General features: G+C 39.9%; 2 protein-coding genes and 3 long non-coding RNA genes across 8 annotated transcripts; 2 read left to right on the forward strand and 3 right to left on the reverse strand.

Moving 5' to 3' along the window:
• Positions 1 to 9,181: 9,181 nt before the first annotated feature.
• GAD2 (glutamate decarboxylase 2) lies at positions 9,182 to 48,288 on the reverse strand. 2 transcript variants are annotated; one of them, XM_021533111.4, is made up of 16 exons: positions 47,997 to 48,288; positions 47,668 to 47,727; positions 47,370 to 47,522; positions 46,138 to 46,371; positions 41,261 to 41,351; positions 40,322 to 40,434; positions 36,439 to 36,554; positions 25,116 to 25,195; positions 21,980 to 22,034; positions 20,437 to 20,553; positions 19,258 to 19,322; positions 15,363 to 15,441; positions 13,555 to 13,704; positions 11,713 to 11,820; positions 10,666 to 10,755; positions 9,182 to 10,045 (listed from the first exon to the last, which is right to left on the reverse strand). In XM_021533111.4, the coding sequence occupies exons 1-16, from the start codon at positions 48,070 to 48,072 to the stop codon at positions 9,872 to 9,874; spliced, it is 1,761 nt and encodes a 586-aa protein (XP_021388786.1). In that variant the 5' UTR covers positions 48,073 to 48,288; the 3' UTR covers positions 9,182 to 9,871. The 2 variants fall into 2 exon arrangements, with proteins under 2 accessions (XP_021388786.1, XP_085421468.1); XM_085565342.1 differs by lacking the exons at positions 47,370 to 47,522; positions 47,668 to 47,727; positions 47,997 to 48,288 and adding an exon at positions 46,737 to 46,759.
• Positions 48,289 to 49,122: 834 nt separating this feature from the next.
• Positions 49,123 to 51,688, forward strand: LOC144247564 (uncharacterized). Of its 2 annotated transcripts, none has more exons than XR_014950919.1 (3): positions 49,123 to 49,257; positions 49,333 to 49,459; positions 51,463 to 51,688. It is a non-coding gene; the product is annotated as an uncharacterized LOC144247564 (long non-coding RNA). The 2 variants fall into 2 exon arrangements; XR_013341204.2 differs by having other exon boundaries at positions 49,127 to 49,257; positions 49,360 to 49,459.
• On the reverse strand, positions 49,646 to 166,738 carry MYO3A (myosin IIIA). Of its 2 annotated transcripts, none has more exons than XM_085565317.1 (35): positions 166,674 to 166,738; positions 156,508 to 156,690; positions 151,640 to 151,774; positions 134,094 to 134,198; positions 133,227 to 133,326; positions 118,992 to 119,068; positions 117,596 to 117,741; positions 115,838 to 115,903; positions 115,291 to 115,446; positions 106,118 to 106,217; positions 103,771 to 103,887; positions 102,893 to 102,997; positions 102,730 to 102,813; positions 101,704 to 101,906; positions 99,758 to 99,856; positions 99,543 to 99,657; positions 96,050 to 96,176; positions 95,112 to 95,322; positions 93,114 to 93,261; positions 85,723 to 85,876; positions 84,156 to 84,244; positions 82,276 to 82,405; positions 79,799 to 79,878; positions 79,107 to 79,184; positions 76,013 to 76,218; positions 73,824 to 73,935; positions 73,043 to 73,205; positions 72,313 to 72,399; positions 68,768 to 68,891; positions 67,057 to 67,951; positions 66,247 to 66,385; positions 57,369 to 57,478; positions 54,781 to 54,821; positions 52,916 to 53,056; positions 49,646 to 51,053 (listed from the first exon to the last, which is right to left on the reverse strand). In XM_085565317.1, the coding sequence occupies exons 2-35, from the start codon at positions 156,673 to 156,675 to the stop codon at positions 50,939 to 50,941; spliced, it is 4,926 nt and encodes a 1,641-aa protein (XP_085421443.1). In that variant the 5' UTR covers positions 156,676 to 156,690; positions 166,674 to 166,738; the 3' UTR covers positions 49,646 to 50,938. The 2 variants fall into 2 exon arrangements, with proteins under 2 accessions (XP_085421443.1, XP_085421451.1); XM_085565325.1 differs by lacking the exon at positions 166,674 to 166,738 and adding an exon at positions 163,809 to 164,056.
• A 21,234-nt stretch (positions 166,739 to 187,972) lies between these two features.
• On the reverse strand, positions 187,973 to 211,821 carry LOC146768130 (uncharacterized). The gene is made up of 3 exons (XR_014950934.1): positions 208,232 to 211,821; positions 197,401 to 200,488; positions 187,973 to 192,555 (listed from the first exon to the last, which is right to left on the reverse strand). It is a non-coding gene; the product is annotated as an uncharacterized LOC146768130 (long non-coding RNA).
• Positions 211,822 to 218,023: 6,202 nt separating this feature from the next.
• LOC146768131 (uncharacterized) lies at positions 218,024 to 219,946 on the forward strand. The gene is made up of 2 exons (XR_014950920.1): positions 218,024 to 218,893; positions 219,507 to 219,946. It is a non-coding gene; the product is annotated as an uncharacterized LOC146768131 (long non-coding RNA).
• Positions 219,947 to 228,960: the final 9,014 nt, after the last annotated feature.

The raw sequence follows: 228,960 nt of genomic DNA on the forward strand, positions 1-228,960 counted from the left end.
AAATCTGGAGTTCTGGTTCTGACCTGTCTCACGGTACTGAAATTTGAGAATTTTTTAGGAAATTTCTGCTGCGTTTTGCAACAGTTAATGATCTAGGAGACAACCAACTCTATGGTTAAGGCAGGGTAGCAGCAGTCTGGGGAGCTGGCAGGTCAGCAGCCAGGTCAGCCTTTGCCAAAGGAGGGCAATAAATACAGCTCCTTACATCTGTTATAACACTGTTTATCTGGGATCTCTACAGCTTTCTTGCTACAGTGGATTTCTGAAAAATTAACTTCATGCTGATCCACAGCACAGTCTTGAAAACTGTTGCTGAAAGTCACTGCAGGTAGTCAAAGATCAACCCAGGGCTGCTGCCTTGAGGCACAGAAAAATGCAGCAGGAGGGTCTCAAAGAGAGTCCCTGGTCCATGCCTCTGCTTCAAGTGGGATCATCAGTTTCTTTGTTCTGAAGACCTCCAACATCCTGTGGTTTCCCAAGGTAATCTGTTTTCAGACTTTATTAGCTTTAACACTGAAAAGCTGTTTCTAATATTCATTTGCATCATTCCTGATGCAGTTTGAACACAATGTTTCTTTTCTGAGCCTTCATGACCACGAAGGAATAAAAATCCCTTCCTCTCTAAAGCAGTCTTCTAGATATTAGAGGTCTTCCATAATAAATTTGACAGGCAGTTTTTAGGCAGACCCTTCAAATTCCACTATTCCCTTGATGATTATGTGTTTTTAGATTGCTAATAATTATTGCTCTCTTCTTAGTATTTGCCTGGAAGTGTGATGCCTAAAACCGAGTATTATGTCCTCGTTGAGGCTGTACCAGTCCTCACTGTTGACTAGGTCTGAAGGATGACTCAGTCTGTGGTGCAAACCATTTTCCCACTCATATATTCCAGCCTGACTATGTACTTTTTCTCTCTGATAAAACATTGTTCAGCAATAATTGAGACCCTTTTTTGAAAGGCTGTTACATAAAGCACCTTCAATCTATGACTGTGATTACTGCCAAGGTCTTGGTAGCGGGGCATGCTACAGAAGTGGTTTCTGTGGGAAGCTGCTAGAAGCTTCCCCACATCTCACAGAGCCAATGCCAGCTGGCTCCAAGAGGAAAATCCACCACTGCCCAAGTGTGAGACCATCAGTGTGGTGGTAGGGCCTCTGGGATAAGATATTTAAGAAGGGGAAAAACAATGAAGTAGGGAGGAGTGAGAATATGTGAGAGAACAGCTCTGCAGACATGAGGCCAGTGCAGGAGGAGGGGCAGGAGGTGGTGCAGGAGCCAGAGGAGAGATTCCCCTGCCCCGTGGTGAGACCATGGAGAGGAGCTGTGTCCCTGCAGCCCCTGGAGGGCCACGGAGGAGCAGAGATCCCCCCCCAGCTGTGGAGAACCACCCTGGAGCAGGGGGATGCAGCTGAAGGAGGCTGTGACCCTGTGGGAAGCCAGTGCTGGGCCAGACTCCTGCCAGAACCTGTTGACTTGTGGAGAGGAGCCCACAAGAGAGCAGGTTTGCTGGCAGGATTTATGATCCTGTGGGACACTCACCCTGGAGCAGCCTGTTCCTGAGGGACTGCAGCCCAGGGAAGGGACCCATGCTGGAGCACTTCATGAAGAGCTGTGGGAAGGACTCAGACTGGAGGAGCTGGCGGAGGACTGTGTCCTGTGAGTGCAGCCCCACCGTGGAGCAGGGGAAGAGTGTGAGGAATTCTCTCTCCGCTGAGAAGGAAGGAATGTAGAGACAATACAACAGACTGACTGAAGTTCCCCACCCACTGTGCTACTGCAGGGAGAAGGTAGAGCAAATCTGAAGTGAAACCCAGGAAGAAGGGAAGGGGGAGGGAAAGGTGTTTTAAGTGGTTTAAGATTAAGGTTTTATTTTCTCATTATCCTACTCTGATTTGATTGGTAATAGAGGTAATTAAGGCAATTTTTCTAAGATGTGTGTGTTTTGCCAGTGATAGCAACTGGGAGGGTGATCTCTCCCATCCTTATCTCAACCCATGAGCCTTTTGTTAAATTCTCTGTCCCCTGCTCACCTGAGGAGGGGAGTGCTAGAGTGGCTTTAGAGGCCAGTGTCCAGCGAGGGTCAACTGACCACAGTCCTGCTTGAAGTGGCACCCTTCACCTGCATTTACTGAAACCCAACCCATCTTTTCATCCTATCTTTCCAGGTTGTCAAGATTGGTTTGAAATCGGCTGGTACCTTTCCTCTGTTCTTCCCAGACTTCTGCCCCTCCTTGCACCACACCATCAAGTCTTGATAGACAGAGTCTGTATTTCAGTCTGAATCATTAGTGAGCAGCTGGATAAAATCAGGTCTGGGACAGACTTATGCAGAGCCATCTACAGAAAACTCTCGGGATACGTTTATTTACCACTTTTATGCCAACCCCATCACAGCTTCCTCAGATTATATGTCCACAAAAGGGATTAAGAGCATTTTTTGCCCATATATGCACCAACTAACACTTTATTGGAGTGGGTTCAGATCTCATTTGACAAATTAGGTTTGGGCCCGAGACCTCATGATGTTATTTTTGAAAGTCCCAACCACCAAAACACCAAAAAAGAGAGAGGACTTTCCCTCTGGGCCTTTCTTGATCTTCAGACTATTTTTTCTGCTGTTACTCTTATTGTATCTGTTCTTCATGAACATCAACTTTAAGTTAGTTCATGTTCAGTGACTACATAGTAATACAGCAGAGAATGATGGAGAGCACAGTGCTCTGTCTTGGAGTTATGGTCTAGTGGTGGACTTGGCTGTGTGAGGTGAATTGTTGGAATAAATGATCTTAAAGGTCTTTTCCAATCAAAAAAATTCTGTGATTCTATGAGTACCAAGAGGTCTCTGTTACAGCCTGCAGAATGTCATCTTTGTGCATGACTCCAGGGTATTTTTTGTGTACCCGAGAGAGAGCAGGAGTATTTTTAAATTGCAATGTCCTCTGTGATGCAGAAGTCCAACTTGGTGCAGCATTGGTGCTGTCTGCTTGGATTAGACTCTGCCAAATGTTTTCAGGTTTCCATAGAAGTGGTTTAATTGGTTCACTCTAAAAACAAGTGAGGCTGCCTACAATGTGAGCAAAGAGGAGGCTTTCTGTGCAGAAAATATGAAGGCTAGTGATCAATAGCTGCAATTAATTTAAGAGTTACTGCCCTTAAATTGTGTTCAAGGACTGTAATACATCAGTAATTTCAGCTGTGTTACAACTGAGGCATCTACAATCAGCTCCAATCACTGTAAGGCTTTTTGAGTTTGATCATTTTTGTCCCTTCTTTCATAATGATTGTAGCTAAACTAGCAGAAGACAAGGAGAAAGTGATTGCAAATTGTAATCTGTAGAAGACAAAGTCTGTCACAGGGACAAAAAAAGGGCAGGATATTTCAGAACCAATGGCAAAATGGTGAGATGATCTGTGCATACCTCTTGGGGGCCAGTGTCATTTCAATAATACATTATTTGCTTGTAGATTTTTCTGCAACACCAGCTCACAAAAACATGAAATAAGAGAAATGGCAATGGGAGAAATGAATCAATGCAAATTGAACTGTGATATGCACGAACAAGGCCCTAAGTGTGTGCCTTAACAGACAATTTTGACCACTACAACAAATTGTAGGTATTTTGTATTTCACTTCAGTGTGATTATTTCTTTCAACTATTGAAATTTTAGTAAATGTGGTTAAGCAAGGAAAACACTTCTGTAGTAGTCAGTACTGCAATTCATTTGTATTGCAGGTAAAAGGACAGAGTGAGATATTGAGGCACTTGCACTATATCATAAAGCTGCCATTTGTCATTTGCTGTTGGATATGAATTCCTGAGGCAGCTTATTGGGTCTGCAGTCTTAAAACAGGATTTTTTTTTTTTTAATCCAAAGTTGTTACAGAAAATAGCACAATGATAAATGTCCAGTCTAAAAATTTCTATTAAAGCATCTATTCAGAACTGGCATTTTGCATTTTATTAATGTCCTGCTCATTAGTATCACTATTAATACAGTTTAATTCTCAGTCTCCCAAATTTACTATAGATAGACTTATTTGGAGTAGCAGCCCAAAGTGTTGGCAAGTCAATAACCATAGGACAAGGGATGGGGATTCATAACTCATTTCTGTGTGTTCTGATCCCAGCAGGGATGTAAGTACCTGCTGCAGAAGGAAGGTGCACAGTCCCACCTGCCCCAGGAGTCCTCTCTGCAGGCACTGTGCAGAGCTGTTGTCCTTGTTTCTCTGAGCTTTCTGCAGCCAGAAGGGTTTATCATGCTGGTGGAAGTCATGCATTAACACTGTTGAGTCAGGGACAGTTCGGAATGACTCCAATGATCAGAAGGCAAAAAAGAGAGCCTTTATTAAGAAGTAGCAAGTCCTTTTGTGATCTGACTTGCTAAGGTGAAACCTGAGTGGTCTCAAAGTAAAAACCTTTCACACTATTTGCAACCTATGAATAGCACACTCTGGAGAATCATATCTATAAACAGCATGAATAGAAAGAGAGATAATAATTGCTTTCATTCTTTCTCTCTAAGTTTCCCAGGCCTGAAGCCCGGGAGAATCTCTTTGACTGAACTGAGAGTCTCAACAATGCACCTGGGAACTGATGAAAAGAAACTACTTATGTCTCAAAGTCAGTTTCTTTGAAAGAGGAATCCAAACGTCACTTTTTTTTTTCCTAGAATCTCTATTGGTCAGACGGAAATACCGGTGAAAGAGAAAAATAATCATGTGAGACAAAGTCCTGGGAAAGTTCTGTTCCCCAAGTCCTTTCCATGCTTCTCAGTCTGGAGCTGACAATGTTACAGCTTTTACTGCTGCCAGGCTTGGGCTTCCACTGGCTACCAGTGCAATATGAAGAGCAGTGAGTGGCTCATCTGAATGGGGAAATTAGGTGGAGCTGTTTGGCAGGGACTGCTGTGGAGTGACTTTCCATGGTGGGCATTGCCCCCCAGCAAAGGAGCACCTGGGGAGCTCTGCGGTCCTGGTGTGTGCAGTCCCCAACCACACGGCCCCATCCCTCTTTATAGATTGTCTTTAAAGAGCTGTGGGCTGCAGCTGACTCTTTCAATACAAGTAATTTCCTTTTAGCTTCTCAGAGCAACAAAAACATGTTTACATCAAGTCCCAACAATCTCTTCTGCCAGAACCACTTTCATTCCTGGGACAAAGGAGGATGGAGAGGAAAACAGAAATCCGTCATGCAGGGAGTGTAGAGGTGGGAGAAAAATGAACTTTAGTGATACAGGATTATATAAAATAATAACATTTTACAGGTTGATGGGACAAATTAAGTACACCTACTCTTACGCTCCCTGTCCCGCTTATTAGTTTAATGTTTGTATCTTTCTGTTGCTATATAATTAAAATCTGACATGGTTCTAATGTCCAGTGCAGGTCAGATGTCAGTAACACACTAGATCCTGTTACTTCTAATGGGAAATCTAGTGTTTTAGAAACAATTCCTTTCTATGGAAGGCGAGGACTCCTTTAGAAATTTCACATACTGCAAAGCAGTGCATTGAACTTACCCTTAATGATCATTGGTCACAGATCTATGGAAAATTATCCCTAGGGCATTACAGATCACAGGCTAAAAGTGAGTACTCTACAGGACTGAGATTAATCAATTTGGGTTAACATCATTTAAAGTTAGATATTTGAATGCTTTTGGAATTGTCAGCATCAGCTGGAGTGAGAACGTGTGCTGGGACAGCTGTTGAAGAGTATGGGAGAATAGAAGTTTCCATCCTTGCTTAACTTGCTACTTTTTTGTGCCTGGGGAAAACAGCCTTTGCTCTGTTCATGAAATGGGAATTTATAGAACAGGGTATTTTTCATCTTCACTTGCAATGCAAGAATTTCAGCAGCAAGGCTTTTATTCTATTACAAAAAGAGGTAAATATTCCTTTTCTTCTAATCTCAGACCCAATTTCTTGCTCCAAAGTACAGTGTAAAATCTATACACCTGCATCCTACAGTGCTGTAATGAACTGTGCCATGGCCTTTAGGTGTTCTATCTTTTCAGTGAAGAGCAAAGTCAGGTCTGTAATTCTTTCAGCTGCAGCACTTGGTTTTCCCTTGATGGCTGAATTAGTCCCTTTAGTTAGGTTGTCCAGGTAGAAACATGATAGTTAGACACTGTAGGACTCAGACATTAGCACATTAAAGACAGAGTTCTGTGGCTTTGTATGGGGCTTGCTTTCTGTCTAGAATGAATTTCTTCTTGGCAGTTAGCCTGGCTAAGTCAGATAAAAGGTACACATCTTGAGCTCTGTCTTGCTTTGTTCCTTCCTTAGCCATGCTGATACATGAGTCAAGTACAACTAACCTGATTCTTAAATCTGCCTTCCTTGGATATGTAGGCTGTTGGGTAGGCAAGGGGCTCTCCCTGGGTCCTGCCTGGAGGCCATCTGCAGAACCCACAAAGAGCCAAAGTCATCAAGAGGCAATGACCACATCAGCCACGTCCTTGGGTGGTCCATCTTGTCTTATCAGACTCAGCTGGGCTGACAACTTCCTCAGCCTCTTATCTGCCCCTCAGCCACTCTCATGGCTGACAATACAGCACCAGAGCCAAGGATTTGCAGAAGCTGCACAAGAGCCCACCTACACTGTTTTTTTCTGCATTAAAGCCCAGCAACTATTAACTACTGGGTATTTTATTGCATAGGTATTCAGCAAGACAGTCACTTTTACAAGTCCAAGCTTCATCCAGTCCTGTGACGGTAGTGCTCAAAAAGGCTAAACCAGTGCTTCCCTTCCCAGTGCCAAATGGAGAATTTGACTGGGATGAGGACAGTAAATTATCCCCCTTTAACCTTAAATTCTGCTAGAGATTTAAAGAAAATATAGGAAAAAATCCCATTTCAGGCATGAGCTTCCAGACTGCTGTGGCTTTAACAGCATAGTTTAATTTCTGTGCTGCTGGTATTGCACTAGGCAGCATCGCAGAGGGTGGAAGAGAAATAGAGCAGATTGGTGGCAGACTTTGAAGGTAGGTTGCCTTGGGCTAAGAGAGACCTAAAGACTAAAATATTAAGTTTTTGTATTGGCTGTTTTGTCTTTTTTACTTCATAGCCATTTTAAATTGTTGCCATTGTATAGTCTATGCTGTCATGGCAAGTGCCCTGACTGCTTTCACTTCTGTCCTGAAGGCTGATTTGAGTCTATGATTTATTTGGGGATAAGTACTTGTGAAATAAAAAGACAAAACAGAGCATAAAAAAAATTGAGGCTGTCTGAGGAGAAAAGAGCAACTAAATCCATCTTGTAAAGATAAGGTGCAGGAATACCAGATGGCAGATTTACCATTATATGCTGGTGCTGAGTATTGCCTCCAAAAAAGGTCTGGAGTACTGACTCAGAAAAGGTCTAGTGGTGGAGTTGTATTTTTATGTTACAGTATGAACAGAATGCATTTTGTAATGAAAAAATCCAGTAGGAGACATAAAAAGTTCCAATTAAACATTCTCTTTATTGGGGCCTTGCTCCGAAGTGGCACAAGTGATAAACGCTTAGAGTGCTCATCAGCTGCTAATGAAAAGACCCAGAGTCACATGTTACACTTTTATTTGGATTTAGATCAACACCACAGATAAGATACTTTGGTCAAACACAAGAACAGATTGCTATGCTGCTCCTTCCTGGCTGCAATAAGTACAGTAATGTTTTAAAAAAAATATGCTGGTTCTCCTGGAACACCAAATGTAAATCTTGGATTGGCACATACATCTAATAAATATGCTGTTTGCACTTAGCACTTTAAAACGTAATTGCACATGCAAGATGTAACCGGGCTACTGGTCACCTTTGTCATGGTCCCTGTCCTATTTTTACTTTATAAGTTCTTTGCTTGCCTTTTTCCCAGCAAGAAGAAGAATATAATTTGCTGCTCTACTCAGTATTTCAGTGATTAATCTGCTTATTTTGACACGTTTAGCAGAGGTCACATTGAGGCCTTTCTGACAGAATTGGTATCTCCTCTACAGCTTGGCTTCAAGCACAGTGCAGGTGGCAATGGAAGTCCACTGAGGTGAGGTGAGCGAGGGGCGTGCCCAGAAGCTGACGAGGAGAGGAGAACATCAAGCGGAGATACAGTAGAGGGACAGGCGTGAATGCAGTTCTTACAATATCAAGAGTCAATATCACTACCACACAAATAATGACATATCAATAATATATTGTACAAGCTTATACAGCAACACATGTTGGTTTGCAACATCATACAGTTTAAATCTAAAGTGCACAGCCTCAATCTGAGGTGACAAAACAGTACTATCAATATAATAAAGGCAACACAATTACAGACACTATTTATTTCCTCTTACTTTATGTCCTCATATTACATTGAATCAATACTCCATTTATCTATTTTAGATGAAATTAAACTCACATTGCACTTCTTTTTTTGTCTTCAAGTATTTTAGAGACAGCAAAACCATATTGCTTTACAAACACAAGTTGGCCATTTAGGCAAAGTTAAAACCAAAACTTTAGTAGGGTTATAAGTAGACAGGTCAAAGCTGCAGAACTCTTACCAACACTTCCAGATGTTGGGGGAGAAAGGATAAATTTAAGTTTCCATGCCAGAGACACCTCTAAAGCTAAGGAATGACGCAGCAAATAATTTCTGCAAGAGCTGTGCCCATGGTTTCTAAAGAGGTTGTGAGGCTCTGTAGGGGTTGTTCTTTGGCAGATAATATCTTGACTTCATTGTAGACAAGGATGGAGTCCAGCATTGTGAAATCCTTTGACAAACCAGTCTGTACCTAGACCCCATCCCTGTCACTCAGATTACAGTCATATTTAATTTAGGCCTTGTCTTGCAGACCTGTATATAAGACCTATAAGAAGTCTTCGCCTTCTTAATGTAGCTGTGAGGTTTTCAATGTAATTTGGGACTACCCACAGCAGCAATAGTTTTGAGATAAGAATTTACTCAGATGTGACCTTTTTTTTTTAAATAGGCTTTTTAAACACAGAACACAGAAACCATCCAAACACAACCTTATTTCAGTCTTGGTTAGCACTGTATATTGATTGTGCGTCTGCTTAGGCCACGTGGGAAACATAATTAGGAATAATAGCAAGCTATTGTTGTACTGTAATTGATCTTATTAAGTGGTTGTAAGAGCTGCAGTCCTCTTGAGGTTTTTCAGTAACCAACCCTGGAGATGTACAATCCATATGACATGGAGAAAGAATGTATTACGTGGGCTTGTCTTTTAAAATAAGCAGTAATAAATATTTGAGGCACCTCCATCAAAAGAAAAAGAATCCCAGTTAATTTTTAGCTTCTGTACTTGCAGTTTCATAACCCATATAAAATAAAAATATATAGTTTACAAAATAGGATTTTTTATATATATATATATTTCCTTTTGTAAAACTATACTTATTTAAATACATTTGAAATGTTGCTATAGGTAAATTAGAAATTCTGTTCTAATACTACGAAAAAGGCAAAATCCTTTCACTTTTAAACATACAGCATGTATATTCTGCATCTCACCACCCCCTCCCACTCCCCCCAATCTGATTTTGTCATAATTTTGGGCAACTTTGGCATCATTCAGTCTGATTGCTGTTAATTTAAAGGAATTATTATGTTAAAATTTGGGGTAAAATTTTAAGTATCTTCTGGTCTTCCTCATTTGTCTCAATGAAGCTTTTTTGTGCAGCTAATTATTAAGGAGGCATTCTAAAACTCAGGAAAGGACTTTAAAGGAGCCATGTTTCTTGATTTTAAACTGTACTCTACTCCGACGCCACAATATAGAAATAGATTTACTTTGGAACAAACTACAAATACATTCGCACAGTTTGTGACAACTTAATTGTCTACTTAGAGGTCCAGGAACAGACTTTCACACCCAGTTATTATAAATCTTGTCCCAGGCGTTCTATTTCGTCAATCAGGAAATCAATGTCTTGGTGAGTGGCCGCAGGGTTGGAGATGACCATCCGGAAGAAGTTCACTTTGTCTCCCAGGGGCTGATAGCTCACCATGGTCGTGCCATACTCCATCATCCTGGCTTTTATCACTGGTGCCACCTGCAGAGCAACAGAAAGTAGGGGATGATGATGATGACTATTATTATTGTCATTATTATAATTATTTTCATTACTGTCATCACCCTAATTGTTACTAAAACAGAATAGACTTCCTTTTTTTTCTTAATAGGAGAGCTACAAGCAGCTGAAATGAAATTACACCAATACTAATAAAAACATTAACCTCCAATAAGGAATAAATGTCACATTGAAAAGGCATTCAGTTTTTCCTGTTTCTTTGTCAGGCTCTTTAACTGATGGGGGAAATTTCCCTCTGCTACTTCCTCAATATTGCTGACAGGGACACAGTAGCTGTTTTTTGTACTGCTCATAACATGGCTACAATTGTTTTCTTATGCTCGGGTGCTGTAGTGCTGTTGAGCTTTTGCTGCCCTTGCTGTGTTCAGTGACTGCAGTGCTCAGTACCTTCCGTGCATAAACACGGAGCAAATACAGGCACTGGACATTGGGAAAAGCCAGGAAACGCCACACCTGGGGACCAGAGCAGATTGGCCTGCAGTAAAATGACCATGGAGCTGTCCTTTGCCAGAACCTCACTTGCCCTGTGCCCTGGGAGATCACTCTGGGGACTGCCTGCCTGCAAGGCTTTCACTGCTCACCTTCATCAGGCGGCTCGTTCTCTCTTCGCCGTCCTCCATTCCTCGCAAGCTGGGAGGTATGTACCAAAAGCAGACATTGGTGTGCTGAGGCTAAGCACAGAATAATAATGGTTTATGTTGTAAGAAATGCTCATAAGATCTCAATTGCAATTAAGTTCATGTCTTCTCTCCCTCTCATACATCATCTTGTGACAACAGTCAATGGTTTTCATTATTGTGGTCCACTGAGAGTCATCATCATTATTAATGGAGAAAAGATAATTCTAAGCAATTTATTCCCAGGGTGTCAGATGCAGAAACACATCATCCAGCTGGGCAAATATATTTACGCCTTTCTGAAAGGCATCTGGATTTTGCAGCTCCTATCCCCTCCAGGGGCTGAAGGGATTGTGTGGTTAAGGCAAGAGTCTATTACAGATAATTTAGAGGTGAGGACCGTGTCATTTACTCTTATTATGTGACAGAATAATACAGAATCTGATTGTGTAAACAGGAGCCACAGGTGTTGCATAAGATAGACTAAGATTTTCTTACATTTAATGAAATTTATTACTTCTCAATTTTATTCAGCTAGCTGCTGTATTAATATGCATGCACCACAGTATCTTATCTCATTTAATGTCTATGGGACCACTAAGCAGAAAGGCATAAAAAACTAGTTGACATTTTTTGCATTTTTTGTGCATTTTGTGGGGTACTGTACACCTACTCCTAACAGACCATGCTGTTAGCAAACTGCAACTTGTTTTTATAACATAAGAGCTGGTACTCATTGTACCTCTGTGTGCTGTGCTAGGCTGAGATACCGGTGTTTTGTTTTGTTTCAGCAGGGTTAAACTGAGCAAACTGAGCACTTATGCATAGCTGCCTCATCTCCCTTGTCCCTGCATTACATGAGGAAGGGAGGAACTGGCACAACATGAGATTTTGTTACAAGGGTCCCTGCTTTCTGTCTCATGCAGCTTGATTTGACCTGTTGGTGGCATCCCAATAGGTAATGAAGCAAACACTGCTGGCCAACTGAGAAAAAGAAGTTGCACTACATACCTTTCCATCAAACACCATTTCATACCCTTCTCTGTTCTTTATTTTATTGTATAGGTATTCAGCAAGTTCCAAGCACTTATCAATTTGTGCTTCAAATCCTGTGGTTCCCTTTACAGAGAAATGAAGAAAAGAAGTTACATAAATATCTGTTCTATGAATTAAAAGGGCAAAAGGACCATGCAATACTTGCCAACACATCAGCAGAAGTCACCTCTCAGAAGTGTCTGTGAGATCAAGGATCTGATTCTATGTGATAAGGACACTTTGATAAGCAGAGCTCATTTGTCTCTAGCTCTTCCCACTGGCACCCCTATAGCAAACTCTGCAAAATAAGCATCAGATACTTGCTTGGTTCTCAGGAATATTTTGCTGAGAATCTGAATAGCACCTCGAAGGGTACCTTTGGCAGATTTTGCAGAGAGGCTGAGGATGGTTTTGGACAGCTTGGACTGGCATGGAGGGGGGTGGTCTTAAGGAGGTGTGTAGTTCCAGACGTGGGGAGTCTCCCATTATTTTCAGGATAGGGGATTTTCATCTTCCAGGAATGATATGCTGGGGACTTTCCAAAATTTTTTTTTCTTTTTTACTTAAGCACAGAATGAGTAGATAAACTTTTAGAGCCCTGTCTGATGCCTGTGGAAATACTCACTTTGTGTGTGCAATACCACCCTGCCTCTCTAGTGTTCTTTCTTCTTTTCTAACAGATACCATACAAACTCAGAAGCTGTGTTTTAAGAGCTGCAGAAAAGCCTGCTTTTTCTTCCCTGGCAGAAGTCGTAATCCTCTCAGTGACATCATAATTGTTTCTGCAATCCCCAGCTGTGATGCCTCAAACAAAGGACGCAGCTTCAAGAGGGAGGAAGGGGAATAAACAGCTGGAATAGACAAACTCTTTAAGAAACACACACCCTGTTTTGTAATGTTAATATTACAAGCAGAGTGTGAAAAGAGAAAAAGCCATACAAGGCATATTGAAAAAATGGGCTTTAGGAGAAATGTCTCTGAGTAATAGATGCATGTCCCTGCTAAATCTGTTCTGGCAGTGCAGAACTGGCTTAAAAGCCCATGTCATTATCCCACTGTGTATAAAGATTTCAAAACAGAGTAGAGGTAGCCCTGGGAGAAAGGCTTGGAGTAAAAGAAACATGTGGCTAAAATCGCCTGCCACTCTGCAGACCACAGTCAGCACTACAGCTATTGCATCCTCCTTTACAGACTCCCACACCTCCTCAGAGGTTTAATGAAGCACATGAGAATCTTTAAGGCTTCCAGGAAATGAAAACAGTGATGTCATCTCCTCTGAACCAAACTTAGGCAACCTCACATAATAGATTAAATAAATACACACAAGAACTTATTTAGCAATATAGATAAAAGTAATCACGAGAGCTAGTGTTTACAGATTTCCCAGTGAAGTTTTCCTCTACTCCTTCAAAAGATTACTTCATATCTACTACATGCAATTAGATATTGCCTAGGTATTCCAGTCTTGATTTGCCATGTATAATTTCTGAATATAATTAAAACATCTTTTTATGTCCAGAAATCTTTGTAACAACATTCCTAGGCATATGATTTATGCTGTTAGACTCCTACAGTTACACAAGGCAAATGCTATGCAAAGCCATACAGTTCAAGTTTCAAAATCATGTGTGCTGCTTTGAAGCTCCATCCTTAAAAGTATAAAACCCCCAGAAAATAATAATGTTCTTTCTTTCATGTTATATATGTGAAATTCAGGTCAGGTATTTTCTAAAATTATGATTACAGAAAAAAATATCCCTCAAGTGTATCTGGTGTGCATTATTTTAATACAAACAAATGTGTAGCAGGCAGTCCTACCTTTGCCCTCCACATCAGCCATAGCTTGAAGACATCAACATGCCGCCCACACTGCAGAGCCTTGTCTCCCGTGTCGTAGGACAGGTCATAGTGCTTGTCTTGTTGAAAGAGGTAGGAAGCATGCATCTGATTGCAACTCTGCATCAATCCCTTATGGACACAGAGACACAAGCACATGGACGTCAGCACAGATTTGACTACTGCTTTGAGGGTTGCTTTGGGTGAAAGAACACCCAAATTCAGTTGGATATATGTCCAAGCACAAAAAGAAGATCTAAAACAAGCACAAAATTACACTTAGTTGCTCAATGGATTAATCCCTATCAGTGCCTAAGATGCCTTGGTACCTGATCCAGCAATGTGTAATCTACTCCCAGACCCAAATAATTTTTTAAAAAAGCTGGACATTGTGCCTCCTAGCATTCTTATGCTTAACTTAATTTTTGGACCTTGCCTTTTATTCTGTATTCTGGTTCCTTTTCCTCCTTTCTTTTGAAGGCTTCTTTTCTGAGTCAGACCAAGACAACTGGTGACTAATCTAAATAATATCACAGCACTTTGCAATTGCTTTGGTCTCTAAAATTCTCATTTTTATTGTTTTCTTTCTTTGTAGGAACAGTTCTCTTCTGCAAAGCCCTCAGCTGTAGATTGGATGCTTCAGCAGTATAGAAAGCTTTGAACAGACAGAAAAGCATATGGCCTTTAAAAACCCAGCTAGACCTATTTCTGGGCTGCAACATACCATTTTAAGAGGTAACTTTGTGGGAGGGACAGAAGCCAACAAGGTGAGGAAGCCTGGCTCATGAAAGCATGAGGTTTCCTTTTTAGCTTTTTAAGTAAAAGGCAGAGAGCCACATTCTGGCTCTAGTTAAGATCTCAACCAAGTTTATGGTATACCTTAGGGCTGTTGCCTAAAATGGCTATTTCTAGTCCAAGAAGAATCATAACATGACTGTTTATCATCAAGTCTAATCTTTATGTGTAACTCAAAACTGAGATAGCAAAATGAGAGAGGGAAAAGAATTGACTTTCTCCTAATCTGAACCATCTGTTCTCACTAGAAGTCAGGGATGGTAGACTTCAGCTGGGCAGGCTTTGTCTTGGTGAACTGACCCAGAGGGCAAATAAAAGACAGTTTCTCTCTTCCTAAGTGTGATCACTTTGTATACAATCTGTTGTACAGCTGTTAGCAAAACAGCAACCAGCTTTTTGATAGCTGATCTATTAAGTGGTGGCTGTATGACAGCTGTCCCAGTCAGCGATAGTTATATGAAAATTACAGGCTTGAAGGGTAATTCAAATTCTAGCACTAAATGAAACGTTTACTTTTTATTCCAAGTGCACTTAGTGTTCCATTTTTACTTCCATGTGCTCCCAAGTGGATATATAGATCAAAGCTGGGTAGGAATATCGTAAAAGTCTAGAAATGATGCCTCGATTCTGGACCAAATGTTGTGCTGTATGTAAACCATGACTTTCACCCCAGGAGGACCAGAGTTCACCTGCAGTTACATCTTGTGCTACACAGGAACTGGTGGGGTTACACAGTCATGCAGCCATAACTCATCCATGGACATTTAGAATGGAAAGTCACAAAACTCTGTACAGATATAGCCATTGAATGCCTCATTTTTTGCTAGGTATCTGCTTTAATTCTGCAGTCGTGGATGACGTATTTTCTCAGTTCCTGTTATAATCCTCAACACATTAGGAAGTATTAGCTATGGCACAGTTAAGAAGAAAATATCCAGGATTTCCAGAAGTAAAATGCCAGAAAGAAGCAGAGAAACACGTATATTGTGACATACCTCTTCTCTTACCAGCAGGGCTGAACACTGCAGTGGGACACCCATCATCTTGTGAGGGTTCCAGGTTACTGAGTTAGCTCTGGGACAGAAAACCACATGAAGCTCAGACATTGTACTGAACATTGTACAGACACTCTCCACATGATGAAACCTCAGAGGCATTTAGAAATAATTAGAATAATACCAAACATGTAGCAATACTCACTTTTTTTCCTTTTTCTGAGCAACCAAAGCTGAAAATATTCATGACTGATATTAGGAAAGTAATGCCTTCACAGGGGACCTAATCCACTCCAGTTGGCTTTTGGATGATAATCCTGGCAAATTACCACAGGATAATTGCTCTATCCACTAAATTAAATCAGCATTAAACTTTCTGGGGAGCCATCTATACTTTACAAACATAGGGCAAACTTCCTAAAAACACGCACTTGACTGATGAACTTTCTAAAATTGCACAGTCAATTAAAGATGCAGATAGGAGGCTGGCAACCTAGCAGATCTCCCTCCCTCTGATTCCAGTTTCAGCAAGATATTAGTAACTAGCTCACACAGGCATTTTGAAAAATTCTTTTTAATACTTCTGGGTATCACTAAGTCTCTGAGTACCCTGGAAAAGTTGGCCTGAAGTAATCTTTCTTGTTGCTCTGATGACGGCAGATTTTCACAGCTCCCTAATTTTTGCTTGGCTACAGCAATTCACACAACTACAGTAATAAGCATGGAACTGACCCATCTTGCCAGAAAAAAAGTCTGATTCTGCCTCCCTTCAGGACACGTGTTGGAAAAACAGCTGCCAGCCTAGGTTTTGGGAACAAACAGAGAACTGACACAATACAGTCTAGAGAAGAGACATTTGGGACTGTGGTGAGGGCTGAATGGAAGATTGTCCAGTTTTTTATTATTTTAATTTTGTATTATGCTTGACTGGCTATTTTATAATTACTATTGTTAATATATGATGAGTTAGCTGATAAATGTATGTATTTTCATCCTACTTGGCAAGCTGTCAAGGACACAGTGCATGTGATTTTATCTAGTGCAGTGATTTGTATTTTGATATTTTGATGGTGTAAATCAGTCACCTGAGGCATAGGAATACTTAAAGGACACAGGACACACTTGCAGGTAACACAGATGTGAACAGAGGTGAGCATGCTAAAATCTAGCAGTGTTTTCCTTTGTAAGAGTTGGAGACAGTGCTACAGGTTTATGCACCTCCTGCCAAATTGCTTCCACTCCTTCAAAGCAAGTGACTTCAAAATTCACATGGACATCAGGCAGTCTTTTTTCTGTGCTTTCTTCTTTGCTATTTTAATGTGATTGTGCAAGTGCCTGGTGAAAAATCTGTAGGGAACAGTCTTCCACAGGCAACATCTGGCCACTTGGCTTGGCTTTTTGGGTATTTGGCAGCTTTTAATCAGCTCAGTCAGTCATCTGATTACAACACCAAAACTAATGGTTCTGAACATCCACTCAGGTCTATGAGTTTCCCTTGATATGATAGTTTTTATTTTTATTTGTGTCTATGCAAAATCAGATGGAAACTCTTTAAGAGATCTCTAAGTAACAATAGTGGTATGCATTTTCTCAAGCAAAAGGGTTACTTACTGACAACAGCCAGATGGGAATTATATGTCTAAAACATTTAATTTACCCTACATTATTTACCTAATTACATACCAATTGCATACAGAAAAAAATAATTATGTAAAATAAAAATCCACCATTTTTCATGTGTTATCAGTTATTTTGGGCTTCTGTCATCAGTATGTGTTTGAAGAAATTGCTGACCAAGACAAACGGTGAAGTAAAAAAATCTACAGGAATCCACAGATGTTTTCCAAAACCATGTCATGTTTGCCCAAATAACCGAACACCAAGAACTTATGTGATTTTTTGGCTATGGGTCAAAGATAGAAAAAAAAAAAAATTCCTTTACAGATTTCAGATTTCATCAAATGCATGATAGGATAGATTAATCACTGGCAGAATCTGGTCCTCAGCCATCATTAAATACAGACTGATGCAATTGCTGACCAGCCACAGCCCTGGGAAGGATGCCCAGACCCTCTAAGGGAGCACTCACCCACTGCACACGTGTTTTTCTCATGTAGCTGTGACCCCCTGCCTGAGCCTCTGGACAGGGGACACCAGGCTGGAACTCTTGATGCTGGCCAGACCTATTTACTCCACACACTGGGGCTCGTGCTTCCTTCAGCACCTTGAAATGTGCCATGGGGAGACTGGAGGGCACGGTAGGGACAGTCCTGCAACTCATCCTCCTGTGACAGGAGTCTTTCTGCTGGGCTGACTGTTACCAGAAGGATGTGAGCACTCAGGGCACAGTGTGCTGCAGTAAATGTTCCCTCTCCCACCAAACATGAGTAACAGCTTCAGTTCTCTTCTACTCAGACCTGTGATGACTCCATTATTTACCATGAAACAGAAAGGTCCTTAGAAGGTCTACTCTATAGGTTCCCACACTTGAGATCTGGACAAACTAAAATGAGCTGTTGTGTCCAGCAAGGAGAGGAACAACATTCAAAATACTAAATTTCCTTCATTCACTGCCAAACATATTGAGATAGTACTTATCAAAGCATTTAATAAAATCCATTGGAATTCTGGATCTAAAGCTATTATGTGGAAAATGCTCCAAAGTGTATTTAACCTGAACTTCTCATTCCAGCACAATTTGGACAGCAATTTGAGAGGCAAACCCTTTGTTTCATACTCTGCCCTCAAAGGAAATGAGGTAGATTTTTGCTTGCTGGATATTTGTCCTTTTAATGCATGATATATAAATCTGGAGTGCTGTAGGCAGTCGTAACTAAATGTAATCAAAGGATCATTGGCTACTTTCCTAATTTTGCATGATAGATGTATGAGAAAATAACTGAATCATCAAGGTATCCTCCCAATCTCCAGGACCATGATTAGGAAGTTGTTTGTAATTTTAATTGGCAAGGAACAGCAATTTGATTTAGTGATAAAGAAGAAGGAAGGGAATAATGCTTTACTCTTAAACATCATGAGCTTCAGTAAGTACAGAAATGCAAGTGACTCCATCCAGCCCAGTATACTGTCTCTAGAAAGTGGACTAAATAGGTGATTGGGAAGAATACAGACCAGGGCAAGCAGCTCTGAAACTTCTCTAAATGCTCTCTGAGCTGCCACTCATTTGTGGTTCACAGAAATCCTGGATAATTGTTGTCTTTCCTTGAATGTAGATAAATCTTAACATCCTATAGAAAGGATTTCCACAGCTTAACTAAATGTTTCTGAGTAACCAGCTGGTTTTAAGTTCAAGCTCAGTCCTTCCAGCCTGGACTAGCGTCACTTACATTCATCTGCATTATCTGCAATGTTTATGAGCTCATGACTACAACTGTGTATATATCCAGGCACAGATTTACAGAAGACATCAATAACACAGTCTGGAGAGGTCTGTTCTCTCCAGAAGTGACAGAGCAGGACATCTGTCCTAACTGCACGTGCACTCACATTTTATACTTGAAGTTTTATACTTCAGTGTACAAGACCTACATGATTCACTTCTTAGAGAAATGAAATTGCTAATTCATGTTGGATGCTAAATCAGAGAATGCTGCAGAAACTACTCTGGACCTGTGAATGCATGGTGGGAGAAGCAAGGAACACAAAACAAGCAAGGAATGTCTGCTGTTCATACTTCAAAACAAGCTGCGACACTACTGCAGCACAAAGGCACTCTGCAATGCTGCTTCTACTGGAAGGGCAGTTTGTATGATTTCTCCCAACTGTATCTCAGAGATAACACTGATCCTTAATTTTTACAGGCATTGCTATGGTAATCACGAGTATGCTAAAATGCATTTAATAAATGTCTTTCATTGATATTAATAAACCTTACCTTTCGACGCCATTTAACTTCCATTTGTGTTTCCTCGACATCAGGAGCCCACCACCCCATGCTCCCTGGAAGACAAGACACATTATCTTAATGAGAGCTCTGCTTTCCTCCGTGATGACATCTGTGCCTTCCCATCAGTTTGAGACCCTTTTTATCCCACTGATGTGGCACATGCCAAAATGACCAGGCAGATGGGGCCTGAGACATGAGCTGTGCTAACAATTTTCTTCCAGTAGCTTGGAAGCAGCAGTTAATAGCCCCTAATCCAGGCTCCCACCCTCATCATCTGCAAACCCCTCACTTGTCCCCTCCTCTGACACTGGCACACGGGGCTGCCCCATTCTGTAATTAACGACTTGCAGATCTGCTCCTGGGTCAGCTGCCTTTTGTCTTGTAGTCACTAAGTTATAACAACAAACCAAGCTGGGATCTCAGCTGCTCTGGGGGATTTTCATCATATTTTGGATGCACTACTGCTTGCCCTCTACTCATTTGCTTTCCTCACGGAGATCAGGGACAAGCAGGCATTTCATGTGACTGAGAAGTATTTAAGGTAAATACAAATTCTTCCTTTGAATGGACTGATTTTGGCTGACACAGTAATTCAAAATAAAGACTCCCAGACCTATGGGAAGTCAATTACCAAGCCTTTTGGAGAAAGGATTTGCAAAAATTACATAGAAGATATTCTAGGGCTGAAAGATGATCCTTCAGAAAGATTTCTTGGCAAGAGCCTGGATAAAGCTAAGAAGCCAATCTGATAAATTTCCCTAGCACTTGCATTAACCTGATCAGCAATTTGCAGTACTTTATTCCAGACAAATGTATCCTTTTCCTTATATATTTATTTTGCAGCTGCTGCAGAAGCTGAGCCAGTGCTCAGTATAATTCTTACATATTTCTTTACTAATAGCATTTAAAGATAAAGCTGAAAACCAAAAGCACTAAAACTAGGTCAATTTAAGTGTCACAGTTGCTACAGGTACAACTTCAGTCCCAGTTCCTAAAATATCCCCCTGACCTGAGCCTTTCAGAGGAGTGGGAAATCAGTGCTTGAATGTTAGACTTAATTACAGGAACCAAATACAACGGGTTTTGATCAAGCTGACACTCTCTGAAATGAATAAACTAATGTTAATACACCTTGTAATCCAGCCGTCCACGTATGATGGTACTTACATCCACGTGCATCCAGATTTTGTATTTCTTGCAGATGTCTGCAATAGCTATGAGAGGATCAAATGCCCCATACACTGTTGTCCCAGCTGTGGCACTCACCAGAAAAGGAACAAATCCCTGCAAGAAAGCAAAGAGACATTATGCGTGGTCAGAGTGCTGCAGCCCCCTCATCCCATGGCAGACCCAGCTCTCCTTGTGCTGCCCCCACAGTGTCTGCCAGAGGCCATCCCTGCTGCGGTACACTGGTTTTCTCCACGTTTAGATGCCAGCGATATTATAGTTTCTACCTTAAGGTGGCAGCAAACTTCCAAACCAGTATCCTCCATTTATTACGCTGCATGAGACAGATAAGGGCTCAACAGAACGATTCTGCTTCACACCACCTGCCTGAAACAAAAAAGTCTGCACTGCAGGATGTCACATAAACAAACCTCAACCAGGCACCACGGTGAGAGAAGCATTTCTGGCGGGCTGTGCCCTGGGCTGCACTGCCATTATCCCAGCGAGCGTCTGGCCGTGTGGCGCCCCAGTTTTGTCAGGGAACATCGAGTCTGAGGGATGCTCCTGGGGCAGTGGGCAGGGGAGGTGTGGGGCTCCAGCCCTTCCCTCGGGCAGAGCAGCAGCTCCAAGGGCAGCAGCCTCCACGGAGGCCAGGGAGCATCTCGAACTCCCTCTGCTAAATCCGTGCCTCACAGCACAGCGCTCACCAGCCATCACTTCTGCACTGGGAGAACTGGCGTCTGCTAGAATTTATAGCAGTGCTTCATTTTCATTTCATTTTTAGTTTTGTTGGTTTCATTAGGAGTATTTAGAGGTCAAGAGTGGCTACTTTTTTTTTTTTTTTTTTTTTTTGCAGAACTGGGGTCCAAACCATCAAAAACTCCAAACTTCCTTCTGCGACAGTCAGCTGCTTTGAATGGCACTCTGTTACAATTTTGCCTTATTTTTTTAATCTACTGTATTGCTTTTATTGGAAAAAATGTGCTTTTAATGAAGATTTGTGTTATTAATCAGGTTTGGCTGCTGTGTGTCTAGTGAATATAAATTTTGAAAGCACTGAAGGGCTGAGTTCATTGCATACTTTAATCTGATGTTTTAATTCTAGTTTCTTCTAGTGAACAAGTACAAAAGTATGTGCATTTTTAAAAGGTACATAGATTTTAGTTCACCTTCCATTGATTTGGTGAGTCTATGAAAAGTATTTTCAAGGCATCAGAATAAAACAAATTTCCCAAAATGATGACTCAAGTTTTGACAATATTCAGCTGAGAACCTGCATCATTGTCTGACAATATAGAAGAGGAGGATGTTATGCAAAACATCATATAAAAAAGAAAGCCAAATAGCTCATGGATATTATAAAGTAGTTTTAAACCTATTTTATCAGCAACTCTTGCCTCATTAATTGGCAGGCTACATTTCTCAGAAATAAATCAAAACTTAATGGGCAAGCCTGTGTAGTTTTACTAAGGAAAGCAAACAACTGGCTTTACCATTCTTCGGGGTTTTTCATCTTTGGAAGCAGAAAAGCTGGTAAACTTACTTTTTGTTTGGCTTCAACAATTCTTCTTTCAAGGTCTGATGGGATCATTTTCCCTCTGGAGCAAGAGAGAGTTATATCAGTAACTCGATCCTGAAATCAACTTTTGCTGTTACTTCTTCACTTAACAGGAAACCCAAAGAAGGAGCAAAGTGACATTTTTTGGCCATGAGTTATGCTTCATTGAAGAGCAGAGAAAGACTCTGTCCATTAGGCTGAGTTTTTACCCTATTTATTTAGTCAATATTTGCATCAATATAGTGATGGTAACTGACAGAAAGTATCTTGTGGCCACCCCATTAAAGACTGATGCTACTCCTTGGAGCCTCTTGGTCCTGTCTGAAGTTACAGTCCTGGGAATAAGCTTCAGTCTCCCAGGGAGAGGCTCAGCCCAATGTCCCAAGAAGTTCACTGGGTGCCAAATCCCATGGTCCTCCCTCAGCAGGCACAGAAAATGCCAGCTGAGCTGCACAGCCTTGAGCAGTGCAGCTCAGTGGTGCTGTCAGCAGCTGTCTCTGTGATCCCTTCCCAGGGATGAACATGTTTCAGGGTGACTTTCCCACGGTTTAGTGAATTACATGTTTGCATTTGCTGGGAGCAGGGTGTGAGAAGCTGCCAGTCTATACTTGCTAAATGCACTGTCAGGCTCTTTGCACTGTCTGTATTTGCAACACCTACAGTATGAACCATCCACTTCAGATTCAGTCAGGTAAGGCTTGAAGGCTAATTTAGGAAATCCTGTATATTAATTAGGTTCGAGATAAAACAGTGCTGATACTGAATATTAAGGCTATGGTTTTCTTTGCTTTAGACACAAGCAAGTCTGTAAAAGAAGAAGCAGTATGAATACCAGCAATACAAGCATGATAGTTTCCCGTGTTACAGAAATAAAATCTTCACTGGCTTTGAATGTTGTACATTTAGATTGCTATAAATTTTTAAAGACCTTTTAAAGACTGTCAGATTTTTCTTTCACTAGGCCCTCATTCCTGCTGCTATAAAAAAAAAGAACCTTAATTAAAGCTCAAAATGAAGTGGAAACTAATAAACCCATTCGTTTTAGTTTTCTTTTGCATATAAACCCTTGAACTGTTTTCATGAAATTGGGATGCGTGTCCTTTTTTAAAAATTCTTAATTTATTGTAATAAGATACTATTGGTTTTGTAAGCTTCCATCCTCACATAGCTTACAGTAAGATGGCATTTTTTTAAGTAGAAATGGGTTTGTACTGCTGAGGTTTTTTTGCAAAATTTCTTCTGCACATTCAAAACAGTAAAATATGGAAAGAGGAACTAAAAATAAAAAGCTCTAAATCTAAAAATTAACCCAAATTTTCCTTGTAGAAGTGCAAGGAAGTTCTAAAGAGTAATCAATTCCTTGTGAGCTCCTCCCAGACACATCTACATGATCAGAGAAAAGCAGTAGTAGTCTAATGCTCAAAAAATATTCCTGGGATCATTAGAGGAATAAAGAAAATAAAACCATGTCAAAGGAGGGCAATGAGTTTCTCTTCAAAACATAATTTAGATGTTGATCTTTAATAGTTGCTGATTTAGTGAGCTTGTACATAGAAACATACGCAGAACTGAGCAGATGCTTTCACTGCCCAAATTTTTTTACTAAAACAAGAATTATCCAGCCCCATGTCACATCAAGTAGATGCAAAAAATACATGAGTGTCAGTGTCGAGCAGTGTCAAGGTTTACCAGCTAAACAAGGCAAACTTGGCAGGTGTGGGCCAGAATGGGATAGAGGCACCAGGAAGTGTGCTTGGTCACACGTTGAACAAGATACCAACGTGCTCCTTCCACAGACCCACATCTTCACAGAGGCTCTTCTCCACCACACCAGCCCACATCCTATGCAAACAATCTGCTCTGTCTCTGTGCTGTCTGTGGTGTCCCTGTGGTGTCTGAGACACACAGCAATTCTGCTGCTTACTTCAGCGTGGGCAGGCCAACCTTTGTGGTCTTCACAGAAAACCATGACGCTGAACTTGCACAAGGAGAAAAAGAAGGCAAGGCTTCATTGATCCACATCTATCTCTAGTGAATAGAAACAACTGGGGATTTATTTTGATATGTGTTGGTTGCTCTGACGTCATTAAATCCTCTTAAAGGTGTGTTCAGTCTTTTGTTAATAAAGAGATAATAGGACCATAAGTCAATATGCAGGCACTGTGATAAGCACTGTAAATTGCTTACTTGATGCTTGTTTTTTAATGTAGGAGTAGAGTACTTTGAGACCAGCAAAGCCTTCCATTTCTGTGAGAGATGTAATTAATTCAATACCTTATAACAGTGAGGGACTCAAATAGCATTTTTTATCAGAAAGACTATCAATAGAATCAGTAAGAATTGTTCTATTAATTTTTTGTAGCATAGAAACTGTTCTCCCTAAACCTGAAAATTTTTATCAGAACATGTTGATTTTGTTAATGTACTTTTTTCGCAAAATAGGTTTTCACAGAGAATTGAAATCTTTAAGTTGGGTGAATTAAGCAGTAAGTTATCTACCACCCTTTCTCAGAGGCTTTGTGAGCTGCAGATCAGCTGCCTCCTGAACTGTTGGTTGCCAGGGACCACCATCCTTCCTGGCCTATGCTTCCCACAATGCTGCCAAGATCCTTCTCTTCACATCCTATCACAAACACATCCCTGCCAAGGGCACTGAGGGAAATGCAGTCCAGCTGAGAAAGATGAATTATGCTAGGAAATGTTCCTAAATATTTTATTCCTATAAAAGACCCACTGCAGCTCATTTTAATGGATCAAAATGTGAGAGTCTGACTTGACCAAAAGAAGCTTCCTCCTGGTTTCTTGGCACAAAACTAATATCAGTTACATTAGTTTGATATCCTGTTTCACATCAGAATGAAAGAAAAAAAACATATCAGTAACCTCTGAGGAAAGGAACTTTAAAGATATTTTATGAACTCTGAAAATGGACCAATAAAGAAGCTACTAACAGAGCCAGTTCCTCAAGTGGGATAAATTAGTGTAGAGCTGATGAAGATGACAGTGCTATGACAAATTATGCCAACTGCTGACCACATCCTGCATACTCTCTCTGAGATGAGCACCTGATGAACCTCTGTTTTGCACCACAATAAAAGGTGTATTTGACATCTTTACTTACCTTTCATCACATCTAATCAAAATCACACTATCTGTACCAATACCCAAGGCTGCAGCTCCTTTCTTCACAGAAAAGTGACTCTGAAAAAATAAATGTATTATTATTTATTTGTTTTATTATTTGTTTTTTAATCTAATATAAAACACTACACTGTTGCAAATCCTTCAGCAAAAAGTCCCACAAGGCATTCAAAGCCCTTTTGGAAACTGATCACTGTAATTTGAGGCTTCAAAGCAGGTCACTACCATCAGCTGGAGAAACAGTGATCACTCTAATCTGGGTTTGATCCTGGAATATTACATACACAACTGTGGTCCATGCTGGACCTTGATGCATACTTGCAGCTTCTATTACTTGTACAGATTCAGCTACGAGCTTGATTTAGTGAAACAAAATAGTCTTCCCTAGAGAATTAATTTACTTTGGGAAGTCCAGAATCATGTGCTACAATGTACCTTCTGCCCAGAAGAAAAGAGAGAAACGTATATAGGAAGCCTAATTGTGATGTCATGCCACTGAAAGCCAGAAATAACTCCTACTAATTAACAGAGCTACTGAAGTTTAAAATAAGAATAGGAGTAATATTATTATTATTATTATTATTATTATTATTATTATTATTATTATTATTATTATTATTATTATTATAGTAAGACTAAATAATCTGCATGTACAAAATAAAATGTGTACATTACATACTGGAGTGCATGTTGGCCTAATTTTCTCTTGCTCATAGGACTTAACTCCCAAGCCAGTGTTGGTGTATAATCCTAAATTGAAACCCAGTGACTACAATAATGTAACAGTTTTATATCAAATTATAGCCCAAATAATTTGATTTTGTATTAACTCAAACCCAGCTGTTAACAATATTGTCTAAAGTAATTTTAACTACAGTTTATTAAACATTTGAAAAATGGAAATTCTTTAGATACTACAGTATCATTAGCCTAGGATGCAACACTATAAAAAAGATCCAGAAGACAAAAACCTAATAAGGCTTTTTAAGTGTCCAGAGCATTAAAGAAGAAAGGAAGACCTGGTCTGCAGGTCACAAAGGAAAAAAGTAATCATTACTGCTTTGTGAAGGGAGTATTGGCAAGCAGCAGGGGGAGAGACTGGCACATGGTTACATGTGTGGACTTCACTTAAAGGCCATGAGGGCACAGATTCACTGCATGCTAAAGGACTCTATATATTATGAACACTTTGAAAATTACAGTAATTCTAAACCAACTTAATGAAAGAAGTATAAGAGTAGAAGAACTGCAACATGTACATCCAACTTCAGAAGTAAAAAACCTCTGTGTTTTAGAAATTGCTCAGGGAGTAGTTTTCATTGAGGCTTAAGTGCTATGGTTAAGATTGCTATGGTTAAGAGTTTCCAGTAAAAATTCCTTTTTTAATATGACTGTATTTTCACCATTTTGGCTGAAATTCTTAACATTTTCATGATGTCTGCTGATTTTTTCAATATCCAAAGATTTTTAAGAAGTTCAGATTGCTCTTAAGTCATGTTTCACTGATGATACATGAACAATTTGAAAATACTTTCTCAGGCAAATACTTTTAATACTAGATTTATTTTTTAAATGCACTGGGTTGGTACAGCTTTTGCCTGTGGCATATGGCTGCAGTATATGACCAATGTGTATTGAGCAGCCCTTGAACATGTTGCCTAGATGCAAAATCAGTTTTTGAAGTACTAGTACAGCAAACCACCCCAGTCCCTGAACTAAGCATGCTCTGAAAAGTAAGCATAGCACATTGGACCAACTCTCACATGAACTGATGATAAATACTCATCACTTAGATGAGCCACAGGGGATTTGTGCCTGTGCTTAAGTGTTCTGCTGTCCTAGACTTGGTCCCTTGCAGGTAGCCTAACCAAGCTAACATCACCAAGTAGGCTTCTTCTGGGGGGAAAAGACACCCCCAGACAAAGATTCATCTTTATAAGGGTGGCTGATTTGGAGTGGGTACTGAATGACATCAGGGGAAGAAGTTTCTACCCCTTCTCTCTGAACAAAGTCCTGTGATATCCGCTGTGGGAATGGGAAGTGTACAACATCTGCAGCCACCAGTGCTCCAGGCACTGCATATGTTTAACACCAGACATCATCCAGCCTATTAAAGCCACTGGCCACTTGTATGTTCACCTTGAAGTTTGCTTTGTTGTTTTTCTAAGCTGGGAGTCACAAGATGCTGGAAGTATTTACATACTGAACATCATAGCTCAGCCATCACACTGATATTTTTCATGGTATGTTATTTACTTCACAAAACTGAATTTTTGAACAAATGCATTTCTATGAGTTTCATCAGCTTCACTAAATTCAGTGGACTTTTTCCCAGCACAAATGCACTGTATATGAAGGCTTGGATTGTGACCAATCCAAAACCCTCTAAATATCAAAGATACAAAAGCCCTGTTCCCAGCCCTGTGGGCCTCCCTGAGCCCTATGGGGCAGCAGTGCAACTTTGTGAGAGCAGGAAGGAGAAGAGGCCATTAAATGCCTATTGGCAGGAGGAGGCTTATAAAAAATTCCCAAGTTTAGGGAAGTATCTTAGAACTTTGCAAAAATTTAAAACAGAGCAAAAATACTGCCAGTATCATGACAGTTCACAGGTATGCTCTATGAAGATTGAATTGAATTAATATACTTAAAATTTTTCAATCTGTTTTTTATTCATGTACTACACAAACTGATGTGCACATACTGGTGGTGTAAATATATAATTGCAGGTAGAGATTTAGGATTGAAAAGTCACAGATATATTTCACTGGGGTTTCAGTTGATGACATTACATTCATTAATTTTGCTCCTTACTCCACACTAGTTAAAAAAGATTTACTGTTGCAATTTATTTTCCTACTAAAAACCAGAACTATTTAAAGTGCCTTAAAAAAAGAAAAGACAGATTTAAATGGTCTACTATGAGGAAAGAAATTAAACCCATGTGTTGAAAGGCATCTCATGGAATATGGCCAAGTACAGCTGCCTTGCTAAGAAGTCTCATGGCACTGTAAAAGAGCACTGGGGAAAAAAAATTAATGTAGTGCTGATAGCTCAGTTGCCTGAAGGCTTTTTACAGACTGAAGGGAATTCAGTGGTCAGGAACCAAGACTGGTTTACAGATAAATTGGGAAGAAATACAGAAGTCTATGCACAGAAGGGCAAATGCAATTACAATTTCTAAACAAACTGAATATGAAATCTGTGTACACAGTCACAGACATATGAATACTGTTCTTTCCATGTTTTAGGGCAACACCACAGGGATTACTCCAAGTGCTTGAGAGGCTCTGAAAGACCAAGAATGAAAGCAAAATAGAAAAAATATAGTTGTAGAAACAAAGAAAACTTTCACAATTATAAGTATTAAACTTTGGTTTAATATTCCTGTGATGGTGCTGAAAGTTTGGTTGCCTGTGTAATATAATGGCAAACACAGAAAACTATAAAGGTCAAAGAGACGAAAAGGTTTGCAGAAATAAACCTGATCAGACAGAACTATTCACAGATGATTTAACTGGGCTAACAAGGAAGGACATTAAAAGTGACCCCTTTGCAAATACCAGGGCTACAGACTTTTCAGACACACCAAGAAGGGAGCTGGAACGCCGCCTTTCCCAACACAGCTGTGTAAGAGCTACATGGATCTGCAGCCTTATGGTGGGAGAACCAGGGAACAAAGGGAGGACAGGTACGGGCTGCCTGATGCCAGTCCTGATGGAAAAGCCAGGCCTGGGGACACTGGAAGGTCTGGAGGTCTGTCCTGGGCTGGCAGACAGAGGAGGACACACAGGTGAGAATGGGCTGTCACTTTGGCTTCCTGGTTTCCTCCCTCTCTCTCCTCATGCGTAGCAAAGAGTGCATGGAAGACTGCAAATACATCCCCAGTAGAGAGGAACTTAATTTCTATATGAAAAGAAATGTGGTAAAATTCAGTGGTGAAGAAGAAGGTATGGATATTAGTGACTAAGAGCGTACTGACAGTCAGAAAAAAAATCAGTGATTCTGAGCCAGGGGAATTTTCCCTTTATGTAAAATTTCAAATGCCGTTAGGTATAGGTTTGTTCCCCTGATAGCAATTTTTACATGGTTAGCTTTGTAAGGTAGAGACAATGTAAATGTATTACATGTGCAATAATGAATAGGCCTCCTGAAAAATGGAAGAATAATTAAAAATGCGATGATGCTGAAAAGTACAGCATTGTTATCTAAAGTGCTTCAATATACAGATGCTTCTATTTTTATAGCTTGCTAAATTACTTGCTCATCAGCTGGCATGGTTGAAGCTGTCACGAACAACCATCCTAATGCCATAAGCCCCACAGGGCATGGCTGTTTTTTCAGATTGCTGCTTCTCCTAGCTTACATAAATCCAGAGTGGCATGAGCTTTGTGGAGGTGGCTTATCAGTAACCAGCTCCCAAATGCTGAGAAAGCTAAGACAGACATCCTGCAGCTGAAACTCCCCCAAGGTCTGTCACTGGCAGCCTAGTGCCCAGAGACTGGGACCCTCAGCCTCACCTTATCACCTATTCACCAGCAAAGGAGAACACACTTTGCTATTTACTTCTCTTGGGCTTTAGGCATTGTGCAATCCCTGGATATGTAAGCTGGGCTATTTCTCTCTTAATAATCAAAAAATATGTTGCTAGTTCAGGCTTGTTGTTTGGGCTCCCACAAAGGTGGGGAAGAAAAGGTACCTCCAGAAGGCACTGATCTCTTAAGGCTTTGGCACCTGTTTTAGACTTAAGATGAGTTGCCTTCTGCAGATCTTGCTCTTTTTTTATTGGCCATAAAAAGTGTATAGACTAATTTAGATTAAATATTTACACTTCAGGTGATTAACATTAAGCAACATTAATCCTATCTTTATCATCTGATTTCAAGCCACAGCTTCTCCTTCAGTTACCTACAAAAAAAAGCATACTGTGTCCTATACAAATCTTAAATACACTGCAATGAGAGATATATTTGCTATGGTTTCATTTACCTACTGCTATTCATTTTTTAAAGTTACTTGTTTGTATCAGGTGAGAAATGAGGACATTAATGTTTCTGAAAATACTACTATGCACATCTTTGGCATTTTTCAAACACATAACTTCATGCTGCTTTTCTAATCAGAAAGAGTAATTTGTTTTTTTTCTAGTGCAGATAGTTTTGTAGCATTGTACATGATAAGAAACGTTGCGCTGAGTTCAGGAGGATATTGTAGCAGTGTAAAAGCCACAAGGTATTGACCAGATGAAGGATTAGACCCAAATGATGATTTTCTCCTTTAGGACTGACTACATTAGAACACTACTTTTCTAGAAAATGCTTTTACTTTGATTTGAATGGGATACCTGAATTAAGTTGTTTCTCAAATAAGACCAAATTTCCAGTTTCCCCCAGCTTCAAATACCACAAAAAATAATTTTCCAGTTATTATGCAGTAAGTAATGCAAAGAAAAAAATGTGTGACTCTATCAGTTTGATTTTAAATTTTCTTAGGTGGAAACAAATCTAATTCCTACTCACTCTGTATGCCGAGTGTAATTTACAGCTTTGTAGTCTATGCTACAAAATAGAAAACAGGACTTTCAGGCTCCTCAAAGCTTCCTCTGGAAGCAGCACCTCACACAACACCCCTTGGACTGCTTCTGGCAGGTGGCAGTTCTGCAGTGTCTCCTAACTTGCAGGGACAGAGGGCAACACTACGTATCATGGAAGTGGTAGACTAGAAATCAGATTTTCATTCATTGCACACAGAAACCAACCCAAAATCTTCCATAGCCTGTGTGAAATTGTCTATATCAAGCTACAGACACAGAAGTCACTTTTTAATTTCCTCCTGCATCAGCACCAAGAAGCTTCATAGTAAGCTTCTGGAACTGTTCAGATAAAAACTTCCTGAAGCCACTCTTCTCCCACAGATACTGGAATCATTTGACATACTCCCTACAACTAATGGGGTTTATTCACAAAGGGAAAGCAGCATGCATGAAGCTGAAGAGGTGATTTACTGCTAACTGCCTCCTCTGATCTAGCTGCTGTGTGGATGATGAGTGCACTGTTACTGGGAGGGTGCTCTGCTACCGCCCCAGACAAGCCACCTCTCCCAGTGCTCACCCAGAGGATGAGGTTTCTCCAAGTGTGTCCAGCTCCAGCTGTCTACAATGCTGATACCTGGAGAGCCAACAGACCACCCTTTCCTTCAGCACATGCCAGAGCTGCACTCCTAGCGAAGACTTCAGCAGCAGTGCAGATGGAGAGATGCCAGAGGCAAGGAGAGACCCCTCTGTGTCCTCTGTGGTCTCTAACTGGATGAAGGGGTCCCTTACTGTCAGATTAGACTGAATCACCTGCCAGTTCTTAGCTCTGCACTTTGTTTTCTAAACCTATGATAAGGAAGAGTGTTGCTATCCCCTCACTGAGCACCTGACAAGATGTTCCTTCTTAGGGGACTTCTAGATGAGCGGGAAAGTAAGAAAGCTGTTGTGAACTACATGAGAATAGTCTTGCTGGGTTGGACAACAGAGAAGATGAAAAAAGATTCTGTCTTTCCAATTATGACCAGCCTTTTTTTCATTCTCTGAGCTATGGATTAAGCCCACACAATCCCCAATTAATCATGTCCACAGAAATTATGCAAGTCTCTTAAAGCCATTTTCCTACTATCAATGAAAAGGGACAAAGGCTGTTTTGTGACTTGAACCCACCTATCTCTCTACAGCTAAACTTCCCCTTTGCACACTTTTCCTCCTCAGGGCAGCATGACTGTCCTTTTGCCTCCTAATGCCTGCTCCATATAATTTCCATCTACTATTGGATACTCTTTAAGACGGTTGGTTGCTGGTTGGGCAGGTCAAAATTACAGTAGGTAATTGGTTAAAATTTAACAGGCCTTCACAAATGGAACAACTAAAATATTCTGAGAAAGAGCCATCCCTTTCAGCAGCTTTCTCCATGCTGAAAAAGGGATGTACTCCTCTGAACAGTTACAGCAGCCTAAAGCTGATATGCTGGAACACAGTGGGAGGCCTCCACTTTAGATTTTTCACTGTATTTGAAATGATAGACTGAAATAGGTTTTTACAACTGGCATCCATCACTTTTCCCCCTCTGAGTCAAGGTCTCTTGCATCATGTGCAGTCCAGAACAGCTGCCCTGAAGGACATCACTGCTCCTGCAACAGTGCAAATGAAAGAAGACTGATGATGTCCTGATGAATACAGAGGACTGAATTAAATCCTGACTGCAAGTGTGTCTCAGTGAAATCAAACCTACCCAAGAGCTACCCAAGTAGTTGCAGAGTACTTCACCATCACTAGTGAAACAGAAACAAACAGCAGCAGAGAGTGCTAAGTTATAGGCTGGGGAAAATTTGCTGTCTGGGAACATGCACAGTTGGAATAGTCACATAACCTATTTTAGGCACCAAATGTAGGTTGTGTTATATGAGGAGGCTCACTGGTCAGTGCACAGAAGTAGGTGAAGCCCTCCCAAAGGTGATTTAGAACATTGAAATCCATGAATATTTAGGTTCCTAATTTGGATGCTCTGAGTTTCTCTCCAGAGGTGCTTCTCTTCACTGGTTGTGCAGAGAGTGTAGCTCCTAATTTTGGAACATGATGCACTCCTAAATTAGGGAAGTAATTACTTAAAAGCTGTGAATTACTCCTCCCTTCCCTTCTTTCCAACTGGCAGCTGAACCTGTAATGGCATCAGACTAAGCCAGATTCTGATTACAGTAGTAGTGGTGGCAACTGTGACACAGCTTCATTCATTTATAGTACAGGAAGCTCTAGACATAGTAATGAAAATAAAGTCTCATCTGGGATGCTGAAATTCTTTGCTAAGAATTGCTGATATTAAAATCTTTGCATTTGACTGAAAATTTCAAAACCAAAATCTGAGTTTCTAAACATATACAGTTACTTTAAGTTTTGTTTACTATCACACCATGCATGCAGAGCATTGGGAAATGATACTATGGATCTGCTGCTCCAGCTAGATCCCTACAAATCTATGGGGCCTGATCTCTACAAATCTATGGGCCTGAATTCTCAAAGAGCTGGCTGAAGTAATCACAAAGCCTTTCTCACTGATTTTTTGAGTGGTCTTGTGAATCTGGAGAGGCCCCAGCTGACTGGAAGCTGGGGAACATCATCCCAACTTCCAAGAAGGGCAAGAAGAAGGACCCCAGAAACTACAAGCCTATTAGTTTCACTTCAGTAGCTGATAAATTCACAGAAAAGATTATTCTGGGAAGTACTGAAACACAGCACCTGGAATACTGAAACACAACACCTGGAGGACAGCACAGTCATTGGTCAGAGCCAGCACGGCTTCATGGAGCCTTGCTTGTCAAACCTGATTTCCCTCTACAACAGGGTAACCCACTGACCTAGGAAAGCCAGCAGATGTGCTTTGGACTTCAGCAAATCTTTCAATATTGTCTCAAAGTTTCCTTCTGAAGAAAGCATCCAGCTCACAGCTGGACCATCCTGTTACACAATGGGTGACCAAAGTGATCATGGGTTGGGCACAAAGGGTTACAGAGGATGGGGTGACCTCAAACTGGTGACCTGCCATTATTGGAGTTCCAAAGGACTCCATCCTCATCTCTGTGCTCTTTACCACCTTCATTAATGACTTGGACACATCCCTTCCACAATGACTTGGAAGGGATTAACTCCCTCATGGGCAGAGAGACCTCAATAAATTAAGAGGACTGGGAAATCACCAATCATATGAAGTTTGACAAGGGAAAGTGCCAGATTATTCACCTGGGATGGGGCAGCCCTGGTTGTGTGTGGAGATTGGGCAATGAGAGGCTGGAGAGTTTGCCATGGAAAGGGACCTGGGCCAGCAGTGCCCAGCAGCCAGGAGAGCCAGCCCTGTCCTGGGGGGCATCAGGCACAGCATGGCCAGCTGGGCAAGGGAGGGATCGTCCTGCTCTGCTCTGCTCTGGGGCAGCCTCCCTTTGGATATTACATGCAGTTTTGTGTGCCATAGTATTAAAAAGAAATTAAGCTGCTAGAGGGTGTCCAAGGAGAGCCTCCGAGGATGGTGAAGGGTCTGGAGGGGAATCTGTATGAGGAGTGGCTGGCTTCACTTGGTCTGTTCAGCCTGGAGGAGAGACTGAAGGGAGATCTCAGTGTGGTCTTCAACATCCTCACAAGGGGAGGCAAAGGAGCAGGTATTGATCTCTTCCCTTTCATGATCAGTGACAGGACATGAGGGAAGGCACGAAGATGAGTTAAGGGAAGCTTAAGTTTAATATCTAGAAAAGGTCTTTCACCCAGAAAGTGGTTGAGCATGGTAATAGTTCTCCAGTGAGGTGGTCACCAGCACCAAGCTCAAGAATCTTTTGGACAATGCTCTCAGGCACATAATGTGATTTTTGGGGTGTCCTGCAAAGGGCCAGGAAATGGACTTTATGATCCTGATGGATCCCTACCTACTCAGGGTGTTCTATGATTCTACAATCTGCTTTTTCCATGGCCATTGTCTTTCAAGAGCATCCAACTGTGGCAGAGAGAAACCTCAGTCAGGCCAAGAAGTCTTAAAGTAGGTAGATCATCAACATGATGTGATAAATGAGACAAATGACATTTGCATATCTGAAGTGTCTGTTCAGGTCCTGCATGACACTTCCTATCTTAAAAAGGATTGTACTTCCAGGCCTCTGTAATTTCTGCAACAGCTTCTGCTGTTTTGAGGGTTAAACCATGATCCCATATCCTTTGGACAATTAAGGATTAAAGGGTCCTGTCTTCACATGATGCAGTTTCTTAACTTCTCTAGAAGATGAGAATATACTTTTTATGAAGCTTGATTGAGGAAGGGACAAAACTGCAGCTTCAAGATACTTTAAAAATGTAATGGATTTCAGATGCTGTCCTATGAATTCTCTACTATATTTGATTTTTGAATGTTTAATTTGCTAAGGGAACTGCTTCCTCCCTGGCATGAAAACACAATTACTTAAGCTCACTTCATTATTTTGAGACTGTTAGCACAATTTGGGTCATTGTTTAACACTCCATTGCTATGAAAACAATGAAATTCTCTAATGATTAATAGGATTTGCTACTTTAAATAATCATGTTGAACCTCATTTGCACAAGTAAGGCTTGTTACTTCCATATGACTGATGTACATCTTTGGAAAGTTGCTATTCATACAGCTTTGGAAAGTTGCTACTCATCTCTAGACTGTCCTCTTTAACTGTTATGGGGACAAGATTTTTGCAACGTAGAGCCCACAGCTGTGTATTGCATCTCATCCCATCCTACTGCTATGAAAGGCATCCTTGGAGAGATTTCCTCCTGCACTTCTGTGATAAACTTTTATGGTATTTTGTACTTATATAGAATTGCACATTCTATGGTAAGTCAAAGCAGGCACCAGGAGGACATTGTTACCTAACATGGACAGTATCCTGCTGAGCCTCAGCCACAAATGAGTCCTTTCTGGCTGAGCCCACACAGCTGGAGAGAAATTCAGAAGTGGACAATGAAGCCTGAAAACAGCTCACAGCCCCTCCTGGGGATTAACCTTCTTCTTTCTTTTCCGCCTGCACCCACATTCTCCATTCTATGCTGCAAGGAGTTCTAAATGGTCATAAAGCCAAAACCAACCCTCCCAACAGAGACTTCCATATGGCTGCACAAAGAGCAAAGAGCTCTCTTACAAGGAGTGCTCCTGTTTCTCTTGTGCCCACCTTCCCTCGCCTCTGGCACTGCCAGGTGCCAGCGGTGCCTGTGATGAACCCCATGTGCTGAAGCTTTTGCTCACAGGCAGAAACTCACAGCAAAGCCCAGCTGCCCAGCAAATACTGCAGCTGCTCTGCTGTACACACAGCATTGTCATATGGCTGTCTTCATGTATGTTATCACCTTCTCATTAAATAACAGCAGGAATGGTTTCAGATGGAAAGATTTTGACTCAAAAGGATTTTTCTGTTGCCCCAGAGTGATCAGAACAGATGACATTCCTGGCAGAAACTGCTGAAGCCCAATGACGAGCTCTCCTTGTTTGATGTGGTCCTTAACACTCACATCAACATTTATATGGACACAAGTGAGAGCAAAGAAATGGCAGTGGTTTGTAGAGACTGCTCTGCTTGGATTTCACCCATGGAGAAGTGCAGAGATCACCCCTCTATAGATAAAAAGTCAGCCTCTTCCCATGTTTTTATTCCTAGTGAAGGAATAACAGAAATGAAGACAGTTGTCAACAAATTCCTGTTCAGCTATTTTCTTCATCATAAATTCATACAAGCAGATGTAACAGATAGGAAAAAACAGAAACACATACATGTTCCGATGTGAAGGCAACCAGTCTGGGAATAGCTGCCATTCCTTTTTCTTTAACTTCTGGGAACATCTTGAAACGTGCAATCAACATAGCATACATGTTAGATATGGCACCACCTGGAGTCCACAGTAATATACTGTTACTTTTTCTATTCATCGTAATATCATTTCAGAACAAACAAGTCTTGCTATAGTTTTTCTATATAAATGTCTCTGCCTCGTGGCAGAAACACAGATTCTTCTTCCTGATGCTCATCACAGCTGGGCTGTGTAATAACAGGATCTACTACACACAAAAAAACACTTATGCAAAAAGTACCACTGCAAAAAAAAACTGGTGCTTCCTTTCACCCTCATTCTAACTACTATCTCACCTTCAGTCTTAGCTTTCCATGTGCCATCAACACATAATCCCACTCTATTCCATCTCCTAAGCAATGCCCCCACAAGGCAACTTCATAAGGGATAGCCAAGTGCCACCTAATTTATGCTCTCCCCTTCTAAATCAAGGTAGTGTTTTATGCCCCAGGTTTGAGTAAACCCACCCTCTGAGACCCAACAGCCACTATCTTCTGGATAATGGGAGTGGTAAGAGGGAAGAGAAAGGAAAGAGGATCATTCTAACAAAATTTTTAATTTTAATTCTTCTCTGATGGGAATAAGGGGAAAAGATTAAATGTCCCTAATACTTGCCTTAAAATCACTGGCATACATTCACTTAAAATAGCTATTTCAAGATGGGTATTTAACCCACTTCAAGATGGGTATCAGATCTACAGCTCTGCAGTGGTCTGTTTCTCCTTCTTGAGATTTTTTACAAACCGAGTCTCTGTGTCTACAGTGGGGCAATGTTTGGCTTTACATTAGTGCTGCAAGAGCACTATGGGAATATAATACAGTATGAGAGTCAGAAGCTGAGAATTTTTACATTTGTATGCACACAAACACACACATACAGAGACATGTATACATTAAATCCGTCAGGTTTACTCTGCATATATGTGTGTGTGTGTGTGTGTGTGTGTATACATATATATATATATTATACATATATATATATACATAGATATTGATCATATATCCATGTTTATGCACATATATTTATATAAAGCAAAACTTTCAAATGAACAGGTTGAAATGCCAGTGAGGTAGAGTTCAACTATTGCAACAGTCACCCATCTAAAAATGGAATGAAGAGCACAAGATGTGCACCTCCAGAGGATGGTTCAGCTCATCCTATGGCAGCTTTTGTGGTAGGTGGAACCTTCCCTGCAGACACATCCCCACTCTCCCTTGAATACACAGGAGTTGCTGTAACTAGCCCATGGTAGATACCCAATGCTTGGACAGCCAAAATGAGATAAGATAAAATCCATCCTTTGAGATGAGGGAAGCACTGTTGCGTATCTGTGCTGGCAAATTTAGCATTGTTTTGACTTTTATAATTCTTTTTCATGATAATGACTTTTTTGTTTTAATCTCACTGGAGATATACATGCTGTTCTACAGCCCACACAAGCTGTGCCTTCATTTCTAATCAGTATCCTAGCTCTGCTCTTGCAGTGAGGCTGCCCTGCTGTGTGCTTTCCTTGACCTCACTGGCCCTTCTGTGAATCCAAGGGAAGAATGGCAATGCTGCCATACGGGTCAGTACAGATTGGGGCTTTTCTTCCCCTTTCAACTATATTGAGATATGAGCATATTTCAACACCTCTCTTCAGAAATGACAATGAGAAATGTAAAGATTAAGAGGAAATGCTCAGGTACCTGTCCCTAAAAATGCAGATGCCATGCAAGAACTGCTATTGATGATTTAGGTGACTGAACTAAGTTGAAGTAATTTGGCCTATCTTGTCCAAAGTCATTGGCTCAGTGTCAAAAGAATCAAGACTGAAATGTTTAGTTTCTTCAATACCAAGTTTCCCTACTAGAATTTATCACTCAGTCATTTAACCTTGAATTTATTCATATGCCTGCATTCTGCTTTTAAATTTGTAGTTGTGTTCACATCCATAGTTAATTCCAGCTAACAAAACACACCTACAGAATTTGGAGAAAATAGTCAGGCTTCACATGGATTGATACTGTCTATTTCATTCCAGAGAATGCAGAGAGAAAGAACCTTTTTTTTTTTTTTTTTTCAATAGTAAGGTCTTCAGCTAAAGCCATGAAGTGGGAAGACAGCAAAGAAATTATTCTGATTATTGCCTAAAATGCTGAACCTGCATACTGAGTATTGCTGCCTTAAGAGAGAAAATTAGAAAGATGCACTTTGCACAAATCAGAAATTGCAGAGAAAGAAAGAAATAAAGAAAGAAAGAATGAGAGGGGGCAGCCCTGCAAATGCCAGTGCAGGTACACCCTGCCAGAGAGCCCATCCCCACATGGGTTTCGGCTCGATGAAGCGAGCTCTGACACACCAACAATACCCTGGCCCCATGCCAGGCAGCACCTTTTGCAGCACCTCCTGAGGCACACACCTTTCCTGACTCACTCTGGCTGTGCCTGAGTGTGCCAGGCTCGGGCAGGTCTGGCACGCCAGCCTTTCACGCAGCCGCTGCCGGGCTGCTGGGCAGCACTGCTATGGCTCTGCTCTCACCCTGCCATCCCTGACCAGCCCAGGGGGAAGGTGAGGAGCTGAGGGCAGCTGTACCGAGTCAGGTCAGGCTTGGTAACCAACCACCGAGCAGTTTCCAAAAGCTTTCACTTTGGTCCTGGGCTCGTGACACACACTCAGATGCCCGGTGTGGTGGAGGCCAAGGTTTTCAGGGGGATCTCTAAGCACCACAATAAAAGCTGTCAGTGCCTTTGGTCTCATGCTTTTTAACTAGGAACTCATGAAAAAGCAGTATCAATTCTTCTCATCTATTTCTCTACATCTGTGGAAAGGGACAAAATAAAATTCCCACACCACTTCCCACATATGCATTCAGATGTGTGAAGCTGAAGGTGAGCCTTGCCTGACCTTCACGGCCTCAGAGAGCTGAATGTCCTAGGCTGTTATCAGTGAGGCCTTACCTCTACTCAAGAGTGAACTCTTTCTCTCTCCATTAGGTCAACTAACTTCCCTTCCAGAAAGGCTCCTTCCGCAACAGCTAACAGTCTGTTCTCTTTTGACAAGCCAAGATATTATACCCAATGTAAATTCTTTCATTATTTTGCAATTTTGTAAGATAGACAGGCCAAAATTTTTGAGCAATGAAATTACAGAGTCAGGGAAGAGGTGACAAAGAGTATAAATCAAAAGAATAAGTGGAATGATTAAAAAAAAAGTCTTAACAATGTTTGTCAGTGACTTCTCTACACTAACTTTTTTGCCTTACTAACAACTTGCCCTGAAGAAAACAGGTTTCTAAGCCTTTAAGCACTCAGATTAACTAAGCACCCAAGAACCCCACTGAGAAAAACAGGTCAGCTTCACATGGAAAGCTAACAGCATGCTCTAATGCTGGCAGGGTCTCCCTGACTCTACTGAAATTGCTGGAAAGTATGCTACATTTTTCCCTGTTTGCTCCAATTTCCCCTGAGGTGATGGAGAACTTTGTTGTGTTTCTTCCCTCTGTTATTAATACAACAGTCTTTCTATTTCATGGAATCCATAAAAAGTGGAGGCAAAGCAAAACTGCAAGGCAAATGTCTCTTGTCATTATGCTTCCCATGTGCCATTACAGCTGCTCATCATGCAGAGCAATTTGCTCAAACAGACCCTCATAATCACATCCCTGAAATTCATAAACATGCAATACTTTATCTCAAAGAGGCCACTGGTGTTTACTAGCAAGTGTCCTCTCAAACATGCATATTTAATTATATTTACTCTTTAGCTGCAGGGGATGTCATATACCACAGTCTGAAAAATAGAGAAAGCTTGAAATGTCATGTACCAGGTGAAAATATCCCATCGCCACAGCCCCCTGGCCAGCCAACCATCTCTCTCATTTTCCTTAGTGTGACATATTCCAAAAGTACAAACACTGGAGCAATTTCATAGGTGAACCTGAAATGTAGTAATGTCCATATTTAATGCTTTCATCTACAAAACTAATACATCTTTTTCCAATATTACATTACATTATAGCCACAATATATTCTATCTTATACTGGATAGAGTTCTGTTTCACAATACTTTCCACAGTCTTCTTTCTGATTTGACATCAAATGTTTGGAAGGAGAAATGCAGGAAGTGCTTAAGAATCCATTTCCACCCACTTCAGTGAATAAAATCTTGCCCACCTCTTCCAGGCTCAAGGCTTTGCCCTTCATCCAAGAGATGCTGGGCAGAGCCCCTTTGCCTTGCACAGACTCGTGTGCATGTCTAGAGGCACGTGTCAGCAGTCCCATTCACTATGGCCAGAGAGTGCATGAAGCTAAGCAAATACACAAAAATGCTTCCTAATACCAAAGTGAAAAAACCCCACACTTTAAATTCCACATCTGTTTCTTACAGAAAGCAACAGCTTTGACTGCTCCAGGTATGAATCGTACGTAACATGAATGCAACTGCTCACTCAGTACCCCTTTCATTTTATATATTTATGCATGCAAAATGCTAATCTGTATATGTATTTTGTGTGCTTTTGGGAGGCAGCACAACCAACATCCTATCGTGATGATGAAATTTTATAAATTACAGCCTACAGGACAACACTGAAGGTCTTTCTATAAATAACTGTTGTAACCATTTAAAAAACAGCTTATTTTTTCCCCAGTAATTTTAACAAAAAATTATTCTTTCACTCATGTACAGGAACTAGTATTTTAGCGCATAACTGTGAAATTACATTAAATATCTATATATTAAATTAAAAAAATCTTCTACTTACATATTAGTATTTGCTGCTGATGTCAGCCAGTCTGCCGCCAATCCAACCATGTCCAACCCAGTTGAAAGTTGATTAAAATATCTAGGGTGCCCTGCATAAGATGGAAAATGTTAACAAAAGGCTGATGACTCTGAATGAAACTATTCAGTGCTGAACAGTATATTTACCTCCATATTTCTATAGAGAAGGAAGAGCTTTCAAGGTATGAAACAAAGCAAATGGCAGTAAATACATTTCTTGAAAAAGGCAGGATAATTTCTCTTCTTTCTCATCCCAAAGTCAGTAAAATCAGAGTAATTATACTCAACACAGAATAATTAATTCCAACATTCCCCATTATCCTTTCAATATGCCTTGAAAATTAGCACATTGCTGCCTCACAAAAATAGCTGTTTGCTCCCGTTAGCGTGTCACATGTTGTCACTGGATATGGTTTTGCCTGACTAGGTTTGAAAGGCACACATGAGACGCTATCTGAAAAGCTTGCCAGGACATATAACATCAGTGATGAATGGCTAATGATTGTAATAGACAGGGCGAAATGAGAAAATGGAATATTTTGGTGACTGCTTTGCACATGACTCAATGGCTGATGATTGTACAGGGATGGCAGGGAAGGTGGTGGTCCTTGTCATTTCTTCACTGTCAGAGTGCAATTACAAATAGCCTGGCTACTTGCAACTGTGATTTTAATCAAACGCTAATAAAAACAAGCACTGCTGCTCCAGCAGAATGATGCACAGGACTATATTCAGTGAGCTGATGCTCTCTTTACTTGGTTAATCTAATTGGCTCCTGTTTTTTTTCAAAATATCCTCCTAGAGATTTTCCTTAAAAACATGCCTAGAGCCATTAAACACAGGAAGCATTAAAATTCCATTTTTAATAGTTACTTCCCGCAAGCCCTTGGTAAGTGGCATAATTACTGGTACAAATTATGGATGGTCCACAATTACTTAAATGCCATCCAACTCAAGGGACAGCAGCCTCTGCTTGGAAAACACCTGTCCTGACCCTTAGACGATGTACTGTTATTGCCATCAGAGAAAACAAAAGATAGAGCAAGATGATTGAGGAAATGCAGACCCAGCACTGAGAGAAAACTTATCTTCGGTCTCTTGTGGCCTCTTATCAGGCATGGACACATGGCTGGCAGAGCAGCATGGGGAATTGCTCCCCAGCTCCCACCCTGCAGCACACAAAGGCAGAGTAATCAAGCTGAGCAGGCAGACCAGAGCTGAGGATATGGGGCAGGGGACACACACACAAATTCCTCTTGCCTGCGCCCTTAACCTGAGACCAGCCCTGTCCTATTGCCATCCCGCCTGACCGCATTTTGCACGGACCTCCCTCTCTCACTGACAGGAACTGCCACCTTTCCTTGGTCTGCGCTGCCAAAGACAGGCAGCCAAAGCCCCTGAACACCGAGGAATGATGCTCAGATCCAGCAGAATGAACTGGATCTTGCCCCCTGCTCTTCATATTCTTGAGTGGGCTCGGTGTACCTAAGACACATGCGTACCCCATCACCACCACCACAGCCTCAGCAATCCTGCTCCAGGGTCTCTGCCTGCAGAGAACTGCACCTCCCCCGACGGAGGAATTTTGAAGGAGAATTCCATATTTATAGCTTAGGTTCCATATAACAGCTGGATGACAAATTTCACCTGAAAGCAACAGAAAATTAGGAGCTAAAAGCCTTTAGTGGATCAGGAGTACAGGAAGACTCAAAGGAGGTAACAAAAATTCCTGTTTTGGAAATAAATCCACAAAGCTGGGGAATAGCAGAGTTTGTATCTGCAGCTGCAGTGTCTCAGCCGTTCTCTGTCAGCCCCACACCCAGCCCAAGGCGACAGCCCTGCTGTCACTGCTTGTTTCTTCAAGCAAACCTCCCAGCACACACCACCTGCTTTGGGAGCCGCCGTAGGAACGGGCCCGGGCACACGCAGGGCTCGGGCAGCCGTGCCCTGGAGCGAGCGAGGTGGAGGGAGCGGCGCTGCATCGAGAGATGTCAGGACAGAGAGGGCAGCGGCTGCTGCTGGGAGAGCACCCGGCACCCACACCTGTGACACAGCCCCCTCCACCCGTGCCTTCCCTCTGCAGCGCGGCTGTAACACAGAAGGGCAGGGAATGTTCTGCCCCAGCCCGACCCCTGCCCCGGCTGCAGGGCTTTGCCTGTCCATGCGACGACTCACTACGTGAGCGAGCTCTCTTCCCTTGGCTAGATGGCCATGGACGGCTGAGGCTTTGCTTGGAATACGGGCTCCACTGGCCAGGTGAGAAGAGTTTGTGAGAGCTGCTCAAAAATCACTCCCCGGGTGCCTCTGTCTGAAATACAAATCCTTTGCTGAAGCTGTTCCTGAACAAAGAGGTACTAGAAAAGAGCTTGTGACTGGGCGAAGAATTGGTTGAGAGATGAAAACAGGAGAGTATTACTTAAGGGTTTGTTTAGCAATACACAGTGTATTCACAGATACCCCAGAGTAAATCGGGAGATGATGGCGAGGGACCAGGGCCAAGGCACAGGGACAGGCCGGGCTTTCCGCACTGAGGGCGTTGCCTCTGCCCCACACACCCTCCCACACACCCTCCCACCTGCAGCGGCTTCAGGCACGGTCTGAGGCACGGGCATGCCCAGCGGGAACCCCCGGCCTCCACAGCCCCCACAGGGAAGCGACGAGAAGGGATAAAGGCACGGCTGGGATAAAGGCATGGCTGGGATAAAGGCACGGCTGGCAGCACTGAGTCTGGCCGTGCTTGCAGCCTCGCTGCGTGCATGGCCAGCACCCGGGCTGCCAGGGAGCAAGGCTGGGCCAGAACCGGCTCCTCGCACCCTCCCTGGAGTTTCCAAGCCATTTTTAAACGCTCATTTTCAATTGTCCAGAGCACAGGAACTGAATTTAACACCCATCTTTCCCTGCATCCGCAGTCACTGCCTTTTACATCCTCTCAACGAGAATTCAGTCTCTGTGAAAGCGTGGCTCCCCCGGGCGCCCCAGTGAGCCGTGGCACGCAGGCAACACCTAGGAGCAACCCACACCTGCCCTTCGGCCGAAAAACCGGCCATCTGCCTCGCCGAATCCCTGGACCTGGGTATCCAGCTGTGAGGCTAATGCAGTACAATTTATTTTTCAATCAGCCTCCCGGGCCCCTGCAGCCAAACGCCGCCCAGGAGGGGCCGTGTCCGAGGGGCTTCTGCGGCAGGAGTGGAGGCTGACGCTGCCGCCAGAAACCTCCCCATACTGTCCTTGCTCTGAGGGTAATTCCAGTGTTTTACTCCTAAGCACACGCCGGAGGGCTCCGGGTGTGTGCCTCACGCATTTCGTGAATCGCCAGGCTAGAGGAGCAGCAGCCAAGCGAGGCGGCTCTGCACCCCCTGGGCTGAACCCCGCCACGCCACCACATTTCACAAAACCGCCAGCACCCGTTTTCAGACTTTAAAAGCATTATTTTCATTTAAACAAATTATAAAATGTCAAGATGGGAAAGCCTCCGATATTTATAAAGAGGAAGAGAAATGGTAACATTGTTTTAAATTGTCTTTTTTGGATACAAAAATTAAATTGGTCTGTTGTGTGAAAACAGGCTATAACAAAAAACGATTAAAGAAAATCAGCTAAGAAACCCTATTTTTCTGAATTCCCAGAATCATAGATCCCACATTCTTCATAATTTCTGTGCAAATACGTTTCCTATGCCCTATCCAGACACATCATATAGATCACTGGACTGATCGACTTTGCTCCCCTCATTTAAGATACCATTTACCTAACTATTTAATCCAGTATTTTACAAACATCTTGACAGCACCCGACCCATTCATCAAAACATGCGGATGGTCATTTCCACCACTAAACGAGGAGGATTACACAGATCCCTCACAATCTTTACCAGGATCAGTCTGTTCTGTTCTCTTCTCAAAACCTGAGATGTTTTTGTTTTCCCCTCAACCTCTAGTCACAAATCAGCCTTTTGTCTCGTTCAGTAAATGGCTTCACATTTATTTTTAAGCAATTTCTCCGTAATTTAAATTCCCACTAAGAGCTCTCCGGACCCCTTATTATTTCCCAATGACAGCCGTAATTGCGGCTCCGGCTCCGTTTTCTGCCTGCTCCGCCGCAGCTTAAGGTGGCCCCGGTGCAGAGTCGGGCGCTCCCCACGCCTGGGTGAGCCCCACGCTACCTTCCCTCCACGAAGCGCACAGCGGGGCACGACTAACGCGGCATCCCAGCCAGGGAGGAGTCAATCCACCCCTGCTTTCCCCAGCGAAAACCAGCAAATGGCTGTTGAAACAAATCGGACTTTGGTTTTATTGCTTGAGCCTAAGTTGAAACTAAATCCTCGATATTTCTGTGTAAGATTCTGCTAAATTCTCTTTTAATTTTATGTCTTGCAGGCGAAGTGACAGGCACGGCAAATGGCCTCTCAGAGCTCGAATTTACAGGCCGTTTACTGTGATTTCGGCTGCTAAATGGGCTGGAGTCCCTGCTGCCCCAGTGCAGGGACTCCCCTCTGCCCCAGCTCCGCGCCCGCAGGAGGCAATCGCCGGGCACCATACGTGAAATGATGAAAAGGCACGGCAGAAAGTGGGGAAGGTGGTGCAAAGTCTGCCCAGCGGCACACTCGCCATCTCCGACGCACAGACGCATTAATTTTAAATCGGAAAGGGTGTGCGAGGCTGCACTGACAGCTACAGAGATGGAGCTGCTGGAGTGCTTTATCATTTTGGAGAACGATTTCTGTCTCTGCTAGAAATTACTTGGAGCTGACAAAATACAGTTGCTGCTTCAGTCTCTTAACGTTTCAAGCTAAATTGAAATGACACCTTTAATCAATGGATGAAACCATACAGGGTAGAAAATGAGCATTGCTATTACCTGTTTTAATTGCATACTTCAGGGTTGTTCTGCAGTTCAATAAAATTTCTTCCAAGGTCTGTGGCTGGTCCGCCAGTTCCCAGTTATATTCCTGGAGCAGCTCATTTGGGTAATGGAAATCAATAACTTTTGTTGATCTATCAAAACTTTTCACCACATACTGAAGTAAAATGTCCACAACGTCTTGCAGGAAAGACATAGTAGTTATTTCTCCATTGCATGTCGGCAGAAGATCTGGGAATGGACAAATTTAGAAGTTAACTTCGTTTTATGACCACATGCATAGATTCTGAACAAAGCCTTCTCCCATTTATGTTTACAAAATCTTTACACTGTAGTCAATAAAAGCATGTTTTGTTTTCATTTAATAACCAAATTGGCAAGGTTGTATTTTGAGGAATGTTCTTAAACATAACAAGATTTAATAGTTTATCTAAATTGGCCAATTCTGTCCACAGTATATTTCAGAGTAATTTTTAAGACAGTGAGACCAGGGAAACAAGACAAAAGGGAAAACAAATCTCACAGAAAATAAAGATTGAGCAACAAATGCTACAAGCAGCGCCCTTAAAACTGTCATTTGCCTTGCAATAAAATACCTTCTTGGTGACTCTCCCATGCAAGTGACTTGTTGATAATTTTCTGAGGCAATGCTACACGGGGTCTTGGTGTGCAGAAAGCTTTTGTTTAAGAGCGATGGCTCAGTCAAAACCAGACTATAGTGGAAGCCCCTAATTTGGGGTCCCGGGCTGCTGAGCAAACGGGAGAGTCCTTGGCTAGTGTATGTCGGCGGGGAGCTGGGACCTATTCACTGGAGGAGACGATACCTCCAAGGTCAGAAAAGATGAACTGCAAAAATATCTTGAATTAAAGCAAATGAGTAGGAGAGTGCTCTGTCTCCCTCCTCCCCTCAAACCTTAATTACATCGCAGGGTCTTCAATGAGAAGGTCGATGCTTTCAGTGCTCCTTAGAAGGAAAAAGCTGCGGGCTCCAGTACGCGAGATTTTACTGATTTGGGTTTTTCTTTTCGGTATTTTTTGTTGTTTGCGTGATTTTTCGCAGATTTGAGAAATGCCCGGCGGGGGCCAGGGCTGAGGGCGCAGAGCTCCGCCGCGCACCGCCAGGCCCCCCACGGCTCCGCGCAACGCGGGCGGGAGCGATTTTCGGACCGAACCGCTGTTTTTTTTCTGGTTAGTTTTAGAGAAGCAGCGTGCCCCGGGAGCGCCGTTACCTGTTGAGTGCAGAAAGGCGTAATTCACGTCCGCTTTTTGACAACCGCAGGGCTTTTTGTCGCAGGTGCAGGTCGGCCTCGGCTCCGCTACCCCCGGGGCTGCTGCCCTGGCGCCGGTTTCCACGGGCTTCTCGGCATCTCCGTAGAGCAGGGCTTGACAGCGACACGGACAAACGGCCTCATTACCGGGGCATCGGCCCTCGTCCCCCGCCCCCCCGGCCCGGGGCAGGTCCCGCGGCGCTCCGTGGGCGCGCAGCCGCGCCCCCGCCGCGGGCTACCGGGGCCTCCCTGCCCTTACCACAGAGTTTGTTTCCGATCCCTCCCGTGAACTTCTGGGCAACCTGACACCAAGCTCTTGCTGTAAGAGAAAATCGAGGGGAGGGTCCGTGGGGCGGGAGCGGGCTGAGGGCGTCTCGCCCGACCCCCGGCCCCGCTCCCCAGGAACCGCCTGCCCCGCGGAGCCCCGCGGAGCCGGCCCGGGCTCGAGTCGCCGTCGGTCCCCGCCGCCCGCACCGCACCGCTTCGTCCCGCCGGTCGAGCTGTCACAAAGGGGCTCCGGCGACCGGGCAACGCTGTCACGGCGGCTCCGTCGGGCCGGTCCTGCCCGGGCGCTCGGCGTCCTCCTACCTGTGCCGGGGGTCTCGGCGGCTGCGGAGCCCTCCTCGGCTCCGAAGGACCAGAAGCCGGAGCCGGGGCTTGCCATGGCGGAGGCGAACCGGCGGGGCGGGCGAGGAGCGGCGATCTGCAGCCCAGGCGGCCTGAGCGAGTGTGCGTGAGTGTGAGTGTGCGGGTGTGTAAGTGCGCGCGGCTGCGCCAGGCGGCGGCAGGCGAAGGGGCGGGAGCGCCCCGGGCACGCGTGGGTGGGAGCGTCTCCCGTGGGCGCCCCCGGGGCGCGCTCCGCCGAGCTGCTGCGGCCGCGCCCCGCAGGCGCTGCTGCCCGGGACGGGGCGGGCGGCCCCGCGGGAAGAGGCGCCCGCTGAGGCGGCCAGCGGCGACGGCGCCGGCTGTTCTAAGGCGTGTCCGCACCCTGCTGCAGCCGGGGAGCGGGGCGCGGCGGTGGGAGAACGGTAGCGCTCGGGGCAGATCCGAGCTATGGGTGCCGCTTGAGCTGGGGCTGCAGCTGCCCTGGGGCGCGAAGGCGAGCCAGGGTGCCTGTGCCGTCTTCACCCGACCGACGGTCCAGCGGCGGGGCGGGCGAAGGGGGCTGAGCCGCCCGGTGCCACTGAGCGGAGTGGAATGGTAGTTTTCCAAGCCTTGGCGTGGGCGGATGCGGTGGTCCAGCCTGGTACCTCGGGGGGAAGGCTGAGACGACGGGGAAGCGTCCTCGGTCCTTTAAGATGCAAAGCGAAGGGCGATCTCCCCACCACACGTCTCACTTTGTGAATAGACAGCCCCCGAGCCCCGCCGTCCCATCGGCCCGGCCCGCAGCCCCCGGCGGGAGCCCCGTCGGGCCGGGCCGCCGCGGAACAGGCGCTGGTGGAGGGGCCCGCAGCGGGCCGGGCTCCCGCTGTCCCTGCTGCTCCCGGGCAGGCAGGGGCGTCCTGGCTCGTAGGGACGCGATGGAGGAGCCTTGCGCGACGCCGCGGCTGCCCCCGCGTGTCCCTGCAGCCCCGGGGCGCTCCCGGGGACATCCCGCAACTTTCCGACTTGGGGACCCTGGAGGAGCCGCCATCCTGGCTCCAGCCTCGGGGAGGCAGAGGGCCCGGCGGCCAGACGGGAAGAGCACGACAACTGTTCCCAGTCCCTTCATGACGTCTCTGAAGGCAACCAAACCTCCCTTTTCCACCCAGCCGGGTCTTCGCGGGAGTTTCCCTGCCGCAGCTGCCTCTCTGACACAGGAGGGATTTCAGACCCTGGCTTCGGAGCGGGGCAGGCAGGACCACACCAGGTGAGAATGTGGCTCTGCCGAGGGGGCTGGTCAAGCAGGGCCCCCACGCCGCTCGCAGCCAGGCCCTGTGTTCAGCCCGGGGCATCTTTCTGCTTTTTTTAGGCACCCACATGGTTATAAGTGCCTAACATGAGACCTCACAGAAATGGCTCAGTGCTTCAAAACACTGCTGTGGTAGGAAAGCAGAAGAAAACCAGTCCAGGTATCTCTTCATGTGAAATGTCTGTTCCAGTTGCTGCATCGCACTGGCTTGCATGTAGACAATAATTCCAGCTTTCCACGGCCAGAGGCTGCTGCAAGCCCTTCCCTGCCTTGCTCACTCATGCCCCAGTCCACAGTGTTTTGTTGGTTCCAGATGTAATTCAGACACAATCAACTGTATCACTGCTTTGTACATTTTTATTTATCGTTTTATTAACACATGACAAAACAACTTTGGAATAGATTTCAAAATTTTAACAATTTATAGCAAATTTTACATTGCAGTATGTTTTAATCCAGTGCACAGCCTTGTAACTAGTTACAGATCAGGAAGCAATGGTTATCTGTCTCTGGGGAAAAGGCCAAATGTGCATGGGGAATGGACAAAACCCAGCCCCTGTGGCTGACTGCTGCCGCCAATTGTCACATTTAGGAGAGCTGAGGATCAGGCCTTTATGCTGGCATCATGAAATTTGCTTTCTCTTGCTTTGCAGCTGGGAACACGCAATTATGAATCCTGAAAGGAAGTGCTGCAATTATCTGTGTGGTTTCTGTGAAATAAGGTCTTTTGAATACGGAATCAGAGGGAAATTTGAACACTGTGGCTATTGCCTTTATTTTCATTTAATTTCTAGTGGAACTGATTAAGAATGATCATTACATTTCAGCAGCAATCAACCAGAGAGTGTATTTCTATTCCTTTCTTGTTACCCCAGAGATTAAGATTCCTAAAAATCTAATGCAAATGAGAACAAAGCAAACATGATTTAGAAGTTCATCACTTAGTCACAAAGCTCAGAGGCAGAGGAGAGGGCTGGACATACTTCCCATAAATGGACATTTCCAACATAAAGATTATACACACAATATTGAACTTTAAAACTGGCTACTAGCTTTACAGTAAAGTCAATAATGAAATAAATTTCCCTAGTATGCTATTCAATTAATTGTTTACATTTTCATTAAAGGGACACTTGCCACAAACAGGTCATCCCAAAATTTGAGCAATGTAAACTAAAATAAGCAGAAATTCCCGCATGGTGCTCTTGTAATTTTTTCCCCTGTAGAACAATTTATTAAAAACAATAGCTAAGGTTTTCTGAAGGTGAATAGAAATTAGAAAGCTTAACTAGGGAACTATAAAGTAAATTATTATTTTGATTGGATGAGACTGATGAAGAGGAAAAAAAGAAATATGCACTGAGGAAAGTAAACTGGACTTAAGCTGTTTAATAATTTTAGGATGTAGCAATGGAACACAAAAGAAAGCTGATTTTTATATTAGGTAAGAATAAGATATGTGACTGACAGTGTCCCTTTGCAATGGTCTTGGGATGTAAACCATAGTAATTAATATTCATATGAACACACAACTTGAAACACTGGAGATTAAAAAAAAAAAAAAGGAAACGCATGGTATAAAATGATAAAAAAAATTATGCTAATAAAAGCCAAATGGCAGCAGGAGCAGCAGCAGCAGCTAGAACTGCTGGATAAGGCGCCGGCGCTGTGAGGTCTTCCGCAGCAGTCGTCTGTAGTCATAGGGATTATCTTCAGCTTTGCTCTCTTCCAGGGGTCTTTCTGCAACCCTCGACCTAGGGATTAAGCACAGAAGTGTTTTAGAAATTAAAGTCAAAACATTTACCTTGGCAAAGACTCCTAATCGACTGCTTAACCTCCACCCTTGTGGGGGAAAAATAAAAGGAGAAAGAAAAAAAATCAGCTGACTTTGCTAGGCCTCTTCCTGTGCTGCACAAAACAAGCACCTCGGAACAAACACATTATATGCTAGAAGCAGATGAACACAGAAGAACAACATGTTCTCCTATGAAGGGGACATAATGAAAGGACATAAAAACATGAAGAGCATGGGGATGCTTTGGAGCAGCATTTGCCTGATGGTTACTGCACCAGATTTTCAGTTGGCATAAATTTGTTTGCTCTGTATTTAACCTGCCTGTGGAGTTCACTGTAAGCGTCCATCTAATTTCATTTTATTTTCAGATGGCAAGATGCATTTTGAATGCCACCTCTGACAAGCTGGAATAGTGATGTGGAATCAGCTGTTACCATGGAGCAAGATTAAAAAGAAAAGACCGTTATTTAAACAGTAAATTACTCTGAAATAATTACAAAATTTGTAGTGTTCTACAAACTTAAGATGCCCCCACCACTGGTCCTTATCCAATGTCAAAGGTAAACTGCTAAATAAAAAGTACTAAATGCTTCACTTCTTGAAGTAGTTTGAGATGTCTGTACAGTCACTGGTTTTACAGTCCTGGTGACCCTATTCAAGAGATCCTGAAGTGCAGAAATGTTTATTAATTGCATTCATCTGCCCTCTGAGGTACCTCTAAATTCAGAAGTTACACATCTTTTGTTTCACTATGTCAATTAGAACAGCAAACAGTAAAGGGTAAAAAATTGTCTCAGTAGCAAAACTCACTCACCTAAACCAGACCTCAGGGTGACAGATTTGATTTGGTGTAATTAACCACCTTAGAAATGCAACATTTTCTCATGGTTGTAAACTATATGGTAATTCCCTGATATTATTACTTTTAATTACATGTCTTCACTTTCCTGAAACTAATTTAGATCATATGTGAAAAAAAGGCCAGAAATGAAATATGTAAGGTGCACAAAATATTATACATTCAGAATGTTCTACAAGCATTTCCTCTATTAGTACAGATGCATTTTCAAATTCAGTATTCATCCCAGGCTTAGCATTTCCCTTAAGACTTGGACCTAGATAGTTTTCCAAGCTTTTCTTACATTTAGGAACATGCAAGAAGATACAATTATATTAAGATACATAGATGTGTGTTTGTATGTGCAGTGTGTGTGAGTGCACTGGCAAGAGTGAGAATATGAATTTCCTTAGCCTGGCAGTGGTCACCCTCTATTGAAGTCTATGTGGGAAGAAAGGAGGTTGAGCAAACCCTCCCTTTGGGGTTTTTCTCCTGGCTGTCCACCTTGGCGAGGTGCATGCAGGCTACAGACAACTGTGCTGCTACAGGACAGCAGGAGAAGCAGGCAGTCAAGCTGGAGTCCTACCTGCAGAAAACATGCAGAAAGTCTGGTGCACATCCACCCTGTTTAAAATCTAACAAATCAGAAATACAGTTTTTAGGTTCTGCCTCAATTTAATTTTATTTTAGATCAGAGATGCAGAATGTCTGTTCATCTGGCCCTTGGGAAACCAAAAACTGGCAGGTAGGCTGAACAGCAATCACACTGGAATTTATCCCTCTTGCATGGGGAATATGTCAGATATTCCCATTCTGAGATGAAAAATTTTAGCTAAATGTTTTGCAAGGTAGTTTGGTAAAATTTAATCTCTAAAGTAATAGATTTATGTGTAATTTGAAAGTGTGTTTCTTTTCATTAATATTTTGAATATGTCAACAAGGATAATATTTATTTTTTCCTATTACTATTTTGTATTAATTACCGCTCAGTAGCTCGTAAAATGGAAGTCCTGCGCTCAATTGGGTATCTCTTCCTTCTTGTGGTAGTGCTGCTGTCCTTGGAGCTGGAGTCAGTAGATGAAATTTCTTGGTAGTAGATATCTAAATCTAGCACTTTGCTCAGACTGTCAATAAATAAGAACACTAAGTTAACAGTTGCACTTTTCACTATTATTTTCAGCATACAAATACAAGGCAGCCAAATATCATTATTCCGTTTATGTGTTGAGGATCTAAGGAAAAATATATATAGGCACAAAAAAATCAGTCTCTGAAGTGTGACTGCTGTACAACATAGATATTGAGAATTTTGAAATGCTAAGTACTTTTATATATTCATAAAGGAGACATGACTGAAATTTTTGGGGTTTGCCATTAGACTCAGTGGAGAGGCGTTTTTATGGTATAATTAATCTGATATATTTTAGATATTTCTTTGAGCAAGAGATGAATAATTTTCCTAAATATGACTACTTTTTTCTCTGAGTAAATTTGGCAGCAACTAGTTCAGATATGGGTGTCAATAATGCAGATATCTCTTATTTTGTTAGGTGAATGCTATCCAAGGTATTATACATACAGAAAAAAAAATCAATCCCAACATCCTTTTTAGAATGGCTAAGGAAAGAAATAATATCCTAAAAAGAAACTGAATAGAGAAGTTCAGAATTCAATCCTCATGTTGTTAGAAACCAGAAGTAATTAATTGATTTCACTTGCTATGTTCCACTAATACAGAGTTGGCACATGAGAGAACATGCAGTTGGAGAACTGGTTAACTAGATTTAAGATGAGTGAAACCTAATTGAGACCAATGAGAGAAAACACTAGGTTTTGGTGTGTTAGTTTTTCTTTTTCCCCCTAGACTGGAGTCAATAGGTGTGAAATTTTTTTAGGATCCAAATGACATGAGAAAAAAAGATGAAAGAGACCAAACTCCAGAGACACGGACATAGGGTCAATCCTTTAAGCTGCAGCATAATCAAGTGCAATTTAAACTGTGGTTAAATGAAGCTCAGTGCTGTGAACATATTTTAAATAAATGTAATGTCACGCAACATCCTCTAAGATACATATTTGAGCCATGGAATTTGTATTCTGCAAGTTTGTATTGAACCGAGGACAGTGCAGAGAGCCCATTTATCTGGCAGCTATGAGCAGGCTGCCATCGCACACATGGTGCCACAGCAGTGCCACTGAGGGGGCAGCAGGAAAGCCTCAGTATTGAAACACAAATAAAATAAAGCTATGGTGTATGTCAGGAGCTACCAACCAGGTCTGCAGCACACATAAGGATCTAAGATACAGAAGGACAGAATAAACCTATTGCTTCCTTCTTTTCTGCAGAGATCCATCAAAATAGGTTAGTTACACTGGGAATAAACCACTTCTGGTTCAAATTTCAAGGGATACTCTTCTTTACCTGTTATTCATAGTTTTTGTTTTAATTTTTTATTATCTATTTCCAGACATTCATATATTTTTAGGAGAAAATTTAGACAGTCTTTGTATTTTTGCTGACAAAAAAGGACTGGTTACTCATTTGCTTTGACTAGAATTTTAAGCACCTTCGATTATTTTCTGTGTCAGAACTATCTTTGATGTGGACCTTATCTCATTATAATGCCTGTGTTACCATGGTAAAGGACCATGTTTTAGGAAAACTGAATGACTGAATTCTATAATGGATTTTAGTCAATGAAAATTGCATTTTAACTTTAACATGTATACATGTCCCCCTGTGAATCACCAAATTACCATTCTTTTTTCAATGCTTTATTCTCCTAGTTGAAGTACAACTATTCTAGAGCACTGGAGTGACAATAGTGAGATAATGAAAAAACATTACCTTTCTTTCCTTGGTTTCCGTTTTTCATCTTGTATTGATTTCTAAGAAAGAAAAAGCAATTAAAAATACTAAAAGGAAAGCTTATGCAAATTTACAATTCATCAGTGTTAGGTAGGAGAGTGTTGTATATATTTCAATAAAAGAAATTATAGAAAATGAGCAAATGACCCAGAAAACCCTCTTTTAAGAACCTTTGAGCCTGCGAATGTTGTTCCCAAATTTGTTGCCATACTGTGAAAAAAAAGCCAAAGTAATGATGATCAGAACAGAAAAAGTAGATCTAAAACTTTCAAATAGCTATGGCTGTTTTAGTGAAGTTGACAACACTATCTCACTGAGGCATATTTACTGTGATGCCAGAAGAATTTCCATTAATAGAAGCAATACAGTGGAAAGAGTCCTATTCTCATTAATGCCAACGTAGTCTTCACACAGGTTTAGTAGAATAAAATGGACAAAGGCCCCATTTAAAAACAATATAATAAGTGACAAAAGAACCTTTAGGATACAAGATTTCTAAAAATGCAGAGGAGAGAAGATTTATAAAGAATATGAATAATTTCTTATCTCTAATAGAGTTCTATCCCTACAGCCAAAACAAAGCTATGTTGCAGCACCTAACACATCATACTTCAAAGGCAGTATTTTTTACTGCAGATTGTGGTCTTAATTGTGTTTCTTGCAAGTGAGTGAAAGTGTATTAGAACTAGGGACTGTAAAGTCACTGAGAATCAAAAATCCTAATGGACTTCAGTATGCAGGCAAATGAACATGACATATAATTCCAAAATGATATAATGATTTAAAGAAATATCCCATAAAATAAAATTCTTATGCCTTATATAAATAATGGGCTACTGTCAGGCTTAATTTATACTTGCATACCCCTGCAGGTCATCTGATAGGCAATGAGATGTGTGAGAATGTAAGGTGTCTAATTAATGTCTGTAGCATGATGTGAGAGAAATATCTGATTTTGCAAAAGACAGAGAATTTTTTTTAAAAATGCACTAACATATATATATATATATATATATATATATATATATATATATATTTAATGAACTCAAGAAAAGCATTTCTTCACTTTCATATAATGTGGGATTGATAATAATCTGTGAATGCCTGAAGGTACCAGAGATTTTTAATAAGGTAGAAAATCTGTAACAGCTGGGAAAACTGACTGCCCTCTAAAGCTGACTACCCTCTAAAGTTAGAGCTAAATGACTTACCTAAGATCTAAGAATTTAGCAACTAGTAGGTCTCCTTTCTAAGCTTCAGTGTATAGATATTTATGTTGAACCTTTCCCTGAACAGTGAACTATACGCCAGGAAGACAAGTTTCTCTTTTTCACACCTTCTTGAAAATACAACTCATTGAAGGTAATATTGATTAATACCTTGAAAAGCTGTTGCTAAAAAATTGAATAAAAATCTCCTGGCACTACTGCAGTTTTTGTTTGCACTGATGCCGTGGCTGTTTTCTTGTACGGATCTAGCTATGTAACAAATTAGCTCTCAGAAAATACTATATTCCTGACCTTATAGTTTTTAGTTTCCTAAATAGGCATTTACTTCAGAATTGTGCTTCTCAGAAATTTCCAAATACAGATTCTGTGTCAGGCCTTTCATTTCAGTCCACAAAACAAATTTTATTGTTACATGCAAATTTTTTTTTAAAGAATGTAATTTCTTTTCAGAATATCACTGTTCCAAAGCTGTGCTATTTCAAAGTCCCAGAATAAAACATAGCTGTATTTGTCTTTTTTTGGTATGCCAGACACAACCGTCCCTACAGGCCCTGGTGACACCTTCTGTTGAAAGGAGAAGCAATTGCTACGGTTAGTTTATTAGCTGGGTTCTCACCGGCTGTTAAAATAGGTCACTAAGATACAGGCACCTCGAGCAAATCAGTTTAATTGCTTTTTTTGTTGGAAGTGCTTTCTGAGCTGCTTTTACATTTTCACTCTTTCTGCTTACTTTCTTGCCTTTTTTCCTATGTTTAAGGGCACTGAAGTCAAGAGGGGAAAGCAGCACTTGGTATCTGAACTTGGACCAAAGGCTATATATAGTGACACTCAAATCCATTAGTCTCCTGAGCTGTTGGTATTTGCCAGCGCCTTCATAATCACAATCTGACATATTTGTAAAGGAAGTTACAGTGTGCATACTAATACAATTTATTTTAGTATTTGCTCTCTCTGTAAGATCAAGTACTAATTTAGATCCTCAAAATAGCTCCAAACAAACCTGTGCCTCTCCTGGTTCTCTCCTGTGACTTACAAAAAAACTATGGAGACAGGGCATTTGATTTGTGTATTGAAAATGCAAATGCTACTTATTCCCATAATGAAAGTGTGTTTAGGTTCAAAAATAAATACTAGTCTGGCATAGCTCCCCAGACTGGGTAACTCTGTGCTTCCATTTCAAGTCTCGTTTGAAATTTGAGTTTTGTGGCCTGCCTCCTTTCAGCACAACACAGGTTTTATGCTGCATATGAAAATAATAATGGGAATTGGGCAATTAGAAAGATAGTTTAGGTGGGAATTATCTGACAGTTTTAGCCCAGGGAAGCTTCTTAAACTCACATGTATTAGAGTGTAGTAGGTGGAGTCTTCTGGATTATTTAATGTCTTGGGCTTCCGTGGCCTTCTGGGGGGTCTCTGCATTGGGCGAGACTCTTCTACTTTGGCCACAACTGTAAAAAAGCAGAAGACAGCAATGCTTATTTCTTCCAAAAACTGGAGGCCTTTGGAAAAACAGGAGAAAATTTCACCAAATGGAGAAAAAAATACACACAGCCATTTTTACTGCTTGCAGTAATTCAAGTAAGCAACTAGTTTGGACATTTTCATCAGCAGAGAATGGGTTTATCCATTTGAGTCCTGACTGCCCACAGGGACAAACACCACATAATGAATACCAGGCTGGAGCAGCCCAGAGGTTTGCCTAGCACAGGCCTCTCCTTCTGAAAAGGGCTGATGCTCCACATTCAGAAAAGGGCTATGGAGGGTAATGGCTACTGTGAGGCCATTGCCTTGTAATGGGGACCTGTGTGGCAGAGGTGATGTTTTTTTCAGACTCAAGTAAATCTTTAAGGTGCTGAATGAGGGAACTAGCATTAGGCCTCTGTTTCAGAGGTTGTCCTCTACTTTATCACAGTGAAGATTTTCCTCCAGGTCTCCTGCTAAGGCTTTTCATTTCAAGCCAAATCATATGCTACTGGGCAACACCGCATGACTGTGTCCATCACATCCAATGTAGTCTATGTTAGTGTACTCAAATTTGGTCTCTATTTTTGCAAAAAAACTTTCTGCAAACATGAAAAATGACTTCACTCTAATAGAAATGAAATCAAGATTTTAACACAAAATGGAACTATTGTCCCCTGGCAGTCTCCCAATTCAGAGCGAGATACTGACTTGCAGATTACATTGGCTGGCACATAGATAACTAGAAAAATATCTTGAGTATTTGCTTGTGGAAATCTATATGCAGTTCTGACAGTGCTAAGATACAGGGCTGCTTGTGTTCCTAGGTCGTTTGGCACAGAGACAACAGAGTGCAGGTTCCTAATGCCTAGGAAGACCACAGAACTGGCCCTGGAGGGACAAGAGACCACAAATATGGTCACCTGGTGAGCTTGGTCTCCTTCCCTTCAGCTACAACTACCAGAAGTGTTAATGGCAACAGCAATTCCTTCATGATGAAGGAGAAGGGCTGCCCAGAGCAGAACACCAATGGCAGAGATGGGTCATGGAGACACATGCGGGGTGGTGAATGAAGTCCCAGCACAGTGAACCCGTTGTCTAAGGTATCTTGCATTATCTAGTGAGGTTTGATCTTGGCCCTTGTCCCATTACAGATATACTAAGGACAGTCCATGAGAAAAAACATCTCCTTATTTATAAATGGATATAGTGTGAGGGTGGAATGGGGATCTAGATCTCAGTGAATTACTAAAGTGTGTTTTGCTGATATGATGAACTTCCACATGAAGTTAAGTAAACTTTAACAACATTTTGTTTCCCTATGACCATCAGAAAACCTTTTACATAATAGAAAGAAAAACTCTCCCATGTACAGCAGACATCTTTTTAATTAAGGGTAAGGTAGCACAATAATTTTAAATGAGAAATGACCAGTAATACATCAGTGTTGACTCCTGCAAAATTAGCTGCTTAAATTCTTTGTTATGTGTGATAAATAAAGGCTTGTAAAGGTCATGAGTATACAGAGAAGCCAGAATGAATAATGTTAATTTAATTGTAGTTGGATAATGATTACATTTATTGTTTTAGTTTCTTATCTGAAATACAGACTGCTTCTTCTGTAATGAATGAGCAAGTATCTTTTTTGCATTTTGCACCTAAGAGAACAATGGTGTTTTTCTAAGCTAGTTTACAGATAATCCATGTTAAATAATGAATTTTATATGCAATAAATTAATTTCAGTAACCTGTATTAAATATAAGTAAGATTTCTTGATATCAATAGGTACAGCAGGCTTGACTGGGCTCTTAATATGGGCTGTTGCTACCTTGCTGCATTTCATATGGGCCACCTGGAGTTATCTGTCTTTCCATTTGTTTGAGAGAAGAGGCATACCTTCCCTATTTATTTTTAAACACAAGAGGAGTTAAAAGTGGAAACTCTACCTTTGAAAATCCCTTAAAATTCAGTGCTGTTGAAAAGAAACACCTAATGCCCTGTCTGTAGGACATTCAAAAATTTTGTCAGAGATCATGACTACATGAAAATCTGAAAAAACAAATTAAGCCAATTTGGGGGCACTAGGAAAATTCCCATGAAAAGGCTCTCATTATGCCTAAAGATTTTTTACTGTCTCCTAAGAATTCATCACTGTGTATACTGCTACATTATTTAATTCATCAATGTCAAACAGATAAAGCATTATTGTATTATTGATTACAATTATTCCAACTGAAAGTACTTGTATACTTATTGTGTGTGTGCTCTGCAAAGATTACTTTATACATTCAAAAATACCATTTTGACAATGATAAAGGTTTCAGTAAAATAAATGCTTTTCATCTCAGCTCTTGTGTTGTACATATGTGTAAGCTGTGCAAAAGAATTGGGGCATGTAGCTTTCTAAGTTTGGACCTCCATCATTCCTTTTTAAAATTGAATATAGGAATGAAAATGCATTTCAGAGTTTTGCCTCCAAATTACACAGTAAGGTTTTGCTTTTTTTGTTTCACCAGAAAGTGAAGCTGTGATTTCCTTTTGCACTTAGATTTGCATGTTCACTGCTACTGAAATTCATCAGATGTGGTAGCTACTTGTATTGGATAATACAAAGTAAAATCTGCTTTTTTATTAGTTTCTGATAAATACAGAAATAATTTACTTAGTAAAATTAAATACCCAAGTGTGATAAATAGTGAGTTTGACTGGGCTTGTTTTCCAGCTAGCCTATACCTTTCTGTAGCAGGCAATGAAGCAGAAAGGAGTGAAATAATTCACCTATTAAGAGGGCAATTATGTTACTTCTGTATTCCATTACAAAGAAAAGGTTTTTATTGAAGTCTCTTAGTCTTTTATTGAAGTCTCTTAGTATTGAAGTCTCTTAGTAAAGTCTCTTGTAGCTTATTTTTCATTAAGACTTAAAGTATCTTTAGCAAGATCTGGCCAAGTGCTTTCTATGTAAAAGGAAAACCAGTGTTTCTCCTCTAACAGTCATTTAAATGGATATTTTACAGCACTGGTACAAAAACCATTCACACAGAAGCTGTTGAAGTGCTTTGGAAGTGCCACGTTGGCACTACCATCCCTATCCTACTAGAAGGGTAAAAAAGATGCACAAAGATACATGGAGATTTGCTTAAGGCTACATCCTAGTTAGTCATTAGCAGAGCTAAGGACTGGAGAGCTGTGCTGAGGCTCCATCTCTGCTGCCAGCCACACCTTGCTGTTGTATCTACCTGAAGAGGTGCTGTCAGTGCTGGGACACGCCTCAGGAGCAATGTGTAGGAGAAACTGGAAACTTTGATGTGACACAGACAGTCCCTAAAGGGTTTATCAGGAGGAAGACAGATTGAATAACAGGTTGAAATGGGAAGATTTTCCTCCCCAGACTTCCCAAGTGTATTGAGTCAGTACTTGGTTAGTCAAAAAAAAAAAAAAAAAAAAAGAGGTTAAACCAGTGATGAAGTTGAAGTTCTTCTCCATGAGAATAAAGAAAATACAGAGTTAAGGGTCAGGAAAGGCATATGAACAGTGTGGCTGCCAGATAACACTCAAGAAGATTTAGTAAATCTTAGAAAAATTCTTTATTCATATCAGTATCTCAGCTAGATCATTTAGCACTACCACAAAGGTTCCTATCTAAGTTGTACGCACACTCAATTCTACAACAAATAATTACTTTCATACTCAGCCCTCACTGAAAGCTCCAAATATGCTGAAATATGTATACAATATGCATGTGTATCCTGAACACCACCACAAACTACATGAACTGAGGAGAGCTGCATGTGCTTGAAACATTCAAGGATGAGCAAAAAATATTTGAATAAAGATGAGTCAGTATCAACAGCCCTTTAGGTTGAACTGCCTGTACCCTCTGACATACAGTGATAAGGTTGGAAGACAGCAATCTTGAAGAATCAACATCTGTGGAGGCTAATGTAAATTAACTATGACTTACAACAGATTTCATACTGAAGACTGGAGAAATAGTGGTTACAGCTGTGATAAATATCTAAGGGACCAAAGATCTCTATTTATTAAGCCACCTGGAGAAACAGACAAAGCCATCTTCACATCATTTAAGTGAAATGTTACATGTTTGATTTAGAGCTGTTCCACATCTTAGGGAGACAGAAGTATAAAGCCAGGCTCAGAATTAAGCAGGAAGGAAAACAAAAGGAAAAACAGTAATTGTATTGGTTTTGTAGAGGGAGTTGAAAGTAATCAGTAAAAATGGAAATACAGCAACTGGAATTCCAGGACTTGATGAGAAGTTAATAGTTATTACTGCTTACAACACCTATGTGCATTCCTTTTTACTGTTCTAATTGTACACAGCATGAGGATGCAACTACTCAAGTTTGGAATTTGCACTGAGAAAAGCACTGCTCTGCAACATTCTGGTTAGGAACTTTTAGGTATTTTTAATTCATGGGATGTTTAACATAGTCAGATTTGGGAATTACAGCTGATGGCTGCAAATTCTTAGTAATCTGGAAAAAAACAAGACGGATTACTCTGGCACAGACCTAGAAGTAGAAACTGCAAGAGACTGAGAACTTTCAGCTTGTGTACAGCAGAGGTTGTCAGTGTTTAATCTCTCACTCCTAAGTCCCACAGCCCCACTGAGGGAAGCAGTTTCAGTCTCTGGCTGACACTAATACAGAACGACAGAATTATAAACATTGGAAAAGACCTCTAAGGTCATCAAGTCCAGCCTTGACCAGGTAGATCATGGCATGAAGTACCATTCTTTAGCTGTTTCTTAAGTACCTCCAAGGATGGTGACTCCACCACTTCCCTGGGAAATCCATTCCAATGCTTAACAACCCTTTTGGTGAAGAAACTCCTCCTATGTCCAGCCTGCACCTCCCCTGGTACAGCTGGAGGCCATGTCCTCTCGTCCTGTCTCCAGCTGGCTGGGAGAACAACCCAAACCTCACCTGGCTGCACCCTCCTTTCAGGCAGCTGTAGAGAGCGATAAGGTCACCTCTGAGCCTCCTCCAGGCTAAACTCCCCCAGTTCCTTCAGATGGTCCTCATTGGAGCTGTGCTCCAGACCCTTCACCAGCTTTGTTGCCCTTCTCTGGACTTGCTCCAGCACCTCTCATTTCTTCAAGTCTGGTGATCTGGGATTACTGCTTTTTAAGAGAGGATATTTAATGGAAATGGCTGTGTTCCACTTCCACAACCTCCCAGATTGTGTGCTCTGCCACGGATCTGAGCAACTCCCAGCACAGATCTTCTACATCCTGGCTGTGTGCCCAAAGGACCCCTCCTGTAGCTGAGAGCCACCAGCCAGCAGTGCTTGCCTACCGTTTTTCTCGAGTCCCATGCCTCAGTGCTCCCTGGCTGACTACTCACTTGCAAAGAAGGAAGTCTGGCTGGTGAATACTGCTCTGCTCAGCCAGCGCTACACGGGCTCCCTTTTCCTTGCAAAGCCTGCCCATTACATTCCCATAAATAGTGCTTTGACAGACTACAGCAGAAGGAATCCTGGATGAAAACCCTGCTTGTCTCATTGCCTCATTTAGTTGAAAATGTCCTTAGCTGCATTGGGGTTCCTCGTACCATGTAAATTTCATTCTAAATATAGAAAATTCTCTTCCTGGTATTTTTTACTTGGACTGTCATTTAGTAAGTAGAGGGATGAGCACTATGATTCATCTGGAAAAAAATGAAAGAAATTTCCTCCCATAATGATTAAATTCCCCTCACTTCAGGCTTTGATCTCAAAAAACTGACAGAAGCCATTTGTGCATCTGTTCTGACACAACAGCAACCCAAGGCTCACTAGCAGTCCAAGGGTGCAGTTCTGGGGTGCAGCCATTACATTTGCTGAAAGCATGTAAGAAGCAAATATAACCTTACTCAGAGATTCTAGACACAGGGAATTTTGTTTTTTTTCCAGGAACCTTGTGTGGCTTGGTTTATGCATTTTATAAAAATGAAGAAACTCATTTAAGAACAACTTAGCCTTGTGGATTTAAGATTAAATTAACCTTTTGGTCAGATATTCTTTGAACTGCAAGCTTTGCATTTTTATTAAAAACTAACAAGCAAACCATTTAAAAAATATGAACATTTGTCACAGTATGCCATCAGCTGTCCCCTCAGTTCCTCCCCTTCTATGGGTAGCAGATGTAATAAAATATTTTATCAGAGAAAGTGGTAAATTGTGTTACTGCACAATGGCCACCTAACCACAGACAAAGGCAGCCAAGCTCTCCTATCTAGCTATAAAATACAATTAATGTGCAATTCATTCTCTAAAACAACATATATAACTAGTGAAGTTGATGAAAAAGTGTAGATAAATGTAAATGATCAATGTAATTACAAATAGGTAAATACTACATGATTTAAAGAACACCTAAAGCTCAACAATCCCTTCCTTCATAAGAGTAGGACAGGAAAAGCAGCCATAGGACAGGGCAAGATGCAGTAAAAGCATATCCGTCTGTAAATGAGTGTGTATAAATCCCACTGTAACACATAATGTAGGCAGGTAGACAGGAAGTTTCCTCCCTGTTAATAAGGCAGTGGATCATCTCGTCTACCTGCTTCACTTTAGCATGACCATCTACAGGACCTTACCTCAAATCTTTGGGGGTTTTGTAGATATTTTACTATATTGCGTAGAGGAAGAAAATACGATATCCAGAATGTTGGTAATTCTTGTTTTAGATAGTGCAACTTAAATGAACTGAACAGAGGGATATCGTTACCCAAATATTCTCTGCATCTAGTTAGATCATGTTTGATATGATAAACATCTACTTAAGACAATGCAGCTTTGTGATAAAGCCAGTTTCCAACTGGTTTAAAGGCAAACTGTGGAATTACTGCAGTATATTGTCTTCACTATCTTGTGCATTGGTCATACCTGGAAAAGAAACAGCTTTCCTGTCATGGGAATGATGTTCAACTGTAGAAAAAGAAAGTTCACATTCCACACCAAGAAAGGTTTTCCAGTGGACAGGTTAGCACACTTTACCACTGGAAAGCTTCTGTGCTGTGACACTGCAGGGTTTTACAGCAGTCACACTTTCAGAGACAAAGGGAAGTGAAGTGGCTGACTGGTGACCCCTTTAGGCAGGGCTGGATGCAGAGGTGACAAACCCTGGCAAGCTTTTTTCTCCTGTATAGCTGCTTAAATTAATAGCAGTGTGAAGGGTAGACTTCACTGCATTTTGCACATGGCAGGAACATACTGGTACATTTTCACCTGGTTCATTCGTGCAAGTGATGAGATCTTTAACCGATCAAACAAGGATTTGTATATTCCCTTTCCCTCTATCTACCTCTTTTCTCTAGCTTCTGTTGGAAAATATGTTAGAACCAAGAGGTGTTTTCCAAAGCATACATTTTTAACTTCTCAGGTTTATCTTGTAAAAAAAGCAGCAGTATTTAGTAGAGAACTTAATATAAGGCCATTAATGACAATCACAAACCTTGCTGTGTCTTTAATGAAAGGTCATAGCACTTAGTTTTCCATTTCCCATTTATTTTCTCTTGCAGACTTTGGTCTTGGAAACAGACTGAACTACACAGATTACCTATCAGCAGCTGGTTTGCACTTAGAGGTGCAAACACCAAGCCCTCATTTTAGCAGCTTGCCCATTTGAGAGGACTCCTAAATGGGATTGAAGTAATTTTAAGATCTTTTCAATGTAGTCATGGGAACAGAAAGAAGATTCATCACACATGACAACTGAATCCACAATATTATAATGAAAATAGCACAACTAGCCCTGAGCAGTGAGAGGCAGTCCTAGATCTTATCCCAACCCTTCCCCAGAGGCAGTGCAGTGAGCTCACACAAGCTCTGCCACACAAATGGAGACACAGCCAGTTATCTGCGATACCTGCCCTCATCCTCCACATCTGCAGCCCAGGACATGAACTGAGAAAATTCCCTATTACATCTATTCCAACAGAAGAGGTCTGAGCAGCTCCATCAGTTCTTTGGGGTCCTTTTGCTGGAGTTCAGGTCTTAATGATCTGCATGCTCAGAATCCCCTGTCCTTTTTATTCTCCCAGTACTCTTTGCCACTGCCACCCAAACTGCTCCAAGCATGTTTGCATTTTGGGAACCTTCACTACCCATGCTAACCAGAATATAAATAACTCTGGAGGGTGTTTCTAAAGATCATACCCTCTTCAATGTGTGAGTTAAATGGATGCTGAATATTAATAAAACTTTACATGCAATTACAATACATGCAATACGTGCAACATACCCACCAACATGGGTAGGAGTTACAAGTTTTGAATAACCTCAATTTTATCTGTGGATAGCTAAAAATTCACTCAGCATATATGTCATAAACTTTAGCAAATTGTTTGACATATTACTTAAAAAACTGTTGTGCTTTGAAAGCATAGTCCCACATCAAACCAATAGCACACACAGTTGAGAGACAACTGAGTTAACAAGAGCCAATACGGAATTTTACCAAATAAAAGTATTCCTAGAGATTGTGTGTCTAGATTCATTCAGCAATCCTAAGCAGCACTGAACAAAAGACCAAAAAAATTGGTAAATGCACAAATCCCAACCAGGTTTGGGTATTTCTCTGGAAACTATGTTCCAGACATGTGCTGATATGAGGCTTAGTACAAAAACATACAGCCAGAGAAGCTGGAATTAACTCAGATACTTGTCATACTCCCTGGCATGACCAGGAGTAGCTTCTTCTCAGTCCTGTTTACAAATGAAAATTCTGCCAACAGTAAGGTTAAACATTACCTGACTGACAAACATGAGAAGAAAGCCGGCCATTAGCTTGCTTATCTTTGGACATCATCACAGGTCTCAGCTGATGGGACAATATCATTTCATTCAGTTTTTGCTGCAATGCTAAGTAATCTTCAGATAATTTTGATATCTGAAAAATATGTTTTTACATTATTATAGAAATAAGTATACATGTTCCAAGGTAATCAAATGTAAAATAGTGGACAAGAAAGTTAATTTAAAAGGTATTGCCCCACCGACTGCAGTGCACACATTTACCTCATTTCTTGAAAAAAATGAAGATGGGGAAAAAAAAGACACATAGGAAACTCAACACTGACACATAGGAAATTCAACACTGTAGTCCAGTCCTACAGCTACTTCTCATTGGTTCACACACATGGGCAGATGGTGCCTTGCTGATGCAAGATTGCTTCTACAGCTGTAGGCATACTTCTCTGCACATGTGCAAGTCTCTGACATTGGCACAGCAACTTTAGTTTCATTTACAGGGACATTTCACAAGTGTACTGAATTATGGACCTTGATGGGTAAACAAACATTTGAAAGACAAAGCTTCTGCATTTAATTTAAATGAGATTAACATTATTTTTGCCAGTACTCTTTGACTTTTCCTCCTTCCTGAAAAGGCTGTTTTCTCTTGCAAATCAAAATATGCATTTTCATAGAACATACATTACAAAGTCTCTGTCTTAGTTGAGAGAGCAAATCTTTGTGCCATAGAAGCCAGTAAAATAACTTTTCCATTCTGTCACTGGTCAGAGTATTATGCTCCATCTACACTGCTTACAAGCTTCTTACCTGTCGTGAAAAGGCTGCCAAATCACAAGCCTCTTTCTCTGAGTCTCCCTGCAGTGTCTTAGAGTCTTCTGCCTCTGTACTGGTGCTTTCCCTACCTTTTGTTGCTTGGGGATTGTTATTTTGAACGTGTACTGCTTCTTTTGGTTCCTTTATTGTTTTATCTTGACTTTTGCAAGGTAGTTTCCCTTCTTTTCTGAGTTGTCCTCTCCTTCTGTAACCCCGGTAATTGCTCTGAATTACTACTGCTGCCTTCTCTTTGTCTTCTGGACCTTGTTTTTCTGCCTCAGTTTGCTTCCACGAGCCTCTTCTTAGTGACTCTTTTCTTGTGATTCCTTTACCTCCTGTAGGCATCATTGCTTCATGCTTTAGGTAGTTTCTTTCCACATCCCTGTCAGTTCTGGGCTGGACCACAGCAGATTCTTGATTTTGCCAGTCTGCACTGAGTGTGTCTTGATTATCTTGCTCTTGCTGGGGTCTAGGTTCAGCTGAGGTTTTGACAGAACATTTGCTGGGTAACTCTTCCAAAGAGTCCTGTTCTTCACCTTCACTAATCTCTTCTACTGCCTCTCCTTCAGTAGATGTTTGCTGTTGCTCCTCTCCATTCCCTGTGTCACTGTACCCTGAGCACTTGATGCTGGTGACAGCACCAGGTTCATCTTGAGTCTCCTCGCTTGCTACTTCTTCCAGTGTATCATTTTGAGCTGGCTGCAGTTGTGCTTCAAGGAATTCCACAGCAGATAATTCATCCTCTGCTATGGCAGCTGCTTCTTCTTCCACTCTAGGGAGGGCACTCTCCACTTCAGTTGGACTTTCCTCAGGATCTTGAAGTTCTCCATCATTTTTCTTCTTGCTAATGGTTGCTGCATTTTCAGTTTCTTGATTTCTAAGTGATTCCCTGAACAGAACAGAGTTTTGGGCAAAAAATTACAGCTGAAGGAGATGAAGAATAGAGACAACATTACAACTACCTTTGGTGGTCTTTGTGTATTAACTGAAAATTTGATACATTGCAACATGGGAAAGATTTAGTACATATAGCTGGAATTAAAGATAGCATTTTCTATTATTATTATTATTATTATTATTATTATTATTATTATTATTACTACTACTACTTAAAGTGAAAAGGGATAATATTATTATCATCAACATTATAATCTCTTAAGTTAAAAGGGACATCTCTGTTAAACTTCACAGAAAATTGTCAGGAAGACAATCTAGGTTGTGTGAGAGCTGATAAAACAGTAAAGAATTAATTTAAATGTTATCAAAAACATAAGGCATAAACCTCTTAACATTTCAGGAATGTATATATACACACAATCCTAAGGGTATTCTGTGTTTCCTCTGTCATTACCTTTGCTTATCTTGATCAGTGACTTAAATGAGAACAGTTCCTTGCAGATATCTATCTCATTCTTGTCTGAACATTTTTTTTATTATGAGCTAATTCCAAAAAGACACTCATCTATAGATTACATTAACATTACAGATAGGTACACTATTGTTGATGTGCCTTTATTCCTTGGGCTTGAAAAGCTACGAAAATTGGCTACTGCTATTAAAAACCTTCACATAAATATACATTACTTCTGCATACATATCTAGAATAATCCTAATTTTCTTCACACTTATCTTATAATGTTGTTATTCAATGCTGTAATTACTGGAAAGGGACACATTTGAATGACAGAAAAGAAAACAACACTACCTCTTGCTTTTGAAGACCTTCCTCTCCTTATATCCCCTGTAGTGAGACTGAATGGTTATTGCTGCTTTGTTTCTTGTTTCAGTTAGTTCTTTTCTCTTCTTCCTGAGTAAGTATCCTCTGGCAACTGATACAAATTGTAATGCAAAACAACCTTAGGCAACAAGCAATGGGTGCCACACATATTTCAGACAATCAAATACCAACAGCATTAAACAAACGCTGGTAAGGATATATAGGGTGCCTATTATGATTATGTTTCGTCTGAAATGATTCCCATAAAACTTTTTGAGATTTCAGAAAGCTGTACCCATTCTACATGAGGATACATACAAGCTCTTTCTTCATATTTTGTTGGACTGAAGAAAATATATGAAGATGTAGAATAAAACAGAAGCACAGAGCTATACAAATGCCTCTAGAACACAGTACTCAGAGCTTAATGTACCTGCTTTGACTGATTCAGGCAATTGATTTGACTCTGTCTTTCATTTCCATGGGAAATGCTTCATTATCAGGCTATAGAGATTACCAGGCTGTCACCTGGCACAGGCTTGGAATTAGCTGAACATTCAATATATCAGAGAGAAACTGGGAATTTTATAGCTCAGCAGTTACAGAAGACTTAGCTCATGTTCCTTCTGCAAAGACTGATTATTCAAAATGAAAAGGCTCAGCATGAAAGATATGCTAAGCTCCACAGTAACCAGGTGCACTGTGGCAGAGAAACTCCCTACCTGTGCTTTGTGGGAGGCACAAGATTAATTTTCTGGTCTGAACCAGAAATAAGGACTCAAACATGGGCCTTCCCTGGGCCATGTAGGTGCTGATGGGTCACTGGGGCCTTGATGCAGTTGCTAGCACGTTGGTATCTGGTGCCATCTGAAGTGCTCCAGGATAGCAAAGCATCCACATGGAGCTGGCGGAAAGAACAGGACAGATGGGACTTTCTGGACAGAAAAAGTTGGGTATAACAGGTGAAAGAAAGCTGGAGGCCAGACAAGATAACCAGGGCACCTCAAATGACACTAGATACCAGAATGAGGGCAAATGAGCTGAGCATTTGCTGATTTTGAATAAAATTATTCAAACCCTAGGCTCTACTGACTATAACAGCAGTTTAGACACCTAAATCACACTTAGACATCTACACTGAAGTGTCCTAATCAGAAACTGAATTGCATTCAGAATCTTGCTTCAAAAACTTTTGAACTTGCAAGTAATTTCCTAATGGGAGCTGGCACAGTCTCTACAGTGCTGTGATTTGGAAAAATCTGCAATTCCAGGGATTCAGCACAAATCTGCTAATCCCTGGCAAAATAAAAATAACATAGTGTTTTGTCAAAATATTTCTGTTGAACTGTAATACCAAATACAGTACCAAGATATGGGGATACTGGATTCAGGTGACTTAAATATCCTGTGGACGTGGTATATATAGGACTCTTTCTTCAACTCTGCTGAGAGTTTTTTGCATCACAGTGAAAAGGTCAAGCTCACTTGAAAATAAGAAGGGAGCATTAACATTCTGTTCCAACACATTAATATAATTTAGTGCTAAGTTTTATGTGCTTTAGCATTCCCTGCTCATAACTCAGGCCAGCTTGGGCTCCACTAGGTACAGTCAATCAATGTAAGAAGCATGATATAAAATGGGCATAAATGACACCTTGATAACTGGATATGGGACGAAGAAACACAAATACTTATTGGAAGCAGCACAACTGGATTTTATATTGCAGTCTGACAGAGCCTTAGAAAAGTGGAAATTGTAAAGCGCTTGGAATACTTCTTGAGTTTCTTGGACTTCTGAGGCAATTCTCTTTCCGTTTTCATGTAAAAGCAACTCAACAGGAGTAGTTTTGAAACAAATGAAGTTATCAATGGGCATGGCAATATAAGCTGCATCTGGTCTTTTTATACTATTCTTGTTCACTTTTGAGGTTTTCTGAGAAGTTTGTAATGATATAGTGTTGCACTACAACACATAATAACTCACACACACACATTAGATGTAAAAGAGGGAAAAAGAGGAAGTTTATTTCTGACTTTGCAATATATAGAATTCTAAAAGTGACAGTGGATTAGAGGATGAAATTGCTACTTCTCCAACTACACTAGTCAAACTAACAGTCTATTAATTTTCTCCTCCTACAAAGAAGAATGCAAAACAATCATTTTGCATTCACGCACATAACAGTGCGTGAGAGCTCTAGTAAAAATATGTAAACATTAGAAGACATAAAAAACTTTTAGAAAAACTTTAAAACTTTAAAAAAGTCAAAGCAATGATATAGTTCCTGTCTAAGCTTTGTTTTCAAACTGGAAGAGGAGTTTTGTATTGCTTTAGAAATAAGTGGTGGGGGGGGGGGGCGGAAATAGAAAGAGCTAAGTAAAAATGGACTTAATTTGAGTTTTGGCTTCTTGTGCACTGAAAAAGTTGAAATCCAACTCCAGACATGACAGAGAAGGCGGACAAAAAGAAACATTTGGGACATTAACAGAGTGAAGTGCTAAGTTTATACTTTTGCATTTGCTAAATATTCTAATATAATTGGCTGTGTTCAGATGTGTAATAGTTTTTGACACATTACTGGTTTTTATGCTGGTTTTACTGATGAAATTCCACCAACTGCAGTGAGGTGATCTTCAGTACACACTGGTCCAGTGAAATTAACAAATGCATCTGACAAGGATTAAACTAACACTGGTGGTGGTATATACTCATGAAGGTATATTTGATGTTGTTTAAATAGCCTGGGTACTGGCAACATTAGCTTATATTTGTGATTACTGAAAATGCTGTGCAGATTTGTGTCAGCTGTTTTTATAGAATCATAAAATCATAAAAATGGCTTGGGTTGGAAGGGATCCTAAAGATCATCTAGTTCCAACCCAACTGCCATGGGCAAGGACACCTTCCACTAGACAAGATTGCTCAGAGCCCCATCCAACCTGGCCTTCAGTCCTGTATCTCTCCAACTGTATTGCTCCTGATTTCAGAGCTGCCTAGACCGTGTCTAGCTTGGGGATGTCTCTGCAGGGACAGGGGAGACCAAAGTACAGGGAGGAAAAAGGGGTGTCCCATAGCAACACCTGAGCCCAGGGTCATTATGGCTGCAAAAGAGAAACAAAGCGATGGCAAAAAAGAAGAGACACGAGTGAATTTACAGCTTGCAGTCTTCCCAAATATAACCATTACTGACACATAACAATCCCTATTCCTAACTGAGCAGCACCCACACACACATGCAGTGGTGTGTGGGTTTCAACAATACCCGTAGCTGGGCAGCTGCAGTACTCAGACTAGGAGTGACAAGGTTTTGCTATGCATTTCAGCATCCTACTTCACAGCAGTGGAAAATGCCTAAATCACTCTGAGGTACAGGTAACAGAATACAGTGATCCATTTCAGCCACTGTATATAGACATATAAGTTGTACCTCAGAACATGCAAATGAACATAGTCAATCAGTGTAGCAAGAATCTGGGTCAACATATTGTGTATGGATAGCACATTAAAAGCCAAGAAAGCAAACAATTCTTACTTGCTTGAAATTTGGTAATGTTTTCTTCCACTTTTTTATTATGCTTTGCATTTTTGTATTCTTTACGAGCAACAAACCCCCTGTAAGCTGAAAAGAGATGTTAAAAACTAGGTAATCCACGAAGTACAAAAAATAATAAAAATATTCTGGAATTACAGACCTCTATTAAAATGTTCATAAATATTTTGCAGGCTTTATGTTTCAAAAAACATGGCAAACAAGCACAAATAGTAAATCTACATAAAAATACATCTTCTCGTGAATAAATTTATTCTGAAATAAATGAATATAAAACACGAGATAATCAGAATGTAAAATAAGATTACGTTTGAAAGTATTAAAAAAATCAGGTGATGCCTCCATCAACAGGGTAATTCGCCTTATTATCTAGGACAGTTAATATATTTTATTTTCATTATTACATTACACAACCTTGTCAGTGCATGCCAGAATATTATTAATAAGAGTATAATCTGTGCAATAACATCCTTCCATTCTTAAAATTGCCTTTTAAATATAACACTGATAAATGTAATTTCAGTAAAGAGATTGTCATAATCTGGTTAAAAGAAATTTTTCTTCATAAGAACAGATACAACCAAGTATAAGATATTTTGTCAAATGTAACAGCAGGAAAAGAGCAAAATCCACATCCAGCATGCACATTCATCTATCAACTGTACACATGTACTAGCTTTAAGAAAAATGTTAAATGTTTTAAAGCTATTACCTGACTGTATTTTAATAGCACTTTGTTCCCTCTGTTCCTTTATCTTTTTGTATCTCCTCGAACCCAGCCACCCTCTGACATAAGCTTGAATCAAAATAATCATGTCAACTGTCTCCTTCCGCATTAAATTCAGCTGCTCCACATGATAGTATTTGAGGAATACCTTTAAAAGAGAAACAAACAAAAGTTTTATTTACCTTCCCAGCCCTTTATTGACTTGATACATTTAAGAGTTACAAGTTGGTTTCAAATGATGAACAGACCCTTCAGTTGTAGTACCTAAAGGATCATTTTTTGAGATAGCATTTTCATTGTTTGCAATATTAGTTTACCTTACTCTTCTCTTCAGCATGTTTAGTCAGTCTCTGCTTATTAATTTGTTTATGGCAATATTTTTTAAAGTTCCAGTGCAAACTTTCAGTCTGTAACTATATTTTCAAAACTACAAGGCTGACAGTTTTGTTAACCTCACAAATCTAATTTAAGTTGCATAAATGTGATCCAAATCTGGAACCTTCAATTTCTCAGTTTCCCAATTTTAAACCTAAAGCATAGTTTATTTACTAAATTGTTTTTATCAAGCATGAAACTCACATAAGTCCTGAAAAGTGAATCCAGCACAAGGGTCACCAACACATTCCTGGTATATATTAAGGACTTTGCTTTTTAAAAAGAGTAAAGACCAAGAGCTATTCCAACAAAATTGGTGAGAAAACAAATTGTTTACTATGTTAACAATGGCATACTGGAATGAAGAAGATACAGTATATTAAAAAATTACTTTAGTTTTTCCAAGAACCCAGTTGTCAAGGTGGGCTTTTTCCAAGATGGCAGCACAGGTCTCTGGGCTTACTGGAGGATCATCATTTGTTTTGTAACAGATGAGGTAATACCTAAAGACAAATGCATGATTCTTTATTTGATTAATGGAGGGTAATAAATGCAAATATATTTAAACCATTCTTTTAAGTAATAAAAACAATTCAATGAAAGAAAACATAGCACTGAAAAAAACCAAAACAGCATATGAAAGAAAGTGCAGTTATTTATACACAGTATTAAGAAACTCAGTCAAAAGTGGATGAGTGACATATTGCACAGCCTGGAGGGTTTTTTAATTCTATACCAACACCAGAAGGTTTTTAAAAAGAATTCAACCCAAGCATAATAGCACACCATTTCTTTCCTGCTCACTACATTCTGTGAAAGTGATTTCAGCGGTAATATCAAAATAAAATAAAAATATTTTAAAAGCTTTTTGGCCTAAATTATATTATTTCATAATTAGAAATTTCACAAAAAATACCTATCTTGTCTCATGTGCTAGACCGTCTACCTTTGAGATACTTAATATCTCAATAGATGCTGAGATGCATCCCAGCTCTTGTTAGCTCCTTGGAATCAGTTTTGCAAAACCTTTTGGAACATGTAAGTGCCATTGTGACACATCATCTGTAAGCACTTAAACTGGCAAACTCATTACTCAGAATTATTTCTGACTAGGAACAGAGGTCACAATGCTCACTCATAAAAATTACCTCTGATACACCAGCTCAGCTGCTGGATAGAAAATACTTGTTTGTTCCAGGACTTTCCAAAATGCTCTACAACAAAATGAACCATCTCTATCTTGACTTTTTAATTTAAGAAAATTACATTAATTATGTGTGCTTCCTGATAGTACATTCTGCTTTTTTACTGTTATTCAGCCTTTAAACACAAAGCCTGGGTTTACCAGCTTTAAATGACAGTAACAGTTTGCTCATGGAATAATAAAAAAAAGAGACAATGTCGATTCTTCATTATCACCTACAGTTCCCCCTTATTTTTTTAACACAATGAATTGGCTTATTTTTATTAAAATCAAATAATGATGCCATTATCTCACGTCTACCCATAACTCTCAACTACTAAAAAAACCCAAAAATAAGACATACATTTAATAAAAATCTTTTTTTCTTTTGAGGGCCATGTCCTCAGTGCCAAGGATCTGCCCAGCCTCACTGCAATCAGGGGTACAGTCTCTAGAGAGTTACCCCATTATGTTTACTGCCTTTATCTATGTTACTTGAACAGTTAAGTTTGGGTGTTTTTTTTAATAAAAAGCTGTCACCAAAAGCTACAGCACATCTTGTAGTGATAACTATCTCTTTCCATGCTGCACCCATCTAAAAGCTGCATTCTTCCAAAACAGCAGCAGTTCCAGGATTATTTTTCCAGAAACAAGGCTTTAAAAACATCCCTTTGCTGTTCCCCTCTCATCTCATGCACCTGCAGCACTCTACTGCTCTCTCTTTCTAATGCTTCTGTCTAAATAGGTGATGCTTGCTTCTTCCCAGTTTTGATCTCCATTCCCACAACTCTGTTCTGATTGAGACAAGTACTCAGGGTCTTTATTTGTAAGAGAGAAGTGAAGATTTTTGGGATGGAGGAAGAAGGTAGTTAAAGGAATAATACAATAACACTGAGTTCAACTAGTTCTGCTTCTTAACTAATACTTAAAAATTGTATTTTAAACAACATTATGCACTCAATGAACTTGTCATCCCTAGACCAAGAGTCCAAAATTAGCATTTACCCTGCACAAGCAGATGTTGCACAGTGCTGAAGGGTGGGAGCTAGAGAAACTGTGGTGTTCCTTGGATGCTGTGGCTGCAAATTCTTGGCTTTAATTTGAAATAAGACATTTCTAATACTCAAATCCTTGAAGAAAATTGCAGAGTATAAGCAAGTAAATTTCTACCCAAATGCTCAGATAGCCTGAAAAATCATTCTGTGATTCATCATCTTTCCCTACCCATCAAAAACACTGTGCCTGAACTACTCTTGGTCATCCAGTCTATAACCTTCTTTGTCACAGGAAATGTCCTTGTTTTTCTTTCAAAGACCATGCCAAAAACACTGCTGGTGCTTAGCAAGCAATGGATGGCAAATGTAGGAGAGAAAAGAGCGGCTTCATGTCGATGTTACCGTTTTATGAAGTTAGCAAAGAGTATACGATGTGAATAACCCTGTCTTCGAATCCGCGCTGTCTCCAGAATTCCCGTGTAACGCAGCTGAACCAAAACCTTTTCTTTGTCAAACTTGTTTGCCTGCCGGTCGTTGTTTGGCTTGATGCATCTGACAAAATGGGGCTGGCCAACGACCATTTTGGATAACAAATCCATCAGAGAATACTGCAAAAAAGTAACAAGAGATCTGTCACCACAGTACTTATGTAACTGGTCCATGTGTAGCTGAAATTTTATTTCATATGATCAGAATCATATCCAAAACCATTTACATGTCATTAAGCTGATACTTTAAGAGTAGATGAAGTAAATGATGCAAAAACAATTCTAGTTTTTCTAAGCTACTAGTATATACTACTTGAGAGAAATACCGATTCCAAAAAAATGCACCAGATTTCATCCAGAACATTCTCACAGATTTCCATGATGTCCAACATATGACAGAACCCTTACATTCCTTACATTTACTTTCTTGTCTTGGAGCTTTGCTAGGTAATCACAGCCATTTTTCTTTTTATTGTTGTCACCTATTTGAAGACCCTTGTTCAGTCAGAGAGTAAATCATCCATCTACGGATGGGAAGTGGAACAGCAGCAACCTAGTAAATATTTCAATTCCTGCATTAGACTGGAGGAAACTAAGGCTACCCCAGAAGAAGGGCTGGTTGAACTGCTCTGATATTGGTGTGTCCTGTTCATTGTACAGACTGATGGTGATACTATAACTGCCTTGCCAAGAGGAAACTTCCAAGGAGGGCAAAGCTAGAAGATCACAATTCCAAAGCTGCATTTTTCCCACCTCACCAGAATACCAGGCTATCAGAGGGGATGCAGCCTGTAGCTCCTCATGCTAGCTGAAGGGAATCTGACCTTGACTGGTGTTTTGAAAAATTGTTTCATAGGAATATCTTATTAAAACACAAATGAAAAGGCTCATTCCTCAAGATTCAACCTGACTCAAAAGAAAGAAGCAGCCAGGAGGTAATGCAGCTCAGCAGTAGGTTGGTTACATGAAACCAGTGTAGGACATCAAGAGCCATATGTTTCCTATTAAAATGTGCAATTCCATTCTGGACAGAAGCTGAACCATACAGCAAAGTGCTTAATTAGCTCCATCACCAGTGTGCCAAGTGAACACAAACAAGTAGGACGCACTAATGGATATATTTTTTCCATGCAGTCTGAGGTGGCATATGCTTTTCTCAGCCACCATAGATTTCTGTGTATGAGTAAACCAGTGGGGCTGAAGGTGAATTTTCATTTAAAAGCATTAGCTATCATGATCTGAGCAAGGATGTCCATGGCAGAAAACAGTATCAGAAAAGTGTAAACATAATTAATTCATTTGCAGCCTCTGATGCTAGAAGTGCTGATAATGCACTGAATCACAGACATTAATTTGAATGAGATTCAATATTTTTTTCATCTAGAATATCCAAACAATATATAGCTTTGGACCACTGTGGTACCTAAACTGAAATTATCCTTCACAGTCCACAAAGCTGTGCAACTGTATCTAAAAAAGAGAGATCTGCCTCCTCATTGTTCTGACACAGATGTAAGTCATAAAATCATAGAATATATTGACTCGGAAGGAACGAATCAGGATCATCAAGTCCAACACATGGCCCTGTGCAGGACACCCCAAGAATGACACCATGTGCCTGAGAGTATTGTCCAAATGCTCCTGGAACTCTGTCAGACTGGTGCTGTGACCATTTCCTTGGAGAGCCAATTCCAGGCCCCAGCTATCCTCTGGGTGAAGAACTTTTTCCTGATATCCAACAAAAACCTCCCCTGATTCAGCTTAGTGCCCTTCCCTTATGTCCCGTCTCTGGTCACAAGAGTGAAGAGATCAGGTTCTGCCCTTGCTCTTCCCCTTGTGAGGGTGTTGAAGGTCACAAGGAGGTCTCCCCCCAGCCTCCGCTTTGCCAGGCTGGACAGACCGAGTGACTTTAGCTGCTTCTCATATAGCTCCCCTCCACACCCTTCACCATCCTCATGGCCCTCCTTTGGATGCTCTACTCTAGTTTAATCTCTTTCTTACCCTGTGGCACCCAAAACTGCTCCCAGCACTTGAGGTGAGGTCACACCAGTGCAGAGCAGGACAATCTCCTCCCTTGTCCAGCTGGCCACACTGTGCCTGATGCCCCCCAGGACAGAGTTGGCCCGCCTGGCTGCCAGGGCACTGCTGGCTCAAGTTCAACTTGCCATGGACCAGGACCCCCAGATGCCTTTCTGTGGCACAGCTCTCCAGCCTCTCATTCCCCAGTCTCTACACACAACCAGGGCTGCCCCATCCCAGGTGCAGAATTTGGCCATTATCTTTCTGAATTATCATGTAGTTGGTGATTGCCCATGCCTCTGATTTGTTGAGGTCTCTCTACAGGGCCTCTCTGCTCTCAAGGAAGTCGAGAATTCCTCTCAATTTAGTGTCATCAGCAAACTTGGTATTCCTTTGAACTGTGCACTGAATTCATTGTGAACATCCCCAAAGCCACTTTATGGTTTGCTGGGAGAGATGACTAAACAAGAGTTGGAAATTCAAAGCATAACCAACTCTGTGTGCCACTTTGGAGGAAAGGATGCTCTTCACTGCTATTTGCTATTTTAGGACCAGCAGCACAGCCAGTGCTTGGGAAGGTCCAGAGCACTGCTAAAGGAACCACAAGGATGAGCTCTGGGCAGCCACTGTGCAGTGACCATCAAGAACTCCTGCTTCCAGTTAACTTCTCTCTCTTTCTTGAACTCTTGGACATTCACTAATGTCCAATCTCCCTTTATCTTGTTTGATGTAAAAACAAGCAAGTGAAAGATTAATACTGATTGTCATACATCATCAAGACAGCAATGTGGCTGTGTAATCAAGTACAATTAAAGATGAAACATCACAATCTCCTCAAAATATTTGTACTGCACAGACTGCTGCACCATATACACAGTTCATAAACTCTAAGTGGATCACTACTGACTCTAACTCAACAGGTGCATTTCAAAAAGTAAAAGAATAAACATTTTTATTAAACATATTTATTAAAATATTTGATATCTTACTCTAAAATAAGAAGCAACTGTCTGTGTTTTCATGCTGGTTGTTTCTCTTGGATGATGTCCAGTATCTCCTGCTTCATTCTATAAAGATGAAGGAAAAAACACTTTTTATCTCTAATTACCCTGCAGTACCCTTTCCAATGCCTCAAGAAAGCACCCCTCAGAGAATATAAATAATTAAAAAGTATTCTAAAGAGCAAAAGTTACAGCATGATCACTAGCACAAATCAGTTACACCAATACTTTGCTACACAATACACAAATATTCACACACACAAAGGGCACGAGTTGGTAATAGAGCATCTAATAACTGCCACAAATGACTGGACAATGTCTGAGGTCCTGTCTCTTATTTCATCATCACTGTTAATTTGATAGTTTTCTAAGGAACGTGGCTATACTTCACACTAATATTTTAATTTCTCTTTTTGCTACAATACAGCTGAGAAATAGTATTTTTTTCCTCCTGAAGTTGTTATAAAACATAGCCAGAAAGAAGGGAAATGTTAGGTTTTTACCTCGCGGAAGGAATATGAATTGCACAACACAAAGATATCCAGCTAAACAGAAAAGAAAATAAAAGAGGGAGAAAAACCAAGGAAGGGGTTACTCACTTACTTTCAATACCAAAACAGCTACTGCCTTTCTAGTTTAAATTAGGCTTCAATGCAGAATCACAAAATCTGTTTTCTTACCTTTGTATGACTGATTGATTTTTGGGAGGTCCACATTTGATAACTGATTGTAGTTTTGCTTTTGGTGTGTGCCAGGTTACCTATGGGAAGATGAAAGAAAATAACCTACCAAAGTGCTTACATCTCATCTAAACTAAGAATGATTTTGAACCCCCTTATTCATGCCTCAAGTGCAACCAGATGATTATAAACTCATTGACTTTTTCAGAGCATGTCTTCATTTCCCCTTTAACCTGTGGGTGGAATGAGCTCTGAAGAAGTTGCATGAACACAGAAAATGATGGTTTTTTCTCCTTCAGCTCATATATCATCTGCTACATAAAAAAAATGAACAAACAGACTGCTCTAGAAGGTAAGATAGATACACCTTAGAGCATCTATGTGTTTTTTACCCTAATAATGTTCTAGTTCTAATGCAACATATTAGTTAAAGAAAAATGTGCTAATACCCTTCTCTGGCCCTGAGGAAAAGTGACATGGCATGACTCAAGATTATACACCTAAACTCTACTCTTTACTACTCTTTCAACCCCTGGTAAAAATAAGATTGTATTTTTTCACAGAACTTGCTGGAAACCATCACTGGCCTGTTCTTCCTCTGAAGTGTGGCTGGGTATTCCTGGGTGGCTACTAGCTGAAATGGACCAAAACTGTCCCAGGGAGGCATTCTAACCATTAATCAGAATGAGCAGCCCTGTGGGAATGCTTCAGCCACTGTTCACTGACTCTGATTGGTTTATAGCACAGACAAAGTCTTAAGGCTCTAACTCTGGAATTCTAAGCCAAGCAATATCTTCATTATGATGACTTTGAAGGACTAGGTGCATTGACATGCTTTACACAGACACTGGTCTTTTCAAGGAATAATGAAAATTCTGCTGATCTTTCCATCATGTCTCTCAGTGTTGATAAACCCTAAACATTGCTGCATGCTGCCACTGCTTCTGCTAATAACATAACACCACTGGGATCTCCCTCTCCACTGGGAGAGCCTGTATCTCTCTGTGCTCAGCTACTATCAGGAGGAGGTGGATAAGAGTTGGACTAACAGCTGCAAATATGTGTCATGGTAATGCATCTGGTATTATGTGATGATATCAAGGCCTAAACCTCCCTGGAGTTCAGCTGAATATCACAGGGTGAGAAGGAATAAGAGAGGATTACTCACAGCTAACTTTAGCTATGTGAAATTGAGGTGTCTACAGGATCCCTGCTGTATTTAGTGGAGAGAGACATCTTCAGAGGAGATTTTGCCCATCCCAAGAGAACCACCTGAGATAAGAAGATGGGTTGGACTTTGGGTAATTCTCTACAATTACTCTGATTCTAGATAAATTACATGGATCAGAAACCTAACCTTCAGTTAGCTCTAGCTGGAAGGTTTGAGCCAGTTTTTGAAATGCTACATGCAGCGTTTCACAATATTTAACAAGAAGACTAAAACAGCCTTCATAGTTACCTTGCAAAACATTAAGACTTGGGATCAGTTCTTGGAGCCATTTGGATGCTTACTTGGACTCTAGGAAATTATGGTTTAGTATATTACCAGATATCAACAAGCCAAAAAGTTCAGGCAAGGGCATTGAGCTCTGTGCTTTCCCAGGAACACTCAAAATAAAATTCCAAAACCAAATTTTGCATTCTAATATCAAAGCTCCCTTTGTAAAGAAGCCTTGCCAAAACCTCAGCTTCTGTAAGTTATGATAACATTTTCATTTCCATTAGGCACTTTCAATTTTCTGCTAGAAATTTCTGCTAGAAATGTCTCCCATGTAATTACACAAGAAAATAATGTTGTAAAGTACTTACTGTATGGCATCAATGCCATCACACAGGGAGTACTACAACACTGTAACAAACTGGTTGTGAGGAAACTAACCCATAATCCTGCAATGGAAGGCAGGACACTTTGCAAGGACATAGCTCAAACAAGGTGCAATTTAGGAGCAATTTCTGTAGAGCCAGTTTTATTCCTCCACCTCTATTTAGGAATTTCTTCTGGAAGAGCTTACTAGAAGGACCCCATCAGTTACCTATCATATAGAACTCTAAGGCTGTAAATAAAGGAGTGTCTTCTCAGTCTTTGCAGCAGATGAGAGGAGCCCCAAGCTTTGTTCTCTACCACTTAGAGATAAATTGCATGGAGGCAATTTATATATGCCCTGTTCAAAACAGGCCAGTGACATACCTGATCCTTCCTGTTCAGTCCTCAGCTCAAGAGATGCACTCCACTCCCTGGCTTGATCCCCTACCCTGAAGAAAGGACCTTGAAAGAAGTCTCTACCACTTCCTTGGCACTTGACTAGACCACTATCTCCCTTGCAGCTTGAGATGGCTGCAGCTCCATTCAGTATAGATTGCATGGTTGGAAAGTGAAGCCACAAAGTGTGTAATGTCATCAATGAGTGGGCATATGAAACCTAGCAGTAGTCATCACGATGGCTGGAAAAAATAAGAAGATCACCACAAAGCAATACCTGTTTTTGTGAGAGGGTGAGTTACCAGCTGTCGTATCAAGTTGTTTTCAGATGATCGCAGTAGCAGCACAATATCAGCTGGCAGAGTATCTCTATTTTTGGCTAGGAATCCACTTGCATTATATAGAACCTGTTCAAAAAGTGCATTTATACATCTTCTTGGATTTTGAAAAGTAATTGTAAATTTAAGCTTTCTGGAATAGGACTTTAACAAGATACACAAATAGTTTTTCAGCTATCAGGCCCACTCTCACTTCTAGTCTTTTTTTTTTGGACCACTAAAAGTTCTACCTTTTCAATACTGAGATATGATGCAAATGACTAAATGCAAATCTGTAATTCCAAAGCAGCTTGAGACATTTATTTTTCCTAATGCAGGTAGTAGTTTTGACCTATGTGGCTTTATTACCAGGACAAGTGTATTGCAGTCCTCCTTTACACCTGTATATATGCTAATGCACAATTAAGAAGGCACTTGATTTCAACCACATCACACAGCGTTACCCATATGACTCTACAGTCTTTCTGTGCTATACATATTATGCTGCACTGGACCCAGGACTTGGCACTCTTCCTAGGGATCTCTGTATTAACTGTAGAGGAAGTTTGCAGAATCACAAACTGCATTATTGGCAACTGAAATGTCTCTAAAAATTCCAAGAATGGTGTACCTAATTCAAAATGTAACTTCAGAGTTCTATCTCGATGGTCTAAGGGGTTCACAAGAAAACTTGATGTGTCAAGAGGGGTAGAAGATACTGGGACATATAAGTTAGAAAAACCCATCACAGAACAACTCAGCAAAAGTCTTAAATGATGAAAAAGACTTGTAAAGGAAGAGGAAATAAATTGTTCTCCAGTTCCACAGTAAGGGGTAATGAATTTACATGGCAGCAATGAAGACATCAGTTAGACAGCATAAGAAACTTCCTAATGAAAGAGTTTTTTGAACACTGATGGGGCACTGGTGTAATTAGCCATCTTCAGTGGCTGCTAACAGGAATGGTAGAGGGAGACTGGCTTTTCACTCCTTCCAGTGAGTTATGCTATGCTGGTGAAATGCAACTCAGCTGGAGATGAGGTTCAGAGGAGTTACAAGAGGCTTTTGTAACTTGCTGTCTTATATTATGTAAGGTGTAAGGTATTTTCCATCAGTTGACGGGCAGTATTTGCCTCTTCCCAGCCCAGCTGCTCCAGCACTGCACAGACCCAACATGGTTTCCCATGTGAGACATCAGTGCTCACTCTGTACCCTTTAGAAGAGCTCAGAAGGAGGTGGGAGCCCCTGCTTTCCCAAGGCAGGTTCAGGTGAGCAGTGTCATCCTGCTGCAGTGTAACAGCAGCTCCTCCTGTGTTTGTGCAGCACGTGCAGCCAGTCACCTTGTGCAGGAAGTGAGGAAGGATGCTGCTGCTCTGCTGCTCACTGAATGAAGCAGGAAGCAGGGCCTGCACTCTCTGTCTGGCTGATGGCAAAGAACAGAACTAAGAAAGGTTGATGGTGTGTAGGAGGTAGTAGAAAGAATGGATCTGGGTGGTGGTTAGAAACAGTGGGAAAGTGGGAACAAGCATGGTGCAGGACTTCGAGGAACTAAGGGGAAGAGTGTTGAGTTGCATTACATGCCAGCTATGTTTTGTGTCTTCTATAACACACACAGTTCATTTACCTGGTGACATTTAAGAAAAATACACTCCTGCTATTGCTTTTTTTTTTTAATGAGGGATAATAACTTTTCAATTTATTTTTGATATGTAAGGCATTGCCAACATTCCCATGCCTAGACTGAAGAGACAATTGTTGAGAACTAACTCAGATGACCTCTTCTATTTCGTTCCAGCCCTACCATTCCACAGTCCCCAACTAACATCATCAGGTGTCTTACCTTTCCTGCATAATGATAAATTCCAAAGGTTAGATCTACTCTTTTTGGTCTCCAAAAATATTTTGATTTCAAATTATCTTCAAATTTTTCTGAAAGGAAACACATAGCTTATCTTACTGGAGTTACTCTACAAGCATTTTCTTCTGAACCTGTAGCCCTCCAAGGAGATTTCCTGACTTCTCAGCCAATGCAGAGGCACAAAATAGACACTGATGTTTGCAAGGACAGAGATACCATAATGTTCTTGTAACAAAAGAAGACACTGGATAGAGAATATGGGAGCTCTTGGACAAGTTACTTTGTTCCTATTTTTTAATCTGTGACCTCAGAAAATCATAGAATCATTACGGCAGGAAAAGATGTCCAAGCCCTTAATCCAGCACCACTCTGTTCACCACTAAACCATGTCCCCAGGTGCCACATCCACATATGTTTGCCAGGGCTTTCCTTTCCAAGATTTTTATCTACATATATGAAACAATGCAGAAATCATTCCTAAGGATTACTTGAGGAGTTATGAGGAAACATTTACTGATTGAGTGCTTCTGTACTGTAGGCTAAAAAGCATGAGGATAAAAGAACAACAAGCTCATATAATTGCATAGGCATTGTTATGGGATTTTATTAGGTCTTCTGATTGGGTGTTGGCTAAAACTCTAATTTGACACTTTGCCCATTCAAAAAATAGTAAACCCAGGATTTATCTGCACGGAAATACCACTGAAATAATTAAGTCAATGGTAATTGCAGCTACTCAACAGCACTGAAATATTCAGGATCTGAATTACAATGACTTTAGGTGTTTTAATTTTAACTGGTGAATAGAAAACACTCAGAAAGCATAATTTGCTGAAAGGTACTGAAGCATATTTGCAGTCATTACTCTTAAAACATATTGAATTTCTTGCTCAGATACAGCTCACAAAAATCTCAGAGCTGAGCACAACTGAACTTTGCAGTGTTCTTGGTCTATGAACCTAGAGTTTTAATTCAGTTTGATCTTTACTTTTCAAGCTCTGCAGCAAAAATTCCTGAAGGTGGGAGAGCTTTAAACCTGGATCAGCAGCTTAGGTTCATTTGCACTCTTGATGTTTCTCTATGAATCTCAAGGGCACAACCATCCCAGCATTCATGTCTCCCTCAAACACACTGTGACACTGAAATGGGGGCTCACTAAAAGCACAACTAGCATGTAGTCTGTCGCTATAGGACACATGAAAGCACGACGCGAGCCACCTGCTATTTGCAAGGTAAAGAAGAAGGTTTATTCTCCGACTCCAACTTTTATACTATCCCAAAGGTGACATTGGATTGGAGAGTGAATGGGCCACCTCTCCAAAGACATTGGACAAACCACTAGTACATCAAGTTTCTCCACCCCCATAAAAGAATGCAAAACAATATGTTGTTTATAGAAATTGTGTGGGAAAGTTCTCCAACAGAATGTAAACTCAGACGGCTTTAGAAAATCTTAAGAATCAGGGTGACAGTAGTCTGAACTGAATGTGCCAAACAGAAATTGAACAGAAGACAAGCTGTAAAACTGTGAAATGAACCATATACTTACCTACAAGTGTCTGATCTGTTGCTTGTGGGAATCGGCTTTCCTCATCCAGCAGAGACAAGAGACCCATTGGTTTCTGCAGGAACATATCTAGGAGGGGCCTGTTGTCCTCGTATTCTATAACTCTTGCATCAACACCTTCGTAAAGGTATTCATTCTGCAGCAAGAAACAGAAGGCATGCTTTGTCTGTGTATACAGAATAACTTCAGAAAATAATTCACAAACTGTCAATTGTAGCAAATTAAAGCTGCATTGAGAAAGTATGCCTCAGGGCTAAAGCCATCAAGGTTTTGCAGAAACAAATGTCAGCTGGGATTTTGGTTTTGAATACGTAAGTTCAATACTCCTATGGCATATTTGGTTAAATAAGATACTTTACAGGAACAGCAAGAATTAAAGAAACAGAGTTGAAGAAGATACAGTATATTGTTTGCAAATAGAGATGTCAGGGTCTATTTATTTCCCTGGTCTAAAATGTAGAAAATGTCTTAACCATTTAGAGCTATGTTTACATTTCCAACTCATTGCTTAAATCCAAGTGATGGCTAAGATTTACAAAAGTGACTACACGTTCCAGTGGCTTTACTTGTTTGATCACTCTCCTCAAATTCCTGGAAAAATTCTTAAGTGGAGAAGAAAGGTGCACATACTTTCTAAAATTAAAGAACTGTGCACATACTTCCTAAGAATTAAAGAAATTGCCTCAGATTTGCCTCTAACACATTTTCACTCCTTTTAAGGAACTAGGGAAAGCTATTCCCCAAGATCTAAAAACAACAAAAAAGCTAGTGGGGTGGATTTCTTTGTTTGCCTTTTTTTTTTTTTTTTTTTTTTTATTCTTTTGGTCTGGCTGTTTTTTTCCTGAAGACTGCAAATATCCCTGGATTCCTCCCAGACTAAGAAAAAACAAATAACAAATATGTCCACAGTGTGTTGTGGTGGTTTTGTCTTGACTATAATTTAGATTATAGCTGGAAAATACATGAACGACCTTCCTTAATCCTTTAGCAAGGCAGAGGAGAGCTGTAGATTTACCAAGAGAAGGTTGCTCTAGGGACTACCACCCCCCATTATTTTTGCTTGAATTAGGTAAAGCAATAGCAGTTTTCTACCACACAATGCTCCTGTTTGTGCCAGGGATGCCTTCAGTCCTGTGCAGGCTGTACTGTGAAACACAGAGCTTTTGATCTACTTTAAAAATCATACCTCTGCCAAAGGATAGGACTTAATAAGTGTTGTATTTATGTATAGTGTTCAGAACTCAGTTTTGCCATCCTGAATTCATTGTGAGAAGAATATCACAAAAATGAATGATGGCTAATACTAATGAGTTCAAAGACCTCTAACCTTGGAAGACCTCTCCTTATGTGTCATTCACTTGAGTCTGAATGAGTGAAGAAGGCAACACATTGAGCATTTAAAAAAGAAGTTCACTTTCATGTACAACAGAAAAGCATCTGTTTCATACCTCTTAATCTCAGAGAAACAACAAAAGGCATAAAATCAATAAGACTGGTCTAAAAATACAGGCACAAATAAAAACCTGCTGATCCATTTGAAAGAGGACACAAAATATATACCTAAACCTTTTCAGTATCCAGACTGATGTAATTTCCCAGGACACTTTTCAGTCTAAGGAAAGGTTATAATTCAGTTTATATGCCACACAAGGGTGTAATCAGTAAGAAGCTCACCTATAGCCCCATCAGGACTCCTCATTTGAGACAAGTAACATTAACCTCATTCATGTCTCCCCTGAAGCAGTGGACAGGTGGGGTTTTGCCTTTTAATTTAATCAATGACCTGAGTAGCAGGACAAGACAGGAGAATAATAAATGTATCACTGATATAGGTGAGAAGTTAATTATGTACCTGTAGGAGCTGGTGGCAGAAAGGGAATGTGTTATCTCCCAGAGATAACATGGCAGTAGGGGCAGTTTAACTGAGGGCTACAGCTACAATGACACATAGATGTTCATGGAACCAGCTGGTACTGCTTAGGATTATCTAGAGTAATCTTATCAAGGGGGCAAGGGGAAAAGACTTCTCAGGAAGGTCTGTCAGAGGAGAGTGTTTCTGTGACACTTGGACATCCTCAAACAAGCTCTCACAATCAACCTGTCTAATCATAAACCTTTTCCAACTTCAAATGCTTGTGAGAGGCTGGTTTAGAGAGCTGATAAAAGTGTTCTCCTTGAAAAAGAAAGGAACTCTTAGTAGCTGTACTGCTGTGCTATAACAGCAACATCTGCTCCTCTCCCTGGCCAGGCAGCACCCCGGGCCTGACCTCCAAGCCTGCAGTGCATGTGACCACTCAGTTTGTGTCCTTTGTGTCTGGACAACTGAACGAGTGTCAGCCCTGACAGTTTTGGAAATGCTGCCATCTCCCCAGCAGGATATGAAGGAGTTCACTCCATCACTTCCCATGGGCTCCTGAAGGACAGCTGATGACCAAGCCAGGTACCACTGTGACAGATGACTCAGAAATTATATTGTATTACATTTTCTGATGCAGTGCTAGTTTCAACGACAGCATTAGGATACAAGCAGCAAGTATAAAAGCTTTAATGACAGACATCATAAAACTGTAATGAAATAGGTCTTATTTGAATTAATAAGATGAATCAGCTACAGGATTTTGCAATCCCCTGTGATGTTTTTGACAAGAAAGCTTCACAAAATAGGTATTTCTTGAAATTCTAAAGCATAATCCATTAGAAAGTATTCCTGTGGATAGGATGTCAAAAGGAATAATCGAGTTATACTCAATCTCATCTTAGCATTACATGGTATCTTTCCTATGATCAAAACTATGCAACATTAGCTTGTACCACCTGGTTTCAATGGTAACAAAAGAATTACAAAATGCATTAGGGAATGGTCTTCATGTTTAATAAAGTAATGCCATTTTACTGGGAACATTTTACAATGACACTTTGGTTTAAGTGGAGACAACAGAGACTTATTCACAAGGAACCTTTTCCAGCTGAAACTAGAAGATAAATTGTCATGAGAATGTAAAATAAACATTGCATACATTTAATGCAAAAATTATCATTCCTTCCAGCTGATGGCAAACTTGCTACTTTCCAAAATGTTTTAGCTGCCATTAAACCTTTTACTTCTTATAGGGGAATGACAAATGAGAAAGGAATGGGAAGGCTGTCTTGCTGCACAATGTGACCTGCAGATCATGGGGCTGACAGAAATTAACTTACATCAGTATCTAATATGTAAGGGGAACACCTTGAAGGACAGGACTGAAGGTCCAAAAATTCTACTTTGCTTTATATTAACCAAAAAAACCCCCGCTGTACTAGCAAAACAAAAAGCAGGGACTAAGTTGAGAGGCCACATTCTCTCCTCAGTCAGTAGAGACAGGGATGTATCTATTTGTCTCCATTTACTATTGGGAATCTACACTATCATTATCTTAAACTATGTACCCACCAGTCTTTCTGTTAAATTAGTGAAAGGAGATTGCATTCAGGCCTAAAAGCCTTTATTCTTAAATGCAAACATTAAGTCAACAATAAAGAATAAATTCTCTTAATTTTGACTTGAGTTGTCCATGTTGGCCCACAGGCACTCCACTCTAGCTGACACCCTGAGCCTCAGGTTGTGAGAATACCACTGTTCCTTTCTTCTACCCCTGACACTACTGACTTTTTTTTTTTTTTTGTAGGCCACACTTCCAAGGAAAGCAAAATTGAACACTTTTCAGATTCAGATACAGAAAAGAAACCACTGACAAGGATAAAATAATGTCACCTGCAACGTTCAAAGCACTATCAACCTTAAGAGTGTATTTACTACTTGGCTTCATTGGTCAAATTACCAAAATATGATTCACCTTCTCTGTTGACATAATCACTACTTACTACTAGGTGAACATGAGCTAATGACAAACTAAACTGTAATCAACTGATTAGGCCTCAGCTTCCAATCAGATATGTCAAATTTCATCAAATTACATGTGATATGATATTCAACAGGGCAAAACAGGGAAAGGAATGAAAAGATAATGTATCTGTACATTTTACGTCTCTTGAGGGAAGTGTAAAAGAATTTAAATTCTTCAGTCTTCCTTGGGTATATCTAAAGCGTTCAATGCAGTCCTGTGTTCAATGCAGACTTCTGAGATGGCACAGGGCAGTCTGACATGTCTGTCTGGCACTGCACAGGGCTGTGAAGAGACACTAGCCTGGGTCCCCAGCAACAGGACAGCTCCAGCAGCACAACAGTCAGGGCTAAGGGAAAGTCAGCACAAAGGTCTTCGTGACTTCTGGCATCAGCCTTCTCATAAACATAACTTCTTTTTTTTAGACTCTAAGGCACAAACCCTTGCATATAAAGTCATTTGGAAAGTCAGGCAGATATATCAGCAAAGGGCAGAGGCCATCCTAATGTTTTACATTAGTGATATTTTTTGTTTTAGTTTACAATTAAAGTACATTACTGGTGTCAACGCAGCAGAGTCCTTACAGTGAACAGAAAAGACTCTGAAGCCACCTGCTTTCTCAAAGGCTGTTTTTTTTTTATGTAAAACTGGGACAACCATGTAAAAAATAAATGAAAAGTGATGTCTTATAATGACTATGAATCATACCACAAATCATTCTGTGCCATTGGGTTGTAATGCAGAATAACACACTTCTCATTTCCTGTCTCTGAAAGGGGCAGATTTACACCCACACTTGCATGAACTTAATCTATATAGCTCCTTCTGCACTCTTGTAGTAATATTTTGGAGACTGTTACAAGATAATATAATGAAGTTTGATTTAATCTGATGTAGTGGTTTGATGTACATTAAGGTAGACAGTCACTTGGTATCACAAGCTGGATGTGGACACTTGTAATAGAAATACTAGGACTGGTATAAATGAAATATGAATGGGAATGTGCATATAAGCACCAGAAAAAATAGTCTTAGAATAGCTGTGCCATAGCCTGTGATTTGAATGAAGAACATTTGCTCACAACAATAAAACTGAGGAAAGAGTTTCTTACATCAAGAACAGAAGGCCTTCACTTACATAAAAACACAGTGCAGAGAGTTAGTGAGTGGAACACTGAAGCTGACAGCAGGAGCATGACTGCGAGGTTATAGCACATCACACACAATTTTCTCACAAGCCCACCATGGAAATGGACTATAGGCATAAAAATGTGTATGTTCCAAACAAGTAAAGCCAGATAATGGCCTTGCTAAAGGTTATGGATGCTGAAGTAAATAAGGGTTTGAGGCAAAAAATGATTGCTAAAGGCTGTAAAAGATATGTCCAAAAGCTATTTCAGCAAGAAGAACCTAACAGACATGATGAAGACTTGCCAGATAGTGTCCATTATTCTAAATGTCACTCATAAAATTTTCTTGGCCAGACCATTTGAACACACTCACACCCACCCACATATACCATGGTGCATTCTATGTATCTGTGTGTCCATGAAATCTGTGAGAGAATGAATGGAAATGGATAAAATTTATGTACTTAGAGATTCTGTAAATAAAGATTACCTTCCCCTTCTATGGATTCTATAGAGGAGTTGTATTAATTTCCTACAGGGAGAAATGGGCAAACTATATATTGTCAAAATAAGAATTTTTCCCCCTATCTGCTCAGTAGCAGAATAACCACCCTGACCAGTGTGCAGGAAAGCACATGCAAGGGAGCAAACTATTCCTCCTACATGGTGACACCACAAACTTCTGCAGTAAGATAGGTCTGGCCAAAAAGTTCTGTAATGGGATATGTAGAAACAAGTAAAGGTCAATTATACTGAACTTGACTCTATTTAAAAAAGAGAAGGAACATTAAGACAATATTTGGGTGTACAGGAATAGGGCTAGGAAAGCCAAGACTGGCCCCTCAGCAACAGAAGGTAACTAGGGAGAATGTGGTCCTGCTGCTGAACAAGTTTGTGGATGATATAGAAAAGGCTGAGATATTCAGTGCCTTCTTTGCATTGATCTTGACTGATAATCCCAGGTCCCTGAGACCAGGGGAAAAGTCTGGGGCAAGAAAGACTGAACACAGGTGGATCAATTAGTGAAAAGTGGACATATGCAAGTCCATGGGATCGGGTCAGTGCCTGGGTTTGACAGAAATAAATATTGTTGCTGCAGTCTGTGCTATTTCCATCTCCCAACTGTTAGAAACAGCAATAGCCAAGTGACCTTCTTTTGTGAACTTGTGTACTTTGTAAAGAAGATGCCAAAGTAATTACAGGAGATCTAGTTAAAATTTTCTCTGGCTTTTGGATGATATTAAAACCAAGAAAAACTTGTGTCAATAATCTTGTACATAAATCTATAAAAAAACCTACAAGATACAAGACTGCAAGACAACATTTCCTGAAATAAACGGGAAGAGGATAAAATATTGAGCCATTAAAAAAATTGTTATATTACACATAAATGCATTCATTTCTAGACTGACACAGGCATGTACATGCATGTACACACCTGCATAGACATATTCCAGACTTGTAGCTCATCCTTGAAACAGTGATTAACACTGACAAAATACTCTGTTTCCACTAAAAATTACAGTTCAGAAGAATTTTCATCCATGTATCATAAACATCACTAATTTCAGTAAAACAACAGAAGTACAATTTCACCTATGGTTTGAATTCTGACTGTTCTGCCGTATAGAATTCTGAAATATTTCAATTTCCAGCAAGATCATTTTTTTTTCCCTGAAAATGTTATTTCTTCAAATAACAATATTGAATGATGATTTAAAGGTGGTTAATTTAAATCTCCTGGAATTATTTACAAAGCTGAGATGATTTTTTTTCAGGTTTTTCCCTCTCCAAATTAATGAACTTTTATATTGACAGTGTTATTCCTTTTCTGTTTTAAAATAAATTATTTAGATTAAATATATCATTATTTAGCTGAGATGATCTATTTTCTCAAGAAGAACAAAACAATTGTGAAATTTGCAGTTTTTAATAATGTAATTTCAGTGATCATTAAGCTTATTAGTAAACTATTATGAACTTTGCACTTTCAAAATTTTGTTACCACTCATTTACTTTTTTACTATTGAATCATACATTATAACACTCATTATTCCTCAAGAAAACAACACTGCATTTGCATCAATCAGATTATCACAGTGCACAGTGTTATGTTGCTTAGTTACTGTAAATTTCAAGTTTAATGCATTTTATGTTAGCATTTTACTTGCAAATAACAAGCACTGCTTCATGGAAAACATACTTAAAAATATTTTTTATAATCTGCTATTTACAAGCTATCATGGAGAAGGAACAGTGTCGTTTCTTGAGACAAAGTTTTATATGTTCACTAATACTGAAAGCTTTATATGTTTTATGTGTTTAGTAATACTAAAGATTCATCAAAATAACCAACACATACCTGTTCCCAGGCAAAGACATGTTGATTGAAGTAGAACTGAATTTGCTCATTGGCAATGTTGATACACAGTTGTTCAAAAGAATTTTTTTTGAAATTCTCAAAGCCAAAGATATCAAGAATTCCAATATTCAAGCCATCATCATTTTCACTGCAAAGATGAAATATACTTTTCATTGTTGTATCTTCATTTTTCATTAACTACCTTCATTACTATTTCACAAAAGAAAATCATGGGCCAAATCTGTACACCAGTTAGACAGTATAAGTTTTGCTGAACCAGAGAGCTCTTAAATTGATAATAATTGTTAGTTTGAAACACATAAACACAGATAAATTCAAAGATTACTGCAATGCAGACCAGATATGCTAAACCACATAATGACCAAGTTAACTGATAAGTGAATAGGGGATTTACAATTTTATTTTTACACTAATATTTATAAGTAATTATTCTAAAAAGCTGACAACAGTACAGAAAGAACATGCAGTTCCTTTTGTTTCTCTTGTAATAACACAGGCTTTAGTCACCAGTATCCTGAAATTAAAGACTGTTGTCATTAAGTATTATTTCTTCATATTATTTACTCATAACAATTAAAACTGCTTAGTTTAAAGTAAAAAGAATGACTAGCTAGATCATTTATGCAGCTAAATAACTTTATGCACTGGGATGTGGTATGAATTTAAATTACCAATTAAATTCCAGAGAAGCACTGGAAAAACTTTGGTTTGATATTTTAAGTAGGGCATACTCAAGATATGTGATCACTTCTGCAACTGCAAAAAAGCTTTAATATTTATTTGCTGAAGCAAAAATTAAGAGGATATAATTTTATAACAAACTGAGGTTGACATTAGTGACCTTTCTAGGCAAGTAAAATAGAAATCACATTATTTCTATAAAACCTCTTTGAGGGGCTATCTGTAATAATTTTTTAAATAAAGATTTAGGAAGAAATTACAAATCAGCCTCAAGACTCATGAATAGCACTTAAACCTCTTTATGAAGTCCATCTCAAAAAAGGAAGCATTTCATTGTGGAGGGATTGGAATTTTGTGACTATTTAATCTGTCTCAAAATTACATTTTTGATGAATAGACTGCTAAAATTTATCTTCCCTATTCCATTTTCAGAGCTCATTACATTAAAATAGAAAATGCAAATTATGTTACTATCACAAAATCAAGCAAAGTTTGTTTGGGTTTTATTTATAGTGAGCATTTCAGGTTGAATTTTCTCCCTCTTCACCAGCATGCTAAGTAAGTATTCAGTTTGAAAAGGGCTCTGTAACAGACAACTCAGAGAGGCACACAGGCTAGAAGTGCTGACCCATCTATCATGGATTTTATCCTATCACTTACTGATAGAAGTTCTGTTTATTGTTGCTCTGCTATAACCAAATACTTAAAAATTTAGACAAATTTTAGGATTGCAGCCTTGGCTCTCCTCTGATGTTTAAAAGAAAAAATCCAGGAAATCTACAGATCCAGGAGATCTGCAAACAAAAGCTATTTGCTATTGATATGTTGTTTAAAATGTCACCTTGTAAGTGTAAAGTGGACAACACCTTTATTAAATATGTTTAAAAACTATTCCCATTCATATATGAAACCATGCTCATAATAACAGTGACGAAAGAAACATCATCAGTGTAAATAAGGCAGAATTTGGCCTATGTAATCAACATGATGAATAAAAAGTTTACTCTGAAAAAATATGAAAGAAAAAGGGTTGAAAGTTAAAAGGTTTAGACATACAAAAGAAAAAGAATAAGGGTTAGATGAGTAAAGATCAACAGGAAAACACCAGATGCTTTTCCAACTATATCTACTGTATTTTCACTACATACTATGAACAGGACAAACCATGTTTGACATGGTGGGGTCATAAACAAAAAAGTAGCAGAGAAAAAAACTTCACTACACTAACCGCTCCAGTGTAAGACAATATTATTACCACAGGAAAAAAACACCCCTTTATTCTGCAAAATCTTTTACCTTAAATGTTTGTCAGGTTTGAGCAAAGTGTTGATGCGATTGACTATCCAGCTGAAGAGGCGCCCATACAGGGCTTTGGCCATGGCATCTCTGACATCAGTGGCTTTTTCCACAGTGTTGGGACGAATAATTGTTTCTCCTCGAGTCACTACACAGTGAGAGGTGAGGGCCTCTTGCAGTTCATCTGCCTGAATACACAGCAGGGATGCACCTGGGAAGGAATGTCACAGGTATAGCTCAGAGACAGATTTTGGAAGGTGACTATGTTAGAAGTACCCAAGTCGTGAGGTGTGAATACCCCTCTCAGTTATAACCCACTCATACAAGTCACTGCTGTTCTCTTTTTGCTCCAAAAAAGGGATATTTCTTTCCCAGTTCCACAATATTTTTCTATGGCAAGGAAACATACAAGAAGATGGTGAGAAGACTTCATTTTTTCCCAGGTGTAATTACTAAGAAAGTGCAGCAAATTTCTGGAGAACCTTTGCCTCCTGCCTCCTCTACCTCCTAGCAGCTTATAATGTAAGGAATTCCTTCTAAAGAATTAGTGAGCCATATTTCCACAGGCAAATGTGGGGAACATGGAATGAGCAACTGAGAAAGAAACTGGGAAAAAAATGCTCAATGTGTTAATGAAGTTCTCCATCAAATGTTCAAATAACCTTGGAAAAATTCCAAAGATTTTTTCAGGCATCTGCAGTATTAGTCATGTTTCCTGTATGCCAGTGCACTGGTTAGTCAAATAAGATGCATAACATGGAAATTTTTTTATTTTCTGCATTTGAATTCAGGTGGGCTTAGAATTAATCTACTTTCAGTTTTTAATTATTCTTGCAAAATTTCCATGTGAATACAATTTTCATTGATACCTCTCTTACTATAAAATAAATTTGCTATAAAGATTCTAAAGAAAAAAATAGTTAAGAAAAAACACTCACAGTTTTCAAGGGCTACAGGATTGGAAATGTTGCTCTTGTCAATCATATGTTCAGATACTACTGCAGAAAATTCAATGTTACCCACATTTAAAATGGCAGCCAGGACACTGTACACACTTCCAAGTTCCTGAAAAGTATATTAAAAAAAATGCAACACTTAATAGCCAGGTAATTTGTCTCTGTGCTTTATGCCATGGGCATATGTGTGTGTTGTTTCCTGCTGTCTGCTATGTGCCCACTACTTCTAGGGGTGCTGTTCCAGTAATTATTCCCATTCTGTACTTAGCAAAGTCTTTCAAGAGTAAAACAGACAAAGAGGGCAAGACAAACCATAGCCTAACTTCTCTTCTCTACTTGTTGACAGGACAGAGCTGACCGGAAGTAAGGAAATCAAAAACAGTGGTGTGCATACCCCCTTACATAGAAAGAATTCAGAGGTTATTTATATCTACACTTTACTGTGCCTGCAGGTGTAAACATGTCTAAAGATTTAATACCTAGATCAACAAAAAATAGAAAAAAATCTGTATTGATGTTTCTTGCATCATGGAAACAAAGGTACTCCAAATAATAGGTCTATATCATCTCCTACCCATGTCATCAGAAAAAGTTTCTCAGGGAGAAGAGTGAGGCCTCACACCTCCAATTTGGCAAAGCACTTTATCCTTCAAAATGTCAGTTAGGAACTCACCAAAGCATCTTAATGTGGACTTTGCTTAAACAAAACTAGATTTCAAATTATTTAGGAGGTTCTGCCATGGTTTAGTTGCTAAGGTGGTGTTAGGTCATAGGTTGGACTTGACTATCTCAAAGGTCTTTTCCAACCTAGTTAATTCTGTGATTCTGTGAAAAGGGACTCTGTCATGAAAAAGGCTGTTATTACTTTGGACAGTGAAGTGATATACAGTCAATATACACAAATACACAAATAAATTTAAAGTAATATTTGGAATTAATAAAATAATGCTTTCATTGCAGGTTGGACTTGGATTTTAGTTGCAAATTTTCATCTGAACAGTGTATGTTTATCATTATACCTGATGATCTGAGTGTTTTTTATTCAGAAAATTCTAGGTGTACCTGTAAAGCAGACTAGCAGTCTGTGACATTGTATTTTGAAGCATAGCATGTTTTATAAATAGCAGGTTGAAAACTTTTGTAGCAGTTTTATAAGAAGCAGTTCTTAAAATCTGATTGGTATTTTTTAACTATGAGCTTTTTATAATTGCACAGCATTTTATCCATATTATTCAATACTTTGCTGGTACCATGTCAGGCATCATTTACTCAGACAAAATCTCTAATTGCTCTAGAATACGTGAGCTTGTTTTCAACACTTTCAGAAGTTAATCTAGCAGTTAATAAATAGTGATTCTAGTGACAGCAAGACAAACTGGATAAGCTCACTCTAAAAAATTATGCTGAGGATAATTGGCACACAGTTTACTTAGGATTAAGCACTCATTTTCATTTTAAGCTTAGGGACACAGCTGAAATGCAAAGAAATGGATAGCTTAACTTCTGCCATCATGCTGTACAATATATATAGCTGCTGACATTTTTCTGCCCTTTTCCAGTGTGTTTGAAATCTGGCTTGATCTGTCTCATACAACATAATTATTGTTCCCCTCAGGCAGTCCTTTCTTAATATTTTTGCTGTGCAGCCTGAAATAAAACTGTGACTTTTAGACAGAGAATACTGACAGTAGTTACTTTTAAAGCCTGTCAGTCAGTTAAAAGCAAATTTCAAAGAAATAAAGCTTTGTTTAGGTCTCGGTTTTAAGATTTTTCCTGTCCATAGCTTTCTGCTAATAAAACACTGAACATGCTTATATAGAAATTCCTCTTTGCACTGGGATGAATGTCAAAGCTTAAGGCTGAACTACTAAAAAGTGAACTTAGGAAAGAGATTCAATGTCCTATGGGGTATTTTTTTCACTGAAAAAAAATTGTCTTTGCACATGTATCCAATATCAGAACGTCAGTCAGGGAAGAAGACTCTTCCTTCACTCCAGCAAGCACAGCCTCAGACAGGTTAATTCACCCTGAGAGAGATGTAAGGCAGGCTGACATGGCTGGGGCTCACAAGTAGCCACAAGCAGATTGCCTGTGGCACTCGGCCTGCTTCTGAAACTGCAGGGTTCTACAGGTAGATAATTCTCCACAGAATCAGCTCCCAGTGGCTTGCTGAGTTAATCAAGTGAAGATCCACGCTAGAACTACACAATGCAGCCAGTGACCTGGTTATAAATGCATCTTCAATGTACATGGAAGGCCTCTTTTGGATGATCAAGATAATTGTTTCTACACATACAAGTGAACAAAAGAACTGGAAACAAAAACAGCCTTGCTGCTTTTCATGCTTTAAATTAGGACTTATCAAGGTCTCTGGTGCTGTGACAAAACTGCTATCAATGCTGAACCATGAATGTCCTTTCATGCTGCTTCTGAAAGGTGAAAGCACAAGTGAAAGGAAGTGATAGTACAGGTGTGATATTACTAAATGCAGTTGTGAATAACACATAGAGGAGAAAGAGACTGTGAATGCCACTGCTACTACAACCTAATGCAAAGTGACTCTGGAGGAACAAAATAAGTGAATACATCTGTTCTGCTAGCTATTTCAAATATTTACATTGAGGTAAGCCAGAAACAGTCAACTGAAGTGAGCAATTTTCTGTGAAATGCTTCTTACCACATACAGTTTTGTCAGAGAAATGAAAACATACATCCATTCTGCAGCACTAGTGCTGAATTTCATGGATACTGTATGGATCATACCTCTACTATTTATATTGTTTATAAATAAAGTCAGAGACAAATGACACCTGTGATGCACCAGTTCTTGTAAGGCAAAACTAGGTCACAGGATAAGATTTCTTTCCTTTACAAATTCAATAATTTTTAAATTTTAATTCTACCAAAGACTAACTGAGGAGAGGGGTTTAACAGCTAGCTGAACAATGATATGAGATCAAAAAGAAAAAATGGGTTCAGTTACTGTTTAGTGATGAGATTCATCTCCAAAGGGATTTAAGAACTTCATTCAACTTTGTCCCCGGAGCTGTGAAAATGTATTGAGTTCATCAATACTCAGATCAGCTCAATGCATTTTTAGAACTCTCACCATGGACTTCCTCTTAAAACTGAGATGAGGCTCATATTCACAGGCCTAAAATTATTGGCTAATAAACTGTTACAGCATAATTTTCTATGCATTAAATTTGTTAAAGTCTTCCCCCCCAAATTACTCAGCTGTGCTATGTTCACTGATTTCAAAGCCTTGATGGCTAATATAATTTTATTGGTTTACCAATGCCTTGAAATCTTAAAAATGAAATGTTGCTATATAACAGTAAGTTGACCATGCAAGATCCTAAAACATAAACACAATATGCTAAAGGAACAAGGGAGATTTTAATGCTTTATATAAGTTTTTCCTGATTAAGGTAGCTGGTGAAGTTCACAAATGAAAAGGGTTATCAGCACTCACCTCCAGTGTAAAACCTATGACTTTGAAGCACTGTTCTATTAATTCAAACTGAGACTTATAAAAGCTATTGTTCATGAAATCTTGCACTATTCTGAAATGATCATTTTGCAGATATCTGAAAGAGTTGATGGATACAGAGTTAGAATGTAAATGAGGCTGAGAATTCAACACCACCTTTCTTAGTAATCAATTTATGCAAAAATAAACTGCATTACCTGGGAGGTCTACATTCTGGCAGTTTATAATGTGCCAGTTTTTTCTTTTCTGCGAGACCAGCATAAATATAATAAAAAATATGGAAATTTTTCTCTCCTCTGAAACAACAGAAACAACAAACTGATTTAGTAATACAAGCATGCTACATATATTGATGACACACATACTATCACTAAACGCTATTTTAATAACAGGCAAGACTCACACAAAGTGACAGAGGACTCTGAAAGATGCATTATTACACCCTTTTCATGCCATTGTGTGTTTGTCCTGACACTGCCAGGGTGGCTGCTCAGTGCTAAAGGAGTGCTGCTCTGCCCTTGATGCAGTTGGTAGATCCTGCGTGAGATCTTGCACATTCCTCACCCACCCACACTGAAAGGGCTGCTTAACTCCAACTATTTTAAAAAACCTTCTGACTGTGGGAGAGGTATATGCTCTTGGTTCACTGAGTGCAGTAGGTCTGTTGTATTCTTTTGGCCCTGAACCAAGAAGTAGACATTCAGCAACAAGGACTTATGACTTGGCATGCTTTCCCTAGATGATACATGCCCAAACCTAGGACAGAGGTTTATTACATATTCAAGTGTGCTCCTTATGAGAAGAACTAGGTGAATATTTGCAACCATGACTGAGCCCTGAGTTGCCCAAGTCAGTCACTACTGAATGGCAAAAAGGAGTTGTGTTCAAACCCCTGCTTTGTGCATAGGCTTAGATTTATGTCTCAGGGGCACCATTAAATCATAGAACCATAGAATGGCTTGGGCTGGGAGGGACTTTAAGGGTCATCTAGTTTCAACTCCCCTGTCATGGGCAGGGACACCTTTCACTAGACCAGGTTGCTCAGAGACCCATCCAGCCTAGCTTTGAACACTTTCAGGGATGAGGTATCTCAGCTTCTCTGGGCAGCTTGTTTCAGTGCCTCACTACCCTCACATTAAAGAATTTCTTTCTAAAATCTAATCTAAACCTACTTTCTCTCAGTGTAAATCAGCCCCTTATCCTGTCACTACATGTTCTTGCAAAAAATCTCTCTCCATCTTTCTCGCAGGCTCCCTTCAGGTGGAAGGTGGCAATTTGGTCACCCCAAAGCCTTATCTTGTCCAAGCTGAACAATCCCAATTTTCTCAGCCATTCCTTGTTGCAAAGGAATAATAATAATAAACAAAACACTGAACATGCTTATATAGAAATTCCTCTTTGCACTGGGATGAATGTCAAAGCTTAAGTGCTCCATCCCTCCAATAATCTTGGTGGCCTTCTATGGAATTTCTCCAACAGGTCTACATTTCCTGTAGTGGGGACCCCAGAGCTGGATGCAGCACTGCAGGTGGGGTCTCACCAGAGCAGGGTAGAGGGACAGATTTCTCCCCCTGACCAGCTGCCCACACTGCTTTTGGTGCAGCCCAGTGCATGTTTGGCTCTCTGGGCTGGGAGAGCACATTGCCAGGTCATGTGCAGCCTCTCATCCACCAGCACTCCCAAGTCCTTCTTGGCAGGGATCTTTGACCCATAATCCTCTATAAACAAATCCTACTAGATGTTCCAAAATGGAAAACGACCAAACAAATAAAGAAATAGGCTACAATACTACAGGAAATTTAGAGGAATTAAATCCAAGTGATATACTTAACACAATAACCCAAAATCCCACAATGAAATGTACACATGAACTATTAATTAGTTTCTAATTCTTTGCACATTCTTATTTTATATATCACATGGGCATTTTTATAAGATTTGTTAAAATAACCCAGGAAGCAATGAAAAAAATCTGGAGTAGTTTTCAGCTAGCTTCCAGATTCATAAGCTATTCATATACAACTTTTAAGGAAAAAAATCTAGGTACCTCATTCATCTTTGTGTTTTGAACCATGGTGATTTACTGCATCATAGGCCTACTATGTAACTCCCAAATTAGGTCAAATACAATTTTCATACTTACACTGCCTGGTGGACAACTCTGGATTTTTCAAGGAGGTACTCTGAAATCTGAGCTCCTACTACAGTGCCACCACAAGTGAATTTCATTTCCAAATATTTTCCAAATCTGCTTGAATTATCATTGATGATAGTGCCTGCATTCCCAAATGCTTCTACAAGGTTGTTCACCTGGAGAATCTTCTCCTGCAGAGTCTTGTTATTAGCCTGGATATGAAAAAGATATTGCTTCAAATTATCAGTTATTATTCAAATTCATGCATTTTTAGGTGTTCTTTTAATCTTCTCATTGGTATTGTGAAGTGCATTGTGAAGTGTGACATAATCAGGGCACCTATTCCCATGGAAATTTTATGGAGAAAAAGAAAGGCATATATATATATATATATATATATATATATATATATATATATATATATAATTAAATCTGTGAAAATATAGCAATCCTCAGAACTAAGGCTGTTCTGGAAGAAATTACACACATAATTATAACAACACTATAAACTAATTTCTATGGTTTCTGTGGTTTTGTGGCTCTGAGATGGCCAATCTGCTTTTAGGATCTTTGTTAGCATCTGGTTACTGCTCCACTGCACCATACCAATCAATTAACTTGCTTTTATCTCATCTTGGCATGCGAAAAATGGCATTTTATTTAGACAGTTATGGCCAGCACTTCCCAGAATGACTATGTCCCACTGGCAGCAATCTGGTTGTGGAAGGATGAGAAGCTAGAAGAGGATTTTATTTAGTACTGCTTGTGTAACTTGAAGGCACTCAATTAAACAGGGATCTGACTAAGTCACAACCCTCATTGCAGTGGTACTTTTTTTTGTGGAAACCGCAGTGTATTTCCAAGTGACCCTGGGAAGGAGGAAGGAGTAGACAGATTAGCATCATGTTCTAATGTTCTTAGGAAAATGTGTAACAGTCTCACCCCACAAGCAATGCCCTGTCCATAGGTTCAGCCCTTTAGACCCAGGATAGCAAAGCCCTAAAGCCTTACAGGGATATCCCCTCTGCCACTTACCTTGCCGAGGACAGTGAGCTGCTGAACCAGCAGATGGGCACTCTGTGTCTTGCCAGCTCCACTTTCTCCAGAAATAACAATACACTGCAGAGAACAGAGCAAGACTGAGCTCATCACATATCTCTCAGCTGGCAGAGGATGTAATTAGACACCTCATCCATACCTGATCAGAGTTGTATGTCACCATGGACTGATAGCCTATGTCAGCAACAGCAAAAATGTGAGGAGGGTTGGCAGTCCGTTTGGCTCCAATATACAGTTTGGAATGCTAAGCGTAAGAAAATAAAATTATTATCACTGTCCTTTAAAAACTTGGGTTTTTTAAAGTTTGGTTTTATTTTTAGATTAGTGTACAGCATGCTGAGGTTTCCAGCAGTGTTGTTTTCTGAGGGAGCTGTTACTGCACTCACTATACCATGAATCTGTATATACTTAGGAATATAAGAACTGCTAAAACAGGAAGTGCAATTTTCTATAATTTTAGCCCTGATTACACTATGAAATTCAATTTATTAGAAGAAAATTTACTGTTGTTAGACATCATAGTTCCAACTTATTTAAATTTATTTGTGCTTCCCTTCCTATTAGTATCTCTACATGGTGTTGATCTTAAAACTTGAGATCTTTTCTGTATCTGTAGTATGTGATAATTAATAACCCCAAATTATTGTATGATCCGACTTTAATATCTTTCCCCTTTTGTATAATGGGGAGACAAATTCCTTTTTGAATAATAAGGAGACAGATTTCACAGAAGTTAATATTTTACAGGATTGCTTTCTGCATGACCTACACTGTAGACATAAAGACACTAGAAATAAATTATTTTTGAGTTTCTCATTTCTGTGCTGAAATTCAGCAAGTGTTAATTAAGAATTTGTGTCAATGTGCACTAGAAAGAACATCTCTACTGGTAATTCTGTTTTTCAGAGTAAGCTAAAATAAATCTCAAGAATGGTCTTACTTTATTCTTAACACAAATATTTATATTTTAGTGGAATTTGATGCTAGTTGAAAATAACAAAACCTAAATTTTCACACCTGTGAAGAATAAATATCTATGTTCCGAAATGGATTGACAGCGATGAGTATGTCCCCAACGTATGTGTAGATCTGGTCCTTGGCATAACCCTTCTGCAACTGTTCCGTTACTGTATTCTGATGGAGAGGGAATAGGATCCGTGAATCACATGGCGGGGAAAAGAATATTAAGAAAATGTATTAAATATTTATATAATTTCAATGAGAGAGGATGGGGAAGGAAGGTAGTTATAGTCTGGAGTACAATGGATCATGATCAAAAGTAAGTAATATCTTCAAACACACTGGCATTTCTAATTTTTTGTCTTTGAATAATACATACTTACAGATCCTCAAATGGCTGTAGAAAAAGGAGTTAATAAGTACTGCTTCCATTCAGTTCATCAGAGGTTTCCATGAGACAGTCTTGTCTACATTTCTACTACTAAAGTTTCATGTAACTTATCAAGCAAGATATTGAGTCCATAACAGCTGCTCTAACATTACTCTCAGTTATGATACAACACAGATGTTCAACTGTTTCGTCCCCAGTAATGTAAACAATTAGGCATCTTTCCCTATTAACAAGCAGTCTCTGCTGTGATTGTTCTTTGCTCGTGTAGAGCCAGTTCCCCCTGAACCAAAAGAAAGAAGGGCCCATTAGTGGCATTCAAATTTCTTGATGTAATTTCCCTCAGCTTCTTCTGCATACACAGCTGGGTATATAGAGTGCCTGGTTAGGTTTCCAATCAAAACAGGCCACAGAGCTGAATGAAGAAATTCAAACCAGCCTTGAGACTAACCTGGGGTACATGTGAAAATATTTAGGCTCCATACCCACTGGAACAGACCAACTGGCAGCAGAGGACAACAGAAGGAATTTCTTTCCTTCCTCATCTATCTATTCACAGTGTTGTACATTGTGTCCTGTTTAATACACATACTAGCCGAATTCTCACCAGCTGCAGAGGCTGTATTTCCTTCATGAGAAAACATAAGGATAAAATTTTGATAAACTTTCTGGTTTAGAATGCTTTCTTTTCTTTTGGCCAGAACAAGATTCATGTTACAGAATTATTTCAGGGGAACTTCTGCCCTTTCTGAAATTACTTCTTGCACCAATAGAAGGTCTCTTGTCTTTCTCATATGATGGGGCTATCTAAACTGTAAGAAAAATTTGAGTGGAAGAAAGAATACAATTCTGAGAAGCTACCATTCATACACGAAAGTGGTTTTAAATTGGATTTGATTTAGTAAAAGCACATAGTCAAACAATGCATTTAGACAGAGGCTTCCTGAGGATTTCCATGAATGCTTCACCTCTGAGGAGATGGGATATGTACCAGTTTGTCTGCTTTTTTTATGTAATAAAATCTCTTTATCTTCTATTTTTTGTATGTATCATGGTAAAAGGAAAAAAACCCAAAAAGCCCACAACAGTCTTACTCTTCCCAATACTAAAAATGCTTAAACATGAACTTTGTCCAGTAGATGAATTTTGTGTTAGTTCAATTACAATTAACTAAACATCAAGCTACTATAACAAAGCTCTTAGGAAGATGGAGGATGTTCTGTGAGCTTTCAGCATGATACAATTTATCAGCTCAAGTGCCACAATGAATATTCTGGACTGCCAAAAGTACAATATACCAGAGAAGATTTGTGAATGTGAATTATAGTCAATGCACAGCCCAGTAGATGAAGAATGACAGTTTGTTTACAACCAGTGATGGCCTCCAAGACCTGCAGATAATGTGCTGCAGCCTGATTCTTCTTTCTGGTTTTCAAGCTTAAAGCATAAACACAGCAGATTTCCTCCCTCCCTTATGTCATGTTTCCCTGCACCCAGTGGACTAATTTTTGAACTTTGACAAACCAGTGGTATTTGTATCAGTAATTTGGTCAAAGGCTTACCAGCAGGCATTGACACATAAGAGGCTCAGCTGACATAAATGAAACCTCATGCATTTCTACACCAAAATAAGTTAATTAGAACCCAGTCTGGGAGAGTATGGTGAGCTACTTTAAGACAACTCTTGGTGTTCAAGCAACAGGGCTGGAAGGTCTTGGACCTAGACCAATTTCAGGTTAACACACCACTGCAAACTGGATACTTAGCTGTAATAAAATCCAGTGACATAAATCCTGTTTAGGCAATGGCGTTAGCTTTGAGTTGGAACATTTCTTACACAGTAAATCTTGTCTAAAATATTTGGCATAAAGTGGTGAAATGTCACTGTACACTTACACAACTGAAGTGTGAGAATACAGTTGATTTTGAAGATCAACAGCACACCATTTAGTATTGATTTGTGATTTAATATGTGATTACTCCTCTTCAGAAAAACAGGAAAAAAGAGGTTCTTACCTCATCCAGTACCTCCAAGGTTGCTAAATCATCTACCTCTTCTTGGTTTGAAACTAGTGACTTACTGTAGTTCCCTTTCTTTGTGTGAATACGTTCAAATCTAGAAAAGAAGAGATACAATCTCCTGACGTAAGGAAACAGAGCAAATCTTGCATATGCAACCATCTTGGAGGCCAAAACATTCTAGCTCTCCATTGTTCTAAATTTAAACACACAAAAAGGTTTGAAAAGCAGGACAGGAGTCAACTCCTTGGTACAGCACACCTGTAGCTGACAGTTCAAATCTATGATTTGATCCCAGAACTGCTACCATGAAGAACTTTGTCACTTTATAGATCCCTGCTTAGATCACACTCCTACATCAGCTGCAAGACAGGAGCTTGGCAATACAAGTTAAAAAAAAAGAACGCATTTATAAAGCATGTCAGAGAGAAACTCTGGCACCAACATGCAAAAAGATCTTGCAAACAGTTATGTATAGGACAAAACCAGAGGTGTATGATGAAATAGTACAGCAAAGATGATGCAAACAAAGCACTCATGATGGAAACATTTCTAGCTTAGCAATAACAGTGCTCTAAAGTCTGGCTGAGATGACGACACTATAGAGCAAAGTGCTACAGAACCACTGGGGTAAGTGAAATACATCTTGATCAAATTTTCTTGGACTCCCTAGGAGAAAAAGTCATACATGGGAAGGAAAAAAAATTTCAAATATCTTTCTTATCAGTTAAACTTCAAGTTTAACTTTAAATTTGTCTTAGATTTCTCCTTCAATCAAACCATAAACTCAACTTTATGCAGCCTTATTTTAATTAGCAAGAAAAATCCCAGAGTCTTGGATCATTCTTTATCCAAGAGTAAAGGCATTGCTAAATAGAGCAAATATAGCAGAGAATGCCAGGTTTACAATTAGTTATACTTGTTTTGTGAGATGAGGGAAAATAAGGGAAAGAGAAACTGCATAAGTAACAGCAGAGTTCACAAACTAAATCAAGCTCAGATATGTAGTAAGGCACAAGCACAGAAATACTATTAAGTAATTCTGATCTCCTGATATGACCTCGCTCCCTTTGATGCCACTGGTGGGAAGGCACCTCTCAAACACAAGGAACCCTGGTAAACTGAGACAGCCAGTTGTGTGAAGCACAGCCAAACTGTTGTGTGAAGCACAACACTCACTCTTTATCTTAATCCCAGACAAGACCAGGGAAATTCTTTAATTAATTTTGATATTTGGATATATGGCATAGGTAAAAGTAGTTTTTTACACAGGTAAGAATACAGTGAACAGATGACAGAAGAAAGAGTGTAGTCTCACCAAGATGGAAAGTTAGAGTGAGTGAGCATCACACAGATGTGGAAAGCTGAACACCCACAGATTTACTGCATATTTAATGGGCTGTACCTGTTCCATGAACATCACCTAGCTCATGAGTGCTGCTTCAGATCATGCTGGCTGTACACTGAAGAGGGATGTTGGTGCAGAAACTCAAGCAGGCACCAACTTGGTGCAATAACTAACTGCCAGGACTGAAAAGGGAGTGGAAGAAACAGGAAATTATGCCTTCCCAAACTGTAAGTGCACTCACAATCTGGACGATGGAAATCCAGACAGGAGTGCACTTCATCTATCACTTCTTTCAATTTCTCTTGTCTCTATCATTCCTTGAGGATGACAGAATGGCCGGTCCTCATCCTGGTGCCAGTTTCTTCCTTTTTATACAGGTGCCAGGTACCACTAGAGTTTTTTAATTGTCCACAATGTAAAGGCAGGAGCTTCACACCCATGGCTAACTAATTCTGCAACTTTAATATCTAGATACATATATAAGACTTCCTTGCAAGAGCTACCATAGTTTCACAGTTTCTGTGCCAAAAATTGCAGCACAGTATCCACAGTGAGACAGCTAAGTCACCAGGAAGCAATATGAACCAGAGGACTGACAGGATCTACATTATCCTAGGTTTGACCTATTCTTCCCTTTCCTTTGGAATCCAGTTTTACCAAGAGACCTGTCCTGTCCTTGCAACAACAATATGAGACCACTTTTGGTAGCATGTACCTCCAGGTTGTATTAAAGAAGAGGTGGTAATATAAAGATTTAATTTAACTCCTCAGCCTTACATAATCTGCTGCTGTTTGATTTGCATTTGGCAGCTAAAGGACGTTACTGAATCCAAAGTCAGAGGTGCAGACAATATCCTACCCTCTCAATAGAAATCCATCCCCTCTATAATTCACACTCCTATTTATGCCTCCTTTTAAAAGGTTCATTTGAAAAAAGTTAAATTTGGACAGCTGAAACGTTTTCTCCTTTGTACCTGTATGAAGGTTGTTTTGTGTCCAGAAGATGCATCTAATATCAGCGTGACTTTGAGAGAGAGCTATCAATATGCACACAAGGGAAAGATGTGGCAATTGCAGGACTATGTCAAGCTCTACTGTTCTGTTTTTTCTGTTGCTGAAGAAAGACCCTAAGGAAAACATCTGTCAAGCTTTGCTTTCCATTTCTGGTGGAACTGTTACACATTGAACACATTTTTTTTTAATATGTTAGATCTTAAATGTTACTACATATCAGTGAGAGAGTGGTATTTCCCAGGATTAGTTTCAATTACCATTTTTCATTTAATGTAAGAAACTAACACAATTGCTGTGCAGGAAGGCAGGAGAATGCTCCAGTCATGGACACTTTTCTTTTTTCTATTTTTTTTCTTTGAAGGAAACAGATCTCTGTGTATGCCAGGGAAGTTTAATTACATAAAATCGATCCTTCTGTAATCCTCTTCAGCTGACATTATGAGAACACTAGCGTCTGTTGGACTAGATTATATTCTCCATTCTCCAGAGTACATAAGAGTGGCAGATTTGCAGAACACTATATTTTTCCACTTTGCTGTCAAAGGGCACAGACCCCTCAAGGGCAGTTATACTGCTTCACTCCAACCACTTAAAAAAATCCCACGTCAGTGCTGTTGACATCAGTGCTGAAGTTTCATTAAGATCATGCACATAGACATTGTGAACTGAAATAACCATGTATCTCTGCTCTGCTCAAAAATATATTGGAGGCATTGGATTTTACAAGCATGCCCGACAAGCAATTCAGGCAGCTAAAGGCGAGAAACTTCAGTGCAGTAAGGACAAGAAAATGAGTCAAGGCAGCATTGTTTCTGTGCATTCTTAATGCTCCCCTCCCCCTACTTATCTTTCAAGAGTCAGTTAAATCAAAATGAAGCAACCACAGCTTTTCTTTTTCAAATTGTCAGAATGTATTTAAAAGATTTCTGATAGTTCCAAAAATACCATGAAAAGGAAAGTGTGACTCATGATGCCCTGCTGAACTCTCTGCCTAAACTGGTTAAAGAATCATCTACAGACTAAGAAGTGACAGGAAAAGGGTTGGCATTAGTCTGAGTGTAAAGAAGAAACTAAAAATAATGAAGTTTTTGTAAGGTGAAGGTGGAAACAGCTGTACACCTCCCAGAAGTTACAAAGAGCAGTAAAATGACAAAGAGGCAACATAGAGAAACCTCTACAGGATCTGTCATTGCTGGTGATTCTAATTGTCTGGAGGCTGAACACAGCAGTATTAATTCACACTTAAAATAATTTTTTTTTTCTTCACAGATATAGCTTGTGAAATCTGTTTAAATAAAACTACAGTCTGCTATTATGAAAAATTTGTACCTGACTTACAAAGTGTAACACTTCAGTGATAAGCCTCCAGCTGCATCTGCACAATGCTTTGCAGACAAACCTGTGCTCCCCTCTGTATTTAAATGATTGACAGCACTGAGACTACAGGCTGCAGTCTCAGGGAGCTGTGTTGCAGCTCATGCAATGCTTCTGAGAGCACACTGTTGCCCTGCAGAGCTATGGGGCTTTTGATTCAAAGGTGGCCTGTGCCCAGCTCTGCACAATCTGTTTAACAAAGTTCGTGATGCTTTTCCATGACCTGTAAATAAAGCAGATTATTATTCCTTCACAACAGCCTCAAGAAATCGCTGTATCCCTGACTAATTTCAGGCAGACGTATGTATTCTTAACTGAGCAAATAGGGGATCTCTAAAAGGACTCTGGGACTGGCTCCTCATGAGTCACTCCCACACACTGTGCTCAGAGCCATACTGAGACGATAAAGGGGAAGCTCCATGGGTATGAAGTGCCTGCTGAAGTGTCCCACCTTCAGGAGAAATAAGCTGCTGAGCAAGTGGACTGACACAACAGTACAGTACCACTTGCAGTGCATTTCTCCTGAGGAGTTCTGAATGCAGGAGGAACATCTTCCTCCTGTTTTCTTCATTCGGGCAGTGCTGTTGTCCATTGTGTTATATAGAAGAACATTATTCAGATATAGAGATGTGTTTCAGCTATGGGACTGGAGATCTGTTTATTCTAAGGCCTTTGTTCCCAGAACTCCCTACTGCCTCTACAGCCTGAGAGAAGTTTGCAGCACAGCCAGCCCTCCTACATAGGAGAGTCCTCAATGCAGAAGCACACACTTCTTGGTATAACAAAGGTCACACTGAGTTCCAGGAAAGGAAGAACTGGCCTCAAGGGATCAAAGATTGAACTGGAATTCCAAAAACCCCATTTCAGCCACTACTCCCATTCAGATATCTTCTAGAGACCTTGGCCAAGACAGCACTGGACTCTGTGTGTACTATCTTGTACCGCTTCTTATATTGTCTTTGTCACGCCAGCATGGTGATCTCCCATCCTCTCCTTACAGCCTGCCCTGCAGAGCTGAGCTTGAAGGATTGCTGTCAGCTGCTTTCCACTGGCAGCATGAGTCAGAGAGATTGGGACAGAGTGAACACTCAGCAAATGGGTGACACAAGTTTGTGTAATCAGGAAAAGTCACAAAAGGAAACTTTATGGTACTCCCTGCTTTTAATAGGAGTCAATAAATTGACAACCACCTTTGTGCATGTTGTACATGAACTTCTATGAAATTATCTCCCTGGCCTTTCCAAACAGTTACATAGAGCAACTGTTTAGTATTCTGTTACTGATTTCAGTGCCAACCCCATATGGCCAATACAGGAGGACAAACGCCTAAGAAAATAATTCAGCTCACCTAAAATTTTGCATCATTTTGCAGTAGAATAGGTCTCCTTCCCATAATTACTCAGAGTATATAAAGATAACTCTTAATCTGGGGACCAGAGTCATTTGCTGAAATCTAGGTACATTGAATACCCCTCGTATGTACAGCTCGTTTCTGGAATGACTCACAAGTCCCAGAAAATACACAATGTACTAATCATTGCATATTTCCACAGAGATTATTGTAAAAGCAGTCAAGAAGAAGACAGCCGAACAATTCAAGATAAAAGTCTTACAAGCTTGACTGTCAGGTGTAGATGCGACAGTTCTGAAGGTTGTTTCAAAGACAGCTATTTCTGTTGCAGAGTAAAATTCTTTACAATGCAGGGATTTTTCCCCTCTTTTGACCTAGCAAGAAGTGTATTTTTAGAACTGTTTTGGAGTATATGCTGCAGTACTCATTTTTAATAACTATTTTCATCACTAATTGTGTATTTTAACAGCTATACTGCTATACTGAAAGCCATTGTCAACCTCAGGGCCCCTGTCCTGAAAGTGACTTTCCTCACAAAAAACCCACCAAAATTAATTGTGCTTAGTATGCAACTTTGCCTGCTTCACATCTTCTCTAATGTGAACTTAACCCATATAGTATATCTCATACAGCATATTTGATAATATAGCATATATAATATTCCCAGCAGCATATTTTAAAGATGTTACAGTCAGGATGCTATGGGAAAATGCTAATATATTAAGGGATATTTTCTCCTGCTATTCCCATTCTTGTTTCAGCCTGAGTTCTGAGCTAGGAAAGGTTAAGTTGCAAATAGATATTTTTAGCATAAAAAATTATGATTTTAGCAAAAAATGTACTGCATTTGCTCAAAGTAAAAAAGTGGAATTTTGAATGAAGATCATTGCTAATATTCATGCTTTTTTGAGTCTTGAGTAGCACAAGATTCTAGCACAAGTGCTAGAACACTGCTCAAAGGCTACTGAAAAACTACTATTACCTTCTATCACTTTGATTAAACCTGGAAACAGGCTGTGGCACATTGCCATCTAAAGTTTTATCAGTGTTAGTTGAGATTTCTCTGGTTAGTCAGGCTCCCTTCCTCTTGTTTCTATTTTTCCACCTCTTGAGAGGGTGCAGTAAAATGCAGGAACTAAACCTCGGTTTCTCTTCACTAGAATAACAACACTGGGAAGATTCTGAGGGCCCTCGTGACTTGGTGACTCCTCGGTGTTGGAAAATACCTCAGGAGCAATGGTGCTGATGGGAGAGACTTCAGGGTGGCTCCACTCCATGCCTAGATTACACATCCTTCCTGAGCACACACAGTGCACAAGGATCAGATCTGAGGGTAAGGCCCTCTGCAAAAATCCCATAAGAATGTGACATAAAGTTGTGAGCTTTTCTTTTTGAACTGTACCAATGGCACATTCAGCAAACAGCAAGGTAAGATCACAAGCACATCAAAAGACTGCTGCTGCAGAAAGCAGTCAGAACCAAATGGCACCTCAGCCCAATGGGCTAAGAAGTTGACTTGATTTTGAGTGAAAACAGAAATAGTGCAACCAACAAAACCCAGTGGCTGGAGCTCAACTATTTTTTTTTTTGAAATACAAAACTGCAATTAATGAAGTAAAATTCGATGAGGAGAGTAAATGCATACAAAGAAAATAACTGGATTCCTAATTTTCAGCTTTAACTCAATTACCAAGTTTATTAACTTTATATTCCAATGCCCATTTATACAACACAATACAGGTAGCAGGATTTCTTCCCTCAGTAGAAGGAAAAGATCTTTAATCCCTTAAACTACTTGCCTCCCACTGTCACTCCCATTGTCAAGAAGGAGAGTTACGCCTTCAAATTAAGGACTGAGAGAGTGTGAGCTCTAGATCAGAAAGAAGTTTTACAAGAAAAGTTGCCAGCAACCACTGAAAGTTCAGAAATTTCACAATAGGACCCTAACACATCAGTGTGAGACAGTGCTAGAATAGCATAAACAAGAACAGAGCAGCTCTTCCAGGGGACTTGTCACTATAACACTTATGTCTTGATTCTAAATCAGATTTACACGGTACTTCTGTACAGACATTGCTTTTAACACCTTTTGCTTTGTGCAGATTAAAGGTCAGAAGATACATATGATTAGTAATAAAAGACTTTTAAAAAAGCATGACTACTGAATTTAAAGATATTTGCATAATCTCTTATCATTGACAGCAGAAAAAAACCTACAAATGCTGTTCTGTAGTCAGTCTTACAGCGTATTTCACAAAACTACACAATCACAAAATCATTTGGGTTAGAAATACTACTTCCTAGTATTTTAAATTGCTAAACTGAAATATGGGCTTTGCTCAGTTTAACACTACCATTTCAATTATACTCTGAATTAAATAACTAAATTTTTTGCACAGATTCAAATAAGAAACTATGGGTTTTTTATTATTATTTTGAAAGAGAAAATTCTGTTTTCCTTTGGAAAATTTGATATAAAGGTTACACTTGATCAACTACAAAAGCATAAGAAACCTCATCATATAACTCTTAATCTAATTAGATTAAGATATATTCCATTAAATTTTTATGAAGACCCATCAGCTTATAAAACACAGTTTAAACAGGACAGAGAAAATACCAGTAGATCATCCTGTTCTTGTGCCACTTGACTGCTCTGTACACATGTAAATTGGGCCACCTTCTTTATGTTTCTATTGTACAGAAAATAAGAAAGTTCATGTAGTTTCCTTTATGAAGCATTTACATTAAAAAAATAGAGGAATTGGAAAAAAAGAATATGAAAACAAATGTGAGTTCTCTAAAATTGGTTAAAAAAATCACAATATCTGATTGAGGGAAAGCTTGATTTTTTTTCAAAATTGTTTAGGCTTTAAAAGGACTAATATCACAAGTGTTAACAATATTTCAATTCATATAACCTCGTGCTTTGGACTTAGTTTACCACATATCATTTCCCTGTGTTTTATAAATAAATGCTATTTAACATCTGAATTATGTTGCTGGTTTAGTGCTCAGCACAGACATCCAATAAGATTATTTGAATTCAAGAATATTTCTGGATTAAGCAAATGTCAAGTCTGCAATATATAGAGCATATAAATCCAGTTTGAAGCTTAAATGTAAGCCAAATGCATAGTTTTATACTTCAATGTCAGAAAAGAGAAAGCATTATTCCTCCCATATCCAATTAAAGTTGAAAAAATTTCAATATCATAATTATTTAGAAATATATTTTTATTATTATCTTCAAAGCATAGAGTAAACAGAAAATTCTCCATAACTAGAACTGAAGACTGCTGTATAAATTGTTACTCTAAATGTGTGAAAGGAAATGTGGCAGATTTTAAAAAGCTTTTTCCACATAGATGATAATGCTCAAATGTCTTTTAATTGTCATGTTCTATAAAAAAAAAGTAAAAGCACTGTGCCTTTCCTTGAAGCAGGAGCAGTCATACCAGTAGTACCTCAATACTACTCTACAACATTTACATCTGATACATGAGTGTACTATATTGAGTTTTTTCAATCGTAAAAGTGAGTCAAGACATTTTAAAGTATTTTAAATAAAAGCCATCAGGTGTCAAGGGATTTATTCAGAATTGATATCACTTAGATGCTAGTGGAAGAAAGAAAGTTTCCATCCAAGAAGACAAAAGATTTGATGTTTGCAAAACACAGTCTGCTAGGATTATCAGTATTCTCAGTCAGAAACATCTGTTTCCTGCAGGAACCTGACTAGCTGATTTTAGCATACTGGATCAAACTAAACATTAGCTGACCATGCAAATATATGAAAATGCCAAATATTAATTTAATCTAATATTAGCATCCTACAAGCTGGGGTCTAAGACTATATCCTGAGACATGGATGAAATGGGAGGCACTCCTAAAGATTGTTTCATCCCGTGTGTGAATCAAGATGCCTCTCTCTTTCAACTGGCAATACAGTACAAATATTAAGTTTTCTGGTTTTTTGCCATCTAAAGTTATAAGGTTGAATCTTTTTATGAGTTCTAGCCATTCTGAAACAGGAGAAGTATCAAAATTGACCCAACTGGTCCACTCTTTAGCTACTTTTACCTTGCCTTTTCAGTGACTCCCATTTGTTGGTGAACATCAATAAATTCCATGAGTTGCCTTTGTAGCACGTTTTCTTTTCCTTCAATTTGCTTAATAAAATCATGCTGCAAAAGAGTAGATACTGTTGGACGCTTCTCATAATCTTTAGTCAAGCACCTGTGCTGGCAGAAAAAAACATGATCATTGAGGGTTCACAGTTAAGTTTTGAAATGCTTGTCTGGAGCTCATTCATACCTCCATAATAAATGTATCTGTCTTAATCAAAACAGCTTTGCACTGAAAACTGATATGACTTCACAGAACTGATGAGTCCAAAAAGTCAAATTATTGCATTTTAAAACTAAATGTTCTTTAACTTAAAAAATCTCAAGGATGTTGAAATGCTATTTCATGTTTAAATACAGAGCCTCACTTGGAAGTCAAACTGGATTTACTAACTAGCCTTTTAGGGGAGAGTATTAGTTGCAACAGATTTCTACAAAACATATTTTACACGACATTTACACACATGCCGTATTCAACTGGAGTGGTCTCAGTTGTTACTCACTTGTTAATGAAGTCATTGAATTCAGGTGACCACAGTTCAGGCTGCTGTAGCGTTGGAGGAGGATTCCTGCAAAGGTCAGTGTAGTGATAAGTTAATAAGCTACTCACTTGACAAAAACAATGTGTGAAGGCAGGCTGAGTAATGAGTTTTAGAATGCCACCGAAAAAAGATATTGATTTCCACTGGTAAAAGGAGCATGGGTAGATGATGCAATGCATGATTGGTTCTCCTCCTTTACATAACTAATAAGGAGAAATAGCATTAAGATGATCTACCAAGTATAGCTAAGAATCACTGTGATTTTTTTCAATCAAATCAATAAAAAGAAACTAAACTAACAACCCATTAATCACTATTCAGTTGTAATGGCAAGTTCCTTTTTTCAAGTCTGAAACAATATACTTAGAAGAAATTTAAAAAGGCAATTATATTTTAAGTTTTCTCAGAAGGACTGAATTAATCAACTTGCTGAACAAGGTGTCCAAAAGAATTGGTTCTTTATTAATTATTCCTCATTCCTCAGAAGACAAGCAGAATTGAAGGTTTAAATATAAATCTATTGTAAACGGATATACTGCTTTCTTGTCTATTGTAGAGTTGTTTACTCTAGGTGCTAATTTAGTTGAAACAGTCTTGACAGACTTCTTCTATTCAGAGACATAATTTTCACTATGTTCATGAAGACAAAGGGAATGACCAGTCAAGAGACAAGGTGGCTTACTGTCTCTTTTCAATCAACCATAACTCTTTTTCTTCAAGTGCTGCTTAATGTTTATTATTCTCAGGTTTTACTTAATGGAATGAAAGGGTATTGCTTGTATATTTGCTCCAGAGCAGAAAGGTGCCCAGTACTTGTAAGAGTATAAGCAAAAGGTTTTTTGAAGTCCTAGCTGCAGTGACTGACCAAAATAGTTTGCAACTGCTTTTTCCATAGCAAGCAAAGGTAGGAAGACCATTCATACTCTGATTCAGTGCCAAGTCAGCCAAGATTTCTTAAATCTAAAGGTAATTTAAATTAATTTGGGTGTCTTGGCTGAAAAGGACTCTAAGCACTTATACATGCTATGTGGGGCTCAGCTATTGTGGTACTGCTCCAGTTCTTAGGATGAAATCCACAACTACAACTGTATGATCAGACTTGGAGATTGATGTTGTACTACTACAGACTAGGAGATTGATGTTCTTTGAAATGCTGCAAGTGGCACTTTGGGTACTTATATTTTCAACTTCAAAGCAAAAAACACAAAATAAGTTGCTATTTGCACTGACCAAGGACAGCAACACCGGAACTGCCAGAAGCAGCACAAGATAATGAAAAGCTGAAGCCTAAATGTATGTGAGTGGGGGAACAACCTTTGCTTCAAAGGATAGAAGATAACTCCTGTAGACAAATATGGTACCTGGTCACCACAGTGGCATGGATATGACTCTGTATTTCTAGTATACGTCATTCTTTGTAACAGATTGTACAAGACTCAAGTAAGTTCTGTGTTCATGTGGCAGCAGCTCACTCAGGAGAAGGCCCTTTGACTTCTTCTCAAGTGTAGCTACAGTCAGTTCTGAACTTTTCAATGTGCACACATGGTTAAAGCAGAGCCTGCAGAAGATATAACTGGGCAAAGTATTTTAAACCTACCTCCTAGTATAAATAATATAAAGAAAAGTCTAAGTTTGAAGAAAGCAAACTTTTGGGAAGCAAACTTTAAGGAAAAAGTTCAGTCTTTAACCTGTCAACAAACAAAGACATAAAGCTACTACCTTGGTATTTTGAAGAGTGCCCTCATGGGGTGCAAATCAGCAAGGGGTGGATCTCCATCTCCCAGCTCTATTGCAGTAATACCCAGTGACCATGCATCACATCTAGCATCATAGGAGCTATCTAGCTGCTGCTCACAGGCAATCACCTGTTGGAGTAAAAGACAGGGGTGGTTAAATGCCCACATTTAAGAGCACACCCACAGTTGGAGGAATCGTTTACAGAATACTAAGTGGTATAAACAGATATGCACACATTTAGAAAGCTAAAGCATCCATCCCATTGCCAAAACCCCCGCAGTATTTAAACTAGAGAAAGCAGGTGTCCATGAACACCACATTCTCTGGGCAGATGTTCTCTGATTTGAAGAAAGGGTACAAATCCATGGCTTTTTCAGTTGAATAAATTGCATCCCACAACAGAGGGAGTAGAAGGAAACTCAGGAACTCTACAACTCTAAGTGGCTTAGTCTTGCTAAGTAATTATTGTAAGTATACTTCTCTCTCTATGAAGTGAAACAATCAGGAAAGCAGAAGCTGGATTTACTATCTCTTATTGGGTCCTTATTCAAACAAATCAGCCAATTTCCAGATCAAGTGGATCTGGACAAAGTTCATTAGATCACAGCAAAGTATTTACCTTCAAATACATTTCAGCTCATCCATAATGCTGGATAAATCTAGAAGTTTTCATCCCATTAGCTGCTGATCTAAAACAACATGTATGCCACTAGTTATATAGCTAGACCTATGTGTATGAACAGAGTGTGCTGATAAAAGTAAATATATATAAACAGAGTAGTTTCATGTGCTATAAACAGATGTACTTGCATGTGTGTGCACACAAATACTCTAAGTAGATAAGCTTATTTATAAGGAAATATTTCTCCTGTCTCAGCTTAAAATGTATCTTTATATGCTTCAAATTCAGTTAGAAAAAACCTCCACAGAATCATAATGCATCTTCTTCATTCATAATAACCTTTTCCATTTTGTGCTGAAGCAAGTATGGATATATAGTATTAAAAGCATTCCAGGTGCAGAAGTCAAAAAATAGAGGCTATAATGTGTCACAGTACCATTCTGGGCTCTTTCCATCCATGGGGAGATATCTATAGTTTCAGAGCTTGAAAGGCTGGAAAGTATCAATAGTAGTACTCTGTTCTTCAACATTTTAGTATGCATTTCAGACTCTTGATCCCTGTCTCTAATCTTGGAATTTCAAAAACAAACCTCATTTTAACCTAATTCTTCCAAACATGTAAGACAGAAAGGTTTAAAACACTTTTTTAAAAGGGCATTGCTATTTCACTTGGTGAAAGGAAGGAAGAAAGACAAAGAGCAGAAATGCAGAATACAGCAGCTTGAGTACCAGTAACAAAATGCTTTGAAACCTGACCTCTGGAGCCATCCAGAACGGGGTGCCCACGGAGGTGTTCCGGCGGAGACGAGTGCTGGTCAGCTGAGCAGACACACCTGGAAGAATGAGGGGAAACTATCATCAGGGCAGTGGCTGTTTCCATCCAAGACAGCCCTTCTGAAGGGTGACATCCTCGTCTTGTCATGCTACAACTTCCTGCACAGGTGAATCTCAGATACATCTTTCCAGTTCTCTGGAAAAAGAGGCCCAGTCCTGAAAGGTTCTCCGCATCCTTTTTTCCAGTGGCTTCAGTAGGACTGGGACTTAGTCCCAAATGAGCATTTGATTAGTAATCTGACTCCTTATATTTTGACTGGTTAATTAAAGGTTTTCTATATCCTGTTTTAAGACAGCAATAAAACACCTTAGGGAGAGTGGAAAAGTGCTGTACCTTCTACAGCTTCTAATGCTCAGTACTGACACTAACCCACTAACCCTCTGTTTAGTTTTATATATATATATATATATATATATATATATATATATATATGCACATATATATATATGCACATATATATATATCATGTTAATACTAAAAAAGATAACTATTCTAGTCTCTTAACAGCTCTGCCATAAAAAGAAGCAACGAAACAGTGAAACCTCAAAATTTCTTACAAAAGCAGAAGTCCCTCCATGCTCAAAGCACATTCTCAAAGCAACAATCCTGTAAATCAGCTTTGCAGTATGAGCTGTAGTTTAGGGAATTAACTATTTCAGGCCAAGGATTGGAAAGTGAATTCTGAATTTCAGTGATTCCTTGCAGTTTTGAGTTAGAAGACACTGAAATATTAAAATTCAAGTGGGCTACAGCACAATTCTGAGCAGTCTGCCACCAATTTCCTTCCTTAAAAAACAAGGGTGTATTGGTCGGAAATAGCTCTAGTGCCTGCAAAGGGAAAATACAACATGGACAAAACCAGCCCCTCAGCCAGCATGCCCTATACAATTATGGATTTATGAGTCACAAATAATAGTGAAGTCCACACATGGAGAAAAACAGCCCTTCAGCTAGCAAGTCCTAAACTTTTATGGATTTGAGTAATAGCTAAAGTGAGGTCCACCAGAGGCATATTCTGAAGAGCTGATGCCATGGATGGCCAGAAAAGCCCTGTACTCTACAAACACATGCTCCAGCCTCAGTCTGGCACTGGAGTTCACTTATTTTGCCTCCATACATACATCTGCTTTTTCTTTAAAATGTAAAACAACTTGGTTTCACTCTGTGAGCTCTATTTCATTGTTCTGAAACACATGAAATTTCAGTGAGCACCACTGTCCAGTTTCAACTCTGTGTTGTCTGGTTTGAAAATGCTTGCTGAAAAGCCTGCAGATAGTTCATAACAAGAGCAGTCCACATTGTCTATCCAATGGGAATATTAACTAAACCTCTGGGCAGGGTTTGATTATTTTGGGGTTTTTTTCAGTACAGGTAAGAAACCATAGAGAGCTTGATCTGTTTTTTCACTCTGAAGCTACATGTTCAGCTTTGATTCACTAAATATTTCTATTTGGCTCTCACAGAAAAGTATGCAACATCTGAAAATAAAGACTTCAAGGAATACCCCACCTGTTCCTTTGAGATAAATGCAACCACTGTGGCTGCCTCCCTCTAGTATAAACCAGCCTTGAGAAAGTTCGATCTTTTTCTCTCTTTATGTCTGCAGAAGTCCAATACACAGTGTTCTGCATCATAGGAAGCAGGACAATGTGAGTCTTAGCACAAAGTCCATCAATCCTACTAAGCAGGGGCTTTATTTTTGCCATCTCAAGGAGTTGTCTGAGATCCAGCTTCCGGCTCACGGAGTCTGTGGCTGTTCTGGGCTCCCAGAAAAACATGTCACTCATCACCTCAGCTCTGAAACCACTGCAGGGATGCCAACAGACATTATTATGTGAGATCCTTGATTTCAGAGAGAGCTGAGGCTACTCTCCCTTCCTCCATGTCGTGGGAGTTGCCAGTGCAAAGCTCTGTTTTTGCCGTCTTGGACAAAGAGATGAGATCCTGATCTGAAGGCAAAGAAGGACACTGACTATATTTTTATGATTCCAGTGTCAGATTTTATAAATAGTCATAACTTTCTGTAGAGATAAGGAACAAAATATAAAAGGCACATTAATGTGTTCAGTCTTCTCTGTCTATACACTGTTAGGTTTTTCCTTCTTCAAACTATAATTATTAAATGAAGATTTTTTTCCTCCTCAGCCTTCTTTCATTTCAGTAAAAAACTGATTTAATTTGAATTGTTCACCACTTTCTTTAGGCTCTCGGGGGTTTTGTGTGCTTTTTGTTTGGTGAGTTTTTTAAATCCTTTTGCTCTCAGCATTAAAGTGGCATTTTAGATTATGCAGTGTAGGTCTTATGACAAATGATATTTCCTTGGGCTTTTTCTGTGTATAGAGGAAAGATGATGTAAATCCACACTTAGTAACATTTCTTCCAGCATTTCAGTAACAAGTCAAGCATATAGCTGGCCACTTCTTTTAACCTACATATTTTCAAACAAAACCATCTTGCTCCTCCTCTCCCCATTTGCTACTGCTTTGTTGCAAAATAAGCCAAATATTATCCTAAGAAAATCTAAAATATGTCATAAAAGGATGTTTTATTACATATGAATTATTTTATCTTATAAAAGTTAAGAGCTTTATTAATAGTACCAAAGCACACCAAAAAGAAAATACTGTGTGTATAGCTGCATTTCTTCTTCTTTTTTTTTTTTTTCAGGCACCATTTTACTAATAAAAACTGCAGGACACTTATACTATGACTCTTTTTCAAGGTTTTAATTGTGAAAACAGGCATATTGAAATAACCTTGCAAGTAAAGCCATCTGCTTCTGACCTTAGCACTCAAAATAAAGAAAAAGGGCAGAAAATAGTTCCCTATTGTTAGGAAAGACTTGTCTCACAGTGCCCAATCTGAGCAGACAACATTATGATCTCAACTGGGAGGCTGTACAACATCCCTTTACGATGATGTCCTGTGACAGAAGTATGCCCATTTTAGTGCCTGATGCTAGTGAGGGAATGCCAAGCCCTAGTAAATTGTACTAATCTCCCATTTGACACACAGCAGGGGGACTGCATTCATAGATAACGACCTTGACCTTACCCCCACAGGCTTACGCTCCTTTAGCTATTTCTTCCTTCTTTATTTGTGACTTCAGTGTACACTTTACTACCAAAGCATCCTCATTGTGATCTTCTGTAGATTAAGAACATGTAACTCCACCATTCCTCAAGGTAGTGAACCAAAAACGGCTCACACTGTTAACTCTGCAGATCTAAACAGGCCAAAATGCTTTGAAGTATTCCCCATTTTTTTTAATCTCCTAGGGAAACAGACATGAAACAGCAGCAGCGTTTCACACTGCATTCCCCTTAAGCTCTCTGGCAGGTATATTTTGCCATTCTTGTTCCATGTTGTATGATGCAAAAAGTGTCCTCTCCTTCCACATCTCTTTGCTCAAAGGTCTTTTATAAATCACTCAATTACAGCTTTTTTAGTAGTTTTGGTGGCAGCAGATCCTAATGGTCCCAGGTTTTCCTTTAGCACCTTAAGCTTCACTTTAAGAAGAGGCCACTATTCCTGTCAGGATGCAGACAGGGAAGTAGCTATTTCCCTCTCAACGTGGTGGAGTTATAACTCAATTCCTCTGCAATTGCTGATACCCTTGACACTGTGTTTATTTCAGGTTGTATTGGTGCAATGATATATATCCAGACAGAATATTTCAGACAGGTCAGCTGATATGCATACAAAATGCTAAGAAAAATCTCAATCATGCAATTCCTTCATACTACAAAATGACAAAAGACAACAGGGAAAGACCAATATTAAACCAAGGCAATTCTGGTACTCCAAATGACAAACATCACAATGCACCATGTATGTAACTACATGCAACCACATATAGTGGAATCCCCACTAAGACTGTAAAAGGAAATCACAGAGCTTCTCCCAAGTTAAAATACTTATCACAAATAGAAAGCATAGAGACATTTAATTGAAAATGTTACTAACAGATCATAAGGACAAAATTATGGGTTTGATGACTTTACAAGAGATGCTTCAGAACCTTTTTGAAACACTGTCAATATTCAAAATTCGTTATGGATTATAAACCGACTCCAAAATAAACTTTTAAATTAAAAGAGCACAGAGACTATACAGCTTAACAGTGAGCTGTTGTGAGAAAAGCATGCTTGAGAACTTCTGCTCAGTGATAAGGGCTCAAATTAAGTCTAGAACTAAAAATTAGGTTGTGACCTATAAAATGGAAACAAAGAAATAGGAAACAAAGCTGAAATGATGAGTCCAAAGTATTAGAATTTTCAGCAGTATTTTACATTGGAGGGTGTTAAGTTATGAGGAAGCATGACTTGCTTTTCATAAATCCATGCTACCTCCTCCCAGTCACCTTCTTGTCTGTCATAGTTTAGAAATTATTTACAGGATTATTGGCTCCATCACCTTCTATGATGGAGAACATATTTAGTAGTTCTGACCAGACTGTACTTCTCTGAAACCTTCTTCTTGCCTCTGTTGAAGATTGGAATGAAAGTAATTTTCTTCATTGCTTCAGGAATCTCCTCTAATCTCCAAGATGTTTCAAAGATTATTGGCAGTGATCTTGTAATGACATCAGTCAGTTCCCTCAGCACTCTTGGGTGCATCCCAACATGCCCCATGGGCTTGTGTCCACCCAATTCTTTTAAATGCTCTCTAACCTGATCCCCCTTTACTGAAGGCACATTTGCCTTGCTCCAGACTTCCCCACTTGTCTCAGGGATCTGGGATTGCAAGATAAGACAAAGTGGCAAATAAGAGATTCGGTGCCTCCACCTTTTCCATGTCCTTTGTTCACATTCTCCATCTTTCTGTATTATTTTGATGTACATAGTGTTTTACTGTTGAAAACAAGTATTTCCCAAACCCTCAGGAAAACACACACTGTAGATGCAAATTTTTAACTAAAATAGACATAACCAAAGGATAACCAAAAGGCCCAGAAAGATCAAAAGCTTAGTATCCAGGAAGACTGTATCTATAAACTGCCTAGGAGATGAAAAATACATGGCATGTACAAAACCAAGAGACATGGAGTAAAAGGGGATAAAAAAGTTAATCTGTACTGTCAAATACAGGGTGTATTAACTATAACTATAACTATAACTATAACTATAACTATAACTATAACTATAACTATAACTAACTATAACTATAACTATAACTATAACTATAAATATATGTTAATGAAATGAAAGTCCATTGGCTTTTATGGTAAATACACCAGGAGGTTTCAAGTAAAAAAATATTTTTAAGCATACAATGAAAAAAATTAATAAACTAAATCTGGTGCAGAATCATTAAAAGGTACATACTGATAATAAAAAGACAAACAGTGCCCTAAATAAAAGGCAGAACTTTCACTACATTTGTGGGATACATAATCTCTTTTTAAACAAAAGGGTTTAATACAATTTCTTTCTTTAATAAAGCCAAGATCTTTCATTTACAGACTGGGCCTTCAGTAGAGCAGGTGACCACAGACTCCCCTCCACATACTCCTGCCAGTTCAGTGCATCACACCGCCAACGATTCTAATCAAATCTCATGCTTCAGGGCTTCAGCTGGTTTCCTGAAAGGGATGCACAGGAACATTTGTTGTCCTGTTGCACAATTGGCCAGATGTACTTGGATAGGAGAACTATTCTTCTCTAGAGCCTCAGGGACTTGTACAGCTACACACAATCTGGTACAGTATGATGGTGAGGAAATTCCTCCTTCTGAGATGCTGCCTTTCTTATACCTTTGATTTCAAACTGACTGCTGCTTTGACCCCCAAAAAGGATTTTTTCCCCCATGTATGACTAGCAAAACTCTAAAGATTTTTATCATTGTTCTATCACATGCTTTTCCTGTTATGATAATCCTGGCAACACCTATGTTGTTGAAACAGAGTATTTAAAATACCTCAGGATTGGAATACTCCAGTATAAATAAGTCACTGGTTTCCATCTTCAGGTAAAAAATGAATGGTGCTTAGTATACATAGATGAGACAGAGATTTTCTAATAACCTCAAGAGATGACTGTTTTTTGACCTATGACAAAACCAAGTGGAAGCCTTTGCTGGCCAGAAAGGGCTATTTTCTCATTTCATGTGTCTCTGGCATCTGACACCAGCTTTCAGCATCAAGCTTCTTTAATGCTTAAGCCACCAGTGACATCCTTATGTGAATTAATAGAAGAAAATATTTTAAAGACCAAGTGAACAGCTTATCCTGGATATAGCATTTAGCCACATGATTTCTGTTTTTTATTACTGGACAGCACAAAGGTTTTCATTCAAACATGCCCCCCCCACCAAAATTTTCAGGACTAAGCCTTTAACAAAGAATTAAACATTCAACAATGAAAAAGCTCCACAGCTCAAGTCAATGCAATCCATCTTATCCCTGCTAACCCTGGGTTGAAAAATTTGGAACTATTACTTTGATTGGGTTCAAAGCAGTTTGACAAGCTGCTCATGAAGAAAGCTTTCTTTAAAGTCTTCTACTTTTATTGGCTTCTGCTATGTCTCCTGGTGCATTTTAGCAGCAACATGTGAATGTCATGCTATATGGTATGCAGAAATGACAACACAATAACAGCCTGGTTTTGATCTGAACCAGTGAAGCAGACAGCTTTATTATGGATGCATGCTAGAATGACTAAGACAAATACAATTCTTGCTATGACTCACTGCTTAAAGTAAGCTAAGGGCAGAAAGAAAATTATGTTATTTTTGAATATTTTCAAATTAAATTATTTAAATTAATTGTTTCATTTTTGCAGAATGATTCAGACAGCATTTATAGCTAATGCATGGCAAGCACAAAAGGACACACTAGGATATTCTGACTACTCCAGAATAAGTCATCTACAAAAGTTTGGAACACTACTCAAGGTCATGCTGAGTGCCTCTTCAGTGTCAGCAGGACATGCAAAGCTGGGAATGATGATATATATTAAAAGGGACAGAAACTGAAATGCCCCAACATTCAAACTTGGGTCATTCACAACTGACTTCTCAACCTATTCTCTGAGCACAAGATGGCTCTAGACTCCCTCTGTTGCAGCCTGACCGTGCCACGTGCAATCTGAGCTCCTTGGGAGCCTTCTTGGCCTCTGCAATGCCACATGGCGCAGACACTTGCCAGGCTGAGCTGTGATCAGCCAACAAACTGCCTCTAACAAGGCTATTCGTGGTCATTTAGGTCATGCTAGGAATGGCTATAGCACTGTGTCATGGCAAGACAACGCGAGAGCCGGTGAAGTGTCATGGTGCAAGGATGACACCCAGGGCCACGGTTCCCTGCCCAACCTCTGACCAGAGATTTCACATGCTTTTTTCCCCACAAGACCAGCAGAAACTCCCTCATACACCATTAAATCAGAGCTGAATAGTTAAAGAGATGGAATTATCAAGATGCAGTTATACCATGGACTCATTATTCCATGGAGACTGTTCCCATTGTTTTGGACATGCTGTACAGTGTAACTGATTTTACTTCTCTTGCTTTGTCATTATAGCAGCTGCTGGCTCAGATTCAGCCTCGCTTCAAAAATTCAACTTATTTAGCACATTCACAGAATTTTATATATTTTGGCCTGTATTTCCATATCAGAATAGGCATAAATATCATGGAACAATATTTAACATAAACACCTGTGCATTCTAACTCATGTTGATCAATTGCTATTGATCATTAGTAGTGGTAAGGCACTACTACCAATCTGTAATTTGTAAGGAAGAGTAGTATACCACTACTGAGACACAATACAGAATGTTGGCAGAGTAACTCCTTCTAGGGGAAAACACCACAATAAATTTATTTTAATGACTCAATTGAATTATGAAATTAATACTTGCATTTAGTATTGCCTACATGAAATTATGAATATATTTTAAAGTAAACATAGAATGAATTTAAAAATACTCTACCAAAACAGTGTCTTGCCATTGACTAGTTTCACCAAATTGCAATTTTGAATAATAATAATAATAATTAGGCCATCTAGGAATGCCAGTATTAAGATTTCTTTTTTATTTCTTAACTTTGAAAGACTTTTAATAGTTTTAAAGGAAGAATGATCATTCTCTCCATAGCAGAATAATAACCCAATTACATTCCAAACACAAAAGCTGACATCTGTCTACCTGCAGCTTCCTAAATACATAGAAGCAATAGTTCAAGTATTAAGCAAAGCAAGATCAGTATGTCTAAATAGAGCAATATATATTCCCTTCCCCAATTCATTTCCCCCACAATGAGTTGTACTCAAGGTAAATATCTAGCTGACCCTGGCTACTATCCACGACAAAACTGCTAGCTATATGCAAAGTGGGATATCTGAAACTGCATTTGGAATGCCAAGACAATATTCACACACTTCTACCTCCAACACAAAAGCAGAAAAATGGAAACTAAGTGTGTTTAAAGTATGAAAATCACCCTACCTTCACTATATATTCCATTCATACTACAACATGTTTTAAGTATACAACCCATTTATCCACAGTGCTAAAGGAACACTTAAAGACAGTATTCTATTAACTGCAGCAACACAGTATTTTTCCACCATCTGCCAGCTGCAGTGAGATTGCATTACCTTTTTTCCATGTTTTCCACTGGAACCTGCTTTACATATTAAAAAACATAGATCTTTCCAAAGTATTGCTTATCTAGAGCCTCTAGTGATGGAGAGTTTTAGGTACTATTAGCAAAACACCTAAGAAGAAACTGAAAATGGACAGTGCCAACCCTTTTCAAGATCCACTTCCCCACAGTTCGTTACTGAGCAAACGATGAGGAATCATGGGATCTCTTGTGGCTAGAAGTAGGCTTGAATTCTAAAGATTTAATGAGTCTGCCCACATTTTATTTTCCTTACGGGTACTTGAATATTTCTAATATCCATCTAGATGTCTGACTTTTTTTCCCAATGACCTTTCTTAGAAATAACAGCAAAAGTCTACTTACATCTGGTATGAAAGTATGCTTGATGCATAGACAGGCATGGCCTTCAGAAAGAAACAGTGCTGCTGGAAAAATATGCTTTTCTTAAGTGGGGGAGTATAATTTATATATTTTTTCTGGACATTTCCAAGGCAACAGCTGTTCATCCTGAGATATTTCTAGTCTGGGAGAGCAGGTTTCAGTAGTCCTGAAGTATGAGCTACCTGTGCTCTTGGTAAAGATTATCAGCCTAAAGGTCAACCCTCAAAAATATAGCTAAAGAGAAATTTTCCATCAGTGTTACAGTCTCCTCTTTTTAGCTAAAAGAATCACTTTGCCACGTGACTGTAGGTGTTTCACATAGCTTTTAGTGGAAAAATGGTTCTTTCCTCCATGGCTTCTGAGACATCAGCAATTTGTCTAGTTTGCTGATAGGGATTTGTGTCCTCTATGATCCTCTGATAAAAAAAAATATATATAAGAATGAAAAGCTCTTGCTTTTGATATCACAAAAGCACTGAAATGGCAGGGGATTTCAGAAATAATTTCAAATCTTTCAAATTGAAATATCACTCAGACTTTTTCAGACCAAAGTTAAAGTAATAACAAAACAATAATAATATAGCTAAACTTCTTCCATTTTGAAACTGCACATCTGCACATGATAGAACTGTGCCTTAGAGTGACATTAATACATGAAAGGTCCTGTGCAGCATCCTGATTTCAAGAAAAGAAACTGAATTGAGAGGGACTATTCAAAGAAGCAAGTATTTGTCCACAAAAGCAGATGTTACACCTTTAGTATCCCATGAAATTGGATGCACATTACATGATGCATATGAACGTATGAATTTTTAATACAGATGAGGTGTGCTATATGTTCAAGTGACTCCAGGCCAGTTTTTTAACTGATGAAAAAGGTTCACATGCTGATGAATATTTAGGTAGCAAAAGTCGCAGATAAATTTGTCACATGATTTTCAAAAAGGATCTGGCATAAAATTAATTTCTTTAAATTCCATCACATTAGTTTCCTGCACCTTTAGAGGCTAAACATTCCATTTGAAATCTGTCTTTTAAACATCAATCCGCTGTGTGAAACTGAAGTTCTGAAATAGATGTAAAAGACTTTCTCCACAGAACAGTAATAAGAAACTGTAAATATAATTAGGAATATTTATCAAAAAGTAATTTAATCCACACCTTACTTGCCTCCAGTTCTTCTTACACAACAGATTACATAGCAGTCACTTTTTAAAGTGCTACAATAATAGCAGTCACTCTTTAAAATGCTACAAGAAATGTAATGTAAATGTATATTTTTATATCAAATCTCTATTTTACACTGAAAACATAGCAGCTCTACTTGAATATAATGCAATTATATGATTTGGTAGAGAGTATCCCTTGCTTGAAGCCTAACTGCTGCAATTCTGAGGCAGAACATCCTACCTCAAAGCTTTTCTATCAGAACAGCTTTGGAGCTAACTCCCACAAATGTTCAGGTAGTGAAACTGCCTTCAGTCAGCCTTCTCTTACAAAAAAAAATATGGACTATTTAGAAATTTATTGACTTTAAAGAAGCATTTAGAAGCTCAATGACTTTATAGATTGAATCTGTGATCAGTGGACATTTTCACAGTAGAACCCCTTGGCTGTTACTCATTTTCTGTAAAAAAAAAAAATTATTTTGTTTCTCTCTGCTGATCTAAATTACCGTATTGGATGGATGCAGGGCCAGAGGATCCATCCCTGGTAACAGTATTTCAAAATTTTTGCAGCTTGGACAGTTTCAACTAAAACTTTATTGACAGCTCCTGGATAAGCAACTAAGCTCGAGAAGCATTGTTGTAGGATATTACAGAATCAGAGAATGGCCTGGATTTCAAGGGACATTAAAGATAATCTAGTTGAAACTCATCTGCCATGGCAGGGACATTGTTCATTGGACCAGATTTCCCAGAGGCCCATCCAACCTGGCCCTGAACACTTCTAGGGATGTGGCATCCACAACTTCTCTGGGCAAACTGCTCTAGTGCCTCACCACCCTCACTGCAAAGATTTTTTTTTTTAATATTTAATCTAAAGTTACTCTTTTTCAGTTTGAAGCCATTCCCCATTGCCCTGTCCCTACATGTTCTTGTAAATAGTTTCTCTCCAACTTTCTTCTAGGCTTCCTTTAGGTATTTGACTTGATGTCATCATTAATCTATATTGGGATTGGGTGTTTCTTAGATACGATAATGTTACTGGGGTGATTAAACAATATTACAGCAGAATTTTATAGGAAAGCAAAAATTTTGCTCTTCAAAGCAATCTGAGTGAGGCATGGCTGTGGGGCTGTGGTATTTTTCCAAAGTCTATCTCTTTAACTGTCAGTACCTCTAGAAGGGCAAACTGTTCAGAGACTTAGCCTGGATTTTGGAGGAGCTTTTCCTTATATTTTCTGTGTCACCTCCAGCAACTCAGTCTCTCAAAGTTTCAGATACCCAGCTGTTAACTGGAAATCAAAGTTAATTTACTTCTCCATAAGGGTGTTGTGATGGTTATCCATTAGAAACTGTTCAGTGTTCAAAAACTATGGTCCTAGCATACGTAAATATCTATGATACAATGACTACAAAGCAATGTGTATAAATTGTGTCACAAAATGAAGCTTCTGACAAGTTTGTACAGCTGTGCAAGAAAGGACTCACCATGGTAGAACACTACACACCAAGTTCAAAGAGTACAAAAAGCAATAAAGGAATAAATAAGCCCTTTTCAAACATGACTTAATTCACTAGAAGGTAACTGTTTTTTCCACTTACGACTCTTAAAATGTTCCTAAATTTACACTAAAAAAAGGACAAAAAAACCTAAATAATTGCACAACACACACAGACCAAGAATAGGTCTTTTTCTAGTTTTGTATTCCATAAGGCACTTCACAAGCCCATGTTTCAGATATAGGATTTATGTTTAGAAGGAAAACCACCATAAATAGTATCAGGGGAGGACACTAAAAGCTTCTTCAGGAACATCTCACCAGCATCCAGCATGCAGGAGGATGGTGCAAATAAAGTTATCTTGGGAAAGGCTCACTTCCTTGGTCATGTGTGTTTGGTGGTTGAAGGAGTCCTTGATTCCCTGCCTCTGTTCCCCTCTCCACACAGAGAAGCTGTGTGCATGCTATGAAGGGTGATGTGATTAGTTGGGTTGGGATTTCTTGTGTTTGTTTGCCCCATGTAATAATTGGTTCAGCCTAAACCCAAAATTTTGCTTCCTCTGAGCATTTACTGGGTGAAAAAGACACTATATCTCCATGTCTATATTACTCTGTAGCCTGTTAATTTTTAAGACTTGTATAATAAAAGATGGTTGAGTTTAAGTCCCTGATCCAATAAATGTTTATGTACAACAGTGTGTAGCAATGCCAACATGTGAGATTTTAATCAACTCACATTCCTGGCTAAAAAATTATCTTGGAATCTGATTAATGTGGGATTAAATCCCCTTAAGTAGAAGACACAAATCCTACAAATCCTAACTGAATACCTTAAGCAGCAGCTTGAATGGTGAATAGTACATCTTCCATGATGATTTTATGAAGGCTATAAATTTATTCCGTCTGAAACTACTCATTATTGGCTTCAGACTGTTTTTCTTCCTGGGGAGGTGGGGGAAAGCCAGGGAAAATATCAATCTACTCCAAAGTTAAAGTGCCATTTGTATATTCCTTTGAGAGGACAGACTGCAGCTATTACAGGCCCCTTTTGAGCCCACATAAATGTGTGTGCACATATAAATTTTTTCTTGTGCATGTTCTAACCTGTATTTTGGCATCACATTTTTCCCACAAGAATTGAAGATTATTTTTCAATTACAGCTTTATCAGGACATTGCAGTACTGGGGAATAAAAAATTCAGGTCCGCCTTCCTACAGCTTGTAAGTTTTGATATCTGCAAAAGTGATTTAATTTTCAGAAGCATTGATCCTCTAATTGCCTCCAGCACCTTACAATTTTTTCCACAACAAATTAAAAGCCTGTGTGCAAAAATCCTGGTTCTTTGCCTCACAATAAACTTCCAGGCTATCAGAAAATACTAGTAAGTATATTGCAGATGATTTAGGAAACGCAAAGATTTTTCAATGGAAGATTTTATCTGAGGAATATAAAAGAAATACATGACATTTCAAAAGAATTACTAACCCTAACAGTTTGGGAATTAGTGTGCGAAGTCATGAAAATTCTATAAATACAACCTACGGGCTGGACGATACTGTACTAAAAAGAGTTAAAATCCCAAGATTAGTTTAAACAATTGTTGTATATCAATTGAATCAGAATCATTAACAAAATAGGAGGGCAAAGGAAAACCAAATTTACAGTTGTCTGCTGTGCTGCAAAATAGTGACCAATACACTTACTTTTAACCTAAGAAGGCAGTGTTCTACCTGAACATAGTATTTCATAACAACAAGAACTGCAAATTTTTATACTCCTTATATGAAACAAGAGTCAAACCCAACCTTTTAGGCAAATGACTGTGGTATTGCTGATAAATAACAGGTTGCATCCACTTATTCATGTCTCTACTCTTCCCTTTTGGTGGTGACACCAAAGATGGGAGCATTCAGGAATCCTTTTATGCCTATCAGGCTTCAATTGACCCATTTAATGCCAATTCTTAGAGTTAGATTTGCCAAAATCTGTCTTCCCAGACTTTAGAAAATGGGGATTACCTATATAATATTTCCCCCTCTGCTGCCTTCAAATATCTCTTGCTTTGTTTTAAATCAAATAAAGGAAATATATGAGCGCTCCTGTTCTTCAAAATATCTATTAAGTTTTAAATGCACGCATTTAAAATATGAAGCTTTTTACTATCAGCTCCTAATTTCACTGAACCAGTGTATGGAGGAACTGAACACCAACCTTATTTTGAATCCTTTTTTCTCACTTGCCATTTCACTTACTCTGTGCCTCAAAGCATTTGGCACTTACCACCACCCTATTATAATTTCTGTTTTTTAGCCATGCTATTGAAATAGCATTACCAAAATTACTAAAATATCTATCAAGTTTAATAAAGCAGCATTGGTTATCCAAGTGATTTTTAACAAAAATTAACAAAAAATTAACACAGTTAATATTTTCTGGTTTATTGACACTATTTTCCATACTTCAGGTGCAAAACATCGTATATAAAAGTAAAAATAACATACCAAAATCCACAAGCTTAACTCCTCCTTCGGTGGTCAAAAGGATATTATTTCCCTTAATATCACGGTGGATAGTTTTGTTTTCATGCAAGTGCTGAAGTCCCTGGAAGGCGAGATGCAAACATGAATTTTTAACAACAGCTCTGTCCTCCACACCACATTTGCAGAAACAACAAGGTAGTGGAAAAGTATGAAAAATACTTGAATTTTTTTTAAATCCAAAACAACAAGGATGTCATTCTTACTGCAAAACTACTTGCCACATGACAAGGAAAAATATTCTTTCATTGCCCCACTTTATGACAAATTGAAATTTTAAGATGAAAGCAGAAAAATATTGCTATAAACCTACCTATAATATCTTTAGAGCACAAACTCAAAGAAAACTACTAAGACCTAAATTCCACTGGAGAAATTAAAATTTCAGTTATGAGAAAATTATAAATCAAGACAGTTGACCCTAATGAGCAGAACCAAATTCTTGTAGCAGGGCTTGAATTTGCTAGATATGTGGATTATTTTACTATAAAAATATTTTGGATCCAGACATAGGAGGCTGAACAGTATTTTGATGGTATTTCTGCTATTTCTTAAAAGAAAAGCAATTTTGATGCTGAACTGTGTTTACTAAGAAAATTGATCAATGGTCAGAAATCAATTTTCATTCTCTTAATGGTGAAATGAACAGATTAACTGCTGTTTACCTTGCTTGCTTAAAAAGAACCATCCTAATTAAACATTGCCTTGATTTCATTAAATACTGCTATAATACAAGATAGCAAGCTGTGTTAGTAGGGACATGATCTTCATTCACGTCAAGAGAAATATGAGCTGAATATTGACTGCCTTTTCATTGAAAGCCTATCTTACCATCAGAGCTTCACGTAAAATGTAAGCAATTATAAGTTCATTCATCCTTTCACCTCTCTTCAGAAATCCTTTCACAAGATCAGTCACAGATCCACCATTGCACAGCTACAAAACATAAGGGGAAATAAAAAGGAATTAAGGAGTGTTGGAGTAGCCACTTGGTTTTCATTTTCAGTATTTTTATCTGTAGCCAAACAAGATTCTACTAAACTGACAAGCCACAAATTTGTCCTTAAGTGTACTATTTATACAAACAACATACCCAGCAATTTTTGTCAATTATTTTTCACTACTTTCTGCATTTAATTCTTCTTGTCCAAAAACAAGTATAGTAGTGTATCTCTCTGTTTTCCTATATCCATGATTGCTTTTCACTGAAAGAAGTAGATTACAGTGCAATAAATTAGCTGTGAAGGCATGTTTTGTGAGGCATACTAATTGCTTCTTATGTGCTTCATGTGGAACTCACCACCAATGCAGATAATTACAACATCAATTCTCAGGTACAAAAGCTATGTACAGAAAAAATGGATTTAAGGCATCAGAAGACAGGCAGCAGAGAAATTTCCCCAGTGTGAAACCTACCCAATGTGAAAGCTGCCCTTTTTGCCAAGCAGCAGAGGGAGATGTGATACACAAGGCATGGACATTGTGGAATATGATGAAAGCACTGTGGAAAGAAAAGTCTTCCACTGGAACAAGGTGTGCTGTGGGTGTAGGATTAATTATACTCTTTGTTGCATCAACCTTGTCAGCTCCTTGTTCCAGATGTAGAGCCACAGTCTGCTCTGGACAATCCTCTCCCACTCTCTAGAGAGAGCCCAGCCACACTCCTGCAAGCCCCAGACTCCTGCAAACCTCTTCATGTGGGAAGAAGAGACCTGGCCTTGCTCTCTAGAAAGGATAGTGAGCACACACTACCAGCAGATTAATTTAGACTGCAGTATTTTATATGTTCATTTTTATAATTTACAGTTTTTCTGCCAGAAGAAGCAACAGTAACTTTATGAGTACCTACTACTGAAGGAGTTACACTCTGCAAATATTAAATCGGCACTTAAGCCCTTAAACTATCCATAATTCACCTGACAATACTCATTGATTTGTCTCTGTAAGGAGTAGCTTCTTCCAATAAGACAGTAAAATAAACTTTAATTCTTACAAAGTATTATCATCCACTAGCTTTTCACATGAAACTCAATTTCCATGTAAGATATTTTAACAATGCAGCACTAAACAGTAATTCCTTTACACTACATTTGAAGTTTATTCAAATCAAGAGCATAATTGATCAGTAAAACCTTTCAACTGCAGAATTCTAGGCATCAGATTCTTTTATATATGCATATTTTTCATCTGTTCTTCTATACCCCTACATTTTTTCTGTGCTGCAATTTATAAAAGACTTGCACCTTACATTAAAAAGCATTTTTTATCCCTTTGTACCCAAACACAACAATAATTCTCTGACTACCTTTGAAACCCCTAGGCTGCACTGAATTTTCACCACAGGAATGCCTACAGAAATGCCATTCAATACATAACTCTTGTTGCAAGATGTGTCCCCCATCAGGGCGTCAATGGCTCTGGTCTGCCAGGGGCTGAGCCCTATGGCAACAGTCTTGGAAGTCACTTAACCTCACCCTTACCCAAGTGGGACAATATGCATGCTTAGAAAGGGAAGAACTCATACACTTAAATGATGGGATTAAATGCTTTGCTGGATAAGGATCAGATTCCCAAGCAGGATTTCATTTATTGTCATTAGCCATGTTGGTCTGCCTTCTACACTGACTTTTCCAAGTTAGTTATTTTTTCATAATGACATTTTCTTTTCAAGGTTTCTATAATTTTAACTTTGCCACATCACCAACATATTTAATCAAATCAAAAGGATTATGACAATTCTGTTTAATTTAAAGCTCTTGAATTCAGAGCACTGAAACTGTATGGCAAGTAACAAACTAATTGTGAAATACGTTACATGTATGATATTCTTCAAACCATTTTTCTTCATTATCTCATATTATATTTTGCCTCTTACAGATGGATCTTTTTTCTTTACACAGCTGTATACTGGTTCAATGTAAAGAAAACCAATGCAGAAATGAATATATTCTTTTTGCAGGCAGAAGAAGGGAGAAACTACACCTCAGAAATCATCCTCTTTAATGTTTAGGCAGTAAAGCCAATACTGAACTTATTTGCCTGGGTGAGCAACACTAATTTTCACTTTCTTTAACATGTTGCTCTAATTTTTCTACTACTTTCATAACATATAAATCCTTATTATGGGATAAATATCTGCATTGTAAGATAAAACTTACATAAAATATCAGATAACGTAAGATACTAAAGCTATGATTATTTTAGACCAAAGGAAAACTGAACCTCGGTATGTAAAAGGTCAGCTAAACAGGTCTTGAAATAAAGATCCCAGAAGTCATCCCTACCACCTGGAAACCCTCCACAAACTCCCAAGGCAGGGTGATGGTTTAGACAGAGCACAGCTGAGGATGTTATAGACACAGGTTCTTGCACGCACTCAGGACAACTTTCCTTTTGTTAATTTTGTGCCAAAGAGCTATACTTTCACTTACATCAGACAATAAATATTTTTCTAAGACCACCAGCATAGAAGGAAGAGGGGAAAAAGACTGGGTATTAGAATGCAAGCAGCTATAAGGAGGAAAAGGGATTATTGGAATACCACCACAATTAGAAAAGGAGATTATAGCAGACACTGCAATACACTGTGTGGGAGGGAGGGGGAATGATGACGACAGCAATGACACAGGTTAGTATTAACTTTGTTCTATTTTTATCATCATGGGTAAAATCTTGTATCTGTCCTAATTTCCTATCTCTATTGTTCATTTTTTTGGAGGTGAAGCTACCACATATCCCTAAAACCTGCGCATAACTAAAGCTGAAATGGTGATTCTCCTGGCTCAGGTTATCAAGCTGCATGTGTACTCAATCCAGAGTTATACACACCTCAAAAAGTCCCTCTCCTATCAAGTCTGGCTCTTCTATCTCAAAACAAGAAGCTACAAAAAGTTACAATACTCCTGCATGATACAATGCTGGACTGTGCTTGCCTGGGAATTTGAGTAGAAAGGAAATAAATTATCCTTGGGGATGCTGATCAAGATCTTGTCCATAGAAACTTATAGGAGTAAAAAACCCTAAATCATTAAAAAAAAAGGCACATAACCTTGATTTATACAATCCTTTAATAAGAGATTATGGATAAACATTATTTAGCAGTACTGCTAGACAGAAAGTTTCCTGGGGTGTTGTTAAATATTGCAGCTTATAATTATGATATCTGCTGCTTCTTAGTAGCATGCTGTCACAGTAAAAACACTGTTCAGCCTCTTAGTAAAGCTGCTCAGTTTAAGTTAAGCCAACTGAAATGTTTGGATGGTAAGAAATCATGAAGGCAACAGAGAGAAATTTTTGGAAAGATCTTTCTAGTTTTCAGTGAAGAATCTAGAGAAGGGTGGTGCTGGTAGCTATTACTTTGTTGCAAACATTGTGAACTTACATGATCAGTCTGTGTAATTTGCTCTATAGCATTTGGTAAAATCTTCTCAGAACAACTAGATGACAGGCACTATATGCAGAGAACAACAAATGCACAGAGAACTTGGGACAGACATACAGCAGGAGCTATGTGTCTGTCTGAGCTCTGCCCCAAGGCTGCTCCCTGAAGGTCAAAGCAACTCGCCAAATAAAATGACCTTTCACCTGTCATGAGACATGACCTCTTCTGGAAGGAGAGGACCATAACTATTTTTCTATCCCACAGTAGAAACCCCCACACATTCATACACATTCTCTTCCATACACAGAAACATTTCTTGTGGTTTGTATCAGATGGAAGCCCCCATTTAGCTTTAAATATACTCAGCTTGAAGGGACAGACTCTTGGAATGTCCAGTCTGTGAGCCATAGGAAAAGAAGATATTCATGATTGTCCCACAGGGAAATAACTTAGAAATGTCAGAACTTTACACATGGGCAATTTTCATCAAATTAATATTGGTGACTTATTCTATTGTCCCCTTGTGATTTAGAGGTATTTTCCTTATCAGCAGTTTTTTCACTGCCTGCATTGATAGAATGCAAATATTATGTGCAAAAACAAGCAACTAAAAGGAGGGAAAACTGAAGCCTTGAGGGTACCTAAAATGGGGTGGAGAAGAAAAAGAGAGACTCTTCCTACTGTCACACAGCAAAGGATGAGAGGCAAAAACTCCCCACTGCAAGACAGGAGACTCCTACTGGACATAAATGAAAAATTTTCCCACTAACTTAAATTAAGTTAAGGGAGAGATTACACAGTGACTCTGTGTTACGTCCATCCTTGGGGATACTCAAACTTGAACTGAAAGACTAATCTGTAACATTTTAGCTAATAGTCTTTGAGCAATGGGTTGGACATATAACTTCCAAAGGTCACCTCCATGATGTACTTTTACATGATCCAGAATATATGAATTTTACAATATTCAGTTCCTAGTCTGGATTTTCAGACAGCAGAAAGAGTGGGGAAGAACAAAGAAAATCTTGCATAGCTAAACCAATGGAAAGAAAAAATAAATAGAAAGCTTTATTAATATAAAAATCTGCCTTAAAGAGCTGTAATTCTGATGATCATGCATGTACCAAAAGAGGTGCTTAGGAATCTTCTACAGTGGTAGAAAAGGGCTCCTCCCTTATGATTTTCTGGCACTCAAAAAGGCAAAGACTCATATTGGAATGACATGCAGTTCCCCACCCACCCATCTGCCACAGCCATGTGCTACTGTAATTGAGCTATTAGTATGCTAAGCTATTTTCAGCAAAAAAACTTAGAATAAAGTATGATCCTAAACCCATGACATGTCACTTAAAATTGCCATCACATTACAGTCATGCAGATGTTCTTTTTAGGTCTTAGTCACTCTTCACCTGACCCAGTTACACATTTCTCCTCTTGAGCTCTTCTTGATTCTGATGCCCATTGAAGATTCAGTATCAGCTACCCTTTTAAGAAAACCATCAGTTGCACATTTGCTAGGTCCATTAGAGCCTTTAATCATCCAACTGGCTCCTGACTTATGCATCTGTACTAAGCTGTCAGGTACTGTTTGCTTGCATCCTGCAGTTGTCAAGGTGCTTTCATTGCACTTCAGTAGCTTGGGTGCAAACAATGGGACAACTACAATTACTTCCTTCCCTATCTTTACAGGCTGCTCAGACATAAATGGTGCACATAACATATGCACAATTTATGTCACAAATGAATTACAGTTCTGGAAAAAAGTCCAACCTTGCTTTAATGTTATCACACATAGGAATGCTAAAAGCATCACAGGCATTAATCTCTATTTTTTCCCTGTTCTTAGAACAGATCACTAATCTGACCCGCTCTCCTAAGCAGCACTGCCAGTCTCCTAGCTGACTGCACCTTTCTTTCAAGACTGATTTCTTTAAGAACAGAAGATTCTTAGTTGTTGCTGGTTTGTAATCATAAAATTACAGAAGCACAGGAGTAAAAGGGATCTCAAGAAATCACTTAGTCTACTGCATATGCACTGTGTAGAGACCTGTATTTTCAGATATGTCCAACTTGCTACTAAAAATCTCTCATTGAGGAAGATTCCAGACTTTCTAAGTGGCTTGTTTCTGTGTTTCTCTAGCCTGATAGAGCATTTCTCCTATTATCCAACCTGAATCCTTTTTGCTTACAACAAGACTGCATTTCTTTTTCCCTTCCTTTCAGCAATTTCTGATAATACAATATCATTATTTTCTATTTCCATCTCTGTCTGACTGTCATGATAGGCCATTTTTAAATATTTTTTAGGTTGCACAATGTTAATTGTTGTAACCTTTTGAAAATCTCCACATTTTCTCAATTTGGACTGCCTTCAAATTGCCACTGATGTTTGTCTCACATTTTGCCCCAAACTGCATACAGAATTCCTTGCAAGTCTTGTCTTAGCTGAGAAAATCTAAACAGAACATAATAATCTCCACTTTACAGAGAATCCCTTTCTGCAGAACCCCAGCCTGGTTAGGTATGTCCCATTTCTTCTTCCTATACTGCTGTATTTTGCATGAGTCTGTCTTCTGCGATTCAAAAACATTTCTCTGCTATTCACAACTGTGAATCTGATGTTATTCCCCAATGTGCCTGTAATTAAACTAGGTATCTACTCCAACTTTTTATGTGGATTTTTTTCCATCACGCAAGTTATTACTGAACAGAAACAGACCAAAAGCAGATGCCCACTTGAGGTTCTCCCAGCCTAAAAGTTAACTAAATCCAGTTTTGTGAAAAAGAGGTAATTTGTTTTATTGCTTTTGTGAAATTTCTGCATTTCCACATTTTCCTCACAAGCATGCCACATGGGACCAAATAAAATCCTTACAAAAGAAACAGTGTCCTGTTAAAAGACTATATTGTAATACTATAATTTGGTCCAGTCCAAGTTGACCACTTATAATGTTACTGGGTTCTGCATGTTCTATGCTGGTTTCTATTAATTTGTTCTGGAACTGTTGTGGGTATCAAAGTTAAGAAGGTTGCTCTGTATTTCCCTAGGACACTATTTTTTCTCACTTTGTAAACTCATATAGTATTCCTGTATCTCATTTCTCTAGTAACCTTTTCTTTACCACTCTCCACATTAGACCCTCTAAACTTGTCTTTAAATGTTTTACTGAGCATTTTTGTTTCTCCTATTTGAAGGCACTCAGAAATTGCATTCTTACTAGTCTCTTACTGTGCTTCTATTTTTCTCTGCACCAGCTAATTTTTTTGTTGTGTTTTTAATGTGTTTAAAGAACTGCCAGCTACCCTGGTACTTTCCTGCATTTTTACATTATTTTTCATAAGCTGAGGTACCTAGCAGCTCCTGAAGCCAGTTAAAGCATACTCTCCCTAATTATCTTTACCCTGCTGCCATCTTTGCCATCCTTTCTTTTCTTAGGTGAGAGAAAACAATTATTTTGGGGCCTTTCCCACTCAAATTTCCTTCCACCTCTTTTCTAAAGAGATCTTGTCTATTAGAACAGCACAGAATCTACCTCGTACAAGCATTTCCAGAGACACTTTCTTTGCCTTCTCTCTCCAAACAAGAACTACATGGGCATCTCACAGTTCAGCGGTGACCAGTAACTCTTACTCTCTGCCTACAGTGTGACATGTTTTCATTATTACTGCCAAAGAGCACATTCCACTGACAGCACTTAACACCTACCACCCATATCTGAAGGTTCTTGTGAAAACTTATAGGGAACTAAATCAGTTTCTTCAATGGGCCAAGTGGTTCAGTATGCAGCTCCTGTCTGTGCAGCACAGTTCTAGATTAATCTCCAGTGGAAGAAAAATGTGCACTGGAGCGCCTATTTTTCCTAATAACTGGACAAGACAACCCTTAACCAAAAGAAACCACAGCAATGGTTTCTCTATGCTTTTAGACAAAGTTGATTGCTTTCAATTTAGCGTGAACAAAACGTATCACTGAAACAGGCATCTTTCCTGAATTATTTTGCTACAGTGATCAAAAACCTTGGGTATTTATGATTTTGTTATCTTATATCATCTAGCACCTCCAGGGCTGTGTTAGTCACAGCCTCACGGGTGTTTGTTGCTTCTGATTTCTTTCCTTTCAGTTTGGTTTTTAACTTCTCATTTTCTTTGCCATGCACATGCACTGACAAGACAGCCAGCCAGAGGAAAAGTTTGCCTGTTTCATGTTATGCAATACTGACCTTCACAAACTCATATTTCTCAGTCAGATCATAGATCTCTTCACATCATGGACAAAATGGAATGCTACAACTACATAATTATTGCATAAATTTATTCTTTTAAATTCAGCATAATTGAATGAAGCCAAGTAGGCTTTACACAAACAAGGAAAAAAAAAAACAAAACCCTAACCCCCAAAAGAAGGATTTGTCTGTTCTTAAACATTTATAATATAGTGAAAAAAAAAAACCAAAACAACAACAACAAGGTGACAGTGCTGTTATAAAGGTTTAATGGACAGAGCCCCTCTCAAATCCCCTTCTAGCTCATCCCAATGCAAAATTTACATTACCCCATCCCATAATTCACAATCTTTATGTTATATTCACATCCCCATCAAGTTGCTAATGAAGAAATCAACCTGTCCACATCTTCTCAAAAGATTATACAGCTGAAGTGGTACCAAGTTATTATTTCAAGTAATTTTCTGTAAAGCAACTGGGAGTGAAATATATTTAAAACAGAAATTCTGAATGAGCTTCAACTATAGCTTCATGGCCTGGCAACACCATAGCACAGCTGTAATTTTTTAATAATCAAATAAATGTAAGGGTCATTTTGCAAAATAAGAGCTAACCTAATTACAAAATTGAGACACATTGGTCAGTAAATAGTCAGGACTTTCTGAGCAAATACAAGAGGCAGCTTACCAAGAAAGATTTTGATAAGCAAACTTAGTGCAATTCATAATTTTATCATACACAAGGAGCAGTGGTAAAAATAACATTTAGAGGGTAAAAACATTCCCTTGGCTAGGGAGAAAAAACAGAATACTAACTTTGGGATCCATTATGACAGAAATATTTCTACTGACTGCTGCAAACCTTAGCTGAAGCTCTAGAAAACACAGAAACCCCTAAGCAAATAGGGCAGTCTGTGGTAACAGCAGGCACTTCACAGCTTTTATTTCCTGCTCAGAGCTGCATTACTTTTGTTCCCTCTTCACCAGCTAAGAAACATTTCAAAGCACCTTCCTTTTCTATAGCATCATTTCCATATTATTCAGAGTTCAGATAGTAGTTCCAAGTACTGCCATGTCCATACTCCTCACAATCCATTTTATGTGTGTGTTTCTACACAAAGACAGTAATTTAGTCTAATTCACTGTAGTTTAAATTACTGCAATAGAAATCTTCCCTATTGAGTTTGAAATCATGGCTGGGGAAGCACAGATGCAAACAATGGGGCTTGTCTAGCTTTTACAAAAGGAGTGAAGCTGAAACCCACGCATCCCTAAGGCAATTTGTGTGGGACAGGAAGGAGCTAGAGGACTCTGTAACTGTCATAGGACCCTACTAAGCAAGCACACTCTGAAGAACTTTCTTAAAGGTAATTTTATAAGAACAAAATGATGCTAAACTCAAAAGCCATCTTTTTCTTCTTTTTTTCTTATTTTAATGAACTACTGGAATGATTAACGCACAGAGACTAGATTGGACAGAATTAAAATTAGGAGTGTTTTGTAAGCCAATCTCTCCCTGTTCACTGTGTGTATGTAGAGGCAGTTCCCTGCTTCCAGGCTTTGATTTCAGCAAAGTCAGCAGAACAAATGCTGACATTATTATGACAAGGAAACCTCTCTCCCTACCATTGGAGTGCCTTCAGTCACTCCCTTTATAGAGACCCAGCATGTAAACTGAGCACAAAAGCAGCAAAATTGTTCTGTCTATCACACTTGAATTTAAGCACTTAACCATGAGGTGTCAGAGAGCAAACCCTCAAAGAAGGAACAAACAACTCTTAGTCCAAAGCATTCTTTCAATGAATGATGCTATTCCCCATTATAGATAATGATGCTATTTCCCATTCCCCAGGTAAAGGAGGTCTGGTTACCTGGGGCCTAATCAAACACTACACAAATGTGGGTTTTGGTGTTTTGTTTTATTTTGTTTTTAAATTACCTTACATCTTTGGTAAAATTGTGTTCAAAAATAAAACACACAGAAGGCAAAGCGATGTTAAATATTAGAATGTGAGAGGCATATTACTCATAGGCTACTGAATTAAATAGTGGTATGGTAAAACTATTTTCTGGGCTTCTGCTTTACTGCATGGTGACAAAAATTGCTAGAGGTTACTGAGAACCAGGTTTTTGCATGTGAGTATTCTCCAGCAAGACGGGCCATAACGAGTTGTTTAAAAGATGTAAACTATGCAAACCACAATGTAATATGAAATATTCATTCATTCAATATGCAGAGAAATTATAAGTATTTTGTAAAAGTTTGAAGTATCAAATGATAGTTGTAGCCACACATCTTTGGTCTTGAGAAAATAGGGTATGATTCAAGAATGAAGAATTGCTATAATTGGGAAGCAAAGAGGGACACATTAGAAATAGAGGTCAAGCCCAATTCAGGCATGTAATGTATCAAAACATTCAGTATTGGTCTGAATAAAGCAATTATAACCAAAGACATTTCTGAAAAATGACCTGTGTTAAGAAATATGAAAAAGCAATTTTCAGTTGTTTAATTTTTCTGCTATATGTAATTTGAAAACAGCTAATAATATTTAGGCAAACAGCAGCTTCCTGCCCTTCACACAGCCCTTTATGAACTCTAAATGGACTTGTTATTTTCCACTATACTAATTGCCTGGAACATTACTGTTTTACAGCAAATATCACATACCAGATACAACTGTATAACTGTTTTCTTATTATAACTCTTATTATATATTCCATTAAACATTTCCATTAAAAACTTCAATTCAAAGCTTTTTTGAACTCCAGAAATTTGCCTTTATTCCTGTAGATGGAAACACATCTGCAAATAGTAACTCCTGTATCTAAAATAGCATACTGTAAACATGCCAAAGGAAAATCCTAAATAAATTATTAAATTGTCCATACCACAGGGTTCTCTATTTCATGCAAAAGAGAAGTAACTGATACAGGAATGTCTCTAGTTTATCTCAGGTAGGCTCATATTTTTAAAAGCCAAAGTGAGACTGTTGGATCTTGCTTCAAGGCACTCACACAAATTTCTGTGGGGCTCACTCCAGCCACTGCTCATTACTCAGAGAGGTGTCACAAAAAGTATCATGTGACTGAATTTGGATTTTTCTACTCTTGCTAAGCAGTCACAGCAACAAAAACAACACCAGTTTCTATACTTCTACCCATTCCCTATAGAATCATAGAATATTCTGAGTTGGAAAGGACCCACAAGGATCATTGAGACCAGCTCCTGGCCCTGCACAGGACAACTCCGACTCACACCATGTGTCTGACAGTGTTGCCCAAATGCTTCTTGATCATTATAATTGTATGATTTTTTCAATAAAAACTCTTCAGTCAAATGGAATTCAACAATTGAAATCCCAACACCTTCAATGGCATGGATTTGTTTGCTGAACTTTTGCATGATCAGCGACTTCCCACACTCTGTGCTTTCCTTGCAGGCTGCAGAACCCAATACTGTTTAGCCAAATATCTTTGCACATCTAGAATAAGAATTAGCTGCTTTACAACACTGACAGCCACTCCTCTCTTCCTCTTCCATGCACAGAGAGGTGCCACGAAGTGTGACAACACCATTATCTGAGAAAGGAAAAAGATCAAACAAATGGAGAGCAAATGCTTTACTGCCAGCCATCAGGACTTTTACACAGTGCTGGAAATCTCAGCAAGAGAGAAAGGCAGAACTACCCATCCTGCCCTGAGCTTTGCTTCTTTATGCCCAGCCTGCTTGGGCATAAACAGCCTCCTGAAGAGGTAGCCTGTGCCTGGAAAAGGAGCAGGGGATGGATATGGTTCTGGCAGAGTGTGCTGTCACTCCCACATGGCCAACACAACAAGACCCTGCACAAAGCCACTATTCCATACATGTTACAGGACTCTTTGCCCCTTTAGTCTAGTATATGGGAATGAGGTGAAAGCATCACAAGCTTGGTCAAGGAAAATTATCTATATTTTTTTTTAAATATTGATCTATTTACCTAGCACACAAAAGTTATCAGTCTCCCTATATAGCTTAGATGTCAAAATTAAATGCATAAATATATTGCCATCTACTACAAAAATTGAGGTGATTGTAAAAGTCAAAGTATCTGTCATGGGAGGTTTGGGGTTTTTTTGTTCATTGGGTTTTTTTGGGAGGGTGGAGATCAGGGTGGTATTTGGGTTTTTACAGTTCCTTGTCTTTCTTTATATTTTACATCACCCAGACTTCTAGCTCTCAAACAGCTGAAGCCTCATTCAAGGTAAGGTATGCAACAGCAGTGAAATATTTTAGCATTCTTTTTTTTTTTAATAAAAATTACAATAACTGGATCTTTGGACAGTTGTTTCCCCTCTTTTGTAGAAACCACACTGCAACCTAAAATTGCACTATTAACACCTCAGCTCCAAAGTAGGAAGAAAAATTTCCCATCCTTTCAGCCACTGGACTTGCAGACACTTATTACTTGACATGAACATACTCCATATTATACATTATACAGCAAAGCAGAGGATTTTTGTTGTTACAATAAGGAGGATGCACTTCTGTGAGCTTCCCCATCTATTAGAATTACATGCAATGTTTAAAAGACAACATGAACAGAAGCTCTTTCACATATTAAGCGCTTGAATTCACATATAGTGAGTCAATGAAGGATCCAAGACTATTAACCACACAAAATCTGGGCATTAATTATACTCATTTTTCTCTGACAAACATGTAAATTATGCTGTCAGTGTTCATTTATGAATATGTGAGGAAATTTTATAAATATTCCATTATATTCTAAGGCTCTCTTTGTGACCACAGTTAACATCTGGAAGCATCTGATCTGCTAAATTTCTCTCTCCAAAGAGCAGATATAACAGTGCAACAGCACAGCAGACTCACCTCAGGCTAGATGCAGCAGTGTACATGTATTGTACAGCATTCTTAATTTTATGTAGCAGTTCTTGCAACACCTTCTTCTCTTGGCTTTAGTGAGTGCTGATCCCTAACCAGCCATCTCCAACTATGCCATTATTCCTTTGAACCCTCACACTGGCTGCCCTTTCTCAATTACATCAAACATGAGCTGTTTTACCTGTCAAAGCCTACAGCAGTGCTAATGCCATTTCTTATGCAAAAAGAGATCTACTTTTATCTTTGATCAGGTCACAGTGGTATCCATCACTGGGTATCTGTAGGCATAACATTTTTTCCATTCTGCTTTGAAGGAGCAGCTAAACCAGAAAACCGTAACACCATCCTCCTTCAAACCCTCCTTAATAACTTTACTGTACTACAGTGCTGACACATGCTTACTGCTGATTGGGACAACAACTGACTTCTGTTATCCATGCAGTTCTCCTTTTCCAAAGCTACTTGTTCTATTGCTTAAACCTTCGAAGAAAGCTCTCTGCTATGAAGAGTCACTTTTCTGACAAAAAAGGAGTGAATAACTGATACATTGTCATGGGTTCTCTGTCTCTAGGCAAACTCAAGAATGGTAGTTCTTCTAAAGGATCTACATAAAACAGAATGGAGTTCTATCAGTGATCTCAGCTTGTTACATTCTCATTTAATTTAAACACCTCACCAAAGGCAACTGCCCTTGTGATTACAGGCATTTTGGCAAGCTTTACTGGAAGTAAACTAGTAGTAATGGACTGACATAACCCTGGTATAGCAGGCTGGCAGTTTGATATACTGGCATTTTATTCCTTTTTTCCATATGGTGCTACATTTACAATTGTTACAATGTCTGTACTCTGATTAACCATGGGTTTTCATTTTGTGTATGTTTGTAGAAAGAGTGGAAGTGAACTGATGCACTTAATTCACTTATACTAGTTTAAATCAAACTCTTGAGAGCTTCTACTTACCAGGTTTAAGATTTTTTTTCTTCTTTCTGAAGAGAACCCAACACAAATAAAAGCATCCCAAGGATATAAAAAGAGAATTTAGACATTGGTACATTCTACTTTTTTTCTTCTTAATGTTAACTTTAAATGATCAAAGGTAAGTGAAAAATCTGAATCACTTCAGGCAGATTTTAAATCAGCAAACATAGATGCCAACTGAATCACAATAACCCATTGTGACAATATTTCTGTAATTCTTTTGAGTTATCAGCATCTGGTTAGCAGGTTCAATTAACATTATGAAAAACATTTAGATGATGAAACTCAAAGTATACCACTTTGCAAAAAATCCAGAATTACACAAATTATCAATTTATTCAATGGTTTCTCCCATGTTAAAAGGTTGAGGGAAAGGAAAAGGCTAAAATGACACCTCTTCTGAAAAGCAGATTCAAAGCAGAAGCTACTCTACACTCCCACATGATTTCTCTGGTGAAGAATACACTAGATCAACAAAAGGTTCCACATGAGAACAAAGATAAATCAGGTTCATTCAGTCTGGATTGTGCACCTGTACAAATTGCATCAACTACTCTGAAGGTACTTTTTAACAACAGGGCTGGCTAGAAAATAGAGCCTGCAATCCACTGGAAACTGTAACATATTCCCCCTTTTCATATGAGCAGGAATCTAAATTTCTTCACACTGAAATATAATTAGATTTAGAAACATTTTTGCCATGTTGAAAACATTATATTCTACTATGTGGAATATTATACAAATAGAAATCAGCATATAATAGTGATGCAAAAATTCAACTTGTATGCTCATAAGGAGATTATAGAGCATGCCTGTATCATCATCAGGCTTAGTGTGTCTATTTATGGATACTAAATTGAATAATCTGGGATATAGTCTGTAATAATGTGCAAAACAGCAATTATGGTTGCTGGAAAGCATGAGGGAAATGGACTGTAAAAACTGGACAACAAAGTCTTCCTAAATAGCATCTTCTAGTACCACCACAGTACACAGAAAGTTGAGCTACAAGGACCATTGGCCTAACTCCACAGGACACTGCATATGCATATGTTCTTAAAATGCTCATGTACACACTTCGGGGAAAAAAACCCAAACAAACACGTAAAAAGAATATTTTGTCAGTCTTTTTGACATTCAGCAGAGTGAAAGGGATGTATTTCTGTAACACTTCTTGTTACTTATTCCCTCTACCCTCTCCAGAAGTGAGAGGTTTCTACAACACACTTTGATATTACAAAGTTGTATTTTTGGGTGGAAAGTCATTCCTTCCAAAATTTTTCTCCTATCAAGATAAGTTTTAACCCACTAAATAAGCTGTGTTTTTTGTGTTTTTTTTTACTGTAAAAATAATGCATGCTTCCTCTATTTCCTATTAAAAATATATTGATGACTATAAAATACACAAGTGTACTTATGTGACCCAAATTCAACCAAATTAATCTCAAATAGGGTATGCATAACTTTGCACCTTTTGAAAATGGACTTCTTAAAAATTCTACCTGATCTCTGTAGGAATTGAACTGTATAAATATGTTGCCTTACAATTCTGGTTTACAGCAGCGAGTAAAAGCTGTGTAATACCTACCACTTACCTTGCTATGGCTTTTCAGCCTTCACTCTTTCTTGCTTAGGTTGTTCTTTGCACCAGGCAAGGCCTGTGCCATCTGTTCTCCCCACCTGTCCCCAGACCTACACACCCACCTGTAGGGGCCTGACACAATTCCTCTCTGCTCCATCTTACATCAGATGATTTCAAACTATCTCAGATATTTTCCCTTCTGAACTAACATCAAGAGCAGAAAGAAATGGGCTACAGCACACCCTGCCCCAGCTGTGTCATCATGCTGCTGTCTGCTGACACCAAACTGCTATGCTGATTCGTCCCAAATATGGGATTTCTTTCCAACACAGACTCAGTAGGACAGTTCCTCCTGCCTGCGTCTCTGGACACATACGGCAAAGCCTAATGGACCTGGCAGGAATCCTCCTTCATGCAACATTCTGTATTGCAATTACAACATCCAAGAGGAACAGATGTTCAGCTTATCTGAGTGCAGCCTACAGAGAGAAAGGCATTTCTGAACTGAGAGTCAAGAGTACTGTCATTCTGTACAGATGTTTTCTTGTTTCACTTTCATTCCCATTGGTAGTTTTCATAAAAATACATTACATGGGACAGATCTTAAAAAGCCGAAGATTTTTTTCCCCTAGGAAAAAAAAAAAACTAAACCCAAACATCTTAATATATGGATTCAAATGCTCCAGTGAATAACCTGTTTGGTAACCTGCAGTGGTGATTCTAAATGTATTACTAAATGCTGAGTTTTACCATCTATTATAACCCATTCCTAGTGAAATTTGAAAAACTTTCTCTCCAAATTGTGATGCCTATGTATCCCATCAAAGAACACAAAATTGAGATAATGAAAAGATACTCATTCTTATAAACTGCAGGACACCTTAATAGCTGCTGTGAGAAGCAAACTGCAACTGTAAAGCTGCACACAAGCTGATAAGATGCCACTTGAACAGAGAAATCTGTTTCATGACAGTTTTCTTTCATGTACACTATTATTAATAGGAAAGCTTCACCAAAGTCAATACTGAAATTTATTTTCCTGCTTATGCATATCTACACATACCAGCTGAAATCCATTGCATTCAGAGATCTACATGTTTGTGGCAGAAAGCATCCAAGACTGCTCCACACATTCCATACTTGCACATATATAGCTTGGCTTAAAAATAGTAAATATAAAACATACTCCACATGTAGGCCAGGCTCATGTTTTTCACATAAAAAACATCATCCAATGTGAAATATAAAAGTTAAAATATAAACACTTGACTGTTTCCCCCCAGTCTGTTTCAGTCTGGCTGTTTGGTATCCATCCTTTACAGGCCAGAAGTTTCACAGATGGGAGTTTCCAATGCCCAGGAGACACAACGAGTGCCTGATTTTCCAAGATGCTCATTCACAAAGACCTGATACCTTTTGGTGTCAGTCTAACCTAATAATTTGTTATGCAAATCATTCTTAAAAACATCTTCCAATGGAACATACAAGAATTTGGAATAGATTTTTTTTTAGAGCTAATGCATTACTGACAGCTTGTTTCTAGAATTTGATACCATTGTATCATTGAGATATTTGGTAGGAGATTTGTATTTACTTAGCTGACAAATCTTAAAATACAACCATTTCTTCAATCTCAACCTTATCAAACCCTGATCAAATGACATCAAAAGTCTTGATTCCTAGGAAAAGCACAATATTCCTGTCAGAGATATTCTTTGTTTTCCTCTGGATACAAGATGAAATTTTTACACAATAGGCTGTGAATGTATAGAAACTGTTATGATCAAATTACTCAAAACTAAAGACAAACACATCTTGCTCTCAATTTAATTTGAGGAAATCCTGCTGCTGTCAACTGCATTTGGGCAGTAGCTGCTTTTATTGGCTTATTTATCTATTTGTGCATTTACCTCCCATAGAAAAAAAAAGGAATTCAGTTGAATAATTTCTATAATTTCATTTGGAAAAAACCCACCATACTGTATTCTTTAACTGCTATGTCAAATGTTAGTAATATTTAAAGAAAAGCTGCTACAAGAAGATTCCCATGGCAAGCCTTTCACCAAAGAAAGATTTTAGGTAGCAAATCCTATGAGTTTATATCCTAATTCTGAAGGCACAGGACTATCAGTGTAATTTCAAGATAAGAACACTGAAAACTGAATTAAACAGACCAGTAAAAAGACTAAACAACAGCATTTATCACTTTGCATGCACCTACTCTTAAAAAAAGCATTACGCAAATGACTTGCATCACATTCATTTTGTTCATACTCAACAATGGAATATCAACAGGAATAAGCCTCCTATTTTTCCATATTATTTACCTCAAGAACTAGCCAAAGCTGGTCTCCATTTTTGACATCTTTCTTATAGTACATTCCATAGAATTTGACTACATTGGGATGATCAGAGAGAGCTTTCAAAATGTTGTACTCGGCTTCAATTTCTTCATCAATATCCTAGTGTCACAAACAAGAAATACATAGCAGTTAACAAATAAATAATGATAGCCATTAAAAAAAACCAAAAACAAAAACCACAAAGTATTTTTGTCAATTCAAATGTAGTTTGATATGATACAAAGAAAAAAACCAAACAGAACATTAATATACCATTTAGAGAACTACAAAGCCTGGTTCTGTTTAGTGAATGCAAAACAGATTTTTTTTTAATTTTGTCTTTATCAGTTTCAACTAATGAACATATGGGGTATGACAGAACAACCCTCTGGAAGGAGCAAGGGTCCTGGAGGACAGCAAGTTGTCCATGAGCCAGCAGTGCATCCTGGGGTCCAAAAAGGCTGATGGGGTCCTCAGCTGTATTAGGAAAAGCATTGCCAATAGGTTGAGGGAGGTGATCCTGCCCCTCTACTCAGCCCTGGTGAGGCCACATCAAGAGTGTTGTGTCCAGTTCTGGGCTCCTGACAAGAAAGACATGGAGCTAATGGAGTGGGTCCAGAGGAGAGCTACAAAGATGATGAAGGTGGTGGAGCATCTCTCTTATGAGGAAAAGCTGGGGGAGCTGGGCCTGTTCAGCCTTGAGAAGAGATGACTGAGAGGGGACCTCAACAATATCTACAAGTGTCTGAAGGGAGGGTGTCAAGAAGATGGATTCAGGCACTTCTCAGTGGTGCCAAGCAACAGGATGAGAGGCAATGGACAGAAACTGATGCACAGGAAGTTCCACCTGAATATGGGGAAGAAATTCTTTATTGTATGGGTGACAGAACACTGTGACAGGTTGCCCAGAGAGGTTGTGGAGTGTCCCTCTCTGGAGAGATTCAAGAACTCTCGGATATAATCCTGTGCCATGTGCTCTAGAAAGACCCTGCTTGAGCAGAAGTTAGATCATATGACCCCATCACTGGTCCCTTCCAACCTTAACTATTCTGTGATGTCAAGGCAAAGCCAGTGCAATCCACAAGTAGGCAGGTATGCAGATGCCTTGGGAAGTTACTGCTTTAGTCTTAATGGCAACCCCAACTAGAAATGGTGCAGCTGGGACAACCTCTCTATGTCTCTGTGCATGAACAAGTATGGCTGCAGCCACATCTTATTCCTTTGCCATCCCACTTTCTAGAATTATGTGTGAATTCTTCTCATTTTCTACTGTCATAAAATCTGGTGACATCCATGGTCTCTGTGCTATGCTACTGAACTATAATAATAATGGCTTTTTGTCACACTCTCATTACAAACCTTGGATTTCTTAGTGAGGGAAATCCTTTTGGAGGTGAGATATGAGGACCAATTTTGCCAACAGATGCACTGGGAGCTGTGCAAATCCCTTCAGACCAAAAATGGACACAGACATCAGCAGGCTTTAGCAGGCATTGGATGACTCAGGTAAACCTTTCCCACCCGTTCACTGGAATTGCTCATTGAGAGATGATGATTACACTGCATTTGAGTCATGCTGACAAAATATTCCATCCCTGCCCGATAAAGGCAAATATCTGCAAGCATTTTCCCCTTATTGTTTTGATCTCAAAAAAATGTTAGTGTACTTGTTTGAGACTTAAAACATTTTTAATACAATTTGCCATTTACAACTACACAAAAAGGAGTGAAAAATATAGAAGGCTCCCTTATGAACTTCACTATCCATATCAATGGATTTCATATCTGTGGAAAGCATCTACTCAGTGCCAAAAACCTGTCTCAGCAAAGCCAAATAGAAGAGACCATGGCAGAGAAAGGGAAAGTTCTGTATTCCAAATGAATGATGCTCCTTCTCATTCTGTTCCACACACCTGCTCCAAGAGCACTTTGCTCACTTGTTTCTTGAACAGGTCTCTCCAATATCCTATTCAAGTTCCTCGCAGGAGCCTTTTCTCTTGAGACTAGCTTGACTGTTCTCCAAGAGCTTCCTCTGTTACCAGAATCATCATGAATCAGGCCATTAAACTTTCATATTAAGATTACCAGGATAAGTCTTCTCATAAGGAAGGATTTTAGAGATCTTGCTATTGGAACAACTGAAAAACAGCAGGAATTTTCCTCTTTCTAAAAAAGGGGAAACTCACTTTAAGATAATTTTCTCTAGCACAACACAGAAGACAGGGGAAAAAATACAACGAAGGAAGAAAGAACCAAAGTACTGAAGGTAGCAGAGAAAGGAAAGAGAAAGAAGCAGGGATGAAGACAGACAATACATCTGGTAAAAACAAAAGAAAAAAAAATACAGTCAAAAGCAAAAAAAAATTTAAAAAAAGCATACAATAGTTTTGACTGCCTTGGGGAAATTGGAAGAGAATTAGCCCACTGTCCTACTGTGAATTAATAGAGTTTTCTGTCTCTTGAGGGGTACTTAGATTTTATAAAATTTTTATAATTATAAGGAGAAATTAAATGATAGAATATTCATTCCATGAAATATTTGGTTGAGTTTAGCATATTTGCCTTCATAAAAGAACTGTATTAGAAATGGCAGACTGAAAATTTTCATCCTATATATAGGATAATTTGACTAAGAGTTCTAAAGTAAAATGGTGTTTACTTATAGTTCTAAGGACAAGACTAAGCCTTCTCATAACATCTTCATAAATTGTAATTTCAACATCTTTGCTTTCCTGTTTCAGGTTCAAAAAGCTGAGCTGTTATCCAGCAAAAAGAGTCTGTGCTCTAAAGGATTAAATATTAGATGCTTATTTCAGTCTTGTATCACCCATGATAATATAGGTTCCCAGTGTAATTTCAAAATATCAGTTAAACCAAACCATATTTCTTCTGCTTTGTTTCCCATCTACCTCTCAAGAGGCACAATTTTGAAACTATCTCCAAAGAAAAAGAATTGTAAAACATAAAGAAGAAAATAGTTAAAGTATCTTTTCCTTCATTGCAATGGCTCCCTCTGCAGCCATTAATAATACTTTCAGTTTAAATAAAAAGAACTCATTTATTGCTTTCACTTTATTTCCAATACAGGATTGTCATTTTAGCAGTAACATGGAGGTACAGCAGCTACTTCAGACACTGTAAATAGAAGAGGGCAAAGAAGAATAGTGCTCTTAGTAAAAAAAGGGTAAAACATTTAGTTAAGAGCCAAGTCTTATAAGACTGATGTTGACTGTACTACTGCCATTTTTTCATTAAAATAAGGAAACAGTTTTCATCAGTTATACATTTTCCCATCTTCAATTTCTTATATTGAATCTTTATAAATCCTATTTCTTCCATCTCCTTTACATTCTATTCCTTTTTTCTTACTTAATCTATTTCTTTTTCCTCTAGCATCAGCTTTACTATTTGTTTTTTCTTCCTATCATTATCCTTTAATCTTTTTCTGCAACCTCCAAAGTGTTAAGAACATTGAAAGTTTCACTGATTTCTTCAGGAATTCCTGCCACAGCCAGTTGCCACTTAAGAATCACTCCAGAACACTTCTGAAGAATAGGAAAGCAAAAGCATTTCCTGCCAAACAGGCATTTAGATGAACACCAATGGCAAGGAAGTCATACCTATTTATTGTAAGCACAAGAACCTTGTTTACAGAAAGCAATAGAGTCAAAAATAGTTTCCAATACATTTGAACTCATCAAGATGTTTATCACTTGGCAAGTTATGTTTCCTTTGGAAGAGGTTGTGGTATTGAATTGAGATGAGCACCCTTTTGTTGTTTTGAAGGCACACAAATAAAAAGCAGATCAGCAAGAAACGCAGCATAGATAATGGAAGATACTATGTATTCACCAATGTATTTCATAGAATTTCAGTCTTTGGGATCATAATCCGACACTGTGTGATATGCAGAGGAAGAAGAGCCCTGTGTGGCTGTGCAGCTCCAGACCTATAGGGTCCACACCAGCATGGCATGTTCACTCATTCCTGCCTAGAGGTCATGCCATGGAAGCACGCACCCCATGAAACCATACTGGGAGTGCAGAAGAAGAACTTAAAAGGGCTGCCAAAATAGGAACAGCTGCTTTGCCATGTTTTGTTCTCAAGAAAAGTCTCGAGCCACGCGCAGCACCACCAAAGTCAGTGGGGTGTGTCTGTACAAACCAAGACTAGTGTTCTTCCTTACTCTCTGAGCATTAATCTGCCACCCAACAAATGTCATTTATTGAGAACAAAACCATGCTCTACAATTTCATAATTCCACCTCCCAGTTGTCTGGTGCTTTGTGTGTAGAGCTAATCCCTTTGCATTTACCATTTGAAAAGATGGATTTCTCTGTGAGACCTACATATTTTGGCACATTCCAAAAACACAGAATGAACAATAACAATAAAATATGCTAATTTATTTTTGAAGTATCACTCATAGGATGTAACTCAGGTACCAGCATGTACTCAGATGCTTGAAGGTACAGCTTAAGTACTTAGAAGTACATAACTTCCTTACTGGCCAGTATGTCAAAAACTTAAAAAAAGGAAAGGGAACAACAGTAGAAATAGAATAAGCTAGGACTCCTAATACTGAAAAGGAAAATAATCAGCTCTGCTTCTGAAAACAAGAGAGAAGAGGTAACAATGTAAAAGCAACACAATTTAGGCATATTTTCACAATTAGCCACCACTTCCAAGATCACTTATGTTAATAAAAATGCATTGATAGCTAGCTTGATACATAGCAGGCTGAAAGAGTTTATTTCACAGTCACTTCTAATACAAATTATCTACAAAGATTAAGAGAAAAAAAAAAAAAGACTACATAACCTCCCAATTAACCAAGTAATTTAAGTAACTTACATGAACAGGATCCAAAATTTTGACTGCTGCTTTGCTGCCATTTTTCTTATTTAACACCTTGAAAACTTTTCCATAAGTTCCTTTGCCAATAGTCTCAATTATTTCCCAGGTATCTGAAGGATCAGGAAAGCTATCAAATATTATTGTTTTCCCAGACAACGGAAGCATCTCAAATGATGGCTCCTAGGATAAAGAGATGTCAGTGTTTACTCAACAAATGGTTAATAGCAATTCGCTTCCTAGAAATGGGAAGAGAAACATACATTCCAGCCTCAAACACCAGAAATGTTTTTGCATATAGTGTGCATGCACAGACAGTACAATGAATAAGAACTGCTGTACTTTAATTTCCTTTCATTTCATATCATGTTGACTACACAATATCAAATGAAGGTATGTGCAGTCAACACAGTATCAAATGAAGGGAAATTCTAATCATAATTTGAACCAAAATCAAGTTTGAGTGAAGCCAGTTTCCCATGCATTATAATGAATATATATTGTAACTCCCAGACCTTTGGAGGGACAGGAGAATAAGAGTCAAGTTCATAAAATTCCAAAGGATTTAGGTACATTACCAAGAATCAGGCAACAAGTGGAAAGAAACCCACACAAGACATCTTAAATAGTAGCATTAGGTTCATTCAAATTCTTACAGCATTTCAAAGTTTCTCTATGTAAGCTTTAGTTTTTTAAATTGAGGCTAACTATTTGTTTAAGATCTTTACTGGATACTACTAAACCTGTAACTAGCGATTTTTCTTATAAGAGGAAAAAAGTAAAAAAGTATAAATGGTTGCCTTTATAAGAACTGAGGCATCCAAAACATATTAAGTCTGTCTACACACAGATTATTTTCTACAGAATATGCAATTTTCCATTAAAATCTAGAGCCTGCTTTGTCTCACATTACAAAGAAACAGGAGCTTCTGACCCAGGCAGTAGGAGATATGCAGTGCTGAAGAAAGGAAGATTTAATTCCTCCCTTTTGAAGATGAGGGCTTCTGACACAGGAACTCAAAGAACAGCTTCACATATTTAGACTGTGCCAGAGCCAAGCTGGGAACTCTGATACTTGAATCTTCAGATAAGCAAAGAACTACCCTGTTTCAGGGATATTTTAAACTAAGCAGAACACTCCAAGAAGCAACATTGCAACCTGCTGTTTCGGACAGCCTCCCAGGCTTCATTAACTCCCTATACATTGACAGATGAAGCTGAAATTCATTGACTCCCAGTATCAATTGCTTATTTGTCTGCAGAGACTGGTACAATGAGAACTGTTAAAGGACTAAGGAAACATGACCCTGCAGGTGCTATTAGGCTACTAGAGAAAAAGTGCTAAAGAAATTGCCATGTGCTTTTGTTTTCTTTTGAAAATCACAACACATCATCTAGTTGCACAACATAGTTTAGTTGCACATCATCTAGTCTTAAGAAAAGTCACCACATACTTAAAAATATGCATTCAATAGCTGTCATATTTAGTTCAATAATTTAAGAGTGCTATTCAATAAAAAAAAATATTCACCCTAGTTTTTTCTGTGGATTTACAGCTTCAAAATGATAATTTGAATAAAATATTACGAAAACCATGTTTTCTCACTTTCACCAAGTTTAAGAACAAGTCCCTGCAGATAAATTGTTTATATTTCACTTACATTATTAAAAATATATTAAATAGAATGATTTCAAGTGTTCTACTCTGGATGATGGATAATGTTTTATTACATCTCAGTGAAGTTGTCAAAGCTGATAATGATTTAACCTCATATTTCAGCAATAAATTGGACTGCTCCTGGAATATGTCTGGATGCCCAACCAACTGGATAATTTATCATACGCTTCACCATTAAAATTTTACTTAAAAGCCACCACAGTTTATAACTTGATCCAAACCTCTAAGCTGGGAATGTACCCTTGAACTGCTAGGAAAAAAAGAACTTTTTAAAATACTTCTGGTGTGTTCGGTGTGACAGTTTACTCAGCTTCTGCTCAGATTTTGGCTGACCTGCTGGTGAGCCCTGATGGATGCTGGGCACAGGGCCAGTAAGTCAAAGCAAGAGCACCAAGTAGGCAGACAGGTGGTCTGAAAGAGCTCAAGAGCCATTATGAGCATTATGCACCATTATCACTGGCAAATCTCTGTCTCCTGCCATCTTTCCTGTTGCAGTTTCCCTGTAATCTGCCCACTTATAAAACATGGTACAGGTCAAACCTCCAAGCTGGAAGGTATAAAATATCAGCTTACCCAAGAAGCTTTAGAAGCAAATCCAACAGGTGCTGGACTGTTGCGGCCTTCCTGCTACTTAGTGTGACAAAGGGAAAACTCGTCCCATGAGTCTCAGGTAGGTTTTATTTAAAAAAATAAAAGCCTCAGGTAGGTTTTATTTTTTTTGTTTTGCTTGGAGGTGTACCAATTAAGAGTTATAGGTTATAAATTATGAAACAACTTTATGTCTTGAATGGTGCATAAATGAATTAACATGATAGACTGACCTAGGCAAAAGGAGATTGAGCCCCTCTTTTCCATGTTAGTTGTAGTTCTTAATGAGTTTGTGAAACAAAGTTTAAATCACAAAGTACATTGTCCTGTAAGTTAGAGAGAGCCAAACAGACTGACACAGCAATTAAATTCAGGATATTCAAGACAAGAAAATATAGATTTGGAGTTCCAAGTCTATTGTTCCAACAAAACAAGGCTTGGGGTTTTTTTGGTTTGTTGGTTGGTGGGGTTTTTTTATCTGAGACAAGGATTAGGTATCAGTTATAAGAACAAACTGGGTGAGAATTCTTATGGGCCATTCCTATATGCCTTTTCACTTCACATCAGACATATGTACCCTATACAGCAGACTTCAGGCCAAATGTTAGAGATACCCAGAGATGCCCTGTTCAGCAGATCTAATGACAGACCACTGCATTCTCCATCATTTTCAGTATCTAGTCAGCTTGGAAAGGGAAGGGGAAGCCTACGGAAGAGCATAGTATATCTCCTCTGGACTATCTCATTGCTGCCAAGACAACTCAATGAAGTATATTTATCACACCCAAAGCTTCAGACACAAACCAATTGCCCTGTGAAGGGCTTTTTAGTCAAGGCCACAGAGCACTAGAGACAATACAGTGACATGGGAATAAGCAATTGGTTTTGCTTCTGCCAGCTGGGTTGAAATGGAGCAATGAACCTGAATTTCACATAGAATATTATATGTGGATCCAATATTTTCACCATTGTTTCATACCACCTAACTGTGCAACTTTCTAATAAACTTTCCCCCGCAACAGTTCCTGAATAGACCTTCATCTCAGTTGGATGAAAACATACCCATTTCCTCCATAAAGAGCTAATAAAATTAGAGCTCCTTGCCTCATGTCACTCATCTTCCTCCTCACAGGGAGCCTACAGGATTAGCAAAGCAGACATCTATTCACATTTAACTACAATGAATGCAGCCTTTATGTTCCCATCCGTCTCTTGTCTCCTGGCTACCTCAACTTCCTGGTCTTGAAAACTGGAACCAGGACCTCATTGGTTCCAGTTGAACCAATGTTCAAAACACACCTACTAAGGCTGTCTTCTGCTTTATTTGCCCCCATCCCTCTCTCCTTCACATTCTAAACATTCCTTATGTTTAACCAGACAGCTCTTGCACATATCCTAGCCTGAAATATGCCCGACATCTTCCTGTATGTCAGGACTGTCAGAACTGTATGTCCAGATGCCAGGTGTCAAGAGCACTGGCACACATGGCATATCAGGTCTGTTACTTCTCTGAAGGTGACACAATGCATTCCTTCAGATTGTGAAACTTCAACCTCTTGCCTAATGGATGCCAGAAAAAATAATCACCCTAACAAAAACAAAACAAACAAAAATTGACAGCTTGTTCTAGAAAATAAAAAACTCCATCTCACCTCACTTTTTCACCCCCTTTATTCAATATCTAATTTGGAAGTTCTTTGGTCTGGCACTAATCACAAGGCACAGTGGGGCCTTCAAATAGTTAATGCAATGGCACAATCAAATCCCAAACCACATTTCTTCTTATTTCATGAGTTATGCCACACTGACAAGTACTTAATAAGAAAGTTAAAGCCTGCCACATGGAATTCTCAAAACAAGCCAAAAAGCATGAGGCTACAATATGCCCTTCATCGTACTAGCACCTAGCAATTTCTAGATAAATAATTTGATTATTCAACTAAGAGCTTGGACTGCAGCTTATATTCTCAGCTAGAGCTAAAATAACTCATTTATATAGTATATTATCTTACTCATCATTCAACAAGTAAGTTTTGCTCTGGAAATTCAAATATCACCCCCATTCATTTCTGGGGGAATATCTGGCCTCTGATTTTGGTGGTGATGCAACCTATATCTGAATGGGAACTGTACCCAAATCTAAGCTCAGTGTGAACAGACTATCTAGTTTGGCCATTAGTTAAAGACAAGTGTTTGGAGGTTTGCAGACTATTTTTTTTTTTTTTTTTCATTTGCCAAAAGCTGAATGCACTTAGCATTATAATTTCACTCTAAAACAAACAGATCTGCATAATTATATAATTTTTGTACTCTCCATATGTCTAGATAAATTATCCTCTTCAACTGCACATCAATTTGCTTACTACTTTCTACTCTATATATTTCCCATTGCTTTCAATTGTCCTTCCTGTCTCCAAGAAACCTCCCATAGGGAAAAAAGACCTCTTTAGTCCCAGTTATGGTAGATGAAGAATAAAAATCAACAACCTTCTCTAATAGTCAGTCCATGTCTTTTGCTGTTGTGTGCTTACACCAGTAAGAAAGACACAAGACATCAATTAGATAGTCTTCACCTAAGCTGATGTGTAAAATACCCCTATTGAAACCTAAGTTAGATGCTTTAATTCCTTTTCAATCAAAGAAATAAAAATTTGATTCACCTAACCTGGTTAGCATTTATCTGAATAAGAGAGCTCGGTCTCCAGACACTGTTGATTTTACTTGCTAAGTTTCCATTGCCTACAACAGGAGCCCCATTACACTGCTTCAGATGCAGATATGTTGAGGTCAATTAATTCTATCTACTTAAATGGTGGAAATAAAATTTTAGCTTGGCAACTGACAAAATGAGTATCAGCTCCATACTACAGACAGAAAAACTGCAAGCCAGCCACATCTCATCACCTGAAGGCTGTCAGGCGACTTGGACATTGTCTGATGATGCACAAACAAGGCAAGCACCATGCAATGACATTGCAAAGCAAACTTTGAATCCAGCAACCAAGCCCTAAATTAATGTAAATGCAGGAATAAGTTGGCTATGTAAAGCATTTGGAGGCAAGGAGTGGTATTCAATTTAGGCAATATATCTCCTGGGCACAGTTCAAAGTATATACATCAATCTTAGGGCAGTTCACAGAAGAAATTGATCTGGTTTTGAGGCCACTTTATGAAAGACTGAGTAAATGCTTCTTCTGTTTCTAAAACCACTTTTTTCTTTGGTGACTGTTATCCAGTGACAACTTTCCCAACAAAGCAAGACAGCTTTCAGAGACATTTGATGCCTTTGGACTCCTTGACCTTTGTAAAACTTCTACACACAGTAGAGAAGCAGTACTGTGTGGTATCAGTACCTGATCTCCTGCTATTGATAAATGCATATTGGGTGTCCACACTGACATTTCATCTGTGGATTATTCAGCTGATCTTGACATTTTGACTTGCTGCAGACTGAACTGGCCAGCCCTTCTTATGGGAGGCTCCAGCTCCTTGCTCTCTGAATGTTCTCAGAGGGCACAGATGTAAGGGATCTACTTCAGTGCTAGGTTCCACCTTGGTTTCCATCTATTCCCTGCCATGTCCCACCACAGCGAAAGTCACACTGCATGCTGAGGCTTACAGCTCTAAGGTAACTCCATCGGAGGAGGGGGATTTTTAAGCAACAGGTTAAAGAATCAGCCAGGGCTGTAAGCATGCAATCTATTCTCATGCAAATGAGCTACCCACTTGATTGCAATCCTTCAGAGTTTAAACCTGATACAAGTACAGAACCCAAACCTTTCTAAAAGCCAATCTTTAGTTAAACAAAGAGGGGATCAAAAGACCAAGGAAACAAAACACTAAATTTAATTACTGTCATCAATTTTAAAAGCTCTGATGTTTTGAAAACAAATGATAGCTAAAGATTTTTGTGGCAATTGTCATCCAATAGACAATATTTTTGCAGGGTATTACAATAATGAAAGAAGATTAATAATGGAAGGGGGAATTGTCAAATTGTATTTGGACTTTGTGCCACCAGAAGTAATGAACTGACATTAGCAATCTATGAACTGAATTATAGCCAGCTAATTTTGTGGCTCCTAGAAGGGAGGCACTGCAAATGATGAGGATAATTTTTCAGTGACTAAACACTAGATCAATATATTAGCAAATAACTTGGTTTTCAAAGCTAAAGCATCATTTAATTTTCCTATTTTAACACAGTAAAACTTTATAAAGCCATAAAAACCAGTACGGTGTGACCTCACTCACTCCGTATTTCTCAGAACTTCTTAACGACAGAAAAGTGGCAACTCAAAATTAATTCATCCACTGTATCAATGAGCTTTGTCAGGGCTTGAAATTAAGGCGATACAGTAACTTGATAGCAAGATAAGGACGGCATTGCAGACAACAAGCAAACTTGCTAGCACTTAGCATTAGCCGACAAGAAGTGACGGGGTGTGCGCGCACGGTGGGCACGGCACGCGTGCCCTGCGTGTCCCGCGGGCGGGCGGCGCTCTGCGCTCCCCGGGAGCGCCCGGCTGCCTCACCGCGGGACCGCGCGGGCAGATCTCCCGACTGTCTGCACGCGTACCCAGACACGAACTCACAAGGGAAAAGAAAAAAAAAAAAAAACCCAAACAAACAAACAAAAAAAAAATAAACAGAAAACGGAGGGGAGAAAAATTTAAAAAAAAGAGGGAGTGGAAAAAAAGAAAAAAGAAAAAGTGGAAACACGCAAGATTCAGCTGAAGGAGAGACCGCAAAGAGCCAAGCCGCACATGCCCCGGGGCCGGGAGCTCCCGCTCCGAGCAGCCCCTGCCCGCCCCGTCCCGTCAGGAGCGGGGCTGCGGCGGGAGGCACCGGCCCGGCCCGGCCCGGCCCGGCCCGGCCCGCGCCACCCCCGGGGCCGGGCCACCATGCCGCGGAGGCCGCCCCGAAGCCCCTCGGTGAGGCGTGGCCGCCGGGCAGCGCAGCTCCGCGGAGAGCCCCCTCTGAGGCACCGGGACTCGCCCTGGTGCCCTGCCCGCCGCTCCCGGCCGGGGATTACCCGCAGCGAAACCTCCGGTCCCCGCCGAGCCAGCCCGGCCGAGGGGGCAGGGGCCGTGCCGCCTCCGGCCGCCGTGCCTCGGCTTCGCCCTCCTCCTCCTCCTGCGGACGGCCCCGGCCCAGCTGCGTCCCGCCTCGGGGTCAGCGGCGGATGAGCGCTTTGCCCCGCTAATCCCCCGCAGGCGCCGGCAAAGCCGGAGGGCTCGGCCCGCCCGGGCAGGGCGCGGCGGGGGCGCCGGGCGGCCCGGGCTCCGTCCCGGCGGAGCCGCTGAGCGCGCCCCGGGCCGGCCGCGGCGATCCCGGGCCGGCCGCCTCCAGAGCCGGGCCACAGCCCCCGCACCCTGATCCGCCCCGCGGCATCACACGGCGCCGGGCGGCCGCCGAGCCCCGGCGAGGCTGCTGGCCTGGCACGGGAGAGCTGCGGCCGTGCCCTTGGGGCAGCGAGGGCTGCGCTGCCCTGAGGAAACCTCAGGGACCTTCCGGCCTTCTAAAAGCAATTCACACCTGCTGCACGCCCCGAGCTCACGTTAGTACCTGTTGCAGAGAGGTGACTACACCACAACAGCACAACATAAGTGTAATAACATAATAGCAGGGTGAAGTTGCAAGACAAAGTACTCAGAAGTTAGAAATTGATGAATTTTAGAAGTATAGCTACTATATGGTACACGAACCAGATTTTAATTATGCTAGTTAGGGGTTTTTTGCAAAATCCCTGACAAATTCACTGTAAAGAAGCGGCAAAACTCTGTCAGTGCTGGGGACCACGTACCTCTATCAGAGACTATGTCTGTTGAATTGAGTTTGTCTCCTTTCATTTTTCTGATGATATTTGAACCTGGGTTTTGTTTTCAGACAGGTCTGACATGAGGGGAACTGTTTCAGAGCTATCTATGTTTTACATCTTTCTCAAAAGCAGAGTAGACACCAGGTAGCTCCCTCTCCCTGAGCAAGGCTCTCATTGCTTTCAGTTGTGCTTGGGAGTGCCTAGCACCCCGCTGCCTTTTGGCTGTGTGTCTAGCGCCTGGCAAGTCATATACAGAAGCATGACAGTCTAATCCTCTGATCGTGCAGAATCTTGGCCAGAGTGCACCATCAGAAAAAGGCTACAAGCCTCCCAGTGGAAATTCAGGTGCAAAAAGGAGTGATGAGTACTCATAGCTCTTCTAGAAAGAGCTTGCATGCATCCACGACCTGGAACAAGGAGTTGAGAAGTGTTTAGACACAATCATGGGAACCAAAAAAGTAACATCAGTGATTAGTTTTTATGTTCCTTTCCACTTCTAGCAGTGCTGTCTTAAAACCATGGCTGCCCACCTCATCTAACTCTCGCTGTGTGTCGACGTTACCATCCCTTAGCTCTGAAGATCTAAAATTCTCCGTAAGCCCTCCCTCTGTCAAAGTGGCCTCAAAGGCAAAACCCCATAATAGGGCTCAGATAAACCACTTGAAGTATTGAACACATTATATCTTCTGCATTAATTAATTTTTCAGGTGAACTGTGAAACACCAAAAAACTCATACCTGTTTCATTTAGATAATCCTGAACAGAAGTAATGGCAGCCTGTTGCTGCAGAAAGGGTCCTAGTTTAAACCAGTTAAAGTTTCAAGGCCAATGTCCAAGGCCTACAGAGCCACTGTTGAAACAAACAGGGAATTTATGTCCTAGGGAATCTGTGTGTCAAATGGACACTGACATGCTGGAAAATTTAGTCATGAAATGATTATGTGACAGTCAGTGTCATGCAGCCTAGCCACATTCCTCCTTTGCCTTTATTTTCACTCCTTCATGTTCTTTTTCCAACTCAGCCTGCCTTGGCTGTTGCCCCTCATTTTCCCAAAAAATTACTGCTTTGCTGTTATCTAGAAAACCTTTCAGATAAGATTTCAAGGTTCTAGAGTAAATATGGGTATGTATATGCTTCCTCTGCCCCAAAATAAATTTGAAAAAATTAAGGACAAATATTATGTATTGACAATATCCAGATATATATATTAAAAGATAAATTAAGTGTGATCATCTCCAGCTGTACCTGGTATGAAGTTAAGTTTGCTTGATGCCACATGACAGCTCTATACTACTACATACATACTACTCTCTTTTTAACAGATTGTGATTAGATTAGTTTCAGACTTTCTCCTTGCCTTTCAACATGTTTTTTACTTTCATTAGAAGCATTGTGGGTGCAAGTCTGAAAACTGTTTTTAAATTACAATGTGACAAACATGAAAGCAGTATGGACAGCCTTCCAAAGCACCTTCAACATTAGATCATGTTAGGGAGTTGCTTTTAGAATGTCTTACACTTCATTATTAAAATGCAATGGACCCAAAACATACATAAGTATAATAGACCTTTTTTACTCCAGAACTGATACGTTCAGACTTCTACATTCTTAGAAACTTCTAATAACAAAAAGGAGTGGGGGGGGCAGGGGTGGGAAAGATGCCCTTGTGATTAAGGCACCAAATTAAGGCTATAATTTACTTAAAGTAATATTTTCTATATCGTGAAATATCATGCTACATCCAAATAAAGTCAGATGCAGATAGGCAGGACACAGTGGACCCTCCCTACAAAAGGAGGTCCTTGGCTGCTGGGCTCCAAATCCTGGGCAGAATTCAGCCATAGAAAGTTTGTGGGACCTAAGACATATGTTCCTACATTTCATCTATTTTTCTCTTTATAATTGATCTTTTAATAGTAGTCTACTCAAGAGGAGTTGTTTTGATGGCTATTAAAGTACATATGCAAATAACAAGCGATACCCAAAAAGATCAGGAGGTCTATAAATGATAACTAAAGAAAATAAACAAGCATGCTTAACTAGCAGAAGACCACCACTATAAGAGCCAAAGAACTTACCTCTCTGGGGAAGTGCTTTTTGACCTCTCTGGCTGCTTAACCAAGCACAGTCTGTAGCAAATATAAGGAACTCCTCCCCTTTGGTGTTTATTACAGAGAAGCAGTACTTCCTGCAACACCTGAGTAAATATCCTCTAGGAAAACCACCACAGAGTTTGTCTACATCTAGCTCAGTATTCTTTTGATCATAAATACCATCTACCATAATGAATTATCAAGGATGTCCAAAAGCATAAGCTATTTATTTGAATGCATAATTTTCTCTAAAGCAACCCCTAAGCTCTAACAGATATTTTTTTTTTTAGTTGATCAAAAGAGCTCCATAACCCCTTTTGAATGTCTTAGATGTGTGATCCTTGTAATCACATTTAAGGGGCTGGTTAGCTCAGGAGATTGTTAATAGGATACAAAACCTTTAACATCCAACCCAGATCATTGCAGATGAAAAGCAGTGACTATTCAACAGCTTTTTCATGTTCCATGATCTAACTTAGTTCCTAAAGGAGAAATGTTTGTATTCCTTCAAATTTACAGAATGTGCTTTTCAGACTTTTTTAAACTGCACATATAATACAGAATATTTGGCAAACAGGAAAATAATTTAAAAGCTCAGTGGTAACTAATGAATCCAATTAAATCTGCAATCAAAAGAATTTTGGAATTTTCCACTCCAAAACTGTCTCCACAGTCTCAACAAGCCCATAAGCACAGAAATTGCCAGAAAGTAAGAGTGGTTTAGGAAGCTGACAGTTCTTCATTAAAATGTGCCTTTTTAGGTCCCTGTCATTAGACCCAGGAACTGCACATCTAGCATAGAAGTATTACCTTTGAATGGTGATAGTCTAACTCATGCTTATTAATTCATACCCAGTAAGGAAAAAAATATTACAAGTAAAATGTGCAAGGCATGTAATTGAAATTTCACAGCTGTTTCTATTTCACTGAGTTTGAAGTAGCAAAATTTTAGGGTTTCGCAGGTGTTGTTTCCCATCTAAGAAAGTCCTAAGTTAGACACAGCTTGAACTCTTGTCTCAAATTCAGTTTTTAAAAAGTGCTCTTAGTGTTTATCCAAACAAAATACTGGGAAAAGATGCATTGGAAAATGTGAGATATAAAACCTTCTACAGTTCTAAAAAATTGCAGTAGATAAGATCAGGGACCAAGTGATAACTGCAGAGAACTATGCTGCAAAATGTGTCCTGGCCTCTACTTACTTAGTACCCTTATCCTTTTCTTGGAACACACTGATCACTAAAATAACATTAAAGGATTTTGCTTACGTGCAGTGATGTCAACCAGTAAGAAGGTGTTGGGACATCTGAGGATTGCTGCTTTCTACATACCTGGGGGTAGTGGAAAGTGCCAATCTTGAAAATGTGCAAGTAAAGATCTGGGGTTGTGGTACTGCCATTTCCAAGTGTGCATAACATATCCCTCAGTCATTAAGCGATCTTAAAAATTGTGGGATTAAAAATCTAAACAAAGCAATAAACAACATCAGTCACATGGTAATATTGGTCACATGGGTCATCTTGTTAGTCATCTTGTTAATACAGCAGTTCCCAAACTAACTGCTTAGCGATTTCAGGTTTGGTTCTTTATAGTTTGTTGCAACATTTTTTTAAATCAGTTGTATGGGGGGGGTCTCACTTGTATCCTGGGGTAGAAGTGCCTGCCTTATGAGGTGTGATGTGCATTTCTTCACAGTTGTCGTTCTTCCCAGCCCTTGAAAGGTTAGGTGATCAGCAGTCTGACATCAAGTAAAATACCTATTGAACAAATACCACTATTGGCACTACTAAACACAAGTGTACTTTGGTACATAAATTGGACTGTGAACTAGTGAAGTATAAGCAGCATCAGGGTATTGATAACTGAAGCAGTTGAAGTGATTTTTGATATGTGCATCTAATTAGCATCTAGCATTCAGTCTCTTCAATTAATTGCAATCTGGGTCCTGCTATTTAACTGTTTTTTAATGGAGCAAATAGAGTTATTTTTATAGCAGGTGATAAAAGAAGACTCAGTGTTGAACAAATGTATTTTTTCTTCTGCCTCTGAAGGGGTCACAGTGCACAAATGGAAGTACACTGTGAAAGATGTCATTTTCTACAAATGAGATGGAGAGAAAATTTTGCTTGTTTGGTAGTCTGAGTACACACATTTCTGTACAACCACTAATGACATTATGGTTTATCTAACATCAACTTCTCTCAAGACTGTATCTGTTCCAATAGTCCTGGCAAGAGTCACAAGGCACCAGATCCTTGATCTGTGGATTAACTGGATGTTGAGGTTACCATTTGGAAAAACTATTCTACTAATCCTCATAATATATGAGGAACTGTAAAATGTAATTTAGGTATTCAGCAACAAGATGGAAAAGAATGGTAATTTAAGCAATTTCATGAGCTTTATTTGGCTATACCTTTTTTTAAATAACATTTTTAAAAGCAACTACCTTGATTTTGAATGGAAATGACTTGTGAGGTTTGCCAATTGGAGGCTCAAAATACTATTCTTGGACAATTTGAAGTTTGGAATATCACATGTCCAGAGTATTTCCAATGGATAAACAGAATGTGTCCAACATTGTTTTACACAATTTTTTGTCCTTGTTTCAGAATACCAGTAGCTTGCTGTCAGTCTACTCCTTCCCTTGGAGCCAGAGGTAACAATCACATTGCCAGACTTCATACACTTCACAAATTCATGTTTCATTAATCCCAAACATTTGCAAGAAATAAATAAAACCTTGAAAATTCTTCTTATTTCAAGCAAAAAAAAGAGGCAGACACAAAAAAAAGAATGACAGCATAATCTGAGAATAACCTGGAAACCTTGTTCTGGAGTTTTTCTCTATAATTCTACCCATACTATTTTGAGTTCCTCAGCCTCCTAATCCAGAGGCATGCCACAAATATGTTTTATAAACAGTTTCCTATTTGTGAGCCTGTCATTAATCTGTGAAGATGTTCCAAAGATAGCCCTTAGAGGATTTGGATTTGTCTTCTTTTTGGTTTTAATCCAGTTAGGGAGTATAGCAAACAGTGACACAAACAGGATTACATTGGGAAGGGTTCTGTTCCTGGTTATGTGAGTGGCACACAGACATGCTGAGCTCTGCATTACTGCTCTACAGCTTGTCTTCCCAGCTGCTCCTCCTCTTCTTTTATGGTTGATTGTAAACACTTTTTAAAAAACCCATATTTGTTTTGAAAAAAAAAAAAAATCAGGTTAAAAAAAAAAAAAGAAATAAAGGAGGAGGAGGGAAGCTGTGTGCCATCCTGATTTTAAACTTATCTGTCTTTGTTACCACACTTGTGTCCCAGTGCTCTAATGTTAGCTGGATGTGCATTTCCAACACTCCATTCTCCTGAAAGATGTGACAGCCTTGTAATCTCGTCTGGTAGCAGGAGCAGGACCAAAGGTCCTCTGCTCCCACAGAGTACTTCCAACTGTGGTGGTAGTTTTTTAGAAGCAAATAGTCATCAGGATTTTTTTAGGTAACAAGCACTTTTTGAAATAAAGACTTGGATTTTTAAACACTGAGGGTGAGTTAAGACACTGAAATGAAATACAGAAGGTACCAGTATATTGTCCATTTCAAATTACTTTCAAATCAAGGTAAATATTTCAAAACAATGAAAAGCTGCTAAAGCATCAATAATTTTGTGTTCCTGGAAGTAGTAATTGCATATTGATTATGGCAGCTGGTGTACTAAATGATCCCAATTTCTGTATCTATGATCATCTCTCTCCATTATTTGTAACTCCCTCAATTTCTACCATTAGTTGCAAACTATATCAGAAAATAATTTTGCTTCCCAGCTATTGTCAGGAATAAAATTCTTTAGGAGACAGATTGATACAGACTTCCATTAAAAACATGCCTGTTTTTGAATGGTTTTTAATCTCTTAAGATTTTGAAACCTAAATGTAGCCAGATTCAAGACTGTCAAATGGTAATGGACTGACTTTATAGATTCTTTGGACTAATAGAAGATATCTAGAGGGACTGGCTTTGGTATATAAAGTAAATTGTTATAGGTAGCAAGGGTTCACATTTAAGAAGATGCCTGATAATATCTTCTGTCAAAAACACTCATAAGATAATCAAGATAAACTTAATAACCTCTCATGTTTTCCTGACTAGAGGCCTAGTTTTTAAATATACCTTATCTGTACTATGTTATGGTTTTCATTAAAATAGTCACAGAATGTGTTTTATAGGAAGTTCATATATAATTTCTGCATTAGGTAGTATTGATTTTGCTGATGTACACTTACACTTCAGATGGTATCTGACATGATTCAGTATGAATTATAAGTCACAACAACATGGCAGTGTAAATCATCCAAATTAGCTCTGAAGGTTTCAATAAACAAGATCTAAACTAAATGAAAAAACCAATATTCAAAACCTCAAAGCCAACAGTCAGTAAAAATCAAGTAAATTTTTTTCTCCTTCACATTTTCTAGATAGGAAAGAAGACTATAGTTGGTGTGTTTGTTAAATAATACACCTTTGCAAAGCTGAGGTAAACTTATCTGGCTGTTCTTTAAAACATTTAAGTTGCAATTAGTATAATGGTCCAGCAGTTTCTGTGTCTAGCTGCCTTGCAGTGCCAGAGTTAGATTTTCAGTTTGCCTTTTAAAATGTCTACTTAAAAGGGATTGTTGAGGAAATCTGAAAAGGAGCTGTAATGGATCTAATTCTGTGGAAGTTTTCAGTCCTGAAAGTGAAAATGGTCTTTATGAAAGTGCTGGAAGGCTCAGGTTGAGTGGCATAAACTCTGTTCCTTCAAACTCAGCAGCCTTGGCAACTGCTAATGCTGAAAAGCCTCAGAGGAATGGATCATGCAAAGTTTAATTTAGTTTCAATCCACCCTAAATTATGAGCATCATGTAGGTGATGGGTTTTCCCTTATAGAGACCTATGTGAACTGGACTTTGAACTGGTTTTCCCACCATAGTACAGTGTCTCAAGAGGTGAGAGAGTGGGCCTGAAAGTGTGTTACTGGAAGTAGAGGTAGGGCTGTTTCACCCCCCCATTACAAGGATAGCACTGAGAAGAACAGCTGTTTTTAAGGTATGGTCTGGCCTCACTCAGGCAGTCTGAAGCACAGCCTATGCTTGACTCTGTGACCATAGTAATATTCTCTTCATCTAAGCTCTATATTTAATATTATATATATCATATATAATAAAGATATATAATATTTTATAATAACTAATGCTCTTTTCACCTTCTTGACCTGTCCTTACACAACTGGGAATCCACAAACACACTATTTGGAAACAACAGACCATAAATTCTTATTCCAGGTGTCAAGCCAGTCCCAAATGAAAAATTAGGATGAGGCATTTCATATGGGATTTTCTTATCCCATCTCTGCCTGTCACAGTGGTTCATGCACCTTTCTTTGATGAAGCTGAAATTGCTCACTGTTGGAAGCCTGACCTTTGACTGGGGAGCCCACAAGTTTGGTTCACAGCTGTGAAAATGTGGTGTTCCTGCTGCAGCCTCCTGGCCTCAGGATTAGGGTGTTTTCCTACCCTGTTGTTGCCTGACACAATCTCCTGTGGAGAGCATCCTCAGCACCAGCCAAGACTGTCTGCTTTATCCCTTCTAGCTAAAACATACTAGTTAGTCATTGTTTTCACACACAATTGAGACAACAGTGCAGTTTTTGACTTTTGATAAGTCATGCAGAGGTCGGGGCTGCTGCTGCTATCTGCCATCCTCAATAAGCCTGTCTAGTGCATCTCTGTTCTCAGAGATGGTTTTGTGTCCTGAGGTTCTGACTTTGATTGTGGCAGCTGCCTTGCTTAGGAGGCACGGCACGACACAGAGGGAAAGCAAATCAGAGCAGCGGGGGACGCCGGTGCTCACCGCCGGGCGCAGTGAAGAGCAGGGCCACCCACCGCTCTCCTGCTGCTGTCTGACAATTGAGCTCGGATTTCTACCTTCAGGTCTGCTTGAATCCAAAGAAAGGAGCCATGTGTAGCAGAAAATTGCATACAAACTTTACACAAATACAAACAATTATTTTTGTTTTGGTTGTCTGGGAGTGCTGGAAGGACAGTGAGCCTGACGCTATGCTCCCTGGGCTTGTCTGACCCAAGAAGAATCTCCCAAATTTGTTATGTGAAAGCTATGTCCTCTGGTTTAGAGTTCAGAATGCAACCACATGCAAGTATTGAATGAGAATTACTGTGTTGTATGATGGAATTCACTGTGGCACTGTTTTCTCATTGTGGGAGCATGTGTGTTTCTGATTATCAGAAGCACCTATTAAGATTTGCATTCCTAACCCCAATGTCATTCAAGCTAATAGTAAAACTGTGGAGTTGCGTTATTTGTATGTTTTATTATCCCTGTATTATGTATTGGTTTATTCCTTTGTACCCCCGTGTGCAACTTGGTTTATCCCCAGTTTTCCCGCCTTGTCCTCCCTTCCCGCCTTCCCAGTATCTATCCATCACCCTGAAAGAGGCATTTTACCCCCCCCCCCCGGGTGCCTTGTCTATCACTCAGTGCCCCTTCCCATCCATCCAGAAGCTTCTACTCAGGGCACCGGGTGATTGGGCGAGGACCTGGGGCTCCCCCCATATCCTTCCCCCATTGGACCCCACCATATCCCCCCATCCCGGAGCCACCCCCTATCCCTATCCCCATTGGTCGTTGGATACCCCTCCCTTACAGTTTATAAGCCAGTGCAAGCACCTTGTGCTTGTTCCTGTTGGCTGGCATCGTTCTAGAATATTTGGCCCCGTTGGGCTACAATAAACTCGGACTTAGCCCCCAGCAGGATCCGCTCTTCATTTACCACCGCGAGGCTTGCTAGCGCTGCCCGGAACCCACAAAGGCACTCTCCAAACCCCAGCTGGGAGCGGCGGAGGGTGCCTCCATCGCCCGCCCTCGCCCCACAAGAGCTAGCCGGGGCTGAGAGAAAAGGGATTTGGGGCGGGAGCGTGGCATAAAACTTGTGTTGGTTTGGAATGGATTGGGGACTGACACTTGACAAGCAATACTTTTCAATGAAAATGAGTTCTTCCCCTAACTGCCTTTTTAGATATAAGACAACAATAAGGAGCAATACTTTGCACTTGGTACTGTTATAAACTGGTACTGTTTATTCCCAGGATTTCTTAGTATGCTGCAGTCCACATGCACATCATCAGCCCATTGCCAAAGGTGTTGCAGTAGGGAGTAAAGATCTCCATGCTCACAGAGAGCAGGCAAGATTTCGCTTTGGAAATCTGATACAGAAGACCCATTGCACAGAAAGCACCAGAGCATCTCGGATGGCTGTCTCAGAAGGAGCAAGGCGCAGGATATGATGTGTTTTGCACCTGTTATGCAACAGAGAACAATTTGCCAATTAATTCAGGTAGAAGAGATAACATGTCTTGGATTTCCTGCTCTTAATTTATTGAACAGCTAAGCCCTTGAGACTAATAAAAAGTATTTCATCCACCTGCAGGAGGTTTGCAGTTTCTGATATAATAGAAAAATACCAACTCTCAGAATGGCAAAGTGTCATTAATTGATGCAAACTTTTCATTAAGAGTATTTCTGGTGGACTAATTAAATAAATATTCTACCTTACCTTCAATTTGTACTCCCTGATGAGCAAAATTATAAACAAGATATATGGGTGAGTATTTCCTCATTTTCTTACCACTGTTTCTTGATCAGCCATGTGCAAACAAGGTAGGAAATAGCCTTTCCATCTTCTACTTTTTTTCTGGCATGTAGGTGACAGGAGACTTTAATTTCATTGGCATTTGTTACATAGGATTACATCCTAGGACCTAGGTGACAAGCTCAATGTACTAAACCATGACTGAGGGAATATGAATACAGAGGAGTCTATGTGTTTACTTAGGAAATAACTGAAAATAACTCATAAAAGATTAATTCACTTGCTAGTTTCTTCTTCTCTGCAGTTTCATTATACAAATTGGAAGAACAGGTAATACAATAGAAAGTCTTCTAGCTTGACAACAAATTCCCAGAATCTTCTCACTTTCAAACTAATAAATAAATCAAATGTTCCTTATTCATGAAGATGGCAGTACCATCTTACAATGCTTGCTGTGATGCCAAGTGCAGTTTAACTAAAACATAGGGCCTTTTTGTTTTTCACTTGGGGACAGAGGGCTTATTGAGGTCACTGGCTGCTTTAAAAGTGATAACATTTTTCTGCAAAAAAGCCACTAAAAAAAAAAAATCAATGTTGAGTTAATGTTCTTCAAATAATTGGGGTTTTTTTTTGTTTGGTTTTGTTGTTTTGTTTTGTTTTGTTTTGTTTTTTTTAACTAGTTCTGTTTGTACCACATCTATTGAGCTTCTTCTGGAGGGTCTGTACCAAATCTCAGTTTATTATGCATCTCCTGATTTGTGGTCTTCTTACAGTTATGATTAGATTTATTTACCAAGGTACCAGTGGAGTTATGATCAGATAGACCAGTGAAACACTGTCTTGCCTCTTCTAGTAGATGCATTATCTCTTTTTCTCTCTTTTCAAAATAGGCATCTGTCTCCAGTAGTTTTGAGGACGCATCCTCAGTCTGAAATTTTGTTTTGCAATGTAGTGAGGTTCAGTCTCAGTTTTATCATGAGATTCATGACTGAAAGCTTCAAATCAAACTGCAAACATGTCTGTTTTTTAGCTGAAATAATTGTTCTTTCTTTCACAGACAGGAGGCTGTATCTGCTGAGATGTGAGATGTCACACATGAGATTCATCTTACAGAAAACTGAGAACCAAACAAAACCTGTTTAGTTTGCAAAGTAGCTGAGGTCACAGACCACTCACACTGAAGCACCTGATGGTGAAGTCCCCCAACACAGGAGGTTTATGTCCAACCTCCAGCTTTCAAAGCGCTTCTGAGAAGCCAAAGTGATTAATGTGGCTTCTAGGCAAACCTCATTGGCAGTGCCTTTCTTACCATTCTGACTGAAGCTGCTAAAAAAATTATTTTCAGTTTCTTTCAGGATTCTTTGAGTCTCCTTATGTTGGTCACCCTAGGTCAGGTTTATTTTCATCCAGGTTGGCTGTCTTGGATATCCTTGCCAGTACCTCAAAGGCTGCTCACAGGATAAGGGCCTTTGCTTTTGTTTTCTAGATAGCTTTAAATAATTTTTCTTCTCATGTATCATAGATTCTGCAGTTTCTAAATCTACCTAGGTGAAGAAGATGATCAGTCACTTTAATTATTGTTTATAACTTTGCCTCTACAACTTAACCAGATTCCTATTCAAGTAGAGAAACAAGAAATTTACATTAGGTACTCAGCAGAAATCTTTGTCCAGTTATACATAACACTGAATTTTTTTCTCCTGTCTTTATATGTTCCATGAAATCTTTCTCAAAGGGAAAGTGGTAATGGAATGTTTTTATTTACTATTTTTTTCTGTTTGCTGTTTTTACCATGTTTACTGTGTACTATTCTCTGTATTTGCTATTTCTCAATATCTCTGGATTTCAGGGTTGAGGTGTTGCTTGTTTTGTTGTCTTTTAAAGAGACAAAGATAAAAATGTGGATTACAAAATTCAAGACTTGTTATTTTAGAGAATGCTCCTCAGTGCCAATACAGTTTCACTCTCAATTCTTCAACAGGGTTACTTGCAAAGAATCCAACACAGCACACTGAATCTGCAACACCATTTTTATTCATTTCACACTCATCTGTAGACAGCATCCAGCTTCCTCCAGAGCAGAATTAGGTCTGCAATGCTACTGAATGACCTGGCTAAGCGTCATCAAAAGATTTTTGCAAGCAGCTCCTATTAATGCTATTAGGAATGTGATATATTAATCTCTCATGTGCAGGGCAGAGAACAAATCCATTCAGTTGCAGAATAAAATTACTGTTAGTGTTTGAGGAACGGTAGGAGCCTGAATCATTTAACAACAGCAACAATCAACAAAACAATATTTTGGCTAGTTAGTATCATGCAGTACACTGCAAATCAGTATAGGTACAAAGATAATGCAGTGTGTCCCTCCAGTCTTCCACCTCTGCTGGGATGTTTTTTGCCATTCTGTCATATTGTTAAATTGCAACAGCTTCTACAAAAAAACGGGAATGAATAATAGAAACATTTAGCCCATTGTAGAAGCAGAACTGAAAAGAAGACAATGAAAAAAAACTAAGGTAAAAAATAGGTGTTGGTTACCTTCGTTTTGATAAAACAAATTAATTTTGCATTCACTTGTTTGAGTAGATATTTTCATCCTATATTCATATCTGTAGTAATCTGCAGCTATTTTCTGGTTTTATAGTGTGATTTCATACCAATGTATCTTCTAAATTTCTAGCTCCACTATTTAAAAATGGTAACTCTAACAGGGAGTATTATAGGGGCAACTGTGAGGAAGATTCGAATCTATTGACTGGTTAGTAAATGACATGTAGGTATCTAAACCAGAAAATAGAGAGCAATCAAATGTGGGTGACATCTGAAGATGATGCAAGGATAGATGAAATTCTGGGTCATGGATGTTTAAAGGTTTTGTATGTGCCTGTAAGAGACAAAAGTTTTTTGTTCTATTCTGCCACTGGTATATTCATGAGTAAACTGCCATATTATGAGAATGTCTGGTGCATGCTATGAACCAACACAAATCTCTCAGAGGCACATTGGGTGGCTTCAGAATGCCATCCTCTCCTGGATATATCTGCCCAGCAAAGGGGACTAGGATGTCTTGCCAGGAGTGTCCCTAGGAATGCCTTGCTTTCTACCGGTGAGACATGGAGTTGAACAGGCTCACAGACTGGCTGGGGGCACTGCAAGGACCAGCTGCTCCTCAGGTTTCTCCCTAGAAGCAGTGGAAGCATGTATAAAACATCCCAGAGGCATCCTATGGACTGAACAGGGAAGGCCCTTCAAGGGCGCTGTTCCTTCCAGTGCACATGCAGCCTTGCCTGACTGACACACTGGCAGCACTTCTTACTGGGAATGGGGAGCTAACCAACTCAGCCAGTTTTTCTGCATACATTTGAATCCAAATATAGTGCTGATTATACTAAATGTATAATATAACTTACGGCTGTAGCCTAATTCAAAGCCAATGAAGAAGACTCTACAAAATAACCAGCTAAGACAAATCTCCTCTGGTGAAATAAAAGTCAGCCCTGTGCAAAGCAGTGGGTTCCTTGGTGTTCTGCTTTGATGCTGGCTGGTGTTGAGTCAAGAGAACACCTGAAGAGCTGTGTCCTGCTGTCTGAACTGAGAACATTGCTAATGGGGGTGAAACTCAGAATGTCTCCTCAATGCTTGAAGACCTATCTTATGCGGCCTGTGGATGCCTTGGAGGTCTTCCAAGAAGATGAGTATCCCAAACATCAAAAACAAGGTGTTTCTTGAGGAAATGAAAGGAGAAATAGCTCATAAGGAATGAGCTAGCCAACCACACTTGAAGAAGCTCTTTAAGCACTAAAATGAGGTAACTGTCATACATTTCTTGTCACTCCTACAGCTCCATGAAATTTACTTCTGTTTATACATTTTAACATACAAGACTGTGTTGGTTTTGCATGGCATGGTTCTTGTTAGTGGGGGGTAGGGGGGAACACAGAAGTTGCTTCATTTACTAAAGACTGTAGTCTGGCCCCACTAGAGGAAGTATGAACACTTGTGAACTCTTTCCAAAAAATAGTTGCAAAATTACAGCTCATCTTTCACCTACATCAAGTTCATTTACTATAGTTTTCGAACCTGTAAAATATATTTTTCTTGTGATTTATATTGAACTTTTTCTTTGGCTCCCCTAATTTGTCTTCTGGCCTGCAATTCAGGCAGCATACTTCATGCAGTTCTTTGTCTAGACCCAAATCTTTCTGGCAAAGTAAAATCTCAGGACTCTAGGAGTTTTGTTGTTTACCATAACCCTGTTATGATAACATTCCATTCTGGAACCAAGAGCAGGGCAACTTCTGGGGCTAAATTCATAGACTACCTTCTTGGTTTAAAACATCCATAATGGAATTTCTAGATTTTGGCTACACAGATTTACCCATAAGCTCCCACCTGTCTTTCTATATGTGATCTGATGACCCACAGACAGTATTTTTACTATTAAAAAATGAGAAGTCATGCAAGTGGCTTCAATATCATGTCTGTGAGTTAACTCTATCATTCTTGTTAGCCTACCTAATTCTCCTTATAAAGGTCTCAGCTGATCTCATGTGTCCAGAAGAAACATTTTCAGCTAGCTGGTGGCTGCTGGGGTTGATTTATCTGTGGCTTTGATCTTCTCACCAGCATCTCAGATCCTGGTAGGATCAGGGGCTCTGCTTTAGGAAGGAGGGAGGAGGCTGCTGCAAGGTGCTTCATCTATCACTCTTGGCTGGTAGTTCAGTAATTTATCTTCTTCCCCTTTATTCCATGTCCTATAGACAGTCTAGAAACTTTACTTTCTCGCTTCTGCCTTGGATCTGCCCTCTGTCACTATGAGCTGCTAAGATAATTTCTTTAAAACTGCAGAAATGGAAAGAGGCCTTTGTAGTCATCTCAGATCTATTTTGTCACATTAGCCTTGGGCTTATATTTGCATTTGAGGCCAACCTGCCTATTTTTCCTGCTGCCCCAGTTTTGGCACTCTGTCTTGAGTATGAAGAGCCGGGTAAGTCAAGAAACAGCAAAGCATTGGAGGATACACTTGGCTCAAGCTCAGCCTGTGTCTTGATAGGGCCCATGCCCATAACCATCTTTGACAAAGTTCTGTGAGATTCTCTATTCAACACTGGATTAAAAGGAAATATCAGCTTATTCACTGAAGAATACCAAAACAAAATTGATGGAAATTGTGATATTCTAGGAGAAAAATGTTGTGCTTAGGAGTCCCAAGACAGTTCAGTTTTACAGCCAGAGACCTGGCCTAGGGAACCAGTCTGGAACATTCATGGTGTGTGTTTGTCATCAAGTAAGAAATGTGATCAGCTGCCAGAGACTGAGATATCCAGTAATGAAATCCAAAGGGGCAAAATGTCTAAGAATTGTTCAAGCGTAGCCACATTTCCGTTTGTATAACCAGATGTTGGAACTCAAAATGTCTCTCAGACATTTTTAGAGGTTCCAGGCCTTGGTCAGAAGCATTTTAGACCCTGGCAGACAGCTGACAAACAGCTGTGATTTTGAGTTTGAGCCATGGAATGAGTTACCAACTTTGAAGGTGGAACAAGCAGTCACAAAAGGTTAGATAGTATAGTAAAAGTAGCTACAAAACAGAGGGGAATTTTTTTTAGTATTGTACATGGGGGTTTTAACATTTGTACAGGGGGGGTTTTACTTTGTACATGGGGGTCAGAAGTTCTAAGATGGAGGAAAGTGGGCTGATCCTGTTCTTCCTCCTTCTTCTTCCTTGCCTCCATGTTCTTGGTGATGTTGGCATTCACAGATTGGTTTAGAGTAGAAAAGCACTTGGTAATATAGGTAGTAGGTATTGGGGGAAAACTATAAACATGTAATACATAATATATCATATAAAAGATAGCAGCAGCCCTGGGTGAGGGGAGAGAAGAAGAAGACAGCAGACAGAGAGGATGCTGACCAAGCAGCTGCAGCCCAGGCTGCTGACCAAGCAGCTGCAGCCCAAGAAGACAATCTTTTAGATAACTAACAATAAACTGCCTTGAGACCAAACAGCAAGAGCCTGTGGAGTTTTTCTTTGGAAGCACGGGTTGGAGGAGGAATTTCACCACCATATGGGACCCCAGAATAAGGCCGGGGTTCTCACAACCAGAAACTTCTTTTCTGTGAAGACTAACTAAACATGTGGGTTTAGACAGTCACACACCACAGACCAGCAGTCCTGTGATGGAGCTTGAGCTGCAGTGTGCTCACTCAGCATGACTTTCCAGATCACTGAATAACACAGAATAGTCATGGCTGTGGCTCCAATCATTACTACAATTTCCTTTGCTGTATCAGCTGACAACATATATCTACACCTGCCCATGTGCATAGGATGGCAGGAAGTCCAGCCCAAAGCAGTAAAATGCATTTAACAACCAAGACAGCCCAACAGATATGAGATCCATGTATTGGGCAATGTGAGAAATATGCATGGCAATTTTGATGGAAATCATCAGAGACAAAGGGCCAAACTTTCACATGCTTTTTGGGTGAGAGGCAATAGGCCATGGAGTAGCTAAAAGAGCCATGATATGTCAGAAATCTAAGACAGCAGAAACTGCTATGAGACTGCCTAACAGACATCCTGCTGCCAGCAAGAAAGAAAATTGGGCTATGGAGACAAGATGGAGAACTGCACCAATGCTACAAAATGGAGAAAGTGCTGAGCCTGCAGGAAAAACAGAAAGCATCTTTTTGATTTCTATCTGGCAATGCTTCCATCTTTTCAGGAGCAGTGAGGGCTCACCCAGCCAGCTAGGACTGTGAAATAGCCCCCAGAGGCTCTGTGAGACAGCATGAGCTCTTGGTCTTTCTGTTTTGTGAATAAAAACAAACATTTAAAATTTATCATGACACCCAGTGTTAGTACCTAATAGGCTCCGTGTCCCTCCTTTTACAGTAGCTCTGCACAATATTTCCCCTTTACTCCATGTTGTTGGATTCTTGGGCAATTAAATAATTGATTTCAGGCAAATGACTTCTACCAAATTTTTAAAAATTTTATTTTAATTGCTATGTTGAAGAGTCACAAATCAATGAGTCGCCAGGCTACTAATGAATATTCAATGAAAATATAGGGCAGTCCCTCACCTACAAAGGATAAAACCATTTACCTATGGTGTCTATTCTCACATCCCCACAGCTAACCAGCTGGCAAACAAAACTTAGGGGTTTGTAAGCACTACTGTATATATTGTGCTGTCTCTGCAGAAAGGAGTCAAGTATTTAATTCAACATCCCAAGCATAATAAAAGAGGATTTTGAAACCAAACTTTGTATTTAAATGTACAGATGTGTACATATACTACAGGTTGATAGCACTATGGCTATCAGAATGGCATTAACCAAAGCAGTACCTTCTGTCCAGGAAAAATCATACACAGTGAACCCTAGAAAGAAATATTCAAAAGCAATAGAGTACCACAGAGTGCTTTGAGTAAGTCTCTCTAGAACACCAAAGGACAGAAAAGCCAAGCATCAGCTTTTCATCAATGAATTAATATGTTGTCAAAGGTCTGACCACTGCTAACATGTCTTTGTATGGAAGAGAAACCTCAGCACCTTTTATCTCACTCCATGAGCACTGACTAATCTTTTCTGCCTACATTAAATATCTACTGAACTAATCTAAACCTTGTGTGAATGTCTCTCTTCCTTAAAAGAAAGGGGTTTTCTGTATTAGATCTGGCTGTATTTTTTTGAACCAAGATAAATGAGAGTTGTTAAGACACTTTTCAAGCACTTTTCAGGCTTGAAAAATCAAGCTAAGTACATCAGTAAGAAGTCTGCATTCTGCACACACAGCACTTTTGTCACTGGATCATAATTCCCCCACCAGAGGATTAAATTCCAATGGACCTTGTCCTGCAAGTCTTACAGAAGGTAATTAATGAAGAGAGGCTATATGAAAAGATAAAATTTGGTATTAGAATGAATGATCACATACAGGGGACCAATATGTCTCTTGGTTCCTCTCATACTTGGCTTGTAATTAATTATGAAGTGTTAGGATATGAAGAAGTCCAGGTGGTCTGTTAGCTCTGCCTTTTCTCTAAGTGCTCAGCTAAACTTTTGTTTAGTCTGCTCCAACCCCTTTCTGGAATCAAAACTCTATGACTTTAAGCATCTTTGTACAGTAATTCAAAACTTTAACTACTGCTTGTAATGAAAATACTAAATTTTCCTATGAGCAAGAGATTTAGTTTTCCAAATTGTATATGTATGTATGTATATAGATGTTTTATGATACTGCATTGGATTTGTGTGGCTGGGTTTGGTGGCAGTGGGGGGAGAGGGCGACAGAATACAGGGGTGGCTTCTTTGAGAGTCTGCTAAAATCTTCCTCCATGTCTGACAGAGCCAATTCCAGCTGGCCCCAGGACAGACCTGGAGCTGGCCAAGGCTGAGCCCATCAGCCATAGTGGCAGCACCTCGTCGATAACATGTTTAAGAAAAAAAACAAGTTTTGCACAGAAGCCATTGTAGCCAGAGAATAGAGGAGTGAGAATATGGGACACAACTAATTCTGCAGACACCAAGGTCAGTGGAGAAGGAGGGGAAGGAAGTGCTTCAGGCACCAGAGCTGAGCTTCCACTGTGACACGTGATGAAGAACATGGTGAGGCACCTGTGCCCCTGCAGCCCATGGAGGAGTCCCACACTGGAGCAGGTGGATGCCCTAAGGGCTGTGACCCTCTGGGGAGCACATGGGGAGCAGGTTTGCTGGCAGGATTTGTGACCCCATGGGGGGCCCACGCTGGAGCAGCCTGTTCCTGAAGGACTGCAGCCCATGGAATGGACCCACACTGGAGCAGGTCAAGAAGAACTGGTGCATGTGGGAGGGACTCATGTTGGAGAGTTTCATGGAGGACTGTCCTGTGGTAAGCACCCCCTTCCCCAGACTGGAGGAGGACAAGAACTCCTCTCCCAGCAGAGGAGGCAGAGATGAAACCAAGGTGATGAACTGACTGTAAACCCCATTCTATATCTCCCTGCAGTGCTGGAGGGGAGGGGTAGAGAATTAGGAATAAAAGTTAAGCCCAGGAAGGAGAAAGTCAGGGGGAGAAGGACCTGTTTTACTTTTCATTATCATACTCTGATTTTGATTAGCAATGAATTCAACTTACTTTGCAAGTGAAGTCTGTTTTGCTCATGATGGCCACTGGTGGGTGATCTTTTCCTGTTCTCATCTCAACTTAAGAGCCTTTTGTTATATTTTCTCTCCCCTGTTCAGTTGTGGACGGGAGTGATAGAGTAGCTTTGGTGAGGCCCTGGCCTCCAGTAAGAGGTCAAAGCACCATAGATATATAGGCAGGTTGTCCTTCAGAACAGTCATTGGGTTGGTTTGGACATTGCTGGACTACTTGGAGTCTTATGGCTCATGCTTGGGACAGAGTACACACTTGTTTAGTGAGTGATTAATTTTCCCCTATTAAAGCTCACCTTGAAATTTCAGTCAATAATACAGTAAAGCAGAACTGCAAATGCTCTAATCAGCTCTATCAGCACCAATGTTTGCAAAGAGTATTGTAATGGACTTAATTGTGTTGCTCTGTGCAGTAAACTGCTCCAGTAAAATGGGGCAGGTTACAGCTAACACCTGGCAAATGGTGCGAAACAGGCTGGAAACTGTAATGATCATACAGTAGCATGTGTCTTGTATTTCAAGAAATTACTTCTGTCCACCCACAGTATTGTTTTAAGTGAAGTATTAAAAGACCCCATAGCTCAATTGGTCTGTGTGAAATATTTTAACAGTCTAAATGTTCTAGATTAGACAAGTCCAAATGCAAGTTGCAATGTACATATGTGCGAGAAAAATCACTTTAGCCATATCTGAAATAGAGTTTATTAGTACAACTCCTGGAGGTTGATTACAGTTCATACTCAGATGAACAGCAGATTACCATGACCAGGTGAAATTGCAGGGGGGATTTTACTACAATAGGACACAGTCATGCAAAGACAAAATGGGAAGTTGAGCCTAATGATCCTTTCATATACCAAAGGTATATATGGTAAGAAATCACAGACAGATAAGCCCAAATTTCTACAGTGCCTGAAGTATCTCTTCTTGTTTTGTAAAACTAAAGGGACAGTAACATGATGTTCCTAAACTATCCTAAGGTGCCACATCAGACTGACAGAGAAGGAAGAATGCTACCTGCTGCTTTTTTGAAGGATCCAGGCCTCCTTCATTCAGTCACTTACCCAGGCTGGCCATATTTATATTAGAACTGATACAGCCACAACTTATGCAGGCAAGTCTGGAGAACCAGCCTGGGCAGCTAGAGATAGTGCCACAGATCATAAATATAAAACTATTATTATATAAGGTCTCTGAAAACACCTGAAGCTAAAAAGTGCCTATGACCATTTAGTGAATACATAGGTTTTATCATGACTATGGGCATATAATTTTATTTATATATTTCCTGTTTCCTTTTGTAGCGGTATTATTCTTCAGACCCATTAAGTACTTATTGATAATTTCTATAATTTCAAATTCATTTTTTACCCATTGGTCTCAGGTAATTTTTCATTTTTGTTTCCTGCAAGTTTATGTTCATCCACAGTGAAAGGAAGGAAGACTTTTATGCATCCAGGACAGGAGTTATCAGCCTGAGCATTTGAGTGCCCAAACTTAAAGTGACAGACAGCATTTGACTTAGTTCTCCACTTGAGGAAATACTCAGCCTCAAACAAGTGGGCAAGAGAAGCTGGGTCTGACAGCATCTCACTCTCCATCTAATGACTTTTCAGTGGTTTCTTGTAGTGCAGAATCCTATTTTTCTCAATATTTGGCTTCCTTGCAGGATTTTTTGCATTCTCCTCAGCCTTTATGCCCCATGCCCTGCCTGCAGGTGTCTGGGAAACACCTCCATCCCCTAGCTGGCTGCGTGGCCCCAAGGGATGGCACAGTCTCCTCTTCCTCTACAGGTTTCCTCAGAACAGGAGGGGACCATCAGGATGAAGAGCAGCCTTCCACCCTGCTGCCCTTTCTCTCAGGCCTTTTCACAGAAACATGTTAACACACAATATGCAAGAAAGCATTTTAAACAGCTGTGCCACCCATTCACCCATTTAAGCCATAGTTTCCTAGATGGAGTCTGCCCTGGCTAGTGTGAAGTGCACTGAAAGGGCTGTGGTGGCAGCTGGCTACCAGAAGACTTTATCTACTTTATCTACTAGAATTTCCAGACCCATGAGACATGGATGCAGTTTTGGCCCTGCAACCTCTGACATGAAATGAGCAAAACTTCTTATATTCAGCCAGAGGTGTGCACAAGGGGCCAAGAAGGCCAGTGGCATCCCAGACTATCTAAAAAATAGTGTGGCCAGCAGAACCAAGGAAATGCTTGTCCCTCTGCACTCAGTGCTGCTGCTCAAGCAGCATGGGTCCAGTTCTGGGCCCCTCATCCCAAAAAAGACATTGAGGTGCTGGAGCATGTCCAGAGATGGGCAGTGAAGCTGGTGGATGGTCTAGAGACTGAGTTATATGAAGAGAAGTTGAGGGAGCTGGGAGTGTTTAGCCTGGTGAAAGGGAGGCTCAAGGAACCTTATTGCTCTCTACAACTGCCTGAAAGGAGGGTGTAGCCACATGGGGTCAGCCTCATCTCCCAGGCAACCAGTGATGGGACAAGAGGATGACCTCAAGCTGTGCCAGGGGAGGTTCATGTTTGACATCAGGAAGAATTTTTTCACCGAAAGGGAGGTTAATAATTGGATGGGATCTTCAGGGAGGTGACAGAATCATCATCCCTGGAAGTGTTCAAGAAACAACTGGATGTGGCTCTCAATGCTTTTTTTTAGTTGATGTTGTGGTGTTTGGTCAAAGGTTGGACTTGATGATCCTGGACATCTTTTCCAACCTTAATGATTTTATGAATCACAGGGGGCATGGCAGGCTGTGAAGTGCCTGGGTTTTCCCTGCTTTTTTTCCAGTGAGTGGAAGAAAGAAGTGTCAAGATCTAAAGAGCCTTTCCTACAATGAAAGGCAGCCCTGCTTTAGAAATCCCTGGTGCCATTAGAAATCATTTTTGAGACAAGGACCATCAAGATGGCAAGGGAGCTGATGGCCAGCGGTGAGTGGGGAGCAATGCTGTTTCTGGCTCCTTGTGCAGGGACCCCAGCTTGCCCTGGCCCAGCAGAGGGCAATGCCAGTAAACAGGAATCAGTGCTGTTGCTGGGGTTCAATCTCACTGCAAAAATGAAAGGTTGAAAAAGTAATAGAGCCACAGCTACCCAGCTGCTTGTGCCCTGGCCCCTGGCACTCAGCCTGTGAGTGATTGTGAGGTAGGAGCTGGGAGCATGGAATGTCAGGAAATGGCCCAATTTATGCCAGTTTTGGGTCAGCCTGTGACCTCAGGAACTCTGCCCCTTTCAAAGATTTGATAGGATCAAGCCCTGCTGGAAAGACAAATTCTGAAAAGCAGCCAAATTCTGCAGACATAGGTATATGCAAAGATCCAGGAAGAACCATGCTATACCTTGTTTATACTTCTCTTTTTCTGTACACTTTGTACGTCAAAAATTTTTTAGGCCTGGCTGGAAGAATATTTGCAAGTAAAAGAAAATCAAAGCAGCTTAGTAGTCAGACAGTTTCTGGGTGCTTATTTCTGCTAATAAATGAAGTGACTCACTTCTAAGCCTCCAAGTACACTGAGTTTACTTTCCCACACACTGGCATCAGCAAACATTTTCACTGTAAAGCATATTAGCTAGTCATAATCTTTTTTGCCTATAATTTGATGCAATGTGTGCAAACCCCTGCTCATCTAAATCGGAACTTGTTTGTTATTCTAGACAGTTGATTAGCACTGAAAGCCAGAGCCACCACAGAAATCATGCAATACCAAGAGTCACTATACCACTTTTCTGTATAGAAGGGAACTTAATTTTCTTAGCAGTATAAGCACACATGAGAGAGATCACAGAAAAAACACATACCTATTTGAGGTAATGTTGCAAGAAGGCTTTTGCTGTTCCCTCCATCAGCAGCACTGCTCAGCAAATGACCTAAAACAGTTCCAGTACAGCAGACAAACCTGGCAGAGACAGAGTCATGGATGAATGCTGTAAGGTCTGCAGTTTCTTGGCCAGCCAAAGGTGATTAACACAGCACAGAATTGTGTACTGCTCCTTAAAAGCTGCTGCAGGAAACCAGGCTGGACAGGACAGAGATAAATCCAGGGAGCACCATTAAGTGGAGATCTGTAGCATTTGGAGAGGGGTCTTTTCCAGGGCCACCTCTTGTGAGGAGGAAGAAATTGCCTGGGATGTCTTGATATTTTCATACAGGCTTCATGTATCCCACACTGCCAATGGGTTCAGGAGGGAATGGCCTTTGAGGTACATCTTCTTATATTTTCTCTCTGACTTTTAGTCACAGGATAAGATCCACAAAATCCCTCAACAAAGGAATACAATTGCTGAACTCATCTCTTCATCCCATCATTGGAGAAAATCTACTAAAATGCAAGTCTTCAAGTAATGAATTACCCCAAGCCTCCTAAAAATATATATTTATATTATGTATGCAAATAGAGATATAGATATATACATATAGATATATACATATAAAAATTATACTTACAGAAAAATTATATATATATATATATAAAATGTATGTATTTGATACCATTTTCCTAAGCATCCTGATGCAGTATGTCTTATCTGTGCTTATCAATGCAGTCAATTCAAATGTTAGTGAGATTTAAGAATTGTTTAAAACTTGGCTGGCTCATTCAGTGATACTCTTAAATTTCATAGTCTGTTTAATGTGGGTTAGAAAATCATATCAAATCATCAAGCTCATCTCATAAACCCTATAGAGAAAGAAATAATCACTAGAGAACCAATTTGATATCAGGTGGCTATTGAATTAATTAGAACAAGAAAGATGAGTATAAAATTTCCACTAGAAATAATTTCTACATAAATCAATAATATCAGTAATACATTGATCATACAAGGAAGCTTGGTTTTATAAACTCCTGCACTGCATGTTGTTTCAGTTGAAAACTTAAAAATGTTTTTTCAAGCAATTAAACAAATATTTTTGCTCCATGTCACAGTGTGTCATTAGAAAACACAAAGAAAAGTCTAATGCTGTCAATGATACAGTGAAGTGACTGCATAATTTTGAAATATGAATATAATACAAGCATGGGCTTTGAAACCATTTTAGTTAGGTCCTGTGTATGCCATCTTGAGTGCAGTGACATTTTCTGAGGACTTTGAACTCAGCAAGGAAGTATTTTGGCCACATATATAGGCATGGAAATACGTACTTACATTTTGGTAGTTTTTATAATTCTCTACTGAAAGAACAAGGAAGGAAAATACTGTCATTTTCTCATTTGAAGGAAAGGAATGGAAAGGGCAGACCAGAACAGACCAGAAACAGACAGATTTTTGAAAGTGTGATGATAAGAGAACTGCAGAGATGGATGATTTTTACTTTCACATTTAAAAATCAGGTATTAAAATTATAATTGTGTAAATAAATTTATATTGTTCTGATACCAATGCAAAAGTGAAGACATAAATAAAACCCCCACCATTTTGAGTCAATCTGTCGGCTTTTTTTAGGCTAATGTTTTGGATTTTTAAAAAATTGTAAAAATGTACTGGGTTTCAGCCAGCCATTATATATTCACAGAACTGACAACTGGCACCTACCTGCCCACTTCTCATGTGGAATTGCCCATTCACCAGGCCACTGTACTCACAATGCTCTTTTTTCCTGTTGTGTCCCCAGCTCCTTCATATTAATCACAGTGATTCATGTCATGTCAGGCCAGAAGAAACTCCTTGCTATCAAGTCCTGTATGTCTTGTGCAATACAGAGCTCTGGTGGATGTGCTGACCCTGGAGATGTGCTGTGTGGAGGCTGTGCCAGTGGAGGTCAGCTGCTTTAAAAACACATGGACATCTGAGGCTGAGAGGTTGGCCCTGAAGTGCTTCATGTTATTGTACAAAATACTCTTTAGAAGAAAAAAGAAAGATTGAATCTGCATTTATGCCTGCCTTTGATTTCTCAGTTTGCCACTCTGTAAGTCCTGGACAGACAGGCCTCGCAGCAAATATGGCCTGCAGCAATAACCCACACTGTTGACAAACCATGTCAGATGTGGCAGATCACAGAAAAAAGCTAATGTATGGACTGTGGTAGTAATCTGCTACTGAGAATATCTGCTCATGGCATTTGCAATTTAAAGATATCCTGGCTTCTGGGAACTTTCCTCTTTACACTCTTGAGTGTCCTCTCCTTTCACAAACTTTGGTCATTACCCTCTATTTTGTCCTCTTCCTCTGAACTGTCAAATTGCCTTCAAAGAAACATTAACAAAAGTTCGTCCAAGGGATTCAGCTCAGGAGAATTCAGTCCCTTATGTCTAGGGCAGAGCATGTCAGTCCCAGCATTTTCATCCTCTACTCTGGTCATCCTATGGTCTATTTGAAACTTTGCACACTTTGCACCTCTTCATGTAATGTCTATTGTGTTCTTATTGCTGCTGAGAGGGTGATCATTAAACTTTAATTTCCAAGTATGACTTGCTCTGCTATGTGTATCTCCTCAAATCTCAGCAAATTGCATCTTCCACCCCAGTTCAACTGGGGACACATCCAGTGGGGAGTGTGAGCCCCTCCTCCACGCGGGCTGGCTCTGCCCTTAGGGCAGTTACCAGATGGGCAACAGACTCGTGACACAGTTCAGGTGGTCTGTACTGTACCAGGGAGATACCCAGAGTCAAGAAGGAAAGGTCCACACCTGATGAGGATGACTGCTCAGAAAGGACAATGCAAACAACATGGGAATGGTGAGTTTGGACCATTGCAGGGAGAAAGGAGGGGCAAAAAAGGTAAGTGAAATGGCATGAGTGAAAACACTGACTTTCCCATGGAGTATGGAAATGTCATGGCTGATCCAGATAAAAGTTACAAATATTAATTAAAAAATAATCTGGGAAGCAACTTTGGGCAGAGTAAGAGGTTCCAAAGCTTTGCATCAGGTGATGATATCACTCTTTGTATGAACATATTTTTTCATTGGAAGGAAACACTGAGTATTTCATACTGCCACTAAACCTGAGAACAGTTATTGCAGTACACTGGAACAGGCACAGAAACATGTAGACAAAAACCCCTGTTAGTTTTATACAGTCAAATACTTAAAGTCTCTACTAGAAGCTGGTTGACTCCCTGGTTTTCACACAGGGCTTACCCACAGGCAGTGAATCAGGCTCAGTGTTTTGCAGTTGCATTCTACCTTTGAACTTGGTAATTCTCTCATCTCTTAATCTCCTTTTCTGTAGGAACTGGCAGCCTGCCTGGCTTTAAGCAGCAGCTCAGGCAATGATTTTGAATTTTTTGTGGTGGGCGGGTGTTTTGTTTTTGGTGGTTTTGGTGTTTTGGGTTTTTGGGGGTTTTTTTTTAGTTTTTAGAGCACTGCTCGATCTTGAATTTTGGATCTCCCTACTGATATTAATTTGCAAATACAGGGAAGATACAGGGAAGAAAACATGTTACAGTCAGTCCAGTCTGTCTCACAGACAGATGCAATTATTCCCCAGATTCCTATGAATTGTATGATTTCTTTGATTGGCATTTGGGAAAAACAACAGTGACAGCTATATATCACAGCTATCTATTATGGCATGCTGAACAGTTATTTCCAAGGATCACAGCTGATCCCTGGGATGTTGCATACAAGATTCAAGGTATCTGTCCTCTGATTAGATGTTGTGCTCTGCTTCCTCCTGCACAGAGGTGGCAGACACAGGTCAGATATGTCCATCACACATTTGGGCTGTCCTTCAGGTTCTCCCTCCATGTTATAGCATAAGTTTTTGATGGCAGGTTTTTAAGTGTATGTTTTGAGATGTAAGAGAAAATATGGAACATCTGTGAGTTAAATCATAATTGAGATCTTCCTTACTGAAGCCACCAGGTTTTGAACACTAAAGCAATGGGTTTTGTTAAGGAAGTTCATTTTTTTTTTTCCTCTTAGGCATCTGGGCTCATAATACTTTCCCCAGACTATTAAAAAATAAGGGGAGAAATCTTTTATCACACTTCTACTGTGGCCTCTGAAGGACTTTGGCGCATTGCTGCTGGATAAAATCTGTCTGCTTCCTGAAATACATCCTGACTTTGATGTGGTTCCTGATTCCATCCATCCAGTAAGGTACCTGATCATTTTCCAAGCAGTGCAGAGGAGAATTTTCAAGGGTATGAAGAACATCTACATCACTCCTGCAGTATCACATGAAGTACACTCTTAACAGAAATACTGTGGATGAAAATAGCATTGACTGTACGAAGTCAAAGTGCTTTTGACCTTGGGATTTACTTTCCTAGTCTTTAATGTTCCTGCTCCTTTAAAGTGATAAAACTGTACAAAATCCTTCACTATTTTTTATTTCTCTTTTTTAACATAATCAGCCACATATCAATGGTGGACATAAAAGACATCAGGCTCACAGGAACTGAAACGTCAGCCTCATGGGAAGGTTTTTGTTGCTAACTCTTCATTATAGGAATTATGAATCGACAGCTTGAGGCTTGGGGATGATACAGAAGTTGCTTAGAAGGGAGAGATACAGCAGTTACTTAGTAAGAATTAGCTTGGATACTTGTCCACTTGGAAACTTGGAATTTTCATTGTGATTGATGAAGGTGTTGAACAAAACTAGTCCAGAAGTGGTCCACACTTGTCCTTATCTTAAAAAGGGACTGTGTTTAACAGTGCTTGCTTCTTGCTCCTTATTCAGCTTTCAATCTGTTAGAAGGCCTTCACTGCAATCCTTTCTTTAATATTTTTGGGCAACAAACCCAGGCAATACAAACTGTCCAGATGCTGGGACTGACAGGTGGATAGTGTGTTTGGTTCTAAAAAATGTGTGTCCTGTGGTGATGCATGTCTTGCCAAGTGCCAGGTAACCCCAGCACAGCAGGCACAGTAAAAGCTGTTATTGTTGTGGAGCTATGAAAGAGGGCCAGTGACACAACAGAGGAGACCTTCATTGAGAAGAAGAAAGCTTTATCTGCCATCCAGAAAAGGAGGGAAGTGGGCAAAGAAAACTGTGGGGTTGGAAGATGCAGCACGTAAAGTGAGTTAGAAAAGCAGCTGCTGTCATTTACTGATGTGCAGGTCCCAGTCAGCCTCTCTGGCACTGTCTGAGGAACCCATAAGGAACAGTAGATGAGCAGGATTTGCGCACTCTGTAATAAACAAAAATAGTTATTAAGAACATTTTTCCTTTGAAAATTTCAAAGCCTTCATGCTGTGTCAGCTGCAATGGGACACCACCTTGAGATTGAGACATATCCTACCAACAAAGTGAACAATCCTCCAACATCCCTAATTCCAAATATTAGAGCTTTGATTTTTTTTTTGGCTATGCTAATTGCAGATAACATAAAGCAAGTCATCAGTGAGAGATGGCCTGAATACCCCTTCTCTGAAAAGGGTAAGCAGAGATCCAGCCAAATAGAGTGATTTTTTTGAAAGAAGCAGATTTAGAAGGATGCTGACATTGATAATTCTTTATCACACACATCTGCACAGATTGATAAAATATGAAAAATGGTGAAAAAAGAAGTCAAAGGCAAAAGTCTATGAAATTCATTAATCAATGATAAGGAGTGGAAGGATATAAGACAAATGAAAAAGCACAGAATAATGACTTTGACACTTTATCATGTAAGACCGGTATATTATTTCATAGTAAGCAAAAAAAAAAAAAAAAGTAAAAAACAAAGAAAAGGTTTATATTAATGCAGTTGACTCCTTCTGGCATAAACTGAGGAGTGAAATAACTATTCCTGCAACAGAAAATGGGGCTTTTACTGGTGACTGGGTGGGCAACAGTGGAAAGGTCTCAGCACGTGCAGATATCAGTGATGTAATAGCCAAGAAAGACAGAGATACAGAAACCCATAAGAGTAAATATTGTTCTGTAGTTTCCATAGGGTAACTGTTGGCAGCCTAGAGAGGAGATTGAAATTATGTGTGGTTCAAAAGATGGGTGTTTCAAGAAAAAATATTAGTCAAGGCTTCGAAGAGTTGTGTGAGAGAAATAAAATTAACAAAAGGTGTGTATTAGAATACTCCTACACCTGTGAAGAAGTTTCCAATGGATTGGTACTTGTGCCCAGATGGCAGATTGCAAATTAAATTATGTGTTTTAAAGGTAGAAAGAGATCACCACTCCTTTAGTTATGACTTCTTGCATAATATAGCTGCAGACTTTCATTCAAGAAAACCTTTTTAAAAAAACTTTTTTAGTAGTCTTAGGATTTCAAATAATTGAGAAACCACTACCTTTCTGTTGCATAAACTTGAATTATTATCTGACGCATACCATGAAGGACACATACAAAATAAGAATGGCATGGATCTACTGGAAGAAGTGCAGAGAAGGGCCCCAAAGGCTTCCAGAGGCTGGGAGCACCTCTCCTATGAGGACAAGCTGAGAGAGTTGGGGATGTTGAGCCTGGAGATGAGTCCCAGGATATCCTACAGCAGCCTGCAAGTACCTATGGGGGGGCTATAAGGAAGATGGAGAGGGACCTTTTACAAGGGCATGTAGTGACAGGACAATGAGGAATGGCTTTAAACTGAAGGACAGTAGGTTTAGATTAGATATGAGGAAGAAATTCTGTACTGTAATGGTGGGGAAACACTGGACCAGGCTGTGGCTGCTCCATTCCTGGAAGTGTTCTAGGCCAGGCTGGATGAGGCTTTGATGACCTGGTCTAGTGGGAAGTGTCTCTGATAGTTGCAGGGAAGTTGAGCTAGGTAATCTATGAGGTCTTTTCCAACACAAACCATTCTGTGGTTCTTATCAAGTTGACATCATCCAGTTTTAATTTCTCACTAATAGAGGCATTGCCTCTATGTAATATGAAAGTTCTACTAAATAATTCTATTTTCTGAAAAAAATGAACCTGTGCTCATACCCTCCAGATGTTTACTGACAGGAGGCAAGTCATATTCAGTTGTATATGAAATTCAACAAAAACATTTCAAAAATATTAATGTTCCACATTGTTGTATTTGATAACTTAGTTGACAGTGTTCAGTTCCTGGAGATAAAATAGCTTTTCTCTCTTACTTTTTCTTTTTTTCTTATGTAAGTTCTCTCTTGGCCTCTTGTCCAGACTTTCCTTATAGAAAAAAAAACCAACCAAAAAAACCCAAAAATCACCCCCCCCCCCAAAAAAAAAACCAAAAAAAAAAACCAAAAAAACCCCAGACCCAAAATAGTTTATTAGTTCATCATCCTGTCAATATATGGTGAAAACTTCCTTTTGTCAACATGTTTCTGGGTGACATTTCTCTCTGAGTCTGTAACAGTGCAACCAGCAAAACCTTCCTACCTAGGATGCATGAGTACACTTTCTATGCACAGAGGGTAAAGAGAGGGATGTCTAAAGTAAAGTAAACTAGGTTTCTAAATCTAATACTACTCTTTTTGCTTTTTCTGGAATCATCTTCTCCACAACTTGTTGCATCCATTAGAGTCGCAAGCAAACAAGTCAGCAAACATCTTTGCTCACTGATTATCTTCTCTGATTATCTTTCTCTTTAGAAACATGAACAACAGAAATATAAAATAATATAATATGATGGATATTATATATATATATATTATATATATATATAATATATATAATATATATATTATTATTATATATAATAATGATATAATATAATATAATATAATATAATATAATATAATATAATATAATATAATATAATATAATATTATATTATATTATATTATATTATATTATATTATATTATATTATATTATATTATATTATATTATATTATATTATATTATATATAAATATATAAATATAATATCTATGTTATATTACCCTGTACCAACCTTCTCTGCCTGCCCTGTCTTGCACAGAGCACAAGTGAACATGACTCTCAAATACACCTGCTATGCCATCACACCTCCCACTGACACCTAAGTGCTGAAACACACCTTCCTTCCCAGCCAGCACCACCTTTCTCCTTCCCTCTTCCTCCCTCATCTCTCTCTGCCCTGCACCACAGCTAACTCTGGCCCTAGCCCCTTCACACCTTGGTTCCTTGCTGCTGAAATTCCTCTTGAAAATGCAAGCCCTGGAGAAATTTAGTCAGTTAATAATAGTACTTACATAACTAAGTGGATTAAAGTTATATCTTTTTCCTATTAATGTCTTATTTATATTTGAAAAATACGTAGACCAATCAGAAAAGGAAACCTGCCAGTGATATGGCCTTGCTGGCAAGGCTATTCCTCTGCATATCCTCAGAGATTATAGGCAATTCCATAGAGGGGAGTTCAGATAAATCCTATCCCTCAAACAGGAATCACCTTGAAGGTCTAAATATCAAACAGATTTCTTTAGAAGACAGTCTCAGAATGAATCTCAGAATGCATAAGGAAGAACTTTCAAAAAGTGTATTAGAAGGAAAATATCTGTATTTGGATTACAGGTTAAGAACGCAGTTTATTATTCAGTGTAATTTAATTGCTTTGTTACTAGGGGACACCCAGTCACAAAAATGCCCCACAGCAGCTCTTTACAGGGGAAAGATATGAATATGAACATGCAGCTGAACTCTTCCATTTGCTGCTGGATGCCCAGATACTAGAAAAGGGAACCACAAACCCTGCTTGACACACAAGCCCCTTCTGGTAAAGGAAAGCCCTTGTTTATCTAAATACCCTTTTCTGGTAATTTGGAAGCAGCTGCTAACCACAAGTGTTTTAATTGCCATCACACTATTTCCATTACTAATTTTTGAATTGTTCCCATCTCTCTATGGATGTGTTGCAAATTATTATAATTTGTTATGATGGACAGCATTAGAATAGCATCTATTAGCACTTCTATAGATGAAAGACCTTCCTAATGTCTATTAGCAGCCCCTGCAGGTGATGACAATGATGGAGGGGAGGTACACCATCATACATCTACTATAAGCAGTAATTCAGCCGCTGAGTTCTGAATAGTTAGTTCTTTTTTTAATTTGTCTGGGTTTTTTCCCCCTTTTGTTTGTCTCTCTTCCAGACATAAATATTGAAATGTGTAAGTAAACTCAGTCATCCTAAAATCCCAATAGAAAGAGTCTGTAGTATTTTACTACATTCAAATTTATTTTAAAATCAAGCATTTTGCAGACAGTGAGCTCCTCATATACTTAATGCTAAATTTTGACAATTTGTTTCGAATATTAAAGGGAGCAAGTTAGGATTCTAAAAGGTAGCAGGAGGCCTATTACACAGTGGGTGGCAACACAGAGTGGCATAGGAGAGAGCTTCTCTACAACCTTAGTGACCCCTGCAAGCTGCAAAAATCAATAAGGGAATCCAACCAATTAAGGGGTACTGAGAAGTTTACAGGGGCTGAAAATGGAACTGAGGATACAGCCATTGATTTATTGTCATAGCGTGTTCCCAAATAATAGATTTATAATGCCATTGTTTGCCACTGGATTCTTTTTCTTCTTTAAAGTAATCAAATACCAGGCCCTCTTCTGATGCAGGTGCATTAGGTAATTATCCTTATGAAAGGTGCTTTTGTCCTCCTTGCTATTTAAAATACTTGAAGATTCACTTCGAACCAAAAAAAAAGACTGGAAACAGCATATGGGTCAGCAGATGAGAGCATCATTCTCACTTCATTTCTGTGTGGGTGGAGGAAATGTAAATGCTTTTTAAAAAAAAAAAAAAAAGTGTTTCCTGCTATCACTCCTTTGATAGTGATAAATACTTTAGAGAGTATTCTCCTGAAAGTTGTTATGGTCTTGGATCCATGCAGAGGATGGCACTAAACCTTGCTCACTTCCATGACATGTCCATTCTCCTAAATGACCCAGCAAGTGTCACACCTAATCCCTCAGCTGTTCTGTGCTCCTGCTCCCTCACAAGACTCCTTTTTTCTTCTATGTACCCAAAAAAAAGGTGGTTTCACTCTGAACCAAAGGGAACATCCTGCAGCAAAGGAGGTGTGGGGCTTTCAGGACTCTCTAATTACAACAATACAGGACCCATGACTTACTGCAGGTGTACTGGTCCAGGGCACTGGCTGTCTGATGCTCATTTCAATGCACATCACTGGTACAGGGCTTCCCCTTCTCTGTGTGTTTGGCTTCACACTGCAGAAATCTGACTGCTTCAATTTTCATGTTAAATAGATAAACACTTGAATGAGGAGGCCCTTCCCTCGGTGTCACAGCTGTGCTATGCAGCAGTGACAGCTGCTTGCAATCAAGGTATGGAAGTCAGTACACAGGGCAGCTGCCTCAGTTTGCTTTGAAATACACCCATATTGTGGAGAAATGTTCCAGAATTATCTCATGTTTCAACCTCTCTGGCATCCCTCCTGGCTGTCCATTTCTTGGACAATGGAATGCTTCAGCACAGCACAGATACTTTCCTTAGAAGGGAATTAATTTATGTGCAGCCTTCCTTGTATCCCCAAACTTGAAGATTATATGAGATACAGCTGAGTAATTCAGGATCACTTTGGGAAATTAATGGTTCCATCATTTGCAAAAGTTTCTTTCTCCACTTTGTATTTCATTAGAAATGTCTAGTTCCACCAAAGAGGTAAGACACAATTGTGTGATCCATGTCTCACTACCCCCTTTACTCTGCTATATCATAAGGGACTCTGAACCTACATCAAAATGCAATTTCTACTCGAAACTTTTTCTGAACTCTGTTCCTTCTGCTGCCTTGCCCATGTCCTTTATCTTCCCAAACAAGATCTATCTGGGAATGCAATTTCTCTGTCTTGCTAACACAAGAACAGGGTGCATATCACACATCATAGCTGACAATCTTGGTACAGATAAATTTAATTATTTAATCCTCCTTTTAGGGAGAGGGGCTATGATGGTATTGGAGAAGCAACAGAATGAGGATAAAGGTAAGGCTGGGTTTCAGAATGAGGAAAGAGGAACAGTGAGAGGTCCTTAGCACAACTGCTCTGCTGCTGTGTGAAAGAGGGCAGTTAAGTGCTTCTGGGGAAATATATCCAGGTGTTTTGAAAGTAACTGCTTCTCTGCCAGTCTTGGCATCTTCCTTCCTCAATGCCAGCAGTTGCCATGCAGGGCTGGAGGGCTCAGCACAGTCAGAGCAGGCAGGAGGGCCATGGCTGGCTGACAGCCTCACACCAACCCAGGCAATTGCTTACCTTGTCTTTGTGGGTTCTGAAAGTTGCTCCTAAGGACACAGAAAGTGCACAAAATCAAACTTGTGTGTACGGAGATATCACCCTACATAATACAGTTTTCTCTAAAAATCAATCTGAACTGTTTGCAGACCCTTAAATTTTACCAAATACATGCAAATTCTGTTTTAAGGGTCTAGAAATCACTTTAAATTACTTTGGCTATTATGATGGAAAGTGCTGAAGATTACTTAGTTAATCTTTGCAAACACTTTAAAGATAAAAAGTGTCAATTGCATGCTACTAGTACCAATAAATATATCCTTACATTACTGATTTTAGTAGAGATACCTGCATTTCAGTTAAAGCTGAGAAAGTAAAGGAGAAGGAGCACCGTTGGGTGAATTGTTATCAATTGCATTCCACTGCTTTGCCTTTACAGTCAGCTGAGATTTTTTTTATTCATCTGTTTCCTGATTTAACTATGTGACTCCCCCAAAGCCAGGCATCATCACAATAAAATTCTGATGCATTTCCCTGACAAACTTATCCTTAAATTGCTTCTTTATAACTTACTGAAATATAACCATGCAGAGTCAGTTCACTGATCCCAGTGACACTGAGGAGTTTCAGCCTTGCTAGCAGCTAAGTGGCATTAATGCAATGCTGAATTTGGGAAGCAATTTATTTGCATGGAAGAGCTCATTGCTCAGCTGCAGTTTGAAGTCTGTGGAAATCCAGCAGCATCTACTGGATGTAGAGGCCCATAAGCTTTCTATTTTTTAGTTTTCACAGAAGAGCTAAAATAGTTGCCATATACTAAGTAGTTTCACACAGCCTTTGTCCAGCATTGGCATAATCCTGTTTATAAAAAGACAAATAAATTTGGTCATTTGTAACATATAAATGAACAGAAAAAAAATAAAGTATCCCACATTCTCCCAAACACACAAAAATAATTAAACCCACCTCTTGAAATACAAATATTTTACAAAAAATGGGGCTACTTCTTGTTAAAGCAGTTCAGGGTTGGTGATACTATACAAAATGAACAGGCATAGCATATTATACTTGGCTTGGTGATATCATACGAAATGAACAGGCATAGCATATTCCTGGTGATGAACTATTTACTTTTTTTTGCTAGATATTAATAGTGGTATACTTTTTTCCAATTAGAATGATAATAGCTATTCATTTAAAACTGTCTTAACATGACTGATGCAATTTCATATTGGCTAATAATATTCCTCCATTTGTTTCTCACCTATTTCTGTGTTGCCACTTAGTGAAGCGTGACCCTGCCAGATGTGCCTGCAGAACTGAAATGAGTGCACAGCAGCAGTGAAAGCCTTGCAAGCCCTTCAGCTAATTGACATTATTATGTGTGCAGGAGGATGCAGGAGTAACAGCAGAACAGCAGTTTGTTTCTTCACCAGACTTTCACTGCAAAGCACAGTCATGGTATTGACAAACTAAAAAGCCTTTGTCAGGAGATATTCCCACTGGTTTAGTGTGAACTTTTAAAGATTCAAATTCTTTATTGACAAGAGGATCTTAATCTTTACCATATTTACATGTTTTATTAGAATCCAAGCAATTGTCCTGGTTGGGATTATGCAATTTAACCTTATTTGGATACACATTTTGAAAGACAGGGCATAAGAATGATACTTTCCTCCTTCCACACACCCCTCCACATTCAAAGGCTACCTTATGGGAGAAAATGTCAAATAAGACACAATTTTTTTAAACCAGTATAACATACAATTGCCTAACTTAAGAGACTTTTAAAAATATCTTAGACAAATAGCTAGCTTTTACTTTACATTACAAATACCTGTGGATGCTGATGCTTAAGTCCAGAGGGATTATTCACTTTAGGCAGCAGCTCCTCACAGAGGCAGCCCTCAGTTCCAAGGCTGAGGTGGGTCTGAGTCCATGCCCATGTCTCAGAACTTTTTGGTAGCACCTGGAAAACAAATTTCTTTACTACACGCATTGCTTTGCTCCAGATATTTAGACCAATAATGCCTCAAGAATACCCCACTGGTGAACCAGCTGGGAAATTGTCTAGTCCCCTGTAGAGATAATGCATTGCCTTTACTCTTGCTGTGGTGCTCAGGGAAAAGAGTTTAATCCTCAGACTACTTCCTTTCTGCTCAATAACTTCATGTGTTTCATGTGGCATGGGCACCAAAGACCAGGAGTGCAGCAACAAACCAAGTCCAAACATGGCTGAGTGCCATGGAGAGGATGAGTTGGATGAGGCATTGGTTGGACATGGATGGGGCAGCCACAACAAGACAATCCTGCAGCAATCCAGGATGACCTGACTGCTACACAGATGCAAAGGTGAGCAGCTGAAGTGCAGCAAACGGAGCAGTTTTGAAATCAAACCTTTTTTAAGTAGGGAGAGTAATAATCTATGGAACAAAACTTTACATATAAAATATGCTGCCACCACTTGAAAATGTAAAATCTTGCATTTCTTTTTGAAATATTTGCCCTGCTTCCTCCAGCTTTTGCAGGTGCTATGATTGACATTAATGATGGGAAGTACTTTTCTCCTTTGCAATGTACAACAGCAAACACAGCAGTCTTGCCCTTACGATAGACTGGTCTGTCAGTCCTGTGACTCCTACCAGTTACATCTCAAAGTACTTTCAGTTTTTCATCTATCATTTTCCTGACATGAGGAATGAGTATATAACTTCTCTCTTTTTTGGCAGGGAGAGTGGCACGACAGAAGCAGTGGGTGCTGGGGGCCAATTTCCATGCTGCCCACAGCTGGTGGCCACTTTGGGCATTCTCCACTCAGGGCTGATCAAAGCACCTGAGATGTTCCTGCAGAGCCCAACTTCTGCTCTGTTTCATCCTAAAGGGAGACACTTTGCAGGCTCTCAGATTACCTGCATGGTAGTGATGATTAGCTTAAATTGCAGTCTCATGGTCAAACCACAGTGCTGATGGGGATACACAACCACTAACAGGGCACAGAAATGCCCCAGTCCAGGAGAAGCCTTGACTTTGATAATAATCAGCACTGGGTCCTCAAGAAGCAGGAAAAATCACATCTTGTGATTCCCATGGCCAATTGTGTGACACTTTGATATGGACTTTGTCTTAATCAGTTTTGAGATGATAGCAGGATCTGGCTAATCTCTAGGACTAATATGGTTTAAGTCAGTTATGTAAAAAGAAAAATATTTGCAACACTAGAAATGCTGAAACATACGGAATATTATTTCTAACAACCTGAAAGAAAAAGTTGCTAAATAACAGCTCTTGTCTTCTCTTCTCTTTAGCAAGGCTATTCTTAGTCTTCATTTGTTTTCCAAATGACATTATTATTCAGTAAATAGAATGTGAAGCCAAGGAATTGAAATTGCTCAGTTCCTGGCAAAATTTATTCTCATCTTGCTCAATAATCATGATTATAATGATTTTATTCATAAGTCATATTAAGTTTTTCCCTATGGTAAAATTAAATGCAATGGAAATTGAATGATCTGTTCCCTAAATGCAAAACTAAAAGCAATACTTCTTGCTCCTACATGAAGCAGCTATATTTATGCTCTGGATAGTCAATGACTGAATCAGAAATAACTATTCTGATGAACACTGGCATTCAATTCTTCCTTTTCTTTTTGTTTCATAGTAGAAGAAAATGTCAGTCTAATAAATTAGAGCATTGATATCTCTATCTATGGAGACCCCAGAATGTCATAAAGATTGATACTAAATGGCTGGGTGCAGAGTAATCAATGCCATCTGGGAGATCAGAATCCAGAAGTCAAACATGACACTGAACAGATTGATTTGTGTCATGTTTTATTATAAAACATGTGCCATCAGCTCTTTACACTTCCATCAGACTGAAGGGGACCAACTTTAGGACTAAATTTGGTGTGAACATTGTGTTGAATTGGGATCTCCTATAAAACCAAAGGCTGGAAAAAATTTGCTGAGATTTTGGTTTAGTAGAAAGTAATTGGAGAGAAACTGAAAATCATGCACGCAAGAAAGTACCTGGGCCCTGAGGTTAGCATGCAAAATGAAAGCATCCTCTTGGTTCACTATTGGCTAGTGAAGATATACTGAGATGTGCCAGGACACCTTCTGAAGGAAGCAGGCTAACTGCATGAAAGCCAAATAGTCTTTTCCTATTGAAGTGAAGCAGATGATTTTTGGAAGAGTACGGCAAGAAGAGCACACTCACTTGGGGCTTGACACCATCCTAAACCTGGCAAAGAAAACAGAGAACAAGAAATAGGCAAAGCTGCAAAAACTTAAAAACCTGCAGCCTTGGGAGATGAGTGACTGATGTATTTGCAAAAGGCATTACAATGTTTTTGCTTATATTTTGCTGTATTTGCTTGGCATTTATGAAGGCTCAGTCTACTGTGTTTATACTTGTTACATACAGTAAACTGTGAAGATTTGAGGGAAGAAAACTTAATAAATCTGCTAAGACTCTATCTAAAAGATTCTGTCATAACAGTGGCAGCATTTACCTGAGATATCAGGAGCATTATTCTAGAGAAGTGCTCCCATAAAATTTATGGTTGTGATTTCCAGCAGCTCACCAAACTTAAAACAATTTTGATAATGGTTGAATATTGTATATTGCTTTAATTGAAGCTATGGCATGTCCACAACACAAGTCTTGGAGAACAAATGTCCTCACCAGCATTTTGAAAGCAAAATTAGTAAAATGCTGAGCATAAAGAGGTCGTTTTGTCCTATCCAGGTGTTGTGGTTTAACCCCAGTCAACAACCATGCACACACGGCCGCTCACTCCCCCACCAGGGATCGGGGAGAGAATTGAGAGGGTAAGACCTGAAAAACTCAGGGGTTAGCATAAAGACAGTTTAATAGGGAAAGCAAAATATGTGCACACAAACAAAACAAGGAACTAATTCACTTTTTCCCATGGGCAGGAAGGTTTGCAGCCATCTGAAGGAAAGCAGGGCCCCATCATGTGCAATGATTACTTGGGAAGAAAAATGCCATCATTTCAAATGTTCCCCTCTTCCTCCTTCTTCCTGACAGCTTCATATACTGAGCATGATGTCATGTGGTTTGGAATATCCCTTTGGTCAGTTTGGGTCACCTCTCCCAGCTGTGTCTTCTCCCATCTTCCCATTCACCCTTAACTTTCTTGCCAGTGTGCTCATGGGAAAAGCAGAAAAGGCCTTGGCTCTGTGTAAGCCCTGCTCAGCAATAACAAAACCTTCTCTGTGTTATCAACTGTGTTCAGCACAAATCTAGAACACAGCCCTGTACTAGCTGCTGTGAAGAAAATTAACTCCACCCCATCCCAAACCAGCACACCAGGTTAGCATAAGACAATAATAAAATTTTACTGGAGAGAAAAGCAATATAACTAGACTTGCTACATTGTGTCTGCCTCACAAAGCATATTTTCTGGTGTATGCTGAATTTTTCTAAAGTTTTGCCACAGAGATCCTTTTTAGGATTACTTTTTGATAGCTTGGGAAAATCGATGCCAATTTCCTTGGATAGTTTGAGACAGGAGGACTTATTAAGGTAGCACAGGAGCACACCACCACGTCACCTGATCTCCTATCAGTAAACACAGTGGACAGAAGCAGCTCTGGCAAGGCAGATGTGGGCCAGCCCCACCTGAAATGTGTGGGGCTAGGAGGCCACTTAACCCCTAGGGGCTGAAATGCCCAGGGTAGGCAAAAGGAAACAAGGGATCAAAACCATCAAAACCATCAAAACCACACTGGGCACTGAGCAGTCCTCCAAAAACAATAGCTTGGTTTGCTCAGGACTCTGTCTTTTGAACATAAACCTAAGCAAATAATGACATCTATTTCTTTATTAATATCTCTCTCTTGTTTAAAGTGCACTAGATATCAAGAATCCATGCCTGTCTAGTTTATGCTGAACTTATAGGCAAAGGAAAATGTGATCAGTGCAGAAACCATATTCTCCCAAATAACAGAACTAATCCTGTAATTCAACAAGAGCACCATGGAAGCAGCACATTTAAAAGAAAAGGCTTTTATTAATGTATTTTCATGTATTTGCATGCATATGGGTACATAGTATGTGTAAAAGCTTATGCTGATTTACACCTGGCATGCCTGTGGTGTACCAGATAGTCCCTTGCAGGAAAGAATATGTCCTCTTTTTTTTTGCCATGAATTTACCTCTTGAACTACAGATGGAAGAACATTAAGATTTACAAAGCTATTACAACTGACATATTAAATTTCATGGGGATGTGTATTTTAATTGATAGCCATAAAAACAGTGCAGTAAAGGTTATATTGAAACTATATTTGGAAATCACTTTCATAACATCACTTAATTCCTCTAGAAGATATTTTTAATCAAAGAAAATCTCTGCTGATATTATTACATATATTTTATCTGAAAGTGACCCTATTTTGTCTTGTAACCTTCTCTTATGCATGATTCAACAAGAATAGGAACTCATTTACTTCCCACAGATCCTTTTACTTCATATATCCTGCATAGATTTTCTATCCCCAAATAGACCAACGCAAGAATATAAATGCTAGCTATGATACACCAGAATCCCTGCTCAAAAAAGAGCTGGCATGTAATGGTGCAGCTGACTACAAAATGTTAGAAAACTGTGACAGAAGGCTGATTTTTTCCTCCTGTTTTTGTAAAATAAAGATTTTTTCCTCTTGTTTTCACCACTAAAAATAGAAGAATATAAAGGCTGTGCTTTTTAACTGTGTCATGTCTCTCCCCAGCTACCAGTGGAAGCCACATTTTGCCATCAGCACAGTCTGTCCCTCTCTGCTATCAGGCATCCGCAACCTGAATAAAGGTATTGTGAGAAACACCAATTTAAAAACCTCCCTAGGCTGTGTAAGAGCATCACCATTTCAGGGAAGTATAACAGCTTGGAGGGTGATTTGACTGGCAGTGATTGTTACTCTTTCAGTCTGTGTTTTCCCTCCTCCCATATTAAAACACAGTCTGTTCAGCTGTGCTTGGCTGTGGGAGGCTGGGGTTGCAAGGCTGCAGGGCTGTCTGTAAGGGTATCTGCAGGAGTGCCTGGGATGGAGGTTGTGGGGATGTCTACAAACATGGCACCTTTTCCCTTTTTTCAACATGACAGTTACCATATTCATTAAACAACTTACCCAGTAGTCAACAATGAACAAGTGTGTGTTAAGAAATGTATCCATATTGTTCATGGAAGCACAAGTGTTAGAAGCACTTACAAAAATGAGACAGGTGTGAAATGGGAGCCCTGGTAATGCTCATGTTGTTTTACCATCAGTGCTCTTGCACAGCATGTGCCCTAACCCACCTGTGCTCCAGATCCTGGTTTGAGACATCGGGCTGTGCTAGTGACACACATGTGCAAAAACATGAGTTTGCCAGTAAGCAAATTTAGGGAGAAAACATGGACAAAGCAAACTGCAACAACCTGATAAGATCAGATAATTTCCAGGCAGCATCAATAGATCTAGACATTGACATACATGGTGTTGTGAATTTAGACACCCAAAAGTTCTTGGATAACTACTGGACAATGGGCTTGTCAAAGTAGTTCAGCTGAAAGGGAGGAAGAAAAATGGCTCTGGCCTGAATATGTTCATTGGTTTCAAGGTACAAAAAAGAGAATATGTGACCAATTTTAACAGTAGAGGTGATTACGAGCAGGGTGAGTGATGCACCATAATCATAGACAACCTGGAAATGGAATGAGCAGGGAGGTGATGTGGTCTGCTGATGACACAGAGTTAATAATAAAAAAAAAAAAAGCTAGGGCTGGTTGTTAAGAGCAGCAGAAGAACCTAAATGTGATGTTGGACTGGGCAAAAAAAAATTTAGGAAATTAGGTTGAATTCAGATAAATATAAAGCACAATGAAAACTTGTATGACCTGACAAGCAAAAACTTGGGCTATAAGTACCATATTAAAATTGCAAAGCCAAAGCTCAGCAGTCAAAGAAATGCACCCAACATGAAAAATTACAAGAAAGGAACAGAGAACAAACCAGCAAACATGGCTGTGTCTCTGTAGCAATGCATGATGTATTTGAATTTCACTTGTTTAGGTAGTTATGGTCCACAGACTTCTGCTTACAGGGAACATAATGGAACTGGAAGAAGTTTAGAAGAAGGGAAATAGGATGGTTATGGATAAAATGCAACTTCCATTTATTACACTAGAATGCATTTGCTTAACAGTAAAGGAAGGAGTTGCTCTCTAAGTGCACAAGTGTCCTGGACAAGGTGAACATAACAGTGAGGAAAAAGTAGATGGACTTCAGATGAAAAATTCACAGGCCCAAAGCAAATCAAATAAGGGGGCTTTTCCCCCATGATGTAGAGTAAAACTGCTATTCCCTGCTGCAGCATTATGTCTTCCAAGTGTCATTTCCACAGAACAAATGAGATAAATTCCACAAAGAAAAATCCACTGACAACGTGAAATATATATTTATTTGTCTCTCAAAAAGTTTCAGAGGTGTAATTTTTCAGAGGCTTGAATGGTAGAGCTTATTCCAAGCTTGCCCTGTGCTTTTACTGCTCTCTAGCTGCTGGGTAGTGCTCAGGGCAAGGCCCTGGGCTGCCTGTGGTTGTGATCTGGCCACTGCTACCACTCTTGTCAGAAAAATGTTGAACAATAAATACAGTTTCCCACGTTTTTCAGTAATTATTTAAATACAAATATAAGAAAATAATTGAAAAAGTGGTAAAGTGACCAATGTCTTACCATGCAGTAGTGGATCCTGTGGTAGTTGCTGTCCCCCTAGATTCTGTCTGGGAGATACATATCTATCTATATGTTTTGTTCATCTGTGGTAGGCTTGAACATGTTGACCAGTGGTCAGACTGACCAAACAGGGACTTTCTGTGAAGTTAACCTGCAGTGTTCAGCCTGACAAAGAGGTCAAAACTAGTATTTTATAACCAGCTCTGCAGCTCTTCTCTGCCAGCACAAAACTGATTGGAGCCTGGAGGACCATCATGCCCATATTAATTTACCAGCTAGGATAAATGAAAAAATTTTGCTTGTATAAGATAACCAAATTAAATAATTGCTGGCCTTTACGCTACTGTTTGCAGAAAGTGCACTGGGGCTTTGTTATTCGTCTGTTATTTCTTAGGATTAATTCAGATTAATCTGAAAGCTTCTGAAACCTTTACATAGTATTACAGAGATCACGCCAGTTCATCAGCAACTTTAGTCACAAGTTTTTTGACTGCATAACAAGTATATATTCTTCCACTAACCCCTTTGAGAACTGTACTTCCAGTGAATTAAACACATAGAGGCTGAAAGATTCTGAAAAGTAGAGATGAGGGGAAAAGAAAATAAACAAAATCGAGTGCCTGCTTACTGACTTCAGAAGCACATGATCTCCCTTTGGTCCCTGGTTAAAGGCCAGACAGTCTTGGTGAAAACACATCTGACTCAAAAGAGGAACCTGAGCACTGGAAAAATGCATTGTACAGAAAGACACAAAGCATTGTGACACACCATTTGGGGGGAAGTGCATGGATTAGATATGAAGAAACAAGTGTTCTCCTGAGGCTGATGTTTTTAGTCATCTTCTGGAACCACATGCTGCATGGTATATTTAGCATATATGTTATCTTACAGTTCTGCATTCAAAAATCTTATAAAAACACATCCTACTAAATTCTGGTGTTCTTTGCTAGTAAATAATTATATCCACTTACAGTTGTTTTCTTGGTGTATGTCTTCTTTAAAGGTTTGTGGCTGACTAAAGCTTCCTTCTTCAAAAAACAGACATTGAGAAAACAGCACTGCCAAGAAATCCTAATCAAGATTTAGAACTGCCTGTTGCTATGGAAATAGCCATGGCATCCAATATGACTTCTGCTGGGCTAAAAATAGGTTGAAAAAACAAGAAAGTCTGGCCTGAGTAAAATAAAACAACAGAGTATGCAAATTGAGTGAATTACATCAACTATGCATTAATGGGGAAAATTTAGCCTTTATTAATTATACTTTCATTGGCTCATTTTTGTGTGCAGGCAGAGGAACTGACTCCCACCAGGCTAGGTGAGAGCAACATAGAGTACCCCAAGTACCCAAAATGAGTTCACTAATTTGCTGAGTACATGTTTAGTTGGTTATATCTGCTCACACTCAGCATTGCTGACACTAAGGGTTGGGAAATCATGACTTAAGGCTGCAAAAAATAATGCAGTATTTGGAAAACAAAGGCTCCCTGCTCCAGGGCACTGTGTGAATGGGGACTGCAGTCAGGGCTCCTGATTATTCTCATGGATTGGCAGGGCCCCATAAGGTCTCAGCCCCACAGAAAGCCTGAAATTTCTACATCCCAAATTAAACCAGGTGCACTGCACAGGTATCTTCTCTGTCCCATCAAAGTCCAAGACATGTTGTCTGCATCTCCAGTCCACCCATCTGATACCCCCGCTGTGACAGTTCTGTCCTTTCAGCTCCATCACATCCCATCCATTGACTTAATTTTGAACTTCTATTATTCAACAGCTGTGCCACTCAAAGCATCATGCTGCAAGGAAAAATTGACCACAAGTTTAGGAGTAGCAGATGCTGATCCTGAGTCTATTGCAACATCAATTCTTGAGACTCTTGAGGCCTTCTTTTGTTTAGTTTGGTCCCTAGTTAAAAGATTACTGAAGTTGAAAATACAAATTATAATTTGTGCCTTGCAGGTGAATCAGGATGATTTGAACCTCTTTCTGGTTCTGGGTCTGGATATTTTCCACTCCAGGTAAATTTCATCACTTTGACAATGCTCAAGAATGTGGAATCGATTTAAAGATGAAAGCTCAGATGATGGAACAGGAGCTGAATGGCTCATGCCAAGGATTATGTGTAGCACATCCATTTTGGGGCTGTTCATAGACATATGGAGATTATGGGTACAATGGTGACTGAATTCTTTATGGAAGTGGCTTTACAACACTTCCACATGCTGGGCAGGATTGCCTAGCACAGGTATAGTGCAACTGCATGTACAAAGTGCAAATTCTGCTTTTCTGTCTCCCCTGCACATGAATATCTGATTTTAGACCTGAGCAATCATCTGGCTGCTGCAAAACCTTGCTGCAAAACTATATGCTTTTGGGGAAAAATGTGATATTTGATGTACAACATGGAAAAACCCATATTATACAGGGTGCTTAAACCTGGTGCTGGGAGGTGGATCTTGGAAATCTTTGGACTGTTCATTATGAATCCAAATCTTAATATCCAGCTGATCCAATGCAGCTCTTTCTAAGCCATCTAATGCCAGTGATGACTACAGTGGACTAGTTTTAAAAACTAGAACAAATTTTTCTAGTTATTTCAACTGAAATGTTCACCTTTTAATTTAACCTGATATGGCCTCAGGATCAAAAAATAAACAGAAAGCGTTAAGTCCGATGTTGGTAGAAGGACATGCTCTAAAAGCCCGATTATCCAGATGGAACAGATAAATCTGTTACTCTTTCTCTAAATATCAACACTGCATAATTAGCAGCTGCTAAAATAATGGAAGCCAATTGAAGAAAAACATGGTATAATCTACATTCATTTATTAAATACCTTATGTTTCCAAACAGAGCTTTTCATATTTGCTGCAAAACTTGGTAGCTTCATGCTTTACACAACTGAGCAAAGATGACAGCACTGAAATGAGCTATTACTATTTCCATCAGGAAGATATGGGGAACTAGTCTGTGTCTTTGAGGTGAAAATATATATTCATCAAATAGAAAAGCTTTAAAAAGCAGCACTATCTAAGATATCAGCATCCCGTCTCCCTTGGAGACAGCTAAACCCCATATTTATCTAAATTATCTTGGTAATATGACAGAGTGATTGCTCACTAATGGTCAGTAACAGTTTTCTTTGTCATTTTCCTAGTCATTACCTCCTCAGAATGAACTCCAGAATAAACTGCTGATGCATCGTGACTAGAATATAAAGCTTACCATCACAACAGAAACCATTTCTATTAAACTCACAAACCTGTACATTGGACTTCTGACATTTTCATTTACAAAAAATAATACCGCTCTGTTACAAACTCTAGAGATGAGCTCTAGATGAGCCTAGAGATATCTTATTCTTAAAACAGAAGTAAAGTAATATTTATTTTGCACAGCTGTCTTCTATTATCTTTCTTTTCTCCTCACAGCTATTCATGCATGGGAGCCACATTCTCTGCAAAGAGCACAGCTCAAACCAGGCTAGCTTTGTAGGTACTGTATTTCACAGCCTGTTCAGCTGCATGCTTTAATTTGGATGTTTAAGTCTATCTGCCCTTTTTCAGGAGCTGGAAAGAATCACTGATTACACAGTCTGCCCGAATCTCATTTTCCCTGCTGAGTCTGAGAAAAGCCCTCACAGAAGGCTTGTGCACGTGGCAGCTCCTTGACTCCTTCTTCTCCACTCAAAGACTGGAAATTTTCAGTGCTGACATCCATTGTCTTTATTTCAAATTAAATGGAGCTGATTTTTTGAGCTGCCAAGATGGAGGGGACAAAAAACTCACTCAGAAGGAGCCAAAGTGCTGCCCTAGGAAGCTGCCTGACTTTGACATAGTGCATCAGCCTAGAAAAACAACATTAGGGTGACCATAAAGCAGGATTGTATCTTTCCCAGTGCTACAACAAATGGATGTGTACTGATCCTTCAGGGTGTCCTAAAAGCCAAAGTGCTGGGGAAATGCTGTGGAGCTCTTTCTACACTGCACTATCTGACTTTCTTTTCTACAAGAGACAATCCTGTCTGTTTGATGAGCAAATGGTCACTGGCATCATGGGCAGCCACAGAATGACAGAGGTACTTCCTCCTGTGTGCTGTCAAATACTCTTCTAACCTTGCAAAAAAATTACACAAATAAGCTATGTGTATAAAAAGCTTCCAATACTACTTATAAGCTCTGATGTAATTAGGAGGGAGAGAATCACAGCACACTCTGACTCCTAAGGAAGTGGGACCCACCTAGAAAGTCTGATATTTCTAAGTCATTAGGGCACAAGGAATCAAAGAGATCAAATTTTTATTTCTCTTATAATAGGCTACCAAGCCGCATGATTTCCCTTGAAGTAAAGAAAATTCTGTTTATCTTTGCTCCAGTGCTTTGGGGGTAGGAGCATTTGTGACGTTATCAGGCAGCACTTTTTGGAAAAGCTTGGATGCATTAATCACTGCCTATTCTTGGGGGTCAACTATGAAAGGCACCTCAGGAAGTTCTATGCCTTCTTTTTCTTTTGCAAACGATGCACCTGTGGATTAGCTAAACTGAGGACATGACCTGAACTCCATGGTCATGAACTCCAACACTCTGTCTGACCTGAGCCCACGGTCAAGCTGACCTCCTCCATGGTCCCAACCTGAACTCCATGGTCAAGCTAGGTTAGCAGAGAGCTCAGGGAGGAGCAGCCCTGGGCTGGGCTTCCCTGCTGAGCCACATCCTGGGGCTGAGCAATGCTCCCCTCAACAGGGTTTGGGCTTCATCGTGACAGTGGATGATGCAAAACACTTCCTGCCAGCAGCTTTCAGGCACAACTTTGCAAGAAACACAGATATATTCTTTCTTTTTTAAAGGGAGGGGAAAGACATGAATCTGAAGTCTGACCATGATTAGATTTTTCAAGTCCAGGTTGCTTCATTCCTATTGCCTTCTCTAGAACCCAGTGATGAAGATTTGTGTATTTCTGTCTATGTGCAAAGAGTAAATCTCCTTGGCAGGCAGCGTATTTACCTGATAGGGCAATGAAGGACTGGCACAGAAAAGAAACATTTTTCCCTGACAAAGTCTTGGTGCATCTCTGTTCAACTTCTGCTTTCTTATTTTCAAAAAGCCATCTACCATCTGAGTGCAAGCAGTCTCCTTGAGGGCTAAGAAGCAAAAAGGTGAATTTTTCACTTGCTGTGAATGGGCCATGAGGATAGGACTAGGAAGTTGTCCTGAGCCTTATGTGTCCTGCTCCCATGGAGAGAGGGAGTTATGCCTTCAGCATCTACAGGAAGAATTCCCACTATACCATGGATTAGCATGAATTTGTTATCTATTAATCTGAAACTAGATTAATTTTCCAGATGTAGGGTAAGAAACACAATAGGAACCTGAGAGTGTAAGATCCAATAGGCTGAGCTGGACAAAAGCTCAAGTGAGCTCATTGCCATATCTCCAGTACCCAGTATTGCATAAGTATCCACATTGGGCATTTTGTGGCAGCAGCTGATCCCACAGTTTCTTTATGGATTCTGCAGCAAATTGCTTCATCTTTTGAGACTTGCTGGAAATGTCATTTAATGTCCTTTAGTTGATTTTTCGTGAGAAACAGTCACTACCTTTTCACCTTCTCTATATGTGTCTCTCCCAAGTCAGGAGTTTTAATCTGATCTTATATGGAACATATTCCCACAGACAAGATTTGAATGCTAAACAACTAATTTGCAAATCAAGTAACGTAATGAAATGTTTTTAAATAAAGCTAATACGCCTCAGAAGAATACGTATTTTAAGATGGAGATCAGTTCAGATTGCACTGAGATATGTAAGATTATTTCCCCGTTTGATCCTTTGCTCTTGGGACAAATTAAAACATTCAAATATTTGAAAATATATATATTGCAATAAAGAAGCAGTAAAAATATCAGCAGGAACTACCTAAGTAGGTGTGGGAGAAGTGAGAGGAGGCAGGAGGAAAGGGAGTAGGAGTTTAACCTAGCATAGAAAATTCCCTCCCCAAAATAATTTGAATGCAAAAGGAAATTAATCTATTCTATAATTTCCCATTATAATGAATTATTTTTGCTTCAGGCTGCCAATCGTTTCTGCTGACAAGGACTCCAAACCTTCAGATATCTTGCATCATGCTATATTGCATGAACTAAAATTAAATGCAAAAGATGGTTAAAAATAGATATTGAAAATTTTGCTAAATTTATCAGCTAGAAAAGTGGCAAGGGCTATTTTATAAGAAAATAATTTCATTCTCCAAGGTGATTCAGTCTATCTTTCATGACTGTGTCTAAGAAATAAGCAGACTATGTCAGCAAAATAGCTCTTTTCAAAATGTGCAGTAGATCTGCAGACAGATGTTTTGGTCCTTAAGGGGATTTTAATTCATGTTTGCACAACCCTGAACCCAAGTTTTCAGGTGGCCTTGCCTGAGGGGAAAAACAAGGTAGAGGAAATAGGAACACATGAAAGAAATTCCATTATCCCAACTTGGTGAAGGGAGAAGTCTCATAAGAAACCAGCCCCATGCCTGGGATATTCCCTGCTGGTGACACCAGGGTGCCAAAGGGGATTATCACCCAGAAACAAAGGCTGGGGTACCTCAGGGCATCCCCTCTGGCAGTGAGAGCACCCAGTAATCACTGCTGATCACATGTGGGGTGCTTCCCTTACCAGCAGGGCTCTGAAGTGGACAAAATATAGCCTAAATTTCATCATCATCATCATCATCATCATCATCATCATCATCATCATCATCATTATTATTAATGTATTTACAGGGAGACAGAAGTTTTAGGAAAAGAAGTTTTATTATTTTAAAAAGGAATGGAAGGTCTTTTTGACCTTAAATGACATGCACAATTCTCTAATCCTCTCAGAAGCAGCCTCGTCACGCCACACAAACCATTTAGAGGAACTCCAGGCCACTCTAAAATCGGGGGGCATATGATTAGCATTAAACCAAAAAGCATTTTAATCCTGATGCAAGATTAAAAGGGTGCTGAAAAACAAAGTGGTGTTCCTGTTTCCCTCTGAACAAAATATTTCATAGCAACAGGAAGGTCTAGAGAAGAAAAACCTGCACATTGAGGAAGATGAGCATATGGCTGGAGGACTTTTCAGCTTTTATCTATCCATCTGTTAATTCCAGGGCAGTTGCTCCAAATCTGCATCAGTATCACTGGAAACCACCTCTGGTCTCCAGCCATCAGACCTTGCTCAGTTCTCAAATGGCTTATCTGTAACTCCCTAATAGAGAGGCTTACAAATAAGTGGCTCAGCTTGGTAAAAGCCATTTTATAAGCTGCCTACTACAATACAAAGCTTCCTTCTTTGATTAAAAGGTACTAAATTTATGGGAAGACAGCAGTGATGCACCTTCCTGACACTTACTGAGAACAAACTGATTTATGGGAGTAAAGAATCCAATAAAAATGCATAGATTGAGTCAAAACCTTTTTGGCAGAGCTAAAAAATATGCTTTTAGATATTTGTAAATGATGAACTGCTTCATGGACTTAGAGACATAAACTGAACACTTTTAAATATCTCTCCCTACTTAAAATCTGTAAACATGGGGCTTAAATTATCCTATTTAATTACAACACCTGGCTGACCATCAACATCCTGGGTTATCTCTTGGTGCAATGGGATCAGAAGTGCTCTGAAAGAGATTATTTCTTTACTCAGGACTGAGGGATCCAGGGTGATCAGGTTTCTATTTTTTAGAATGCACAAAAATACCTGAAACTCCTAAATCCAGACCATAGGCTGAAAATATAAGGAGGCATTACTGCTATGTTGTCATTCCTTTGTTATTTTATATGTTGAATTTGGTCTTGAACCAAGACTGGAGAGGGATTTGCCCTTACTATCCATCCATTTGTTCAATATCTACAATACATGCCATGATAAGAAACAAAATCCAGAGTGCTGTCCTAAGATGGAGCCCCTATATTTATTCTCTTATCCATTTTCCATTGCTTGTGTCAAATTTCCACTCCAGTTAGTGGAAATTATAGTACATTGATGGAAGATGATTCAAAGTCTGGAGAGAGAGGAGACAGAAAAATCAAAGGGAAACTTGCAGATTCAGCATCTTTATTACAATATAATAGTATCAGAGTGTATATTTTCTTTTGAAGACAATCCATTAACATGTCACTTGCTTTGGATTCTTGGATTTAAGAAAAAAGATCTTAACCAGCACTTGATGGAAAATGTGCTGCAGGAGAGCCTGGTGCTATGGTAACAGAGCTGCATGCCCATGTGAGCTGCGCTGAAGCAGGAAGCATCAAACACCAGCTCTGCTCCCATCGAGTTCCACTGGAAGAGCCTCTGTCGTTTCAAGCATCATGAAATCACTCCTTTTGTTTCTGTATCAATGCAGGATCATCTTTCTCCAGATAATTTCCTTTCAACATGAAGTTTTTAAGGGAGCGTGCATAGAAATGATGTCAGTTAAAACTGAAAATTTCTTTGACAACACCCCCTTTACTCAGGGTTGAACACCCAGATACCTACTTCTGCATCTTAGATTTACTCATGGTTCTATTACCCTACTTTGCAAATTGTTCATGAAATACAAGGATCTAAATGTGTATGCTGAAGATCTGAAAACAATAGACACACTTTGCCCTGTATTTACCAAGCAGCCAGTGGCCTTGCAAGTCTACATTTCTGAGGTCTGATTTCAGGCACCATAGTAGGTGTGTGCAGGCAGATAGCAATTCCTTCATATTGAACTTCAACAACCATTACTTGTTTCTGAAAATGTAAGCTGCTGACTATGTGCGTACAAGTGCTGGTGGGATCAGGGTGCAGTGGTGATTGAAAACAGGTATCTTTTAAACAGACCCAAATCCTTAAGGAAGATGCCTGACTTGAACTATAAACCTCTGCAGTTATTTCTTAATTTGCACTTACTTTAAGACCCTTGGATAGTTTAATTGATAACAAACAAACAAACAGACTAATTATGCTAATTTTAAATTGATTGCAAATGCAGCAGTAAAACTAATTATGCCTAATGTCCTAACTCGATAAATTGGTCACAACAGAGAAGAGAAGGAAGCTTTGTGTTTCTAGAGAGACACATGTGTGAGGTAGGCCTATCTTCACTTTAGGAGTTTAATTTAGCTGCTGTGTCCCCGGAACTCTAGGGCAGGGATTGTTGCCTCTCCCAGCTTCTGTATCCCATGGAGAAAGGTGTAGGTAAAGACCTGTCCCACCCCATGTGAGAGCCTCACTCCCTGCATTGATGGCTTGGGGAGTGCAGCCCAAAGAAACCTTCAGAGCAGGCAGCTGTTCCCTGTTCCCAGCCTGGCATGCTTCTCACTCATTCATGGGACCACGGAGTCTGGAAGCTGAGACCAGAGGACCGCAGAGCTGAGCAGGGGATAAAGCACAGCTATAACACACCTTGTTAAATAGAAACAACCACATGATTTTAAAATTGTCCTAGAGTAAGCCTGCTTTCATCTTTTACCAGACAAGACAATAATGCTCATTTTTCCCCTTTGAAAGAAGAAAAATGGAGACTGCAAATAGCACTGTAGCCCTTTAAAAAAAAATGAAGGCACAAACATTGAACAGATGTACTGAACAGCACTTCAGTAAAGACATCCAGGTACGTGAATACCAGACCCAGTGTGATGTTAAACACAGTTAAGAAACAGGATTAATCTCTCTCAGAGAGATTAATTTCTTTTTGCTTTCAAGTTGCTCCTCAGAATGTTGTGCCCAGAACTGCATACCACTCCGGGTGTTACTGCAACAGTTTCCTCACAAGTGAGGCATTCCTTGATAGCAAGTGTTTACACATTTAACACGCAATGCAGCAAGTATCAATGCAGAGGTGCAGAACAATAATAGGATATTGCTGGTCCAACTTCCTTCAAGTGTTTTTGAATGTTATTAGATCCTGGTGGGACTTGCCATTTGATAAAAGTTAGGCAAGTGCATGGATTACAGCAAGAAGTGGGCCCATGTCATGGTAAGACTACAGGACATCTTGAAGATATTTACAATGGCTTTCACCCTGCCTGTGTTTACAACAAGGTGCTACCCTTGCTGTCCTCTTCTCTCTCTCCTGCAGTGCTCAGGCAGCCATGGCTGTCCTGGCTCTGAGGAGTGGAAACCCAGAGGAGTCATTGCAGGCAGCAGCATGCAGCTACTTCAAAAACTCACTGAGAGACAGAGCAGCTGAAAGCAAGCTCCCATCAGTCAAATCTGTGTCTGATGTGCGGGTCTAAAAATAACCCTGCACCGTCTGTGAGAGGTGAGAGCCCATTACAGCCTCCACCTTGCCTTTGCTCAGTGTGTCCTCACAAGGCACGGAGCAGGATCACTGGAGCTGACCAGGGTGAGCCTGCCTATGCCCCCACGAGGAAAACAAGCAGCCATTGAAAAATGAAGGCAGATCCTTGTGTGGGGTGGTTCTGTGCAAATAGTTGTCAAGGCAGCAGCCTAAGGCAAATCAATATCTGCAATAAGGCTCATCATGCTCCAATAGCTGCTGCAATCTGCATAGGAAGACTCATGCTGGATGAAGGCGAAGTGTGTGTTCCTGAGGGAAAAGGCACTTAAGAGTAAATTCTCATTAAGTGAAAATTATTTGCTGATGGAAGATTAAGCCAGTTGGCAACTGGACAAAAGATGGGTGTATGTCAGGGAAAGAGCACATAATGCTTTCTAATAGATTCAGCTGAGGTTTGTGGTGGCGATATTCAATGTAAGCTGCACTAAAAACTGCAGTTATGGTTTCAAGCATAACTGCTTTTTAATTCCTTTTTAAGAATTTTCCTAATATTTCCACAAAAGAAAGCCAAAACAGATCTATTGGAAAATAGCTGGAGAGACTATTTTTATATCTTTAATTAAATATTATAAGAAAGTACACTTCTGAGAAAAGAAAAAGTTATAGTATGGGGTTCTTTTCACAAATATGTATTAGGCTGTTAGAGATAAGAGCATTTATGATTTTCCATATAGATCTGATGAAACGGCTTCTTCATTTACATTTCAAGGAAGGAATTGAATGCAAGAAAAGAAAATAAGACGGAAGAAAAAGAAAGAAATCAAAAGTGAAAGGAACATCATACAGCTACAAATACCTCCTGGAGTTACCCTGGAAAGAAGAGTGTTCACAGCTCGCTGTAGCTTCATGCCTGACAAACAGATTTTGACCATTTTACTCTGGGAACCAGAGCATGCATTATGGTTCAGGGATGAGGGGGAGGGTTTCAAATGCTTTTGTTACAGAGTATTGGCTTCACACCACTAGTTAATGGCTCTTTAGACGTGCCCTGGCAAATAACCCTTTCTCGCCAAAGCCGAGGAGTGGCACAGGCACGCAGACAGAGGCTGGCTCCGGGCGGTGTCCCTCGGCTGTCCCGCTGCGATGTCCGCGGCACTGCGCTCCCGCTGTGCCCGCCGGGGCTGCGGGCACAGCGGACGGGCAGATTTGCGCTCCCAGCGCCTCTCCGGGCACAGTCAGCAGCTGAAGGCCAGCGTGGGAAGGTGTCTGCCTCGGCCCTGCCTCCTGCCGCCGGATCTCGCAGCCATCCAGCCCTTCCCTCCCTTCCCAGCCAGCAGCAGGGAGAGGCAGCGAGCCCCAGCTGGAGCGGAGCGTGGCCGAGACAGAGTGAGTACGATGATTTAAACGGAGCGAGTTGGACAGTTGTCAATGGAAAGGAAATTAGTTGGAATCTAAAGCTAACTAAAAGAAACGACCCAGATTACTGACACCGTAAATTGGATTAAAATGAAATCCTACAGGAAAATCGATGGGAAGCGATAAGCAAGTCAGAATGACAGCAGAAAAGAGGCAGACGCTCCCTGAGAGCTTATTCAAGAGAACCAGTCAGAAATAGAAAAGAAAATTTAATTGAGTCAATCCAAATCTAAATGGTAGAAAAATAAGGGGGAATTGGAAGAGATTAGAGAGAAAGCCCGAAGAAAATATTTTTGAGAAGGTCATAAATCAGTACACAAAATAGAAAATGGGAGGGAAATTAAAGAAAGGGGAAAGGCAATTTTAATTATGTCTTAAAGTAAGTGAAATTACGTACCTGGGAGTAGGTTTTTCATTTGTTTACGTGGAAGTAGACTTTAATTGACATGAAGATGTTTTTCTGAAAACTGGCTGCTTTTTTTTTACCTGTGTGTGTGCTGTTACAAAACCTCTGAAATGCATGTGTCCTCACTCCGTGCTCTGAAAAACACCAGTTTTTTTCTTTCTCTCTTTTCCTCTGCAGGTTCATCCCTTACAGAGGAGCTGCTCAAGGCAGTGGGCAGCTGGAGCTGCCTGCCTCCTGCCAGCCTCCCACGGTGGACAGGGAGCCTGTGCCAGCGTGAAAAGATTTACCTTTCCTTGGCTACACCTACAGTACCACTGGATGTCACTGTTGGTTCATAAAAGACAAAAAATCTCACTCTGATCTTTTTGACAGATAATATTTAGTACATAAATACATGCATCTCTTTCCCGCAACTTTTCTGCACAAGGATTGAAATTACAGAAAGCCTGTGCAGCCCCCTTGATCTCACTCACATTTTGATTACTATTTTTATAGAGACTGTGTTTATGGGTCCTTTTGTGGCACTCCTAGAGGCATCTCTTCCATAAAGGATTGCTTTCTGCTGTGGTAGATGTAGAATGTGACAGAACTGCCACAATAAATTTCAGTTGTTTTGAGGTTTCTTTTCTTCCATTTATTTTATTTCCAGGGAATTATTTCAACTCACCTTGGCTGGACTGATTGCAGCAGTGTTGGGGCAGAGGTGTGAGCTGCCTATGAGCAGCAGCATCTGGTGCTGTCTGTGTGCAGCCCAGAGAGCTGGGCACTGCCAGGGTAGTGCTGCCCATAAATCAGGATTACCCTGGAGGTGTCTGCTTCCCTCCACTGTTACAGAGGGTGCAGAGACTGACCCTAAATCTCCTGCACCTACTGTAATGAGAGTCAGTGAGAAACTCGGACCCTATTCCTTACAGAGGAAAAAGTTCTTTTTTTCTTCCCCTTTGGTTTCCTGGACTTGTATTTAGCTGGCCAAATGAAGACAAATAACTCTCTTTAGAGTCAGTGAAGAGGAACAGGCAATTCCAGGAAAGTGATTCATCCCGTCTGAAAGATCACTTTCAAGAGACAGGTGAGGCAGGTAAAGGCTTTTAGGCATCTATTTCTGCCAAGTAACACTGCAGAAACCTTCAATGAGCAGTCACACAAGAAGATTCCTACCCATTTTTCCTGGTATAGGCACTTCTACAGCAGTTTTTTTGTGAACCAGTAGACAGACCTTTTCTACATGATCTCCACTCCAATATTAATAATCTTTGAGGCAACCTTCTACATATTTCCCTAATGCTGAATATGCCAGAAAGGGCACACGATGCCCAGTGACTCACCCCGAACTGCCCATCAGGAGCTTTGCTATCTCCATCCAGGGACTGGGAGTGAACCAGGAGAGCCCTCAATGGCCCTACTGAAACATGCCAGGAGCAGACCCAATAATTTGGCAATATGGACAGGGCACTGCTGTGCCCAGCAAGGCTTCTGGTGCTATTTCATAATCAGTGCTGCAGCTTAGGGGAAAAAAAGAAATCTGTTGGTGGCAGCTACATAGACTTCTGTTTCAGTCTTCAGCTCCCAGAGGTTTATCTGGTACACCGAGGAGAACAAAACTGCTGTTACATATGACAGGACACTAAATGCAATGCTGAGAAAGTGGTTCTCCATTTGCATGAAAATAGTTCAGCTCTGTAAACTGTTCTTCCTCTCACACCCATTTCAAGCAACAGCGTTATAGACTTCTTTAAGACATCACTGACCTTCCCCAGTATGACTGGTCCATGCAATGAGCGAGAGCAGCTGTGGACTTCTGTACAGAAGCAAAGTGTGAGAGTCCAGCTCCTCTTAAGGAGCTCTTAAGAGGTCATGCAAGTGTAAATAGGGTAAATAAGGAGAATAAGAAATTTCTGACAGTTGCCTGTATCACTTAATGGGAGAAAATCAAAAGAGACAAAGATTGAGAATAAATGCCTAATTATTCCAGTGAGGAGTTAACATATTTGGGGCTAAAGGTCATGAATACCAACTAAGAGAGATTTGCCAATTTTAAGTAAAAATTATGCTAAAACAACAAGGAGGAATAATGTGTGCTGTGCAAACTGAACAGGAGACTCAAGCCCCGGCTGTTTCTAGCAGCACTCTTTTAATTTCCTATCCATAAATAAAGGAGTGTGGAAAGATTGCTGTCATTTAATATAGCACAAGCAAAATGTCTGAATCATGCAAAGTTAGTTTCAGGAAATCGAAATGATAAGACATTTCTAAAAATAAAGCTTTATAGAATAACTGCTCTGAGAGGGGCTCCCCTGGGGTGTGATAGGCAATTCCTCCATTTCTCCACGGCACAAACCTCTGCCACCACCTGAGTCTTTGGGCTACTGACAGTGACCAAGGCAGGAAACTTGTCTCCCCAGTGTGTGCATAAGCACGCTAGCTGCATCTTCTAGGTCTTATTTTGACTGCCACCAGGAGGTTTGTAGCTGCCAGGCAGCCTCGGCCACTCCTCGGAGGTGCGCGATGTCCCGGGGCTCCAGCCCGTGCTCCACGGGCGGCCGTGGGGCCGAGGCTGCTGCGCTGCCTGCCCGGCACAGCCCGGCAGGCAGAGCTGCAATCACATTACGTGCACAAAGTGAAGCAGAGTGCCCAGAGAGACGTGTGAGGTGTGGGGCGGGGTGAGATCGCACCCCGCTGCCTCCTGCAGTGCTGCGCTGGTTGCATGTTGCCCCGCGGGTGCAGGGAGCTGAGTAACATCCCTGGACCATCACTCCGTCCCCAGCTCCGGGACTCCTCAGGACAGAGGGCAACACTAAAAATATCAGGTTTTCTATATTTGTCATTGTATGAATTTTCCCCTAATTTGATGCTATTATTCACATCACTCAAAATCTGACTAGTGATTTACAGAAGGTGGAACAAGCCTGATCCTTCTGGCATGCGTTTGCTTCCCAAGCTGTTTAATGGTTCCCGTCGTAGAGATCTAATCTGCTTCACGCTCGGGCACTTGGAGATTGTCACGGGCTGGGAGCCTTTGTTCCTCCACGCTCCGCAGCACGGGGAGGCTGGGAACAGGCACGGGCCCGTGGCTCAGCCGAGGCGGCAGCTCCTCCTCGCGGCTCCGAAAGGGGAGCCCCATTCCCGCTGGGAGCGCTTCGAGGCGGGGGAGCGGCACCGCGGGAGCGGGAAGCTGGCAGCATCCCTGTGCAGCATCCTTTTAGAAAGCTTTTTGCATCTGCTGTTATCTCCATGAGTCATATGTATGCAAATTAAACACGGCTGGTAGCAGCTAAATAGGTATTTCTTGCCAAAAATACCTTCTCTCGTGTTTGCAAACTGCATCAGATGCCGCAGAAGACATCCTCCAAAATGTGCTGACAGTCATACTAGTATCAGGCAAGAAGTTCCCATCCCTCCCCACTTTTTCTCTTTAATCTTTTTTTTTTCCTCTCCCCCTCCCCCCAACATGATTTTAGGTTTTTACTTTTACATTTCTAAGCAATTAATTTTTTGGCTCCCATATAAGATCAACAGGTGTGGAACGACTGATACGCTCCATCTGGTTGGTGCTGATAAGGTAATCCTGGGAGTCGAGGGCGATATCTCCAATAAGCTTAAACCGCAGCAGTCTAATCTATTTGCAAGGGAGAACAAGCCCGGCAGCCAATATTGTTATTTCACGGGAACAACTGGGCACAGACAGCGCTTTCACAGAGAGGTAGGAGGGTTTTCACCCTCCTATTTCTCCCCTGGGAGTGATGATTCACTCAGTGTTGTCGTACTCCCGCTTAGAAAAAGGAAAAGCTTTGCTTTGAAATTTGCCCCCCAGGCCCATGATTTCTGAATCAAATCATCGCTTTGCTTCTTTACATCCCACTCACGGGTCCTTATTTAATCTTCCCCAAGGCAATGGGAAACTGTTGGCTTTGGCTTGATAATAAATACTATTTTCTGTAACTTCCATAAAACTACGATAGCTGTTGAGTTCTGATGTGGGGTGTGATGAGAGCAACGGGGTGTGCTTGGGGTGCCGCCTGCAGATGAAGGGCATTGCCATCTCCGCTCAGGTTTGGGTTTGTGGTGACAGTCAGGGACTGTCACGACAGGCAGGCACACTGAGAACCGCGCTGCCTTCCCTTCGGGCGCTGCCCGAACCACGCAGTGTCGTGCCGACAGCATCACAAACCTACGCCTGCGCCTTTCCTGGCGCCCATTTAACGGGATTTCAGCCAACAACTTTGGGGTTTATTTATCGATGATTTCTGCTCTTAGCTCTCACTGTGTTCTTACCCTGTTCAAATACCTCCTCGAGTTTCCCCGGAGCCAAACTCGCTGCGGGGTCAGCATCCGAGCCGAGCCACGCCGCCGACAGCAGCCAGACAGCCGTGCCGCAGCTTCCCGGGGAGCCACGGCAACGAGCCCGTGCTCCTTCTCCGCCGGGCCGCGGGAAATGCAGAGGGGTTTTTAAGGCAGTGTGTTCTTAGAGAAAAAGCGGGCAGGGCTGTGGCAGACGCGTTTCCCGGCGCGCAGCACGGGGTGATGCCGACCCAAGGACGCGCCGGGGTGCGGAGCTGCCGCCCCGTGCTGGGCTCCGCGGTCCAGTCAGCAGCACCAGCAGCGTCCCCGCAAGCTCGGCGCTGATGGCGTCGGCGGGAGGCACGGCATCATTGCACCGCACAATTTTATCTTTGCTTGTCAGCCACAGCGACCTTACAGCACCTGATTTAGACAGCGAATGCGCTCGTCTGTATCCGAGCGGGCAGCAGCCGGCATCAAGCCCTCAAACTGGGGGTGGGGGGGAAGCGGGGAGCATCCGGGTTCTCCTTCATGAATAGTTAAGCTTTTCCTGTTCTATACCTCGAGCTGCTACTGGTGTCAGACATTACCCCATCTGCTGGTGAGCAAAGCAAGAAGTTTGCAGCAACGAAGGAATTTCTACATCGTGTCCTCCCTATCATGGACAGGGGTGTCTCGGACATTTCTGGTGCCCGAGGCTCCTCAAGGGCACTGGGAGCCTCGTCCTGCCAACCCACTGTGACAAATCCCTCTGCCTCCGCCTGCTGCTCGAAACCAAACACATTTTTCCTGCCCCCAAGGTTTATGTCATTCCTGGTTTTACCAGATGAAAAGTTATTAAACATACATAGCTGATTCTCCAGGGAGAGGTTCATCTCTGTCACCTCCCTTCTAAATTCCCAAGGACACAGAGACAAGACTTTCAGCTCCCAGGTAAGAAACAGGGTTGCCTCTGCCAGTGCTTTTAAAACTGACCCTTAAGAGAAGTGGCTCTTTCCCCTCCCTGTTGTCCTCCTAGCCAGCCACGGGCATCCCCAGCAGGAGGGCTCTAGCTGCACCCAACTCAGCATCCCAGTTTCCCATGACCCTGCTGACTCTGCCACCACTCATGTGCCAGTGCTCATACTGGATGCTCAGCTGAACTGCTCCTGTTTGCAGCAGACAGCAAGTGAAGAAGCAGTGAGCTTCAGAAATTACATGGAACAGTTCACGTGATGCTCACACACGTGCCTTTTGGGACAAACACAGGACACCGAGGTGATGGGAGGGGTCTGTGTGCCATCAAGCCATCCCAGAATAAATGAATGAATAAAACCAGCATCCTGATTACTTTTGCACCTGGGTAGCTTTACTGGTCTTAATTACCTAGTGGAAGTGGGGGATCCATGTAAGCAAGAATCACATCAGTCATTGATATTTAGCTCTGGCTTCAGGTCCTCTCTATAGTGTTGCTTCTGTCGAAGTGAAGAATGAAACAAAGAGGGGAAAACCTAAATAGTGATTAATGAAGAACAGTCCTTTTTTAATCACAGCTTTCAATTCAGACTTTGTAATTTAAACTTCAGCAATTGTCTTCACAATTTTGGCATCTGCTCATCTCAGCCTACACACTATCTTTGAACTAACAGCACAGCTTATCTTTGCAATTAAGCATTCAATGTAGCAACAAATCTTCAATTTGGTGTGAGTCATTCAGCTGCTAAAGCAAACAATGTGTCACTAAACAAACCAGTTTCCTCCTGACCTCACAGGATGATAATAATGACTTGTGAAACCATCTTGAGATTTCCTTGGTATAATTTGCTGGTACTTTCTGACACATTCCTTTTCATAAATATAAATGGGTTCTGCATTAGAAACAAACAATTGAGAGTTGTTAATATCATGGAAATGTGAAAAACTTCCCTGAAAACCAGTTGCTAAAAAAGCAAAATAATTGTCTCCTAAGTAAGAGCTGTAAGTACAGGGTGAGCCAAAGTTACAACTGCATCAGCCTCAGTGGGTGCGTGGGGATCTGGACTCCTTTTATGAGGGTGGGCAGTGCTGGCTGGACAGGGTGGGCACTCCTGGTGAAAATAGGAGCCCATGCCTCCATATGCCTGCTGCTCTGCATCACAAATCTTGGTATTAGAATTAACAGAAGTAATCAATAATCTTCATCTCAGTGTAGCCAAGATGACATTTGGTGCCATAAAGTATTTAGAAAGTGCATTTCTGCACTCAATCAGAGAACAGCAATGCTGGGGCTGTTGTGATGTGCAGTCCCAGGGCAGGCTGGGCTCCCAAAACTGACACCACTATTTCATACAGGTGAAATTTCTGAGAGTCTGGATTTGGAGTCATGGTGGATGCAGGTGGTTGCTTACATATCCAGCACTGCCTCATTGCAGGATAGATGACAGTCCTCTGATTATTACCCACTGCTGATACTCCAGGCTGGCAATGATGAGACTGAAAAGAGGAGTGTCAAGGCGATCAAAAGGGAGTTTAGGGCACTGGGTCAAGTGGTTGATAGGACAGGGGCACAGGTGGTGTTCTGCTCAGTCCCTTCGGTGGCAGAAAAAAAAAAATGAAAGAAATAGAACTCACATCATTAACAAGTGGCTCAAGGATTGGTGTCATCAGCAAAATTTTGGATTCTTTGATCATGGGGCAATGTTTACAGCATCTGCACTACTGGAATCAGATTGGATACATCTCTCTGTTAAGGGCAGAAGGTTTTTAGCTCATGAACTGGCAGACTTTGTTGAGTGGGCTTTAAGCTAGGTTTGAAGGGGGACGGGGATGCAGCTGGGCTCTCTGGAAGCAGGCCCAAGGATGGTAAGACTGTGTTAGGAGAGAAATCAGTAGCCCAGCTGAGGTGCATGTACACCAATGAACACAGCATGGGCAGCAAACAGGAAGAGCTGGAGGCCAGGGTGCAGCAGCAGAGCTATGATGTAGTTGCCATCACAGAGACATGGTGAGATGACTCACATAGTTGGAGCACTGCACTGGATGGCTACAAGCTCTTCAGAAGAGACAAAAAAGGGAGAAGAGGTGGAGGGATGGCCCTTTATATTAGGGGAGTTTTGGATGTCACAGGTATTGAAACTAATGACAATGAAGTTGAGTCCCTATGGGTAAGAATTAAGAAGGCCAACAAGGCTGACATCCTACTGGGAGTCTGCTATCATCCACCCAACCAGGGTGAAGAGGTGGACAACTTATTCTATAAGCAACTGAACAATGTTTCAGGATCATCAGCCCTTGTTATTGTAGGTGACTTCAACCTACCAGACATCTGCTGGGAACTTAATACAGCAGAAAAACAGCAGTCTAAAAGGTTTTTAGTGTGTGGAGGATAACTTTTTGTCACAACTGGTGGGCCAGACCACCAGGAGAGGGACTATGTTAGACCTGTTGTTCACAAATAGAGATAGACTGGTGGGTGATGTGGAGGTTGGAGGCTGCTTGGGCCACAGTGATCATGAAATTATAGAATTCTTGGTAATTGGTGAAATAAGGAGGAATATCAATAAGATCTCTATGTTGAATGGAAGAGGGCAGACTTTGGCCTATTTCGGAGACTTATTCAGAGAGTCCCTTGGGAAACAGCCCTTGAAAACAAAGGGGTCCAGGAGAGATGGGTGTGCTTCAAAGCAGAGATCTTGAGGGCATAATAGCAGATTGTTCCTGTGTGCCAAAAGATGAGTTGATGAGGCAAACGTTCAGTCTGGATGAGCAATGAGGTTTTGAAGGAACTTAAAAATAAAAAAAAGATGTATCATCTTTGTAAGGAGAGACAGATTTCCCAGGAAGTATTTAAGGGAGGTGCTAGGGCATGTAGGAAAAAAATTAGGGAGGCCAAAGCTCAGTTTGAACTTAACCTGGCAACTTCTGTTAAAAATAATAAAAAAAGTTTTTACAAATATATTAATGGTAAAAGGAAGGGTATAACCAACCTCAGTTCCTTATTGGATGAGGCAGGCAACCTAGTAACTAAAGATGAGGAAAAGACAGAAATGCTTAATGCCCTCTTTGCCTCAATCTTTAGTGGTAAGGCAGCTTGTCCTCAGGGGTTGATAGGTGGTGCCAGGGAGCAGAATACCTCTTGTTATCCAAGAAGAGATAGTCAGAGAACCACTGGGACACTTGGATATTTATAAATCCATGGGACCAGATGGGATCCACCCTAGGGTGATGAGGGAGCTGGAAGATAAGTTGCGAAGCCACTCTCCATCATTTATCAAGAGTCATGGCTCACTGGTGAAGTCCCAGATGATTGGAAACTGGACAATGTGACACCCATTTACAAAAAAGGTAGGAAGGAGCTGCATCCAGCTGGGGTCAGTCATCAGTGGTGTCCCTCAGGGCTCTGTGCTGGGGCCAGTTCTGTTCAGTATTTTTATAGATGACATGGATGAGGACATCGAGTCCTTCATTAGTAAATTTGCAGAGGACACTGAGCTGGGAGCTTGTGTTGATCAATAGAAGGAGGAAGGAAGGAAGGAAGGAGGGCTCTGCAGAGAGACAGGTTGGATGGTTGGGCAGAGTCCAACAGCATGAAGGTTAATAAGTCCAAGTGCCCAGTTCTACATTTTGGCCACAAAAATCCCCTACAACGTTACAAGCTGGGGACAGTGTGGCTGGACAGTGCCCAGGCAGAAAGGGACCTGGGGATGCTGGTCGACAGCTGGCTGAACGTGAGCCAGCAGTGTGCCCAGTGTGCCCTGGTGGCCAAGAAGGCCAATGGCTCCTGGCCTGCATTAGGAATTGTGAACAGCAGGAGCAGGGAGGTCATTCTCCCCCTGTGCTCGGCACTGGTGATGCCACACCCTGAGTGCTGTGTCCAGTTCTGGCTCCTCAGTTTGGGGAGGACGTTGAGATGCTTGAGCACATCCAGAGGAGGGCAAAGAGGCTGGGGAGGGGCTTGAAACACAAACCCTACACGGAATGTTGAAGGAGCTGGGGTTGTTTAGCCTGGAGAAGAGGAGGCTTAGGGTGACCTTATGGCTCTCTACAGCTTCCTGAAGGGAGGTTGTAGACAGGTGGGTGTTGCTCTCTTCCATTGGGCAGCACTGACAGAACATGAGGACACAGCCTCAAGCTACATCACGGAAGGTACAGGTTGGATATTAGGAAAAAAATTCACTGAAAGAATAATAAAGTACTGGAACTGTCTTCCCAGGGAGGTGGTGGAATCACCATCTCTGGATGTGTTTAAAAAAAGACTGGACATGGCACTTGGTGCTATGGTCTAGTTGAGGTGTTAGGGCATAGGTTGGACTTGATGATCTTAAATGTCTCTTCCAACCTCATTATTCTGTGATTCTGTGAATCTGTGATTCTGTGACAGTCACTACAGAAAAGG

Source organism: Lonchura striata, chromosome 2 (assembly GCF_050655825.1).
Source record: "Lonchura striata isolate lonStrDom1 chromosome 2, ASM5065582v1, whole genome shotgun sequence".
In the NCBI taxonomy this organism is placed as follows: Eukaryota; Metazoa; Chordata; class Aves; order Passeriformes; family Estrildidae; genus Lonchura; species Lonchura striata.

Excerpts from the sequence above, each read along its gene's own strand:
- GAD2 (XM_021533111.4), bottom strand. The coding sequence starts at position 48,072 with ATGGCAAGCCCCGGCTCCGGCTTCTGGTCCTTCGGAGCCGAGGAGGGC. Across the intron at positions 20,554-21,979 it reads TTGTTGAAGCCAAACAAAAA|GGATTTGTTCCTTTTCTGGT; the intron begins GTAAGTTTACCA and ends GCTTTCTTGCAG. Across the intron at positions 10,756-11,712 it reads AAATGGTGTTTGATGGAAAG|CCTCAGCACACCAATGTCTG; the intron begins GTATGTAGTGCA and ends TTCTGTGCTTAG.
- MYO3A (XM_085565317.1), bottom strand. The coding sequence starts at position 156,675 with ATGCTTCCGTTGTCTGGGAAAACAATAATATTTGATAGCTTTCCTGAT. Across the intron at positions 99,857-101,703 it reads AGAGTTGTCCACCAGGCAGT|AGGAGAGAAAAATTTCCATA; the intron begins GTAAGTATGAAA and ends CTGTTGTTTCAG. Across the intron at positions 72,400-73,042 it reads TGCTATTAAAATACAGTCAG|CTTACAGGGGGTTTGTTGCT; the intron begins GTAATAGCTTTA and ends ATCTCTTTTCAG.